The following is a 288,358-nucleotide window of genomic DNA, read 5'->3' on the forward strand; positions in this document are numbered from 1 at the left end:
TTGTGAAGAACCACAGCCTTCTCATTGGCAGTAACGCTGTGAGCATTAAGAACAGGAACCTGTTTTACACAAGGAACATCTCATTGCTCAGTGGAGATACTAGTCTACATCATGTTCCTTTAGAGCCTCAAGCTGCTCCCGTCTGGACGAGACAAAAACCTCTGTCTGATTCAGTGTGAACAGGATGATGTTTCCTGCCTCGAGCGTGTCCAAACCCTTAATAATCTTATATGTTTCAATAAGATACTTTGGGTGATGTCCGTGTGGAATCTGCACGTTCTCCCTATGACGGTGTGGGTTTCTTCAGGGTCCTCTGATTTCCCTCCACATTTCAAGGATGTGCAGGTTGGTAGTTTAATTTGCCTTTGTAAATTGCCCCAAGCGTGTACGGATTGGATGCGAAAGTGGGATAACATAGAACTAGTGTGAACGAGTGCGTGGACCTGGCGAGCCGAAGGGCCTGATTCCACGCTGTATCTCTATACTAAACTAAGCATGTCTCGAAGCCTGAACTCCCAATAGCAGAAGCAACATATGACTCATGTAACCTCTTGAATGTTCAATTATGTGTTGTGGACTTGACCTGCACTGTCGTACACCTGAATGGAGTTTTTTTGCCTTCGCGAGAACTAAACGATAAATGCAGAAACATGGGAAGGAGTTGATAGGCATTTGAGGAGAATAAAACAGGTCAGTGTAAATGATGGCGATGATTGGTGCAAACTCATTGGGTTGGAAGGCCTGTTTCCCAGTTCTGGAGTACTATGGCTATCATTAAACTGGCTGCAAGACCATTTTACAGAGCTTGTGCAGAAGAGATTTACCAGAATGCTGCAAGGATTAAAGGGTATTAGCTATACGGAGAAGTTGGACGGACATCAATAGTTTCCTCTAGAATGATGGAGGCTGAGGGCAAACCTGCTAGAAGTATATAACATTATGAGAGGCCTAGATAGTGTAGATGGTCAGAACCTTTTTAACCAGGGTGGAAATGTCAAAGACTAGAGGGCATAGCTTTAAGGTAAGAGTGGACAACTTTTGAAAGTGATGTACTGGGCATGTTCTTTGCACAGAGTGTTGGAGCCTGTAATGTACTATCCGGAGTGGTGGTGGAGGCAGATATGTGGCATTTAAGAGGATTTTGGATAGATTCAAGATTCAAGGTTCAAGAGAGTTTATTGTCATGTGTCCCAGATAGGACAATGAAATTCTTACTTTGCTTCAGCACAACAGAATATGGTAGGCATGAATGCAGAACAGATCAGTGTGTCCGTATACCATTATATAAATATATATACACACAAATAAATAGCCAGATAAAGTGCAAATAAACAGATAATGGGCTATTAATGTTCAGAGGTTTGTTTGAATTGAGTTTAATAGCTGTGGGGAAGTGGCTATTCCTGAACCTGGACATTGCAGCCTTCAGGCTCCTGTACCTTCTACCTGAAGGTACTACAGCGGGGAGATGAGTATGTGGTCAGGATGGTGTGGGTCCTTGATGATGCTGCCAGCCTTTTTTGAGGCAGCGACTGTGGTAGATCCCCTTGATGGTAGGGAGGTCAGAGCCGATGGTGGACTGGGCAGTGTTATGGATATACATGGAATGGAGAGACGTGAATGATATGCAGGCAGAGAAGGTTAATTTAACTTGACATCATGTTTGGCAGGGACATTGTGGGCTGAAGGGCCTGTTCCTGTGCTGTACTGTTCTAGGGTCTATGTTCTATTGTGGAGACACATCGTGTAGGGCTAGCTCCGTGGAAGGCAGATATGGTGAAACCGAAAATCTAATCTAATTGTGTCACCAATGTTTGTTCATCATCTAGGAAACTTTTGGGATTATTTTTCCGGGAGTTGCAACTGAATAGAGTTTGGAAATCTGCACACCTGGGTTGCTGATTAAACACGTGAATCAAATTTTCTTTTTCAACTCGCATCTGATAAGAAATAACTGATGAAAAATACACAAAACACTCCTGTTTGCTGTAAGAAATCACCTAATTTGTTCTTATCTTGCAAATACCACAAAATATTTAGGTAATGAAACTAATTGAAAGCTAACGGTGTATCACCATCCTAATATTTAATTGAATGAGTATCACTGTCACACCCTTGAGTTGAAACAGTATAAATACAGAGCAGTGAATTTGCCTGCTATCTGTTCACCGAGTGAGACAAAGAAAAGATCATGGCTGGCTGGCAATTTGCACTCGCTGTTTTCTCCCTTACCCTTCTTTCCGTCTCTGCTGTGACCAAGCACCAACTGAAGGAAATACAGCAACTTGCCCTGACAGGCCAGGGCATTCCTTCACTTATGGACATTGATACCAATGACAGCGAATTCCAGGCAATTGCAGAAATGGCCATGCAAGAACTCAACAGTCAGAAAGGCATTCTGTTCAAAATTGTCCAGTACCTGAATGCCAAAGCGCAGGTAAGAAAGCAACTTATTCTTTCTGCAATTATGATTGAAAGCTGTTTACTCTACCTTTAAATGGCAGCTATGCCCTGCTTAAAAAATGCCACTCTAACAAGTCTAGAGTTCGAAAATTGCTTGCATGATGCAAGTGCAGAAACAAGAAACAGTGACCTGCACACGATGCCGTTCCCACTTGAAAAAGGCACGAGTGACTGCAGGTAGTTTGCTGACTTGTGGAGAGTTATATGGCGGGTCCCGATGTTATGTGGTGAATGTGTACTCCAGAGCAGAGAGTTGTCTTGGAATTGTTAAAATTGGCATGTCATAAAGGTAATGCTATGGTGGTTATGGGAGATTTCAACATGCAGGTAGACTGGGAAAAACAGGTTGGTACTGGACCCCAAAAAGGGAGTTTGTGTAGTGCCTCCGAGATGGATTCTTAGAGCAGCTTGTACTGGAGCCTACCAGGGAGAAGACTATCCTGGATTTAGTGGTGTGAAATGAACCGGATTTAATAAGGGAACCCAAGGTAAAGAAGCCATTAGGTGGTAGCGACCATAATATGATAAGTTTTAATCTACAATTTGAGAGGAAGAAGGGAAAATCGGAAGTGTCAGTATTACAGTTGAGTAAAGGGGACAATGGAGGCTTGAGGGAGGAGCTGGCCAAAGTTGACTGGAAAGATACCCTAGCAGGAATGGATGTGGAACAACAATGGCAGGTATTTCTGGGAATAATACAGAAGGTGCAGAATCAATTCATTCCAGAGGAAGAAGTAAGCAGGAAGCCAGAAGATTGGGATACTTTTAAAGAGCAATAGAAGATAGCTAAAAAGGCAATACGGGGAGAAAAGATGAGGTACGAAGGTAAGCTAGCCAAGAATATAAAGGAGGATAGTAAAAGCTTCTTTAGGTGTGTGAAGAGGAAAAAAATAGTTAAGACAAATGTGGGTCCCTTGAAGACAAAAACAGGTGGATTTATTATGGGGAACAAGGAAATGGCAAAAGAGTTGAACAGGAAGACACAAACAATCTCCCAGATGTACTAGTGGCCAGAGGACCAAGGGTGATGAAGGAACTGAAGGAAATTGACATTATGCAGAAATCCCCAGGGCCTGATGGTCTGCATCCCAGGGTACTAGTGGCTTTAGAAATCGTGGACGTATTGGTGATCATTTTCCAATGTTCTATAGATTCAGGATCAGTTCCTGTGGATTGGAGGGCAGCTAATGTTATCCCACCTTTTAAGAAAGGAGAGCGCAAGAAAACAGGGAATTATAGACCAGTTAGCCTGACATCGATAGTGGGGAAGATGCTGGAGTCAATTATAAAAGATGAAATATTGGCACATTTGGATAGCCGTAACAGGATCGGTCCGAGTCAGCATGGATTTATGAAGGGGAAATCATGCTTGACTAATCTTCTGGAATTTTTTGAGGATGTAACTAGGAAAATGGACAAGGGAGAGCCAGTGGATGTAGTGTACCTGGACATTCAGAAATCCTTTGACAAGGTCACGAGGTTAATTCCCAGGATGGCAGGACTGTCATATGTTGAAAGAATGGAGTGACTGGGATTTAGAAGGATGAGAGGGAATCTTATTGAAACATCTAAGATTATTAAGGGGTTGGACACGCTAGAGGCAGGAAACATGTTCCTGACGTTGGGGGAGTGCAGAACCAGGGGCCACAGTTTAAGAATTAGGCCATTTAGAATGGAGATGAGGAAAAGCTTTTTCACCCAGAGAGTTGTGAATCTGTGGAATTCTCTGCCTCAGAAGGCAGTGGAGGCAAATTCTCTGGATGCTTTTCAAAAGAGAGTTAGATAGAGCTCTTAAATATAGCAGAGCCATGGGATATGGGGAGAAGGCAGGAATGGGGTACTGATTGTGGATGATCAGCCATGATCACAATGATTGGCGGTGCTGGCTCGAAGGGTTGAATGACCTACTCCTACCCCTGCACCTGCGCTCCTGCTGCAAACGGGTGCACTCTAGTCTTATCCACGTTATGTAATTGAATTTTAGTGGACAAAAAATTAGAGTAAGGGGTAGGTGATTTTGTGGGAATCTGAGGAGGGACTGTAAGTGATGAGTACCTGGAATGCCCTGCTAGAGAGAGTGTTGGAAGTAGAGTCAATGGCATCGTTGAAGCAGTGTCTGCATGAGCACTCAGCATAGAAGGCGATGGACGGTGAGATTAATGTAGAGGCGTTCCCACTAGGCACAATGAGACCAATGGCCTGTTTTCACACTGGGTCTCTGAGTTGATGACATGCTGTGAGGAATGACGAAGCTGGCCGCTGCTCTGGGACAAAAGGGCCACAGATCAGGCCCTCAAATCACTGTGCATTAAGTGGACAGAATCTGTGTTAAAGTCCCAGGAAGTATTTGCTCAAAAGGGTTGTATGTAAATTTGGATTTAGATTTAGATTTAGATTTAGATTTAAGTATAGCAAGGTACAGTGAAAAGCTTTATTTTGCATGCTATCCAATTAAATCAGATAATACTATACATAAATGCAATCAAGTGCAATAGGTGGAGCAAAGGGAAGGATACAGAGTGCAGAATATTTTTCTCAATGATAACTGATGTGTTAATCGTAAATGATTGGACTTACGAGGAAAATGGTGACCAGAGTGTTCTCTATAATACACATTAAAAATGTGGATGCATGAAGTCCATTTTTGAAATGAGAATAGGAAGGAATGTGAGGAATGGTTTTGTGAGGTGTCCCAGCATGCCTCCATCATCCATGTACCACTGGCAAAAGCAGTGTAAAACGTACAACATCTTTTTATCTGGAATAGAACTACTGGAAGACGGATGAGATAAAAATGTTACAGGTATTTAGGGATAGAGGCAGCATTCAACACGTGTATAAATAGGTTTTGTTCTCACTCCAGGTGCTCGAGGGAATTATCTACATTACGGATATCTTCATCGGGAAAACTGACTGCCCAGCGTCTAGAATAGGAGCAGCAGCAGCTGGCTGCAAAGTCATTCAATCCTTTACAAAGTCTGAGGTAAAACGCAGCACTGTGCAATCTCTGCAGATTTTCATTATGTTGTGTTAGATAAATTAATCTTATTTCATGTCTTTCTTTTCCTTCCTAGTTCTTCATCTGCCATTTGGTATTCTGGACTCCTCCTGCTAGTAAACAAGGCCGGGTTTTGTCAAAGGATTGTCAGAAAATTAACATCTAATCCATCCAGCCGACAAGATCATCATCAGTAATGAAGGGAAAATGCTTGAGTCTGTGTTGAATGATTTTTCTGTAGTTGTATTAATAATAGTGTAAATGCTTTTACTCCGATTGTGGCAATGCCAGAACACGAATTACTTGATTAAATAATCATACAGAAATTAACTGCTTTGAAGAATCATTTCATTGTGTGGGATATGAGCAGTACATGGTTACAAAGCCTTGACACAACTTGCAATCAGCCCATCCACTGACTTCGCACACGATATCTCATTATTACAATATAACCTACCAACGTATTCCACAAATCCATTCATTCAGGCATGCATACAATTGGAGATTAATTTTAATAAAATTTGTCAGCAATTACTACTTCCATAGTTGTCTTGAATGCTAAAGTTTATTGTTAAATGCACCAGTACGGTTAGGGACAGGTACAATTATAATCTTGCTTGCAGTAGCAGCACAGGAACATAGGCTAAGACAACACATAAATACATAAATCATGCATAAATTATGCCTAAATTATGCATAAATTCTACAACACCATGAAATGAAAAGAGGCTGTGCAAAAAAATCAAGTCATTAGTGAAAAATACATTTCGAAAAAAAAACAAGTTCACCTCAGTACAGGAGGTAGTCTGTAGTTTCCATTGCAGAGGTTGGATTAGGGTTATGCTGGTACGTTCAGGAACCTGACATTTGAGGGAAAGTAGCGGTTCCTGAACTTGCTGGGGCATGACCAGGCTTCAGTATCTCCTACATGATGGCAGCGTCTCATGTAGATGGTTCTGGTGAAGGGAAGGGTGGTGCCTATGATGGACATTGTGCAGCCTCTTGCATTCCTGTGCATTGGAATTGCCATACCAAGCCATGATGCATCCAGGCAGGATTGTTTCAACAATATATTTGAAGAAGTTTGTTAAAGTATTCAGTGATATGCAGAATCTCTTTAAACTTATTAGAAAGTAGATTTGCTGGACCCAGGACAGATCATCTGAGATGTTAACGCCCAGGAATTTGAAGCTCCACCATTTGTTCAAGATTTTTTTTTTGCTCCCAGAAGGTGGTGAATCTTTGCAATTCTCCATCCTGAACTCTTAAGGAAAGAGGGCAATGATTTAAAAGGAATCCGAGGGGCGACATTTTCCACACAGTGGGTGGTGGGTATATGGAATGAACTGCCAGAGGAAGTAGTTGAGGCAGGTACAATAACAACTTTTGAAAGACACTTGGCCAGGTACATTGATAGGGTAAATTGAGAGGTTTTAAGGCCAAACGGCCAAATGGGACGAGCCTAGATGGGCCTTCTTGATCGGCATGGACGAGTTGGGCTGAAGGGCCTGTTTCTGTGCTATTTGATTCTAAAAGTAGAGGCTCCCTCATTTAATTAATTCACAACATAGATGGACAGATTGGTGGATGATAATTGAAGCAATTATTGTAGATACACTAGGTGGAAAGTCCAGAGAAATTGTGCTGATGTAAACCAACTATGAACTATGAACAACTCTTGATCCGAAACATTCCGTTTTTATGTTCTCAAATAAAAGTTCAAAACTACAAAAGATTCATATTGTGGCAAACTAAGCAAGGATTAGTTGACTATAAATGCATGATGACGATATCTGAGAGGTACTGACAAAGAGCCACCAAACTGATAGATTCAACGTTACCAGAATGCTGCCTGGATTAGAAGACATTAGCTACAAGGAGAGGTTGGACAGACTTGGATTGTTTTCTCTGAAGTGACAGAGGCTGAGGGGCCGAATGGCCTACTCCTGCACCTCTTTTTTATGGTTCTATGTTTCTTTGACGGAGGCTGAGGGGGAGACCTGATACAAGTATTTACAATTAGGAGAAGTATAGATTGTATAGACAATCAGAATATTTTTCCCAGGGTGGAAATATCAAAGACTAGAGAGAGGGGCAGAATTTAAAGTAGAATTGTGAGGAAGGTGTTTTACACAGATGATGGTGGGTGCCTGGAATACGCTGTCGGGGCAGCGTGGAGGTAGATATGACAGTGTGTAGAGGCATTTAAGAGACTTTTAGATGGGTACAGGGATGTGCAGGGAATGGAGGAGTCTGGATCATGTGCATAGTTTAGTTTGGCATTATGTCACACGGTTATTGTGTGTGGAAGGCCCTGATCCTGTGCTGTACTGTTCTATGTTAAGAACGGTTCCCTCTCTTGATGCTGCCTTACCTGCTGAATATTTCTGTTTTTATCTACAAAGATGTTGTCAGAAGCATCCACTGGCTCACAAATATTTTGGTCAACTTTTAAATTGGTTTCAATTCTAAATGTGATTATAATTCTGGATGTACGTGACTCTGTTGATCTATCCCTTCCACTGTTAATATTCCTGTCTGCAGGAGGTTGCCAACCCAAAACGTCACCTATCCATGTTCTCCAGAGATGTTGCCTGACCTGCTGAGTTACTCCAGCACTTCGTGTCTTTTTTTATTATTCCTACATTGTGCTCATGTAGGGACTGAGGGAGAGATTAACGTTTTGATTTGAGGCTGTGCTGTTATTTGGTTCTGGATTCATTCAATCTTTTGTTTCTTCTGTTGCTGATCAAGAATGCAACTAAATCTGTTACACAAATAGTTCCTTATTGCTGGTGCTCTCAAGTTAGATCAGATTTGCCAGTGTAGATAGTGTTAGTCAGTGGAAAAACGAGAAGCTGCTGATGGTGGAATCTTGAGCAAAACACAAAGTTCTGGAGGAACTCGGTGGGTCAGGCAGCATTTGTGGCAGGAAGAAAAGTTCTGACCCGAAAAGTTATCTGTTTATTTCCCTACAATGTTATTTTAACGTTAGTCACCATTGATTGAAAATTTAAATAGAAACCTGGGTCCTGTTGGAACGGTGCCGATTAACTTGAGCATATTCTCGAAATATTAGTGGGTCTTTGTTCAGCATAGCAGTTAATGCAGTTTGTCATCTGTCCAGTGGGTCAATAGATGTCATGACTCAGCAGCAGAAAGGCCAGTCTTTATGGTGATAGCCTTGTTCTAGAAGGGATTACCTTCGACTTTACCTTTCATTCACCTCAATTGCCCCAATTGCCCCATATCCCAGTTAAATGTTGAATTTCAACTAATTTAGACAATAGACAATAGGCAATAGGTGCAGGAGGCGGCCATTTGGCCCTTCGAGCCAGCACCGCCATACACTGTGATCATGGGTGATCATCCACAATCTGTACTCCATTCCAGCCTTCTCCCCATATTCATTAACTACACTATCTTTAAGAGCTCTATCTAACTCTTTCTTGACAGCAACCAGAGAATCGGCCTCCACCGCCCTCTGAATCTGCAGAAAATTCCGCAGATTCACAGCTTTCTGGGTGAAACAGTTTTTCCTCATCTCCGTTCTAAATGGCCTGCCCCTTATTCTTAACCTGTGGCCCCTGGTTCTGGGCTCCTCCAACCTCGGGAACATGTTTTCTGCCGCTAGCGTGTCCAATCCATTAATAATCTTATATGTTTCAATAAGATAACCTCTCATCCTTATAAATTCCAGTGTATACAAGCCCAGTCGCTCCATTCTTTCGACATATGACAGTCCAGCCATCCCGGGTTTTGATCTCATGAACCAACGTTGCACTCCCACAATACTCCAGGTATCTCATGTTTTTTCTTGAGCAAACACAAATTGCTGGAAGAACTTAGTGGGTCTGCCACTATTGTATCTGCCTCCAGCACCACCCCCGCTGCACATCCAAAACTGCCCCTCTCACCTTGTGTCTTCAATTTTTCCTTTATCCTTTCTCTGCCTTTGCCACCATCAACAATAAGTTAGGCCCATTTTATGGTCCAATATGTTGGCCAATTTGGTTTCTTTGGTTGTAATAAGGACTTTGGTTTTGTACATAGTTTGCGGTTATTCATTTACTATATAATTGATTATTATATATTTATCCGTGTGTTATTGAATTTACAGGCCCGTTAAGCTGCAGCAAATAAGAATTTCACTATTCTGTTGCCAGTATGTATTACTCTTGGTTGAAGGTTCGCTTGGTTGATTTGTGGGGTGCGCTGTTGGCTCATAAGGAGGCTGGAGTTTCGAAGAATGAGAGGTGATATCATTAGGATGTACATGACACTACTTGGTTGCGGAATCATCCATTCTGTGCCACACTGCTACTCTTGAGGAGGTAGTTAAGGCAGGTACTATAACAACTGTTATGAGACACTTGCGCAGTTACATGGATAGGAAAGGTTTAGAGAAATATGGGTCAAATGCAGGTAGGTGGGACTAGTGTAAATGAGGCATCTTGGTTGGCATGGATGAGTTGGGCCGAAGGGCCTTTTTCCATGCTGCATGCTGCAGTAGCTGTGTAAATGAACACTGATGGATTACTGATGCTCGTGTTTACCTTTCTGCTTACACCTGGCACCTGTGTGAGATCAGCTTTGATTTTGTTGCCATGGTTTAAACAGAAAGTTGATCAAAGAAAATATATCATTACTTTAACCACAAGTTTCAAACAAGCAATAACTTACAAAATTCTTAAGAGGTTGGACAGGCTAGATGCAGGAAGATTGTTCCCGATGTTGGGGAAGTCCAGGACAAGGGGTCACAGCTTAAGGATAAGGGGGAAATCCTTTAAAACGGAGATGAGGAGAACTTTTTTCACACAGAGAGTGGTGAATCTCTGGAACTCTCTGCCACAGAGGGTAGTTGAGGCCAGTTCATTGGCTATATTTAAGAGGGAGTTAGATGTGGCCCTTGTGGCCAAGGGGATCAGAGGGTATGGAGAGAAGGCAGGTACGGGATACTGAGTTGGATGATCAGCCATGATCATATTAAATGGCGGTGCAGGCTCGAAGGGCCGAATGGCCTACTCCTGCACCTAATTTCTATGTTTCTATGTCTATGTTTCTTTTGAAGAAATCAAAAAGCTGTTCAATATCGGAGGCTTCAGGGACATTCGACAAGCAGGAATTCAGATGTTCTGGAGTTACACCACTCCCGTTATTCTGTAAGTGTCTTTTGGGGGCAGTGATCTGGTCCACAGGTACAGAGGGACACCGCTGTGAGTGTTTGTAATTGCAAAGCATCTTTGGTTTCAATAAATGTCTGATTTTTCTTCATTTTTAGTTTTTGGAGTCATAGAATCATACAACATGGCAACAGGCCCATCGGCCCAGCTCATCCATGGCCACCGTGACGACCCATTTAAGCTGTGTTTGGCCTATATCCCCCTAAACCTTTCCTATTCATGTACCTATCCAAATGTCTTTTAAATCGTGTTACCGCACCTGCCGCAAATACCTACACTGGCAGCTCGTTCCATATAGCCACCAGCCTCTGCGTGAAAACGTTCCCGCTTCAGTTCCCATTAAATCTTTCTCTTCTCACCTTCTGTCTAGTTCTTGATTCCCCTACCCAGAAACAAAATCTGTACTTTCACCTTTTCTATTTCCCTCAGGATTTTATACACCTCTTTAAGGTCACCCTCAACCTCCAGTACTCCAGGGAATAAAATCCTCGTCTGATCAACCTCTCCCTATAGGCCAAGCCCTCTTGATTTGGGTTTAATCAAGTTGTGTTAGGATAAATATTCAATGAAATAAAATAATTATAGGACAAGCATATAGGACAATATGTTATGTTTTACTATGGAAAATGTATCTATGTATCCTATGTATCCATCACATGAATGGTGAGATTCTAATTGTGGGGTGATGTAAGATTGTTACCTTGACAACCGGTAAGGAGGTAAGTTTTTACCCGAGAGGCAAAAGGAACTGTAGCCTTCCCACCCCCAGAGGCACAAGGAAATGTAGAGGCTGGAACCAAGCAAAACACAAAACGCTGGAGTAACTCAGTGGATCAGGCAGCATCTCTGGAGAACATAGTTTAGAATGCTCTGGGCCAAATGCAGGCAACAGGCACCAGCCATGTATGCTAACGTGTTTGGCATGGACAAGGTGAGTCGAAGGGTCTATTTCCATGCTCTTTAACTCGTTTCATGGTAATTGCCTGAGCGCATAATGAGCTCAGGCAACAGGGAAAGCTCTGGATGTTGCAAGCCCCACCAACCGCGAGATCACATCCAGTCATTCAAATTTCCAGCCACCTTATTTTGCAATAAAACTATTGGTTTATTGAGCAAGCAGAATTACACCTGAGGACAAGCACCACAAATTAAATGGCCACAGAGAAGGCAGACGTTTATCTCCAGAAGTGGGACAGATGAAAGAGTGGAAGTTGTGTTAAGCACCACTCTATGGAGCAGTCTAATATGCTACTCCCTTCTCACCAATGACTGCAATAGAGAAGATGCAGAAAAGATTTGGGAGAAGGGAATCAGAGCTAAACGTGTGGAAAGGACAAAGAGTAGCAGTCTTGACGGGCAGAAGATGCCCGGGGTCCTCATTGTTGTGATCGATTGGAAGAGGTGGGAACCCAGTGTTGGCTTTCTGGAATCCATCAGGCCTGGGCAGCTGTGGCGAGATTTCCCGCTAGATATTCTATGCTCGTCTCCCGTTGGGCGCACTCGGATTTCAGAAGGCTTTTCTGGGAACGCCAGAACGTGTCCAGAACTTCAAAATGGCAGAGGACCTGAAAATGAATCAAAGCATCGTAACAGACTGAGCAGTGCCCAGACTAGTGCAGTCGGTAAACACAATGCCACATCAACCTAGGGATGTGGAGACTATTTTTCCTTGAGGCAGACAATTCCCCATGCTGCTCCTGCACCCCTGAATCTGGGGAGGGGTATTCCACTGATCTATCAATGACTTTGTGGAGAGGGGCAGCAATTACTGAGTTCAGTACCACACCTCCAAAACCACTAGAGGGTGTGTTGTTCAAAGAGTGTTTTGTACACAGAATGTGTTCACTAGATGGTACATTGAATATTCGTTGATTTGAAAACACCGTGAATATAATACAGGGCCCTGGTGAGACCGCACCTGGAGTATTGTGTGCAAATTTGGTCTCCTAATTTGAGGAAGTACATTATTGCTATTGAGGGAGTTCAGCGGAGGTTCACCAGGTTAATTCCCGGGATGGCAGGACTGACGTATGATGAAAGAATGGGTCGACTGGGCTTGTATCCACTAGAATTTAGAAGGATGAGAGGAGATCTTATAGAAACAAATAAAATTCTTAAAGGATTGGACAGGCTAGATGCAGGAAAAACTGTTCCCGGTGTTGGGGGAGTCCAGAACCAGGGGTCATAGTTTAAGAATAAGGGGAGGCCATTTGGCACTGAGATAAGTGTGGAAGAAAAAATTACTGGGAGACTGGGAATAACTGTGCAAGCTGGGAGCAGTCTTTACACTGCACCGCAGAAGGTATGTTTATAGAACTACCTCAAATTCGGACCCATCAATTGCTAAATTTAATTAATAAGGAAGAACAAGGGCAAAATGTGCCATCCTATACTGTTGGCAATCCGTACAGTCAATTGGTCAGCCGACTTCATTGTGCCCTGCAAAGAGTGCGGGATACAGAAGGCCAGTATATCAAGAAGGTATCCTGTCAAAACCAGCCAAGAGCATGAGCGAACGTGGTATTATATATGCGCCTCCCAAATCACGGGTACCAAGAAAAAGCCTTCCCCGGTTGAATAAACTTGAACAATTATCAGTGACCCCTTATTTGTTCTTTGGGGTCCTGGGATTAGGAATAATAGTCCACCTCTCTCAAAACCAAAGGGATCGATGTAACCTTTGAGACACCTCTGAGTCACACATGACCATAGCTACTAGACCTCCATGAGCAGTGAAGGAGATGATAAAGAGGCTGAAGGATAAACGGTCGATTCATGTTTTAATGTTGCCAAGGGGAAAAAGGAAAGGTCCAGATTGACTTCTTTAATGGCACAGAAGGAAAGATCACATGGGTCAGAAAGGAATGGGATGCTTTTTTGAACAGCAACAGCTACCTACTGAGGATTCGCCAAGGTTACCAATGGCTCTGTTCCCAGTATCCTCTGAACTTATGGGCGAAGCATAAGAATCATGTGGGGCGAGTGCGTGCAGCCCCTGAGCTTAAAGTGACTTTAAAACAGTCGCCGCTTTTCCTTTAATTTCTAAGTTAATTTCTTCATCCAGGGAGTTGCGAATCTGTGGAATTTTCTGCCACAGAAGGCAGCGAAGGCCAATTCAGTGGATGTTTTCAAGAGAGAGTTACAGGTCGACTTAGTTCTTAGAGCTAAAGGAATCAAGGGATATCAGGAAAAAGCAGGAACGGGGTATTGATTTTAGATGATCAGCCATGATCATATTGAATGATGGTGCTGGCTCGAAGGATAGAATGGCCTACTTCTGAACCTATTTCTCTATGTTTCTAATCAAAGACATGTATTAATTGCATTTTATTTTCCACATATACTTTAATGGCGTCAGGTGCAACATGGCGGCATGGCTGGTAGAGCTGCTGCCTCATGGCACCAGAGTCCCGGGTTTGAACCTATTTGCAGGTGCTGTCTATGTGGAGTTAGCACATTCTCCCTCTGACTGCATACATTTCCTCCAAGTTCTGTCCCACCCAGTTGCATATCCTCCTTGAGATCTTGCAAGGAGATTGCCAACGGAGTATTGGCATCTGCAGGGATGGACATGTCACAATTATTCATCACCCCCTGCCCGCCCCACTTCCACCCCCCCCCCCCCCCCCCCCCCCCCCCCCCCCCCCCACACTGCCACTCCCATTCCCCCACTAGCTGATGATCAGTGCTCCGCCAGTGGACATATTACCGTGTCTTACCGTGGAGCCTCCCATCATTATGGGGCACTGTCTCAGGTCCTCACCAGCTTCCTTCCTGCAACCCGTCTCCGCCAGTTCAACGTCGAGGATGTACAACATTCCGCCCAGGTCCTAGCAGCGAAACAATTTACCCAGAGTTTAATAAACAAAAAACATTGGCTGTAGTTTCAGTACTAAATCCACCAGCATCTCGAGTGCCTGTACCACCATGCTGTGTCCTAGTGTCTGGTAAGAGGTTAATGGTCTTGTTTTTGAGAATGGATCAAGTTGGTTCCTGTTAAAGTTATCATTAAAGTGTGGTCTTAATGCGCGCATCACCAGACTCAGGAACAGCTTCTTCCCTTTTATTATCAAGCTTCTGAATGGTTCTTCCATAAGCTAGGGTATGGAAATAACATCAAGTTTGAGCAGCACCACTTTAGGGGGATATAAAACAAGTTAATGTGATGTCAGAAAGAAGGAACTGCAGATGTCGGTTTACAATAAAGACACAAAGTGCTGGAGTTCTTTGAAGGTGGAGTCACAGGTAGGTAGAGTGGTCAAAAAGGCTTTTGGTACGTTGACCTTCATCAGTCAGAGTATTGGGTACACAGTAGAAGGAATGGGTGATGTTTCAGGTTGAGACCCTTCTTCAGACCAGGGTCTTGATCGCAAATGTCACCCATTCCTTCTCTCCAGAGATGCTGCCTGTCCCGCTGAGTTACTCCAGCATTTTGTGTCTATCTACAGTTCCTTCCTACACATTGAGTGTAGAAATTGGGAGGTCATGTTGCAGTTGTATAAGACGTTGACGAGCCCGCATTGAGAGTATTGTGTTCAGTTCTGGGGCACCATGTTATAGGAAAGATGTTGGCAAGCTGGAAAGTGTTCAGAGAAGATTTACGGGGATGTTGCCAGGACTCAAGTGTCTGAGCTATCAGAGAGAAGTTGAGTAGGCTGGGACTCTATACCTTGGAGCGCAAGAGGATGAGAGGTGATCTTATCAAAGTGTATAAAATCATGAGAAGAATGGATTGGGTAAATACACAGAGTCTCTTGCCCAGAGTAGGGAAATTGAAGACCAGAGGTTTAAGATGAAGGGGCAAAGATTTAATGGGAATTTGAAGGTAACATTTTTACACAAAGGGTGGTGGGTGTATGGAACGAGCTGCCAGAGGAGGTAGTTGAGGCAGGGACTATCGCAACTTGTAAGAAACAGTTAGACAAGTACATGGATAGAATAGGTTTGGAGCGATATGGGTCAATTACAGGCAGGTGGGACTAGTGTAATTGGGGCATGTCGGCCAGTGTGGGCTAGTTGGGCCGAAGGGCCTGTTTCCACCTTGCATGAGTTAATGACTCTATAATTCAACAGGTCACTCAGCATCTCTGGAGAACATGGATAGACGACCAAAAACATCAATGTTCTCCAAAAATGTGACCTGACCCGCTGAGTTGCACCAGCACTATGTGTCCTTGAATGTGATGTCAGTTGCCCAGAGAATTATGTGAATTAATTGAAACCCACTTAGGGGAAAGTGTGCAGACAACGGGATGTTATGTAGGCTTGTGGGCTTGTGTTATAGGGAGTGGTTGGATAGGTGAGAACCTTTTTTTCTTTGTAACCTAGGAGGCTGAGGGATGATCATATTGAGGTGTACAAGAGGTGTGTGATCATAGGAGCATGGATAAAGTGAATGCTCACAGTCTTTTTTCCCAGGGGACAGAATTTTAAAACTAAGATGCATAGGCTTAAAGTGAGGTGCGAGATTTAAGAGGGACTTTGGGAACAATTTCTGCACTCAGAGTGTAGTCCATACCTGGAGTGAGCTGCCAGAGGACCAACCGAATATGTAAACAGAGCCGTGGGTTAGGTAAGGCCAAGAGAATCAGGAAATAAGGTTTTATTTATTCATCCCTCGGGATCTGGGATTCACTCCCATAGCTGCTGATTAGTGCCTATCCCTGGCTGTTGGTGAGCCACCTCCTGAAGTCTACAGTTTCTGCAGGTGCAGGTGTTAGGCGCGGAATTCCAGCATTTGGACCCATTGACATTGAAGGGGCAAAACAGCCAAGAAGGCACACAAGAAGGCAACGCTTCTGGGGACAGATCATCCAAATGAAGATTGCTTGTGCAAGGGGAAACGTTGATGTCACCCCGCTGTGCTGCCCCCTCCAAAATGCGGCTGCAACACGACAACAAGCACTCTTTGGCACTGCCGCGACGTACTCACGTCTCTGGGTAGCACACAATGCACTGGTGACTATAGTCCCCCAATAACACTACCCTTCAGCACATCACAAGGCTCAACCTCACTGACCCCATGACCTCACAACCATGTCCTGTCATGGCAACCAAGGAGAGGAAGGCTCTTTGTCTGATTATTAAGCACAACTTTCCTGATCAATCTATTTTGATAACAAAGTAGCTAATATTCATTCTCCCCCACTGCCCCTTTCCACCATACCCCTCCCTCCAGCTTTACATTTCACTTTTCCGCTTGACACCCTTTTGCCTACTTTTCACTTCCACCCTTTGTTATTTACTCCACCCATCTGCTAATCACCCCCTGACCCACTCGGTTTCTCCAGCACTATGTGTTGTGCTCAGGATTCCCACATCTGTAGTTCCTTGTGCCTCCATGTTTATTTTATCCGACACATTCTCTGTACAACGGGGCAGGCCCAAGTTGTCAGTTTAGGTGGAAAGTAAACTAGAGCAGAAGGCGTTCTTTTAGCCTTTAAAATGTTGCAGTCAGCGCTCCCTGACAAACACGTATCACTTCAGGTTTAAAGGGATCACCAAAGGTTGATCTAGTTACCTGATATTGCGAGGACAAGATCCTTCCGACTTTGAAGAGGTGATCGTCCTCTGAGAAGGCGTTGAACGATTCAACGGCAAAATCCAGTGAGCTGCTGACAGCCTTGTTGCTGGGGCTAATGGGCAGTCCATCGGCAGTGGGGACAGAGAGGAGGGCAGCGTTGATTAGGGCACAGAGGCACAACCATGTCACGTACATTTTGCCTGTTGGACAATGGAGCACAGTTTCAGCAAGTAACAAATAACTCTGGGAGCAAACATTAGCTGGGATTGGCAGACTCCCTTTGTGTCACACGCACGGTCACTGTTCCATGTTGTTGGTTTAGATAGGTCTAAGCACTCTACGAAATGCTGACGAACAACATAATAAACACGCGATATTTGCCCATGCATTCTCTGGCACTTCCTTCCTGAATATAATTATTAACAGTGTTATCGCTCTCAAACACTGGCTTAATATTTAAGTGCTGGACCATTCCCAGGTGAAGGGATGGTGAAATATGGGATTCTTCATTAAAATAAATGTTTACATAATGAGTCCGTTACTAGATACAATATTGGCATTGGAAAGGCTTTTAGATAGGCACGTGAATATGGATGGAGCAATGTGGATCACGTGCAGGCAGATAATAGTTGGTTTTGGCATCGGGTTCAGCATGGACATTGTGGGCTGAAGTGCCTGGTCCTGTGCTGTTCTGTTCTATGTTCACAAAAGCCTGTTCTTCAACCAAGTTCTAAAGTTACAAAGCAACAGGTTTAACAGCTATCTTCTGCAAATGTTCATGATTTCATGAACTTTGGTTGTTTTTACCCACGCAAATGTCACATTTCTTAAACTGACCGATCCATCCCAAATCGTGTATCTGGAGCAACTTGCAGCTGGAAACTAAGTCAGGGCCCATCCTGATCAGGGGAACCTGACAAAGCAGCAGAAGGTCAAAAAAATGAAGCGTGTTTAATTGGCATATGTCCCAGATACAGAACTATGACATTCTTAATGACTGCAGCTTAACAGGCCGTTGAATGCAATAAAACACAAAGGAATATGCAATAATCAATAACTTAACCATCAGCGATACCTGGTAACCAGATCACAATAATACAAAACCAAAGTCTATAGTGCAACCAAAGACACAGTCCAAAGACGATCATAGTTGCTGAGGTTGGTGTTCCCGCATCCCTGATGGTCTTGGAAAGAAGCTGTTCTTGAACCTGGAGGTGACGGTTTTCCAGCTCGTGTCCATTCTTCCCGAAGGAGGCAGTGAGATGAGAGCGTGGCCAGAATGGTGCGGGTTTTTGATGATGCTGGCTGCCTTTTTGAGGCAGCGCCTCCTGTAAATCCCTTTAATCGTGGGGAGATCAGTACCTGTGATAGACCGGGCAGTGTCTTCCATTGTCTGTTGTCTCTTCCTTTCCCGACTGTTCGTACTGCTGAGTGAAACTGTGGTGCATCAGTCAGGGAGCGGTGCCTTTGTGGTTTTGCATACAGCCCGTCACCCCTGGCGAATCGCCAGCAGCCTCACGAGAAGGTCCGGTCACCAGAGCTCAATAACAATTCCAAAGTCAGACGCATTATTCATTGGCCTTATCTGCACGCAGGTGAGAATGTAGGCAAAGCGGGCTTCAGGAAGAAACATGACACAGGGTGTCTGGCTCAGCTAAGTGTCATTTGTTCTTTGCTTTCTGTCGTGGGATTGAGTAGATCCTACAACTACACACAACTTTCCACTTACTCACAAAATGTATGAGGATAAAAGTGAAATGGTGTCGGTCTACGAAGTAAAACTCGATGCCCCAACTCTTTTTACAACCAATGCGAGAGGGTGGTTTTCAATACTAGAAGCTCAAATTCACTCCCTCAATGTCACGAGCCGACGGACAAAATTCGGGTTCCTAGCAGCTCGTCTTCCAGGACAGATTGCATGGGAAGTAGAGGACGTGCTCCTTAATCCTGAAGAAATGACGTCAAACGACGGGCTTAAATCCGCTATCTTGGAGCGAACGCGGCCCTCGATGCAAGCCCGCATTTCGGAGCTGCTGGGAGATGATAATCTCGGCGATAGGAGGCCATCACAAATGCTGCAGAGATGGCGCAGGCTGGCGGTAGACGTAAGGATTGACGGCAATGTCTGGAAACAGAAGTTTCTCCGCTGCATGCCTACTCAGGTGTAGAGGCACCTGTAGGTATAGAAACAGAGAACCATAGAAAATAGGTGCAGGAGTAGGCCATTCGGCCCTTCGAGCCTGCACCGCCATTCAATATAATCATGGCTGATCATCCAACTCAGTATCCAATACCTGCCTTCTTTCCATACCCCCTGATCCCTTTAGCCATAAGGGCCACATCTAACTCCCTCTTAAATATAGCCAATGAACTGGCCTCAACTACCTTCAGTGGCAGAGTATTCCACAGATTCACCACTCTCTGTGTGAAAAATGATTTTCTCATCTCGGTCCTAAAATACTTCCCCCTTATCCTTAAACTGTGACCACTTGTTCTGGACTTCCCCAACATCGAGAACAATCTTCCTGCATCTAGCCTGTCCAACCCCTTAAGAATTTTGTAAGTTTCTACAATAACCCCCCTCAATCATCTAAATTCTAGCGAGTACAAGCCGAGTCTATCCAGTCTTTCTTCATATGAAAGTCCTGCCATCGCAGGAATCAGTCTGGTGAACCTTCTCTGCACTCCCTCTATGGCAAGAATGTATTTCCTCAGATTAGGAGACCAAAACTGTACACAATACTCCAGGTGTGGTCTCACCAAGACCCTGTACAACTGCAGTAGAACCTCCCTTCTCCCATACTCAAATCCTTTTGCTATGAATGCTAACATACCATTTGCTTTCTTCACTGCCTGCTGCACCTGCATGCCTACTTTTAATGACTGGCGTACCATGACACCCAGGTCTTGTTGCATCTCCCCTTTTCCTAATCGGCCACCATTCAGATAATAGTCTACTTTCCTGTTCTTGCCACCAAAGTGGATAACCTCACATTTATCCACATTATACTGCATCTGCCATGCATTTGTCCACTCACCCAACCTATCCAAGTCACCTTGCAGCCTCCTAGCATCCTCCACACAGCTAACACTGCCCCCCAGCTTCGTGTCATCCGCAAACTTGGAGATGTTGCATTCAATTCCCTCGTCCAAACCATTAATATATATTGTAAATAGCTGGGGTCCCAGCACTGAGCCTTGCGGTACCCCACAAGTCACTGCCTGCCATTCTGAAAAGGGCCCGTTTACTCCTACTCTTTGCTTCCTGTCTGCCAGCCAGTTCTCTATCCACATGAATACCAAACCCCCAATACCGTGTGCTTCAAACGGCCAGCATAGACGAGCTCGCAAAACAGGCCGACATTGTCATGGAGCCAACCACTGCGCTGCTGGTGACTGTGGTTACTGCAACAACAGTAAAGCCGGAAAATGCACAGCATGAACAGCAAATTGCAGCCTCACTGCCAAGTGAAGGCTTTGGCAGCCCAGCAGAACCATCCCTGTTTCAGGTTAACACAAACCTTGGGGGTCAGGGATGAGCCTAGGTGACGCCCAACACATTTGCTGGTAACACCAGAGATATGGTGCAGCGGCCCAGTCGTGTCAACCTCCTGGTTCCTTCTACAACCACCAACACCCGGGAAACGACCAGGCCCGGCAGTAGAGGCGACTGCTGCCTTTTGTCTCAGCGACTGCCTTTCGGGTATGCAATATCTTATTGACTCCGGCGCTGAGTTACCGGTCGTTCCTCCCAGTACCCAAGAGCATTTTCACCCTAACCCTGGATGTATTATCAGCGGGTAAATAATTCTAGCATACAGACATTTGGTCAGAAATCAGTCATGCTCGATGTTTCGCTGCATTTTCACAGTCGCCGACGTATCAAAACGTATTATCTGAACAGATTTTGTTTCACACTTTTCTTTGCTGGGGGATTAAAAAATTACAGTTCAGTGATTGCTGCACCCGCGCACAGGTGAACTGCATCTGCCGTCCGGCAATGACTATCTCTCACCTTACCAGCCTCCAACCCAGCACTGGCCCATATCAGGAGTTACTGAAACAATTTCCACCACTAATAACTCCGTCTTACCGGCACAATGATATCAAACACTCTGTCATGCATCTTATTCAGACCCATGGCCCTCCAGTTTAGGCAAGAGCGCGCAGGTTGCTCATAAATCGCCTCAACGTTGCAAAGGCCAAATTTGACCACATGTTGGAGCCCGGGATCATCCGCAGGTCTACGAGAAGCTGGAGATCACCTCTTCACATGGTCCTGAAAAAGTCTCCCAGAGATTGGCGACCCAGTGGCGACTACCGTTCACTAAACAATGCCACCTTTACAGACCGATACAGCATCCCACATTTGCAGGATTTCTCCGCAAGCCTACAGGGTAAGCAGGTGTTTGCAAGCATCGATCTCGTGCGTGCATATTATTAAATTCTGGTCGAGTCTGCCGATATTCCCAAGACAGCCGCAGTCACTCCGTTCGGGATGGTCAAATGGAGCAGCGAGTCAAAGGCAGGTGGGAGCCTCTGGCATTCTTTTCGGCAAAATTATCACCCACTCAGATGAGGTGCAGTGCGTTCGGGCTAGAACTTTTGGCTATGGGCCTCGCCGTCAAGCATTTCCGCCATTAGTTGGTAGGCCGTCCCTTCACTATTTATACGAATCACCAACCGCTCACATACATTACTCGTACAAGTGTGGGGAGCTATTCACCGCGTGAAATCCGCCACTTGGACTTCATTCTGCAATTCTCCAGTAACATCAGGCACATTCAAGGAGAAGCAAATACGGTAGCCAGCGCCCAATCAAGCTGGAGGTGGATGCTCTGAATGCAGCCATACTCATCCCATTTTTATGCCATGGCTCACGCGCAGCATACTGATCCCGATCTGTTCCATTAACACCGGACACATACATCCCTAACATTGGAACATGTACCTATCGGTGACACGAGAGAAACCGTCATACAGAATGTGACACTTCTACTGGCAAACCAAGACGGTTTGTGCCTAGGACGATGTGTCGAGAAGTTTTCAGCGCGCTGCACAATGTATCACATCCAGGCAAGAAAGCTACAATGAAACTAATCTCCAAACGTTTCATCTGGCCTATCATGAAGCGTGATGTTGGATTATGGACGAAGGCTTGTCTACCGTGTCAACTAACCAAGATCTCCAGGCACACCAGGACCCGTTTTGGTGAGTTTCCTGTGCCGAACACCCGTTTCGAGAACATACACCTGAATTTGGTCGGCCTACTCCCACCGTCAGGAAACTGCACAAATCTGCTCACTTGTGAAGACCGGTTCACAAGATGGCACGATGCTATCCCAGTCATCAATATTTCAGCGGAAACAATAGCCCGTGCTTTTGCTGACCGATGGATTTCGGTCTTTGGGGCCCATGTCCAGTCACAACAGACCAAGGACCGCAATTCGAGTCTGCGCTGTTTCAAACACTAACCGACCTCTTGGGCACGAACCGAAATTGAACGACTGCGTATCATTCACAAGTGAACGGCCTGATTGAACGGTTCCATCGCCAGTTGAGAGCCGCTCTGGCAGCCGGAGGTCGATGCGTCGAACTGGATTGAACGGTTGCCTCTGGTTCTGCTTGGCATTCGTACGGCGGTGAATGCAGACCTAGGATGTTCATCGACGGAAATGGTTTAAGGCACAATTCAGATTCAGATTCAGATTCAATTTTAATTGTCATTGTCAGTGTACAGTACAGAGACAACGAAATGCATTTAGCATCTCCCTTGAAGAGCGACATAGCAAACGATTTGAATTAAAAAAAAAACAACTGTGAAGCTGCCTGGCGAATTTGTCTAACCAATCCCCACAGACAGATCCTATGATCCAAGCAGGTATGTCGATCGATTCCAGTGAACTATGCAGTTACTCAGGCCAACACCGACACCTGCAATGGTCTACATGCCTGCTGACCTCCAACGCTGCACACATGTTTTGGTCCGACATGATGCCGTCCGCTGACCTCTTCAGCAAGCATACGATGGCCAGTACCAAGTCATCCAATGCCCACCCAAACGTTTTGTGATCTTTCTGAATGGAAAAACTGACACCGTATCCGTTGACTGGTTAAAGCCAGCATACGTCGAGAACCAACCGACTACCTCATCCACCGAACACTTACAATCAAACACCTCCCACACTGCAGTACCAAACAAGATCAGGCCGTAAAATCAACCACCACACCAGTACTGGGCAGAACAAAGCCAGGCAGTCGCCACCTTGTATGACTCGGTGGCTGAAGGGGGAACTGTGGAGCCTTCACGCCCACGTTGGTTTTGATACAGCCTGTCACCGCTGGCAACTCGCCAGCAACCTCACGAGAAGGTCCAGCCACAAGAGCTCAATAACAACGCCATCAGATGCACTAATTGGTCTTATCAGCACATGGATTATGATTGGTGAGGATATAGGTAAAAGGGGCTTCCGGAATAAACAAGGTGGCTGGCTCAGCTAAGTGTCGCTTGCGCTTTGCTTTCTGCTGTGGGATTCAATAGATCCTACACGCGTGTTCTTTACTGGACACCCGCTGAAGGCCAATAGAGTAAATGGTGCACTGACCTTTCATGAGAGCAACGTTGGCCACAGCCAGGGACCGATAGTGTGTAGGAAGGAACTGCAGATGTGGGTGTACACCGAAGATAGACACAAAATGCTGGAGTAACTCAGTGGGACAGACAGCAACTCTGGATAGTAGGAATGGGTGAAGTTTTGGGTCGAGACCCTTCTTCAAACTGAGAGTCAGGTGAGAGGGAAACTCGAGATATGGAGGTGTAAGGGCCTGTCCCACTTGGGTCATTTGTGCGTCATTTACGCGACATCCTAAAAATTGTTTGGCGTGCATGGCGCGTGTTGAGGCATGGTGGCGCATGCAGTGATGCGCGGTAGTGCGCGGTGCCCCAGGAGTTTGGGATGCTCAAAATCCTCGCTTGCCACCTGTGTGACGCGCAAATGGCGCCCAAGTGGGACAGGCCCTGTAAGGTGTGAAAGTGATGGATCAAAGCAGACGATGATCAAGGAGCTGGAGAGTAAAGGAATCAGAAGGGGAGCAGCGAGAGAGGGTGTTGTACAGACATCTCGTCAGAGAGAGGGGAACTTCAAAGCGGGCAAACCTAGAGGAGAATTTGCAGTCGAGCAAACAAAATAACTCAGCATCGAACAACTTACTAAGGACTTTGCACTGTTATGGTTGTTCGAGATACTTTGATTTTTTTTTTGCTCTCTCATGGACTGGTTTACTTAGAATCGCTGATAGTTTACTTGTTGTTGTTGCTTATAATGCGATTGTAAAGCAGCAAGCAAGATTTCCATTGTTCAGGTTTGTATCTGGAGCGTTTGACAAATAAATTCTATTTCCTCTTCAAATTGTTCAGAAAGGGACTATTAAACATGGTGAGATACTTTTTCGGACAATTCAGTGGTGAGAGAAGGGAGAGGGGTGGTGAAGGGAACATGGAGAGAACAAAATAGTAATTCAAATGGCTGATTGATAGACAACATAGATTTGCTGGGCCGAAGGTCCGGCTTCTGTGCTACTGACCCAGTGGGAATCTAGAGCTGACCATCTGGTCTGAAGGAAGAATGGGTGAGGGAGCAGAAGCCGTGGGGAGTTGCGATAGCTGAAGACCATCCCCCTGTGCTCTATCGTTCACTGTGAAGGCCCTGCTCTAGGTTGACCTCCTAAAATGTAACACCTTGCACTTCTCTAAATTAAATTTGGCCGGTGGGCCGAAGGGCCTGTTTCCGCAATGTATCTCTAAAACTATATAAAAACTAAAACTAAATTGAATTAGAGTTGTGGTTGACTTAAAATGGAATTTGAACTGTCAGGTTTGACATCCATTGGATACAATGAACTCCATTTCACTCTCGTTAATAGAGTACCTGACCAGAGAAATGATTTACCGTGCTGTTGCCATGCCTACGGTTCTGCTAGACTCAGTCTTCAGAAATCTAATTCAATGTCATTCTGTTGATGTTTCTTGTTGGGCTGACAACCACGGATGTGGCGAATTTTCCATAAACTATAATTTCCCACATCCGGTGTTACAGTGTACACGATATCTCTGTATCCAGTGATACAGTGTACACGGTGTCTCTGTATCCAGTATCCAGTACAGTGTACACGGTGCCTCTGTATCCAGTGATACAGTGTACACGGTGTCTCTGTATCCAGTGTTACAGTGTACACGGTGTCTCTGTATCCAGTGTTACAGTGTACACGGTGTCTCTGTATCCAGTGTTACAGTGTACATGGTGCCTCTGTGTCCAGTGATACAGTGCACACTGTGTCCCTGTGTGGGGGTGAACAATGCAGTTATCCGGGGGGGGGGGGCAGTGTGCCACCCAATCCGTCAGTGCCTGACAACGAGGGGAAACCTCACATGGGTAGAGCCGCTGACTCTCGGCGCCAGAGACCCAGTTTCCATCCCGTCAGTGTGGAGTTTAGGCGTTCTCCCTGTGACCATGTGGGTCTCATCCAAAAGGTGTGTAGGGAGTACATGAGAAAGTGGCATAACATAGAACTAGTCTACATACAAGGTTAGAAGTTGTTCAGCCAGAGCTGTACACACTCTCGGCATCTGCACAATGGTGTCTGCCTTGTCGTTTCTTGTGCTTCTTGTGCGTGGTGGTGGAAAGATTGGTGGAAACAGGGCCGTGACGTGAAATCTCTTTCCTTGACCCCACCATAGAACTAGTGTGAACGAGTGATCAATGGTCGGCATGGACTTGGTGAGTGGAAGGGTCTGTTTCCATGCTATAACTTTCAACCAGTCATCAGAGAGCCACCGTGCCTTGTTCCCTGAGGCAGCAGCAAAGTGTTCCGCTGAGGATCCTCCCACTAAATGGCGATCCTGCTGTATAACGGCCGGCCGGCCACTACAAGATACACAGTTCAGGGGTTACGTTTATTATTGTCATATGTACCAAGGTACAACAAAAAGCTTTGTTTTGCATGCTGTCCAAACAGATGAGATATACCACACATCAATACAATTAAGTCAAACATGTGTTACACAATAAGAAGAACAAACGGGAAGATAGTGTGCAGAATATAGTTCTCAGCATTGTAGTGCATCACTTCTATAGAGAAAGTCCAATGTCTGCAATGGGGTAAAGGTTTAGTTTAGAGCTATAAGAGTGGAAATGGGTCCTATGGCCCACCAAGTCCATGCTGGCCCTCGATCATCTGTTCTCACTAAGTCTGGGTTATCTCACTTTCACACCCACTGCCTACACACTGGGAACCGTTTACAAAAGTCAATTAACCTACAAACCTGCACGTCTTTTGGATGTGGGAGAAAACTAGAGTACCCACATGAAACCCACGCGGTCACAGGGAGAGCGTATATACTCCATATAGACAGCCGAGGCCAGGATTGAACCTGGGTCTCTGGCGCTGTGAGGCAGTGAATCTAACCACTGCACCACTATGAATTGGCCAGTACCAAAGCATATGGAAGGACCGTTCCGAAGCCTGATAAAGGAGGGAAAGAAGCTGGTCCTGAGTCAAGTGATGCGCAGTTTCAAGCCTCTGTACCTTCTGCCAGATGGGAGCAGGGAGAAGAAGGAATGACCGGGGTGGGACGAGTTTAGTTTAGTTTAAGGATACAGCATGGAAACAGGCTCTTCGGTCCACCAAGTCTGCGATGACCAACAATCGCCCTGTGCATGAGCAGTATTCCACACACCGGGTGATCCCTGTGGAGTAGGAGGGAGGGACAGGCCACACTTGTGCCAAGCACAGCAGCCCTGAGAGCACCTCACACCTGATGACCAGATCTTTTCCCATTATAGGGACAATTTACAATTTTTATCCAAGCCAATAAACCAACAAAGCAGTACCTCTTTGGAGTGTGAGAAAACCAGAGCACCCGGAGAAAACCTACGCTGTCAACGGGAGAATGTGCAAACACTGTGTAGCCAGCACCTAGAGTCAGGATTGAACCCAGGTCTCTGGCGCTGCAATACAGCAACTTTACTGCTGTGCCACTGGGCTGCTCCTCAGAGTCTTTGATTATGTTGGCTGCTTTTCCGAGATAGTGTAAAGTCTAGATTTAAAAAAAACTGTAAACATTTCTCAATATACATTATTGGAGAAATAAATATAAACAATACATGATCCATACAAAACTCCATCTGACATTCACGGAGGCTACATACATTCAACATTATTTACACTAATACACAAATTTATCCCCCACCCTTGCCACACATGTGGCCCACAGGCGTGAAATCCCTTCCCTTATTTTGAGGGGCGTCTCCACCACACCCTGCCCCCCCATGTCCAGCATCAGAAGGACCCTAGACTGTGGTCCTCCCCCACCGAGCCTTGGCGTTGGCTGCACCGAGCTTCAGTGCGTCCCTCAGCACGTACTCCTGCAGTCTGCAGTGGGCCAGTCGGCAACATTCCCCGACGGACATCTCGCTCCGCTGGGTGGTGAACAGCACTCAGGCAGACCAAAGAGAGTCTTTCACCGAGTTGATGACCTTCCAGCAGCACTCGATGTCAGTCTCTGAATGCGTCCCTGGGAACAGTCCGTAAATCACAGAATCCTCTGTGACGGAGCTGTTCGGAATAAATCGTGACAGTGACTCTTGCAAACCTTTCCAGACTCTCTTTGCGAATCCATACTCTGCAAAGAGGTGGGCAACCGTCTCCCCTCACTGCCAGCCAAGCCAGGTCTTGGTGCTTGTTGGTGAGTTCTGGCGATGAGGCATTTTGCCAGACAAGCTGGGCAGTCTGCTCTGGGAACCACGCCACCAGATCCATCGAGTCCTTTCCCTGCAGTGCCTGCAGGACGTTCCATGCTGACCACTGCCTGATGGACTTGTGGTCAAAGGTGTTGGTCCGGAAGAAGCTTTCCACGAGCGACAGATGGTACGGCAATGGCACATTGTGTGGCATCTGCGCCAGGCCCATCCTTCGCAACACCGGGGGCAGGTAGAACCTCAGCAGGTAGTGACACTTGGTGCCCACATGCCTTGGCTCTACACTCCGCCTGATGCAGCCACACACGAAGGTGGCCATCAATGTGAGGGCGACGTTAGGCACTCATTTACACCCTTTGTCTGCCGACTTGTGCATTGTGGCCCGTCGCACCCGGTCCATCCTCGACCCCCAGATGAACTGGAAGACGACCCGGGTGATCCTTGTGGAGGATGAGGGAGGGACAGGCCACACTTGCGTCAAGTACAACAACCCCGAGAGCACCTCACACCTGATGACCAGATCTTTTCCCATTATAGAGACAATAGAAAATAGACAATAGGTGCAGGAGTAGGCCATTCGGCCGTTCGAGCCAGCACCGCCATTCAATGTGATCATGGCTGATCATCCCCAATCAGTACCCCGTTCCTGCCTTCTCCCCATATCCCCTGACTCGGCTATTTTTAAGAGCCCTATCTAGCTCTCTCTTGAAAGCATCCAGAGAACCTGCCTCCACCGCCCTCTATTCCACAGACTCACCACTCTCTGTGAGAAAAAGTGTTTCCTCGTCTCCGTTCAAAATGGCTTACTCCTTATTCTTAAACTGTGGCCCCTGTTTCTGGACTCCTCCAACATCGGGAACATGTTTCCTGCCTCTAGCGTGTCCAAACCCTTAACAATCTTATATGTTTCAATGAGATATCCTCTCATCCTTCTAAACTCCAGTGTACAAGCCCAGCTGCTCCATTCTCTCAGCATATGACAGTCCTGCCATCCCGGGAATTAACGTTGTAAACCTTCGCTGCACTCCCTCAATAGCAAGAATGTCCTTCCACAAATTAGGTGACCAAAACTGCACACAATACTCCAGGTGTGGTCTCACCAGGGCTCTGTACAACTGCAGAAGGGAGTGAGAGGGAGATGCAGAGAGGTGCAGAGAGGGAGAGTTGCTCCACAGCTCCAGCTTCTTCCCCACCTTGGCTATCCGCTCCAGCTAATTCTTGTCACAAGCGTCAGCTCCCCCGAACCTGATCCCCAGCACCTTCAAGAAGTCAGGCTTGATGGTGATGGGAACGGAAGATCGGTCGAGCCAGTTGCCAAAGAGCATGGCCTCGCTCTTCCTGCGGGTCACCCTGGCTCCCGTGGTCGACTCAAACTGGTCGCAGACGCTGATCAATCTGCGGACCGGCCCTGGATCCGAGCAGAAGACGGCGACATCGTCCATGTACAGGGAAGTTTTGACCTGAGTGCCCCCACTGTCTGGCAATGTCACTGCTCATGCTCACATCCTTCCTGATGGACTCGGCAAAAGGCTCCATACAGCAGCCAATTGGTGGCCGATTAGGAAAAGGGGAGATGCAACGAGACCTGGGTGTCATGGTACACCAGTCATTGAAAGCAGGCATTCAGGTGCAGCAGGCAGTAAAGAAAGCGAATGGTATGTTAGCATTCATAGCAAAAGGATTTGAGTATAGGAGCAGGGAGGTTCTACTGCAGTTGTACAGGGTCTTGGTGAGACCACACCTGGAGTATTGCGTACAGTTTTGGTCTCCAAATCTGAGGAAAGACATTCTTGCCATAGAGGGAGTACAGAGAAGGTTCACCAGACTGATTCCTGGTATGTCAGGACTTTCATATGAAGAAAGACTGGATAGACTCGTCTTGTACTCGCTAGAATTTAGAAGATTGAGGGGGGATCTTATAGAAACTTACAAAATTCTTAAGGGGTTGGACAGGCTAGATGCAGGAAGATTGTTCCCGATGTTGGGGAAGTCCAGGACAAGGGGTCACAGTTTAAGGATAAAGGGGAAATCCTTTAGGACCGAGATGAGAAAAACATTTTTCACGCGGAGAGTGGTGAATCTCTGGAACTCTCTGCCACAGAAGGTAGTTGCGGCCAGTTCATTGGCTATATTTAAGAGGGAGTTAGATGTGGCCCTTGTGGCTAAAGGTATCAGGGGGTATGGAGAGAAGGCAGGTACAGGATACTGAGTTGGATGATCAGCCATGATCATATTGAATGGCGGTGCAGGCTCGAAGGGCCGAATGGCCTACTCCTGCACCTATTTTCTATGTTTCTATGTAACAGATGAACAAGACTGGGAGAGAGGGCAACCCTGCCTGACTTCTAGATGGAGTCCAGATGAAGTCAATGGTGGGGAGTCAGGTCTGGTCTGTGTGATGAACTGGGGCTGTGTTAGTCCTTTATTTATTAACTCAAGTACTAACTCAAGTACAGAAGACCTTTGATCTGCCTGCAACAGTGTGGCTGACACATTCACTGGTGCCAGGGGGGTCTCCAGGGCTGACAGACATGACCACGTTCGACGACCTGCTAGAAGAAGCCGGAGCCTTCGGGCCCTTCCAGAAGACAATCTTCCTGCTGTTGTGCATCTGTTCGGCCATGTTCTCCTACCTGTACGTGGGGATCGTGTTTCTGGCCATCACACCCGAGCACTGGTGCCGCAGCCCCGGGGCGTCTGAGCTGAGGGCCAGCTGCGGATGGTCGCAGGAGCAGGAGCGCAACTACACGGTGCCGCCCGCTGACAGCAGCTGCAGCCGCTACGATGTGCAGTGGGAGTGGACGGCAGCCGGCCGCTGCGACAGCCCCCTCTCCTTCCTGCCCAACGCCTCGACTGTGCTGCCCCTCGCCTCCTGCAGCGACGGCTGGGTGTTCGAGGAGGGCTCGCACCCCAGCATCGTCACCGAGGTAAGGCTGCAGGGCGGCGGGGACTGTGCTGGTGCAAGCCAAGAGAATGCATGCTACCATGCATGCTACCATGCATGCACCTGGCCGCCCTGTGCATGCTACCATGCATGCACCTGGCCGCCCTGTGCATGCTACCATGCATGCACCTGGCCGCCCTGTGCATGCTACCATGCATGCACCTGGCCGCCCTGTGCATGCACAGCGATACTCTGGTGCAGGGAGATCCATCCTCCTAATTATTAGCAAATCCAGATTAGGATTTTGGTCTCCTAATCTGAGGAAGGACATTCTTGCCATGGAGGGAGTACAGAGAAGGTTCACCAGACTGATTCCTGGGATGGCAGGACTTTCATATGAAGAAAGACTGGATAGAGGCTAGAATTTAGAAGATTGAGTCGGCATCTTATAGAAACTTACAAAATTCGCAAGGGGTTGGACAGGCTAGATGCAGGAAGATTGTTCCCGATGTTGGGGACGTCCAGAACAAGGGGTCACAGTTTAAGGATAAAGGGGAAATCTTTTAGGACTGAGATGAGAAAAACATTTTTTACACAGAGAGTGGTGAATCTCTGGAATTCTCTGCCACAGAAGGTAGTTGAGGCCAGTTCATTGGCTATATTTAAGAGGTAGTTAGATGTGGCCCTTGTGGCTAAAGGGATCAGGTGGTATGGAGAGAAGGCAGGTACAGGATACTGAGTTGGATGATCAGCCATGGTCATATTGAATGGCGGTGCAGGCTTGAAGGACCGAATGGCCTACTCCTGCACCTGCACTAAGTTTTTATGTTTCTATCCTTGCACAAGCTAGGGTACTGATCAATTCATCTCTATCCCATTGTCTCGATGTCCCAGCTTGTAACCACTTGCAAAACTTAATGGACTCCTTGGGGCGCAGGAGGATGAGGGGTGACCTTATAGATGTGTATAGAATCACAAGGGTGAATGCATAGTCTTTTCTTCCAGAGTTGGGAAATCAAGAATCAGAGGACATAGTTTTAAGGTGAGAGGGGAAAGATTATATAGAAACCCGAGGAGCAACTTTTCACACAGAGGGTGGAGATATAATAACGAGCTGCCAGAGGAGGTAGTTGAGGCAAGTACTATAACAACATTGGAAAGACTCGTGGACAGGTAAATCGATAGGAACGTTTTAGAGGGATATGGGCCAAATGCGGGCAAATGGTTCTCACCTGAAACTTATATAGTCAAGTTCTTGATTCCCTACTCTGGTTAAAAGACCAGAGCATTCACACTATCTATGAATGGGGCTGAGAGGGAAATGGTCATCAGCCATGATTGAATGGCGGAGTAGACTTGATTGGCTGAATGGACTAATTCTGTTTCCAGTCTTATGGTCTATTTCTCTCATGATCTTAGACACCTCCATAAGACCATCCGTCAGCCTCCTGCTCTCGAAGGAATAAAGTCCTAGCCTGTGCAACCTCTTGTTATAGCTCAGCACCTCAAGTCCTGGCAACATTCTTATAAATGTCCTCTACTTGTTTTTTTATAAACATTCATTTATATTAAATAGATTAATACAGCACAGACTTTGGTTTTACACTCTTATGGTTACTTTGTTTTAATTTTTGGGGATTATTGATAATTACATATTTATCTGTGTGTTATTGTGATAACGGGCCTGTTAAGATGGAGCGAATAAAGTTTTTTTTGTTCCATTGATGGTGCACGTGACAAATAAACACTCTTTACTCTCTTGAAGTCGCCAAATTTAGTCTGGATCCTCCTCTAAGCTCTAGACCAGCCCAACACAGGGGCAGGTATAAAAGTACAATTATTCAGCAGGCATGTCAGCATCTGAGGAGAAAGAAGCTGAGAGGTGATCTTATAGAGGTGTATAAAATCATGAGGGGGATTGATGCAACAGATTTGTTCCTGCCATAATTTTTGTTAAAAGTAGACCTGACAGAAAGTGGAGGAAATTCTATATTTGGGGACATAGAAACATAGAAACATAGAAAATAGGTGCAGGAGTAGGCCATTCGGCCCTTCGAGCCTGCACCGCCATTCAATATGATCATGGCGGTCTACTGGTCAAGGTTTAGATTGAGATAGACACAAAAAGCTCAAGTAACTCAGTGGGACAGGCAGCATCTCTGAACAGAAGGAATGGGTGACTTTTCGGGCCGAGACCCTTTAGATTTATTATGGTCACGAGTTACGAAGTGCAGTTGCAGGCTTTGTTTTGTGTGTTATCCAATCGGATCAGATAACAGTATACACAAAAACAAGCTAAACTCAAGCACATTAGATAAAGGGGAAGATACAGAGTGCAGAATATAGTTCTCAACATTGTCATGCATCAGTTCCAGAGACAAAGTCCAATTTCCGCATGGGGTAGAGATGAATCGGAACAGTATCCTAGCCTATGGAAGAACCGTTCGGAAGCCTGAAAACTGGGGAAGAAGCTGATCCTGCGTCTAGTGTTAATCCTGAAAAGCATTTGATAAATTAAACTTCAATGAAGAGTTTTGGTTCAGTGGTGTTGAGAATGTGACCCAAAGCCATTATCTAGGACAGAGTTTTTTCAAGAAAAGTAGAATATTAACACTCAGAAACTGGAAAGAGTGCAAAGAAGGATGTGGTCAGGACTCGAGGACAAACAGAATCAAGCTTAACAATAATTAAGCAATTTTGATTACTATGTTATAGGAAGGATGTCATTAAGCTTGGAAGAGTGCCAAGAATATTTGCAAGGATGTTGCCAAGGCACGAAGGCCTGAACGTTGGGCAGGAGGGGACTTTATTCCTCGGAGCACAGAAGGCTGTGAAACTGGGGGACAACATTTTCATGTAGAGGGTGGTGGATATATAGAACGAGCTGCCAAGCAGTTGAGGCAGGGACTAACATTTCAAAGGTATTTGGACAGGTACATTGATGGGAAAAGTTTAGAAGGATATGGGCCAAATATGGGCATGTGGGACTAGTTTAGATGGGGCATGAACGAGTTGGGCCGAAGGGCCTATTTCCGTGTTGTAAGACTCTGTGTGCGAACGAGAACGTGCAGAATATTAACGTTATGTTGTTGTGTTTGTTTACTCCATGGGTTGTACAGTTCGGACTTGTGTGTGCAAATGCCTGGAAGGTGGATCTAGCCCAAGCTTGCCTGAATCTGGGATTTGTGATTGGAACAATATTCTTAGGTTATGCAGCAGACATGTACGTATCAATCTCATCGGCATAAAATGGACTGTGATATTCAACAGTGTGTGTCTTTTTTAAATAGCACCGTTTCCCTTTCTTTCTTGTAGGTATGGTAGGAAGCTCAGCTTCATGATTTCTAACGTTGCGACCTCAGTGGCAGGAGTGGCCGTAGCTTTTGCTCCAAATTACATTTGGTTTATCATCTTCCGCACCCTGCAAGGACTATTCAGCAAGGGAGGTTGGCTTGGTGCCTATGTCTTGCGTAAGCTTCTCCTTTCTCTCTCTGGTATTGAGTACTTAACAATGTAGTTACATCCCGACACTATTCAAAACCAGACAGCGGATCTGAAAGATGTCTGCTAATTTGGGTATAGGTTGCAGTGAGGCACATGTACGCAGAGGTCAGGTCTTCAGAGAGCTCTAGGACACTTCTTGTGAGCACTGTTTTTTTGTAGACAAGAAGGTGCTGGTGAACATATTTTATTATGCCTTGCTGTTAGTGTCTATGGCAGATTGTCGTTAAGCTGCTTAAACTGCTTAAGAACCTGACTGCAGTCATATTTCCTCCCTGGGAGAAAGGTTCTGACCATCTATCCTAGCTATGCCTCTCATAAGTTTGCATATTCTACCAAGTTTCCCCTCAGCTTCCGATGTCCCAGAGAAAACAATACAATTTTGTCCAATCTCTCCTTCTAGTTAATACCCCCTAACCCAGGCATCATTCTTCCAAACTTCCTCTACATCCTCTTCAGAAACTCCATATCCTTCCTGTAATGGAACTGCGTGCAATAATCGAAATGCAGCCTAACCAAAGTGCTTTAAATCTGCAACATTCCTTCATGGCTCTTATACTCAATGCCCCAACTGATGAAGGCAAGCATACCATATGCCTTCTTTACCACTCTACCACATCTTTACCTTCTTTACCTTCTTTACCACATCTACTTGCATGCCACTTTCATGGTTATGGACCCGGATCCCAAGATCCCTCTGTAGGGGGGGGGGGGGGGGGGGGGGGGGGGGGGGGGGGGGGGGGGGGGGGGGGGGGAGGGGGGGGGGGGGGGGGGGGGGGGGGGGGGGGGGGGGGGGGGGGGGGGGGGGGGGGGGGGGGGGGGGGGGGTGGGGGTGGGTGATGGGAGGGGAATGAGAGGAGACCTGGTGTATCTTGCTGTGGGAATGTTTGGTGCAGGAAGTTGCCTTTGAAGATCCTGAAACATGTTTATTTTCACCCAACTTTTAGTTTCTGAAGTGGTTGGACTGGAGCACAGACGAACAGTGGGGATTATAACCCAGATGTGTTTCAGCTTTGGGATGATGCTCCTCTCTGTAATCGCTTACTTGGTTCCCTCCTGGAGGAACCTGCAACTGGTGACCACTGTCCCGAACTTCGTATTCCTGGTCTACTATTGGTAAATTCCACCATTACTGCTCGGTTGTGCGTGCGAGTCAGTGTTGTGGAGGAAACACACCAGCTGTTTTGTAATCACAGATACGTATGAGGTGTTGCATTTTGGGAAGGCAAGCCAGGGCAGGACCTGCACAGTGGATGGCAGGGCAGGGCACTGGGGAGTGTTGCAGAGCAGAGGGATTTAGGAGTGCAGGTACATAGTTCCTTGAAAGTGGCATCACAGGTAGATAGGGTGGTCAAGAAGACTTTCGGCATATTGTCATGTATTAGTGTAGAGTATAGAAGTTGGGAGGTTATTTCTCAGCTGTACAACAGGTTGATGAGGCCACATTTGGAATTGTGTTCAGTTTTGGGAATCCTGCTACAGGCAGAATGCCATTCAGGTGCAAGGATTGTCGCGAATATGTACGAGTTAAATTTACCAGGTAGATAGGGTAGTCATCATGTCAATAGGGTAGACAAGAAGGCATCCAGCACATTGGCCTTCATCAGTCAGAGTATTGAGTATAGAAGATAGACACAAAAAGCTGCAGTAACTCAGCAGGACAGGCAACATCTCTGGGGAGAAGGAATGGGTGATGTTTCGGGTCGAGACCCTTCTTCAGGCTGGTTAGAGATAATGGAAACGAGAGATATAGATGGTGATGTGGAGAGATAAAGATCAATGAATGAAAGATATGCAAAATATAACGATGATAAAGTAAACGGGCCATTGTTAGCAGTTTGTCGGGTGAAAATGAGAAGCTAGTGCGACTTGGGTGGGGGAGGGTAGAACGAAGATATGCCGGGGCTACCTGAAGTGAGAGAAATCAATATCATACCACATAAGCTGCCCAAGCGAAATATGAGATGCCGCTCCTCCAATTTGTGTTTTCGCCTCATTCTGACATAGAGGAACAGCATCTCAGGGTGAATGCAGAGTTTTATCTTTTATCCAGAGTTGGGGAATCAAGAACCAGAGGACATATATTTAAGATCAGTTGGAAAAGAGGAACTGAGGGGCAACTTTTTTACACAGAGGGAGGTGGGTATAGGGGACGAGCTGCCAGAAGAGGGAGTTGTGCAGATACAATAACAACATTTAAAACACATTTTGACGTACATTGATAGGAAAGATTTAGAGGGATGTGGGCCAAACACAGGCAAATGAGACTAGCTTAGGAGGGACATCTTTGTTGGCATGGATGAGATGGGCCGATGGGCCTGTTTCCGAGCTGTATGACTCTATGACTATATAACCCAGGCTGCTGCCAGAGTCTCCACGGTGGTTGCTGTCGAGGAAGAGGAGAGAAGAGGCTGTCAGTATTCTGCAGAAGATTGCGAAGAAGAACAACAAGAGCTTCTCGACGAATATTGAGGTGACCAGCATCACTGTTGTCCACACCTTACATCACTTTTTACCCACTTGGTCACCTGATGTCCAGACCTGGACTGGGGTCAAATCCATGGGCACCTGTAGCTTATTACAATGGTTCGATGGGATGGAGGAGAGGGTCGGTGTTGGTGAGGGGGTTGGGAACTCACCTCCCATAGCCACACCCATCGGTGGGCCGAGGTCGGTTGTGGGAGGCACCCTGGGGCACGGAGGCTACACGGTGACCGTTTGCGATGAGGGGATGCCGTGGTTGCGGGTCAGTGTCCGGGTGGAGGTGCCAGAGGAGTGGGTTGCTGGAGACCATACAGCAACCTGGGGCTGAATTGGATCAGGAGCCGCTCCAAGAGGCCGAGCGAGCGCATGGATTAGACGTGGCCTGCAGCAGCACGGAGCAGTGGAGCAGCTGTGGAGGATATTGACAACAACACCTCGCCAGGTCGATCCTTGCAACTCTGACCCAATATTAGCGCCATGGCAACGGGCCTTTCCTGCCAAGTTAAGATTACACATTTGGACTTTTCTTACACAAATGGTGCCAAAAACGTGACGACTCTTGCCTACTGCCTCGATGTAAACCATGATTCTCACACTCTTGTATGTAAATATGATTGTGCTTCTGAATAGTAAAGGTTTTATTGAATTGTATGCAAAAAGAAATTTATTGTTACATAGGTACTTGTGATAATAAAATACCATTGGACCATCATTGTCAAATGTACCTCGGTATAGTGACATTATTTTTTGCATACAATTCAATACAATTCTTACTATACGTAGGCTCAATCATACTCAAGTACAAGAATGTAAGAGAGTAGATTACACTGAGGAAGTGCTCAAGAGTTGCCAATTTTCTGGCACCATTTTGTACCCTTCAATTTCAAAATACTGAAAAATATTGAATCCTAACCTGGCCATAAAGGGCTGTGGTCATGGCAGCGGCACTGGGTCGGAGTTGTAATGGTCGGCAATGTTATTGATGTCCTCCCAAGCTGCACCACCGCTCTGTGCCACTGCAGGCCGTGTCCGATCCGCATGCTCGACTGAACTCTGTGGGGCCTCCAACGGCGTCTGATTAACGTGATTCCCTGCCTGTTGCATGGCCTCCAGCTGCCCACTCCATGGACGCATTCACCCACGAATGTGCCGTCCCCTCGCCTCCTGCAGCCGACCTCGGAATCACCAGATCACCACCGAGGGTGCAGCAGGTTAGCCCCCAGCCTCCTCATTGGCATCGATCCTCTCCTCTGTCCGTCACCACTCTTGAAGTCCCAGAGGGTCGTAAGACTTTGCCCTGAGCATCAAGCTACTTGGCAAAAACAAATTAGAGCACATGGGGTCAGGGTGATACCTTGACATAGATTGAGGATTGGATCCCAAACAGAAGGTGATTAGATGGGTGATTTTGATTAGCGAGGCTCCCACTCATGGAGTTTGCGTGACACTGGAGCTGAGATTCCACCTCCGCACAATCTATATCAATGATATGAAAATGGGGACCAGATGTAACTTAGCCGCGTTTAAAGCATCATACAGCACGGAAGCAGGACCTTTGCCCATGCCGACCAAGATACCCTATCTACACTAGTCCAATTTGCCCACCTTTGGCCCATGTCCTTCTAAACCTTTCCTATCCATGTAGCTGTCCAAATGTCTATTCAAGGTTGTTATTTACCTACCTCAACTACCTCCTCCGGGGGCTCAAAGAGTGGAGTCAGTGGAAGATGTGGAAAAATTGAGTGTCCACTTTAGTTGGAACAAAATAGAAAAGTTTGATTTATTGTAGTGGTACTAGATTGGGGAATGACATCATCGAATCATAGAGAGATACAGTACAAAACGGGCCCTTTAACCCATCCTGACCATTGACCACCCATTGACACTGGAATATAGAACAGTACAGCACAGGAACAGGCCCTTCAGCCCTCAATGTCCATGCGATCATGATGCTGAGTTAAACTAATAACCATATAACCATATAACAATTACAGCACGGAAACAGGCCATCTCGACCCTTCTAGTCCGTGCCGAACACATAATCTCCCCTAGCCCCATATACCTGCGCTCAGACCATAACCCTCCATTCCCTTCCCATCTATATAACTATCCAATTTCCTTAATCTCCTCTGCCTGCAAGTCATCTATTCTCTGCAAACACATGTGTCTATCTAAAAGCCTCTAAAACCTATATTACTACAGTACCATATTAATTTTAGATTGATCCCTTGTTCTTAGTTTAGTTTAGTTTAGTTTAATTTACTTGAGTTTAGTTCAGAGATACAGCTGGAAATATGCTCTTCATCCCACTGAGTCCACGATGGCCAGCGATCACCATTCACACTTGTTCTACCCTGCACACACGGGACAATTTACAGAAGCCAATTAACCTACAAACCTGCACGTCCTTGGAATGTGCGAGGTGCGAGGAGCACCGGGAGGAAACGTGCGCGGTCAGAAGGAGAACGTCCAAGCTCCGCAGAGACAGCATCCGTGGTCGTGGTGGAACCCAGGTCTCTGGTGCTGTGAGGCAGCAACTACCACTGCACCACTGTGCCGCCCTACATTCTCCCCATATTCCCACCGTTACCCTCCAGATTCCACGACTCACCATCACACCAGGGGCAATTTACAGAAGCCAATTCACTTACAAACCCACATGTGTTTGTGATGTGGGAGGAAACCGAAGCGCCCAGTGGAAACACATACGGTGACAGGGAGAATGAGAATGGGAACTTGCTCCATCTGACATCACCACCACATGTACTCTCCTGGGTTGCGATGATCACCGGAAGCAGGGACGTGGGTTCCTGACCACAATCAAAGGCACTAACTACAGACTGTATCCCTGCTCCTGCAAGGAATGCAACATAGAAACGTAGAAACATAGAAATTAAGTGCAGTAGTAGGCCATTCGTCCCTTCGAGCCTGCACCGCCATTCAATATGATCATGGCTGATCATCTAACTCAGTATCCCGTACCTGCCTTCTCTCCATACCCTCTGATCCCCTTAGCCACAAGGGCCACATCTAACTCCCTCTTAAATATAGCCAATGAACTGGCCTCAACTACCCTCTGTGGCAGAGAGTTCCAGAGATTCACCACTCTCTGTGTGAAAAAAAAAAAAAAAAATGTGCGAGTGACATCAACACATGATCTTGATGCCACTGTAAGTCTAGACCAAAGTGCCAAGTTGAGGCAATTCTGAGAACTTGCTAATCCCATCTGTCTGGTGAGGCACAAGGAACTGCAGATGCTGGAATCTTGAGCAAAGCACAAAGTGCTGAGGAAACTCAGTGGGTCTGGCATCTGTGGAGGGAATGGACAGACGACATTTAGGATCATGACCCTTCTTCAGACTGACGAGTCTGTCTTGAGAGTTCTTTTTCAAAACCAGTCATTATTAGATGACACAAGGAACAGCAGATGCTGGTTTACAAAAATAAATAAAGTGTTGCAGTAACTCAGCGGGTCAGGCAGCATCTCTGGAAGAGATTGCAGGGACTACCTTGGCCAGCATAAACAAGTTGGACCAAAGGGCCTGTCTCTGTGCTGTATGAGTCTGCATAGAAAGATCTAACCAATTGTACATCAGTCTGAAGAAGGGTCTTGACACAAAACGACGCCTATTCATGTCTTCCAGGGACGGCACAGTGGTGCAGCGGTACAGCTGCTGGACCGGAGACCTGGGTTCAATCCTGACTATGGGTGCCGTCTGTACAGAGTTAATCTCCCTGTGACCATGTGGGTTTTCTTCGGGCTCTCTGGTTTCCTCATAAACTCTAAAGATATGCATGTTTGTAAGTTAATTGGCTTCGATATAATTGTACCTTGTCTCTAATGGGCAGCACGGAGTTGGTGGGCCGAAGGGCCTGTTTCCGAGCTGTTTCTCGAAACTAAGCTAAAGATGATGCCTGACCCGCTGAGTTACTCCAGCACTTTGTATTATTATTTTAATTGTCGTATCCTGAAACTATTCATTGCCATGGCAGAAGCACATAATAATAGCTCTAAGTTACGGCTTATGGTTTGAATTGGTGTCAATCCTATGGAACAGTTAACTAATCCAAAGGTGACCTCCCAAGACACTTGATCATTTTGGGATTCTCTTTACGGCAGGCAGTCCAGATCGACAATTCCGAGGATGAGTTAAGGAGTCCCTCGATCACAGACCTGGTGAGAACGCCTCAGATAAGGAAGCATACTCTGATCCTGATGTACAACTGGTGAGATCTTTTTACACAGAGTTATACCACACAAAAAACAGGTCCTTCAGCCCAACTTGTCCAAGCCGAGCAAGAGCCCCATCTAAGCTAGTCTCATTTGTCCACATTTGACCTTTCAGCACACAATGTTCATACTGAACATGATGCCAGGTTAAACTAATCTCCTCTGCATGCCCGAGATCCATATCCCTCCATTCCCTGCATATTCTCCTCCCCCGCCCACTCACCTTCCCCCTCTCTCCCTCCCACTGGCTTTACATTTCATATAATAGTAGAGCACAAGAACAGGTCCTTCGGCCCACAATGTCTGTGCTAGACATGATGCCAGCCCATCTCTTATCTGTCTGCACCTGATCCATATCCCTCCATTCATTGCATTTCCATATGTCTAACCAAAGGTCTCCAGAAACGCACAATTTAACTTGCTTCCACCACCACCATCACAGGCAGCGCGTTCCAGGCATCCACCACCCTTTGTGCAACACACTTGCCCTGCACATCTCCTTTAAACTTTGCCCCTCTCAACTTAAACCTATGCCCTCCAGTCTTAGATTTTTTCCCATCCTGGATAAAAAGCTTCTGACTGCTGACCCGATCTATGTCCCTCATTATTTTCTATACTTCTATCAGGTCTCCCTGAAAGCTCTGGCATTCCAGAGAAAACAATCCAAATCTGTTTAACGTCTCTCTGTAGCTAATAGCCCCTAATCCTGCGGTAGCTCCTATCATTGTGGTAGCTCCTCTTCTCTTCTTATCTGACCCTTATTTTCATTTCTAGCCTTTGTCACTTACCCCACCCATCTGCCAATCACCCCCCCCCCCCGCCCTTCCTCCTCTCCTGTATCTTTTTTGCATATCTTTCATTCATTGTTCTTTATCTCTCTACATCATCTTCTATATCGCTCGTTTCCCTTTCCCGTGACTTTCAGTCTGAAGAAGGCTCTCGACCCGGAACGTCACCCATTCCTTCTCTCCGGAGATGCTGCCGGTCCCGCTGAGTTACTCCACCTCTTTGTGTCTATCTTCAGTTTCAAGATTCAAGAGTGTTTTATTGTCATATGTCCCAGATAGAACAATGAGATTCTTACTTGCAGCAGCACAACAGAATATGTAAACAGTACGTTGTAAACAATGTTATAAACGAGAGAAAATAAAAACTTCACTGTGTATATATACACATATTCACATGTACATACACATATACATATATAAATATTGTATATATACACATACACGCACACATACGTACACACAAAAAACAATCGATAGTACCTGTAGTATAATAATAATAATAATAATAATAATAATAATAATAATAATAATAATAATAAAAATAACAATAATAATAGTCTATTGTAGTTCTGAGATAATTTGAGGTTGTAGTGTTTTATAGCCTGATGGCTGTAGGGAAGAAGCTGTTCTTGAACCTGGACATTACAGTTTTCAGGCCCCTGTACCTTCTTCCTGATGGCAGAGGTGAAATGAGTGTGTGGCCAGGATGGTGTGGGCCACACACTCATTGGTTTAAACCAGTGTCTGCAGTTCCTTCCTCCACTTATCACTTGCCAGGCTTTGTCCCACCCCCACCTCCCTTTTCTAGCTTTCTTTCCCCCTACTCCATCAGTCCGAAGAGGATCCTGAACCGAAACATGTCTGTCCATTCCCTCCACAAATGCTGCCAGACCCACTGAGTTCCTCCAGTTGCTTGAGATTCCAGCATCCGCAGTTTCTTGTGTCTGCTTGCTTACCTAGTCTTTCTTGCACTGTCCTGCATACATTATTCCATTGAGTGCAGCATGAACGTGAAATCCATGTCTCTCCAGCACTTAGTTTAGTTTAGTTTAGTTTAATTTAGTTTAGTTTAGAGATACAGCGCAGAAACAGGCCCTTCAGCACCGACCAGCGATCCCCGCACAGGGAGAACATGCAAACTCCACACACACAGACAGCGCCCAAGGTCAGGATTGAACCTGGGTCTCTGGCGCTGTGAGGCAGCAGCTCTACCACTGCGCCACTGTGCCGTCATTTAGATTAGTTTATTCTTGTCACCTGTACCGAGGTCAGTGAAAAGCTTTGGTTCCATGCTACCCAGTTAAAGAAAAGACTATACATGATTACAATTAAGCTGGCCACAGTGTACAGATAAAGGATAAAGGGTACAATATTTAGTGCAAGTTATAATCCGATTAAAGATATTTCAAAGGTCTCCAGTGAGGTAGACAGGAGGTGAAGATTTCAGCGTTTGCAGTTCCTATTGTCTCTCCTAATTGCAAATCTCCTTCCCTTTCAGGTTTGTCAGTGCCATAGTGTACCTCGGCCTGGTCTTGCGTTTGGGCATTATGGGTGGGAACATCTACCTCAACTTCTTCATCTCGGGAGTTATCGAGATCCCTGCAGCCGTCCTCGTCCTGCTGGTCATCGAGCGAGTGGGCCGTCGCTGGCCCTTTGCAGCGGGCAACCTGTTGGCGGGGGTCACCTGCCTGGTGACCGTCCTCATCCCTGATGGTGAGTCACGGGTCACCCACTGCGACTCTCACGCCCACTGGTTTATGATTGCCACCTGCACCGAGCTCCGGTGAAAAGCTTTATATCGCATGCTATCCAATCAAGTCAGATCAAACTATACATAAATATGATTAAGTACAATAGGTAGAGCAAAGGGGAAGATACAGATTGCAGAATATGGTTCTCAGCATTGTAGAGCAGTTCCATAGACAAACTCCAATGTCTGCAATGAGCTAGAGGTGACTCAGACAGAACCTTCGCTGATGGGGACCTCAGAAGCGTAATAATGGAGGGGGAAGCTGTTCGTGAGTCTGGTGGTACGCGCTTTCAAACTTCTGTACCTTCTGCCAGATGGGAGCGCGGAGGAGGAGGAAAGACCGGGGTGGGACAAGTCTTTGATTTTGTTGACTACTTTCCCAAGACTGCGTGGAGTATAGATGGAGGCAATGGCGGGGAGTCTGATCTGTGTGATGGACTGGGCTACATCCACAACTCTCTGCATTTTCTTGCAAGCTGTGATGCAACCCAGTGTGATTTCTACAGTGCAGCTGTAGAATTTTATAAGAGTCATTGGGGACATAACAAATTTCCTCAGTTTTCTGAGGAAGTAGAGTCGTTAGTGATGATTGGGGCATGCTTCCTGCAGAGGCTATTGTCGTGACACCATATTACTAAGTTCTCTATTTCAGTCCTGTACTCTGTCTTTATCTAAATGGTGGCCGATTGGGAAAGGGGGAGATGCAGCGAGACCTGGGTGTCATGGTACACCAGTCATTGAAGGTAGGCATGCAGGTGCAGCAGGCAGTAAAGAAAGCGAATGGTATGTTAGCTTTCATTGCAAAAGGATTTGAGTATAGGAGCAGAGAGGTTCTACTGCAGTTGTACAGGGTCTTGGTGAGACCACACCTGGAGTATTGCGTACAGTTTTGGTCTCCAAATCTGAGGAAGGACATTATTGCCATAGAGGGAGTGCGGAGACGGTTCACCAGACTGATTCCTGGGATGTCAGGACTGTCTTATGAAGAAAGACTGGATAGACTTGGTTTATACTCTCTAGAATTTAGAAGATTGAGAGGGGATCTTATAGAAACTTACAAAATTCTTAAGGGGTTGGACAGGCTAGATGCAGGAAGATTGTTCCCGATGTTAGGGAAGTCCAGGACAAGGGGTCACAGCTTAAGGATAAAGGGGAAATCCTTTAAAAACGAGATGAGAAGAACTTTTTTCACGCAGAGAGTGGTGAATCTCTGGAACTCTCTGCCACAGAGGGTAGTTGAGGCCACTTCATTGGCTATATTTAAGAGGGAGTTAGATGTGGCCCTTGTGGCTAAGGGGATCAGGGGGTATGGAGAGAAGGCAGGTACGGGATACTGAGTTGGATGATCAGCCATGATCATATTGAATGGCGGTGCAGGCTCGAAGGGCCGAATGGCCTACTCCTGCACCTAATTTCTATGTTTCTATGTTTCTATGTCTTGTAATTGTCTGTGATCCAGTCCACCACAATGGGTAAACAGCAGGAGAATGGGGTTAGTAGGGAAAGATAGATCAGCCATGATTGAGTGGCTGAGTAGACTTGATGGGCCGAATGGCCTAATTCTACTCCTATCACATGATCTTATGATCTACCTCCTAGTGTGTTTGGCAGAAGGAAGAGATGTTTGGCAGTGTTTACTGTTAGTGTAGAGCAAAATGGTTAGCATTGCAACATGTGCAGGAAGGAACTACAGATGCTGGTTTAAACTGAAGATAGACACAAAAAGCTGAACTAACTCAGCGAGACAGGCAGTATATCTGGAGAGAAGGAATGGATGACATTTCGGGTCAAGACCCTTCTTCAGACTGGCTAAGGATAAGGGAAATGAGAGATATAGACAGTGATGTGGAGAGCTTAAAGAACAATGAATGAAAGATATGCAAAAAAAGTAACGTTGATAAAGGAAACAGGCCATTGTTAGCTGTTTGTAGGGTGGAAATGAGAAGTTAGTGCGACTTGGATGGGGAGGGATAGAGAGAAAGGGAATGCTGGGGCTATCAATATTCATACCCCTGGGTTGTAAGCTGCCCAAGAGAAATATGAGATGCTGTTCCTCCAATTAGCGTTTAGCCTCAATCTGACAATGGAGGTGACTGAGGGCAGAAAGGTCTGTGTAGGAATGGGAAGGAGAATTGAAGAGAAACGATCGCCCAGTCTGCGTTTGGTCTCGCCGATGTATAAGAATTCACATCTTGAACAACGCACACAGTAGATGAGGTTGGAGGAGGTGCAAATGAACCTCTGCCTAACCTGTCAAGGTCCCTGGACAGAGTCGAGGGAGGAGGTATAGCGACAGGTGTTGCATCTTCTGCGGTTGCAGGGGACAGTACCGGGGAGGGGGCGGTTTGGGTGGGAAGGGATAAGTGAACCAGGCAGTTACAGAGGGAACAGTCTCTGTGAAAGGTGGAACGGGGTGGAGATGGGAAAATGTGGCCAGTGGTGGGATCCCGTTGGAGGTAGCGGGGATTTTTGTGGATTATGCGTTGTATGCGACAGCTGATGGGGTGGAAGCTAAGACTAGGGGGACTCTGTCTCTGTTGCGACTATGGGGATGGTGAGCAAGGGCGGAGCTGCGGGGTACCGAGGATACACGAACGAGGCCCTCATCTATGATGGGAGAGGGGGACCCCCGTTCCTTAAAGAATGAGGACATCTCGGATGTTCTAGTATGGACCACCTCATCTTGGGCGCAGATGCAGTGTAGACGGAGGAATTGGGAGTGTAGTCAAGATAGTTGTGGGAGTCAATAGTCTATTTCTTGTGATGGAGAGGGTGAGATCAAGAAAGGGGAGCGAGGTGTTGGAGATAGTCCAAGTAAATTTGAGTGCAGGATGAAAATTGGTGGTGAAGTTGAAGAAGTCCATGAATTCTGCATGGGTGCAGGAGGTAGCACCGATGCAGTCATCAATGTAACGGAGATTGGGGGATAGGACCAGTGTATGCCTGGAACAGGACTTGTTCAGCATATCCTACAAAGAGGCAGGCATAGCTGTGGCCCATGTGGGTGCCCATAGCTACGCCTTGTACTTGGAGGAAGTGGGAGAAGTCAAAGGAGAAGTTGTTGAGGGTGAGGGCCAGCTCGGCTCGGCGGAATAGAGTGTTAGTAGAGGGAAATTGGATGGTTCTGCCATTGAGGCATTGCATCTTCTCTAGGTTACTGCTATGTGGGCAAATGTTTTGTGTTGGGGGCAGTCTTGGGTGAAATGGGACACAGACATTCCCAAATAACCTGTCCGTATACCCGCCTTCTAATCCTGTACCTGGTGAGTGCTTCTTTTAAAAATGTGCAACAGAAGTTCGCAAGATCCTTGTTTAGTTTAGATGCAGCATGGAAACAGGCCCTTCAGCCCACCGACCATCGCCACCTGTTCACACTGGTTCTATGTTATCTCAGTTTATCATTCACTCGCTACACACTATGGGCAATTTACAGATTGCCAATTAACCTACAAGCCTGCAAGTTTTTGGCATGTGGGAGGAAAGCAGGGAACCCAGAGGAAACTCACGTGGTCACAGGGAGAATGTATAAACTACACACAGACAGCACCCAAGGTCAGGATTGAACCCAAGTCTCTGACGCTGTAAGGCAGCAGCTGCAGTGTTTCGCTCCCCATGAGATAATGTGCTTGATTGAGGCCGTTTTCAGTCCTAAGATCTTGGCCAACTGATGGCGGTGATGCCACAGCTGTGTGGTGGTGAAGGAAGCACAGACAGGATGGAAAGACATCACAGCTGGAAAGCACTGCAGTAAGCCACAGCTGGGAAGGCACTGGAGCCTACAATGGTGCAGCGGCAGCTCACAGCTGGATAGTTCTGCACCATTCCTTATCTAAAATGCGTCATGCCACAGTCATATGGCCCTGCCCTACGCCATAGCTGGATAGAACAGCCAGGTGCGTTAGGTGGAGCAGACTCTGATATGACACATCTGTTTGCTCACTGGACCCACCCAGGCCACAAGCCCAGTATCCACTTCCCATAAAATCAATACCTTGGAATCATGACATGCATGGTCCTATTCTGGAATTTATTTTAATCCACCTCATACGCACCATCCAGTGAATCATGGAACGTGCACATTTCCCCAAGTACACAAACAAAGACACACAGTGCTGGAGTAACTCAGCGGGTCAGACGGCATCTCTGGAGAACATGGATAGGTGGCTTTTCGGGTCGGGACCCTTCTTCAGATTTGGGGGGGGGGGGGGGGGGGGGGGGGGGGGGGGGGGGGGCTGGACACTCAGCAGCTGGATATAGGAAGTGCCAGAGTTTGACAAACAGCCCCACCTACTGGTAACTTCAGGCCAACATAGACACAAAATTGCCAGAACAGCTCCATGGATTAGGCAGCATCTATAGATGACATCTCAGGTTGGGACCTTTCTTCAGTCTCGACCCAAAACATCACCAATACATGTTCTCCAGAGATGTGCCTGAGCTGCTGAGTTACTCCAGCGCTGGGCAACTTCAGGTCAATTTATGCAGACGGAAGAAGGCTTTGGGAGAATAGATGAAGCTCTAGACAAATGAAACTTTTCCTTTCAATCTTTGTAAATTTACATAACAAATACTTGTAAATGAACATCTAAATACCTATTAATTTATTGCATATAAGAAGGATGTGGAGGGTTTGGAGAGGGTGTAAAAGATGTTTGCCAGTAGGATGCGTGAATTAGGGTATTAGCTACAAGGAGAAATTGGGCAGAGTAGGATTGTTTTCTCTGGAACAACTCTGGAGGCTGAAGGAAGGCCTGATAGAGGTATATTCAATTATGAGAGGCATAGATAGGGTAGACAGTCGGAACAATTCTCCCAGGGTAGAAATGTCAAAGACTAGAGGGCATAGCTTTTAGATCATGGGGACAAAGTTTAAAGGAGATGCGTGGGCCAAGATTTTTACAAGTAGTGAGTGCCTGGAGCGTGTTGTCAGGGGTCGTGGTGGAGGCAGATATGATAGTGGTGTATAAGAGGCTTTTAGATATGCACAGGGATATACAGGGAATGAAGAGATATGGGTTATGTGCAGGAAGAGGTGATGGTTTATCATGTTTAGCACGGACATCGTGGGCCAAAGGGCCTGGTCCTGTGGTGTACTATGTTTAAAATAACTCAAAAAAAGGCTTTTTCCTCCATAAAATTAAAATGATGCTCAAAAAATATGAATTGATTAAATAATAACTTGATTTCCCATATAATTTTAAATAACGTGAAAATCAAAATTTTCAATTTTGTTTGAGAAAATACTTTATCTTTTGCAAATTGTACATTAAACTATTTCTAATTCAGATTTCTTCTGGCTGAAAACAATTATCACATCTTTGGGCAAACTAGGAATTACGATAGCCTTTTTAATGGTCTGTTTTGTAAATACTGAATTGTACCCAACATTTTTAAGGTAAGAAAATTTACAAATTGCAATAACTGACTTTCGGCATATCTGTTCAGCTGCAATCAAAAGGCATTGAGTTCTAATGCCCAACAGCTTGCTATGATTCAGTTATCTCAATCTCTTTGCCACCTTTTTATTCCAAACATGAACTCTATTCAGATTAAACAATATATCCAAAAACAAAAACTGCAAAAACTCTTCATACATTCTCAGTGTCTATATATTAATACTGTCACACTCAGTAGTATTCGCAACTATCATTAAACAAAATACACTTGCCACTCATGTGGGCCATGGAGTGATATCCCTTCCCTTGTTTTGCAGGGTGTTCCCACTGTACTCTGCCCCCCTTTACTACTTAGAGAAGTGCAGAACAGAAAGATAATGAGTGTAGAGTTAATGCATTTAAAGATTGAGTATTTCCATTCACCGTACCAGAAGTAAAAACAAAGAATTGCAGATGTTGGTTAATACACAAAAGGACACAACGTGCTGGAGTAGCTCAGCAGGTCTGGCAGCATCTCCAGAGGTTTAAGGAATGGTCTCAACCCAAAATGTCACCTATCCATGTTCTCCAGAGATGCTGCCCGACCTGCTGAACACTTTGTGACCTTTCTCACCGTACAAGGAGGTTCCTTTATCCCATTGAGTCTATCGGATCAATTCGATTCCCTGACAAATGTTCCCTGCATCATCTCCCCCAATTCTCGTCAGATTCCCGTGCCCTGTTAAGCCGTAGAACTCACCAAGACCAATTAACTCAGCAACCCACCGTGTGTTTCTTCAAGGGCAGTGACACGTGACATAGTCAGAAAGCGAATCTTAGTCATACCACAAAGAAAACGGCCCTTCAGCTCATCTCGTCCATGCTAACCCAGATGCCCCATTCAAGCTAGTCCCAGTGGTGCAGCTGGTAGAGCTACTGCCTCGCAGTGCCATAAATCTGGGTTTAATCTTGACCTTGGGCACTGTCTGTGTGGAGTCTGTACGTTCTCTCTGTGCACATGGATTTACTCCCACATCCCAAAGACATGCGGGTTAGTTGGCTAATTGGCCTCAGTAAATTGCCCCCAGTGTGTAGTGAGTGAATGAGAAAGTGGGATAATATAGAACTAGTGTGAACGGGTGATTGATGGTTGGTGTGGACTTGGTGGGCCAAGGGCCTGTTTCCATGCTATATCTCTAAACTCAAACTAAAATATACCCATGAGAGTCCTGATTAATCCTGCAGCAGGCGTTTTGCATTCAAAACACTTTCTAAACAGACGGATTCATTTAACCAGTTGAAACATGTTTTATTCCTTATCCATCACAAATGGACAATTATTATGTTAGAGTTTAGAGTTTAGAGTATCTCTAAACTCTAAATAGCAAATCCAAGCAAGATAACATTTCTGTTGAGAGTCAGTGTGATTATAAAAGGAAATGCTGCTTTTTGACCTACAGAGGAGAATTGGTACATTTTGAGTTCATAGAAACATAGAAACATAGAAATTAGGTGCAGGAGTAGGCCATTCGACCCTTCGAGCCTGCACCGCCATTCAATATGATCATGGCTGATCATCCAACTCAGTATCCTGTACCTGCCTTCTCTCCATACCCTCTGATCCCCTTAGCCACAAGGGCCACATCTAACTCCCTCTTAAATATAGCCAATGAACTGACCTCAACTACCCTCTGTGGCAGAGAGTTCCAGAGATTCACCACTCTCTGTGTGAAAAAAGTTCTTCTCATCTCGGTTTCAAAGGATTTCCCCCTTATCCTCAAGCTGTGACCCCTTGTTCTGGAGTTCAAATGGTTGTGATATCAAACGCTTATTTTCTCCAACAGAAACTTTGCTGTTTCGATATGTTCAGCAATGTGTGACGTGGGAGGGATAGTGGCTCCCTTTATCGTGTACAGGCTAGCAGCGCTGTGGACAGACCTGCCTCTTCTGGTTTTCGGTGAGTAGGCTGCTTGCTCTTAACCAATTTGGTACTGGTATCGGTTTATTATCAGCAAAATGATGCCTGGATTAGAGGGCATGTGTTACAGCGAGAGGTGGGACAGACTTGGACTATTTTCTTTGGAGGTTGCGGGAAGACATGATAGAAATACATAGCCGTGAGTGGCACAGCTGGATCAGTGGTAAAACTGCTACCTTACAGCGCTAGAGACTCAAGTCCGATTCTGACTGTCTGTGTGGAGTTTGCACATTCTCCCTGTGACTGCATGGGTTTTCCCCGGGTGCTCCGTTTTCCTCCCACATTGCAAAGACATGCTTTGAAGGTTAATCGTCCTCTGTAAATTGCCCCTAGTGTGTAGCGAGTAGATGAGAAAGTGTGGCAACATAGAACTAGTGATTGTCGGCCAACCTGGAATCAATCGGCCGAAGGGGCTGTTTCCACGCTGTATATCTAGAACTAAAAATCATGTAAAAATTGTGAGAGGCATAGATATTGTCGACAGGCAGAACCTTTCTCCCAGGATGGAAAAAATCAAACATTAGAGGGCATGGCTTTAAAATGCGAGGGGCAAAATTTAAAAGAGATGTGCGGGGCATATTTTTTACACAGAGGGTAGTGAGTACCTGGAACGTGCTGCCAAGAGTAGTGGTGGAAGCAGAAATTATAGAGGCATTTAAGAGACTTTTGGATAGGCACATTAATATGCAGGGAATGGAGGGATATGGATTATGCATTTAAGAGATGGTCATGGCATTATGTTAAGCGCAGACATTGTGGGCCAAAGAGCTTGTTCATGTACTTTGCTGTTCTATGTTGTATGTTGTATGTTACGTGTAGCAAGATATAGTGAAAAGCTTTTGTTTGCATGCTATCCAGTCAGATCCAACCATACACGAGTACAATCAAGCCATACACGTACAACAGGGAATGCAAAATATAGTTGCAGAGAAAAAGTCCAATGTCCATAAAGAGGTAGGTTGGAAGATCAAGACCATACCCAGGATGTTTCAATAGTCTGATAAATGGTATAGGTTTATTATTGTCACATGTACCGAGGTACAGTTAAAAGCTTTGTTTTGCATGCTATCCAAGCAGATGAGATATATCATAAATAACTCAAGTATAATAGTTAGAGCAAAGGGGTAGATACAGTGCGGAACATAGTTCTCAGCATTGCCACACATCAGTTCCGTAGACAAAGTCCAATGTATGCAAAGGGGTAGATGTGAATCAGACAGTACCCTAAGCTTATGGAAGGAACGTTCAGAAGCCTGAAAACAGAGGGGAAGAAGCTGTTCAGCGGCCCGGTGCGGAGTGCAGGATCTGGAGGTGGGGCGGCACGGGGCATTGGATCAAGCTTCGAGGATGTTGGCTATCGTGGCGAACCACGGAGACACAGCGGCACAATCGACCGCCTCAAAGGGAGAACAAGGAGGGAAGAGATCGACTTTGCCTCCATCACAGTGAGGATCAAGGACTGTGGTGGATGTTTAGGTGTTTTGTATTGTTATGTATTTGTTACTATTGATTCTGTGTATGACTGCAATTTTCCCCGTCTGAATGACAATAAGGATCCTATCCACGTTATCAAGCTTCGACATATACACAACTAAAAAAGGTATCAAAAGACATACCCCGTCAACATAACAAAAAAAAAAAAACAAAAAAAAAAAAAGAAAAACGTAAAACGTACTGCAGGGCGAACCGCAGCTGCTGAGGCAGCGCCGCCACTTCCTTTTGTGAGATTAGTGTTGTGCAGTGTTGTCACGCCATTTCCTGAGGTTAGTGTTGTGCAGTGTTCAAGAGCCTGATGGGAAGAAGCTGTTCTTGAACTTGGTGTCATACCACTCAGAGAGGCTGGCGGAGAGGCCAGTTTATGTTAGTAAACATGGAAGGGCTCCATAGAGCCATTACTGCTCCAGTGAATGTGATTTGTCAAACTCCACGCTGTTTCCTTGGACAGCAAATGTAATAATTGATCATCACACGCTGTGTTGCCATTCACTTCCAGGGGTGATCGCTCTGACCGCTGGAGGCCTTGTCTTGTGTTTACCCGAAACCAAGGGGATCAGATTACCGGAGAGTATCGAAGATGCAGAAAACATGGGACGGTATGTAAACAGGCAGCCTGTGGGAGGCTCTACAAGACTGGGAGCCCATGTGGACCACACACAGTGACCCTTAACCCCAGGACATCGTGGCACAGTGGTAGAGCTGCTGCTTCACAACACCATGGACCCGGGTTCCATCCTGACCTCATGTGCCTTCTGTGTAGAGGTTCAACTTTCACTCTGTGACCGCGTGCCCCCCTCCCCCCTCTGGCTATTCCATTATTGGCCCTGGAAAGCAGCAGCAAGGGAGAATGTAATTGTTCCATTGCCTAGACATGGAACATAGAACAGAACAGCACAAGGACAGGCCATTCAGCCCACAATGTCCAAGCCAAAATGATGCCAAGGCCAACTCTTATCTGCCTAAACATAATCCATATCCCTCCATTCCCATGTAGCTATCCAAAAGCCTCTTAAACACCACCATCCTATCTGCTTCATCCACCACCCCTGGCAGCACGTTCCATGCACCACCATCCTCAGTGTAAAAATAACGTGCCTTGCAGAACTTTGCCCCTCGTACCTTAAACCCATGCCGTCTAGACTTTGACTGAGATAGAAAGACTAGACATGTTCACCGTATCCCAGTACCAGGCCATTGCATTATTGCAGTCTTCATACTGCAGTATTCAAATGCTCTTACAGTAAATAGAGTTATAGAATAATACATTGTGGAAACAGGCCCTTCAGCCCAACTCTATACTCGTCCCATTTATCCTATGTCCCCTTTCATCCTAAACTTCCGTTCTCCTCTGTTCCTGATTCCCCTCAAGAATCAAAGGGGTCTTGATTCCCCCTACACTGGGTAAAAGACTCTGCGCACTACCTTATCTGTTCCCCTCATGATTTATACACCTATTTTGCTAGCAACATTCCTGATCAGTGAGGAATTCCATGACATCTGGTGAACCTTATGCACGCTAACAGGCCCACTGTGCATCCCACACACCAGAGCAGCAAGGCATCGCCTGGTTTCTCGTCCTTTAAATACTTTCTTGATTTAGTTAAATCAATTCATTTCCCTTCCGTCACCATAATTCATTGAAGTGCCTGATTTACCCACGTTTGCCCTCTACTGGACACTGCCTGAAGGTCAGGCTGTGCTTTGAGCTGGGCCCACACATTAACTCTCCCAGGCCCACCTCTTTTGCAACGCCTGGATTCCTGTCACCAGTCCAAGCTGGTTACCTAGTGATCTAACAACTACTCCAAGAGTCAAGTGTGTAAGTGACCTTTGTACCGGCAACGGAACAAGGAAATTCTTACTTGCTGCAGCTTTACAGGCCCTTAAATGCAATACAGGGCTGCCAACTCTCACGCTTTGAGCGTGAGACTCACGCCCTCAAGCAAACTCTCACGCCCTCACGCTCATCAGACATTTCTCACGCTCAGTGGTGAGAAATTTTGTGATCAACGAAAATTTCAAAACTCGGATAAACTGCATGGTCCGCGGGTGTTGGAGAGCCGGGGCTGCGGGAGGGATGGGAGCAGAACCAGCGGCGGGAACAGATGCGGGGAGCCGGGACTGGTGAGTTTGCGGCGCTGGCGAGTGTTTGCGACGCTGCGAGTCGCTCGCAGCAGCTCTGGCCATGGAGCACTCCGTCCGGACAGTGCGAGTGTCCCGGGCGTCGGGGCCGTCGGAAGCTCCGCTGCCGCGAGAGTCTCCGTGCCGAAAGGACAGACTCTCAAAGGGAGGTGGAGAGAGAGAGTGGGGAAGGAGACAGGGAGAAAGTGGGGAGAGAGAGGGGGGGTGAGAGGAGAGAGAGGGGAGATACAGAGGGGGCTTGAATGGAGAGAGAGAGAAGAGGGAGAGGGGGGAGAGAGAGGTGGGAGAGAGGGAAGAAAGAGGGAAGAGAGAGGGGGTGGAGAGGGAGGAGAGGGTAGGAGAGAATAGGGGAAATAGAGGGGAGAGGGGGGAGATAATAATAATAATAATTTTATTTATAGAGCACTTTAAAAACAATCATAGTTGCAACAAAGTGCTGTACATCACTAATCATTGACAAAAAAGTTAATACACACCAAAAATAACAATCAAAAGAGATAGTAGGAAAAGACATGTAAAATAAAGAAACGTTAAAAACACCAAAAACAGAAGCAAAGCCTCAGGCATGGTCAAAAGCCAGGGAGTTCAAATGTGTTTTAACACTGGATTTGAAGATGGACAGTGAGGGGGCCTGTCTGATGTGCAACGGCAGGGTGTTCCAGAGTGCCGGAGCAGCAACAGAGAAGGCTCTATCCCCTCTGAGCCTCCGATTAGACCTCGGTACCTCCAGGAGCAGCTGACCAGCTGACCTGAGGGACCGGGCAGGAGCGTATGGGTGGAGCAGCTCAGAGAGGTAAGGCGGGGCGAGCCCATTCAGAGATTTAAAAACAAATAACAGTATCTTAAAATGAACTCGAAAGTGCACCGGGAGCCAGTGTAGGGAGGCCAGAATTGGCGATATGTGCTCCCTCTTTCGAGTCCCTGTTAAAAGGCGAGCAGCAGCATTCTGAACCAACTGGAGACGAGCCAGTGAAGAACGAGCAACACCAAAATAGAGCGCGTTACAGTAATCCAGCCTAGATGTAATAAAGGCATGGATTACTGTTTCAAAATGCTGCCGCTCGAGAATGGGCTTCACCTTCGCCAGCTTCATAGAAACATAGAAATAGAAATTAGGTGCAGGAGTAGGCCATTCGGCCCTTCGAGCCTGCACCGCCATTCAATATGATCATGGCTGATCATCCAACTCAGTATCCCGTACCTGCCTTCTCTCCATACCCCCTGATCCCCTTAGCCACAAGGGCCACATCTAACTCCCTCTTAAATATAGCCAATGAACTGGCCTCAACTACCCTCTGTGGCAGAGAGTTCCAGAGATTCAACACTCTCTGTGTGAAAAGAGCTTCCTTAGGTGAAAGAAGCTGGACTTAACCACCGCGCATATTTGGCGATCTAATTTAAAGTCACTGTCCATCCTAAAACCCAGGTTCACAACTGTTGGCTTCACGTACCTTGACAATGGACCTAAATCAACAAATGGAGGTTCACAGCAGCCATTGGGATCAAATAAAATCACCTCTGTCTTCTTTTCATATAGAGGAGAGAGGGCGAGAGTGAGGTGGGAGGGAGAGAGGGGGGAGAGAGAGAGAGAGAGGGAGAGGAGAGGGGGGGGGGGAGAGGGAGAGAGGGAGGGGGGGCGGAGAGGGGGAGACTGATAGAGACTCTCTCCCTCTCTCTCTCTCTCTCTCTCCCTCTCTCTCTCTCTCTCTCTCTCTCTCTCTCTCTCTCTCTCACGCTCTCTCCCTCTCTCGCTCTCAAGTGGAGGGAGAGAGAGGGTGTGGAGAGAGGGAGAGAGAGGGAGAGAAGAGAGGAGGGAGAAAGAGAGAGAGAGAGGGGGGAGAGAGAGGGGGGAGAGAGGAGAGAGAGAGAGAGAGAGAGGAGAGGGAGAGGGAGAGAGAAGAGAGAGGGAGAGAGAGAGAGAGTTAGAGAGAGAGAGAGAGAGAGGGGGGAGAGAGGAGAGGGGGGGAGAGGGAGAGGAGAGAGGGAGAGAGAGAGGGAGAGTGAGAAGGAGAGAGGAGAGAGAGAGAGAGAGAGAGGAAAGAGAGAGGGGGGAGAGAAAGAGGGGAGAGAGAGAGAGAGGGAGAGGAGAGAGAGAGAGGGGAGAGAGAGGGAGAAGAGAGGAGAGAGAGAGAGAGAGAGAGGGAGAGAGAGAGGGGGGGAGAGGAGAGAGAGGGGGAGAGAGAAGAGAGAGGGAGAGGGGGGGGGGGGGGGGAGAGAGGGGGGGGAAGAGGGGAGGGGGATTGAGAGGCAGGGCTGCCAACTCCCATGCATTGAGCGTGAGAATCACGCATTTCACCAAATTCTCACGCTGATCACAAATATCTCTCGCTCTGTTGTGAGAAATTCTGTGATCAACGAAAATTTCAAAACTCATATCAACTGCATGGGCCGCGGGTGTTGGAAGCAGAAGCAGCGGCGGTGACAGATGCAGACGGGGGGGCGGGGCTGGCGAGTGTTTGCCGGGCTGGCGAGTCGCTCACTGCAGCTCTGGCCATGGAGCAGCCTCAGTGCAAGAGTCCCGGGCCGTCGGAGGCGTCGAAGCGTTGCGCCACTGCCGTGAGAGTCTCTGTGCCGAATTCGCCCAGGTGACCGGCATGGATCAGGCTGCGGCTCGGTGCATCCTGGAGGACAACCAGTGGCTGCTGGAAGTAAGTACCAAGCACTGGGTAGAACGGTGGAAGATAGTGGACTTCAAATGGGGGTGGTTGGAGAAAGCATCCTGCTTGCCTGCTAGATTTTCACTTACTTTAACTGCAGGAAAAATGTTCCCGATGTTGGGGGCATTCAGAACCAGGGGTCACAGTTTAAGAATAAAGGGTAGGCCAGTTAGGACTGAGATGAGGACAAACTTTCTTCACGCAGAGAGTTGTGAATCTGTGGAATTCTCTGCCACAGAAGGCAGTGCAGGCTAATTCACTGGATGTTTTCAAGAGAGAGTTACATTTAGTTCTTGGGGCTAACGACATCAAGGGATATGGGGAAAAAACAGGAAAGAGGTACTGATTTTACATGAATAGCCATGATCATATTGAATGGCAGTGCTGGCTCGAAGGGCCGAATGGTCTATTCCTGCACCTATTTTCTATGTTTCTATGCTTGAGTGTATGGCAATAAAACTTGATCACTTGATTTTGAAGCATTCATGCATGGTGGAGGTATAATGTAGTCATAGAGTGATACAGTGTGAAAACAGGCCCTTCGGTGCAACTTGCCAACACCCGCCAACATGTCCCAGCTACGCCACCTGCTTTTGGTCCATACCTCCAAACCTGTCCTATCCATGTATCAGTCTAACTTTTTCTTAAATGTTGGGATGGTCCCTGCCTCAACTACCTCCTCTGGCAGCTTGTTCCATACACCCATCACCCTTTGTGTGGATAAAGTTACCTCTTAAAAATACTTCATACAAAAAACATTGAAATCATACTTCTACAGTGCACTAAAACATGATTTTAACACATCAAATTTCAAAAGGTTCCTACCCTGGGAGGGGACACACCCTTCTTCCACACCCTCTCCCCACTCAGTTGCTCCACTCCCTCACCGGGTACCCCCAAGGCCAGTGATCAGTGATCGCACAGCCTTCCCCCTTTCAAAAACGATCCAATCCAATTTAAAGCATATATATTGCATTCAAGTGTAAGTTAAAAGACTCGCTACAGTATGCACCATATTGCACAATTTCAAGCTGAAAAATGCAAATGTTCTGTACCAATGGGAGGGGGACACCCTCCTTCCCCCACCCCCTCCCCCCCCCCCTCCCCCCCAGGTCGCTATGCTCCCTCGGGCTTGGTCTTTCGCAATTTCTCACTCCCAACTCTCACCCAATGTTGGCAGCCCTGTGCAATAACACATATATATATAAGTAATAATACAATAATTTAATAATCAGTAGTACTAGGTAACTATAGTAGTGCAAACCAGGTCTGTGATGCAACCAGAAACCATCAACAGTCCATAGAAGATCATTGTTTCTGAGGTTATTGTTGGGCAGTGTTCACTTCAAGAGCCTGATGGTTGCTGGGAAGAAGCTGTTCTCGAACCTGTAGGTCAGGGTTTTCAGGCTCCTGTACCTTCTTCCCAATGGCAGCAGCGAGAGTGGCCTGGGTGATGACACTGGTTGAGATTTTGAGGCTGTGCCTCTTGTAGACCCCTACAATGGTGGGGAGGTCATTACCCAATAGTCAATAGTCAATAGTCTATCAATAGTCAATAGTCTATTTATTTGTCATTTGGACCCCTGGAGGTCCAAATGAAATGCCGTTTCTGCAGCCATACATTACACACAAATAAATCCCAGACACAACATAATTACATTTTACATAAACATCCATCACATAGCTGTGATGGAAGGCCAAAAAAACTTATCTCTCCACTGCACTCTCCCCCCCCCCCCCCCGATGCCAGAGTCAAAGTCAAAGCCCCCGGCTGGCGATGGCGATTGTCCCGCGGCCATTGAAGCCACGCCGGGTGGTGTGAGGTCGCACACCGGGTCTTGGTGTTGAAGACCCTGGTGTGCGCTCGCATAGTCCCGCGGCCATTCCAAGCCGCGCGGGGCAGTAATGTTAGGATCCCGTGATGGAACAGGCAATGTCCACCACTCTCTATAATCTCCTTCATTCCTGGGCCTTCAAGTTGCCGCACTAGGCCGTGATGCAACTCTCTCCTGTACACCAGTAGATGCTCTCTCCGGTGCTCTCTCCTGTACACCAGTAGATGTTTGATAGAGTATTCATCAACCGATCAAATCTACTCAATATGCTAAGAAGCGTTGATGCGGTTTCATCATGATTGCATCAATATCCTGGGTCCAGTACAGATCTGCAGAGAGATACACAACCAGGAACTGAAGCTGTGGCACCACATTATCTGAGTGCTATTTAAAAGCCATAAGTTGAAGACAATGTATATGTAAAAGACCTTACACACAAATAAATCCCTCACACATCTTTTGATAAGAGAACGTGTGCTTGTTTCTTCAGGAAGCCGGAAGCTGTCCCTGCACGAAGCTATGAGATGGTGGCTCCATATTCTTCAGTAGAAACAAGCAACGAAAAGGAACCTGCCTCAGAGAAAATCATCATATGACGAGATTAAATCATTCAAAACAAACTCCGAGTAAATCTAATCATCAATTATATTTTATGGCATATCCGCAAAGATTAGCAGTGACACGCACTTTTAATATCACTCAAACTTCAGATTTTTTGTAATCAGATATGTTGGTGATTCACTATTTATGCCACATTTGTCTGTAAGGATTATAAAAATGAAGCTATGAACGTTACTCTTTGTGTCTGCAAGTTTAGTTTTGAGATGCAACTTGGAAAAAGGCCCTTTGGCCCATTGAGTTCATGGCGACCATCAATCATCCATTCACATTAGATTTATGTATTCCCACTTTCTCATCCACTCCCTGCAATTTACAGAGACGCACATGTTTTGGGATGTGGGAGGAAACTGGAGCACCCTGAGAAAACCCACGCGGTCATAGGGAGAATGAACAAACCCCACAGAGACAGCACCCCAGGTCAGGATCGTACCCGAGTCTTTGGTGCTGTGAGGCACCAGCTCCACCTGCTGCCACGCCCATTCGCCAGATCACCCTTCTCAGTGTCCAACAAGCTTCCAACACTGGAGACATCCTCCCATGGGCTGGGCGGTTCCTCTCTTCTGTTCCTGATTCCCTCATCCCATCTCATTCCACTTTCTATTGTAAACTGCAACTGGTACAATCTTGGTGCTTTACCTCTTCCCTTCCCACCGTATGGGGACCCAGTCTATTCAGCTGCTGGAGCAGTTCACCTGTACTTCAAAGTTATTGAATAATGAAAGGCCTGGATAGAGTGGATGTGGAGAGGATGCTTCTAGTAGTGTATGAGTCTAGATCCAGAGGATGCAGCCTCAGAATAAAAGGACATACCTTTAGGAAGGAGATGAGGAAGTATTTCATACGGTCAAATGATGGTGAATCTGGGGAATTCATTGCCACCGACAGCAGTGGAGGCCAAGTTATTGGGTAATTTTAAAGTGGAAGTTGATTGGTTCTTGTTCAGTACGGGAGTCAAAGGTTACACGGAGAAGGCGGGGTTGAGAGGGAAAAATAGATCAGACACGATCGAATGGCAGAGCAGACTCGATGGGCGGAATGGCCTAATTCTGCTCCTATGTCTTCTGACCTTATGGTTTTAGGCAGAAACAAGGAATTGCATGCACTGGTTTACAAAAAAAACCCCACAAAATGCTTGAGTAACTGAGCGGGTCAGGCAGCATCTCTGGAGAACATGGATAGGTAGCATTTGGGGTTGGGACCCTTCTGAAGAATGAGACTGAAGAGGGGTCCCGACCCAAATGTTCTCCAGAGATGCTGCCTGACCCGCTGAGTCTTGTTTTCTAAACTAGCATCTGCAGCCTTGTGTACAGTATCGGGTGTTTGCAGTGTGCTACATGCTGGAGAAACAAGATGTGGATTTGGGTGATCACTTTGCAAATAATTTGTCACTACACAAGGGTGATGTAAAATTTACCCACCGCTGCCCCTTTCATTCCCCATCCCGCCCCCAACTCTGACCTATCAGGCTGTTGCTTTTACAGTTGTGTCACAGTGAGGCCCAACACAAGGTTGAGGAACAGACTAAATGCTGAATTGTACAGCTCACTTTCACCGTATCAGAACTGGCTTGGTTTGCTTGTGAGGCTACCACGTGTGATGTTGGCTCAGTTTTCTCCCCTCTCTCTCCATACAAGACATGGTGTAGTGGCACAGCTGGTAGTGCTGCTGCTTCACAGCGCCAGACACACGCCTGACCATGGATGCTGTCTGTGTGGAGTTCTCCCGGTGGCCACGCGAGTTTCCTCCAGGTGCTCTGTTTCTTTCCAAAATCCCCAAAATGTCTGGGTTTGTAGTTTAATTAGTCTCTGTAAATTGCCCCTAGTGTGTAGGGAGTGGATGAGAAAATGGAATAACACAGAACGTGTGAACGAGTCGAGGTGAATTTAATGGACTGAAGGGCATGTTTCCATGTTGTATCTTTAAACTAAACTAAATCATGACCTATTGTTTGCTACACATCATATTCTCCAAATAACGTTACCAACTCATCGCCATGAGCAACTACTGGCATCGTGCTGGGTCAGGCTGACCCCTTCCTCATCGATCCAGTGCCACCAGGACCCTGGGCCTCAACGTAAAAAACAGACAAATGCCATCTTCTTGGGCCAAGATCGGGCTTTTCAGAGACTTGGAAGTTGAACGGTGGCATCGTAACGTGGCGACCCTCTGCATGTTGTTCCAGAAGAGGGTCTATTGTATTCATGTATGGGGTGATTTGACTGGATCGCAGCAGAACAAGCTTTTCATTAGATACTCTATCTGTACACAGGACAATAAATAAACCAAGCTGGCCTCACATGTCACAGAGATTGTTTTTGTCTTATCCATGTTTCCCCCCCCCCACCTTCTCTGCAACCTAAAACTACTATTTTTCCCCAATTCTTAAACAGATCTGAATTGTTCACATTGAACATAAACCATAGAACAGTTCAGCACAGGAACATGCACATGATCCATATCCCTCCATTCCCTGCATATCCATGTACTATCTAAAAGCCTCTTAAATTCCACTATCATATCTGCCTCCACACCACCCCTGGCAGCACGTTCCAGGCACTCGCCACTCTCTCTGTGAAAAGCGTTCCCCCCCTTGTATCTCTTTTAAACTTTGTCCCTTTCACCTTAAAGCTATGCCATCTAGTTCTTGACATTTCCATGCTGGGTAAAATGATTTGACTCTCCACCCTATCTACAGTTTGCTTCTCATAATTTTATATACTCCTATCAGGTCTCACTGCAACCTCTGATGCTCCAGTGAAGAAAGTCCAAGTCTGTCTAACATCTCCCTGTAGCAAATACCCTAATCCACAGATCATTTTGGTAAGCCTCCTCTGCATCCTCTCCAAGGGTGGTTGGACTCTCTCTTACAAGAGATGTTACCTAGGCTTGAGTTTTGTGCAGAGGTTGGTTAGGCTGGGACTTTTTTCCTTGGAGTGTCGGAGGCTGAGGGGTGACCTTACTGAGGTGTACAGGATCATGAGGGGCTGGATAAAGTGAACACTCATAGTCTTTTTCCAAGAGAGAGAGCAGTCTAAAACTAGAGGGTGTCAGCTTAAGGTGAGCGGGGAGAGATTTAAGAGGGACCTCAGGGGCAACCTATTCATTCAGAGGTTAGTCCTGATCTAGAATAAGCTGCCAGAGGAAGCAAAAGAAGCAGATACAATTATGCTTTTAAAAAGACATTTGGACAGATATATGGATAGGAAGTGTTTCGAGGGATATGGTCTATTTGCAAGTAAATGCCACTGGCCCAATATGCCAACTTGGTCGGCATGGACAAGGCAGGCTGAAGGGCCTGTTTCCCTGCTCCATGATTGGGCTATGAAGAGCTGTCCTGTACACTTGGCGGATGAAGAAAGATTTTGAGACGATACGATTGCTGATTCTAATGCTTGCTCAGCGATTATGTCAGTCACACGGAGACATTTCACGAATAAACCAGAGGGTAAAGCCTGCACTTGCACAGGGCAACTTAAAACAAATCACCAGGAACAATGTGTGAATGAGCAAGTGACCATGGAAACGGCTGTCAATGCAACCTTGCACTCATTCACCTCAATGCGGATCAGATGGACATGTGGCAGAGCCGGGCATGTTGCAATGATGCGCGTGGTTGATTTCGGATGTGACCATGCCTGGGAGGAGCAGCTGACAATGGACCTTTGCCTCTCGGAATATTTCCGCCTCTGGGGGTTTTCCCCTCAAGGCGTTGATGATTAATTTTATTGATAACGGCTGTTTCTCATTGTGAGCAGTTTTGGGCCCCATATCTGGGGAAGGATGTGCTGGCATTGCAGAGGGTCCAGCAGAGGTTTACGAGAATGATCACAGGAATTATTGGCTTAACAAATGATGACTGTTTGATGGCATTGAGCCTGTACTTGCTGGGGTTTGGAAAGATGAGGGGGGAGGACCTCATTGAAACTGATCAAATAGTGAATGACCTGGATAGAGTGGATGTGGAATGTTTGCACTAGCGGAAGAGTTCAGGACCAGAGGGCACAGCCTCAGAATAAAAGGACGTACCCATAGCAAGGAGATGAGGAGAAATCTCTTTAGCCAGATGTTGGTGAATCTGTGGAATTCATTTCCACAGATGGCTGTGGAGGCCAAGTCGATAGATATTTTTAAGGTGGAGATTGCCAAAATATTGAGTAGTATAGGTGTCAGGTTATGGGGAGAAAGTAGGAGAATGGGGTTGAGAGGGAAAGATAGATCAGCCATGATTGAATGGCAGAGTAGATTTGATGGGCTGAATGGCCTAATTCTGTGCTAACTTATGACCATTCTCTATCATTAGGGTGGCACAGTGGCGCAGATGGTAGAGCCATTGCCTCACGCCGCCAGAGATCCATGTTCGATCCTGACCTTGGGTGTTATCTGTGTGGAGTTTGCATGTTTTCCCTGTGACCACCTGGGTTCCCTCCAGGTGCTCCGGTTTCCTCCCACATCCCAAAGACGTGCGTGTTTGTAGATTAATTGGCCCTCTGTAACTTGCCTCCCTATAGCATATGGAGAGTGGATAGTAAGTGGGATAACATGGAACTAGTATGAACGGGTGATCGATGGTTGGTGTGGACTCAGCAGGACAAAAGCCGTGTTTCCATGCTGTATTATTCAATTATTGGTGCTCAGGGAACAAGCAAGTGTGTGGACTGGTTAGACTGTACTCTTTCTGCCCCCATGTACACATTTCTTTCCACTCTCCCAGATATTTTTAACCACCTCGATCCGCTCATCTCCCATCCCTCTCTACTCCGGCTCCACTATTCCCCCCTCCTCCTGTTCCCTTCCACCCTCCATCCCTCCCTCCGTTCTATATTTCACTCCTCATCTTCCTCTCTTATAACATTCCACATCTGTACCATTTAATCTGCTCCACTTATCACCGCCCAACACGGAATGATTTAGGTGTACAGAGGACCAATCAACCTACAATCCTGCACGCCTTTAGCAAAGTGGGAGGCAATGGAGTATCTGGAGGAAACTCAGGCAGTCACAGGGAGAACATGCAAACTCCGTACAAGCAGCACCCACGGTCAGGATCGAACCCAGCTCTCTGGCGCTGTGAGGCAGCGGCTCAACCAGCTACGCCACTATGCCGCCCTCTATTGGGTCTCCCTGCAACCTCCAAGGTGCTGAGTTAATGTTCTACACACTGGGCTTGTGGAGTGTGAGCTTTGCCTGGTCTGCCCGAGCTGTTGGCCGGATGTTTATGAGATGCTGTGCACATGACCTCTGTACCTGCTTCACTCCGCACCAGTGGAGCGCAACAGTTCCTCAGGAGGGACACGACCCTGCCAGGCACCAGACCCTCGTGTCTTCACACAGGAGGCAGCAGCGGAAAGATGATAACCTTTGACGATGTTTTGAAGGACATCGGGGAGTTTGGAAGATGCCAGAAGTGGATCGTCCTGCTCTTGTCTCTGTGCGGGGTGACATTTTCATTCATCACCGCCGTCTTTGGTTTCCTGGGCGTGATTCCGAGCCACTGGTGTCGAGGCGGCCCTGCTGTGGTGGGACTGAGGGAAAAGTGCGGCTGGTCTCTTGAGGAGGAAAGGAATTACACCGTGCCTCCAGCAAGGTCTGGCATCCCGGCGTACAGCCGGTGTGAGAGCTACGACGTAGACTGGAACCTGACCTACCTAAGCTGCGATTATCCAGAGGCGCTGATCGCTAATAGTTCCGGAGAGGTTCTACGCACATCTTGCAAAGACGGCTGGTTTTATGACAGTTCCCGTACGACCATTGTGAGCGAGGTAAATGATCACATGTGTGTTAAGCCGATGTTATTGTTCATAGGAGCAGAATTAGGCCATTCGGCCCATTGAGTCTGTAATTTCCCCTTTGTGTGGAGGGAGTAATTGAGAAAGTGGAATAACATCGAACTAGTGTGAATAGGTGATCACAGCTCGGCGTGGATTCGTAAGTTCATAAGTGATAGAAGCAGAATTAGGCCATTCAGCCCATCAAGTCTATTCTGCCATTCAATCATGGCTGATCTATCTTTCCCTCTCAATCCTTTTCGCTTGCCTTCTCTCCCCATAACCTTTGACACCCTTACTAATCAAGAACTTGTCAATCTCCGCTTTAATGTTACCAAGACTCGAGGACCTGAGCTACAGGGAGAGGTTGGGCAGGCTAGGACTTTATTCCTTGGAGCGCAGGAGGCTGGGGGGTGATCTTATAGAGGTGTATGGAATCATAAGCGGAATAGATCGGGTTAATGCACAGTGTCTTTTACCCGGAATAGAGGATTCAAGAACCAGAGGACAAAGGTTTACGATCTAAGGGGAATTATTTAACAGGAACTTGAGGGGCATCTTTTTCATAGAATCATAGAGCTGTAGAGTACAAAACAGGCCCTTCGGCTCACCATGTTATTGCTGACCAAGGTGACATACTGGGCTAGTCCCATTGCCTGCATTTGGCATGTATCCATGTATCTGCCCTAATGTCTCTGGTGTGCTTCTGCGCAGCCTTCATCTTGCCCCTTTAGCATAAGAACAAGCCCATTTAAGCCAAGGTTAAAGGAATGCCTTCGAGAGCATATAATGTGTGAATCTGTTGACAATGCCCAGGTTAATATCCAGTATTTTGTATGCTGTATACAGCAATTAAGACGGCACAGCAGCGTAGACCGGGGTTCAATTCTGACCTGAACTGTGTGGAGTTTGCACGTTCTCCCTGCAAGCACGTGGGTATCCTCCGGGTGCTCCAGTCTCCACCCACATCCCAAAGACGTACGGGTTTGTAGGTTAGTTGGTCTCTGCAAATTGCCTCTACTGTAGGATGAGAGAGCGAGATAACAGAACCAGTGTGATCAATTGTCAGTGTGGACCATCTGTATCCTTCCTGTATCTTTCAATCAATCAATCAATCAATCAACAAATCAATCAATTAATCAGTTAATCAGTCAGTCTGTCAGTCAGTCAATCAATCGATCAATGGATCAACCAGCCAGTCAGTCAAGTATAAAAGGTACATTACAGAATAAAAATAACAGTGCAGAATATAGTGTAGAGTTACAATTTTAGAGAAAATGTCCAATATCCATAATGAGGTAGGTTGGAAGATCGGATCCACACCCAGAGCTGGTGTGAACGGTTAAATGATGATAGCTGGTGGGCCGAAGGGTCTGTTTGCTTGCTGCATCTGTCATTGAATCAATCCAAAGGCTTGTGATGACATGGCAAATCGTGCCGATCAATGATCACCTGCTTTCTTTCCCTCAACGTGCCACCTCTGAAGTACGACCTTGTGTGTGACGATGCCTGGAAGGTGGATTTATCTCAAGGCTGCATTCAGATTGGCTTTTCCCTTGGAGTGCTCATCACAGGCTACGCTGCAGACAGGTATGACTGTGTTTAGCTTTATTATTGTCACGTGTAGCGAACTAGAGGGAAGAGCTTTGTTTAGCATGCTACCCAGTCAGATCAGATAACACTATTTCCATGCTGGGTAAGGAAATTGCAAACCACATGAACAGCACCAAGACGTCAGGATGGAACGTGGGAGTTAGCTACTCGCTGCACCACTGCACTACTTCTACTGCGCTGTTGCTCACATTATCTCTGTCCATGCGTACAATCAATCCAAACACAACAGTGCGGCACAACTGGTAGAGCTGCCGCCTCACAGCGCCAGAAACCCTGACTCCATCCTGACCTCTGCTGCTGTCTATGTGGAGTTTGCAACATCTATGGGATTCCTCCGGTGTTCGGGTTTCCTCCCACATCCTATAGATGTGCGGGTTTGTACAGTGTAGGTTAATCAGCCTCTGTGGATTGTCCCTAGTATGTGGAAAGTGGGTGAGAAAGTGGGATAACAAAGACATATTGAACTATTAATAAAGCACTATTGGTCAAGTGTGAAGGGGTGATGTATGATTGGTGTGGACTCAGTGGGCTGTAGAGCCTGTTTCCATGCTGTATCTTATCAATCAATGGTAGAGCACAAAGAAAAATACCAGAGAGCAGAATATAGTTCTCAACATTGTTGCATTATCATTTTGATGAAAATGTCCATATCCACAATGAGGCTGGTTGGAAAATCGGGACTACATCCCAGCTTATGAGAAGCCTGATAGCAGAGTGGTAGAAGCTGTTCCTGAGTGTGGTGGTGCGAGGTCAGGTTTCTGCATCTTCTGCTGAACGGGAGAAGGGAGAAGATGGGGAACAAGTCTTTGATTATGTTGGCTGAAATGTTGCTGGAGTGAGTGGCGGGGAGTCAGGTGTGTGTGATGGACTGGGTTACACCCACTGCCACATCTCTCTACAATTTCTCACTGCCCTAGACGGAGCTGTTCCCAAACCGAGCAGAGATGGAACCCGACATTATGCTTTCTACGGTGCATCTGTAGAAGTTTGTAAGAGTCGTTGGAGGCCTGCTGGATTTCCTCCGTCTCCTAACAATCGGTGACAGCTACACTCTGCGCCTGGCCTCTGATAGCTGCTTTTGATTTCAGGTTTGGGCGGAAACTGGCCTTACTGGTCTGTCTGGGTGGGACAGGAGTGGCTGGGATCTTTGTTGCCCTTGCACCCGTATATCCCGTGTTTGTGATCTTCCGAATCATGCAGGGCTTGTTCGGAAGAGGGATATCCGTCATCACTGCTGTCATTGGTAAGCCTCAAAGCTTAATACAATTGACCATATTGCACGCTTCTAACTGTACAAACACTACAAAATATCATTAATAAAATATTAATGCCAAGGTGAACATTTTTATATTTCTAAAAAGACAATGTCCCTCAATCCACAACATATTGTTCATTTATTTTCCTTTTTAAATGTTAATTTGATGCTCTGATGAAGTCGGGATAAAATAAGACACATAGTGGTGGAGTAACTCAGTGGGTCAAGCAGCACCTCTGGACAACATGGATCGGTAACATTCCAGGTCTTCAGACTGTTTGTGGTGGGAGGAGAAGGATGGGAGCAGGTCAAAGCCTGACAAATGAGCGGTGATACAGGTGGGTGTACTTCCATATGGGGCACAGGGAAGAGAAGGGAGAGAGGGACCCGGATTCACAGCCCGGCGATTATTTCAAGAAATTCAAAACCGGCTGCGACTAAAAATAGGTTGCCGTTTTAAAAATTGGTAATTTTTTAGTCGAAGCCGGTTGCGATGCTAGTTGAAGGTGGTTGCTGGAGGTTGCAGGTAGTGGAAGGTCGGTTTTGAATTGTTTGAAATAATCTCCGAACATAGAAGAAGCGGAAACCACTTTCGACCATTAGGGACACTGACAAAAACCTCCGGGAACCGCACGGAAACCTTGGGTGGGGCGCAAAGTCTCCAGAGGTTTCCGTTCAGGTTTCCTAAGTTGGGCAGGGGTATAAGTGTCTACTTTTAAGTTTCTGGAAACCCGAAAATAGAACTTTAATTTTTGCTGCTTTGAATGTTGTTTCACATAGATGAACATCTCTACTGTGGGAAACATATGTTTGGCGCAATCTTTTAGAGAATTTAATTTATTTTTTCCTCTTCTTTTTCCAGGTTGCCCCTTGCACTCAGTCATATCCGTCATATTTTTATGATGATCAACACTGCAAAATATAACTGATTTAAGAATATAAAATCTAATTTTTGTCGCGGTCTTTCAAATTATAATCTTCCTTAAATAAACCACCAAAAAAAAAACTTTTTAAGTCTATGTGTTCGCCCAATCTATTCCACTCATGATTTTATGCCCCTCTAAAATCACCCCTCAGCCTCCTGCACTCCAAGGAATGAAGTCCTAGCATGCCCACTCTCTCCCTATAGCTCAGGCCTTTGAGACCTGGCCACATCCTCGTATATAGCTTGAGTTTCAATTCTTCCAATCTTCTATGTTTCTGGGACAAACAGGGCTGATCCTTTAACTTTGCTGGAGAGTCAGAGTGTTAAAACTCTTGTTAATCTTTAGCAATATATGTTTAGCATTACACAAAAGGATATTCAAGCAAAGTTCATTATATTGAATACCTCAGGACCATTACTCTTGCGGATTTCTGGAATGTCACGAGTGGGGAAAAGGATGCTAGTCAAATGCAGGTGTGTGGGGAAAGGCTTGGGTCAAAGTCTGGATGTCTCAAGGTGCCAATAAACAGTTTGTTACCATGTAGACCATAATGAACTGTATTCCTTGCAGCACAAGACACTACACATGTGGTACCACATGTACTACCTCATGAGGGGAATAGATAGGGTGAATGCAGAGTCTTTTATCCAGGATAGGGGAATTACCAGGGGCATAGGTTTAAGGTGAGAGGGGAAACGTTTAATATGAACCTGAGGGTAACTTTTTCACAAAGAGGGTGGTGGGTATATGGAATAAACTGCCAAAGTAGTTGAGGCAGGTAGATAGATAGAAAATGCTGGGGTAACTCATCTTCAGACTGAAATAGTCTCTCTTTTCTGCAGTTGCAGAATGACCCACTGAGCTACTCCAGCACTTTGCGTATATCTTTTGTACAAACCAGCATCTGCAGTTCCTTGTTATTACAGATACGGTAACAGCCTTTAAAAGAGATTGGGACAGTTACATAGATAGGAAAGGTTTAGAGGGAGGTGGGCCAAATAAGGGCAAATGGAAGGTACACAAAAATGCTAGAGATACTCAGCGGGTGCAGCAGCATCTATGGAGCGAAGGAAATAGGCAACGTTTCGGGCCGAAACCCTTCTTCATTTCCGGAGAGAGGAGGAGAACTTCTTCAAAGTAGGCATAACTTGAGGAGATTTCGCAGTGGAGTAGACAAAGTGTTTAAGAAGGAACTGCAGATGCTGGAAAATCGAGGGTACACAAAATGCTCAGCGTTTCCATTAAGGGCAAATGGAACTGCCTTAGATGAGGCATCTTGGATGGCATGGATGAGTAGGGCTGAAGGGCCTGCTTTGGGCTGGATGGCTCTATGACATTGTTATTTCCTTTCAGCTACAGAGATGGTTGGATGTAGACACAGAAGAGTGGTGATAGTGGTGACTCAGACGATGTTCTCTTTAGGAGTGATGCTACTTCCTGGCTTTGCCTACGTGATTAAATCTTGGAAAGGAATCCAAATGGCCGTCACCGTTCCAAACTTTGTCCTGATGCTTTACTGCTGGTAATGTCGACTTGCTGCAATCTTTCTATGCAGATTAATCAACAGGCATTGCTTTACGATGAGAGGGGGAAAGTTTAAAGGAGGTGGGCGAGGGCAACATTTTTACACAGAGGGTGGTGAGTGCCTGGAATGCGCTACATGGGGTGGTGGAGGCAGTTACAATAATAATAATAATAATCTTTATTTATATAACACTTTTCAACAAAACCAGTATTTGAACCAAAGTGCTTTACAGAGATTGATTAAATTAATTGAACAGATCAAATGTCAATATATCCATACAAAACAAAAAAGAGAAAAAAGAAAAAAAGACACAGAACAGTACACTATAGAAATCAACATGAAACGTCCCCCCACAGCAGAATTCACTGTGAGGGAAGGCACTAAAAATATCCAGTTCTCCCCCTCATAGTCCACCCGAGGTCGGGGTCTATATGTGGCCTCCTCAGCCAACCCGATGTTCTCAGGCCCTCTGCCGCGAAGCTGGATCATCGGCGTCGGGTGAAACAATAGTGTCGTTTGAGAGTCTTTGGATAGACTTATGGATATGCAGGGAATGGAGGGATATGGATAAGGTCCAGGTAGATAAGATAAGGTTTTGGCACCATCTTCAGCATAGACACGAGCCAAATATTTGTTCTTGTGCTGAATTGTTCTTTGTTCTCTGTTCTAATAGTCAATAGTAACAATAGTTGCTTTATTGTCACATGTCCTAGATACAGTGATTTTTTTTTGTTTTGTATACAATCAAGTAAACCTGTGCTCTATATAAGCACAATCACATATGTACAGGAGTACAAAAGACTGTAGTGCAGAATAGTAGACGGGGCAGCACGGTGACGCAGTGGTAGAGTTGCGCCTTACATCGCCAGGCTCGGGCCTGACTATGGGTACTGTATGTATGGAGTTGGTACTTTGTCCCCGTGACTGCATAGGTTTTCACTGGTTTCTTCCCACACTCCAAAGGGCCTGTTTTCACACTGTATCTCTAAACTAAACTAAACTAAACTAAACCACTGAGGCAGCACACAAGAGACATCATGTACTTCTAAATTTTCAAAGTTTGTACAAATGTAGAGTCCTAACTTGTCCTGGCGGCGGCACTGGGTCGGTGTTGCAGGGTTCGGGCCTGGCCAGGCAATGTTGTTGGTGTTCTGCTCACCGCTCCGTGCCTCTGCAGGCCACGTCTGTCCACGTGCTTGTGCCTTTCAATGCTGCCCAATACACGCGAGCCCCAGGCCGGTGAGTGGATAGTGCGCAGGGAGTGGATGAGAAAGCGGGATAATGTAGAACTAGTGTGAATGGCTGATTGGTGGTCAGCGTGGACACGGTGGGCCGAAGGGCCTGTTTCCTTGCTTTATCTCTAAACTAAAACTGTCGTAGACATTGGTTGTTCAACCATCACGGTGTTGGCTGATTGGACCTGTTCCGCCCTCAGTTTGATCCCCGAGTCTCCTCGGTGGTTGCTGTCCCGCAAGAGGCTGAAGGAGGCGCTGAAAGTGGCTCAGGAAATGGCGGACCAGAATGGCAAGAGTCTCCCATCAACCTACAAAGAGGTAACCGATGGTGTTTGAGGCAAGAAGCTTTGGAATGGCCTGGCACAACCTCACGTGCCCCACTTGCAGAGTCACAGAGCTGTGTAGCACATAAACAGGCCCTTCGGCCCACTTTGTTGGCATACTGGGCTAATCCAATTTGCCTGCACATGGCCCATGCCCCTCTAAACCCTTCATGTTCATATATCTGTCCAAATATCTTTTAAAAGTCATAATTATATCCGCTTCTATAGCTTCCCTGGCAGCTGATTCCAGACTATCCTCTGAGCGAAAAAAATGCCCCTGAGGTCCCTCTTAAATCTCTCCCCTCTCACCTTAAGCGTTAAAGCCTATGCACTAGCTTTAAAATCCTTTACTCTGTGAATGACTATGAGCGTTCACTTCATCCATGCTCCTCATGATCCAGGACACCTCAATAAGGTCACCCCTCGGCCTCCTACGATCCAAAGAAAAAGTCCCAGCCTATCCCTCTAATACAAGCCCAGGTAACAACCTGGTGCATTTCTTCGGCACCCTTTCCAATTCAATGACACACTTCCTGTAGCTGGGCGATCAGAACTGAGCACAGTATCCCAAATGTGGTTGCGCTAACGCAGAACATAATTGACAATTTGGTCAAAGCTTTTAATGGTTCAATGGTTCTATATGTACTTCCTGCGCCAAATTCCATGCGCAGTCCCACACTGACCTTTCTGTCCTGGGCCTCCTCCATTGTCAGTGAGGCCTCACACAAAATTGGAGGAACTGCACATCATATTTCACGGGCAGCTTGCAACCCAACGGTATGAATATTGATTTCTCTAACTGCAAGTAACCCTTGCGTCCCTTCTCTCTCCATCCCTCCTCCACCCTAGTCTTCATACTAGTCGTCCTGTTGAGTTTCACTGTCGGTATAACTCATTATCACCTACCCCACAGCCAACAATGGACCATTGTGGGCTCCACCTTTCCTTGATCATCGTTGCTTTTTGCATATCTTTCACTCATTTGTTCTATGTACCTTCTACTGTATCTCTTGTTCATCTCTTGTTTGCCTTTCCCTTGACTTTCAAGCTGAAGAATGGTCACGACCTGAAACATGGCCTATTCCTTTTCTCCAGAAATTCTGCCTGACCCACTAAGTGACTCCAGGTTGTTGTGTCTATCTTCAGTCTATCTAAGCCAGCATGTGGAGTTCCTTCCTACACCCCCACTCATTCCCTACTGCCCCAATGTTCCAGTGTTAGAGCGGACTAGCCACAGTCGGTGGCAAGTGTGACCTCTCTCCCGCGATCACAGGTCGAGGTGGCAGCTTCAGTTCCCATGACATGACCCTTCCTTGCCTTCCAGATGATGATGGCGGAGAGCAGTCCCGAAGTAGTGAGGCATCTTTCCTTCCTCGATCTGTTCAGGACGGCACAGATGAGAAGACGCACGTTGATTTTGATGTACTGCTGGTAGGTTTGTAAGCTGAGATTGCAGCCGCCTCAGGTGGAGCAAAAGTCCAGGGCAAAGTCAGTGTTGTATTGCACAGACACAGGCCCTTCAGCCCATCATGCCTACGCTCACCTTTTTGCCCATCTACATGAATACCATTCGCCCTCATCAGTCTGAAGAAGGGCCCAGACCCAAAACATTGACTGTCCATTCCCTCCACAGATGCTGCCAGACCTGCTGATTTCCTCCAGCACTTTGTGTTTGCAACATCTCCAGTTCCTGGTGGCTGCAATAAACTGTGTGCTTCTAATCCTTGCAGACACAAAGAACTGCTTATGTTGTAAAAGGAAAATCTCTGTGGAAGGAATGGACAGGAGAGAGGATGAGTGAAATGTAAAGCCAGAGGGAGGGTTAAATGTCTGCTTTCATCAGTCGGGGCATTGAGTATAACAGCCAGAAAGTCATGGTGCAGTTTTATAGAACTTTGATTTGGAGGAGTATTGCGTACTGTTCTGGTTGCCCCATTACAGGAACGATATGGAGGCTTTGGAGATGGTGCAGAGGAGGTTTACCAGAATGATACTTGCATTTGAGGCATTAAAGAGAGATTAAAGCTGCTGAGGAGAGTTCTTGCATTAAGATTTTGGCCTGGAGATAGGTTGTCGTGTAGGTATTACTTAGAAACATAGAAACATAAAAACATAGAAAATAGGTGCAGGAGTAGGCCATTCGGCCCTTCGAGCCTGCACCGCCATTCAATATGATCATGGCTGATCATCCAACTCGGTATCCTGTTCCTGCCTTCTCTCCATACCCCCTGATCCCTTTAGCCACAAGGGCCACATCTAACTCCCTCTTAAATATAGCCAATGAACTGGCCTCAACTACCTTCTGCGGCAGAGAATTCCAGAGATTCACCACTCCCTGTGTGAAAAAAGTTTTCTTCATCTCGGTCCTAAAAGATTTCCCCCTTATCCTTAAAGTATGACCCCTTGTTCTGGACTTCCCCAACATCGGGAACAATCTTCCTGCATCTAGCCTGTCCAACCCCTTAAGAATTTTGTAACTTTCTATAAGATCCCCCCTCAATCTTCTAAATTCTAGCAAGTACAAACCGAGGTCTATCCAGTCTTTCTTCATGTGAAAGTCCTGACCATCCCAGGAATCAGTCTGGTGAACCTTCTCTGTAGTCGCTCTATGGCAAGAATGTCTTTCCTCAGATTTGGAGACCAAAACTGTACGCAATACTCCAGGTGTGGTCTCATCAAGACCCTGTACAACTGCAGTAGAACCTCCCTGCTCCTATACTCAAATCCTTTTGCTATGAATGCTAACATACCACTCGCCTTCTTCACTGCCTGCTGCAGCTGCATGCCTACTTTTAATGACTGGTGTACCATGACACCCAGGTCTTGTTGCATCTCCCCCTTTCCTAATCGGCCACCATTCAGATAATAGGTGCTCCAAGAAGTTAAAGAAGGGTCTTGACCCGAAATGTCACCCATTCCATCTATCCACAGATGCTGCTTGTCCCGTTGAGTTACTCCAGCATTTTGTGTCTATCTTCAATGTACACCAGCATCTGCAGTTCCTTTGTACAACTACAAGAAGAGGTTGGATAAACTTGGGTGTAAATATCAAAGACTGAAGGACTTAGCTTTAAGGAGCAAAGTTTAAAGGAGATGTGCGGGGCAAGTTTTTTTTCACACAGTGGGTTGTGGGGACCTGGAACGTGCTGCCAGGTGTGGTGGTGGAGGCAGATACAATAGTGGCGTTTAAGAGGTTATTAGATAGGTACATGGAAGAAGAGGAAATAGACAAATATGGATCACGTGCAGACAGAGAAGATTAGTTTCACTTGACAACATGTTGGGCCAAAGGGCCTCTTCCTGTGCCGTATTGTTCCCTGTTTTATGTTCTGGGTTCCATATTCTATGTTTTGTGCTTCATGTTTTGTGTTTCATTTTCTGTGATCCATGTTCTGTGTTCCGTGTTATATATTCTATGCTCCGTTTTCCGTGTCCTATGTACCGTGTCCTATGTACCGTGTCCTATGTTCCGTGTCCTGTGTACCGTGTCCTATGTACCTATGTTCCACGCTCTTGGGGTCTGTGCCCCGTGTTCCATGTCCCATGTTTGGTGTCCTGTGTTCCGTGACCCATGCTGTCCACCGGTGGTGACAATGCTGTGTCCCTAGGTTCACCAGCGGCCTGGTGTACCTGGGCCTGACGCTGCGCCTGGGTCTGCAGGGGGTAGAGAATTACGGCGACACCTTTGTGGCGGGGGCGGTGGAGCTGCCCGCCACCATGCTGGGGCTGCTGGTAGTCCGCCGCGTCGGGCGCAGAAGCCCCTTCGTGGCCTCCAGCGTGCTGGCCGCGGCCTTCTGCCTCATCTCAGCCTGCATCTCCGGAGGTGAGTATGGATCCCCCCTCATCTCCCGGGGGACGTACCCCAGGGACGGCGGCAGGGCCTGGAGTTACCCTCCCCCACAGAGGGGCAGGGCCTGGAGTTACCCTCCCCCACAGAGGGGCAGGGCCTGGAGTTACCCTCCCCCACAGAGGGGCAGGGCCTGGAGTTACCCTCCCCCACAGGGGGGCAGGGCCTGGAGTTACCCTCCCCCACAGGGGGGCAGGGCCTGGAGTTACCCTCCCCCACAGGGGGGCAGGGCCTGGAGTTACCCTCCCCCACAGGGGGGCAGGGCCTGGAGTTACCCTCCCCCACAGGGGGGCAGGGCCTGGAGTTACCCTCCCCCACAGAGGGACATGGCCTGGAGTTACCCTCCCCCACAGGGGGGCAGGGCCTGGAGTTACCCTCTCGAGGGAGGGGTTGAGGAGTTCCCTCCATGTAGGGCTGATGCTGTGGAGATCCCCTCCTACCCTGAGGAGTTCCCCTTGTGAGAGGGGGGGCCTGGAGTGTGCGGAGCACTGCTAGGCCGTTTACAGAGGAGCACGGAGCACAGGGGGAGTCTGGAGCCCAGGCCCAGCCGGAGGGAGGGAGAGGTGGACGGGAACAGGGGAGTCAGTGGGTGGTGAATCTGTGGAGTTCATTGCCAGAGACAGCGGTGGAGGCCAAGTCATTGGGGAGTGACAGGTTCTTGATTGGGCGTCTAAGGTTATGGGAAGAAGGCAGGAGAATGGGGTTGAGAGGGAAAAATAGATTAACCGTGATCAAATAGCGGGGCAGACTTGATGGGCCGAAAGGCCTTATTCTGGTCCTCTGTCATATGGTCTTTTGGGAGGGAAAAGTGGGGGGGATAAAAGGGAAGGAGGTTTCGGGGATGGGAGATGCACGTACAGAGGAAGGGGAAGGAGCAGAGTGACTGGGGTGGTGGTGCGAGGTGGTGCGAGGTGGTGCGAGGTGGTGCGAGGTGGTGCGAGGTGGTGCGGGGAATGTGTGCTTACTTAGATGGGGAGGGGTAAAGGTTGGTGAACGGGGGGGGGGGGGGGGAGCAGAGGGAAAGGGGGAGTGGAGGGGTGGGTGTTATTTGGTCGTAGTTATTTCCTGATGCAACCGGTTGTTTCCCCCAGCGAGTAAACTCTGTTTTTTTCCCTTGTATTTCACCCCCTGGAAGAAATGCCTAGACTCAAGACCGCTGTCACCACACTGGCCAGGTTTGGCATTACCATCTCCCTCAGCATCCTCTTCCTGCTCACCAACGAACTGCAGCCCACTTCCATCAGGTAACCAGCAGGGCCACCTACTTTGCTATGAGAGGCGTAGGTAGGGCAGACAGTCAGGACCCTTCTCCCAGGGTGGAAATGGCAAAGAACGGAGGGCACAGCTTGAAGGTGAGAGGGTCACAGTTTAAAGGAGGTGTGTGGGGCAAGTTTTTTTACACAAAAGGTGACGAGTGCCTGGAACTTGCTGCCGGGGGTGGTGGAGGCAGATACGATAATGGCATTCAAGAGGCTTTTGGATAGGCACATGGATATGCAGGGACTGGCGGGATGCAGGCAGATTAGGGTTGGGCTTTGCGTCATGCTTTTATCTTTGTCGGCATGGGCAGGTTGGGTCAAAGGGCCCATTTCTGGGTTGTGTGTCCCTATGAGTCTGCTCGACACAGACATTGTGGACTGAAGGGCCTGTTCCTGTACTATATTCTTCTATATTCTATGTTAACCCAACGATGTGAAGTATTGCCCCCCCCTCTTTCACCATCCCACCCCCACCCTGGTGAGTGCACATTTATCCCACCACCTACAGACCCCCCCCACCCACCAACCAAAGTCACCCTCCTGCTATCCCCTCCTCCATGCACACATCTCCCCCCCCCCCCCCCCCCCCCACACCGTCCCCTTCCCCTTCCTACATCTTTCCCCCGTCCCTGGCTTTACATTTCACTCTTCCTCTTCTCTCCTGATCTGACACCCTTTTGTCTCCAGTCTTGTCACTTACTCCCCCATCTGCGCCAATCTGCCCCCCCCCCCCCCCCCCCCTCCCACCCATCACCCCCTTGGTCCTGCCTCCACCTCTCTTTTTCCAGCTTACTCCCACCTACTCTGGGGGTACAGATCCACGGCTGGCGACCGGAAGGTCCGGTTCAAATCCGCTTGGAGGCTCGGTTGTGTCCTTGGGCAAGACACTTCACCCACCTTTGCCAGGAATGTACGGCGGCAGGCCCGGGCACCTACGCCTCCCCTTTCAAGGGAGATGAAGAAGGTTGTCTCTGTACTGAACACTGACATGACTAAATTGAATCATTTCATCATTCATTCCATCCACAAGACAAGCTGTCCATGACAGACACGCCTGACGTGCGTTCCTCCAGATCTGTGCATTTTGCAAGATTCCAGCATCTGCAGTTCCTTGTGCCTGTCCTTATCTTCTCTCCCTCTTGCTCAGGTTTCTTTGCCCTGTCGATTAGATGGTTGCCAGTTTGTGATCTGATCATTATTTTTCCTTCCAAATATTCCCCAGGAGTTTCGGAGTGTCCGTGTGCCTGTCCCTGAGTGACATCAGTGGGTTGGCAGCACCTCTGGTGCTCTATAAACTAGCTGCAGTTTGGACAGAGCTCCCGCTGGTGATCTTTGGTGAGTTTGTGGAAGGGATTGAATGATGAAGTGACATGTTTCATCAGTGTGCTGGTGAAGGTACAACAGACAAGCGTGGACCAGTTTCCTCTCCCGGACCAGAGGGCCCAGCACTAAGGTGCCCCTGGTTATACTCCACTGTCACTGTTGACCCAGTCAGTGGACGTTGTTATTGTCACACGTACAGAGATACAGTGAAACTCCTGAAAAGTCACTGCATTCTTCAAAAAAGACACAAAGTGCTGGAGTAACTCCGGGTCAGGCAGCATCCCTGGAGAACATGGATAGGTGACGTTTCCGCTCGGGATCCTCCTTCACTTATGCATGCCCAGAGATGCTGCCTGACTCGCTGAGTTACTCCAGCATTCTGGATAAATAATTTTTAACAAAAAATGCAATGTATGTCTGAGTCCATGTCTAACTTCACTCATCCGTGTTACCCTGAGTCTTTATTCCCTCTTTCTCCATTCTCTTGCCTCTTGTTTGAAGAACAGTCTGAAGAAGGGTCCCGACCCAAAACGTTACCTCTATATCCTCCAAAGATGCTGCCTGACCTGCTGGGTTACTCCTGCAATTTGTGTCTTTTTTTTGTATAAACCAGCATCTGCAATTCCTTGTGGCTCAATGCATGCTTTAGTTTAGTTTAGAGATACAGCATAGATATACTAATTCTATGTAATCCCACTTTCTCATCCACTCCCTACACACTAGGGGCAATTTTACAGAGGTCAATTAACCTACAAACCCACACAGCTGTGGGATGTGGGAGGAAGCAGAGCACCCGGACGATACCCATGTGGTCACAGGTTTAGGTTTATTATTGTCACATGTACCGAGGTTTTATTTTGCATGCTATCCAAACAGACCGGATATACCATTCATAGTTAAAATCAGTTCAAACTCAAGTAGAATAGCTGGATCAAAGGGGAAGATACAGAATGCCGAATGTAGTTCTCAGCATTGTAGCACATCAGTTCCATTGACAAAGTCCAATATCCGCAATGGGGTTGAGTTGAATCAGACTGTACTCTAGCTTGTGGAAGGACCATTCAGTGGCCTGATAACAGCGGGGAAGAAACTGCTCCCGAGTTTGGTGGTGCTCGCTTTCATTTTCTGTATCTTCTAGGGGATGTGAGTGGGGAGAAGAAGGAATGACCAGGATGGGACATGTCTGATTATGTTGGCTGCTTTTCGGAGGCAAAGTGAAGTGTAGATGGATTCAATGGTGGGAAGTCTGGTCTCTGCAACTTCTTGTGGTCTTGGGCAGAGCTGCCCCCATACCAAGCTGTGATACAACTTGATGGTTTGCTTTCTACGGGGCATCTGTAGATGTTTGTAAGAGTTGTTGGGAACAAGCTGAATTTCCTCCTTCTCCTTGGCTGTCACATCAGCGTGGTCGTTGGTGTCACTGCACTGAAGAGCACATAAAGAGGATTGTAATTAGTTTCCATGTTACCGCAGGTGCACTTGCTCTGGTAGCTGGTGGATTAATGATGCTACTGCCTGAAACGAGGGGAATGAGGCTGCCCGAAAATATAAAGGATGTGGAAAACATTGGCCGGTATGTATGAGTGGGGAATGTACCAAACCAGTCACTGGACCTCTTTAGTTTAGTTTATTATTGTCACATGTACAGAGATACAGTGAAATGTTTGTTCTGTGTGTTATCCTGTCAATGCATTCCTCTTCTGGGACAGCACGCAGAGAGTCGCCACGTCCCGGCGCCATCTTGCAACTTCCAAGTCTCTGTAAAGTCTGATGGCCCAAGGAGATCTGTAGTTTATTATTTTTTCACTTTAAGGCCCGGTGTGCTGGCAACACTGGATCAGCGAAGATGGGGTCGGTCTTGCCCAGAACGATGCCGTCTGCTCCTTCCATCGCCGCTGCTGCCGCTCGCTCACTTGCTTGCTCGCCCGGCTGATGTAGAAACATAGAAAATAGGCGCAGGAGGAGGCCATTCGGCCATTCGAGCCAGCACCGCCATTCATTGTGGTCATGGCTGATTGTAGGGCGAGCAGAATCCGCCAAAATCACCACGCTTGACCACAACAATGCGTCCCTCCACGCCATCCGCAAACACGGCATCCCTAACCTCCAGCAGCCGCCCCTCTGCTTCCGTGCGCCAACACCGCCGTGTCCCCCTTCCCGAGCCGATGGAGGGACTTTAGGGTGCTTTCCGAGGGCCCGGGAGGTGAATTCACGGACCGCTCAGAGCCGCAGGCTTTCCCCTTCACCTTCCACGTTGCTAAACCCTGCTCCGCTTTGTCCCTACAGGCTTTACAGACACGACCAGGATGAATGTAAGGAGATGATAAACCTGCGAGCATCAACCTAGGGAAGGAAATGCAAGCCCAGCGTCCCGTAATGAGCCTTTAATCAGAGCTAAAACAAAATAACTCCGACTGATCAATAAAAACACAACCAATTGTTTTCATTCTGGTGGTAGATGCTCACGTAGATAGAAAATGAAGCAGATTGTTTGACATTTTGATTAACAAATTGTGCATTATTCCAATAAAAGTAAGAAATCAGTTTTCCTATTATAATAATGTTTGGAGTTGGTAGTGTTGGTTAATCACAAGGTTGGGTGGGTCTCCCTACATATTTTACCAATCAACAGTGAACACTGGGATCTATCACCTGGGACCTCGGGTACATGAATGAATTATCACTATATATGGGGAGGTTAAACCATCATGTCTCAATGCTGGTTAGTAATGCTGTATCAGTAGAGAGAATTCTAAAACTGACTGTCTATTCAATAGAGTTAGTGGGGGAGTTCATAAGTTTACAGGTGTTAGGAGCAGAATTAGGCCATTTGCCACAATGTCTACTCCGCCATTCAGTCAGGGCTGATCTATCTTTCCCTCTCAACCCCTTTCTCCTGCCTGAGAGGGGAGAGATTTAAAAGGGACCTCGGGGTAGCGTTTTCACCCAGAGGATAGTCCATATCTGGAATGAGCTGCCAGAAGAAGCGGATACAATTATAACCTTAAAATACATTTTGACAGATATATGGATAGGAAGGGTGTAGAGGCATATGGGCCAAATGCAGGCAAATGGGACATCCACTTTGCCAACTTGGTCAGCATGGACAAGGTGGGCCGAAGGGTCATTTCAATGCTGTAAAGCTCTGTGACTACTTCTTGATGGTGGCCACTGAGTTGGATGTCAACTTGTCTTAAAATCTACACATGGACACAACATTTGTAGGCTTGCTTCTGTAAATTGCCCCTAGTGTGTCGAGTAGAACTGCGCAGACTCAATGGGCGGAAGGGCCTGTTTCCACGCTGTATCTCTAAACTAAACAACGAGATCTGAGGGAATATCTCAGAGGAGTTCTGATGAAAGATCATCGATCCAGCAGTGATGTCCAATAGTCCAGAAAACCTGTTTGTCTAGCACCACCAAAGGTGCTGAATGCCGGAGTAATACTTCGGCACGTATAGGGAGCGAGCCTCCAAAGTAAGAAGCAGAAACTCGGAGGTGGTAATCTCTGGATTATCAGTCAAGCCACTCATAATTAACACAGTAAATCAAATTTGAGAAATGAATGAGCGACTCAAAATGTCCCTTGTGTGTAGGGAGTGGATGAGAAAGTGGGATAACATTGGACTAGTGTGAATGGGTGATCGATTGTTGGCGTGGACTCGTTGGGCTAAAGGGCCTGTTTCCACGCTGTATCTTTCAATCTTTTAATCAATATAAAACATTAATAATAATAATAATAACTTTATTTGTATAGCACTTTTCATGCAATTGAATGCAACCCAAAGTGCGTTCCACGTAGACACAGGTCTAAACAAAAATGCTATATAAAACAGTAAGAACATAGGTGGTTAAAAAGCACAGATTTATATAAAAACTAGACCAAGGGGGACCCGTTGGGTCCCGTCCCCTCAACACGCGGTTGCGGGAGGGAGGGGGCGGCCTTCGGCGTCACACACACACAGACACTAACCACCCCCCCCCCCCACACACACACACACACACACACACACACACACACACACACACACACACACACACACACACACACACACACACACACACACACACACACACACACACACACACACACACACACACACACACACACACACACACACACACACACACACACACACACACACACTATCCCTCCTTGATATTATATTAATATTATTCATTTGCTCTTTTTACCCCATTCCCCGCCCTATCCACTCACGCATAACCCCCAACTGTGCAGGCGCGGCTAGAGGGAGGGGGGTGTAGAGATTGAGGGGCGGGGGGGGGGCGGCATCACAGGGGAGGGCTGGTTCCTGAACGCAATACTCCACCACTCACCCTTAGGTCCCAATATTCACCACTCCCTAGAGAGGAAGGGGGGGGGGGGGGGCAGAGAGGGGTGGGGGGCAGAGATGGAGGGGGGGCAGAGAGGGAGGGGGGGGCAGAGAGGGGGGGCAGAGAGGGAGGGCCCCCTTCCCCCTCCTCCCTCCTCTCCTCTCTCTCCTCCTCTCTCCCCCTCTCCTCTCCCCCCTCCTTCCCCCTCTCCTCCTCCTCCTCTCTCCTACCCCCCTCCAACCAAGCAGATTCACAAGCAAACAATCAGAGGTTTTTGTATAAAATATAAAATTGAAAATGTAAAGTCACTTAAAAGCTTGATTAAACAGATAAGTCTTTAGCAGCCGTTTAAAAATGTCAACTGAATGGGCGTCTCATAGCCCTGGGTAGGGTATACCGCAGCTTGGGGGCGTAAATGAAAAAGGCTGCTTCACCAATTTTCTTATTGCTGCGGCATTGAGTGGCTAACAGGGCGGCATCAGAAGACCTGAGTGCTCGGTAGAGGCATAGGGAAGGAGGGACTGTCAAATATGCTGCTCCTAAGCCATTTAGGGCTTTATAGATAAGAAGGAGCACTTTCTAGTCTATCCTGAATCTCACAGGGAGCCAATGAAGGGAATATAATACTAGGGTGATGATATGTTCCCTTAGCTTGGTATTTGTTAAGAGCTGGGCTGCGGCATGTTGAATGAGCTGTAACTTGTTGGTGGATTTTGAAGGCAGACCGGCAAATAAGGCATTACAGTGATCAAGTCTGCTTGATATGAAAGCATGTATGAGTTTTTTACAGTCATGATGAGTTAAGAAAGGCCGTACTTTAGCAATATTTCTGAGGTGATAGAAAGCACACTTTGTTACCTTATTTATATGAGATTTAAAATTAAGATAATTGTCAATTTTTACCCCCAGGCTTATGTACTTCCGGTGGCGCTGGTGCCAGCAGCCTCCACCTACAGCCCGGTATCTTTTTGTTTTTTTGTTTATTTAGTTATGTTAAAGTGTATTTTTTTGTGTTTTTTTGTGTTTTTATGTGGGGGAAGAGGGCACGGTGCGGGGGATACCGTCCTTCAGCCGCTTCCTGGTGAGGACGCGACTATTATTCGAGTCGCGTCCTCGTTCCCCCCCCCCCTCCCCCCACAGCGGCCTACCTACCTGGATTGGCGCGGCCTTTCCTGCCGGGATCGACCGGAGCTCCAGCAGCGGCGGGACAGCGCTGAAACATCGCGGGGCTGGCGATGCCTTACCGGGGGTCGCCGTCTGGAGCCCGGAGTGCTGGACCTGCTGCACCGACATCCTGGAGCTGCGGTTTGCTGAGCTCCCATCGCGGGCGGCGCTGATCAACAATGCGGGGTCCTGCGACTCTGCCCTGCTCGAACTGCGGACTCGGGAGCTGCAGACTCCGGCAGCGGGAGGCGGCTGATCAGAAGGTCCGGGCCGCTGAGGAGGAGGATGCTCACCGTCGGGGTTCGGCGTCGGCGTTCCACCAGCCCGGCGTGAGGGCCTGAACATCGGGCCACCTGGGGCGGCGACTGCGGGTGCTCGGATGGCCCCGACCACGGATGAACACGGAGGGGAGGCTGGCTGGACTATGGTGCCTTCCTCACCTGGGTGCCATTTATGTTATGTTGTGTTGTGGACTTTCTGTGTTAGTGCTTTTAAAATTTTTTTAATTCAATTTCAATTTTATTTTTAATATGTTTTATTATTTATTTATTATTTATTTTTATTATTTTTCTTGTGATTTTTTTTAATGATACTGCCTGTAAGGGAAATTCATTTCGTTGTCTCAAATTGAGACAATGACAATAAATTTGAATACAATACAATACAATACAATGACTTCCTGTTTGACATTGGCAGTCAAATTTCCCAGTTTACTGAGTAACATCTCTCTCTTGGGTTTTGATCCATGTAATAAAATTTCTGTCTTGTCATCGTTGAGTTTAAGAAAGTAAGCATTCACCCATTTTTTAATGGAAAATAGGCAGGAGGTCAAAGAGCTTAAGGCATTTGCATCAGTGGGTTCGACAGAGAGGTATAACTGAGTGTCATCAGCATAACTTAGAACATTTACATTATGTTGTCTGATAACTCCTCCTAGCGGCAGCATATACAAGGAAAAGAGCAACGGGCCATGGCAGCTATCTTGTGTAACACCAAAGGGTTTATCATGCAGCTGTGATACATAGCCTCCAAGGCTAACAAAGTACTTCCTTCCACTTATATATGATTGGAACCAACTTAGTACCTGATCTGACAGGCCGACCCAGTTTTCTAGGCGATATATAAGAATACTGTTTAAGAAGAAACTGCAGATGCTGGAAAATCGAAAGTAGACAAAAATGCTGGAGAAACTCAGCGGGTGAGGCAGCATCTATGGAGCGAAGGAAATGGGCAACGTTTCGGGTCGAGACCCTTCTTCAGACTGAAGCTTGGCTTAGAAAAATCAGGGTTTGAAGCAGAATTTAGTATTCTGTCAATGGTGGTGAACAAAATCTTACTATTTCTACCACTTTCTGCGATGATTTGAGAAAAATGGGTCCTCCTTGCAGATCATACAGCATTATTACAAGTAGCAATGGTTTCTGTATAGATGCCAAGATGTACTTTCTTTCGGCTACTTTACATGATTTTCTAAACTTATGAACATGGAGTTGTTTAACAGCTAAAACATCTCCATTTAACCCTTACTTTCCTTTTAATCTTGAGAGGTGCAACTTTATCAAGTGTCGTAACTAGGTTACCGTTAAAAACTTTTATCATTTTGTCAACAGAATCTCCCTGGGTGAGATGAGCGAATGTACTTACAAGCTCAGAAATTTTGAGTTCTGCTGCTTCTGCTGCATTGACTTTGTTGCTATCTCCTCAGATGCTGCCTGACCTGCTGAGTGTTTCCAGCATTTTCTGCATTCATTTCAGGTCTCCGGCGTTTTCATTCCAAAGTCTTAAGGCTGACCTTGTTCCTTGCTGAGGATAAATGATTGAACTGCCTGTTTCGTGTATCTTGTAACCTGTGTCTGTCTGCATGTGACCCAGATCAGGTCATTCCTCTCTTGCACCCAGTGCATCATTCATTAAAAGAGCCATCTCACCACCTTGCCAGGCTCCCTGTCCTCCATCAATGACACTAACACCTCAGTGAAGCAACTCTGAATCTCCGGCAAATGGCAGTGTGACATTGTGGGCCGAAGGGCCTGTTCTTGTGCCGTACTGTTCTGTGTTCTATCAATTTAACCTGGCATCATGTTCGGCATGGACATTTGTTTGTTCACCACCAATTGAGAAACCGTGTCTCTTTAAGTTTATTATAGCCAAGGGTACCAAAGTACAGTGAAAAGCTTTGTTTTGTATGCTATCCACTCAGATCAGACAATAATATACATAAATACAATCGTCGGACAGGGCCGAAGGGCCTGTTCCTGTGCTGCACTGTTCTACGTTCTGAAGAGATCAGTGTCAGTAAAGGGGGCTGATGGCAGCTATGTAACAGCTTTGTAAACCAGCAACTGCAGTTTCTTGACTCTATTATGTAATAGTTGGTCAGATTAAACCAGAGTTCACAACAACCAATAAAACATTTTGCTTGGGAAAAAGTTTATTGAATTATGAAATACAATCATGACACGAGTGTCTCGTGAATATTGCTGCATTCATGTATTAGGAATTCCATGTGAACCTGTGCACCATGACAAAGTGGAGGTGCAGATGAACACGCTGGGGACTACAGATGACGGGAGGTCTGGTCTCATTGCGGTGTGCATTCAGATTTTTCAATTGATATTGACTCCTCCCAGGGACGATCATACACTTCAAAGTCGCATTTCTGAAAGAAGAGAAAATATTTTGAAGATGCACGATGATGCACGCGTATGGCACTCTACATTGCAGCTGATAAATCACTAATATTCTAATCTGAGGGGTGGCACACAGGCAGAGCAGTAGAGTTGCTACCTCACAGCGCCAGAGACCAGGGTTCCATCCTGATACCTCTTCCACCTATATTCCTTCCTCTGGCTTCACAATTTCACATTGTTTATCCTTGTCTTTCAATATTTGTCCGGTTGCAGGTGGTTGCCGGAGGTTGCAGGTAGTGGAAGCAGGTAGGGAGACTGACAAAAACCTCCGGGAACCTCCGGGAACTGCATGGAAACCTTGGGTGGGGTGCAAAGTCTCCATGAGTGTGGGAGGGAACCCACATGGTCACAGGGAGAACGTACAAACTCCATGCAGACAGCATCCTTAGTCAGGATCGCACCTGGGTCTCTGGCGCTGTAAGGTGGCAACTTTATCGCTGTGCCACTGTGTCGCCCCTAAGGGCAAGGTTAGGGTCCCACCACTCCACCCCAATCCAATATGGCCAACAGCCCATCAGCAAGAAATAATTCTTACCATTTGTCCAGCGGATTGGCTACTCCCATCAACCATCACCGACAGATAATAATAGAATCCACCAACAACCTGGTCAGAATAACAGCAGGAATATTAGCCATCTTTATGTCGACAATATTTATGTATTAATAACAACATTATTAGATATTTTTTTATGTTCATTTAATCTCAATGTATTGACTGCCTAGGATGGTGTTATATTATAAATGGGACTAGCCCAAAATGCCAACTTGGTTGACAAGAACAAAATGGGCGGATAGGCCTGCTTCCTTGCTATACACCTCTATGACTATACGTTCATCAGATCTTTTGATGTTGTTGTAATCTCAAAGTATCACCTGCACAATATGGTGTTACTTGTTCTTGATTCCCCTAACCTACTGGGAAAATAAATCATCCTCTCTATTCCCCTCATGATCTTATGCACCTCTCCACCTCGTGCGCTCCAAGGAATAAAGTTCTAGTCTACCCAACCTCCAGTCTTGGCAACATCATCGTCATCAATTCATCATCTCTGCATCAATTTATTCCACGTGGCTCCAAGCTTCCTCACCATGCACGTGTACAGAGTATCTAAGCAACATATTTTATCATCTACCAAACTCAAGGCTTATACAATAAAGAGAGAATATCTCCAGCTTCACAATTCTCACCTCTTCTATCTTTTTTTCCCTTTCATACTTTTTGTCTTTTCAGTTCCGGTCTTTGTCCACCCAACTGCCGTTGAAACCCCCCTGTTCTGTAAAAACATCTTACTAGCCAGACTTTGTCCTGCCCCCACCTTTCTTTACCCCTACTCTACAACAATCAGTCTGAAGAAGGGTCCCGTCCCGAAACTTCACCTATCCGTGTTCTCCACAGATGCTGCCTGACCCGTTGAGTTGTGTCTTTGCTTATACAGTCGACCTTTACAGAATGATTTGGGAGTGTTGGACTGCAAAGGAGTGTAAGCCACCGACTAAAGCTCAAGGTCCATTGCAAACCAACCATAGTTTCAGACATCTTTTAAAATTGAAAACACTGTCCTTAAATTGCTCAACAATCGCTAAGCAAGAATCAATAACAGAATTTGTTGATCTCGCCAACTTTAGGTAACCTACTAAACACTCTTCTCCCCTGTGCTCCATCTGGACTCACACCTATTTTCTCCCCCAGCCCACTCACTACTTTCCTCCCTCTGGATTCACAATCTTCAACTCTTAATCCTATCTCAAACCATCTGTCTATCAAAATCCCCCCTCGCCTGCAAACACCTATTAACTGCAACACATTGTCCTGCCTCTGCCCTCTTCTAGCTTTCTCTCTACCCCCTACAATCAGTCTGAAGAAGGGTCCCGGCCCAAAATGTCACCTATCCATGTTCTCCAGAAATGCTGCTGACCCACTGAATTGCTACCGCACTTCGTGTCCTTAACATAATTTAAAATTTTGATCACAAATATTTCTCATAATCGCTGAGCGAGGAGTCAGGGAAAATCTCTCGGCGCCAACAAACAGCTCTGGTTAAAGCGGGGATGAATGGTTGTACGCAGGGTCCAACACACATACTCTACCTGTCTTTCAGCCTTCAACACCTCCAACAGATTATAGTTGTTATTTTGACAAGCAAACGAGGCAGCAATTTGAACACCCTCATCCGACACATCCACCGACTCAATTAGTCCCACGGCATTGTCGAGGTCTTCGTCGGGCATGGCGAAAGCGGAGAGGGAAGCAGAGAGGAGGACGCACATGCACAGCCAGCTGACTGCCATCTTGCACTCTATCAACAAGTGACTGCAGGGATGTGGTGGCATCTAGCTTTATAGTGTCTGTCTGGAGAAGGATAATGTGATAATGATCAAATAACAGGATTCTCGCCCTTCCCTCAAATTCTATACCTCATCTGCAGTTAAGCCCCCTACATTACAGTATTAAACATAATCTATTCGTTAATGACTTCAGCAATGATATAGGTTTAGAAATTGGGCCATTTAACATTAGAGCCTCTCTTTATCCTCTAAATGCTTAGAAACAAATTACTCTGCATTACATGGTTTCACACTAGCAAAGGCCATTTGGCTAAAGGAAAATAGCAGGGGCTACTGGTTAATCTGTGGCAATTTTTCAGTGTTAAAGCATGCCTCCCTAGCACCATTTTAAAAGACTATTTTAAAAGACTGCAACTATTTTAAGAGACTGCAAAATTTGTTCGTTCACCAGTTGAGAAACCGAGCCTCTTTTAGGTTTAGTTTTATTATTATTGTCACATGTAACAAGCTACAGTGAAAAGCTTTGTTTTGCATGCTAACCAATCAGCCCAGATAATACTTTACATGAAAACCATCAACTTAAACTCGTGAAGGGGAAGATACGGAGTGCAGAGTATAGTTCACAGTATTGTAACACATACGTTCCAGAGACTGTCCAATGTCCAAGTACAATGCCCGCAATGGGGGTGAATCGGACAGTACCACAGCTTCTGAATGGACCATTCGGAAGCCTGATAACAGGTGGGGAAAAGCTGTTCCTGAATGGTGGTATAATTTTCTTGGTGTCATTGTATTTAGTTTCAGAATCAGGCCCCTGTTACAGGTGTCAACATTCTAATTGTTGGGTCATAATCCCAATTTTGTGGTGATTTTTGCCTTCATCAATCGTAAACTTACATCATTATGTTCTTTAGTGCAAGTAATTGTCTCTGTTCCCTGGATGGAAAAGGATAAGAGGTTCCTTGCTGAGTCCTTACTAAAATGGCCTACTTAAAAATAGATGGGTGTTAATGGATTTGTAAAGAGCTTATCTTCAATTCCCTTTGAAATAATGGATTTGAGAATGTCTGAAGAAGCCTCCCTTGTGCAATTAATGATACAGCCCATAGAAGGTTATAGCTGTTGAGTTCAAAGATCTTAGAGCAGAGCTCTAAGATATTTGGTTGAGGTTAGTGTTGTGCAGTGTTCATGAGCCTGATGGTTGCTGGGAAGAAACTGTTCTTGAATCTAGTGGTCACAGTTTTCAAGCTCCTGTACCTTTTTCCCCAAGGGTAGCAGTGAGATGAGAGCGTGGCCAAGGTGATGTGCGTCTTTGATGATGCTGGCTGCCTTTTTAAGGCAGCTTCTCCTGTACATCCCTTTAATGGTGGGGAGGTCTGTAACCTTGATGGACCGAGCAATGTCCACCATTCTCTATAGTTTCCTTTGTCCTTCATGAACGGATATACATGAACAGGGAGAGGCTTCAGAGGGTAACCAGGACAGCGCAGAGGATCATTGGCTGCCCTCTCCCCTCCCTGATGGACATCTACACCTCCCGCTGCCTTAGCAGGGCAAAGAAGATCACCAAAGACAGCTCCCATCCTGCGTTTGGACTGTTCGACCTGCTGCCCTCTGGAAGGCGCTATAGGTGCATCAAATCCAGGACAAACAGACTCAGGAATAGCTGCTTCCCGAGAATTATATCTACCATAAATTCAAATCCACACATGCACTGACTACACCGCCCAACACGGACTTCCATCTGTATATATGTATATATGTATGTAGCGCCGTAGAATCTGTGCACCTATTCCCCCCCCCCCATCTCCCTTCTGTTTTGTTTTTCTGTTTCTTGTTTTTTGTGTAAAATTGTATGTATGCACTGAGTACGAGCAGCTTCAGTTTCACTGTACATGTATAGTGACAATAAATGGCATATATCATATATCATATACTTTTAAGAGAGACACAAGGACAAGGTACAAGACATTAGTGTGCAAAATTAGAGCACATGGTATTGGGGGTGGTGTATTGACATGGATAGAGAACTGGTTGGCAGTCAGGAAGCAAAGAGTAGGAATCAAACAGGTCCTTTTCAGAATGGCTGGCAGTGACTAGTGGGGTGCCACAAGGCTCAGTGCTGGGACCCCAGTTATTTACAATATATATTAACAATTTAGACGAAGGAATTAAATGTGACATCTCCAAGTTTGCGGATGACACAAAACTGGATGGCAGTGTGAGCTGTGAGGAAGATGCTATGAGGCTGCAGGGTGACTTGGTTAGGTTGGGTGAGTAGGCAGATGCAGTATAATGTAGATAAACGTGAGGTTTTCCACTTTGGTGGCAAAGAACAGGAAAGCAGAATATTATCTAAATTGTGTCAGGTTAGGAAAAGGGGAGATGCAACAAGACCTGGGTGTCCTTTTACATCAATCACTGAAAGTAGGCATGCAGGTAGAGCAGGTAGTGAAGAAAGCGAATGGTATGTTGGCCTTCATAGCACGAGGATATGAGTAAAGGAGCAAGGAGGTCCTACCGCAGTTGTACAGAGCCCTGATGACACCGCACCTGGAGTATTGTGTTATGTAGGACAAATGTTCCTGATGTTGGGAGTGTCCAGAACCAGGGGTTACAGTGTAAGAATAAGGGATGGGCCAGATGACGAAAAACTTTTTCACCAAGAGAGTTTTTCACCACAGAAGGCAGTGGAGGCCAATTCACTGGATATTTTCAAGAGAGAGTTAGATATAACTCTTAGGGCTAACGGAATCAAGGGTTATGGGGAGAAAGCAGGAACAGGTTACTGATTTTGGATGATCAGCCATTATCATATTGAATGCCGGTGCTGGCCCGAAGGGCTGAATTGCCTACTCCTGCACCTATTTTCTATGTTTCTATGTAACTGCAAACGCTGGAATCTGGAGCAGATCACAAAGCGCTGGAGGAACTCAATGGGTCAGGAAGCATCTGTGGAGGGAATGGACAGACAACGTTTTGGGTCAGGAGTATTTTTCTCAAAGCTGTAGAAGCAAGTCTGGGTCAGAACATGGTTGAAGAACAGGAGAGGAGCAAGAATGTTGGAGGGGGAGCAGAGAGGGAGGGTCTCACAGAACTCCTGTCGGAGAGAGAACTTCTTCAAAATAACCGTGCTTTGGGGAGAGGTAGAAACAAAGAACTGCAGATACTGGTTAATACACGTAAGGACACAAAATGATGGAGTAACTCGGGTAGCATCTCTGGAGAACATGGACAGTGATGTTTTGGGTCGGGACTCTTTGAGGGGATTTTGTAGTCAAATGTGGAAACTGGAATCTTGAGCCAAATACAAAGTGCTGACAGCAATTCAGGAGGGAATGGATAGATGACCTTTTTGGTCAGAACTCTTCTTTAGACTGACTGGAGCAGGGGGGGAAAACCTTTAAGAGCATGTGGTAAGATTTGTGATACTCTCTTACAATACAATACAATACAATACAATACCATTTATTTGTCATTTGAACCTCACATGAGGTTCAAACGAAATTTGGCTTGTACCACCCATTGCTGACAGTTAAGTATTATATGCCTTTAATGAAAGACATATTTGAGAATGTGTCCATATTATGTTCCTTGCTAAACAGCAATGCAAAATAATCTACAAAAACAACAGAAAATATATGATCTAAATACACAAAGTGCTGGAGTAATTCAACGGGTCAGGCAACATCTCTGGAGGACATGGATAGGTGAAGTTTCAGGTTGGGACCCTACTTTAGACTATACTACATTAGTCTGAAGAAGGATCCTGCCTGCCCATTCCCTCCGCAGAAGCTGCCTGACCCACTGAGTTCCTCCAGCATTTTGTATATTGCTCAAGATACCTTATGTCTTCAAAGCAGCATGCCTTTAATACGGTATTTCAGTTTTTTCAATCATTAGATAGCCTTTTTCCTTACAAAGAGTTGTTTGAAATTCTTCCCTACCTCAAATCTAGTCAGTGGTGACTGATTAAAGTGTTGTTGATGACAAATGAGTGAAAATGACATCAGAATGACAGAGGCTGGTGTAATTAGATAAAATAGTGTTTCACTATGATTTACCCAGACTTGTTTAACTTGTTTTAACAAGGGTAAAGGCCACTTTTAAGTAGATCTTACACCCAGCCCCATAAAATCTTAACACAGCCTAGTTTAGAGATTTGCATAATACTCAACATATCCCCAGGTGCAACTCGCAATCACCTTCCAAAGACCTTAAGAGTCTGAATCAATTTGGGGCTTAGTGCTTTACTATCATTAGACTACTCTCATTACTCTAAAAGGCATCAACAATTAGACAATGCTCATTTAGGGAACTCAGAGCTCATTGAAAATTAATGGAATCTTTAATCTTTCACTGATGGTCGTCAAGAGCTTTTAAATGATATATACGCACCAAAAGACAATGACATTCTTACTTGCTGCAGCTTTACAGGCCTGTTAATAATATAACACATAGTTAAATATACAATCATCAATAATTCAATAAATTAGTATTCACCAGCCTAAAAATAAGGTAACCAGCACAAAATAATGTAAAATCAAAGTCCATACTGCAATCAGACACAGTCCATAATAATTGTGGATGCAAGGAACTGCAGATGCTGGTTTACACAAAGTGCTGGAGTAACTCAACGGGTCAGGAAGCATTTCTGAAGAACATGGATGTTCACATATCTGTTATGCATCTGCATGTACGAATTCTGGGACATAGAACAATAAAACACTCTTGACTCTTAGTAGGTAACGTTTCAGGTCTAATTCAAATTCTAATTTTCAGGTCCAGTGATGGAAATGGGGGGGTACACAGGGGGAAGGCATTCCTCTACTTTTCAGCTTCCAGCTCGGGTTTAATGAATACTGCAGAAAGATTTGAGTCGTTTATCACTTTATTCAACTCAGACGAAAACGATTTGTTAACTGCCACTGTTAGCACTTGTTAACAGCCAGTAGTTAACACATAGTTATACAATGTGTCATCAATACATCGATCCACATTCCTCAGTAAATGTAATTGTGTTTTGACCATGTATTAATGATGCCGCGTTCCTTTGAATAAAATTCACGGGAGAATTTCTTAAACTCACTGTCAGGGCTACTGGATCACGAGCACGGGCTCAGGTAAAGTCACGTTATTTTATTATTCCACGTTATTTTATTTGCCGCTCTGCCCATGTGCCGCTGTGCATCTCTGCCGCTGTGCCTTTCTCCCCCTCTCCCCCTCTCCCCCTCTCCGCCTCTCCCCCGCTCTGCCCCTCTCTTCCGCTTTGCCCCTCTCACCACATAGGGAACCAGATGCGAAAGACAGTGTTGGAAAATATAATTTCAAAACTATCTAAAATGTCTATTATGATTGATGAATCTACGACTAATAATGGGAAAACTGTTCTAGTAGTCTGCTTGAGAGCAGCAGTTGGTGAATCTTCCCAACCTATATCATTCTATTTTGACTTAGAACATATGAAACTTGGTGCAAATGCAAAATCTATATATGATGGGCTTCTAAGTTGCTTACAAAGAGGTGGTTTTTCAATACAGTACCTAAAAGAAAATGTGATATCACTTGTAACTGATGGTGCATCAGTAATGTTAGGATGAAATGTAGGGGTTGCAAACTATTTCTTGATGATTTCCCTAATGCAACTGTTTGGCACTGTGCCAGTCACAGGCTTGAACTCAGTGGAGGTGATGCTATAAATGAAGTTGCAGGTTTGAATCATTTTCAGATGTTTTGTGATAAATTGTATTCCTTATATCATAGATCTCCTAAGAATCAGGATGAGTTAACTGCATGCGCTGAGGCTCCTCACTGTCAACTGTCGAAAATTGGTCATGTTTTCAGTGTGAGATGGGTTGCTTTGTCTTACCGAACTGTAAAGGCAATGTGGCGTCTTATAAAGCTGTTTGGGAGCATTTTGGAAAAGCAAGTTGTGATGCTTCAAGATCTGTTGCAGAGAGAGCAAAGTACGAGGGGCTGAAAAAAGTATTAGAATCATCAGCATTCGTAAATAATTCGGGCTTGTTGATGAACAGTTTGCTGGAGTTGGCTGAACTGTCACTTGAACTGCAGAACCGAAATTGTACACTTAGTAAAGCACATGAGGAAATTAAACGAACTATCAAGGTTTTTGAATGTCAAATAGAGAAGCCAGGAATATTTTATACTCAAGTGGAGAAAGCAACAAGCCAGATGATATTGAATGGAATAAATTTGAGAGCTGGTAAAGTACCTATTCTACATAGGCAACAGTTTTTGAGCAGTTTGGTCAATCATGTGAAATCCAGGCTGCTTGAATCTACAACAGCTTCCAATGATAAATGTAAAAAGTTAATTAACCTCGAAATATTTAGATATTAACAATATTCCAGAAGATTCACTTTTTACCTTAAGGGATCATGATGTAGAACAAATTTCAGGACAATTTGGCTGAAATGGTCAGCTTTGTGCCAGAGAATTCAAGGAATCTAAAGGGAAGATAGTTTCTGCAGATTTTCAGCAGCTGCTAACGGCTGTAAATACATTTCCGGTAACAACAGCAGAATGTGAGAGAAGCTTCAGTGGCATGAATTTCTGCAGGTCACCACAACGTGCAAGACTTCAAACTGATCATCTCTCAACTCTTCTATTTATTAAGTTGGTGGGACCTCCTCTGTCAAAATTCAACCCCGAAGAATATGTGAGGGCATGGCTTCTTAGTGGCAGGCGTGCTGAAGAAACGGCACGCAGAAAGAAAGAGGAGGTGACAGAAATAAATGTAGATTATATACCATTGTGGAACATTTTGTAATGTAAAGAGAGAGAGAGAGAGAGAGAGAGAGAGAGAGAGAGAGAGAGAGAGCCAGAAAGCAGCTAGAGAGAGAGAATACACAATAAACTATATTATAAGGGAGAGGGAGAGGGATAGGGAAGTTATGCAGAGAGATGCCAGAGAGCAGCTATGACATATAATACACAATAAACTATATTATAAATCCACAATAAACAAGTTATGCATTCTTGTACTCTTACCTGGGTATGACTGCATATTAACCCCCCCCGTCCCCCCGTCCTTCCCAACCTCAGCCTCAAGGTTTTAGAGTACCCCTAGTTCCTAAAACCCATTTCCATCACAGTTCAGGTCTAACCCTAATTCAGAGGAAAATTACCTATCCATGTTCTCCATGGATGCTGCCTGACCCGCTGAGTTACTCCAGCACCTAATATCTGTTTTTAGTCCGTAGTAGTTCTTAGTTGCTGAGGTTAGAGTTGTGCAGCGTTCAAGATCCTGATGGTTGCTGGAAAGAAGCTGCTCTTAAACCTGGAGGTCACAGTTTTCAGGCTTCTTCTCCCTGCAGTCTGCCCTTTCACCCTTTTTTATTTTTATTTTTTGTCCTGTTAAAAAACAAAATGTTAGTTGGAGGTCTTTTTTGTGGGGGGTGGGGGAGGGGAAGGGGGAAACTTTATTTCTTAGTCCCCTACCTGGTCGGAGAGGAGGCTTCCCTCCGAGCCGTTTCTTCGCCCCTTCCTCGCGGCCTACCATCAGACTGGAGCGGGACTGGCCGGGTCTACAGCTTCGGCGGCAGCACAGCGATGGGACATCATCACGGAGCAGGCGATGCCTTACCGGGTCGCCGTGCGGTAAGCTCCGGAGTGCTGTGACTGCTGACTCCAACATCCGAGGACCTGCGGCGTGCGAAGCGTCCAGCCGTGGGCGGGCGGCGCTGGATTTAAAACACCGTGGAGCCTGGGATCTCTTGATGAGATCGCCAGAGTCGTGGCTCCAACCAGCGCGGCCTGTGGACATCGGGTGCTGCTGTCTCCGGGGAGGGAGCGGCCACTCCAGACATTTCTAAGCCGCCGAGGAGTGTTCACCCGATGCCGGAGTTCCAGCTTTCCGGCAAGAGGGGCCTGAAAACATCGGACTGGCTGCGGAGGCCACAAATAGGCCCCGACCTCGGGTGATTCACAGAGGGAGAGGATTTAACTTTTTGATGCTTTTCCCCACAGTGGAAAATTTTGATTCTGTAGTTGGGGGACGTTCATGTTGAATTCTATAATGTGTTGTGTCATTTTTCTTATTTTTATTTTATTTCTATGGATGTACAGCAACTTAATTATTTATTTTATGTAAAGCACTTTGGTTTCAACGCGAGTTGCTTTAAACGTGCTATATTAATAAAATTTACTTACTTCATAATGGTAATAATGATATAATTAATTCACCAATGCAGAGTCGCAAAGCTAACAATTGTTACAACCGTAGAGATGTTAGTTGAGCCAATATTACTTCAATGTTGAGGTTGTACCTGACAATGAGCACATTAACCACATGTGTTTTTTTTCTATTACAAATCTCAAATTGTGGAGTACTGTATGTATAGCCTCTGAGAATGGAGGGCACTGTATGTATAGCCTCTGAGAATGTCAGAAGAATATTTTTGGCACAGTAGCTGTTTTGTAGATATTTTTTACACTGAATAAAGTTTATTTTGATTTTTTTTAAACTGTCTCTAAAAGGCAGCCAATATCATCAAAGATGCACAATCTCATCTCGCTACATCCATCAGGAAGAAGGTACCTGAGCCTGAAAACCGTGCCCTCTAGGTTCAAGAACAGCTTCTTCCCAGCCTCCATCAGGCTCTTGAACACTACACATCAGCCTCAGCAGCTGTAATCTTCTACGGACTGTCTTTGTTTGCACTACTATGGTTACCTAGTACTACTTGATTATTAATTTATTGCATTATTGTATGTTTATTTGTGTGTTATTAGATTAATTGACGTAAAGCTGCCACACGCAGGGATTTCATTGTTCTGTTGCGGGTCAAGCAGCATCTGTGGAGGAAGTTTGGAGGCCATGCTTCAGGCTGGGACCTTTCTTCTGACAAATTGTGGGGAGGAGTGAGTGAGAGGGAAAAAGAAAGCTGTCAAAGAGAGGTGGGATGGGGCGAAGCCTGGTAAATGTTTCAGTGATACTTAAACACCCGCTACTCTCCGTAGGCTTTGGCAGTTTATTCGATTCAGCAATGGCCCCTTCACTATTCTGATTGTTGGGCTTTAATGGGAACTTTGCTCAGATTCTGTTCATACTTTATATCCCACTATGTGCAGAGGGAAAGATGCTCCAATACTGACTCTCTTGCTCGTAGTGAAATCATAGTGTTCAATTCCACCTAATCCCCTCTCCCTCCTGTACCCTCTCTCCCTTGTATCCTCTACAATCCCAAGTGAATCCTCCCTGTCATCCCATCCCTCCTTCCTGCTCTTTCTTGTCTCCTTCCTGTCCCCCTCCCTCCTTCTTTCCTACCCCTCATGTCTCCCTCCCACTCACGTTGTCCTTCCTTCCTTCCTTCCTTCCTTCCTTCCTTCCTTCTCCTTCCTTCCTTCCTTCCTTCCTTCCTTCCTTCCTTCCTTCCTTCCTTCCTTCCTTCCTTCCTTCCTCCTTCCTTCCTTCCTTCCTTCCTTCATTCCTTCCTTCCTTCCTTCCTTCCTTCCTTCCTTCCTTCCTTCCTTCCTTCCTTCCTTCCTCCCCTCCAGACCCTCCAGACCCTCACATTATTACACTTTATGTATCCTGTGGAAAAGCAGCCATCAGTGCAGCACTTTCATGCCAATATCATCGAAGACCCACACCACCTGTTCTATGTTATCCCACTTTCTCATCCACTCGCTACGTGCTAGAGGGCTATTTACAGAGGCCAATTAATCTACCAACCTCCACGTCTTTGGGATCCAGAACTAGGGGTCACAGTTTAAGGATAAGAGGGAAGTCTTTTAGGACCGAGATGAGAAAAACATTTTTTACACTGAGAGTGGTGAATCTGTGGAATTCTCTGCCACAGAAGGTAGTTGAGGCCAGTTCATTGGCTATATATAAGAGGGAGTTAGATGTGGTCCTTGTGGCAAAAGGGATCAGGGGGTATGGAGAGAAGGCAGGTTCAGATTACTGAGTTGGATGATCAGCCATGATCATATTGAATGGAGGTGCAGGCTTGAAGGGCCGAATGGCCTACTCCTGCACCTATTTTCGATGTCTCTATGTCAGAGAAAAACCAAGAGCACCCATCTGGCCATAGGGGGAATGTGTAAACTCCACACAAACAATACCGAGGTTAGGATCAACCCCGGGTCTCAGGCACTGAAGGCTTCAGCTCCACCCACTGCCGCTCTTGTTCCGTGTCAGACGAGAACACTTCAATGTTTAAGAACTATCAAGTTACAAAACAATGAACCATTTCTTTAATACCAAAGCCAGAAAAAATCTAAATGATTACTGTATCTGCTGTTAAATAGTATATGACACATTTTCAAAGCATCGGAATAAACCATCTTAAATAAGAAGATAATGAGCAGTAAGGGGAATAATCTCCTTCTGCAGCGACTTGCTCCTCACACCAGAGGAGGCAGAAAGAACAAAGTTGTAAACCAAGCTAGTTCCACTTGCCTACACATCTGCCCCATTTCCCTCTAAACTGTTCCTATCCATGTACCTGTCCAAATGTCTTTTAAATGTTGTTAGAGCACCTGCCTCAACCACCTCCTCTGGCAGCTTGTTCCATATAATCACAACTCTGCGAAAAAGTTGCCCCACAGGTTTTTATTCAATCTTTCCCGTCTCATAAGTTCATAAGTAATAGGAGAAGAATTAAGCCATTCCACCCATCAAGTCTACTCCACCCAGGTACGTGCCGTGAGTGATTACTTAGGGTAGGCAGTCAGTCAGCTTTTAAAAAAAAATCTTAAACCGCACATGCGCAGATTGTTCTCTCCGTAAAAATAAAAAATAAAAATAAGTAACAATTCAATTTGCCCAAGGCTTCCAAATCTCCTTCATTTTTTAAATTACTGAATGGGTGGGGGATGGAGGATGAAGGCAGGTGGAGAGATGGTGGGAAAAACGGTAGTTCCTTTCACAGCATGTGGAGAGGTTGTAAAGTTGCAGGGAGGGCAGGAGTGTTGAGAAGGAAGGGGTCGGGGATTATGTCAGTAACTCACTCACTGAACGCTGCCGCAGCGCACCGTGCACGGACAGCTGGCCATCACTTCCGGGGAAGGAAGCAGCTCGGGTGGCTGGGAGCGGCCGCCACTTCAGTGCCTACTACCAGTCCGCTCACCTCTGGCAGTGCTCTCCGACTGAACATCTCTCACCTGCCGCTAACCGGCTTCGCTCATGACAGCCGCTTACCGCAAATCCTTAAATTCCCACAGCCGAGTAACCGCAATTGGTTCCTTGAACGCGTTGTCGGAGTTTAAGGATTTGCGGGAAGTGGCTGTCATGAGTGAGGCCGGCAAGCGGCAGGAGAGAGGTTTTCAGACGGAGAGCACTGCTAGAGGTGAGCGGGGGCCGGCAGAAGGGGCTGTCCGGTCCCTGCGGCCACTCGCAGCCACCCGAGCTACTTCTCCCCCCGGACACAATGCGGTGGCTCCATGCCCGGAGCGTCGCAAGTGGGTTACTGGCCCCGACTCCCTCCTTCACAACGCTCCTGCCCTCCCCGCAACTTTACCCCGGGCCAGACTCTTCAAATGCTGTGAAAGGAGCTCCCCCCCCCCCCCACACCCCGGGAAATACGGTATTTAAAAACAAAAAGCACCAAGAAATGTACTTACCACATTATCGTTACACACAGTATCTTTGTTTTCTAATATACTCATAAAATAATGACAATCCATATTTGAAAAACGCGCCAAAGAGCTTGCACTGCACATGTGCAGTACAGCAAAGGCAGAATTTCAGCTGCCATCAGCCCCGCTTGTCATTGACGGCTTCAAGCAGTGCTGACGGCACGTGGGCGGCACAGACATTTGCCTGTTACAAATGCTGCGGTTGAAAGTCACGGGGAATTATGCCGACCTAAGAGATCGATCTCTAGATAGGCATCATTCTCCCGTGCCTTTACTATTTATATTTAACAATTACCATTTCATAATTTTAGTCGGGGTAGGCAGTGCCTACCTCGCCTACCCTGACGGCACGTGCCTGACTCCCCCATTTCAAATATGGCTTATTATCTTTCCCTCTCAACCCCATTCTCCTGCCTTCGCCCCATACTCCAGACACCATTACTAATCAAGAATCTGTCAATCTCCACCTTAAAAATAGCCATTGACTCGGCCTCTACAGCCGTCTGTGGGAATGAATTCCACGTATTCACAATGTCTTGACAAAAACAATTCCTTCTCATCTCTTTTCTAACGGTACGTCCTTTTATTCTGAGGTTATGGGCTCTGGTCCTAGACTTTCCCACAAGTGAAAACATCAATTCCACATTCACTCTATCCAGGTCTTTCACTATTCAGCAAGTTTCAATGAGGTCCTTCCCCTCATCCTTCTAAACTCCAGCGAGTACAGGCCCAGTGAACAACATCGTATGTTAACCCAATCCTTCCTGGGATAATTCTCGTAAGCCTACTCTGGTCCCTCTCCAATGCAATACACCCTTCCTCAGGTATGGGGCCAAAAACTGCTCACAATACTCCAACCAGTGTCTTATAAAGCCTCAGCATTACATACCTGTTTTTGTATTGGATCTCTCTCGAAATAAATACATTTGCCTTCCTTACTACCGATTCAACTTGCAAATTAACTTTTTGGAAATCCTACACCAGCACTCCAATGTACCTTTGCACAACCAATTTCTGAATTATCTCCCCATTTAGAAAATAGTCTGTCCTTCATTCTTTTCACCTTAAACTTATGTCCTCTGGTTCTTGATTCTCCTATCCTGGCAATAAAAATATTACCTCTCCCCTCAAGATTTTATACACCTCTATAAGGTCATCCCACACCCATCAGTCGTCCAAGGCATGAAGTCCTCTCCCTATATCTCAGGCCCTGGAGTCCTGGCAGAGACCTGGGTTTGATCCTGACCTCGATTACTGTCTATGTGGAGTTTGTACATTCTCCCTGTGTTGGCATGTGTTTCCTCCGGGTGCTCCGGTTTCCTCCCTCATCACAATGACCACAGGTTTGTAGGTTAATCAGCCATCTGTAATTTCCCCCTTGTGTGTAGGGAGTGGATGAGAAAGTGGAATAACATTAAACTAGTGTGAATGGGTGATCACTGATCAGCATGGACACATAAGTTCATAAGTGATAGGTGCAGGATTAGGTCATTCAGTCCATCATGTCTATTCTGCCGTTCTATTCAATCATGGCTGATCTATATTTTCCTCTTATCCCGCTCTGCCACAGAAGGTAGTTGAGGCCAGTTCATTGGCTATATTTAAGAGGGAGTTAGATGTGGCCCTTGTGGCTAAAGGGATCAGGGGGTAAGGAGAAAAGGCAGGTACAGGATACTGAGTTGGATGATCAGCCATGATCATATTGAATGGCGGTGCAGGCTCGAAGGACCGAGTGGCCTACTCCTGCACCTAGTTTCTATGTTTCTATGTAACCCCATTCTACCGCCTTCTCCCCAGAACCCTGACACCCGTACTAATTAAAAATCTATCTATCTCTGCCTTAAAAATATCAATTGACTACCTCCACAGGCTTCTGTGGCAATGAATGCCACAGTTTCACCACCCTCGGATTAGAAATTCTTTCTCATCTCCTTCCTAAAGGAACGTCCTTTAATTCTGAGTTTATGACCTTTGGTTCTAGACTCTCCCACTAGTGGAAACATCCTCTCCACATCCACTCTCTCCAGGCCTTTCACTATTCGGTAAGTTTCAATGAAGTCCCCCCCTCATTCTAAACCCCAGTGAGTAGAGGCCCAGTTTGTCAAACGCTCATCATATGTTAACTCGGTAGGCCGAAGGGCGTGTTAGCATGCTGTATACATAAAGCAAACTAAACCATGCAGTAAGCTGCTGGCCTTTTCCAAAGCACACCAGCAGGTGGTGTATTGCACTGGGACGGAGGTGTGTTGGGAGGGGCAGGGCATGGTGTTGGAGCAGCTAATGCTGTTGGAATGTACACGTTGCACAGGTGGAGACAGGCTGCTTGGGCGGTTCACCTGGTATCTTCTGGAACAGCCACAGTCACGCAAGGGGCCTTATAAGGAGGAGGGTTAGGGCGTGAATTTGTTAAAGTCTGTGTTTCAGATGGTGCCACCCAGAACACTGAATCAGGCCACAGCCACTGGATCATAGTGCAGAGAGGAACTCTTCCACGGCAGGGGAGGTCTAGAGTCAGAGATACATAAGCAGGGAAGCAGGCCCTTCGGCCCAACTTACACATGCTGACCAAGATGCCCCATTTAAGCTAGTTCAGTTCAGAGACACAGTGTGGAAACAGACCCTTTGGCCTACTAAGTCCATGCCAATCAGCGATCATTCCAAAGATGTACAGGTTTGTAGCTTAATTGGATTTGGTTGTAAATTGTCCCTAGTGTGTTGGATAGTGTCAGCGTACAGGGATCGCTGGTTAGCGCTACCACAACTGGCTGAAGGGCTTGTTTCTGTGCAGTATCCCTAAACTAAACTAAACTAAACTTAACAAAACACCCATACACCAGTTCTATCCTACACACGATGGACAATTTACAGAATCCATTTCACCTACAAATCTGCACGTCTTTGGAATGTGGGAGGAATCCGGAGCGCGAGGTGAAACCCACGCGGTCACAGGGAGAACATACAAACTGTACAGACAGCGGCCATAGTCATGATCGAACCCGGGTCTCTGGCGCTGTAGGGCAGCAACATTACCGCTACGCCACTGTGGCCACGCTATCTCAGAGGTAGACCCTCTGAATCTTTTACCCAGGAGGGTAAAATCAAATACAAGAGGGCATAGCTTTAAGGTGAGAGGGGCAAAATTTATCTGTCTCTTCCTCCTAACCCCATTCTCCTGCCTTCTGCCCATAACCTCCGACACGTGTACTAGTCAAGAATCTAAGGTACACAAAAATGCTGGAGAAACTCAGCAGGTGCAGCAGCATCTATGGAGCGAAGGAAATAGGCGACGTTTCGGGCCGAAACCCTTCTTCAGACTGAGGGCTTCTTCAGACTAGTCAAGAATCTATCTATCTCTGCCTTAAAAATATCCACTGACTTGGCCTCCACAGCGACTGTGGCAAATAATTCCATTGATTCACCACCCACTGACTAAAGACATTTCTCCTCATCTCTTTCCTAAAAGAAATAGCCTTTAATTCTGAGGCTATGACCTCGACTCTCCCACTAGCGGAAACATCCTCTCCACATCCACTCAATCCAAGCTGTTCACTATTTTGTATAATTCAATTAGATCCCCCCTCATTCTTCTAAATTCCAGCAAGTATAGGCAGAGTGCCGACACATGCTCATCATAGATTAACCTACTCATTCCTGTACTACATTAGAAGTATATCAAAATTATGAGAGGGTAGACAGGCAGAATCTTTTTCACAGGGTGGAAGTGTCAAAGTCTAGAGGGCATAATCAGCTTTAACATTTAGAGTTAGATGAGCAGTCAGGAGTCTGGTGAAACAAAGTGCTGGAGTAACCCGGTGCAACTCAGTGAGTCAGGTAGCATCTCTGGATAATATGGATAAGTGATGTTTTTTGGGGGGTTGGGGGTGGGGGGGGGTGGAAGTTTGGAAGAGAGATGGGGCGGGTCAAAGCCTGGCAGGCAATAGGTGGACAGGGGTTGGTAGTTGCCTAAATTTGGAGAATTCAACTTTCTTGCGTTTCAATGCTGACTAAAGTATTTTTGCATACCGCAATCCAGCCAACACCCACTCCCAGCCTCCCACAGTTCAACATTGTTCCAACAAGCTTTCCTAAACATGTCCTTCCCTTCATGAGGTCGGCAGGGAGTGGCCTGATCAGTGATGAACTATGAAATAGTGATGGTTCAATAGATTGTGGGGAAGGATGCAAGTTTTCACAGGCTTGGAATGCCTGCATTTCGTTGTCTCTGTACTGTACACTGGCAATGACAATTAAAATTGAATCTGAATCTGAATCTGCCACCTCTTTTGGAACTGAGGAGAACCTGGAGAAAAATGGGGGAAGGGAAGGTGGTTTAGTTTAGTTTATCATCATGTGAAAAGCTTTTGTTGAGTTCTATGCAGACAGTGGAAAGACGATACATGATAGTAATCGAGCCATCCTCAGTGTACAGATTTATGATATAGGGAATAACCTGAATAAAGTTTAGTGCAAGATAAATTCCAATAAAGTCCAATTAAAGATAGTCTGAGGGTCTCCAATGAGATGGGGGATGTTGGGCCAGGCTAGGACTTTATTCCTTGCATCACAGGAGGGTGAGGGGTGATCTTACAAAAGTGTATAAAATAATGATGGGCAAAGATAGGGTGAATGCACAGGGTAATTTACCCAGCGTAGGGGAATCAAGAACCAGATGAGTGGAGAAAGATTTAATAGGAACCTTTTTCACACAATGGGTGGTGGGTGTATTGAACGAGCTGCCATAGGAGGTGGTTGAGGCAGGTACTATAACAACATTTAAAGGACATTTGGACAGGTACATGGATAGGAATGGTTTAGAGGGATATGGACCAAACTTAGGCAGGTGGGACTAATGTAGATGTGGCATCTTGATGAGCATGGACAGGTCTAGCTATAGGGTCTGTTTCTGTGTTGCATGACACCAAATAACTTGAGCTGTCAGTCGAGCAATAGCCTTCACCGATGTTGTATGTTCATTGTTGTATGCGTCGAGTTATGGGCTTCAAGCTTCTAAAACCGCCCTTAATGTGTGTGAGAGATGAACATTTGATGGGCGGTACAGTGGGGCGGCTGTTAGAGCGGCTGCATCACAGCGCCAGAGACCCTGGTTCAATCCTGACTTCAGGTGCTGTCTGTGTGGAATTTGCACATTCTCCCGGTTTCCGTCGCATGCTCTGGTTTCTTCCCACATTCCAAGGGCGTGCGAGTTTGTTGGCTAATTGACTTCTGTAAATTGGCCCTAATGCATTGGGAGTGGATGAGTAAGTGGGATATGATAGAACTAGTGTGAATGGGTGATCGATAGTGGGTGGGTCGTGGAGCCTGTTTCTGTGCTGTATCTTTCAATCACATGAGATATGACTCTGAACTGATTGAGATGATTGTTGGGTGAGTCATTGGAAATATGGGCAATGGAACAAAGGATGGGCATGTTTGTATAAGACTACACTTGCTGACGAACTTACTCACCATGAGTAGTCATCTCTCGTTGTCTTACTTCCTAGCACTTTATTTGACTTTGGTTAAGCCGCATTTGGAGTATTGTTTGCCGTTCTTGTCACCCCATTTTAGGAATGATCTGGAGGCTTTGTAGAGGGTACAGAGCAGATTTACCAGAATGATGCCTGGATTCAACAACAGGTAGAGGTTGGACAGACTTGGATTGTTTTCTCTGCAACATTGAAGGCTGCAAAGAGACCTGATAAAAGGATATAAAGTTGTGAGAGGCATAGAAAGGGTAAAAAATATATAATTTTCCCAAAGATGGGAAAATCAAATACTAGAGGGCATAGCTTTGTTGAGAGGGGCAAAGTTTAAAGGGGATGTTTTTTACACGAGTGCCAGGAACACGTTGCCAGGGGTGGTGGGCAGATAGGATTGTCGCATTTAAGAGATTTTTGGATCGGAAAATATATATGCAGGGAATGGAGGGTTATGGATTATGTGCAGGCAGATATGAAACATAAAAAACATTGAAAAATAGGAGTAGGCTATTCGGCCCTTCGAGCCAGCACCGCCATTCAATATGATCATGGCTGATCATCTAAAATTAGTACCCCGTTTCTGCTTTCCCCCCATATTCCCTGATTTCTTTAGCCCTAAGAGCTGGATCTAACTCTCTTTTGAATACATCCAGTGAATTGGCCTCCGCTACCTTCCATGGCAGAGAATTCCACAGATTCACAACTCTCTGGGTGAAAATGTTTTTCCTCATCTCAGTCCTAAATGGCCTGCCCCTTATTCTTCAACTGTGACCCCCGGTTCTGGACTCCCCCAATATCGGGAAAATTGTTCCCGCATCTAGCATGTCCAATCATTTAAAAATGTTATATGTTTCTATAAGTATATCCTCTCATCCTTCTAAATTCCAGTGAATACAAGCCCAGTCGACCCACTCTTTCATCATATGTCAGTCCTACCATCCCAGGTATTAACCTGGTGAACCTACGCTGCACTCCCTCAATAGCAATAACGTTCTTCCTCAAATTTGGAGGCCAAAATTGCACACAATACTCCAGGTGCGGTCTCACCAGGGCCCTGTACAACTGCAGTATGACCTCCTTGCTCCTAAACTCAAATCTTCTCGCAATGAAGGCCAGCATGCCATTTGCTTTCTTCACTGCCTGCTGCACATGCATGCATACTTACAGTGACTGATGTACAAGTACACCCAGGTCTTGTTGTACCTCCCCTTTTCCTAATCTGTCACCATTCAGATAATGGGTGACGTTTCGGGTCGAGTCCATCTTCAGTCTTGACCTGAAACGTCACACATTCCTTCTCTCCAGATATGCTGCCTGTCCCGCTGAGTTACTCCAGCTTGTGCCTACCTTCAATTTAAACCAGCATCTGCAGTTCTTTCCTGCACCATTCAGATAATAATGTGCCTTCCTGTTCTTGCGACCAATGTGGATAACCTCACATTTGTCCACATTATACTGCATCTGCTATGCAACTGCCCACTCACCCAACCTATCCAAGTCACCCTGCAGCCTCATTGCAGCTCACACTGCCACCCAGCTTTGTGTCATACGCTAACGTTTAATTCCCTCGTCTAAATCGTTAATATATATTGTAAATAACTGGGGTCCCAGCGGAACCCCACTAGTCACTGCCTGCCATTCCGAAAAGGACCCGTTAGTCCCTACTCTTTGCTTCCTGTCTGCCAACCAGTTCGCTATCCATGTCAATACCCTACCCCCAATACTAATTTTGCACACTAATCTCTTGTGTGGGACCTTGTCAAAAGCTTTTTGAAAGTCCAGATACACCACATCCACTGGATCTCCCTTATCCATTCTACTATTTACATCCACAAAAAATTCTAGAAGATTAGTCAAGCATGATTTCCATAAATCCATGCTGACTTTAACCGATCCTGTCACTGCTTTCCAAATGCGCTGCTAAAACATCTTTAACAATCGACTCAAGCATCTTCCTCACTACCGATGTAAGGCTAACTGTTCCAGAATTCCCCGTTACCTCTCTCTCTCCTTTCTCAAAAAGTGGGGTTACATTGGCTACCCTCCAGTCCACAGGAACTGATCCGAAAGAACATTGAGTCGAAAGAACATTGAAAAATGATCACCACGATTTCTAGGGCCACCTCCTTGAGTACTCAGGGATGCAGACAATCAGGCCCTGGGGATTTATCTGCCTTCAGTCCCAACAGTTTATCTAACTAATGTGGATTTCCTACAGTTCCTCCCACTAGATCCTCGGTCTGGGAGATTGTTTGTGTCTTACTTAGTGAAGACTGAACCAAAGTACTTGTTTAACTGTTCTGCCATTTTTTTGTTTCCCATTATAAATTCACCTGTCTCTGATTGTAAGGGACCTCCCTGTACATTTGGCTTCACTAATCTTTTCCTATTTACATATCTAAAGAAGCTTTCAGTCAGTTTTTATATTCCCCGCAAGCTTTCTTTATGCTCTATTTTCCACCACTTAATTAATCCCTTTGTCCTTAGTCGAGTTCAAAATTTCTCCCAGTCCTCCGGTTTGCTGCTTCCTCTAGCCCATTTATATGCCTTTTCCCCGGATATAACACTATCCTTGATTTCTCTCATTAGCCAAGGTTAAGCCGCCTTCCCCGTTTTATTTTTTCGCCAGTCAGAGATGAACAATTTTTGGAGTTCATCCATGCGGTCTTTGAATCTTTGCCATTGCATTTCCACCATCAACCCTTTAAGTATAATTTGCCAGACTGTCCTAACCAATTCCCGTCTCATAACTTCAAAAGTTGGTCTTGGCATCATGTTCAGCGCACGTAGTAGGCCAAAGGACCTGTTCTTTTGCTGTTCTGTTCTATGTTCCTCCCGTACTTCATCTTCCTGTCACTGGTGCCCTGTGTTGGCTCTCCCTTCTGCCGCTGGATGTAATGGGCATTCCCTACTCCTATCCTCTCCTTCTACAAGGATTCTACAGCTCGAGCCTTGCCCTGAATGCTCCCATGTTCAAATGGAACCAAAGAGTCAAGAGCGTTTAAATGTCATATGTACCAGCAAAGGGGCAGTGAAATTCTTACATGCTGCAGAATAACAGGCCCATAAACACAATACACACCGGTTAATATACATTATACAAAAAATTAATAAACTAACAAGAACAATACCAGAGTGCAGTTCAATGAAAGACAGTCCATAATAGATCACAGTTGCTGAGGTTCATGTGTGCGGTGTTCAAGATCCTGATGGTTGCTGGGAGGAAGCTGTTCTTGAATCTGGAGCTCACGGTTTTCAGGCTTCTGTACTTTCTTACAAATGTGCTGGAGTAACTCTGTGGGTGGATAGGTGACGTTTCACACAGTGCTGGAGTAACTCAGTGGGTCAGGCAGCATCTGTGGAGAACATGGATAGGTGACGTTTCACACAGTGCTGGAGTAACTCCGTGGGTCGGGCAGCATCTCTGGAGAACATGGATAGGTGACGTTACACACAGTGCTGGAGTAACTCTGTGGGTCGGGCAGCATCTCTGGAGAACATGGATAGGTGACGTTACACACAGTGCTGGAGTAACTCCGTGGGTCGGGCAGCATCTCTGGAGAACATGGATAGGTGACGTTTCACACAGTGCTGGAGTAACTCTGTGGGTCGGGCAGCATCTCTGGAGAACATGGATAGGTGATGTTTCACACAGTGCTGGAGTAACTCAGTGGGTCGGGCAGCATCTCTGGAGAACATGGATAGGAGACGTTTCACACAGTGCTGGAGTAACTCCGTGGGTCGGGCAGCATCTCTGGAGAACATGGATAGGTGATGTTTCACACAGTGCTGGAGTAACTCAGTGGGTCGGGCAGCATCTCTGGAGAACATGGATAGGTGACGTTTCACACAGTGCTGGAGTAACTCAGTGGGTCAGGCAGCATCTCTGGAGAACATGGATAGGTGACGTTTCACACAGTGCTGGAGTAACTCTGTGGGTCGGGCAGCATCTCTGGAGAACATGGATAGGAGACGTTTCACACAGTGCTGGAGTAACTCCGTTGGTCGGGCAGCATCTCTGGAGAACATGGATAGGAGACGTTTCACACAGTGCTGGAGTAACTCCGTTGGTCGGGCAGCATCTCTGGAGAACATGGATAGGTGACGTTTCAGGTCTGAAGAAAAGGCCAGACACGAATTGTCACCTATCCACGTTCTCCAGAGATGCTGCCTGGTCCGCTGAGTTACATAGAAACATAGAAACATAGAGATTAGGTGCAGGAGTAGGCCATTTGGCCCTTCGAGCCTGCACCGCCATTCAATATGAACGTGGCTGATCATCCAACTCAGTATCCCGTACCTGCCTTCTCTCCATACCCTCTGATCCCCTTAGCCACAAGGGCCACATCTAACTTACAAAATTCTTAAGGGGTTGGACAGGCTAGATGCAGGAAGATTGTTCCCGATGTTAGGGAAGTCCAGGACAAAGGGTCACAGCTTAAGGATAAAGGGGAAATCCTTTAAAACCGAGATGAGGAGAACTTTTTTCACGCAGAGAGTGGTGAATCTCTGGAACTCTCTGCCACAGAGGGTAGTTGAGGCCAGTTCATTGGCTATATTTAAGAGGGAGTTAGATGTGGCCCTTATGGCCAAGGGATCAGAGGGTATGGAGAGAAGGCAGGTACGGGATACTGAGTTGGATGATCAGCCATGATCATATTAAATGGCGGTGCAGGCTCGAAGGGCCGAATGGCCTACTCCTGCACCTAATTTCTATGTTTCTACGTTTCTATGTTTCTAACTCCCCCTTAAATATAGCCAATGAACTGGCCTCAACTACCCTCTGTGGCAGAGAGTTCCAGAGATTCACCACTCTCTGTGTGAAAAAAGTTCTTCTCATCTCAGTTTTAAAGGATTTCCCCCTTATCCTTAATCTGTGACCCCTTGTCCTGGACTTCCCCAACATCGGAAACAATCTTCCTGCATCTAGCCTGTCCAACCCCTTAAGAATTTTGTAAGTTTCTATAAGATCCCCTCTCAATCTCCTAAATTCTAGAGAGTATAAACCAAGTCTATCCAGTCTTTCTTCATAATCCAGGAATCAGTCTGGTGAACCGTCTCTGCACTCCCTCTATGTCAATAATGTCATTCCTCAGATTTGGAGACCAAAACTGTAAGCAATACTCCAGGTGTGGTCTCACCAAGACCCTGTACAACTGCAGTAGAACCTCCCTGCTCCTATACTCAAATCCTTTTGCTATGAAAGCCAACACACCATTCGCTTTCTTTACAGCCTTCTGCACCTACATGCCTACCTTCAATGACTGGTGTACAAAGACACCCAGGTCTCGCTGCATCTCCCCCTTTCCCAATCGGCCACCATTTAGATAAAAGTCTGCTTTCCCGTTTTTGCCACCAAAATGGATAACCTCACATTTATCCACATTATACTGCATCTGCCAAACATTTGCCCACTCACCCAGCCTATCCAAGTCACCTTGCAGTCTCCTAGCATCCTCCTCACAGCTAACACACTGCCCCCCAGCTTAGTGTCATCCGCAAACTTGGAGATATTGCCTTCAATTCCCTCATCCAGATCATTAATATATATTGTAAATAGCTGGGGTCCCAGCACTGAGCCTTGCGGTACCCCATTAGTCACTGCCTGCCATTGTGAAAACGACCCATTTACTCCTACTCTTTGCTTCCTGTTTGCCAGCCAGTTCTCTATCCACATCAATACTGAACCCCCAATGCCGTATGCTTTAAGTTTGTATACTAATCTCTTATGTGGGACCTTGTCGAAAGCCTTCTGGAAGTCCAGATATATCACATCCACTGGTTCTCCCCTATCCACGCTACTAGTTACATCCTCGAAAAATTCTATAAGATTCATCAGACATGATTTACCTTTCGTAAATCCATGCTGACTTTGTCCAATGATTTCACCACTTTACAAATGTGCTGCTATCCCATCTTTAATAACTGACTCTAGCAGTTTCCCCACTACCGATGTTAGACTAACTGATCTGTAATTCCCCGTTTTCTCTCTCCCTCCCTTCTTAAAAAGTGGGGTTACGTTTGCTACCCGCCAATCCTCTGGAACTGAGGGTGGAACTCCACGGTTGGGTGGAACTGAGAAATGGGAAAGGGGTAGCAACACTTATAGGGGTGTATTATAGACCGCCAAATGGGGAGCGAGAATTGGAAGAGCAAATATGTAAGGAGATTGCAGATATTAGTAGTAAGCACAAGGTAGTGATTGTGGGAGATTTCAATTTTCCACACATAGACTGGGAAACACATTCTGTAAATGGGCTGGATGGGTTGGAGTTTGTAAAATGTGTGCAGGATAGTTTTTTGCAACAATACATAGAAGTACCTACTAGAGAAGGGGCGGTACTGGACCTCCTGTTAGGAAATGAGATGGGTCAGGTGGCGGAGGTATGCGTTGGGGAACAGTTCGGGTCCAGTGATCACAATACCATTAGTTTCAATATAATTATGGAGAGGGACAAAACTGGACCTAGGGTTGAGATTTTTGATTGGAGAAAGGCTAACTTTGAGGAGATGCGAAAGGATTTAAAAGGAGTAAATTGGGACAGTTTGTTTTATGGGAAAGATGTGGAAGAGAAATGGAGGACATTTAAAGGTGAAATTTTAAGAGTACAGAATCTTTATGTCCCTGTTCGGTTGAAAGGAAATCGTAAAAATTGTAAAGAGCCATGGTTTTCAAGGGAAATTGGACACTTGGTTCGGAAAAAGAGGGAGATCTACAATAATTATAGGCAGCATGGAGTAAATGAGGTGCTTGAGGAGTATAAAAAATGTAAAAAGAATCTTAAGAAATAAATTAGAAAAGCTAAAAGAAGATATGAGGTTGCTTTGGCAAGTAAGGTAAAAGTAAATCAGAAGGGTTTCTACCGCTATATTAATAGCAAAAGGATAACGAGGGATAAAATTGGTCCATTAGAGAGTCAGAGTGGACAACTATCTGCAGAGCCAAAAGAGATGGGGGAGATATTGAACAGTTTCTTTTCATCGGTATTCACCAAGGAGAAGGATATTGAATTATGTGAGGTAAGGGAAACAAGTAGAGTAGCTATGGAAACTATGAGGATCAAATAAGAGGAAGTACTGACACTTTTGAGAAATATAAAAGTGGATAAGTCTCCAGGTCTGGACAGGATATTCCCTAGGACATTGAGGGAAGTTAGTGTAGAAATAGCAGGGGCTATGGCAGAAATATTTCAAATGTCATTAGAAATGGGAATAGTGCCGGAGGATTGGCGTACTGCGCATGTTGTTCCATTGTTTAAAAAGGGGTCTAAGAGTAAACCTAGCAATTATAGACCTGTTAGTTTGACGTCAGTGGTGGGCAAATTAATGGAAAGAATACTTAGAGATAATATATATAAGCATCTGGATAAACAGGGTCTGATTAGGAACAGTCAACATGGATTTGTGCCTGTAAGGTCATGTTTAACTAATCTTCTTGAATTTTTTGAAGATGTTACTCAGGAAATTGATGAGGGTAAAGCAGTGGATGTTGTGTATATGGACTTCAGTAAGGCCTTTGACAAGGTTCCTCATGGAAGGTTGGTTAAGAAGGTTCAATGGTTGGGTATTAATGGTGGAGTAGCAAGATGGATTCAACAGTGGCTGAATGGGAGATGCCAGGGAGTAATGGTGGATGGTTGTTTGTCAGGTTGGAGGCCAGTGACGAGTGGGGTGCCACAGGGATCTGTGTTGGGTCCACTGTTGTTTGTCATGTACATCAATGATCTGGATGATGGTGTGGTAAATTGGATTAGTAAGTATGCAGATGATACTAAGATAGGTGGGGTTGCGGGTAATGAAGTAGAGTTTCAAAGTCTACAGAGAGATTTATGACAGTTGGAAGAGTGGGCTGAAAGATGGCAGATGGAGTTTAATGCTGATAAGTGTGAGGTGCTACATCTTGGCAGGACAAATCAAAATAGGACGTACATGGTAAATGGTAGGGAATTGAAGAATGTAGGTGAACAGAGGGATCTGGGAATAACTGTGCACAGTTCCCTGAAAGTGGAATCTCATGTAGATAGGGTGGTAAAGAAAGCTTTTGGTGTGCTGGCCTTTATAAATCAGAGCATTGAGTATAGAAGTTGGGATGTAATGTTAAAATTGTACAAGGCATTGGTGAGGCCAATTCTGGAGTATGGTGTACAATTTTGGTCGCCTAATTATAGGAAGGATGTCAACAAAATAGAGAGAGTACAGAGGAGATTTACTAGAATGTTGCCTGGGTTTCAGCAACTAAGTTACAGAGAAAGGTTGAACAAGTTAGGGCTTTATTCTTTGGAGCGCAGAAGGTTAAGGGGGGACTTGATAGAGGTTTTTTAAATGATGAGAGGGATAGACAGAGTTGACGTGGAAAAGCTTTTCCCACTGAGAGTAGGGAAGATTCAAACAAGGGGACATGACATGAGAATTAAGGGACTGAAGTTTAGGGGTAACATGAGGGGGAACTTCTTTACTCAGAGAGTGGTAGCTGTGTGGAATGAGCTTCCAGTGAAGGTGGTGGAGGCAGGTTCGTTTTTATCATTTAAAAATAAATTGGATAGTTATATGGATGGGAAGGGAATGGAGGGTTATGGTCTGAGCGCAGGTATATGGGACTAGGGGAGATTATGTGTTTGGCACGGACTAGAAGGGTCGAGATGGCCTGTTTCCGTGCTGAAATTGTTATATTGTTATATGGTTATATACTCCAGAATCTAAAGAGTTTTGAAAGATTATTACTAATGCATCCACTATTTCTGGAGCTACTTCCTTAAGTACTCTGGGATGCAGCCTATCTGGCCCTGGGGATTTATCGGCCTTTAATCCATTCAATTTACCCAACACCACTTCCCGACGAACCTGGATTTCACTCAATTCCTCCAACTCCGTTGATCCGCGGTCCCCTGCTATTTCCGGCAGATTATTTATGTCTTCCTTTGTGAAGACGGAACCAAAGTAGTTATTCAATTGGTCCGCCATATCCTTGTTCCCCATGATGAACTCACCTGTTTCTGACTGCAAGGGACCTACATTTGTTTTAACTAATCTCTTTCTTTTCACACTAGCACTTTGTATCTAATTTACTTTATGATGGTCACAGTGAAAAGCTTTCTGTTGCGTGTTATCGAATCAGTGGAAAGACTTTACATGATTACAATCAAGCTGAACACAGTGTACAGATACAGGATAAAGGATATAATGTTTAGTGCAAGACAAAGTCCAGTAAAGTCCGATTAAAGATAGTTTGAAACGCGTATTTTTAGCATGCAGTAACAAAAATAAACTCATTGCTATTGGAAAGACCTTTATATTTGAAAAAGCTGCAAGAAAAATAACCTTGTTATTGTGAGTTTGAAACTCTCAAGGCCCTAGTTCCTTTCCCCTGTTGACACTCATGTGTTTATAACACTATTATGTACAACACAAGGTTTCTCAGGAGTATCGTTATTCATTAGTGCAGAACCACACGTATTTTCCCTTCTACACCACTGCCCAAACTAAAATGTCCTCTTCTTTCTCGTTCCCTTCTCAGTCCCATGAGTGTCTGCAATTAGGCAGACGCCTCCACTGGAGAGCGAGGCTCCTTGGGCTATGGGCGTAGGCAGAGGCGGTAATCTTATCCCGACACTGCCAATCAATGTGCGACCATTTCCGTGTTTGTGTCAGCTTGCCTCTGCCCCTCCCAACCTCCAGCTGGCTCCAACATAGAGAGACACAGGGCGCACCCAGACTGAAGGAGGGATGGGGAACTGGTTTAACCACTTCCTCATCTCCTCTCCGTCACCATGTGGTATACACACACACACACACACACTTTAACACTCGCTTGCCAACCAACAGCTTTTTCTAAATTCCTTGTAGACCATTGAACATTTTAGAATGAAGCATCGAATGGTACAGCACAGGAACAGGCCCTTCGGCCCACAATGTTTGTGCCCCAATTTAAACTAATCTCTTCTTGTTATTGAACTTCTGTTAAATGTTTGTTTATTATGCCCAGATTAAGCAGGGCCAGTGGTTGAGCTGGGAAAGTGTTGCAAAGAGGAGGTTTAGCTGGAGGAGCCTGTGGGCGCATGGAGGCAGGGCATGTATGTTTTCCTATGAGGACTATTTATGAGTACTGCCATCACCGCTGAACCTCAAACAATTGGTAGGTGGGGCCCAGCGTGTTCCCTGTGTTCAGAGGTGGCAACGTTGAGGCATATTGTGTCAGGATGTAGGACTAGTCTTTCGCAGGCTCGGGAACCTTGGTGGAATAACCAGGTCTTGAAGTGCATGGCTGCATCAATTGAGAGGAGATGAGCGCAAGTGAATTCAGTAGGCATCAGGTCTGAGAGGGTAGCGATTCATTTTGCCTGTGAGGGAGAGAAAGGCAGAGGAGGGAGGTTTTCAGACAGGTACGAGTTAGGCCAGTTCCGGGGAGCCAATGATTGGGAGATGCGGGTAGATTTAGGAGGAAAGCTTGTTGTTCAGCACTAAATAATTAGCACTAGTTTAAGGCCTGATATAGTGCAATGGTCAGTTAGTTAGCGGATAGTGTCTTTTATAGAACTGGCAGTGTCTTGGGAGAATTTAGTGGATGAGGCATATGAAAGGAAAAAGCTTAGATATGTAAAGTTGGCAGCAGAGTTTGGGCAGCGATGATGTAGAGCGAGACTATGTCCGGCAGAGATGGGTTACAGAGGTTTCATAGCGAGATCGACCACGTCGCTATTTGGAGAACTAGGAATTTGCCAGGTCAGTTTGCAGCAGGCCGTAAAACAGATGTCAGAGGCAGCAGAGAAATGGAGAAGAAATAGGGTCAGTTGGGGGCAGAAATAAAATGTAAGACATGCAGTGAGTGTATTTCTTTGTAATTGTAGTCTGTGTAGGTGTATCTCAGTTTTATGCAAGGGTGATATTTGTGGTGTTACAAGGTTAATGATGGGCTAGGATTAGTGGAAGTTAGGATGCAGGTGTTTAGCATTTGTTAGAGTGTTAATTGGTTGTTCGAGTTAGTTTAGTTTAGTGATACAGAGCCGACCAATGATCACCAGTACACGCGTTCTATAACACACTAGGGACGATTTACAGACGCCAATTAACCCGCACGTCTTTGGAATGTAGAAGGAAACCGGAGCACCCGGAGGAAACCCACGTGGTCTTAGGGAGAACACTCCCAGTGTAAACTCCCAACAGGCAGCACCAGTATTCAGAATCAAACCCAGGTGTCTAGCGCTGTAAGGGCAGCAACTCTACCACTGTGTTGCCCACCCTTAAACCATTCCCTACAAATCCATGTGCCTGTCTAAAAGCCTCTTAAATGCTACTATAATATCTGCCTCTACCACAATCCTTGGCAGCATGTTCCAGGCATCGAATACTCTTTCTGTAAAAAAAAAATCTGGTGCGCACATCTCCTTTAAACTTTGCCCCTCTCCATTTGAGAAGTGAATAAAGTCACTATTGTTCTCATGGCAAATATCAACCGTCCCCATTTCTGCCAAGTCTTGTGACAGGACCAAATCACTAAAGCTGTTACTTTCCTCTGCAACAACACTTTCTATTTAAGTAAGGCAAAGACTGCTATGGGAGTTGGTCCAAGCTGGCATGGGACTGGAATTAACTAGTCATGTGGAGCAATAGAGCCCTCGATCAGAGAGAAAAACACTGATCAACAAAATCCCCCCCCCCCCCTTCCATCAAACGCAGTCCATCTCTGATGCACTGTCACCATCTCTAACAAAAGGGACAACTTCTCCATTTGTGGCGGAAAACAGAATTAAGTGAGAGGTTCCTACAGCGTGGAAGGAAATAGGCCCTTCGGCCCATCATACCCATGCCAACCAAGATGTCCCATCTATGCCTAAAACGGAACAGTGAAATTCTTACTAATGAGATCGGATAATGTTATACATAGATACAATCAAGTCAAAGCAATGGGGTAGATACAGCGTGTAGAATATAGTTCCCAGCATTGTAGCGCATCAGTTTCAGAGACAAAGTCCATTGTCCGTAATAGACATAGAATGACATAGACATAGAAAATAGGTGCAGGACTGGCCATTCGGCCCTTCGAGCCTGCACCGCCATTCAATAAGATCATGGCTGATCATCCAACTCAGTATCCCGTACCTGCCTTCTCTCCATACTGATCTCCTTCTGATCCCTTTAGCCACAAGGGCCACATCTAACTCCATCTTAAATATAATGTAATGTACATATAAAGTAATGGGGTAGAGGTGAATCGGACAGTACTCTAGCTTATGGAAGGAAGTTTCAGAAGCCTGATAACAGAGGGGAAGAAGCTGTTCCTGAGTCTGGTGTTGACGCGTTCAAGCTTCTGTACCTTCTGCTGGACGGGAACAGGGAGAAGAGGAAATGTCCGAGGTGGGACAATTTTTTTTATTATGTTGGCTGCTTTCTCGAGGCAGCGTGACATGTAGATGGAGTCAATGGTGGGGAGTTTAGTCTGTACGATGGACAACTCTGCAATTTCTTGCGGTCTTGGGCAGAGCTGTTCACAAACCAAACTGTGATGCTACTGACAGGATGCTTTCTACAGTGCTTCTGTCGAAATTTGTAAGAATGACTGGAGACATGCCAAATTTCCACAACCCGTCCCCTGAGGAGGTAGAGGCATCAGTGTGTCTTCTTGGCTGTCACATCAATGTGAAAGGAGATCAAAGGGGATCTGATATATATACAAATTCTAGACAGAGTGTGGTTGACATCAAATCAGATCAGGTGGTGGAATCATATACCATCATTACATTTAGGAAGCATAATACGACAATTAAGTAAGGAAGGCATGGACAGATACAGGTTGTCCCTAGTGTGTAGGATAGAACTAGTGTACAGGTCATCGCTGGTCGGCATGGACTTGGTGGGCCAAAGTGCCTGTTTCCACGCTGTATCTCTAAAAAACAAAAACAAAATGTTTTTTTTTTAAAGATCTAATACGACCAAATAGGTATGGAAAAAGTGAACATTCACAGTTTTTTCCCCCAGAGTAGAGGACTCTGAAACGAGGGGGCGTCGACTTGAGAAGGGAGAGATTTAGCAGGGATTTTGGGAGCAAATTTTTCACTCAGATGGTAGTCCCTATCTCGAATGAGATCAGAAGAAGTTATAGAAGCACTTTGTAAATCAGCATCTGCAGTTCCTTGCATCAAATATTCTAATATTAGGTTTAGGTTTATTATTGTCTCGTGTACTGAGGTGCAGTGAAAAGCTTTGTTCTGCATGCTATCCAAACAGATCAGATATACCACATATAAAAACAACCAAGCCAACTAGAAAGGAGACGAAACAGATTGTCGAATATAGTTTTCAAGAAGGAACTGCAGATGCTGGAAGATCGAAGGTACACAAAAATGCTGGAGAAACTCAGCGGGTGCAGCAGCATCCATGGAGCGAAGGAAATAGGTGACGTTTCGGGCCGAAAGCCTTCTTCAGACTGATGGGGGGTGGAAGGAAGGAAAAAGGGAGGAGGAAGAGCCCAAGGGCGGGGGGGATGGGAGGAGACAGCTAGAGGGTTAAGGAAGGGGAGGAGACAGCAAGGGCTAGCAAAACTGGGAGAATATAGTTATCAGCATTGCAGCACATTGTGTCACAGAGAGGAAGGATTTAGAGGCATATGGGTCAAATGGGACTTAGAAACATAGAAACATAGAAATTAGGTGCAGGAGTAGGCCATTCGGCCCTTCGAGCCTGCACCGCCATTCAATGTGATCATGGTTGATCATCCAACTCAGTATCCCGTACCTGCTTTCTCTCCATACCCTCTGATCCCCTTAGCCACAAGGGCCACATCTAACTCCCTCTTAAATATAGCCAATGAACTGGCCTCGACTACCCTCTGTGGCAGAGAGTTCCAGAGATTCACCACTCTCTGTATGAAAAAAGTTCTTCTCATCTCGGTTTTAAAGGATTTCCCCCTTATCCTTAAGCTGTGACCCCTTGTCCTGGACTTCCCCAACATCGGGAGCAATCTTCCTGCATCTAGCCTGTCCAACCCCTTAAGAATTTTGTAAGTTTCTATAAGACTATAAAAGTCTGCTTTCCCGTTTTTGCCACCAAAATGGATAACCTCACATTTATCCACATTATACTGCATCTGCCAAACATTTGCCCACTCACCCAGCCTATCTATCCAAATCACCTTGCAGTCTCCTAGCATCCTCCTCACAGCTAACACTGCCCCCCAGCTTAGCGTCATCCGCAAACTTGGAGATATTGCCTTCAATTCCCTCATCCAGATCATTAGCCATATATATTGTAAATAGCTGGGGTCCCAGCACTGAGCCTTGCGGTACCCCACTAGTCACTGCCTGCCATTGTGAAAAGGACCCGTTTACTCCTACTCTTTGCTTCCTGTTTGCCAGCCAGTTCTCTATCCACATCAATACTGAACCCCCAATGCCGTGTGCTGCTTTAAGTTTGTATACTAATCTCTTATGTGGGACCTTGTCGAAAGCCTTCTGGAAGTCCAGATACACCACATCCACTGGTTCTCCCCTATCCACGCAACTAGTTACATCCTCAAAAAATTCTATAAAGATTCGTCAGACATGAATTACCTTTCGTAAATCCATGCTGACTTTGTCCAATGATTTCACCACTTTCCAAATGTGCTGCTATCCCATCTTTAATAACTGACTCTAGCAGTTTCCCCACTACCAATGTTAGACTAACTGGTCTGTAATTCCCCGTTTTCTCTCTCCCTCCCTTCTTAAAAAGTGGGGTTACGTTTGCTACCCGCCAATCCTCTGGAACTACTCCGGAATCTAAAGAGTTTTGAAAGATTATTACTAATGCATCCACTATTTCTGGAGCTACTTCCTTAAGTACTCTGGGATGCAGCCTATCTGGCCCTGGGGATTTATCGGCCTTTAATCCATTCAATTTACCCAACACCACTTCCTGACGAACCTGGATTTCACTCAATTCCTCCAACTCCTTTGACCCGCGGTCCCCTGCTATTTCCGGCAGATTATTTATGTCTTCCTTTGTGAAGACGGAGCCAAAGTAGTTATTCAATTGGTCCGCCATATCCTTGTTCCCCATGATCAACTCACCTGTTTCTGACTGCAAGGGACCTACATTTGTTTTAACTAATCTCTTTCTTTTCACATATCTATAAAAACTTTTGCTGTCAGTTTTTATGTTCCCTGCCAGTTTTCTTTCAAAATCCATTTTTCCTTTCCTAATTAAGCCCTTTGTCCTCCTCTGCTGGTCTCTGAATTTCTCCCAGTCCTCCGGTATGCTGCTTTTTCTGGCTAATTTGTACGCATCATCCTTCGCTTTGATACTATCCCTGATTTCCCTTGTTATCCACGGATGCACTACCTTCCCTGATTTATTCTTTTGCCAAACTGGGATGAACAATTTTTGTAGTTCATCCATGCAGTCTTTAAATGTCTTCCATTGCATATCCACCGTCAACCCTTTTAGAATTAATTGCCAGTCAATCTTGGCCAATTCACGTCTCATACCCTCAAAGTTACCTTTCTTTAAGTTCAAAACCATTGTTTCTGAATTAACGATGTCACTCTCCATCCTAATGAAGAACTCAACCATATTATGGTCACTCTTGCCCAAGGGGCCACGCACAACATGACTGCTAACTAACCCTTCCTCATTACTCAATACCCAGTCTAAAATAGCCTGCTCTCTCGTTGGTTCCTCTACATGTTGATTTAGATAACTATCCCGCATACATTCCAAGAAATCCTCTTCCTCAGCACCCCTGCCAATTTGATTCACCCAATCTATATGTAGATTGAAGTCACCCATTATAACTGCTTTGCCTTTGTCGCACGCATTTCTAATTTCCTGTTTGATACCATCTCCAACTTCACTACTACTGTTAGGTGGCCTGTACACAACACCCACCAGCGTTTTCTGCCCCTTAGTGTTTCGCAGCTCTACCCATACCGATTCCACATCCTCCAAACTAATGTCCTTCCTTTCCATTGCGTTAATCTCCTCTCTAATCAGGAACGCCACCCCACCTCCTTTTCCTTTCTGTCTATCCCTCCTGAATATTAAATATCCCTGGATGTTCAGCTCCCAGCCTTGGTCACCCTGGAGCCATGTCTCCGTGATCCCAACTATATCATAATCATTAATGGCTATCTGCACGTTCAACTCATCCACCTTATTACGAATACTCCTTGCATTGAGACACAAAGCCTTCAGGCTTGTTTTTACAACTCTCTTACCCCTTATACAATTATGTTGAAAAGTGGCCCTTTTTGATTTTTGCCCTGATTTTGCCTGCCTGCCACTTTTACTTTTCACCTTGCTACCTATTGCTTCTACCCTCATTTTACACCCCCCGCCCCCCCTGCCTCTCTGCTCTTGTACCCATCCCCCTGCCACATTAGTTTAAATCCTCCCCGACAGCACTAGCAAACACTCCCCCAAGGACATTGGTTCCATTCCAGCCCAGGTGCAGACCGTCCTGTTTGTACTGGTCCCACCTCCCCCAGAACTGGTTCCAATGCCCTAAAAATTTGAATCCCTCCCCCTAGCTTGCACAATACGCTGACGGTAGGCATTTGAATCCCTCCCCCTAGCTTGCACAATACGCTGACGGTAGGCATTTGAATCCCTCCCCCTAGCTTGCACAATACGCTGACGGTAGGCATGTGCAAGGTGAGTCGAACGGCATGTTTCCGTGTTGCACAAGTCCTTGGCTTTAATCCAACGCACCAATTCTCTGTGGCTTAACTAGCTCCAGTGATAGAGGTGGGGCAGTCAGTACATGTTACGACAGTGACTGAACTGCCAGGCAAAGTCCTGAATGCAAAGGCCTAAAAGATGTTAACATAATCCTCAAACACCCCTATGAGCATCAACATCCCATTCCTAATTCAATAAAGTCACCAACTAACACAAGACACGCGGTTCTCATTTCTGAGTCTCAAATGGGCTTGCCTCCCATATCTTCCTCTGCTTGTCCCAGCTATTTAGGGTTTGATTTCAGTTTATTATTGTCACATGTACCGAGGTACAATGAAAAGCTTTGTTTGCATGTTATCCAGTCAAAATACATAAATAAAATCAGGCCAAACTCAAATACAATAGGTGGAGTAAAGGGGGAGATACAGAGTGCAAAATATAATTCCCAGCATCTGTTTCAGAGACAAGTCCAATGTCCGCAATGAGGTAGAGGTGAATCGGACAGTACCATAGTTTATGGAAGGACTGTTCAGAAGCCAGATAACAGAAGGGAAGAAGCTATTTCTGAGTCTGGTGGAGAACAGTCTCAAACTTCTGTATCTTATTCCGGACGGGAGCAGGGTGAACAAGGGATGATCGGGGTGGGACTGGGACAAGTCTTTGATTATGTTGGCTGCTTTTCCAAGGCAGCGTAAAGTGTAGCTGGTGTCAGTGATGGAGTCTGGTCTGTGTGATAGACTGGGCTACATCTACAACTCTCTACAATTTCTCACGGTTTTGGGCAGAGCTGTTCTCAAACCAGCCCTTGTAACCCAAGAGACAGTCTCACAGGACGGGGTGTTGGCAGCTCCATGCCACAAGGTGCCCGTCACCCAAGCCCACACTCACCACCTCCTCCCCCCCACCAGCCGAGGCACACCTCATTCTCAGCGAGACACGCCTCTATTCTGCACCGTGCAGATTAGCAGTGACGTCTTACAAGGGCGAGGCAGTTGCAGTGGTAGCGACATGTTTGTGCCTGAGGATGAGTTGCTGGCTGACTGCCAGACTGACTGTGGGCAGGCAGGGACTTGCTCAAACTTCCCAGCTCACTTGTGTTGTTCTTTTATTCTGCTTCAGCCCTGGCCAAAGTCTTCCCTACACACACACATATCTTGCCCTTCGTATAAATTTTGTTTTTGTTTAGAGATACAGCATGGAAACTTGCTGTCATTCGGCCCATCGAGTCCATGCTGGGTAAACAGGGCAGTACAGAGGAACACAGGGCTGGCAATAAATGAGAACATGTGGAGCTGCAGATGCCGGAATCCTGAGACAAATCGATGGAGATACAGCACAAACATAGGTCCTTCAGCTCACCGAGTCCACACTGACCATCAATTACACATCCACATTTCAATGTTATCCCACTTTCTCATCCACTCCCCACACATTAGGGGCAATTTATGGAGGACAATTAACAAACCTACACGTCTTAGGAGTGTGGGAGGAAACCAGAGCACCTGGAGGAAACCTGTGTCACGGACTGGGTGACATCTTTCAACTCTCTGCAATTTCTTGTGGTCTATAAAACACAAAGTGCTGGAGAAACTCAGTGGATCAGGCAGCAGCTGTAAAGGGATTAGACAGATGACATTTTGGGTTGGGATCCTTGTTCAAACTGAGATAGAAGGGGGAGGGGGGGCGGGAGAGAAAGGTGCTAAAGATAGGTGGGGGCAAGAGAAAGCCTGGAAATCATTTTTAAAGCAGGGTTTACAGGTTCTTGATCAGTAAGGGCGTCAAAGGTTACGGGGAGAATGGGGTTGAGAGGGAAAGATAGATCAGCCATGATTGAATGATGGATTAGACTCGATGGGCCAAATGGCCTCATTCTGCTCATATGTTCATGTTCATGATCGCTGGGGCAAGATGCTGGCCTGTGGATCTCCTCCACCAGAAGGCCTGTGCTGGTTCAGGATGGGACACCCTGGGATGGAGAGTGAACACTGATCCAGGCAGCAACACCCAAGTCCAGTGGGACCAGTAAAACATTACGCTGCAAAAGGAAAGCTCAGAGTCAAAGTAAAAACGTTTTTGGCGACTAGTTAACACACCTTCAAAATTCACCGTGAATTCACAAGCAATATCGTACACCTGCTTCTTGACCTTCAGACAGATTTGTTTTTCAGATGCGACGTGGAAGCAGGCCCTTCTGCCCACCAAATCCATGCTGACCAACGATCACCCAAACACTAGTCCTATCCTACAGATAAGAGACAATTTACAGAGGCCAATGAACCTACAAAGCTGCACGTCTTTGGGATGTGGGAATAAACCGGAGCACCTGGTAAAAAAAAACCCACATAGTCACAGGGAGAATGTACAAAATCCTTACAGACAGCTCCCGTAGTCGTCAGGATCAAACCCGGATCGCTGGCACTGTGAGGCAGTGGACCATCCTGCCAACTGCGCCACTATGCTCCCCAAACATGCAATAAGTTTGTCGAACAAACTATGCTGATCAGACCGAGACATCCCTCTTCTCGGTAATGTTATGCATTCCGCTTGTTCCCCTGAATGTACAAAGAGTTTTTGCACTGTTCTTGTTTTGTATATATTTTTTCATTATTATGAATAAAGTTTATTTTGGGGGAGAAAAAAAGGTATTTTATATCCTCTGGCAGCTTGTTCCATATAGCCACACATATGTTTGATCGCCACAAAGTGCTGGAGTAACTTCAGTGGGTCAGGCAGCCTTTCTGGAGTAAAGGGGTAACATTTTGGGTTGGGACCCTTCTTCAGAGATGCTGCCTGGCCAATTGAGTTACTCCTGCACTCTATGTGCCCCATCTGCAGTTCCTTCCTACACAGAGGTTGGTGGGTATATGGACCAAGCTGCCAGAGGAGGTTGCTGAGGTTTATACTATCATAGCATCAAAAACACATTTTTTTCAAAAATAAACTTTTATTTAGAGTAATGAAAAATATATACAAAACAATAACAGTGCAAAAACTCTTCAGGCTTTCTCAGTGTTTATACATTCGATAGTGTAATACTCAATAGAGTTCGCATCTATCTTTAAACAAAATACTTTTGCCACTCATGTGGTTCTCTGGGTTGATTTCCCTTCTCTTGTTTGAGGGTGTCTTTTGGACAGGTATATGGAGAGGAAAGGTTTAGAGCAAGGGTGGGAAACCTGTGGCCTTAAGGTTGCATGAGGCCTTCTAAGTGCATCATTAAGTGCGGCCTTTTGAATGAATCCAAATTTTGTAGAACAAATCCTTTTATTTTTATTCATATGTTTTTGTTCGTCTTTTATTATTTTTATTTTAATCTTAAAATGAACGTATTTAAAATACCAAAGAATAAAGAAGATTCAACAAAATAATCCTTCCCGACTGACGGCCACAATTAAAACATTAGTAAGTCATGAGGGCTATTTTAACACCTGTTATGCTCATATTTAGTTCTAATGCTACTCTAGAATGTACGTTAACTTTGACTTGCACGAAAAATGCTTTCTTGCTTTACAACCACTTATTGCTGCGAGTCTACGTTCTCCTACCTAATCCAAATCAAGACGCCCTTATGGTCACAAATGACGGATACCCATCTAGAAAATTAGCTGAAACTGCGTACATCCATGTTGCAACCAAGTATTCAAATGCTTTCCCACAAAAAGCAGTCACAACAAAGTCATTAAAAGGTTCATTAACTTTAGAATTAACAATTTTTTAAATGTTCTTGAAGTTAGTACATAGTAGTTAGATTTTTACCAAATAATGTACATTTTGAAGTATATCTAATAGAAGTTTCTTGGATGCGGCCTTATTAGATTACAGCTAACTTAATGTGGCATTCCAACATAAAAAGGTTCCCCACCCCTGGTTTAGAGGGATTCGGGCCAAATGGGATTAGTTTAGATGAGGCATCTTGGTCAGCAAGGATAAGTTAGGCCGAAGGGCCTGTTTCCGTTCTGTAAGATTCTATGACTTAAGAGTGGAAGCTGACTGGAATGCTGCAGGAGAAGTGAAACACAGCTGCCTTGGCCTTACCAGAGGTACCAGGTGTTTGTGCACACGCTGTTGTTGTGAGTGATTGCTATAGAGGTAGGTTTATGGGCTCACCTACTGTCACTGAAACAATGCAAACCAGAGTCAAACAATGAATCTGATATGCAACACCTGTTCACTCTGGCTCTATAATCTCCCACTTTCTCTTCCTGTATGCTGGGGCCAACCTACAGAGGCCAATTAACCTACTAAACTGCGATAAACGCAAAGTGCTGGAGTATGGGGAAAAGGCAGGCACAGGTTGTTGATAGAGTCGATCAGCATGATCACAATGAATGGCGGTGCTGGCTCAAAGGGCCGAATGGCCTCCTCCTGCACCTATTTTCTATGTTTCTATGTTTCTATGTAATTCACTGGAGCAGGCAGCATCTTTGGAGAAAAAGGATGGGTGACGTTTCGGATCGGGACCCTTCTTCAAACTACAAACCTACAAACCTGCATGTCTATGGGTTTTGCAAGGAAACTGAAGCACCTGGAGGAAACCCACGCGGTCAAAGGGAGAATGTGTAAACTCCGTGCAGAAGGCACCCGAGGTCAGGATTGAACCCAGGTCTCGGGCACGTGCCAATACCCCATGACTCACCCTGTCCACCATTACAGAGGGTGGAGTGTATGGAATGAGCTGTCAGAGGAGGTAGTTGAGGCAGGTGCTGTAACAACATTTAGAGTCATGGAATCAGAACAGCATGGAAACAGGCCCTACTTGCCCACACCGACCAACATGTTCCAGCTACACTAGTCTCACCTGCCTGAGTTTGGCCTATATCCCTCCAAACCCGTCCTGTCCATGTAGAGACATTTGGACTGATACATGGATAGGAAAGGTTTAGAGAGATACAAATGGGACCCGTTGGGTCCCGTCCCCTCAATGTGCAGTTGCGGGGGGAGGGGGCGGCCTGCGGCATCACACATACACTAACCAACCCGTCACACACACTAACCACCCCTATTGATATTATATTAATATTATTCATTCACTCCTTTTACCCCATCCCCGCCCTATCCACTCACGTATAGCCCCCAACACGCAGGCGTGGCTAGAGAGGGAGGGGGGTAGAGAGAGAGGGACACAGAGGCACAGAAAGGGGCACAGATAGGGACACAGTGGCACAGAGAGGGACACAGAGGTTTAGAGAGATATGGGCCAAGCACCAAGAGGCATCTTGGTCAGCATAGGCCGAAGGGCCTGTTTCCGTGTTGTATGACATGGGAACTGTAGGTGCTGACTCGATGGGCTGAAGAGCCTGTTTCTGTAACTCTATGAAAACCTATTGTATCACCCAGTAATAAAAAAAGACAAACTGTTATTAGCCGTGTCACAAGACTCGGGCGAAATGGGAACAATTGACTTTGCCTAGCGACCAACACTGACATATTTACACCACACCTGTCAAATGGAGAAATGTTCGCTGTAGTGTAATCACATGATCCTGGCACCCAGCCAGTATTATAGTGGCATACAGCACAGAATCAGGCCCTTTGGCCCAACTTGCCCATGCCAACCAACTTGCCCGGCCTTAGGAGCTGCGGGGCCCAATTGGGAAATATTTTCGTAGAAATATAAATAAATATAAATGAGTCACGTGTGGTGAGTAACATGACAATTCGGGGGACAATTCCTTTCACAGCGTGTGGGGAATCTAACCAGGGATAAAGCCGCGGGAGCGTTGAGAAGGTGAGGGTCGGGGTTCATGCCAGTAACCCACTCACTGACCGCTGCCGCGGAGCTCCGGGCGCGGTGCCACCGCATTGTGGCCGGGAAGGGAAACAGCTCGCGTGGCTACGAGCGGCCTCCATCACCGGACAGCGGAACCGATTGCCATCTCAGTTCCTTCTGCCGGCCCGCTCACATCTGGCAGTGCTCCCCGTCTGAACAGTGAGGGGACCAGCTCAAGAGCAAATATCATAGAGCGGAGTGGGTCAGCGGGTGATGGATATCATCACAGCGTGCGGTGCAGCTTACTCCTGTGTCAGCGCGAACAAGGGATCAATTGAGGTTACTCGCCCTGACATATGGAGTAAGCTCCACTGCCCACTGACCTGCTATTGAGCTGGATGATCCCCGGCCAACCCCCTCCGTCTCAACCCTCCTGCCCTCCCCGCAACTTTACCCCTGGGCAGACTACCCACACGCTCTGAAAGGAACTCTTACCCCCCCCCCAAGCAGCGCTGTCCTTTTACAGCCGTTCCCCATCAGCTGTTAGAATTGAGGGATAGACTTGGCTATATCTAACGGGATAACAAAGTCTATCTTTCTTGGCTAATAACTTAACCTTCGGCCTTCAAGATGCAGGTACATTTTCTAGCAATGTTACAAAATTTTGAGATTTTAAAAATCAAGTCTGCAATTTATCCCATCAGATAAAGCATAAAAAGAAGTTTAATTTGACACCTAATTCACTTTCATATCACATACGTTCAATGTGATCATGGCTGATCATCCCCAATCAGTACCCCGTTCCTGCCTTCTCCCCATATCCCCTGAGTCCGCTATTTTTAAGAGCCCTATCTAGCTCTCTCTTGAAAGCTTCCAGAGAACCTGCCTCCACCGCCTTCTGAGGCAGAGCAATCTACAGACTCACCACTCTCTGAGAAAAAGTGTTTCCTCATCTCCATCCTAAATGGCTTACTCCTTATTCTTAAACTGTGGCCCCTGGTTCTGGACCTCCCCCAACATTGGGAACATGTTTCCTGCCTCTAGCATGTCCAAGCCCTTAACAATCTTATATGTTTCAATGAGACCCCCCTCATCCTTCTAAACTCCAGAGTGTACAAGCCCAGGTGCTCCATTCTCTCAGCATATGACTGTCCTGCCATCCCGGAATTAACCTTGTAAACCTACGCTGCACTCCCTCAATAGCAAGAATGTCCTTCCTCAAATTAGGGGACCAAAACTGCACACAATATTCCAGGTGCGGTCTCACTAAAACTCTGTACAACTGCAGAAGGACCTCTTTGCTCCTATATTTGAGTCCTCTTGTTATAAAGGCCAACATGCCATTTCTTAGCGCTAATGGCGGGTACTTGGGAAACGTGGTAACTCGTGAAGATTTTTCAACATGTTGAAAAATGTCCACGAGTAAAATATACTCAGGATGTAAAAATTTGATACTTTTTAACACGTAGTCATACCATAGTAGCTCATGCGTTTGCCGTAGTAGGACCTGGTGTCCTTATCACTATTGTATGTTCATGATGGAAATAAGAATACTCTGTATATTCATTACCTTTGAATTGTAGTTTTATGTAATCCTCCCATAATTTCTGAGTTCCATTTCACAATATCTATCAGGGGGTGGAAGATTGCAACCTTCACTTGGTCCGCCCTGTTTCGACTAATGCAATCAACTCGACGTGCACAAACGGAAGATCAAATAGAACAAGTTGCCCAACAACTTTAGGCTGTGCACGCCACACAGAAGAAGAAGAAGATATCTATCGGACACACAGAATGTTGCAAGGTAATATCTTGCCCAAACTTAGTTGTATCTTTCTATCTCAATAAATATCACAAAATATGCCATTGTTTCAGCCACATTATGCCAAAATATAGAATGTAGGTTATTTGTTATCAGTCACCCCATCCCAGAAACAACAGAACTTAAAGAAGAACATTTGTTTTACTCATTTACGAGCATGTCAGAGTCCGTTGACCCAACAAACTATTGTGATACCATATAACCATATAACCATATAACAATTACAGCACGGAAACAGGCCATCTCGGCCCTACAAGTCCATGCCGAACAAATTTTTTTCCCCTTAGTCCCACCTGCCTGCATTCGTACCATAACCCTCCATTCCCTTCTCATCCATATTCCTATCCAATTTATTTTTAAATGATACTAATGAACCTGCCTCCACCACTTCCACTGGGAGCTCATTCCACACCGCCACCACTCTCTGCGTAAAGAAGTTCCCCCTCATATTACCCCTAAACTTCTGTCCCTTAATTCTGAAGTCATGTCCTCTTGTCCTATCCAACAAACTATTGTGATAATTGCATAAAAGGTATTGCTTGTATAAGAAACATCCCGAAATGGTTGGGGTGAGAGCAGTCCTGCAGGAGTAGCGCCATTCGGCCCTTCGAGGGAGCCTGCACCGCCATTCAATGTGATCATGGCACCCACCCTCATCCAACTCAGTATCCCGTAGACAGAGCTTCTTGCTCCATACCCAGTTTAAGATCCCCTTAGCCACAAGGGCCCAGGATCTAACTCCCCTCTTAAATATCCTCAGGATGAAGACTGATGCCTTGACTACCCTATGCGGCAGAGAGTTCCAGAGATTCACCACCTGAAGCTAGAAACACGTTCCACCTCCGTGTGAAAATTTGGTGTGGAATGATAATCCATCTCAGTATTCATTTAGGCAAGTCCCAAACTATAGATACTTTTCCCCCACCCCCAATCCCCCTTGCCCGATCTTCATTGAACCTACCATTTGACCGATCTTTTACTCAGCTGCTGTAATGTTTCCTTCCTATCAAAATCTCTGTGTAACATCTCTATCCGTATCTTCCAATTCCCACTTTGAAATAAAATACAACTTTCGACAAAAATTTCGCAGCAGGATCGCTATATAAATGCGAATCTATGGTATTTAATCCTAGTATCTCCCCTGCCCCGCCCCCCCCTACCACCACACAAGAAGCGTAATTTGAAGCGTTTGCATTTGGAGAAGTTCGATACGGACCAGGATTGAAAATTAATAGCTATGAATCGATTAACAGCGAGCTATGAAGTGAGATTGGAACACGTCAGAGGGCTAAGAAACAACATGAGTTGACGGCGTATTGTTTTAAGTGAGCATTTTGCAGCGACCTCACCATATTCAGGTTAAATTATATTCATTTATAACCGTTTGTAACATCAGTAACCACCTTAATGTTCGTGCGTTAAGTACCGGGTATGCTTGAAACTATTTACTTTAATGTACTGTATATTAAAAAATAACTATATCAACCAGGTGTGAAAATTACACTGAATCGAACGATGATTGAAAACGCCTGGGAATCGACTAATCGCGATACTGCTGCGAAATTTTAAAGTCGAAAATTGTATTTTATTTCAAAGTGGGAATTTGAAGATAGGGACAGAGATGCTACACAGAGATTAGATTTTAAACTCGGGAGAGCTCTTGGGTGAACTCGCACAGTGAGACAGGGCTTGAGGCAGCATCTATGGAGCAAAGGAAATAGTTAACGTTTCGGGCCGTGCCTGAAGAAGGGTTTCCAACCGAAACGTTGCATATTTCCTTCGCTCCATAGAGGGGGGGGGGGGGGGGGGGGGGTTGCAGGGAGTCAGATAGACTGCGCAATGACAGGGGGGGGGGGAGTGCAACCAGTTGTCTTTAGTTTCTGCTTCAGGTCTTTTAACTCTATTCCCCCCTCGACCGACCAAGATACGCCGCCGATATCATACAAATCTGACCCTTTCTCGCTCCCCCTCTCACGCACACACGGCCCACTTGCCCACCACCACCCCAGTCTCGGCCGTTCCTGCGGCAGCGAGTGACACAATTTAACGCATTTACTGAGGAATGTGGATCGATGCATTGATGACCCATTGTTGTTAACTACTGGCTGTTAACTGCTACAGTAGCAGTTAACACATCGTTTATTATTCACCGCGGTTGTTATCCATGTTCATTTTGTAAAATAATCCGTATATCTCCAAACTAAACCGCATAAAATGCAGGTACATTCATTTAAAATAAAATTCAGTGATTATTTCACATGATTTCTCACTGTGTAAAGCTCAGTATCTGACCAATCTCTGTTTAACACGTTTGGTCTGCCCAGGGTCATTGACTCTGAACTAAAAACCTAAACCAGACTCAATTGTATTGTCACATTGGACTCAGTCAATTCACACATCTCTGCATTCAGGAGGCTGCCATGATTGGAAACATCGGCTCTGAGACCAGAGTGGGTAAAGCGACCTGCGATCAATACCTAAGATGATAGCTCTTCTCAATAAAAAAAGTGAAGCTTTTCACTCTAACCATGATGGCTAGAGCTTCTTGCAATGTGATCTATGACCTCGCTAAGTAAATATTGTCCTAACGCTCAGTTGAGGTCAAATGAAGAAGATATTCATTACATTGTTCAGTGGATCCCATGGACGTGTCACTGTAGGCAGTGAAGAAAGCAATCTCCACTCCGCTTGTCCCCGCGTTTAATGGAGTGACTTTTAAATTACTTGAAATAAAAGTTGATTTATGTTTGTAACAAATGTCAACATTTTGGGTTGAGACCCTTCTTCGGACCTTTCAACCATTGAACCAACTCATTGGAGGTCTGTGAAACAGTGCAGGGTAATGCACCTTCTAGTTTTGTCCAGCACATTGGGGAAGTGAGTTATGCTTTACTTTAAAACCTTGGCAACAAAAGTCAATGACCCCCCTCTCCCCAAACAGAAAGGAACCGCAGATGCAGACGTCACCGCAAAATGTCAATGATTCCGGGAATGCCGTGGCGACAGGGTGAGAGAGATGAGATGGGGAGTGGGACAGGAGAGAGAGAGAGAGAGAGAGGGAGAGGGGGAGGGAGGGAGGGGGTGAAAGACAGAGAGACACAACGTGGGTAGGAAGGTGAATGACTAACCTGCACACCAAGAAATCATGATGATATATATGATATGCCATTTATTGTCACTATACATGTACAGTGAAACTGAAAGCTGCTCGTACTCAGTGCATACATACAATTTAGCACAAAAAACAAGAAACAGAAAAAACAAAAAACAGAAGGGAGATGGGGGGGTGGAATAGGTGCACAAATTCTGCGGCGCTACATACATATATACATATATACAGATGGAAGTCCGTGTTGGGCGGTGTAGTCAGTGCATGTGTGAATTTGAATTTATAGTAGATATAATTCTCGGAAAGCAACTATTCCTGAGTCTGTTTGTCCTGGATTTGATGCACCTATAGCGCCTTCCAGAGGGCAGCAGGTCGAACAGTCCAAACGCAGGATGGGAGCTGTCTTTGATGATCTTCTATGCCCTGCTAAGGCAGCGGGAGGTGTAGATGTCCATCAGGGAGGGGAGAGGGCAGCCAATGATCCTCTGCGCTGTCCTGGTTACCCTCTGAAGCCTCTCCCTGTCTGCCATGGTGCAGCTGCCATACCATGCTGTAATGCAGTATGTCAGCAGGCTCTCGATGGACGAGCGGTAGAAGGTCAGCAGCAGGTTAGAGTCCAGGTTGTGCTTCCTGAGGACCCTCAGGAAGTGCAGCCGCTGCTGAGCCTTCTTGATGACCGCTGTCGTGTTGTCCGTCCAGGAGATATCAGCAGCGATATGGACGCCGAGAAACCGGAAGGTGTTGACCCTCTCCACACACTCGCCGTTGATGTGTAGGGGGGCTAAGTCGGTGCTGTGCCTCCTGAAGTCGACAATGAGCTCTTTTGTTTTCCTGGTGTTCAGAGCCAGATTGTTTTCTGAGCACCAGGTTGTCAACTTCAGGACTTCCTCTCTGTAGGCTGCCTCGTCTCCCTTTGAAATAAGTCCAACCACAGTAGTGTCGTCAGCAAATTTGACGATGCGGTTGTTGTTGTGGGCCGGACTACAGTCGTAGGTGTAGAGACAGTATAAGAGGGGGCTTAGCACACAGCCCTGTGGGGAACCGGCACCACCATGATGGTGAGTTTTAAGAAATTCTCAATGTGTCATCAATGCATCGATCTACATTCCTCAGTAAATGTAATTTTGTCTTGGCCAAGTATTAATGGCGCCGCGTTCCTTTGAATAAAATTCATGGGAGTCCCGTGAATTTTATCCAAAGGAACGCGGGGTAATTAATTTTTGGTCAAAACACAATTACATTTACTGAGGAATGTGGATCGATGCATTGATGTCACATTGTATAACTACTTGTTACCTACTGGCTGTTAACAAGTGCTAATAGTAGTAGTTAACAAATCGTTTTTGTCTATGGCCAGTGCAGTGGGTTTTATCCATGATCGTTTTAAAATAAAATCCGTATTCAACAAGGCAAATGTTTTTTTTTCATCTGTATTTAAAAACGCGAATTCGTATTTCTGTACGAAATACGGAAAATTAGCGCGTTCAGACTGAGAGTCAGGGGAGAGGGCAATTTACCCTTCCATCTAGTCTCCCTCTCCCCTGACTCTCAGTGTGAAGAAGGGTCTCGAACCGAAATATCACCCATTGCTTCTCTCCAGAGATGCTGCCTGTCCCGCTAAGTTACTCCAGTATTTTGTGCCTATCTTTGATGTAAACCAGCATCTGCAGTTCCTTCCTACACGTCTTTGATTATGTTGGTTGCTTTCCCAAGGCACCGTGAAGTGTAGACGGAGTCAATGGTACGGAGTCTGGTCTGTGCGATGGACTGGGCTACATACACAACTACAATTTCTTGCGGTCTTGGGCAGAGCTGTTCCCAGACCAAGCAGTGATGCAACCCAACTATATGCTTTCTACCGTGCATTGTAGAGGTTTGTGAGAGTCACTGAAGACATGCCAGTATCCCGAAGAAGTAGAGATATTTGTGGGACTTCTTGGCTGTCGTATCAATATGGTTGGTCCACTTAAGCCAAGAAGTTGAAGCCCTCAACTATTGCCATGGAGCTTAAACTCTGGGCTGCTTCAACTAAGAATTGAATTGAGCTAGGAATTATAATCAGAAGCTCCTGAAGTTGTTTTTTTATATGATATCTGCTGCACCACTTTACTGCTCCTTCTAGGTAATTTCAATGTCTATCACTCTCAATGTCTTTGCTTTGGCGACATTTGGAGCATTGTGTGCAGTTCTGGTCACGCCATTACAGGAAGGATGTGGAGGTTTTGGAGTGGGTACGGAGTCAATTTATCAGAAGGTTGCCTGGATTAGAGGGCATTAGCTACAGTGCCCTCCATAATGTTTGGGACAAAGACCTATCATTTATTTATTTGCCTCTGTTCTCCACAATTTGAGATTTGTAATAGAACAAATCACATGTGGTTAAAGTTCACATTGTCAGATTTTAATAAAGACCCTTTTTATACACTTTGGTTTCACCATGTAGAAATTACAGAAGTGTTTATACATAGTTCCCCATTTCAAGGCACCATAATGTTCGGGACACAGCAATGTCATGTAAATGAAAGTAGTCATGTTTAGTATTTTGTTGCATATCCTTTGCATGCAATGACTGCTTGAAGTCTGCGATTCATGGACATCACCAGTTGCTGGGTGTCTTCTCTGGTGATGCTCTGCCAGGCCACAACATCTGGAGCCTGGATCGCCTCGGCGCAGAGGGAGAACAAAGAGGGAAGAGACAGAGACTTTAAGATTTTGCCTTCCACCACAGTGAGGAGGTGTTTGGTGAACTCACTGTGGTGGATGTTAAATTTGTGTTGATGGTGTGTTTTTGTCATTTTTTATTATATGTATGACTGCAGGGAAACAAAATTTTGTTCAGACCGAAAGGTCTGAATGACAATAAACAAGTCTAATCTAATCTATTGCAGCCATCTTTTGCTCATGCTTATTGTGGGGGCTAGTCCCCTTCAGTTTATTCTTCAGCATATAAAAGTCATGGTCAATTGGGTTCAGATCGGGTAATTGACTTGGCTACTCAAGAATTGACCATTTTTTAGCTTTGAAAAACTCCTTTGTTGCTCTAGCAGTATGTTTGGGATCATTGTGTTTAAGAAGGAACTGCAGATGCTGGAAAATCGAAGGTACACAAAAATGCTGGAGAAACTCAGCGGGTGCAGCAGCATCTATGGAGCGAAGGAAATAGGCAACATTTCGGGCCGAAACACTTCTTCAGATCACTGTCTTGCTGTAGAATGAACCACTGGCCCAATGAGTTTTGAGGCATTTGTTTGAACCTAAGTAGATAGGATGTGTGTCTCTCCACTTCAGAATTCATTATGCTACCAGCAGTTGTATCATCAATGAAGATAAGTGAACCAGTACCAACAGCAGCCATACATGTCCAGGCCATAACACCTCCACCACCGTATTTCACAGATGAGGTGGTATGCTTTGGATCTTGGGCAGTTCCTTCTCTCCTCCATACTTTGCTCTTGCCATCACTATGATATATGGTAATCTTCGTCTCATCTGTCCACAAGACCTTTTTCCAGAACTGCGGTTGCTCTTGGCCATCCTATTTTTGCAGCTAACCAGCGGTTTGCATCTTGCAGTGTAGCCTATGTATTTCTGTTCATGAAGTTTTCTGCGGACTGTGATCATTGATAAATCAACACATGACTCCTGAAGAGTGTTTCTGATCTGTCGGAAAGGTATTTGTTTTTTTGTTTTTTTTCCCTTTATTATAGAGAATTCTTCTGTCATCAGCTGTGGAGGTCTTCCTTGGCCTGTCAGTTCCTTTGTGATTAGTAAGCTCACCAGTGCTCTCTTTCTTCTTAATGATGTTGCAAACAGTTGATTTTGGTAAGCCTAAGGTTTGGCTGATGTCTCTAACAGTTTTATTCTTGTTTCTCAGTCGCATAATGGCTTCTTTGACTTTCATCAGCACAACTTTGGTCCTCATGTTGATAAACAGCAATACAACGTTTTCAAGGGTGATGGAAAGGCTGGAGGAAAGACTGGGTGCTGAGAGCTCTCTTATACCTGCCTTAAGGAGGCATTTAAACACACCTGAAGAATTACAAACGCCTGTGAACCCATGTATCCCAAACATTATGGTGCCCTGACATGGAGAGGACTATGTATAAACACAGCTGTAACTTCAACATGATGAAACCAAAATGTATAAAAATACCCACTGATAAAATATCACTTTAACCACGGGTGATGTTTTTATATTACAAATCTCAAATTGTGGAGTACAGAGGCAAATAAATAAATGATATGTCTTTGTCCCAAACATTATTGAGGGCCCATTACAGGAAGGATGCGGAGGCTGTGGAGCTGGTGCGGAGCAAAGGTCTTAGTGCGGAAGTAGTTAACCGGGACGTTGCCTAGATTAGGCGCAAATAGTTGGATAAACTTGCGTGCCGGAGTTTTTTTCTCGGAACAGCAGAGGTTGAGGGGAGACCTGATAGAAGTTCATAAATTATGAGGCATAGATGGGGAAAGACAGTCAGAACCTTTTTTTCCCCAGGGTGGAAATATCCAAGACTAGAGGGCATAGTTTTAAGATGAGAGAAGCCAAAGTTGTGCGGGGCAACTTCTTTCCCACAGAGGGTGGCGAGCGCTGTCGGGGGTAGAGAAGGCAGATAGGACAGTGGCTTCTTAAAATATATGGCTTATGTGCAGGCAAAGGAGTTTTACTTGGCATGGAGGCTGTGGGCCGAAGGGCCTGTTCGGGCACTGTGTGATGTTGTTCGGGTTCGCTTGCAGGGACAGAACTGCCCTGCCCTGCCCAGCCCAGCGTTGGGAGGCGGCGTTTGAAGCTGGGGAGTGGCGAGGAAGTGGGCGGCGATACAGGGCCGGGCACGGAGCCCAGTCTCAGTCGGCAGCGCAGGCAGGAAGGAAGGAGTGAGACAAACTGCGACAGCGAAAGCACAGCCATGGTGAGTCCGGCCCCGGCTACCCCCGCCCGGGGCAGAGAGGAGGGGAAAGTCGGGAGTCTCGCAGGGGGAGAGGAGAGAGGGGAGGAGGGGGTCCCGGAGAGGAGGGGTCGTGGTGGGGGGGGGGGGGGGGGGGGGGTGGTTTCTGGAGAAGAGCGAGGGCCCCGGGGAGAGGCGAGGGTTCCCGCAAGCCTGGCGACAGCGTCCCGCACCGAACCCGTCCGATCGCGCTCCGGATCCCGGGATATGGCACTCAGCAACTCCGCCGAAGTGGCGGCCGGGGCCGGGGGTGGGGAGACGGGGCCCCGGGGGAGTGGGGGGACCCGGGGGAGTGGGGGGAGACGGGGCCGGGGGAGGGGGAGGGGGGGGAGACGGGGAGGGGGAGGGGGAACGGGGCCGGGGCCGGGGGGGGGGAGGGGGGTGGGGGAGACGGGGGGTGGGGGGGAGGGGGGGACGGGGCCGGGGGTGGGAGACACACGGTGGCCGGGGGGTGGGGGGCGGGGGGGGGGGGGGGGGGGGGGGGGGGGGGGGGGGTTGTGTCCCCGTCCCGGGCTCCGCTCACAACTCCGGATCCCGGGCGAGCGTGGACGCGGCACCCGTGGGTTTGGGGTGTGTGTGGGGGGGGGGAGCGGTTGTGCCGGGTGTCTGTGAGTGCATATGTGGGAGTGTTTTTGTGACTGCGTGTCTGTGAGAGGCCGTGCGTGCTTGTGTCTGAGTGTGTGCGTGTGTCTACGAGTGTGTGCGTGTGTATCTGACTGTGAGGACAGTCTCCGCCCCCCTCCCCCACACTGCCAGGTGTGGTTTTACCTGTCCGACCATGTGTGACTCACCTCACTGCTGACACAAGGAACTGTAGATGCTGTAACCTTGAGGTTGGGGTGGGGTGGGGGAGTGCTGGAGGTACTCAGCGGGCCCCAGAGTTATACAGCTCATAAACAAGCCCTTCGGCCCAACTTGCCTATGCAGACCAAGATGTCCCATCAACACTAGTCCCATCTGTCCACGTTTGACCAATTTCCCTCTAAACCTTTCCTATTCGTGTGCCTGTCAAATGTCTTTTAAATATTGTTCTAGTACCTGCCTCAACTACCTCCTCTGGCAGCTCGTTCCATATACCCCCCACCCCCTGTGTGAAAAAGTTGCCTCTCATATTTATTTTAAATCTTTCCCTTCTCACTTAAAAACCTATGTCCTCCGGTTCTCAATTCCCCTACTCTGGGTAAATGACTGCAATCACCCTATCCATTCCCCTCATGATGATATTTACTGTTGAAATGTTGAGCAAAACACAAAGTGCTGGAGGAACTCGGTGGGTCAGACAGCATCTGTGGAGGGAATGGACTGAGGGAGTTTTCAAAGCTTCCTATCCACATCCAAAGATCTTGGAGGGGGAGAGGTGGGGGAACAGGGGGGTTTAAGTAACCGTCTGAAATTACCCTCGGGTATGGGTGAGTGGCAGAAACCGGAGACCAGTTGAGATGTGGATGATGTGCAGGCAGAGGAAATTATTTTAACTTGTCATTATGAAAGACCTCTCTATGCTCTCCAGAGATGCTGCCTGTCCCGCTGAGTTACTCCGGCACATTGTGTTAACCAGCATCATCTGCACCTAACTGGGCATCATAGACATTGTGGGCTGAAGCACTAGTTCATCTCTATGGCTCTGCCCCCCCTCCCCCCCTGTGTTCTGCAGGTAAATAATGGATCCGTCCACCCCTTAAGGCCAGAGGAATGTTATTGCAGTGAAAATGGAAACTCCCACAATGTCAGCTGCCTGCTTGTGGGAAGAATTGTTTTCATTCTCCTCGCCCCCCTCCTCCCTCTCCTCCCCCCCCCCCCTCCTACCCCCCCCCCCCCCCCTCTCCTCCCCCCTCACTCCCACCCCCTCGCCCACCCTCCCCCCCCCCCTCCCCCCCTCCTCTTCCTTCTCCCCCTCCTCCCCCCTCCCCCCCCCCCCCCCCCCCCCCCGGGCGCACCACCGCCCCACTCCCTCTCCCCCCCTCCCCCCCCCCCCCCCTCCTCCCCCTCCCCCCTCCCCCCCTTCTCCCCACCCTCCCCCTCCTCCCCCTCTCCCTCCCCTCCCCCCCCCCCTCCCCCTCTCTCTCTTCTCTCCCTCCCTCTCTCTCTCCCTCCCTCCCTCTCTCCCCTTCTTTTTCTCTCTACTCTCTCTCTCTCTCCCTCCCTCATTCTTTCCCCCCCTCTCTCTCTCCTCTCTCCTCTCCTCCCCTTCTCTCTCTCTCTCTCTCCCCCCCCTCTCCTCCCTCTCCTCTCCCCCCCCCTCTCCCCTCCCCACCCCCCCCCCCCCCCCCCCCCCCCCTCCCCCCCTCCCCTCCCCCCCCCTCTCTCTCCCCTCCCCCCTCTCCCCTCTCCCCTCTCACCTCCCCCTCCCACCCCCTCTCCCCTCCACCCTCTCCTCTCCTCCCACCCCATCTCCACCTACTTCTTCCCCTCCCCTCCCCCTCTCTCCGCCCCTCCCCTCCCCCTCCCCACACACTCTCCTCGCTTCCCCCCGCAACTCTCTCCCATCTCCCCCTCCCTCCCCCACCCTCCTCGCCTTCCCACCTCCCCCTCTCCCCTCCTCCCCTCTCCTCTCCCCCTCCTCCCCTCTCCTCCCTCCCCCCCCCCCCCCCCCCCCCCTCTCCCCTCCCCCCCCTCTCCCTCCCCCCCTCTCCTCTCCCTCCCCCCATCCCCCCCCTCTCCTCTCTCCCTTCCCCCCCTCTCCTCTCCTCCCATCTCTGCCCCTCTCCTCTCCTCTCTTCTCCTCTCCTTCCCTCTCCTCTCCTTCCCCCCCCTCTCCTCTCCTTCCCCCCCCTCCCCTCTCCTTCCTTCCCCCCCCTCCCTCTCCTTCCCCCCCCCCCCTCTCCTTCCCCCCCCCCCCCCCTACCCCCCCCTCTCTTATTCTTAAACTGTGGCCCCTGGTTCTGGACTCCCCAACATCGGGAACATGTTTCCTGCCTCTAGCTTGGCCAAACCCTTAACAATCTTATATGTTTCAATGAGGATCCCTTTCATCCTTCTAAACTCCAGAGTGTACAAGCCCAGCTGCTCCAATCTCTCAGCATATGACAGTCCCGCCATCCTGGGAATTATTCTTGTAAGCCTACGCTGCACTCCCTCAATAGCAAGAATGTCCTCCCTCAAATTAGGGGACCAAAACTGCATAAAACTCCAGATGTGGTCTCACTAGGGCCCTGTACAACTGCAGAAGGACCTCTTTGCTCCTATATTCAATTCCTCTTGTTATAAAGGCCAACATGCCATTCGCTTTCTTCATTGCCTGCTGTACCTGCTTACTTTCATAGACTGATGTACAAAGACCCCCAGATCCCGTTGTACTTCCCCATTTCCCAACTTGATGCCATTTAGATAGTAATCTGCCTTCCTGTTTTTGCTACCAAAGTGGTTAACCTCACATTTATCCGCATTATACTTCGTCTGCCATGCATCTGCCCACTCCCCCAACCTGTCCAAGTTACCCTGCATTCTCATAGCATCCTCCTCGCAGTTCACACTGCCACCCAACTTGATGTCATCTGCAAATTTGCTAAAGTTACTTTAAATCCTTTCCTTCAAATCATTGATGCATATTGTAAATAGCTGCGGTCCCAGCACCGAACCTTGCGGTACCCCACTAGTCACTGCCTGCCATTCCGAAAGGGACCCGTTGATCCCTACTCTTTGTTTCCTGTCTGTCAAACACTTCTCTATCCATGTCAGCACTCTACCCCCAATACCGTATGCCCTAATTCTGCCCACTAATCTCCTATGTGGGACCTTATCAAATGCTTTCTGAAAGTCCAGGTACATTACATCCACTGGCTCTCCATTGTCCATTTTCCTAGTTACATCTTCAAAAAATTCCAGAAGATTAGTCAAGCATGATTTCCCCTTCGTAAATCCATGCTGACTCGGACCGATCCTGTTACTGCTAACCAAATGTTCGGCTATCTCACCTTTTATAATTGACTCCAGCATCTTCCCCGCCTAACTGGTCTATAATTCCCTATTTTCTCTCTCCCGCCTTTCTTAAAAAGTGGGATAACATTAGCTACCCTCCAATCCACAGGAACCGATCCTGAGTCTATAGAACATTGGAAAATTATCACCAATGCATCCACGATTTCTAGAGCCACTTCCTTAAGTACCCTGGGATGCAGACCATCAGGCCCTGGGGATTTATCAGCCTTCAGTCCCATCAGTCTATCCAACACCATTTCCTGCCTAATGTGGATTTCCTTCAGTTCCTCTGTCACCCCACATCCTCTGGCCACTACTATATCAGGAAGATTGTTTGTGTCCTCAGTGAAGACGGATCCAAAGTACCTGTTCAACTCGTCTGCCATTTCCTTGTTCCCCATTACAAGTTCACCTTTTTCGGTCTTCAAGGGTCCAACTTTGGTCTTCTAATTTTTTCCTCTTCACATACCTAAAGAAGCTTTTACTATCCTCCTTTATATTCTTGGCTAGCTCACCTTCGTTCTTCATCTTTTCTTCCCGTATGGTCTTAGTGGTTATCTTCTGTTGCTCTTTAAACATTACCCAATCCTCTTTGTTCACACTCATCTTTGCTACTTTGTACTTCTTCACTTTAATTTTTATACCGTCCCTGACGTCCCTTGTCAGCCATGTCCCATTCTCCCCTTGGAATCTTTCTTCCTCCTAGGAATAAACTGATCCTGCACCTTCTGTATTATTCCTAGGAACACCTGCCATTGGCTAAGCTTTTCCCATTGAGAGTAGGGAAGATTCAAACAAGAGAACATGATTTTGAGAATTAAGGGACAGAAGTTTATGGGTAACATGAGAGGGAACTTCTTTACTCAGAGAGTGGTAGCTCTGTGGAATGAGCTTCCAGTGGAAGTGGTGGAGGCAGGTTTGATTTTATAATTTAAAAATAAATTGGATAGGTATATGGACGGGAAAGGAATGGAGGGTTATGGTCTGAGTGCAGGTAGATGGGACTAGGGGAAAATAAGTGTTCGGCACGGACTAGAAGGGCCTGTTTTCGTGCTGTAATTGTTATATGGTTATATAACATGGACGTAGGCCCTTTGGCCCACTGAGTCCATGCTTACCATCGATCACCCGTTCACAATAATTCTATCTTATAGACAAAATGATATTTGATGAAATAACAACTAGTTCAGATGTTCTGTCAGCTCCCTCAATCAATGCAGAAATTACCACTTTCTCATCCACCTAACACAATCCCCAGAGGGCCCATTAACCTACAATGCCATGTATCTTTGGGGTCTGGGAGGAACTGGGGAAAAGCATCACTTGTTTAGGTTTGTTAATGTCATGTCATGCCGGGGTATAGTGTAAAGCTTAGGTCTGCATGCTATACAATCAGATCAGATAATCAGATTATCTACATCGGCAAGGCCAAGCGCAGGCTCTGCAATCGTTTCGCTGAACACCTCCGCTCAGTCGGCATTAACCAAGCTGATATCCTGGTGGCTAAACACTCCCCCTCCCATTCTCAATCTGACCTTTCTGTCCTGGGTCTCCTCCATTGTCAGAGTGAGGCCCAGCGCAAATTGGAGGAACAGCACCTCATATATCATTTGTAGACAAAAATGCTGGAGAAACTCGGCAGGTGAGGCAGCATCTATGGAGCATCTATGGAGCGAAGGAGTAGGTGACGTTTCGGGTCGAGACTCCTCTTGTGGGGGGTGCGGGGAGAAGAAAGGAAGAGGTGGAGGCTGTAGGCTGTGGGAGAGCTGCGGAGGGGAGGAGAGGGGAGGGTGGGTAGTTTACACCCCAGCGGTAGGAACATTGACTTCTCTAACTTCAGGTAGCCCCTGCTTTCTCTCTCCAACCCTTCCCAGTTCTCCCACCTGTCCTACTATCTCCGCCTAGATTCTTTCTTTCTCCCGCCCCCTCCCCCTCCCCCTTCCCTGGCATTAGTCTGAAGAAGGGTCTCGACCTGAAACGTCGGCAATTCCTTCTCTCCATAGATGCTGCCTCACCCTCTGAGTTACTCCAGCATTTTGTTTCTACCTTCGATTTAACCAGCGTCTGCAGTTCTTTCTTAAACAGATAATACTTACATGGAATCAGTCAAGTAAAACTCAAGCACAATTGATATAGTGAACGGGAACCAGCATCTGCAGTTATTTGTGTTAAAGTGGCTGTTATTTTTATTTTGGCAGGATGCAGGAATCGGGCTCAGCGACGATGCCATTAAGATGTTCAGTGAGATGAAGATTCACAAGAAAGGTCATACTAAAAGAAAGTTTATCCGCTTGTGCATGAACGAGAAAGAGGATGCATTGGTGGTGGATGACACATGCCAGCAACAAAGCTCCATGGACGCATATCAGCAATTCTTAGCCATCTTTCCGGACAACAAATGCTGCCATGTGATTTATGATATCACTTTCAACACCAAGGATTCTGTCAACAAGAATGAACTGGTTTTATTCGGATGGTACGTTCTTCAGTATATATTGGTATTGTTTTTTTCTTGTCACTTGTACTTAGGTGACGCAGCGGTAGAGTTGCTACATCACAGTGCCAGAGATTCGGGTTTGATCCTGACCCTGGCTGCTGTCTGTGTGTCGTACACTCTAAATATGTACAAATTGCAGGTTAATTTGCGTTGCTAAAGTTGTAGGACAGTGTTAGTGTGTGGGGTGATCGCCCATTGCAGTGACTTCTCAGCAATCAGACAGCATCCGTGAGTAGTGGATGTACTTGCTGCGATGGCCACTGGGCGACCTGGCCGATAGAGTCGCTGCCGCACGGTGCCAGAGTCGCAGGTTTGATCCTGACCGTGGCCGCTGTACGCGTGTCCTCACTGTGACTGCGTGGGTTTTCTCTAAACAGGCTAAAGCTTGAGGTGCTTTTCACATGTTGTTAACCAGTAAATTATAATGTTGTCATATCTGCTCAGAATCCAAATTGCGAGGATTTTTCTTAAGACCACTCTTTAGGCAGATGGAGTCTCGGGGAGAAAATAAAAGGTGACAAAAGGGTGTCGGACATGGAGAGGAGTGAAATGTAAGGAAGGGTGGGCAGGGATGGGGGCGAGGAAAGAAGTGGAATAAGAGGGACTTGGGAGTGGGGAGGAGGGAAAGGGAGCAGGGTGACTGGATGGTGGGATAAATGGGTGTACTAGGGAGGGGGAAGGAGTAGGGTCCACTTGTAGACATATGGGTCGTTCAGGGTGAAGCACTGGGAAGTTAACAGTCATAGTTTAGTTTATTGTCATGTGCTGCTACAGTGAAAAGCGATTGTTGCATACTGCCCAGTCAGCAAAAAGACTGCATGATTACAATTGAGCCATCAACGATGTACAGATGTCGGATAAACAGAATAACGTTCAAGTGCAAGAAGTCCAGTAAAGTCAGATTAAAGATAGTCTGAAGGTCTCCAATGAGGTAGATGATAGCTGAGGGCCGCCCTCTAGTTGTTGACAGGACCGTTCAGTTGAAGAATCTGTCCCTGAATCTGGAGGTGTGCGTCTTCACACTTCTGTACCTCTTGCCTGACTGGTGAGGGGGTTTACCAGTTAAGAGAGTAGAACATAGTTAGAATAAGAAATGCTGCTGTTGTAGTGGAGGTTTAAAAGAGTGGAGCGATTGTAATTAATATTTAACCCCCCCCGACCCTCTGTTCCCTGTCTTGAAATTAAAGTAAAACCAACTATTGAATTTTCCAGGTGCCCGGATAGTGCACCAACAAAGGAAAAGATACAGTTCACATCATCAGTAAACACGGTCAAGAATAAGCTAAGTGAGTCTTTATTCTCTTCTGCAAACGTGCTACTGAATTTCCCTCTGGGACAAAATGCCCTGCTGTGTTGCGTTGATGGAAGCATGCCTCCAATTTGTTGGTTTGCAATAAAACAGAATTTTGCGCTTGTGGTTTACTTGCAAGAAGGTTTCAAACTGGGCACACAGGCACATCACAGGCTCCTTCATGTGTACAACCTCTGTCATAGACTCGTACAGCACAGAAACAGGCCCTTTGGCTTAACCCATCCATGCTGACCAAGATGCCCCCATCTACTCTAGTCCCACCTGCCTGCGTTGACCCATATACCTCTCAACCTTTACTGTCCACGTCCCTATCCAAATCTATATTACTAAAAGTCTGATCTTGACCACTTCCTGTTGTTCTGTATATTGATATTAGAAAAAAACACTGCCATTTACGGCTGCGATTTTTGGCCATCTTACTCGGAGTCCCCCTCCGCTGCGCAGGACAAGAGCATTTTTCCCATCGATGCAAAATAAAAGAGTTATTAGTGTTTTAAAAATGTTGAGATTCTCTCCTGAAGGCCACGCCCCTTCCGGAGGGACTATAAAACCCGGAAGTGTTGAGTGCCTCAGTCAGTCTCTGCAAGATGGGGGAGCAACAGGGTAATGTCTCTCAGTCTGAGCTGTGAATAACCCTGAACACATGTGGTTTGAAAATATAGTTTGGAAATGCTAAAGCTGTGTTGCCTTTGATTTGGAAATGCTAAAGCTGTGTTGCCTAATTAAAGTTGCCTTGCCTGATTGAAAAGTTGGTTTGAGAATGCCTTACCTAATTGACGAGTTGGTTTGAGAATGCTAAAGTTGCCTTGCCTAATTGAAAAGTTCGATTGAGAATGATAAATTTGCCTTGCCTAATTGAAAAGTTGGTTTGAGAATGATAAATTTGCCTTGCCTAATTGAAAAGTTGGTTTGAGAATGCGAAAGTTGCCTTGCCATCTATATAATTAAAAGTCTAATCTTAACCACTTCCTGTTTGTGCTGTATATTGATTTTAGGAAAAACTATCATGTACGACTGTGATTTTTGGCCATCTTAGTCCCCCTCCACTCATCAGGTGCTGAGGATTTTTCCCATAGATGAAAAATAAGAGATTAGTGTTTAAAAAATGTTGAGATTCGCTCTCCTGTCAATCATGCCATGATGGCCACGCCCCTTTGGGTGGGGGAGGGACTATAAAACCCAGAAGTGTGGGCGTGGCTCAGTCTCTGCAAGATGGAGGAGGGAGAGGTCACGACTCGCTGGGGGACCAGCCCTCCCGAGTGATGCTGGGACCCTACGAGTCCCACTTAGTCTTAGTCACCTACCTCCTCTGGCTGCTCGTTCCATATACCCTGTGGGAAAAAGTTGCTCATTGGATTCCTCTTAAATCTTTCCCCTCTCACTTAAACCTATGTGGCCCGATTCTTGAGCAGAGTGTTGAAGTAACTCAACAGGCAAGGCAGCATCTCTGAAGTACGTAGGTAGGTGATGTTTCTGGTTGGGATCCTGCCCAAGATTCCAGAATCTGCAGTTCCTTGCAACTGTCATTACTTTAGAGATACAATGTTGAAATGGGCCCTTAGGCCCACCGAGTCTGCGACGACCTCCACTAGTTCTATCCTGCCCACTAAGGACACTGTACAGTGGCCAATTAACCTACAAAAGCGCAAGTCTTTGAGATGTGGGAGGAAACCGGAGCACCCGGAGGAAATCCACGCAATCCCAGGGAGAATGTGCAAACTCTCCACAGGCAGCACCGGAGGTCAGGGTCAAACCCTGGTCTCTTGGCACTGAGGCAGTGGCTCCACCCGCTGCAACCACTATGCCACCCCATATTTATGCACAGCTCCGTTCTTCCGGGTGGACTTGCTACTGAACCTGTGCGGAGAAAGCCCAATGGACTTTTAGTCCTTCGCCTTAACCACTGCACTATGAGGGACCACCTCTGGCTGTTGTTCCCCCCCACTCTGGATAAAAGACTATTTACCTTCACCTTATCTATTCTCTCCCGGGAAAGGCAGGAGGGGTTGATTAACACAAGATGAGCACAAATGTGCAGCTTACCATTGTAAACTTGATGTCTTCACAGGTTTGAAATTAGTTCAGTGTAATGCCAAGGACGAACTATCAATAGATTGTTTAGCGGACGCGCTTGGGTCAGATGTGACTGAAGTGGAGGGAATGCCAGTGTGATATTGTAACGCCTGGCAGTGTGCACAGCTTCCTCGCCGTCCTGTAACGTGGCTTTATACATCTGTGCCCAATGCCACTTCAATCTACTTTTGAATCTTCAACATTCCAACTCGTTACTTTGTATTCTTTTCCAGTAAAAATGAAATTCTTTATCTGAGTGCTTTTTCTTAGAGTGGGGTTTGTTTTAATTAATATGCAGTGATATCTGGTATTAATGACGTCAAATCTTTAGGAAGTACTTGTCATCCTCAGCAATTTCAATGCTTTGTTTCAAATTTTGGAAATAATTGCAAATTTAACAACCTAATTAAAATAAGTAAAGGCAATGTTTTAAGTTCCCGCAAAGTGTACTATCTATTACTAGGTTCAGAAACTTGATAATCTCCATCTTTTCTACTTTTTAATTAAAAGATTTCTAATAATGTTTGGCACGGTCTTTATAGTTGACAAATAAAGTTGTAATCTCAAATAATAAATTGGCACAAAATAACCAAAGACTCCACTGCGCTGGTTTGTTCCCAATCCTTGTCTTTGCCAAAGGGTTTGTGAGGTAATTGGTGCATGGGGTAGAGGTGGTAGGGAGAATGTGGGAACAATGGGGAAAATACAAGGGAAAATGACTGGGATGATGGGATTGAGAGTCGGGCGGGCAAAGGTGAAGAAGGCGTGAGGCACCATATTGTTAGGGAGGGTATTGAGTACCGCACTAGTACTATCCTACACACTAGGGACAATTTACAATTTTACTGACCAATGCTACAGGCTAACAAACCTGTACATCTTTGGAGTGTGGGAGGAAACCGGAACACCCAGGGAAAACTCGCAAGTCACGGGGAGCCACCAAGAGTCAGGATCGAACCCAGGGCTCTGGTGCTAATATCGTTGCCCCAACTGTGCCACCGGGTGGCGCCAAACGATGGCAGCCTCGCCAACAGTCTGTCTCATCCTTTTGTAGTTTTCAGACTGTTAAGTGTACGTTTCAGTGTATCTTTAGTTTACTATTATGTGGGGGGGGGAACATAATATCTTTCCCCAATGGAGATGCAACTTTTTCTGTACCATATCTCTGTCCGTACTGCGGCCTAACATCATGGAGCTGGTGGTCCCTTTGTCAGGGATCAACTTCGGGAGCTCCAATCACAGTAGCATCGACCGCCGTAGCGGGAGCTTCGATCGCCCTCCTTCAGATGGATTGACTGCCCCGACCATGTGAGAAATGGAGGGAAAAAAAAATATGTTATTGCCTTCCATCACAATGCACTGTGGTGGATGTCTATGTTAGTTTTTATGTAGTTGTGTGTCTTGTTGCTTTTTTGGTGTGACTATGGCAAATCAAACTCTATGTTTTTACATACTTGGCTAAAAAATTAATTACAATACAGTTGTACAAGTCATTGGTGAGATCTCACTTGCCTCCATTGCTATGGGGCATTGAAGGGATGAGTGGAAGTCGTGATGCAATTCTGTAGGACTTTGATCAGGTCACATTTGGAGCATCGTGTGCAGTTCAGGTTGCCCCATTGCAGGAAAGATAAAGAGGCTTTGCTTTGGCCACAGAGGAGGTTTACTTGAATGTTGCCTGGATCTCCCTCCCCTCCCCCTACTTTTATCCCACTCTTATCCTCATCAAGGACGAGTCTCGCCATCAGGCCAGAGGTATAGAAGTGTGAAAACACATACCGTACTTCCAGATTCGGGTACAGTTCCTTCCCAGCTCTTATCAGGCAACTCTACCATCCTGTTAACAACTAGATAGTTATCCTAAGCTACTATCTACCTCATTGGAGACCCGCAGACTAACTTCAATTGGACTTTACCTTGCAATAAATGTTATTCCCTTTATCCCGTATCTGAACACTGTGGATTGCTTCATTGTAATCATGTATAGTCTTTCCGCTGACTGGTTCGCATGCAACAAAAAGCTTTTTACTACCTCAATACACATGACAATAAACTAAACTTCAACTTCTCTTCGTTTAAGAAGGAACTGCAGATGCTGGAAAATAGAAGGTAGACAAAAATGCTGGAGAAACTCGGCAGGCGAGGCAGCATCTATGGAGTGAAGGAAATAGGCAATGTTTTTCGGGCCGAAAGGGTTTGAAGAAGGGTTTTGGCCCAAAACATTGCCTATTTCCTTCGCTCCATAGATCCTGCCGCACCCGCTGAGTTTCTCCAGCATTTTTGTCTACCTTCAACTTCTCTTCCCTGTGCCCCATGTAAATGCTTACCCATTTGTAAGGAGTATCAGGGGGTCTTATCTCCACACCTTTAAATTCGGCTGCGGGAGGCGCCCCTGGGGCACAAAGGTGTTGGCACCATTTTCAATGTCCCAGCCGCAGATGGTTTTGAAGGCTTGTTGCGCCCGTCACCTCAATGCCAGTTGTTCCACAAACCATCGTTTCCTCTCCTCGCTCGGCCTCCTTCAGCCGGGCCTGCTGCTTGCCTGGGTTTGGCAGCCTTCCGGAAGCTTCTCCCTATCTACGCCTCTCATAATTCCTCAACTTTCTGGCTAGCAGACCGCAATCGGTGAGGATAGGGGACAAATCATTCTCTACGATAATCCTCAACACTGGTACTCCGCAAGGATTTGTTCTCAGCCCCCTTTCTTTACTCCTTGTACACCCAGGACTGTGCAGCCATGTACAAATCTAATTCAATTTATAAATTTGCAGACGACAACACCATTGTGTGCCGGATATCAAATAATGATGACACGGAGGACAGGAAAGAGAATGAGAAACATGTGACCTGGTTGTAGATCAGTGCATGTTCCCTTAACCATAGTGACCTCCCCACTACTAACCACTCCCCATTGTCTCCAGTATAATTGTAGTGTCCCCACCTCTAGTTCGCTCTCTAGCTCCAGTGATGACCACGGACAGCTACAGCTTAGTGTAAAGTCTCAGTTGAATAAAGAGTTACAGTAAAATTCGTGTCATGTCCCACTCCTGTCGTCGACCTGACACGTTGGTTTTCGACACGGACATTGTCCATCGCTGGACCGTGTTCCAGTGCGATTTCGAACACTACATCGCTATTGCCCATCCTGATGACACTCCTGCTGTGCAGACTCACCTGCTCCTCAACCTCGCGGGACCTGCAGCTATGGATCAATATGCATCGTTCCATTTCGCCGCCGGTGAGGACCGTCACGACCCGGTATGTCTCATGGCTAAGTTCACTGCCCTCTGTGATATCCCCACCAATAACATTATAGAACGCTTTAAATTCTTCCAGAGGCAGCAGTTGCCAGGCGAGCATATCGACGCTTATATTGCCGCTTTGCATCACCTGGCTCGGCGCTGCCGCCTTGAGACAATCACCACAGAAGAATTAATTAGGGACGTCCTCGTTCATGGTCTCCGCAACGAAAGACTGCGTGAGCAGCTCCTCGTGAAACCCGATCTGACCCTGCGGGATGCAATGTATGCTGCCCGCATGTCCTCCGCCGTTGGTTCCGTGTCCCGCCCGGCTCCCCAGGACATTAACTTTACCGGTCCAGCCGGTCGCCAGACTACACGACGAAACCCCGCGGCTTTCCCCATAAAGGTCGCCACCTCAACTGCCCCGCGCCGTTGCCCTAACTGTCATTTTACAGCGCATCCCTCAAACGTTTGCCCCGCACAGGGCAAGACTTGTCTTTCCTGTGGCAAACTCAACCATTTTTCTGCCGCCTGTCGTTCCCGTGGGAAGCCAGTCCCTGCTCCGAGAAGGAGTCTAAACAACCTCGCCGATCTAAACAACCTTGCACTCCCTGATAGCGCTCTGCTTTCCCAGTACGAGCTGGAGGAGCTCCCAGACTCTGATGCAGTCTCCTCCCATGAAGATCCAACTATTTTTTCACTTTTGGGTGCACCTGCTCTGATTACAGATCCCTCTGTGCATGTTACTGTGAACGGCCATTCCTTTTCTGCCAAGGTCGATACTGGCGCTTTCGCCAATGTTATGTCAATAAGCCTTTTCAAGCAGATCAGATCTGGTGAGAAAGTTCTTCCTGGTGACACCTGCCTCCATGCCTATGGGGGGGGCGTCCTGGTTCCCGTGGGAAAGGCAACTCTTATCTGTACAGTTCTAGAGACCTCTCGGCCCCTCACTTTCCACCTGCTGGACTCTGACAACGTCACCCTGCTGGGCGCCCGTGCATGTCAGGACCTGGGGTTAGTCTCATTCCACCACAGCATTCACCTGGTGCAGGCCCCCATGGACCCCCTGGCCGAGTACCCCGACCGCTTTGATGACGTTCTGGGCAAGCTGCCCTGCGACTATAAGATTGTTGTCGACCCGAGCGTCGACCCGGTGATTCGGCCGGCACACCGCGTCTCCTTTGCAATGAAGGGCCGCGTGGAGTCTACTCTGCGGGATATGGTGACCATGGGCATCCTCAAGGAGGTGAGCGCTCCCACCAGGTGGGTCTCCACCATGGTCGTCGCCGCCAAGAAGGACAAGAGCGAGATCCGGATCTGCATCAACCCCAAGGACCTGAACCTTGCCATCAAGCGCCCCCACTACCCCATGCGGACGGTAGAGGACGTTGCTGCACAGGTCGGCCCTGCCACTGTCTTTTCTGTCCTAGATGCCAAGAGCTCCTTCTGGCAGATCCCTCTGGATGAACGCTCCTCATTCCTCACTACCTTCAGCACTCCCTTCGGCCGGTTCCGTTTCCTCCGCATGCCGTTTGGGATCAACTCTGCTAGTGAGGTTTTCCAGCGCACCATGGAACAGCTGTTTGCCGGCTTACCGTGCGCCATCATCGTAGATGACATTCTGGTGTACGGGAGGGACGTCGCTGAGCACGACCTGAACCTCCGCAAAGTCCTGGACAGGGCGCGGGTGATAAACCTCAAGCTTAACCCGAAGAAATGTCGATTCCGGGTCCCGGAAGTCACTTACGTTGGCCATGTCTTCACGGCAGGGGGTCTCAAGCCCGACCCCCAGAAAACGTCGGCGGTCACAGATATGCCCGCTCCTACCGACGTCCCTGGCCTGCAGCGCTTCCTGGGCATGGTCAATTACCTGGGTAAGTTCATACCCGACCTCAGCGAACTGAGTGCCCCCCTGCGGGAACTGATCAAAAAGGACTCCGCGTGGGTCTGGCTCCCGCATCACCAGTCGGCTTTCGTGACTCTGAAATTGAAGCTTGCCGCTACCCCGACTTTGAAATTTTTCGATCTGCACAGACCCATTGTCCTCACTTGCGATGCCTCCAAGTTCGGTCTCGGTGCCGCTTGTCTGCAGCTCTCTGACGGCCTGCAGCTGCCCGTCTCTTATGCTTCTCGCACCATGACCCCTGCCGAGCAGCGCATGATGCTGCAACTCCAGCGTTTCACGTTCCAGATCGTCTACCGTAAGGGCAAAGACATGTTTGTAGCTGACACCTTGTCTCGTGCTCCGCTGCCTTCCGTTGCCCGTCACCCCTACGAATCGTCGGATCTTCTGGTCCTGAACGTTAACATTGTTCCTTCACAGCAGATGCAGTCCCTGGTGCAACACACTGCTGGTGATCCTGCCCTGCAACAACTTGCGGACGTTATCCGCCGTGGTTGGCGGAACCCTGCCACTGTCACTGAGCGCATTGTCAAGAAACAGGTCATCCAGAAGCGCTCCTTCGACAAATCCGCCCGGCCCCTTCCACGTCTGTTCCCGGGGCAGGTGGTTCGAATGCAGTCCCCCTCTGGCCATTACCGTCTGGCCGTAGTGGTCGGCGACGCCGGTTCGCCGCGTTCATACTTCGTTGACTACGAGGGGGCTATCTACCGTCGCTCCCGCCAGCACCTGCTGCTCGTGAACGAGCCCACTCCGCCTCCCGCGGATCCTTCTCACCCCCCCATTCCATCTCGAACTCCCGTTGCCCCGCACGCCCCGACAACACCTCCCATGCCACGCACCCTACCCTCACAACTGTCGGCCCCCCGATCGCCGAAGCCCCGTTCCCCTGCCTCGCCTGTCAAGCCTGGTTCCCCGCCCGGCGCCCCGCCATCTCCCCTCCGTCCACCGCCAGCCTCTCCTGCCGATTCCCCGGCTGCCGTCCCTTCTGTTCCCGACGAAGAGGAGGAGGGCGGTTTACGCACCCGCTCTGGCCGGCTGGTCAAGCCGCCTGTCCGCTACGGGGAGTTCGCATAGTTTTATACTGTTGCCGGTGCGATTGGTGTTCGTAGCGTATGAGCCGTGGTCACTCTGTATAGTACCTGCCATGCTTTTGTTTCTAAGAGGAAGGATGTAGATCAGTGCATGTTCCTTTAACCATAGTGACCTCCCCACTACTAACCACTCCCCATTGTCTCCAGTATAATTGTAGTGTCCCCACCTCTAGCTCGCTCTCTAGCTCCAGTGATGACCACGGACAGCTACAGCTTAGTGTAAAGTCTCAGTTGAATAAAGAGTTACAGTAAAAAGACTTGTGTGTGCAGTAAGTCATTTCACACTGGTGTTGGACATTCTCTCAATGTCCATAAGACAAAGGAGATAGTGTTCCACTTCAGGAACCAAAGCGGTACAAATACCCTAGTTTGCATTGATGGTACTGAAATAGTGATGATTGAAAACTTCAAATTCCTTGGAATAAATATCACCAACAACTTTTCCTGGACCACCCATATTGAAGCAATGGCAAAGAAAACACACAAACAACTCTACTTCCTTAGAAGGTGTAGAAAGTTCAACATGGAAGGAATAGTTCAGATAAATGCACAGAGTCTCTTGCCCAGAGTTGATGAAGTGAGGACCAGAGGACATAAGTTTAAGGTAAAGGGGAAAAGATTTAATAGGAAACTGAGGGATAACTTATTCACACATGATAACACATGGGTGTATGGAACAAGCTATAGTTCAGCAGTAGTTTATAGAATAAGAGATAGTTGAGGCAGGGACTATTCCAATGTTTAACAAACAGACAGGTACATGGATACGACAGATTTAGAGGGTTATGAACCAAACGCAGGCAGATGGGGCTAGTGTAGCTGGGACATGTTGGCCAGTGTGAGCAAGTTGGGCCAACGGGCCTGTTTCCACACTGTCCCCAACAACACTCACCAACTTCTACAGATGTGCCATAGATAGCATTTTATCGGGATGCATCGCAGCATGTTTTGGGAACAGCTTCATCCAAGAACCCAAGAAATTGCAGAGAACTGCGGACGCAGCCCGGACCATCACCCAAACCAACCTCTCTTCCATTGACTATTTATATCTCACGCCACCCCAGCAAAGCCACCAGCATAATCAAGGACAAGTCACCCCCTGGCCACTCCCTCTTCAACCCTATCCCATCAAACACCTCCAGATTCAGGGACAGTTTCTTCCCAGCTGTATCAGACAATTGAATCATTCCATCACCAAGTAGAGAGTGGTGCTGAACCACTTTCTACCTCATTGGAATTGAATTGAATTGAATTGAATACTTTATTGTCACATGTGAGAAATCACAGTGAAATTCTTTGCTTGCATATCCAAAATATGCAAATAGTCACCATGTAAAGGGCGCTTACATAGTTACAAAGTATTCGGCGCCAGTTCTTCTTTGTTCTTCCCCCATTCGCCGGGTTCTCCTTTGTTCTCGGCGATGATACCTCCGGCTCCATCATCCCAGATACCGTTATCCCAGGCTCCATCATCCCAGATACCATTATCCCAGATTATCCCAGATACCGTTATCCCAGGCACCGTTATCCCAGATACCGTTATCCCAGATACCGTTATCCCAGGCACCATCATCCCAGGCACCATCATCCCAGATACCATTATCCCAGGCACCGTTATCCCAGATACCGTTATCCCAGGCACCGTCATCCCAGGCACCAGCCGTGGGCTTCATTCGAAGCAGACACCGGCCGCTCCGCCCCCTCCCTTGCGCGTTTTCACGGATTGATGGGTGGCATCGAGATCGCAGAGCCTCTACTGGCTTTATCTTGCACTAATCGTTATTCAAGTTATTCTCTTTATCAGGTATCTGTCCACTGTGAATGGCTCGATAGTATAATCATGTATTTTCTTACCGCCGACTGGTTAGCATGCAACAGAAGTAATACACTGTACCTCGGTACAGGTGACATTGTTAAACTCAACTTTACTCAATTGGTGACTCGCATATACTCAATGGGCTGTTTCCATGTTTTATTTACCTGACCAGGGATTGTACTTAGGTATGGCAATAATCTTACTGATCTGTATGAAAAAAAAAGAATTCCACTGCACCTTGGAACACCTGTTAATAAAGGAACCACCGAACCATTAATTTTATAAACTCCCCTCAGCTTCTGATGTACTGTGACGTGTGACAGAAACTCTTCTGGTGATCGAGGGGATGGCAAAGTGGGAAACAGTTTGGAATTTGCACTTCCCCTCCATTTACACAGCAGTAGATTGGAGTACTGAGATACTGGGCTGTCAAACCATCTGGATGTGTTATGGTGTGGAGTGGCCACTCGGGGGAGCTGCTGCTCACTGATCTGTTAGACTTTAGAGATGCAGTCGGGAAACAGTCCCATTGGGCCACCGAGTTCCAGCGACATGGCAGAGGGATGTGAACCAATGCGGGGAGACAGAGGGCCGTAAAATGAGGGCTTTGTGCCTTAATGCGAGGTGCATTCGTAATAAGGTGGATGAATTGAATGAGCAGTTAGTTGTTAACGGATATGATATAGTTGGGATTACGAAGACATGGCTCCAGGGTGATCAAAGTTGGGAGCTCAATATGCAGGAGTATTCAATATTTAGGAAGGATAGACAGAAAGGGAGGTGGGGTGGCATTGCTGGTTAATGAGGAGATTAATGCAATAGCAAGGAGAGACATTAACTTGGATGCTGTATAATCGGTATGGGTAGAACAGCGGAATAGCCAAGGGCAGAAAACGTTTGTTGGAGTTGTATACAAAATACAAAACAGCAGGAGGTTGGGGATAGCATCAAGCAGGAAACAGAGATGCGTGTGGCAATGGTAAAGCGGTTATCATGGGTGAGTTTAATCTGCGTATAGATTGGGCCAACCAAATTGGCAACAACACTGAGGAGGTGGATTTCCTGGAATGTATACGGGATGGTTTTCTAAACCAATATGTAGAGGAACCAATTTGAGGGCAGGCCATCCTAGACTGTGTATTATGTATTGTGTGCAGTTTTGGTCTCCTAATTTGCGGAAGGACATTATTACTATTGAGGGAGTGCAGTGTAGGTTCACCAGGTTAATTCCTGGGATGGCGGAACAGACATATGATGAAAGAATGGATCAACTGGGCTTATATTCAAGAATCAAAAATATCCGGAAGTGGCAGCACTGTTAACAGCTGCGGCTCGCCTGCAGTCCGTCTGTCTTTTGTTCTGTTGTTTTTTTTGTCTTGTTTTGGTTAAGTTTTAGTTTGTTAGGTTGTGTTGTGGGGGGGGGGGGGGTGAAACATGTTCTCTGTCTCTTCCTTCGGGGGAATGCGACTTTTTCGTGTCGTATCCCCCTTCTCTGCCTCCGTCTGCGCTGAGGCCTAATGGCGGAGCTGGCGGCCTCCAGCCTGCGACTGACCCCGAGGCTCCGGAGGCAGAGCCAGCCAGGACTCACGAACGAGAGGCTGGTCGTCTTCGGGGCTGAGGCAGCGGTGGCCCGACTTGCTGGTGCGGCGTTCTGGCTTTCGGTGGCGGCCTGGAGCTGAGACTGCGGGACCCGGAGCGGAGACTGCGGGACCCGGAGCTGGGGCGGCTGCCCGGAGCTGACGCTGTGGCGGGCCGTCTCGGAGCGGAGGCGGCGTTCCGGCTTTCCGCGGCGGCGACATCACCACGGAGGTCCGATGGACTGGAGGGCGGCATCTCCGGCCTGGATCGATCGCCTCAGCGCAGAGGGAGAACAAGGAGGGAGGAGACGGAGACTAAGACTTTGTCTCCATCACAGTGAGGATTTGCTTGGTGAACTCACTGTGGTGGATGTTTAATTTGTGTTTATTGTATGTTTTGTTTTTATTAGTTCTGTGTATGACTGCAAGCAACATAATTTCATTCCGACCGAAAGGTCTGAATGACAATAAAGGAATCTAATTCTAACTCTAATTCTAATATTCACTGGAATTTTGAAGGATGAGAGGGTATCCTATAGAAACATATTAAATTCTTAAGGGATTGGACAGGCTAGATGCAGGAAAAATGTTTCCCATTTTGGGGGAGTTCAGAACCAGGGGTCAGAATAAACCAGTTTAAGAATATAGGGTTGGCCATTTAGGACTGAGATGAGGAAAAACGTTTTCACCCAGAGTTGTGAATCTGTTGAATTCTCTGCCACAGAAGGCAGTGGAGGCCAATTCACTGGATGTTTTCAAGAGAGTTAGATATAGCTCTTAGGGCTAACAGATTAAGGAATATGGGGAGAATGCAGGAACAGGGTACTGATTCTGGATGATCATAATGATTGGCGGTGCTGGCTCGAAGGGCTGAATAGCTTACTCCTGCATCTATTTTCTATGTTTCTAAGATCACCCCGTACACTTGCACTAGCACACACTAGGGACTATTTACAATTATACTGAAGCCAATTAATCTACAAACCTTTACGTCTTTGAAGTATGGGAAGAAACCAGAGCACTCGGACAAAACCCAAGCTGTCACATGGGGGGGCGTACAAATTCCGTGCAGACAGCATCTGAGGTGGGGATTGAACCCTGGTCTCTTAACACGGTGAGGTAACAATGCAACTGCTGTGCCACCATGTTGCCGGTCTAAGATCATGTTTATTGTCATGTGTACCTAGGTACAGTGAAAAGCTTTGTTCTGCATGCTATCCTATTTAATTAGATCATTTACATAAATACATTCACATCAACCTCAAGTCTGACCCACAAAACCAATAATGCTGCCTGGATTATAGGGTTTCAGCTGCAGGGATAGGTCGGATAGACTTGGATTGTTTTCTCTGGAACGTCGACTTTGAAGGGAGACTTGATAGGTTTGTAAAATGATGAGAGGCTTAGAGAGGGTAGACAGTCAGAACCTTTTTTCACAGGGTGGAAATATCCAATACTAGAGGCCATTGCTTTAACATGAGTGGGGCAAAGTTTAAAGGAGATGCGTGGGGCAAGTTCTTTTTTACACAGAGTGGTAGGTGCCTGGAATGGATTGCCAGGAGCGGTTGTGGAGGCAGATATGAGAGTGGTGTTTAAGAGGCTTTTAAATACGCACGTGGAAATGCAAGGAATAGAAGAATCGGTATCATGGCAGATGAGGTCAGTTTAACCTGGTATCATGTTTAGCACAAAGGATAAAAGAAAAAAAACAAAGGGGCTGTTCTTGTGCCATTCTAGTCTATGTTCTGGTGTCAGAGGTTATGGGGAGAAGGCAGGAGAATGGGGTTAGGGAGGGGAGATAGATTAGCCATGATTGAATGGTGGAGTAGACTTGAAGGGCCGAATGGCCTAATTCTACTATTCCTTATAACCTATTAAGTACAATAGCTGGAGCAAAGGGGAAGTTACAGAGTGCAGAATATAGATCTCAGTATTAGAAACATAGAAAATAGGTGCAGGACTAGGCCATTGGGCCCTTCCAGCTAGCACCGCCAGTCAATATGATCATGGCTGATGATCCAAAATTAGTACCCCGTTCTGGCTTTTTCCCCATATTCCTTGATTCCCTTAGCCTTAAGAGCTAAATCCAACTCTCTTGAAAACATCCAGTGAATTGGCCTCTACTGCCTTCCGTGGCAGAGAATTCCATAGATTCACAACTCTCTGGGTGAAAACGTTTTTCCTCATCTCAGTCCTAAATGGCCTAGCCCTTATTTTTAAACTGTGACCCTTGGTTCTGGACTCCCCCAACACTGGGACCATTTTTCCTGCATCTAGCCTGTCCAATCCCTTAAAAATGTAATATCTTTCTATAAGATTCCCTCTCATCCTTCTAAATTCCAGCGAATACAAGCCCAGTCGACCCATTATTTCATCATATGTCAGTCCCGCCATCCCGGGAATTAACCTGATGAACCTTTACTGCACTCCCTCAATAGTAATAATGTCCTTCCTCAAATTAGGAGATCAAAATTGCACACAATATTCCAGGTGCAGTCTCACGAGGGCCCAGTACAACTGCAGTAGGACGTCCTTGCTCTTAAACTCAAATCCTCTTGGAATAAAGGCCAACATGCCATTAGCTTTCTTCACTGCCTGCTGTACCTGCATGCTTACTTTCAGTGACTGATGTACAAGCATACCCAGGTCTCGTTGCACCTCCCCTTCTCCTAATATGACATTCCTGATAATAAACTGCCTTCCTGTTCTTGCCACCAAAGTGGATAACCTCATATTTATGTACATTATACTGCATCTGCCATGCTTCTGCCCACTCACCCATCCTATCCGTCACCTTGCAGCCTCATAGCATCCTCCTCGCAGCTCTCACTGCCACCCAACTTTGTGTTATTCGCAAACTTATAGAGAGTTTTAATTCCCTCGTCTAAATCGTTAATATATATGGTAAACAACTGGGGTCACAGCACCGAGCCTCGCGGCACCCCACTAGTCACTGCCTGCCATTCTGAAAAGGACCAGTTAATTCCTACTCTTTGCTTCCTGCCTGCCAACCAGATCTCTATCCATATCAATACTTTACCCCCAATACCATGTGCTCTAATTATGCACACTAATCTCTTGTGGGACCTTTTCAAAGGCTTTTTGAAAGTCCAGATACACCACATCCACTGGCTCTCCCTTATCCATTCTACTTGTGACATCCTCAAAAAAATTCCAAAAGATTAGTCAAGCATGATTTCCCCTTCATAAATCCATGCTGGCTTTGACTGATCCTGTCACTATGTTGCAAAGACACTGCTATTTATCTTTAATCTTTATCTTTAATACTGCTATTTATTTTTAACAATCGACTCCAGCATCTTCCCCACTACCGATGTAAGGCTAACTGATAACAAATAATTCCCCGTTTTCTCTCGGGTTCCATTCATAAAAAGTGGAGTTACATTGGCTGCCCTCTATTGGCTGCAGGAACTGATCCATTGTAGCGTATCAGTTCCATAGTCAACGTCCAATGGGGTAGAGGTGAATCGGACAGTACTCTTGCTTATGGATGGACCGCCTATAATCCTAATAACAGAGAGGAAGAAGCTGTTCCTGAGTCTGGTGGTGCGTGCTTTCAAGCTTCTGTACCATCTGTCATTCGGGAGAGAAGGAATGACTAGGATCGGGCAAGTCTGTAATTATATTGGCTGATGGAAAAGAAAACTGGGTCACACACCAATGGTTACAATGTTTTATTGATTTGATGGACAACTTTGGAAATAAAAAGGAAAGAATTCCTCAAAGGTCATTGGCTGAGATTTGCCGTTCGTTCCCCCGCTTTCTAGACAGAAGGCAGACAATAATGGATTGCACAATGCAACATACACTCCCCAGAAGTACATTGCGGTTCCCTTCTAACGTAAACAGAACAGTCAGACCCAATCGCAGGACATCAGCTTCAGCCCAAGTCTGATGGAATGTGTTTTGAAATGAAGGGGGGGGGGGGGGGGGGGGGGGGGGAATCAAATAAAGCTTTTTTCAATAAACAATAACATTATTGATGGCAGCAACTTTTCTCAAAATTGTGTTTGGCTCACTAACTCCTTGGTTAACTACAGTACAATACTGAGCAGGTGGTTTAGGAAAGGCATAAGAATCATTATAAGGCATCTGGCAAGATTGAGTAGTGTTTACTGTGGGCGGCCCTTGCTCAGACTGACGTGCCCTCCTTTAATCCGTCCTCCACCAACACTGGCCCTTCCTCTTCCTCTCCCTGTAAAAAGAAGCAGAGAACAGCATCACTTAGCATCCTGGCCAGGCTACGATTGGAGTATTTTAAGCAGTTCTGGTCACCCCATTACAGGAAGGACATGGAGGCTTTGCAGAGAGTGTGGGCGAGGTTTACCAGAATGCTGATGCAGATCTCGTGTAGAACTCAAAGTGTTTCGTTTAGAGATACAGCATGGAAAAAGGCCCTGCAATTACTGAGGCTGATTAACCTACAAAAGTCTGAAGAAGGGTTTCACATGTGAGAGGAAAACCTACAAAACCACATGTGAGAGGAAACCGGAGCAACCGGAAGAAACTCTTGTGGTCACAGGGAGAATGTGTAAACTTCACACAGACGGCATCTGAGGTCAGGATTGAACCCGGGCCTCTGATGCTGTGTTCTCCAGGGATGCTGCCTGACCTGCTGAGTTACTCCAGCACTGTATTCTTAACAGAAAGCTGCCTAGGTTAGAAGGTATTTGCTGCAGGGAGAGGTTGGACAAACTTGGAAAATGCAGGCACTCAAAAAAATATTTTAAGGAGATGTGTGGGCAAGTAGATTTTAAAAATCGAAAAGGGAGGTGAGCACCTGGCACGCACTGCCAGGGTGGTGCGCAAGAGGCTTTTGGTTAGGCACATGGATATGGAGGGGCATGGATCACATGCAAATTTAACAGCATCTTGTTCATCATGGACATTGTAGGCTGAAAGGCCTGTTCCTGTGCTGAATAGGTTTATGTTCATACACACAGGCTGCCTGCCTTTATCAGCTCCCTCTAGAGGAGAAGGAGAGGTAGGTTGGTTGTACTCATTCCTGATGGCTGTGGTCTATGCTGGTGGAACAGGAGGGGCTGACTACAAAGTGAGACAGGAAGACGGGGAGTGTGCGCACACTGGCGTACAGAAGAGCAGCTAAGAGAGGCGAGAGCGAGGTGCCTCGATGGAGTGAATGCTAGACGGCAGAGGTACATGGATGACATGTTTGCCGTGCCAGGGTTGTTGAGGTGCTACACCAACCTTTCCCTCTCCTGCACCTAGCAGCCTCTGCACGGTCTCCTTCTCCTTGTCCAGTTGTTCCTGGGTGGTCTTCAGCATTTGCTGTAGTTTGCTGGCAGTCTGCCCCAAATCCTTGGTCATTTTCTTTTCCTTGTCAAGCCTTTCCTATCAAAAGAGCATATAGTTGCAGTCATAGAGTCAAAAGCCCCTGCTCCACTTAGGAGACCTCCACCGCGACCTTTGACGACCTTAAGCGACTAAACAAAAATCAAGGTCGCGGTGACCTACGACCTTCCATGACTATGTGTACGACCTCCTATGATTATGTTGAAGACCTCCCTTGACTATGAAGAAGACCTCCTTCGACTATGTTGAAGATTGGCTTGATTCTTGTACGTTTTACTCGAGGATGGTCGATGGCAAATTGGTCCGTGAATGAGCACGACCCCCTTCCACCTCAGAGGACCACACCAGTGACGAGTGTCTACAGCTCAAATGATCACCTGATAAAATGATGTCATGTCTGCATTTTTTTCTCACTAAAAAATGCTGCCTTCCAGGGTTTTTTTAAATCATTCTGAACCTTGCAAGCAAGGAAGGAACTAGTTTGGAGGATGTTAGTAAAAATACTACTGCTGTTTGCAGTAGCCCTTTTGCTTCAGCAGCCTTTTAAGAAAGGCAGAAGGGGAAGAGCAAGGGTGAAGGGGAAGCACAAGAAGAGGTCTCAATGGGTGAATGGAGATGATGTAATGGACTGTCCCAGTACACCAGATGACTGGAAGAGAGTGGCGCTGGGCTTTGACAAAAGATGGAACTTTAAGCACACATGTGGGGCAGTGGATGGCAAGCATGCCATGTACCCTGTCCATGTACCCCTCATTTTCCTTTTCGTACAGGATGGCATTCTGCTGGAACCATTCCTCAAGGTCCCCCTCCTGCTGCCTGGTGAAGGTGTAGGGCATAACCATCCCCCAGCCCTCCCTCACCACCAATGGGGCATCTGCCTGATGCTGTGTCAGATACAGGAGAAAGGGCTGCTTGGTGCCTTCAAATGAGGCAGTGAAGGATGGGGTGGTGGTGGGGACATATACTACCACCCTGGTCTCCTCCTCCAGGGGTCTCTCATGCAGGGCCACCTCCTCCTGCACTATCACCTCCTGTGGCATCAACTCCTGCCACTCCTTCTCTTGGGTTGATCAACACCTGCATGGCAGGTTTTGTTTAGAGTTGTGCCCTCCCCCTGCGCTGCTGCCTTTTTGGTGCCATCTTTATAACACAAGCCTCCTCTCCAGCTATGAATGAACATGCCTTGGAGTGACAGAGGTGACGTTCTGCTGTTTAAATTACCTTTTTTTCATCCCAGAGTTATTACCTTTGACTACCTATGACCACCTTCGACTGCCTATGACTAGCATCAGGATCTATTACGACCGGCTTCGACTAGACCTACGACTAAAGCATTTTTCCCACGGCGACGTATTTTTAGTCGCGTTCAATGTATAGCATCTTCAAAAATACACGACGACCTAGCTGAAGCATCGGCTCACTACCATGAAGGAGAGTGACGAAGACCATCAGACCACTCTCCACCATGAAGGAGAGTGACAAAGACCTCTTACGACCTCGTGGCGACCTTGCCGCGACTATGGGTCACAGGCAAACTCACCAGAGGTCGCCCAAGTGGGACAGGGGCTATTTAGCCTGGAAACAGTCCCTTCGGCCCAACTTGCTCATGCCAACCAAGATGCCCCATCATCAGTAGTCCCACCTGCCTATGCATGGCCCATATCCCTTTAAACCTTTCCTATCCAAGTGGTTTGTTGTTAATTGTTGTTAATGTACCTGCCTCAATGATATTCTCTGGTAGCTTGTTCCATATAGCCACCACTCTCTCTTTACCAATTTGCTTGTTTCTCCAAAAAGGGACCAAAGAGGCTGTTGAGGGCAAAGCTACAGACGTTGTCCAGTTTGATTGGGCAGCCGAGGACTCTATTCCTTGCAGCACAGGAGGATCAAGGATGTATAAAATCATGAGGGGAATAGATTGGGTCAAATATTCTGTGCATTCACCCAAAGGAGGGGAATCAAGAATCAGAGGACATAGGTTTAAGGTGAGGGAATAGACTGAGGAGCACCATTTCCCCATAGAAGATAGTGGGCATATGGAACAAGCTTCCAGGGGAGGTAGTTGAGGCAGGTACTATAACAACATTTGAAAAGATACTTGACCAGGTACATGGATAGGAAAGGTTTAGTGGGATATGGGTCAAACATGGGCAGGTGGGACTAGTGTACGATGCATCTTGGTCAGCATGGGCAAGTTGGACTGAAGGGCTGACCAAAACTGAACACAGTGCACTATACATGCAGCATCATCAATGTCTTGTACTCCTTAGGAAGGGACAAGGATGTCGGGAGAGGCACCCGGGTTCCAGCCAAGCTTGAGTGGCTGAGTTTGCACATTCTCCTTGTGACCATCTGCATTTTCTCCGGGTGTCCGGTTTCTTCCCACATCCCACAGACATGCAGATTTGTAGATTAATTGGCCTCTGTAAATCGCCCCTTGGTGCAAGTGTGAACGGGAGATTGATGGTCGGTATGGACGCAGTGGGCCGATGGGCCTATTTCCACACTGTGTCTAACTGCGTGAGTAAGCCGGGACTACCTTTAGCTGAAGGAGGTCCTCACTATCGCCGCTCCTCGCTGCCCGCAACTTCTCCAGCTCTTCCTGCAGTTCCAGTGCTGATCGTTGGGCCTGAGAGAGGATTGTACAAACATGTGTCAGGGTCCGGATCCTGCACAGTCTCCCCCCAAACCATCCCATCCCGACCCCATGCAGTAACACGATCCGGCAACAACTCCAAAGACGTACAGGTATGTAGACTAACTGGCTTGGTGTACGTGTAAATTGTCCCTAGGATAGTGTTAATATGCGGGGATCGCTGGTCGGTGCGGACTCGGTGGGCTGAAGGGCCTGTTTCCACGCTGTATCTCTAAACTAAACTGAACTAATAACAGCAGTGAAAACTGCCAGGAATGCTCAGCGGGTTAAGCAGTGTCCATGGGGCAGAACATGCCTGTTCGTAAACAGAACATACCAAAAACTGGCATAGCTGGTAGAGCCACTGTCACACAGCGCCAGAGACTCAGGTTCCATCCTGACCTCGGGTCTGTGTAGAGTTTTATGTTCTGTTTGTACATTTCAGGGAATGCAGGCTAGGTTCACCAGGTTACTTGAGTACAGGAGAGCATCCTAAACACGGGCACTGTTTGCGGTGGTCGCGAGTGGTGGAGGTGGCCGCGGGAGGTCCTATAGCAGCCAGGTGGGCGAGGGGATCATGCGCAGCTGCGGCAGCTGCATGGAGCAGCGATGGAAGGTGCCCACGGCATGGCGCTGGGCCAGGCCAACCCCTACTTCATCCATCCAGTGTCGCCAGGACACCCGGCCTTAAACTGCAGATCTCCATGAGCCAAGATGGGGCTTGTCAGAGATTTGGAAGTTGCAAGATGGCGCTGTAACATGGCGGCTCTCTGCATGCTGTTCCAGAAGAGGATCCTTTATACTCGTGTATGGGGTAATTTGACTGGATGGCACATGCGGTCCAGAACAAGGGGTCACAGTTTAAGGATAAGGGGGAGAAATCTTTTAGGACCGAGATGAGGAAAACATTTTTCACACAGAGAGTGGTGAATCTCTGGAATTCTCTGCCACAGAAGGTAGTTGAGGCCAGTTCATTTGCTATATTTAAGAGGTAGTTGGATGTGGCCCCTGTGGCGAAAGGGATCAGGGGGTATGGAGAGAAGGCAGGTACAGGATACTGAGTTGGATGATCATATTGAGTGGCGGTCCAGGCTCGAAGGGCCGAATGGCCTACTCCTGCACCTAGTTTCTATGTTTCTATAGAACAAGCTTTTCACAGCATCTTTGTACACGTGACAATAAATACATTAAACAGTGGAGAAAGCTGGTGACACCAGACTAGAAAGTGGGCCTCTGCCAATGATGTCCAGGAAGATCTTCCTATCGTAATCTCCACCTCACCCTTGGGTAATGATTTACCTTCAGAGGGGAAACAGAATATACGTAAAAATATCAGCAACTAGGAACTCAGTGGGTCAGGCAGCATCCATGGAGGGAATGGACAGACGACCTTTCAGGTGGGGACCCTTCTTCAGACTGGAGTAGGGGGGAGAAAGCTGGAAAAGAGAGGTTGGGGCAAGACAAAGGTGGATACAGGTGAGGGGGCTGCACGACAGATGGGTGGAGTAGGCGATCAAGGCTGGGGGTGAAAAGGAGACAAAAGGGTGTCAGATAAGGAGATAAGATGAAGAGGGAAATGTAAAGCATGAGGGGACAGGGGTGGAGGGAAAGAGGGAGGGATAAAAGGGAAATGGGAGATGAATGTACGGAGGCAGAGAAAGGAGCAGGGTGACTGGGGTGGGGGGAAATGTGTGCGCACCTGGGTAGAGAGGCAGTGGAGAGGGATGGGTTTTGCTTTAAATTGGAGAGGCAAGGAGCAGGGTTACTGTGGCTGCGAGCCGATGGATGGCCAGTGAAGGCCGTGGCTGCCAGGACATGGTGGGCAGGGAGTAGGTGGGCACACAGCCGGGTGGATGGTGGGCACACAGTCGGGTGGATAGTGGGCACACAGCCGGGTGGATGGTGGGCACACGGGCACACAGCCGGGTGGATGGTGGGCACACAGCCGGGTGGATGGTGGGCACACACTGGGTGGATGGTGGGCACACAGTTGGGTGGATGGTGGGCACACAGTCAGCCAGTCGGGTGGATGGTGGGCACACAGTCGGGTGGATGGTGGGCACACGGTCGGGTGGATGGTGGGCACACAGTCGTCGGGTGGATGGTGGGCACACGGGCACACAGTTGGGTGGATAGTGGGCACACAGTCGGGTGGATGGTGGGCACACAGTCGGGTGGATGGTGGGCACACAGTCGGGTGGATGGTGGGCACACGGGCACACAGGTCGGGTGGATGGTGGGCACACGGGCACACAGTTGGGTGGATGGTGGGCACACAGTTGGGGTGGATGTGGGCACACAGTGGTGGGCACACAGTCGGGGTGGATGGTGGATACAGTGGGGGCACACAGTTGGGTGGGCACACAGTGTGGGCACACAGTTGGGTGGGCACACAGTGGATAGTGGGCACACAGTTGGGTGGAGTCGTCGGTGGATAGTGGGCACACAGTTACACGGGCACACACAGTTGGGTGGATGGTGGGCACACAGTCGGGTGGATGGTGGGCACACGGTCGGGTGGATGGTGGGCACACAGTCGGGTGGATGGTGGGCACACGGTCGGGTGGATGGTGGGCACACGGGCACACGGTCGGGTGGATGGTGGGCACACAGTCGGGTGGATGGTGGGCACACAGATGGTGAACAGGGATAAGGGACGGGGGTAAGGGGCAGTTGGGCACACAGCGGGAAGGTGGCACAGAAAGCATACATCAAACCCTCGGTATAACGGACCTGGGAGGGGGGGAAGGGAATGTCCATTATTGCCGAGTGTCTGCTATAACCAAGTAAGGGATTATCATTGAATAGAAATGAAACAAACAACTGCAGATGTTAGTTAATACTATATTCTGCACTTTGGTGGCACAGTGGTGCAGCGGTAGAGTTGCTGCCTTACAGAGCCAGAGATACGGGTTCGATCCTGACCCCAGATGCTGTCTGTATGGAGTTTGTATGTTCCCCCTGTAATCGCGTGGGTTTTCCCCGGGTGCTCCGGTTTCCTCCCACATTCCATAGACGTGCAGATTCGTAAGTTAATTGTCCCTAGTGTGGAGGTTAGAATTTGTGTCTGGGTATTGCTGGTCGGTGCAGACTCAGAGGGTCGAAGGGCCTGTTAGTTGTGTATAAGCTCATGAGAGGATTATATAGGATTAATGCACAATCTTTAAAATAAATTAAAATAATTTGAATGGGTACATGGTTTGGAGGGATATGGGCCAAAAGCAGACAGGCGGGACTAGTGTAGATGGAACATCTTAGTCAGCATGGGCAAGATGGGCTGAAACCTTGTTTCCATGTTGTATGATTCTATGACTATGTATCTATTTATTATACTTGAGTTCAACTTGATTGTAATTATGTGTAAGAAGTAACCGCAGATGCTGGTTTAAACCGAAGATAGACACAAAAAGCTGGAGAAACTTGGCGGGACAGGCATCATCTCTGGAGAGAAGGAATGGGTAATGTTTCGGGTCGAGACCCTTCTTCAGGCTGGTTAGGGATAAGGGAAACGAGAAATATAGACCGTGATGTGGAGAGATAAAGAACAATGTATGAGAAATTGGCAAAAAGTAACAATGATAAAGGAAACAGGCTGTTTTTAGGGTGAAAATGAGAAGCTAGTGCAGCTTGCGTGGGGGATTGATAGAGTGAGAGGGAATGCCGGGGCTACCTGAAGTGAGATAAATCAATATTCATACCACTTGGCTACAGCTGCCCAAGCGAAATATGACATGCTGCTCCTCCAATTTGCGTTTAGCCTCACTCTGACAATGAAGGAGACCGAGGACAGAGAGGTCGGTGCAGGTCACACGGGCTGAGAAAAGGTGATCCGCGAAACGATCGCCCAGACTGCGTTTGGTCTCGCTAATGTCCAGGGACTCAAACAGTCCTTTCAGGTTAGTCAGAGGTTCACTTGCACCTCCTCAAACCTCATCTACTGTATTCGTTGTTCGAGATGTGGACTCTTATACATCGCTGAGACCAAACGCAGACTGGGCGGTCGTTCAGCGGAACACCAGCCCGCCTGAACCAACCTGATCTCCCAGTTGCTGGACACTTTAATCCTCCTTCCCATTCCTACACAGACCTTTCTGTCCTTAGTCTCCTCCATTGTCAGAGTGAGGCTAAACGCTAATTGGAGGAACAGCATCTCATATTTCGCTTGGGCACCACCTGGTATGAATATAGATTCCTCTCACTTCAGGTAGCCCCAATATTCCCTCTCTCTCCATCTCTCCCCCACCCAAGTCGCTCCAGCTTCTCATTTTCACCCTACAAACTGTCAGTACGGAGTTTGTACCAGCATGGGTTTTCTCCAGGTGCTCTGATTTCCTCCCACGCTCCACGTTTGCAGGTTAATTAAATTTGTCCCGAGTGTGTGTAATGCTTGCGTGTAGGGTATCGCTTCGATGGGCGAAGGGTCTGTTTCCGCATTGCATCTCTAAAGCTGCGCTACCCCAGAACCTGCTAAACAGCCCGCGCACGGAACGTGTTAAGAGCTTGCTGCGGGCCGGATAAAATCTTGTGGCGGGCCAGATGTGGCCCGCGGGCCATAGTTTGGAGACCCCTGCTTTACACCAAAGCTTCTCACCAAAGATAGACACAAAGTGCTGGAGTAACTCAGCATGTAAGGCAACATCCCTGGAAAACATGGATAGGTGACATTTGGGGTTGTGACCCTTCTTCAGACTTGAAGGCTTTTTTACTGTACCTCCATACATGTGATAAACCATAAGACATAGGAGCATAATTAGGCCATTCAGCCCATCAAATCTGCTCTGCCATTTCATCAAGGCTGATCTATTTTTCCCCCAACCACATTTTTCTGCCTTCTCATTGTAACCTTTGACTCTCTTACTAATCAAAACTTATCATCTCCGCTGTAAAAAAACCATGAAAATATCTACTAAACCCTAACGTATGACACAGGTGGGGGTTAGGGAGGAAGGAGACGTTACTGCTGGCCGGCACGGACTGTACCTCGGTACATGTGTCAATAATAAACCCTAACGTAAAGAGGGGGTTCAGGGAGGAGTTGCCGGCTATACCGGGCGTCACTGACTGCTGGGGTTGACCCATCTGCACACGGTACACATGCGGGGGGGGGTTGAGGGGAGGGGCGTGTAATGCCAGGTCTCACGTCCATGCACGGCCAGCTCACCTCGGCAGTTCCTTGCTGGGCCTCGCCACCGGCCATCTCGACTGGCACCCCGTGATGCACATGAACCTCCATGTCGCATAGCTGCTGCCGCACCTGTTGTTTCAAGCGTTTCGGGGACAAGAGAGGGCTGTTAAACTCCGACCCGACACATCGCCCCTCCACACTACCGCGGGGCCTGCCACTGGGAAGACCATGGTTCCCCTGCCCTCCGAGCCGGCGCAGGGGGCTGTGGGCAGATGGGTGCAGGGTGACAGTGGGGAGGACAGGGTGCTCCAGCACTCATCGCCACTGTACGGGCAACACACACTGCACCACACCATCTGCCCAGACACTTGTAGCCAGCAGACCTTGATTGATTGACCAATGATCACCCGTTCACACGAGTTCCATGTCATCCCACTTTCTCATCCACTCGCTACACTCGGGACAATTTACAGACGCCGATTAACCTACAAAAGCACCCATTTTGGGATGTGGGAGGAAACAGGAGCACCTGGAGGAAACCCACACCGTCACAGGAAGAACGCGCAAACTGCACACAGACTGCACCCGAGGTCAGGATTGAACTGGGCGCTGTGAGGCAGCGGCTCTACCTGCTGCACCACCATGCCTGCGATGGTCGGCTGGTGTGGTGCGGAGTATGATGTTCCTGCCTCAGGTGGTTCAGGCATCAGACCGCTCTGGGAAGCTCCAAATGTCAGGCCTGCCCTGTCCGGGTGGGATGTTGGCTACTCGGCAAGGTTGGTGCCCTGGCCACGACCAGTCTGCTACCAGCCTCACTGACACTTATCTGGGCTCTAGTTTACTACAGTAGATAGAACAGGCCCCTCCCCTTGACCCATGGAACAGGACGAGGGCCGAGGATGGATAAAGACAAATAAAAGAGCACAAAAAATAGAATTAAGAACAGCATGGGAACAGGCCAGCACAGGCACAATGTCCACGCTGAACATGATGTCAAGATCAACTATTCTCCTCTTCCTGCACATGGTGTATATCCCTCCATTTCCTGCATATCCATGTATCTATCCACAAACCTCTTAAATGCCACTTTCGTATCCGATTCCACCACCACCACTGGCAGTGGGTTCTAGGCACTCACCACTCTCTATAAAAGCCTCCCCTGCACATCTCTTTTATACTTTGCCCCTCTCACCTCAAATCTGTGCCCTCTGGTCTTTGGCATTTCCACCCTGGGGAGGAAAAAGCTTCTGACTACCTACCCTATCTATGCCTCTTATTATTTTATACACTTCTATCAGGTCTCCCCTCAACCGACAACATTCCAGAGAAAACAATCCCAATCTGTCCAACATATCCCTGTAGCTAAAACCCTGTGATGGAGGCATGATTGCGTGCAGCTCCTCAACCTGCACAGGGTTCCTGCAAGGGGCCAGGATGGGAGGAGGTCCACCATAATGCTGCCTGGATTGGTGGAGGTGAAGGTGCATCATCCTCACCAATGAGAGCTCCTCGCTGTGTTTCTGGACATCCCGATTGGCTGCCTCCAGCTGGCTCTGTGACTCCATTAGGAGGTCGCTCAGCTGCCAATGAAGAGAGGAAACAAGTTAGCGACCGTGCGCAGAGCAACAAGCCAGTGCGCCAAGCGGCAGGGTTAAGGGAGGCCCTTCAGCCCATCAGGTCCCTGCCAACCAGCACGCACCAAACAAGTTGTATTCTCCCTCTCCCTACACTCCCCCAATCCCCCCCCCCCCCCCCCCACCCCCGATCCCACCACTCCCCTACACATGAGTTACAGCCACCAGGTACCCCAACACCAAGGGCCAACAGGGCTTCTGGGGTCATGGGGTGAGGTGTAAGAATGAGTCTTGGAGCTGGTCACACCAGCCCCATAATGCTTACAATATGTCGCCTTCCATCATCTCCGCACTTGCTGTTTAAACCGGCTATTGATGCAGCTCTGTAAGATCTTTGTTTGGCTGCACTTTTAATATCGTGTTCAGATCTGGTCACCCAATTTCAGGAAGGATGTGAAGGCTTTGGAAAAGCCTATCTATGGCCCACATGATCCTATACATCTCTCTCAGATCACAACCTCCCACACTCCAAGGAATGAAGTCCCAGCGTGCCCAACCTCTCCTTACAGCTCGGGGCCTCAAGTCCTGGTGACACCCTCGTACAATTATCTCTGCACTCTTTCCAGTTTAATGGCATCGTCAGGCAACGGGAGATAGGGTGAGGGATGAAAAACGAGAGAGGTTGAGTATAGGTCAACAAGATTGGATCAACCGGCAGGCAAGACACTGCTCCTGAGCACTGGTGGCACAGCTTCCCAGTCACAGACCCCACCTGCTCCTTCCTGCAGATCAGCCATTGATTGATTGAAAGATCTCCCCCACAACCTCCGGTGTCCCAGAGAAAACAATCCAAGTCTGTCCAACCTCTCCCTGTGGTTAATACTCCCTATCCCGGCAGCATTCTGCTAAACCTCCTCTGCACCCTCTCCAAAGTCTCCACTAACCTTCCTATAATGCGGCGACCACAACTGTATACACATTACTCCAAATGCGGCCTAACCAAAGTCCTATAAAGCCTGGATTGGTGGAGAAGAAGGTGCCTGACATGACTTCCTGACTCTTACACGCAATGCCCCAACCGATGAAGGCAAGCATATCGTATGTCTTTTCGATCACTCAATCTGCTTATGTTGCCATTTTCATGGAGTTATGGACATGGACCCTTTCTAAAGCCTCCACATCCTTCCCGTCATGGGGTGACCAGAAATACACGTAACACTCCAGGGACCAATGATGTGTATCGCTACAGAGCAATGTCTTTACGCTGCAGCTTAACAGGCCATTGATGCATGAACGCGCAGATAAATATATAATAATCAATAATATAATAAATTACTGCGCAATAAGTTGGGAGGTCATGTTGCAGTTGTATAAGACAATGGCAAGGCGGCATTTCGAGTATTGTGTTCAGTTTTGGTCAGCCCATTATAGGTGAGATGTTGTCAAGCTGGAAAGGGTGCAGAGAAGATTTACAAGGATGTTGCCAGGACATGAGGTCCTGAGCTATAGGGAGAGGTTGAGCAGGCTAGGACTCTATTCCTTGAAGCGCAGGAGGATGAAGGGTGATCTTATAAAGCTGTGTAAAATCAAGAGAGGAATAGATCAGGTAGATGCACAGTCTCTGGTCCAGAGTAGGGGAATCAAGAACCAGAGAACATAGGTTCACAGTGAGGGGGGGAAAAGAAATAATAGGAACCTGAGGGGTGACTTTTTTTTATGCACAAAGGATGGAGAGGAGATAATTGAGGCAGGTACTATTGTAACATTCAAGAAACATTTAGACAAGTACATGGATAGCAGAGGTTTAGAGGGATAAGGGCTAAACACAGGCAAGTTGGGATGAAGGGCCTGTCTCCACGCTGTGAGACTCTATGCCTAATATGAGGTAACTGGAATGTGATGCTGCAAGAATGGAACTCATGGAGGCGGGAGAAGGGAAGAGCGGGTCGCGGCCATACCTACCTCCTTCACCTCCACCGAGTAGGTCTGACACCGAGTGTGATCCGTCTCTATCTGCTGCTTCAGTTGATCCTCCAGCTCAATGACCAAATCCTTCAGCTGCAGGAGAGAAGGGAGAGTTACCTGTCGATCACACACTTCACTCAGAGATACTGTGTCTGTTAAACCCCTTGCGAGAGTGCTGAGTATGACCACGTTTGGGACAGAGAGGCTAGAGATCCATGGAAATCCAGGATTAAATGGTGGAATAGACTTGATGGGCCAAATGGCCTAATTCGCTCCTATAATTTACCTAGACATGGGTCCAGGGCCGACCAGGATCTAGAGCCGGGGAACCAGGCCAGACCGATGTTGGCTGCTAGTGCTGATCTTCCAACCTACCTCATTGTAGACATTGGGACATTTCCCCTGTAACTTTTCCTCACAGCGAGTGGTGAGTCTGTGGAATTCTCTGCCTCAGAGGGCGGTGGAGGCAGGTTCTCTGGATGCTTTCAAGAGAGAGCTACATAGGGCTCTTAAAACTAGCGGAGTCAGGGGATATGGGGAGAAGGCAGGAACGGGGTACTGATTGGGGATGATCAGCCATGATCATAATGAATGGTGGTGCTGGCTTGAATGGCGAAATGGCCTACTCCTGTACCTATTGTCTATTGTCTATAACTGTACCGCTGTAACACTATATTCTGCACTCTGATATTTTTCTCTTCGTTTTACCTGTCGTACGTTTGTTTGGCCACTATACGTGACTGTACTCATGTGTGGCGTGATTGGATTTGATTGGGTACCATGTCCCTACAACGCAGTACAGGTGACAATAATAAACACTGATACCCCACCTGAACCCCTGGAGCTAAGTGGAGACCTACCTGCTCGCTGGTTTGGGAATCTAGCTTCAGCTTCTCCACGGTGGCCTCTGACGTTTTAACTTGTGATTGTGCCTGTGAAATAAACACATAAAATATTCCTTACAATGTCCTGGGCCTCGTTCACCACTGCGGTAACACACACCTCGGTACAGCAGGGCATAGAAGGATCACACCGGGCTGCTCACACCACAAGCAGTTTAAATTACATCAAACTACCTCACTGTGCGAGAGAAATTGATTCATGGAGCAGCACTGGGAGAACAGTACAGAACAAGAAACGACACAAAGTGCTGGAGTAACTCAGCAGCTCAGGCAGCATCCCTGGAGAATACCAATAGGTGACGTTTCTGGTCAGGACTCTTCTTCAGACCTGTCTGATTCAGACGTCACAGGAACCGGCCCTTCGGCACACCGTGTCTGTACTTAATATGATGTTAATCAAACTGATTCCACTGCCTGCACATCCTATTTATTCGCTGCCCGTTTATGAGACGATCTACATGCCTCTCAACTGCTGTAGTGTGTGCCTCCACCACCTCCCCTGTATCCACCTCTCACTTGCCAGGCTTTGTCTCATCTCCACCGCTCTTCCAGCATTCTCCCCCTACTCCATCAGTCTGAAGAAGGCCCCCGACCTGAAATGTCCTGTCCATTCCCTTCACAGATGCTGTCTGACCTGTTGAGTTCCTCCAGCTCTTTGTGTTCTATGCCGGAGGAAGTAGTTGAGGATTGTACAATAACAACATTTAAAAGGCTTTTGGACAGGTACGTGGATAGGAAAGGGAGGGATTGTGGACAGGTGGGACTAGCGGTGATAGGGCACCTTGGTCAGTATGGATGTGGAGGGCTAAAGGGTTTTCTTGATGCTGGACTCTATCCAGTGTGTAGGAGACAAGACAAGGAGATAGAGAGAGTCAGAGGTGATGAGAGGTAAAGAAAGACTGCAGCCCAATAGGAAAGGTCCAGAGGCTGAATGAGAGAGACTGTCCCGGCCCCTCCAGCTGGCAGGGTGCAGAGCGGGGCACGACTTTACCCAGCCTCCACGCACTCACCTGCTGGACCTGTGCTTCCAACTCTGCTATCTTTGCTTTCCACACAAGCTCCTCCTCCTCCACGCTTTTCTGCAGGTTCCTCAGCATTCCCTCCTGTGAAGACAAACAGAGGAGAGCGGGGGAGTGAGAGGATGGCACGGTGCCGCAGCTAGTAGAGCTGCTTCCTCACAGCGCCAGAGATCCCGGGTTCGATTCAGACCTCGGGCGCTGTCTGTCTGGAGTTTGCACGTGCTCCCTGTGAGTGCTCCGGTTTCGTCCGGATGCTCCGGTTTCGCCCCACATCCCAAAGACGTGTAGGTTTGTAGCTTAATTGTCCCCCTGTAAATTCCCCCCAGTGTGTGGAAGATGGATGAGAAAGTGGGATAACATAGAACTAGTGTGAATGGGTGATTGACTAAGTGAAGGAGTGGCCCTGAGAGTGCGGGCACCCCCACAGGGGATCGGGGGGAGGAGAGCTGAGCACACTCACCGTCTCGGCCAGAACCGTCCTGTACTGCTCACAGTCTGCTTGTAAAGTGCTTTGGGCTTCTTCTGCTTCTCTTAATTTCAGTACTGCATCCTAAAAAAGTGCAGTAAGGAATGCAAATGAATGGATGCAAACATTTCCAATGGTAAAAGTGTCATGGGTTCGTACTGCACAGGATCAGGAGCATAGGGCGGGTTCCAGGTTCTGTCAACCACCAAACCTTCAGGCGAGGTCCTCTGGTTCTTGATTCCCCAACTCTGTGCATTCACCCTCTCTATTCCCCCCATGATTTTGTGACCTCTATAAAATCACTCCTCATCTCCCTGCGCTGCAAGGAATGAAGTCCTAGCATAGCCTGCCTAACATTTCCCTACAGCTCAGTCCCTCGAGTCCTGGCTGCATCCTCATAAATCTTCTCTGCACTCTTTCCAGCTTAATGACCTCCTTCCCAGAGCAGGGTGACCAAAATTGAACACAATGCTCTATACGTGGCCTCACCAAGGTCATACTGCTCAGAAAGGGGTGAGGAGCTGGGCAGAGGCACCCAGGTTTGATCCTGACCTCGAGTGCTGACTTTGTGAAGTTTGCACATTCTCGTTGTGACCTCGTGGGTTTCCTCAGGGTGCTTTGGTTTCGTCCCACATCCCAAAGATGTGTGAGTCTGTAGGTTAATTGCCCCTAGTGTGTAGGGAGTGGATGAAAAATGGGCGTCACATAGAACTAGTGTGAATGGGTGACCGATGGCCGGCGTGGATCCGGTGGGCCAAAGGGCTTGTTTCCATGCAGTATCTGTCAATATAATTAAATCAGATGGATACGCAGGGAATGGAGGGATATGGGCAGGCACAGGAGATTAGTTTAAGATGGCATCCTGTTTGGCACAGACATTGTGGGCCTCTTTCTGTAATGTACTATTCTATGTTTTAGAACGAGACAGAGGTGGGAACGGGATGAAGAATTAAAGTGACAGGTGATAGGAAGCATAGAGTACAGTGTAGAGTTTAGACTCATTATTTAAGGAAAAATACAAGGCAATGTCGAACTTCGAGGCGAACAACACAAGAACAGGCCCTTCAGCCCACAATGAATGTGCCAAACATGATGCCAAAATCACCTCCCAGATTCAGGGACTGTGTCTTCCCAGGTGTTATCAGACTATTGAACCATCCTATCATGAACTAGAAAGTAGTCCTCGGGTGCTATCTATCTCATTGGTGACATAGAAACATAGAAATTAGGTGCAGTAGGCCATTCGACCCTTCGAGCCTGCACCGCCATTCAATATGATCATGGCCGATCATCCAACTCAGTACCCTGTACCTGCCTTCTCTCCATACCCTCTGATCCCTTTAGCCACAGGGGCCACATCTAACTTCCTCTTAAATATAGCCAATGAACTGGCCTCAACTACCCTCTGTGGCAGAGTTCCAGAGATTCACCACTCTCTGTGTGAAAAAAGTTTTTCTCATCTCGGTTTTAAAGGATTTCCCCCTTATCCTTAAGCTGTGACCCCTTGTCCTGGACTTCCCCAACATTGGGAATAATCTTCCTGCATCTAGCCTGTCCAACCCCTTAAGAATTTTGTAAGTTTCTATAAGATCCCCTCTCAATCTCCTAAATTCTAGAGAGTATAAACCAAGTCTATCCAGTCTTTCTTCATAGGAATCAGTCTGGTGAACCTTCTCTGCCCTCCCTCTATGGCAATAATGTCCTTCCTCAGATTTTGAGACCAAAACTGTACGCAATACTCCAGGTGTGGTCTCACCAAGACCCTTTACAACTGCAGTAGAACCTCCCTGCTCCTATACTCAAATCCTTTTGCTATGAAAGCTAACATACCATTTGCTTTCTTCGCTGCCTGCTGCACCTGCATGCCTACTTTCAATGACTGGTGTACCATGACACCCAGGTCTCGCTGCATCTCCCCTTTTCCTAATCGGCCACCATTTAGATAATAGTCTGCTTTCCTGTTTTTGCCACCAAAATGGATAACCTTACATTTATCCACATTATACTGCATCTGCCAAACATTTGCCCACTCACCCAGCCTATCCAAGTCACCTTGCAGTCTCCTAGCATCCCCCTCACAGCTAACACTGCCCCCAGCTTAGTGTCATCCGCAAACTTGGAGATATTGCCTTCAATTCCCTCATCCAGATCATTAATATATATTGTAAATAGCTGGGGTCCCAGCACTGAGCCTTGCGGTACCCCACTAGTCACTGCCCGCCATTGTGAAAAGGACCCGTTTACTCCTACTCTTTGCTTCCTGTTTGTCAGCCAGTTCTCTATCCACATCAATACTGAACCCCCAATGCCGTGTGCTTTAAGTTTGTATGCTAATCTCTTATGTGGGACCTTGTCGAAAGCCTTCTGGAAGTCCAGATACACCACATCCACTGGTTCTCCCCTATCCACGCTACTAGTTACATCCTCGAAAAATTCTATAAGATTCGTCAGACATGATTTACCTTTCGTAAATCCATGCTGACTTTGTCCAATGATTTCACCACTTTCCAAATGTGCTGCTATCCCATCTTTAATAACTGACTCTAGCAGTTTCCCCACTACCGATGTTAGACTAACTGGTCTGTAATTCCCCGTTTTCTCTCTCCCTCCCTTCTTAAAAAGTGGGGTTACGTTTGCTACCCGCCAATCCTCAGGAACTACTCCAGAATCTAAAGAGTTTTAAAAGATTATTACTAATGCATCCACTATTTCTAAAGCTACTTCCATAAGTACTCTGGGATGCAGCCTATCTGGCCCTGGGGATTTATCGGCCTTTAATCCATTCAATTTACCCAACACCACTTCCCGACTAACCTGGATTTCACTCAATTCCTCCAACTCCTTTGACCCGCGGTCCCCTGCTATTTCCGGAAGATTATTTATGTCTTCCTTAGTGACCCTTGGATTATCTTTGATCGGACTTTATCTTTCACTAAACATTATTCACTTTATCCAGGATCTGTACATTGTGGACGGCTCGATTGTAATCATGTAGTCTTTCCGCTGACTGGATAGTATGCAACAAAAAAGCTTTTCACTGTACCTCAGTACACGTGACAATAAACTTAACTAAACTAAAAGCCAGAGTTTGTTGATGATCAGCAGACGGGAAAATACTGAAATGTTAGCGCATGCAGGAAGCCACATTAGCCACGTGGAAACGTTCATAGTTTGTGCAGTGTACTTACAGAGGGATCTGTGCACCTTTGGTTCAGAGACTCCATAGCCTTCTGCCTGAACTCCTGCAGCCACTCACTGTGGGGCTAAAAGCCAGAGTACAATCACTATTAAATAATGCAGAGTCACAGACACAGAGAGCTTAAAGACGACCCTTCAGCTCATTGTGACCCTTCCAGACCAACCACATTCTTCACAAATAGGAAAAGGTGGTCCACGTTTGGGAAAAATGGGGATGCCAACAGTTTTTTAGGAATGCGGGGACTGCCTGCAATCTTTTTACCAGGCTAGAAAAATCAAAGATCAGAGGGCATAGCCTTAAGGTGATAGGGACAAAGTTTAAATGAGATGTGAAAAGTAAGGTTTCATTTTACACAAAGGATGGTGGGTGTCTGGAACACATTGCGAGGGGTGGTGGTGGAGGCAGATGCGATAGTGCCATTTAAGTAGCTTTTGGATAGGCACGTGGGTATGCAGGGAATGGAGGGATATGGATTATATGCAAGCAGATATGAGATCGTTTTGACATCTTGTTCAGCACCGACATAAAAACGGGAGAGTCTAGGACCAGAGGGCACTGCCTCGGAATAAGACATACCTTTGGAATGGAGATAAGAAGGAATTTCTTTAGCCAGAGGGTAGTGAATCTGTCGAATTCATTGCCGCAGATGGCAGTAGAAGCCAAGTTGTTGGGTACTTTTAAAGCGGTTCTTGATTACTAAGGGTGTCTAAGGTTACAGGGCGAAGGCAGGAAAATTGGGTTGAGAGGGAAAATGGGGTTGAGAGGGAAAATAGATCATCCGTGAATGAATGGCTTTGCAGACACAGTGGGCCAATAGACAATAGGTGCAGGAGTAGGCCATTCGGCCCTTCGAGCCAGCACCGCCATTTAATGTGATCATGGCTGATCAGTACCCCATTCTGATTGGGGATGATCAGCCATGATCACATTAAATGGCCAAATAGTTTAATTCAGCTCTATATCTTATGACATTGTGCTGTACGGTTCTGTGCTCAGCCTTCAGGATGTGAAGTAGACTCACTCTGCTCTCCTGCCTCTGCTATGTTGGCGTGTTGCCTACCTGTGGTGAGGACACGGACAACTCTGGGAAGAGCTCCAGCAGCACCTCTATGGTTTGCGTGTGGGACTCCTGCAACTGCTGGTCTGTCTGCTCCTGCAGGAAACAAACAAAAGGTTGAATGAGACGGCGGGCAAGGCGAGGGGGTCCACACAGCCGGCAGAGAATGACACCACCGGAATCAGGGCCTGTTCAACCACCCAAGGCCCCTGACAGGGCGGCATGCCCTCCGTCATCCGGGCAAGAGCTCAGCAAGCTGAGGAGGTGATGGTGAGTGGCCTCCTTTCCCCATTACTGGGAAATCAGGATTTCCAAGTCATCAGTCTGGAATGAAGTTAATTACTGAATTACCTTCCCAATAGCAATTCTTTCATTTGTTCAGTTCAGAGAGACAGCATGGAAACAGGCCTTTCGGCCCACCGTCCACACTGACCAACGATCACCCGTTTACACTAGTTCTTTGTTATCCCACTTTCTCATCCACTCCCTACACACTAGGGACAGTTTACAGAGGACAATTAACCTACAAAGCCAAGGAGGACATCCATCATAATCATTCTGAAGAAGAGTCCCAATCCGAAACGTCACCTATCCATATTCTTCAGATATGCCTGACCCGCTGAGTTACTCCAGCACTTTGTATTCTAGGCCGGAGGAGGTAGTTGAGGCAGGTGCCTTTTAAACAAAAATGTACAAACTCGCACGTCTTTGGGAGGAAACTGGAGGACCCGGAGGAAACTCACGCGGTCACAGGGAGAACGTACAAACTTCACACAGACAACATCAGAGGACAGGATCGAACCCGGGTCTCTGGCGCTGTGAGGCAGCGGCTCTATCCACTGCGCCGCCCCATGAGTGTTCATTTTTGAGATCCGGCATTACCGCCATTTGTCTGGAAAGGATGCAGTGATATTTACTACAAGATCAGCGACAGTCCTGGTGACTGAGCTCCCTCCCACTGTGGGGGGACTACAGCTCTGAAACCCAGCTACAAATAGACAACAGACAATAGGTGCAGGAGTAGGCCATTTGGCTCTTCAAGCCAGCACCGCCATTCAATGTGATCATGGCTGATCATCCCCAATCAGTACCCTGTTCCTGCATTCTTCCCATATCCCCTGACTCCACTATTTTTAAGAGCCCTATCTAGCTCTCTCTTGAAAGTATCCAGAGAACCTGCCTCCTCCGCCCTCTGAGGCAGAGAATTCTACATACTCACCACTCTCTGTGAGAATGAGGACTGGTGGTACATTTCCAAAACAAGATGGGGTGGGAGCCTGCAGGGAACCAATCCCTGGTGTGGTGACCGCAGCTGTGGGAGGCCATGTCGGAACAGTAGGTGTGGAATGGCCATAGTCATAGCAGCAGAATTAGGCCATTCGGCCCATTGAAACTGCTCCACCATTCGATCATGACTGATTGAGTTTCCTCTCTCAAGCCCATTCTACTGCCTTCTCCCCATAACCTTTGACAAAATTGGGATTGGCAGTGCCAATGACAGATGGCGCACACACTGCTGCCACTGTGGGAGTGGGGGGTGGGGTGTCAATCAAGCGGGCTCTTCAGTATGGTTAAATATTATTATTGATTATTATATATTATCTATGTGTTATTGCGTTTACAGGCCTGTAAAGTTACAGCAAGTAAGAATTTCATTGTTTTGTTGTGGGTACATATGACAATTAAATTCTCTTGATGCTCTCTACCTCTCGACTTCCAACGGCCACAATTTACACAAAGGATGGTGGGTGCATGGAACGAGCTGCCAGAGGAGATAGTTGAGGCAGGTACTATAGCAACATACTTGGATAGGAAAGGTTTAAGAGGGATATGGGCTAAATGTATGCAGGTCAGCCCGGTGTAGATGGGGCATCTTGGTCAGCAAGGACAAAGTGCGGTGAAAATCCTGTTTCCATGCTGCGTGACTGTATGATTCTATCAGATTCATAACAATGACCGGATGGATGGAGCAATGATGACTCCTGGTCACTTGGTGTGTTCAGCCTTCCCGAGGAGTGTGGTGAGAAGTGGATGTCTGGCAGAAGGACAGAGTAAGAAGAAAGCAAACCATGCAATCCAAACTAACACTGTGAAAAATACTCAGCAAGTTGGCACGGGCATAATGCCAGGTTAAACTAATCTCCTTTGCCTGCGCGTGATCCATAACCCTCCATTCCCTGAAAATCCATGTGCCTATCTAAAAGTCTCTTGGATGCCACTAGCATATCTACCTTCACCACCACCCCCAGCAGCGCGTTCCAGGCACCCACCATACTCTGCAAAAAAAAAAAACTTGCCCCGCCCATCTCTTTTAAACTTTGCCCCTCTCACCTTAAAGCAATGCCCTCGAGTCTTTGACATTTCCATCCGGGGAAAAGGTTCTGACTGTCTGTCCTATCTGTGATTACCATCATTTTATATGCTTCCATCAGGTCTCCATTCAATTTCTGCCGTTCCAGAGAAAAGAAGCCAAGTGTGTCCACCCTCTCCCTGTAGCTAATACCCTCTAATCCAGGCAGCATTCTCCTAAATCTCCCCTGCACCCTCTCCAAAGCCTCTACACACTTCCTGTAATGGAGAGACCAGAACTGCAAGCAGTACTTCAAATGCAGCCTCATCAGTCTTATAGATCTACATCTTGACTCCCTGACTCAGTGCCCTGACCAATGAAGGCAAGCATACCTTACACCCTCTTTACCACTATACCCCACTGTGGACATTGGACTTTGTCTCAGTAACTCGCACGCTATTATGCTGAGAACTATATTGTGCATCCTGTACCTACCTGTTCACTCTACTTATTGTACTCGAGTTTGGCTTGTTTGTATTCATGTATAGTATTATCTGATTTGTTTTGATAGCATGCAAAAAAAAGTTTTCACTGTACCTCGGTACACGTAACAATAGTAAACTGAACCCAAACTCTACCCACTTGCAATGCCTCTTTCAGGGAGTTATGGACTTGGAACCCAAGATCCCCCAGTACATCAGTGCTGTTAAAAGTCCTGCCATTCATGGTATACCTTCCCCTTACATTTAACCTCCAAAGTGCAGCATCTCACACTTGCTTGGATTTCTTTGAAAGTAGCCTCCGGGAGATCGAGTGCCGGTTCCAATCCCCTCTGTGTCTCCCTCCTTGCATCGTGCATGGAAGAGCAACAGCCAATGATTGGGAATGTCCGCATCTGTTCTCCAATGATATGGGCAGTGATCAGTCTGAGGATGGACCCTTCTGGACTGGTCCACCTTTGCCAGGGTGCCTCAGTGGGAACACATTGGTTTAGTTTCGTTGAGTTTATTGTCACGTGTACTATGCACAATGAAAAGCTGTTTTTGTTGCGTATTATCCAGTCAACGGAAAGACTATATACGATTACAAATCAAGCTGTCCACAGTGTACAGATACAGGATAAAGGGAATAATGTTTGGTGCAAGATAAAGTCCAGTAAAGTTCGAATAAAGGTAGTCCTAGAGCCTCCAATTACATAGTTGGGAGGTCAGAACTGCTCTCTAGTTGGTGATAGGATGGTTCAGTTGCCAGGTAACAGCTGGGACGAAACTGTCCCTGAATCTGCAGACGTGCGTTTTCACACTTCTGTACCTCTTGCCCGATGGGAAAGGGGAGAAGAGGGAGAGACCGGGGTGAGACTCATCCTTGATGATGCTGGTGGCCTTGCCGAGGCAGCGTGAAGTGTAGATTGAAGGGAGGTTGGTTTGCGTGATGACTTGGGTGAAAAGCCCCATGGGCTCCTCTAAACAAAGTACAAGCCCCGCCCACCACTATCCCCCCCAACCCCGCACCATACCATCTTAGCAGCATCCAGTTTCTCCCTGTATATTTTTTCCATTGATGCCAAAGCCTCCATGGCCTTCCAGTTTTTCTCACGGAGCTCCTATTTGGAAACAATTTTGAATAACACACCGTGCAAGCTTCCCCTCTTCAATGCCAACCCTGATTTGTTCAGCCTCTCGGGATGTCGATAAAAACTCTATCGAACATCTACAAGTGTATAGTAGAGAGCTCACTGACTGGTAGCATCATGGCCTGGTTCGGCAACTCGAACGCCCAAGAGCGAAGGATATTACAGAGAGTGGTGGACACTGCCCGGGCCATCACGGGTACTGACCTCCCCACCGTCTAAAGGATCTACGGAAGGTGCCAATATCTTCAAAGATCCACACCACCCTGGCCATGCAAACATCTCGCTGCTACCATGGGGAAGAAGGTGCAGGAGCCTGAAAACCGTGACCTCCAGGTTCAAGAACAGCTTCTTCCCAACAATCATCAGGCTCTTGTGCACTGCACAATACTAACCTCACCAGCTACGATCTTCTATAGACCGTGTCTTTGGTTGCATTACGTTCTTTTACTTTGGGCTATTACCAGGTATTGCTGATTATTAACTTTTTGTATTACCAATTATTATTGTATATATATGTGTTATTGAGTTTACGGGCCAGTAGAGCTTCAGCCAGTAAACATTCTGTTGTTCTGTCAGGTACATGTACACCAGGGCGGGTGAGAGAATGAGAATGGGGTTCATAACTTGATACTGGATCTACCTATCATTGCCGTCTTGCTCACAGCTTTGCTACCTCCATAGACTTTCATCTTCCAACAAACATCGCCAGACAGATTGACCTTTCATAGTCATACAACATCGAAATAGGCCCTTTGGCCCAACTTGTCCATGCCGACCAAGATGCCCCATCTACACGTCCCACCTACCCTCGTTTGGTCCAAATCCCTCTAAACCTTTCCTATCTATGTACCTGTCCAAGTGTCTTTTAAAAGTTGTTGTATTACCTCCTCTGGCAGATCGTTCCATATACCCACCACACCTACTTGTGACTGAATCTGCTCAAACTCCACAGTGGTAGAGTTGCTGCCTCACAGCACCAGACACCCAGGTTCAATCCTGACCTCAGGTGCGGTCCGTGTGATGTTTGCAAATTCTCCCCGTGACTGCGCGGATTTCTTCTGGCTGCTCCAGTTTCCACATCCTAAAGATGTGTGGATTTGCAGATTAATTTGCCTCGATAAATTGCCCTTAGTGTGATGGAAGTGGATGAGAAAGTGGAATAAACTAGCGTGAAGGGGTCAGTGTGGACTCGGTGGGCTGAAGAGCCTGTGTTCATGTTGTACTGTATCTCTAAACTCAACTTTCAAGTCAGCTGAGGAAACCCAGCTTTGTGGCAACTTTGTTGACCACATCGCAGTTGCCATTTACTTCCATTCTGGGGAGCAGCTAACTCCATTGTCTCCTAATAATGGTCTCAATAACAATAATGCCCTATGTTGGCCACATCCCTTGAAACCTTTTCCATCCAAATACCTGTCCAAATGCCTTTTACAGTTAAAAGCATTCAACAATTAATTTCTTTAGTTTAGAGACATATTGTGGAAACAGGCACTTCGGCCCATCGATTCAACACCGATCAGTGATCACCCTTACATTAATTCTTTCCTGTAAACTAGGTACAATTTACTGAAGCTGATCAACCTACAAACCTGCACACCTTTGGGATGTGGGAAGAAAGCAGAGGACCTGGGGAAAATCCACATGGTCACAGGAAGAATCAGATTCAGATTAAATTTTAATTGTCAATGTGCAAACTCTATCACCTGAGGTCAGAATCGAACGCGGGTCTCTGGTGCTGTGAGGCAGCAGCTCTACCACTGCCCCTGTGTCCCGCCCCAACCAGTTCAACCTATGCCTCTTGTAGTTTTATAACCCCTGCTGCGATTTCCGTGAGGCTGGATCTCTGTGCTGAGAGGGCAAGGCCAGGCAGGGATGGGATGGGACAGGGTGCGTGCTCTCCTGCCTTGTCACTGGATCCTGCAAGTAGACTCTTCCACAGATGCACAACCAGAACGCGGGCCAAAACACACTCACGTTGTTCTTCTTCTTTTGGTGTTCAACTGTTTCTTTGAGCTGCAGCATCTCCTGTTCCAGGATGGAAATTTGGGCATTTTTATCCTTAAGCCTGAAGACAGAAGGACGAGGTTTAGACCAAGAGTAATCACAGCAAAAGAAAGCACTAGGTGCTGGAGTAACTCAGCGGGTTCGGCAGCATCTGTGGAGAACATGGATAGGTGAGGGTTTGGGTCTGGACCCTTTTTCAGACGTCTCCAGAGATGCTGCCTGATCCACTGTTACTCCAGCACTTTGCGACTTTTTTGTAAACGAGCATTTGCAATTCCCTGTTTCGAGTAATCAAAGCAGATAACCATATTCTCTCTCACATACACACAGGGGGTGGTGGACACTGCCCAGTCCATCACAGGTACTGACTTCTCCATCATCGAAGGGATCTGCAGGAGCCGCTGCCTGAAAAAGGCAGCCAACATCATCATAGACGCACGGGCCAAGCCTCATCTCGCTGCTACCATCGGGAAGAAGGTGCAGGAGCCTGAAAACCATGATCTCTAGGCTCAAGAACGGCTTCTTCCCAGCAACTATCAGGCTCTTGAACACTGCACAACACTAACCTCAGCAACTATGACCTTCTGCAAACTGTGTCTTTGGTTGCACTACGGACTTCGGTTTTGCACCATTATGGTTACCTAGTTTTTCAGATTATTTATTTATGGTATTATTGATTATCAATGTTAATGCATGTGTTATTGCGTTTCTGGGCCTGCAACACTGCAGCAAGTTAGAGTTTCATTGCTGTACATACCAGTACATATGACAATGAAACAGTCTTCACTCCCAACTCCCCCTCAGCCCAGTATGCCTCAAACAGTCCGTACCTGTTCTCCAGCTGTTCAACTTCCACTTGTTTGGTGGCCTGGAATGTTGGAAAAAAAGTAAAGCAGGTTTAACGGTCAGTAATTCTCCAGAACCATTCCCCCAGTAATCCCCATTTCAAGCAGTCAGTGGCCCAAGTGTTCCACTGTAAGTCATTTCAGTACAGAAGAGGTTTACCAGCACACTGCCTCGATTAGAGGGAATTCGCTACTGGGAGAGAATGGAGAGACTTGGATTGTTTGGAAGGAGATACAGGAAGGAACCTGACCTCCAGGGTCAAGAACAGCTTCTTCCCAGTAACCACCAGGTTCTAGAACACCACCCAACATTAACCTCAGTAACTGTGATCAACTATGGACTGTGTCTTTGGTTGCACTGTAGATTTTAGTTTTCAACTGTTATGGTCATGATATTGACTATCACTGATTATTAATTAATTTTGTTTTCAATTATTATATATTTATTGCATTAATGGGCCTGTATGGCTGCAGTTAGTAAGAATATTGGTAAGTTGCCAGTACCTATAACAATTAAATATTATTTTAAATAAAATTAAGTATCTTACCCTGAGGCCCTCTCCCTACCACATAAGCAGGCTCTCCATCAACTCCCTGGTTCTTTGGAAGGGCAACCCAATATCGTTCAGAAAATACAACAGCAAACCTAGTGGAACGGTGACCAGCTGGTAGAGCCACTGTCTCACATCGCCAGAGACTCAGTTCGATGCTGATCTCGGCTGCTGTCTCTGTGGAGTTTGCACGTTCTCCCTGTGACCGCGTGGATTTCCTCCGGGTGCTCAACTTTTCTCCCATATTCTAAACGCGTGCGGGTTTATAGGTTAATTGGCCCTCTGTAAATTGCCCCTAGTGTGTAGGGAGTGGATGAGAATGTGGGAAAACATAGAATTAGTGTGAACGGGGGGTCAGTGTGGACTTGGTGGGCCAAAGGACCGGTTTCCAGGCTGATTCTCGAAACTAAAATGCTCACACAGTGCTGGTAGAAAACCCCAAGAATGGGTTGGGGAGAAATATAGAGGCAGTTTGAGTAATATTAGGGGGGTGGTTGCTGGATGTTGAATCGATTTTCATTTTATAGTTTTACAGAAACAGGTCCTTTGGCCTGCCAAATTCACTGACTATTGATTCACATCCACTCCCTGCACACTAGGGGCGATTTAGAGGTCAATTAACCTACTAATCCATACGTCTTTGGGATGTGGGAGGAAACCGGAACACCAGGAGGAATCCCACGCGATCACAGGAAGAACGTGCAAACTCCACACAGAGAGCACCCGAGGCCAGCATCGAAGCAGAGTCTCGGGGTAGTGGCTCTACCAGCTGCACCACTGTGCCAACTAAGCTAAATGTAACAGAATGCGACGTGTTGCTCCCTGACCTGCAGGACCTGGTCTCTCTCCGTCTCGTTGCTCTGGCTGGCCTCGAGCAGGGCGTCGATAGAGCGTATCCTCTCCTCCAGCCGCCCTTTCTCCACACTGACCTCCGACAGCTGACTGCCCAGCCCCTCCACCTCCTCCGCTTTGCTCTTCAGCTCGGCCTCAGATGCCGTTAGTTTAGCCTGAAGATCTGTGGCCACGCAGAGCAACACAGGGGAAACAGAGGGTTACCAATCTTGTTTTAGTTTTGTTTATTATTGTTGCATGTACCGATGTCCAATGAAAAACGTATTTGTTGCATGCTGTCTAGTCAGCGGAAACCTATACATGTTGATAATCGTGCCATCCACAGTGTACAGATAAAGGGAATAATGTATATAGGATGAAGTATGGGCCGGTCTGGTCTGATTCTGCTGCCGCGACTGGCGATGCCGCTGGTAGTCCTCACTCGCACGGACTCACCGGCGCAGGTGCTGACAGCTGAGCGCTGCTCCTCCCTCGCTCTCTCCGTGTCCGTCAGCAGGCCGGCATAGCTGCCCTGGGAGCGTCGCAGCTCCTCGCTCACCTCGTCCAGGCGTCGTTGCAGCGTGCTCTCTGTCTCCTGCTGGCTCCCCTGCCAAGGCCAACAACAACAACACAGTGATCCAGGGCTGGGACAGCGAGAGACGCACTAGGCAAGGCCATTCCACCCATCTACTCTGTGATCTCTCCCCCGTCCCCTCCACCCAACCACTCCTACCTGTATCAGGGTCGTAGGTCACTGTTACTTGGAGATGGGGGGAAGGGGTCGAAGGTCGCTGGACGTAGTGTGAAGGGTGGATGGAGTCAAAGTTTGTTGTCGCTGGGTAAAAGGTGGAGATCGGGGGTGGTCAGAGGATGCTGGATGTTGGGAGAGGGCTGGATGTTGGGGGGTGGATGTTGGGAGAGGGCTGGATGTTGGGAGAGGGCTGGATGTTGGGGGGTGGATGTTGGGAGAGGGCTGGATGTTGGGGGAGGGCTGGATGTTGGGGGAGGGCTGGATGTTGGGGGAGGGGGATGTTGGGGGGTGGAAGGTCGCCTGGTGAAGGGGGTGTGGAAGTGGTAGGGGGTTGTCCATCTCCCGCTCCCATTTTCCTCCCCCACCCCCTTGTTCCCCTTCTGGCCCCTCACTTTCCCCGTCCCCTCCCTCCCCGCCCCTCCCCACACCCTCACCTGTTGCTGAGCCAGCTCCTGCTGGTAGGTGCTGACCCGGGCCTCCAGCGCCTCCCTCAGCTGCCCGTCCTGCCGCAGGGTCTCGTTCTGCTGGCCCAGCTCCTTGCTCAGCCGGGAACACTCTTGCTGCAGCTTGGCCAGCTCTGCATTCTGCCTGGGGCCGGGGAGAGGTGAGAGGTCAGTCAGCGGTGAGATCACCACAAGACCCACCCTGATGTCAGCCGCTTGCCCGTCTGGTTGCGGCTCAACAGTGGGCCGAGTAACCCCTGTAACCCTGCCCCTGCACTCTGACCTCTGGCCCGACCCTCGCTTGGACCCCTCGCCCAGTCACACCTACCCTCCGACCATCACTCATCCTCCTCCGGCCCAACCCACCCCTCCCTCTTCGCCTCTCCCATCCCAGACCCACCCATCTCCTTGCCCACCCACCCACCCACTTCACATTCCCCACCCCTGCCCTCACTCTCCTTTCTCTGCCCCTCCACCCACCTGCCCCCCACCCTCCCACATCCTGCTCAACACCATCCCACCTTCCCTCATGAGGCCTGACCTCCGCCCCTTCCCCTTCCCCCAACCTATCTGCCCCTCTCCTGACCTGCTCCCAGCCACTTCTCCCCCCCACCCCTCTGCCTGGTTGAGGATGAGCACGAGGATGCAGCCCCCAATATCGAGTCTCCACACGTCTGCCCCCCCCCCCCCCCCCCCCCCCCTCTGTTACACTTCTCCCACCCTCCCCCCGTGTCGGAGTCGGCCTGCCCCCCTCACTTGCTCTCGCTTTGGCTGGTGGCTTGGTTGAGGGCGTCCCTCAGGATTGAGTTCTCCTGCTGTAGCCGTGCGATCTGTGCCGTTGGCCCGTTGTCCAGCTGCTCCTGTAGGGCCCGCATCTGGGTCAGGGGAACAGGGTCAGGAGGGACGGGGTCTGGGGGACGGGGGGTGGGGGGAGTGGGGGACACAGGGGGTGGGGGTGGGGGCGGTGGTGGGGGGGGGGGGGGGGCGGGGGGGGGGGACAGGGGGGGGGTGAGGTAGAGGGGTGGGGGGGACAGGGGTGGGGAGGTAGAGGGTGGGGAGGTAGAGGGTGGGGGGTAGGGGGTGGTGGGGAGGTAGAGGGTGGGGAGGTAGAGGGTGTGGGGGGCAGTAGAGGGTGGGGAGGTAGAGGGTGTGGGGAGGACAGGGGGTGGGGAGGTAGAGGGTGTGGGGAGGACAGGGGGGTGGGGAGGACAGGGGGTGGGGAGGCAGGGGGTGGGGAGGACAGGGTGTGGGGGGGGTGGGGTGGGGAGGGTAGGGGGTGGGGAGGTAGGGGGGGGTGGGGGGTGGGAGGCAGGGGTGGGGGGGGGCAGGGGGTGGGGGGGTACGGGGGGGTGGGGAGGCAGGGGGTGGGGGGGGGGGGATGGGGTTCCCTACCTTGGCCTGCTGCCGCTGGCTCTCGGACAGGTGCTCCTGGTAGCTGGCCTGCATGCGGCTCTGCATGGCGTTGAGCTCCTCCTCCCTCACTGCCAACTGCTCTCTCAGCTTGGCATCACCGGCACCTGCCCGCACCTTCTCCGCTGCCAGCTCCTGTGGGCAATAACCCCTGGACATGTGAGGGGCTGGGGTGCAGACACTTCCCTGTCTGTGCCCACTGCCCATTCCGGGCCCCTGCCATTTAACCAGCCCCCAACCCCTGATCCCCACCCACCCTGCCTACAGTCCCCTTACACCCTCCTCCCTCCGCTCTCCAAAAAAAGTTTAATAGGTTGGTTGTTTTACACTAATTTTACAGCTACCAAATACTAAGTTATTGACAAACCACACAGAAACAGGCCCTTTGGCCCTACTTGCCCATGCCGACCAAGATGTCCCATCTACACCAGTCCCACCTGCCCGCGTTTGGTCCATTAACCTCTAAACCCTTTTCTTTCCATATACCTGTTCAAGTGTTTTTGAAATCATGTGATTGCACAAACCTCAACTACCTCCTCTGGCAGCTCGTTCCATACTCCCACCACCCTCTGTGTGCCCCTTAGGTTCCTATTAAATCTTTACATAATATGAAGTACAGTGGTGACCCAACAGAGATCGTAGAACAGGAATCGGGCCTTTTGCCCCATAATGTCTGTGTGGAACACGATGTCAGGATAAACTAATCTCCTCTGCCAGCAGATGGTCCATATCCCTCCATTCCCTACATATCCATCGGCCTACCTTAAAGCCTCTTGAATACCTGTATTGTATCTGTCTTCACCACTAACCCTGGCATTGTGTTCCAGGCACCTACATCCCTCTGTGTAAAATCATCCCCTTTAAGCTTTGCCCCACTCACCTTAAAGCCATGCACTCTAGCCTTTGACATTTTCAACTGGGGGGGAGAAACGCTTTGACTCTATCCTTCTATGCCTCTCATAATTTTATATCCTTCTATCAACAATCCAAATCTGTCCAACCTCTCCCTGTAGCTACTACCCCCTAATGCAGGCAGCGTTCTGGTAAACCACCAACGGCCATTCCTTGTTCCTTCATCATTCTGTAAAACTTCTCCGCACCCTCTGTGGAGCCACCACATCCTTGCAGTGAAACCTCTCCGCCCCTCCCCAACCCTGTCGTCGTCCTGCTAGTTTCACTGTTTGTATCCCTTTGTTATCACCTCTTCCACAGCCAACAATGGACAATTGTGGGCTCCACCTTTCCTTGGTCATCGGTGCCGGCTCTGATTTGTTCTGTACCTTTTCGTACTTCTAGTTTCCCTCTCCCCAGTCCGAAGAAGGATCTCAACCCTTCACCTGTTCCTTTTCTCCAGAGATGCTACGTGACCCGCTGAGTTACTCCATCGTTTTGTGTCTACCCTTGGGAGACTGACCTTGTTGAGCTCCCGAAGCTTGGTCTTGGCAGCGCTCGCGTCCTCCTGCTCAGCCACCAGCTGCTTCTCCTTCTCCTCCAGCTGCCGCCTCAGGGCTGTCACTGGGTCCCCTCTCTGTGTCGCCTGGCAGACACAATCCCAGAGTCAAGACTGTTTAATTGTCATACGTACCGAACTGAGTGATTAAATGCTCACTTGCCGCAGCTGCATCACAGGACTATAAATGCTGTACTCAATAGATAAGCAAATTAAAACAGTTCAATATATATTTTTTAAATCACACTATAGTGCAAAACAATACAAAGCCCCAAGTTCCTAGTGCAACCATGGGAGTTAGGAGTTTAGTTGGAATTCATGTTCATGAGCCTGTACTCTCTTCCTGATGTCAGGAGTGAAATGTGAACGTGGCCAGGGTGTTGTGGTCTTAAATATTACTGGCTGCCTTTTGGAGGCACCTATGAGATGGGCATCTGATGGGGGAAGGGAGTGGTTCATGTCCACCCTCCTTGGCCAACACTCACCCCCTGGAGATGGACATCTGATGGGGAAAGGTTGGTCTAGGACATGACAAAGGGTGGGCATGAACCACTCCCTTCGCCATCTGGACATCCGGTGGCGCTGTAAACTGGCTGCCTCCGCCTTCAGTCTGGTATATTTTTTATTTTTTTTATGTTTAAAGTATGTTTTGGAGTTTTTTTTGTTTTTTTATGTGGGGGGAAGAGGGTGAGGTAAGGGGGAAACCGTCCTTCAGTCACTTCCTGGAGAGGATGCGACTATTATTCGAGTCGTGTCCTCGCCCCCCCCCCCCTCCCAGTGGCCTACCTACTCGATTGGCACGGCCTTTCCTGCTGGGACCGACCAGAGCTCCAGCAATGGCGGTGCAGCGCTGGATACATCGCGGAGTGGGCGATGCCTTTGTTTGGAGCTCCGGAGTGCTGGGCCTGCTGCACCGACATCGCAGGGCTGTGGTTCGCGGAGTTCCCAACGCGGGCGGCGCTGACCAACATCACGGAGTCCTGTGACCCTTTGTCGGGGGTCGCCAGTGTGAGTCTCCGCCCAGCTCGGCCTGTGGACTTCAGGAGCCGCGGGCTCCGGTGGGAGGTGGCCGATTTGGAGGTCTGGGCCGCTGAGGATGTTCTCACGTTCAACGTTGCGGTTCCGTCATTCCCGGCGAGAGGGCCTGAATATCGGGCCACCCGTGGCGGCGACTACGGGGTGCTCGGGAGCCCCCGACCATGGGTGAACATTTGGGGAGATCAGCGTGGACTGGACTTTGGTTCCTTCCCTCACAGTGGGGAACTTTGGTGCTGCTGTGGGGATGTTTGTGTCATGGTCTTCTGTGTTTTGTGCTTTTTTAAATTTCTATGACTAAGGAAAATTGTATTTTGTTGTCTCTTATGAGACAATGACAATAAATTGAATCTAATCCAATCCAATGCTCCATGCCCGCCCTAAGACCCTCAATCCCAGCCACTTAAGGTTTACCCTCACTGTAGTCCCCTACTTCACAGCAATTAGGATATAGCACCACATGGCTCCCACCCCCAACAGCAAGGGCCTTGCTCGGCCTACCGTGTGCCAGGTGTCCTGCACGATGCCGGCCTTGTCCATCAGGATCTCGATGAGTCGGTGGGCCTCGCCCTCGCTGAAGTCCATGCCGCTCATTGTGGACAGCAGAGTCTTGAAGGGGATGTAGAGAGGGCTGTCCAAGGAGTCAGCTGCCACTGTTACTGGGGGAGAGGGACAGGCCACAATTAGATACTGGTTTGCCTTCAGGACAGACACGAGGAACTGCAGACGCTGGTTTACAGAAGGAAAAAAAGTGCTGGAGTAACTCAATGGGTCCGGCAGCTTCGCCGGAGAACACGGATGGGTGGCTTTTCAGGCTCACAGGTGACATCTCAGTACCCTTCTTCACACTCATAGGTGGCATTTCAGGTCGGGATTCTACTTCAGACTCTGAGGATCGCAACTTGAAATGTCACCTATCCAGGTTCTCCAGAGAGATGCTGCCTGACCCACTGAGTTAGTCCAGCACTTTGTATCTTTTTTTTAGGTTTAAGTTTATTATTGTCACATGTACATACCAAGGTACAGTGAAAAGCTTTATGTTACATATTATCCAAACAGGTCAGATAACACGATACATTACTACAATCAAGTCAAGTACAATTGGTAGAGCAAGAGGGAAGATACAAAGTACAGCATATAGTTCTCAGCATTGAAATACACCAGCTCTGGAGACAAAGTCTCCAGTGTCCGCAATAAGGTAGAGTCGTAAATGAGGAACATGGTATGTTTGCCTTCATTGGATGGGACATTTAGTATAATAGTCAGAAAGTCACGATGCAGCTTTATAGAACTTTATTTAGCTGCATCTGGAGTATAGCCTGCAGTTCTGGTCGCTCTGTGGAGATACAGAATTTTGAATATTGTTCTCAGCATTACAGCGCACCAGTTCTAGGGACAAAGTCCAATCTCTGCAATCGGGTACAGGTGAATTGGACAGTACCCTCACCTATGGAAGGATCCTTCAGAAACCTGTTAACAGAGGGGAAGAAGCTGATCCTGACCTCAGTTCTAGCTGTAAGCTTCAGCACTGGCAGAAGTTGTGTATCATTAATCAGCCTACACTATTTTCTAAATGGGGAGAGAATTCAGAAATCGAAGATGTAAAGGGACTTGGGAGTGCTGGTGCACAATTCTCAAAAAGTTAATTTGCAAGTTGAATTGGTAGTAAGGAAGCCAAACACAATGCTAGCAGTTATTTTGAGCAGCTAGAATACAAGACACTGGTCAGACAGCATTTGGAATATTGGGAGCAGTTTGGGCCCCATATTTGAGGAAGGATTTGCAGATATTGGAGAGGGTCCAGATGAGGTTTACGAGAATGATCCCAGGAATGATTGGGTTAACATATGATGAGTGTTTGAAGGCACTGGGCCTGTACTCGCTGGAGTTTATAAGGATGAGGGGAAACCTCATTGAAACTTACCAAAAGGCCTGGATAGAGTGGATGTGGAGAGGATGTTTCTACTAGTTAATGAGAGAGTCTAGGACCAGAGACCAGAGCCTCAGAATTAAAGGACGTACCTTTGGTAAGGAGATAGAGCAATTAATTTTGTCAGAGGGTGATAAATCTGTGGAATTTTACTTCGGAGTCACGTGAGTGACTACGTGAAGAACCCCGCCAGGACGCATGCGTGTCAAAATAGCTGCATGTATCGACTACATGTCATTCAATCAGCTACAAGGACAGGCATTACTGGACACCACAGCAAGACACTTACCACCAGGGACTGCAAATCACTGAATGTTCCCAGTGTCAACCAGTGTATTTGGAAACATGTCGGAGCATCAATCAGAGCCAGGGACTTGAAACTACAAAAAGTTCTGAAAGTCCTAACAGCAGGAATTACAGCTTTCGCCCGCACAATAAAGGAAAAAGACATGACACAAGATCACCAGGATGCACTGGCTTTATTTTGCAACTCCCAATACGAGTTAAATAGTATTAGGAAGAGTGCCATCCAACCGGCTTTAGACTCCAAATTTGCAGGCCTGTGCAAACCTGGAACCTCCAACCCACCAATATTACTATTTGGAGGTGACTTATCCAAACAGGTAAAAGAACTTAACGAAGAGGCTAAAACCCTGGGGCTCATTAAAGCACCGTCTAAAAACTACTTCAGCCAGAAACAGCACCCCTACGCACCACCAGTCGGACAAGACAAACTGGTGAAGGCACGAAGGCCAGGTACACTCAACATCGGTCTTTTTTAGGCCATGACCCAGACCGGCCTTCCTGGAAAATGTGCAAACCCTCAACACCGACCCAACTACAGACCCAGACACTGGCGCCTCAACGTCCACGAAGGATACCGAAAAAGTAATAAACCTACCACTGGTAACCATGGAGGTAGGTGGGTCTGGTTCCTTACGAATTGAAGGGAGCATGGAGGTTGGTGGGAGATTACACTTCTATCTGGATGCATGGAATAAGGTAACTACCGACACTTATATTTTAAGCAGTATCCAGGGTTATACCATAGAATTTATACAAAAACATAACCCTCCAGTTCAGCATGTACCGAACCGAATGTTCGTGCTCACAGGCAAAGAAAAATCAAAAGCACACGCTGAACTACAGCGGCTTTATAAAAAAGGAGTAATTGAGAAAACCCAACACGAATCACAGGAATTCGTGTCCAATATCTTTATCAAAAACAAGAAAGATGGTGGTTGCCACATCATCATTGATTTGACTAATTTGAATACTTTCATACAATATATTCATTTCAAGATGGAAACCTTTGTTACTACTAAGCAATTTATTTCCAAAGGTTACTACATGGCAAGCATCAATTTAAAAGATGCTTACTATACAGTACCCATCAGAGGTGACCACAGATGTTATTTAAAATTCAACTGGATGGGTCAGCTCTGACAGTACAGGGCACTACCTAATGACCTAACATCAGCCCCCAGGCTGTTCACTAAAATTTTGAAACCAGCCCTACGGTTTTTGCGGAAACAAAAACACATGGTAATGGCATATCTAGATGACATACTTATTGTGGACAAAACTTTGGAATTGGCTAAACAAACGGTAACAGCCACAAAACAATTATTTGAAAAACTGGGGTTTATCATCCATCCAGTTAAATCTAAATTAACGCCTTCAACTACAATGGATTATCTGGGGTTCACCATTAACTCAGTTCACATGTCAGTGACTTTGCCAAAAGAAAAGGTTACAGCCTTAATAGAGGCTTGCAGCAAAATCATTGACATCACTAAACCATCCATCAGCCTGGTAGCAAGAATAATTGGCAAAATAGTGGCTGCGTTTCCAGCTACACAATTCGGACCTTTACATTATCGAAATTTACAGAGGGCTAAAATACGAGCACTCAAAATTAATGGTGGTCATTTTGACAGACCAATGAAGCTACCAACAGAGGCCATAATGGAACTAAAATGGTGGAAAGATAACATTGGGCATTGGTCCAATCCAATCATTATCAGCAGACCCTGGGGCAACGGCAACAGATGCATTTTTGCTGCTTTGGTGGAAATTGTTTATTTATGCATTCCCTCCTTTCTGCCTCATCAGTCGGGTATTAAAGAAAATACAGCAAGACTCTGCGTCTGGTATTTTGATAGTACCCAATTGGCCTACTCAACCATGGTTCCCGGTGATACTCGACATGGTACTAGAACCATGCATCACCATCCATCATAGACCTAATTTACCGGTTCATTCAGTAACAAGGGAAAGTCACCCATATCATAATTATATAAACCTATTAATTTGTAGAGTTTGAAAGCACCTCTACTACACCTGGGACTGACGGACCGAACAGTGGATATTATTTCAGCGGCCCACAGACAGTCCACCAAAAAACAGTACTTGGTGTCATCAAGAAATGGGAAATGTACTGTCACAACAATAACATCACCCACAGATCTATGAACATAGATCTGTTGTGGAATTCCTGGCAAGCCTCCATTATGATGAGGGGCTCAGTTATAGTGCCATCAACTGCGCCAGAAGTGCTCTGTCAACATACCTGTGGCAAGGAACAGAGTGGCATTCTGTTGGGACACACCCCCTGGTAACTAAACTCATGAGGGGCATTTTTAATGTTAATCCCCCAAGAACCAGGTGCTCCCAAATATGGGATGTGAGCATTGTACTGACCATATTAAGAAACTGGTCTCCAGCTACAGCTCTGTCCCTACAGAAGCTGACTATGAAAACAGTCATGCTGATGGCCTTGGTCACGGCACAAAGGGTCCATCGCTACAGAAACTAAGACTCACTCCACCAGGGCTGCAGCTACATCGGCAGCTATGAAGTTGGATGTTCCTATGGACCAAATCCTGAAGACAGCAGGATGGTCAACGGAGAAAACTTTCCAACAATTTTATAACAAACCAGTAATTGAACCTGGAACATTTGCTGAAACAATTTTAAGTTCTGTAATATAATTTTACCCCATGAATAGGGGCTATAATTTGGTGTTAATAAATTTATCGTTGTTTTTCAATATCGTATTGATGTCTAATAATGTTAACACTATTCTCCCCATAACCAAGGCAGATGTGATTTCCACGGCAAGGAATCACAGAGCTTTAAAATCTTCACGTAGTCACTCACGTGACTCCGAAGTAAAATAGTAAGATTAAACAAGAACTTACCAGTTCAAAGTTTGATCATTATTTTATGAGGAGTACGTTGAGGGAATACGTGCCCTCCACTCCCACCCTTGATCATATACTCAACTGGTGTCTTCTTCTCTAATCTTCCTATGTTTAGTCATTACAGTTATCTGTGATTTCACACCGCTGCTTTGAAGAATGACACGTATGCATCCTGGCGGGGTTCTTCACATATTCCCTCAACGTACTCCTCATAAAATAATGATCAAACTTCGAACTGGTAAGTTCTCGTTTAATCTTACTATTCATTAGAAGAATAGAAGAATAGTTTCTTTATTGTCATTGTAACATGGGCCATGTACAACGAAATTTAAAATGTCAGCCAGTCAGTGCAGCATTCAAACATTTCTAAAGCTAACGAAACATCCACGGTAAAATAATAAAGATAAGCAATAAATAAAAAAACACAGACAAAGCACGCATACACACCCAACCCTCCATCCTTCTGTCGATTTCACCGTTACCACAGTCCCTTAGTCTGTATCGCCCCTGCGTTCCTTGGCGGCCACATTTAGTGCTTTTATAGCAGTGGGGTAAAAACTGTTTTGTAGTCTATTTGTCCTTGTCCTTGTGGATCTGTACCGTCTGCCTGACGGCAACAGTTCAAACAGGGAGTGTCCGGGGTGGGAGATGTCCTTTATTATATTCTGGGTTTTTTTGGTGCAGCGGGAACTGTGTAGGTCTTCCAAGGTAAGGAGAGGGCAGCCGACAATCCTCTGGGCGTTGTCAATGGCCCTCTGGAGCGCTTTCCTCTGAGCCACTGTGCAGCTGGTGTACCACACGCATACACAGTATGTTAGTATGCTCTCAATGGAGCATTACCACAGTCGGTTGTGGAGGCTAAGTCAAAGGATAGTTTTAAAGCGATGATTGGCAGATGCTTGATTAGTACAGGTGTGGAGGATTATGGAGAGAAGGCAAGAGAATGGGGTTGAGAGGGAAAGAAAGAACAGCCAACACAGAATGGCAGAGTAGACTTGATGGGATGAATCGACTAATTCTGGTCCTAGAACTTGAACTTTTATTCATTTTTATTCATTTTACAAAGGGGACAGCATATATTCAGTAATATTCAATGTGTGTCAGGCAGCATCTGTGGAGGGAATGGACAGATAACATTTCAGGTCAGTATCCTTCGTCAGACTGATGAGTAGGGGAAAGAAGCTGTGTGTCCTCATTGGAAGCTTGTTCTGCAAAAAGCTCAAGACATCCAGCAAACCATATTCCTGGCAGGTGCCAGAAGCCACTCCTGTACCGCGCGCTGGGCTACAACCAAGGAGAAACCAGCCATCAGGGACTGTAATTCACTTCCCCAGTGCCTGACAGAACAAACAGGGTACGATCTGTGGCAGGCAGAGTGCTGGAGTAACTCAGCTGATCAGGCAGCATCTATATGAGGGTAAAAATAAAACACAAAGCGCTGATGTAACTCCAGGTCAGGCAGCATCTGTGCAGGTAAACCCCCCCCACAAAATGCTGGAGTATCTCAGTAAGTCAGGCAGCATTTGAGGAACACATGGATGGGCAACGTTTTGGGTAATAGGACCCTTCTTTAGTCCCAAGTGTAGATAGCGTTGATGGTGGGGAGGCTGCACTGTGTGATGGGCTGGGCTACATTCACAACTCCAAACCTCAAACACTGCTTGCTCACTCAGTTTGCCATGACCCACAGTACATATAACATAACTGACATCATGTGCTTTAGGAGCAAGGTCACCTATACGCAGACGTAGGCAAACGATAATAAAAAACCCATCCAGTTACTAATTAAACCGAAGATAACGATAACCAAACATTCACCATTAAATCTGGGACTGATGTCCCAACCTTCTGCAATCCTCCCCATTTGAAGTATTGTGTTCAGTTTTGATCACCCTGTTACCGACTGTTAAGCTGGAGAGAGTGCAGAGAAGATTTACGAGGATGTTGTCAGGACTCAAGGGCCTGCTATAGGGAGAGGTTCGGCAGGCTAGGATATTATTCCTTGGAGCGCAGGAAGATGAGGGGTGATCTTGTAGAGGTGTATAAAATCCTAGGGGAATAGATGGAAACATAGAAACATAGAAATTAGGTGCAGGAGTAGGCCATTCGGCCCTTCGAACCTGCACCGCCATTCAATATGATCATGGCTGATCATCCATGATTGGGTGAATGCACAGAGTATTTTGCCAAGAGTAAAGGAATCATAAAACCAGGACACAAGTTTAAGGTGTGAGCGGAAAGATTTAATAGGAACTTGGGGGGCACTTTTTTCACTCAGATGGTGGTGGGTGTATGGAACGAGCTGCTAGAGGAGGTAGTTGTGACAGGTACAATAACTTAATTTAAAAGACATTTGGACAGGTACATGGATAGGAAAGGCATAGAGGGATATGGGCCAAACGTGGGCAGGTGGGATGAGCGTAGATGCGGCATCTTTGTCGGTATGGACAATCAGACTGATTATGGTGAGTGTAATGTCTTCTGTAAGACCCTGTTGTGAATACACGTCCAACACCGACGACATCTTGTAAGAAGAGTTTATTTTCAATAACTAACAGAAACTTCTAGAAGGTCTCAGTCACGAGGCACTGGCCAACTCGCCAGCTTGTAATCTTGGCCTCAAGGGGCAGTGGCAATTACATTACATTTAAATTACATCTCTCCCTTCAACTTTGGGGTTTCATTTACGAGTACGTCCACGGCATATAAATGACAATAAGGTACCATTAAAGCCATGTAGAGTTGGCTTCATTTAATTCAGCAGAACATTTGTACATTTCCCATATATTTTCCTTCAATACTCTTTTGCATTCGATTTAAATTCTGCTTATGAACTTTAATATCCACACAAAGTTTCACATTAAAATTAATTAAGAGTGCTGCTGTTTTCCACTTTCTCAAAACCTAGAAACTCTAGGGTTCTGTCTCGTTGCCTCTCGCTGCGTCTGGGAGACTGGCTCCTGCCTCTCGCTGTGTCTGGGAGACTGGCTCCTGCCTCTCGCTGCGTCTGGGAGACTGGCTCCTGCCTCTCGCTGCGTCTGGCTCCTGCCTCTCGCTGCGTCCTGCCTCTCGCTGCGTCTGAGGAGACTGGCTCCTGCCTCTCGCTGTGTCTGGGAGACTGGCTCCTGCCTCTCGCTGTGTCTGAGAGACTGGCTCCTGCCTCTCGCTGTGTCTGGGAGACTGGCTCCTGCCTCTCGCTGTGTCTGGGAGACTGGCTCCTGCCTCTCGCTGCGTCTGGGAGACTGGCTCCTGCCTCTCGCTGCGTCTGGGAGACTGGCTCCTGCCTCTCGCTGTGTCTGGGAGACTGGCTCCTGCCTCTCGCTGCGTCTGGGAGACTGGCTCCTGCCTCTCGCTGTGTCTGGGAGACTGGCTCCTGCCTCTCGCTGTGTCTGGGAGACTGGCTCCTGCCTCTCGCTGTGTCTGGGAGACTGGCTCCTGCCTCTCGCTGTGTCTGGGAGCATCGTGTTGTCTGGGGGATGTTTTCTTGCTTCTGGGAGACTGGCTCCTCCATCTAGGTTTTGCGTGTCTGGGAGACTTGTTCCTCCATCTAGGATTTTCATCCCGTCTTGGAGACTTGTTCCGGCATCTGGGCGTTTGACCTGGTGGCCTATCCCCGGCTACAGGGCTCTATCCTGGGCTACAGGGCTCTATCCTGGGCTACAGGTCTCTATCCTGGGCTACAGGGCTCTATCCTGGGCTACAGGGCTCTATCCTGGGCTACAGGGCTCTATCCTGGGCTACAGGACTCTATCCTGGGCTACAGGGCTCTATCCTGGGCTACAGGGCTCTATCCTGGGCTACAGGGCTCTATCCTGGGCTACAGGCCTCTATCCTGGGCTACAGGGCTCTATCCTGGGCTACAAGTCCCTATCCTGGGCTACAAGTCCCTATCCTGGCTACTCTCATCCTGGGCTACAAGTCCCTATCCTGGGCTACAAGTCCCTATCCTGGCTACTCCAGGGCTCTATCCCTAACCTGGGCTACAGGGCTCTATCCTGGGCTACAGGGCTCTATCCTGGGCTACAGGGCTCTATCCTGGGCTACAGGACTCTATCCTGGGCTGACTCCCCATTCACAAAAAAAACTTTTGTCGATCTTTCGATTTCTGTTGCTGGCATGTACTTCATCCAAGTTAACTTTCAAAGCAATGTTTTTACTCTTTTGTTTCCTGCTTAATAACTCAGCTCCTGCAGAAACTTCGGCAAATCATCTGTACTTCTTGGCTTCTATGGCCTCCCAACTTCGATGCTCAGTCTTCTTCTTAAGGAATGGCGTGCACAGCCTAAAATTGTAGGTCAACTTGTTCTATTTGAGCTTGTTTGTGCACGTCGGGTTAATTGCATTAGTCGAAACAGGGCAGACCACGTGAAGGTTGCAATCTCCAACCCCGATAATCAGTTACTCCAGCATGTTGTCTCTTTCTTTATATATGAATGTCTTTGCTGCCATGCACTGTGGTATAGTGTGGGCCGTCGGGTCCAACATGAAGGGGGTGGGGGAGCTTGTTGTCTTCGGTGGCTGTGGGCACTGAGCTGGTGTCTTTGGTTGACTGCAGGCTTTGTGTGTGTGTGCTGCAGCACTGTGCCAAGGTCCACGCTCCATCAGCTGTGCTGACAATGGGCACAGGCAGCTGTTCCTGCAGCCTGCGATCGCTCCGAGTGACACACAGGCATCTCCCAGTGGGTGCGGGCACCATCTCCACAAACTCTGGGTGCCTTCCTGCTCTGACCGCCAGCCTGCGGCCTATAACATCCTGAAGCTGCGGTCTCCAGTAAGGAAGTGGCCGACTCAAGAACTCCAAGCCGCGAGTGTGTTAGATCTGTCCCGACGTCGGAGTTTCGACCATCCCGACGAGAGGGCTTGCACATCGGGCTGTCCGTAGCAGCAACTACGGAGGGTCAGGGCCCCAAACACGGGTGAACAAAGGAGGAAGATTGACAACTTTATTGCCTTCTATCACAGTGACAAATGCTTTGGTGGATGTTTAACATAAATTCTATTGTGGGTTGTGATCTTTTTAATTGTATGGCAGCATGGTCACTTATTTCACTGCACCTTCATTGGTGCCTTAATGTGACAATAAATGTGAACAACGAACATAGTCGGATGCTCACCACCTTCCTCTCAACAACAGTCTTCATCATTTCCACCTTAGAGGTAACATGACTTCATCCTGTGGGATTAATTAATCCGGCCGCAAGCAGCATCCAGGTTTTGACCCGCCACCACCTCTTTCCCTCTACTCCATCAGTCTGAAGAAGGGTCTTGACCCGAAACACGACCTGTCCATTCCCTCCACAGATGCTGCTTAACTCGTGGCGTTCCTCCAGCACTTGATATTTTGTTCATTCATTTTTATTTCCTTTTAAAGGACTTTGAACAGTACAGCACAAGAACAGGCCCTTCAGCCCACAATGTCCATACTGAACATGATATCAAGTTAAACCAATCTCTGCTGCCTTCACGTGATCTATATCTCTCCATTCCCTGTGTATCCACGTGCCTATCTAAAAGCCTCAAACACCACTAATGTATCTGCCTTGACCACTGCCCCTGGCAGCAAGTTACAGGCACCCACCACCCTCTGTGTAAAAAAAAAACATGTCCCACATTTCCTTTAATTTTTTCCCCCTCTCACCTTAAAGCCATGGCTTCTAGTCTTTGACATTTCCTGGGAATAAAGGTTCTGACTGTCTCCCCTATCTGTGCCTCATCATTTTAACCGGATCTCCTCTCAGCCTCAATGTTCCAGAGAAAACAATCCAAGTTTGTCTAACCTACCTTGTAGCTAATACCCACTAATCCATGCATCATCTGGTAAACCTCTTCTACACATGAGCCTTTATCATTTGCACGCAATAGTAAACATTGAGTTAATCGTTTGTGATTTTTATTTCAGGAAATCAAGGGATATGGGGAGAAGGCAAGCATGGGTTATTGATTGGGGATGATCAGCCGTGATCACAATGAATGGCGGTGCTGGCTCGAAGGGCCGAGTGGCCTCCTCCTGCACCTATGTTTCTATGCAACTGCCTCACAGCGCCAGAGACCCAGGTTTGATCCTGACTATGTGTGCTGTCTGAGTTTCTATGTTCTCCCTGTGACCGTGTAGGTTTCATCTGGGTGCTCCAGTTTCCTCCCACACTCCAAAGACGTTCGGGTTTAGCTTCTGTAAATTGTCCCTAATGTGTCGTATAGAACTAGAGTACAGATGATTGTGGGTCAGTGGGCACTTGGTAGACTGAAGGGCCTGTTTCCATGCTGTTTCTGTAAACTAAACTAAATCTCAAAGACGTACAGGTTTGAGGGTTAATGGACTTCTGTAAATTGTCACTGGTGTGCGGGTAGTGGATGAGACAGTAGAATAACATAGAACTAGTGTGAACGGGTAATGGATGGTCGGCATGGACTTGGTGGGCTGAATGCATGCTTTACCTTTAAACAAAACAGTGGAACAACGTTAACTGTGAGGTGACGGCTCTGCTTGCAGTAACTTGTTTGAGGATATTATGTGCACTCTATTCATCAGCAGGTTCAAAGGTCAGCAAATCGACAGTATCAGGAACACAGTCACCTGCACGCAGACCAAAGGATTGAGAAATCTGCTCCTCAGAGCACAGGAAGCTGAGGAATGATCTTATGGAGGTATAAAATCATAAGGGGAAAATATGGGATGAATGAACAGTCATTTATCCAGCATAGGGAATCAAGAACCAGAGGACATCAGTACAAGGTGAGAGTGGAAAGATTTAATAGGAACCCGACAATTGATCACCTGTTCATACAAGTTCTATGTTATTCCACTTCCCTATCCACTCCCAACAAACCAGCGGCAATTTCCCGAGGTCAATTAACCAGCATACCCACACGTTTTTTGGATGTGGAAGGAAACCGGAGACCCCGGAGGAAACCCATGCGGTCACAGGGAGAACATGCAAACTCCACACAGATAGCACCCGAGGTCAGAATTGAAGCCGGATCTCTGGCGCTGTGATGCAGCAGCTCTACCAGTAGCACCACTGTGCCGCTCAATATTTTGGGGAAACATGGAACTGCAGATGCTGGTTTACCAAGGAAAGACACAAAGCGCTGGAATAACGGGTCAGGCAGCATCTCCAGAGAACATGGACAAGTATCGTATTGTCTGAAGAAGGGTCTCAACCCAAAACGTTACCCATCTATGTTCTCCATGCATGCAGCCCGACCCATTGAGTTATTCCTGCACTAAGTCTTTCCGATATTTTGGGGAAGGAAGTTTCGAAGCTGGGGTAGAGAAGGAACTCTCGGTGTACCAAGGCCACCTCGACATTCAGTGGGCCGTTAAACAGACCAGTGAGGTGATAGGCTGGGCAGCTGTGCTTGTTAGTTTAACATTGCACTTTTAAAATAACATTGCACTGTATTTTTAAGATAAGAGTTTCAACTCAAATAAAACGTGTGCTGGCAAGAGAGGAGAGCATGATCCTCTGTGCATCCCAAAATTCCTTGCCAGGAAAGTGATTCAAATTTCAGGCAATCAGCCATAGTCAATGACATTCCAATCACTATATGATTAAATCTCTAAGCTTTAAATGTTTTTAACATATACACATTTGAATGACTTTTAATTGAATGGAATGACAACATTCACAGAGTCATAGCTGACCAAGTTGGCATTCTGGACTGGTCCCATTTGCCTGTATTTGGCCCATAACCCCTTCCTATCCATATATCTGTCCAAATGCCTTTTAAAAGTCATCATTGTATTTTCTTCTATCGCTTCCTCCACTGCTCCATCCCGATACGAACCACCCACTCTGTGGAAAAGGTTGTCTGAGTTCCCTCTTAAATCTCTCCCCTCTCACCTTAAGCCTGTGCCCTCTAGTTTTTGAAAAAGATTGAGCATTCACTTTACCTATGCTCCTCATGATCTTGTACACCTAAACAACGTCATCCCTTCATCCTTCTATGCTCTATGGAATAAAGTCCCAGCCTATCCAACCTCTCACTATAACTCAAGCCCACAAGTCCGGGTAACATCCCCGGTGAATGTCTTCTTTGATTGCACTACGGACTTTGGTTTTACACTATTAGAGTCTGGTAACCATTATTAATTTATTGTATTATCGATCATTATACGTTAATCTGAGTGTTATTGTGTTGACAAGCCTGTTAAACTGCAGCAAGTACGCATTTTATTACTCTGTTATGACAATTAAACACTCTGTTGATAAACAAACATCAAGCTATGATCCACAAAATATTCAGACACCACTCGAGGTATTTTTTTTAGAAAAGACAGATCCAGTCTCTCACACACTTATTGGATGAGTGAAACTCATCTGGACTGCCTTCCTTAAATAAGGGGACCGAGTCCTGGTGCGTTCTCACCAGCATCCTGCAAAATCAGTACTATACAGCATGGAAACAGGCCCTTCAGCACTTGTCCATGCTGACCAAGATGCCCCATCTATGCTAGTCCTATTTGCCCATGTTTGGCCCATATCCCTCTAAACCTTTCCTATCACTAAATGATGTTCTAGTACCTGCCTTAATTACCTCTTCTGGCAACTCATTCTATACACCCACCACCCTCTGCATGAAAAATTTCCCGCCTAGGTTCCTATAAAGTCTTTCATCTTAAACCTATGTCCTCTGGGTTCCCCTACCCTGGGTAAAAGACTGTGTATTCACCCTATCTATTCCGACCAAAACTGAACACAATATCACAAGTGCACAACTACCTTGATGCACTTGCAACTGTTTCACTTCCCCAGAGGCCCAGGCTGCCCTCCCTCTGGAATTCCGGTCGGACATGAAGAACATCGGCAGGGATTCTTCCCAATCTTGTGCCACGCTTGCACTTCATGAACTGAACAGTAGGTGCCGCCCCTCTGCTCATCCACCAGTGCTTTGAAGAAACCGATTCTCATTTCCCCTCTCTCATTCTCCGACGAGAAGCTCTGAAGCTAGGGGGGAAAAACAAAGCAGCGAGCTATTACCCAGAAATTGGCACTAACTAGCACCAGGCACTGGTCAGTTGGTGCTAGCAATCAATGGTGCTAGCAACCAATTACTTTCAACCAAATTGGTGTTTATCATTGGAGCTGCTGAATGAAGCCAGAGTATAAAACCTCGGCTGTCATTCAAGTGTCAGAATTGCCATGTGTGGACGGAAAGAAGACTCCTACTGCTCTGTGTGCAGTTCCGCTTGCCCCATTACTGAAATGATGCAGAGGTTTTGGAGAGGGCACAGAAGAAGGATTACCAGAGTGTTGCCAAGATTAGAGGGTATTAGATACACGGAGAGGTTAGATTGTTTTCTGTGGAATTTCGGAGGTTCAGGGGAGACCTGATAGAAATTTATAAAATTATGAGAGGAATGTACAGGGAAGACAGTCAAAACCTTTTTCCCAGGATGGAAATGTCAAAGACGAGAGGACATAGCTTTAAGGTGAGAGGAGCAAAGTTTAAAGTTTTACACACAGAGGGTGGTGGGTGCCTGGAATGCGCTGCCAGTGGTGGTGATGGAGGCAGATACGATAGTGACATTGAAGGGACATTTGGATAAGCACATGAATATACAGGGAATGAAGGGATATGGATCAGGTGCAGGCAGATGAGATCTTTATCTTCACATCATGTTAGCAGCAGACATTGTGGGCCAAAGGGCCTGCTCCTGTCCTGTGCTACATTCTGCAAAGGTAATGAGCAGGGCAGACACCAGGAATAGCAAATGGACAGATGGCGGTTTGGGTCAGGACTTCTTCAGACTGATTCGGAATCAGAAACATAGTCTGTCCAGCGCTTTGTGTCCTTCTTTGTAAACTAGCATCTGCAGTTCCTTCTTTATACCCTTTGTGCGAGAGGTTTATCCCTCGAGTCCTTTGAAACCTCCTCCTTCTCTCTTTGTGCCCTTTGGTTTCAGACACTCCTACCATGGGTATACAGACACTGGCCATCGCCCCTATCCGTGGTCTTTGGTTAGAACACACGGCTGTAGAGAGGAGTGGTGCTTCAATGGTTAACCATCCGGCAATCTGCTGACCAGATGTTCTAGTCAAACAAGCGTTGCACTTTTCCCTCTGGAGGGACGGGACTGCATAAGCAAACAGAGGCAGGCAGAGAGGGTGCTGACGTCAGCAAGCCCAGCAAGCCTGCACCCCACTCACTGTGGGAGGGAGAACAAGGCTCCTGCTGGTCCCAAGACTAGGGCAACAGACAGACTCCGAGAGGGCCCCTGAAGTTAGGCTCTACAAGTTCCAAGGAGCTCACAGCCCTGCTGCCCATCCCCCACCTTGTGGGTCAAGTGGCACTTTCTTTTGAACAGTGCAGTCTCACCTTGTTCAAACATTTAAAGTTCAGCTTGTGAAGGATTAGCAGAAGCAAGCATCCGGGGAGTTTCTCACCACTGTCACTGCTCAACAAACATGGCAGGGGGAAGATCAAGTAGGAACCTCCGGCCTTCTACACACACATACGCACATTTCCTTCTACAATCACTTGTCTTCAGTCTGAAGAAGCGTACCAACCGTAACGTCATCTGTCCATTCCATCCAGTGAAGCTGCCTGACCGTAGTAAAGAAAGCAAACTCAAAGCCAGCATTTATTTCAAGAGGGCCTGTATACAAAAACAGGGATGTAATGTTGAATCTCTCTCTATAAGGCACAGGTAAGGCCGCATTTGTAATATTGCAAGCAATTTTGAGCACCATATCTGAGGATGGATGTGTTTGGCTCTGGAGAGGGTCTAGTGTAAGTTTACAAGAATGATTCCAAGAATTAGTAAGTTAACCTATGATGAGCATTTTTCAGCACTAGGCCTGTACTCGCTGGAGTTCAGAAGAATGAGGGGGGACCTCATTGAAACATACAGAATAGTGAAAGTCTTGGATGGAATGGATGTGGGGAGGATGTTGCCACTAGTGGGAGAGTCTAGAACTAGAGGTCATAGCCTCAAAATTAATGGACTTTCTTTTAGGAATTTCTTTAGTCAGTGGGTGGTGAATCTGTGGAATTCTTTGCCACAGAAACCTGTCAGTGGATATTTTTAAGGCAGAGATAGATAGAATCTTGATTAGTACAGGTGTCAGAGGTTATGGGGAGAAGGCAAGAGAATGGGGTTAGTGGTAGATCAGCCATGATTGAATGGTGGAGTGGACTTGATAGGCCGAATGGCCTAATTCTACTCCTATTCCTCATGACCCGCTGAGTTACTCCAGCACATTGTGCTTTGTTCAAGATACCAGCATCTGCAGTCTCTTATGTTCAGTTCTCATTATACAAAGCTTTTCACTGTACCTCGGTACACATAACAATAATAAACATAAGCTTACGCAGATGGCCACAGGATTGTTTCAGTGTACCTAGCTGTCTTTGTGAATATAGAAACAGGAACTGCTGATGCTGGTTTACAAACAAAAGACACAAAGTGCTGGAGTAGCTCAGCGAGTCAGGCAGCATCTCTGGAGAACATGGATAGGTGACGTTTCTGGTCAGGGCCTTTCTTCAGACTGGTCTTTGAAAATAACATGGTGTGTTAAAGGCAAAGGAAAAATTCCAGCAGAGGGGAATTCTTCTTCTTATCCCATGCATCCTTGATGTTTAGTTTTGTGCACGGCCATTGCAACCACATACAATCTCTTTCCTGTAAACGTTTTACTCAAGAGTTTAATAAGGTCTCTGGCATTTCTTCACCTCTGCCCATTCCCAATAAATAAAGGTCACTGCACGGTAACACAGTGTGTCCCCGGCTTCCCAGTGAGCTGCCAGACAACTGTGTCAAAGGGCACCTCTTATAATTTACAAACTAATCTCAAAAAGTCAAAGTCCACAAGGTGCCAGCTGATTTAATGCAAGCGTGCCTTTGCGGGCTGTAAAGCGTTTTTACTGCTTAGGTGTCATCAGGCCAGTGAACGCACTTGTGCAGAGCACTGCAGTGCCCCCGAATAGCAGATACCACAAGGCTCATGGAGACCTGGGCCTCCTCCATTGCCAGAGTGAGGCCACACGCAAACCAGAGGAACAGCACCACATATTCTGCTTGGGTAGCTTACAACCCAATGGTATGAACATATAATTCTCCAATTTCAGGTAACTAACTATTAACCCCCTCCCCCATCTGGTTTCGCACCCATTGTTTCCCATTCCCTTCTCTCCCCTCCCCCCCCCCCGACACCTATATTCCTTCCTCTGGCTTCATAATCTTACCTCGGACTTTGTGTCTATTCATCTCTGGCCTTTGTCCAACCATCTGCCAATCACACCTCCCTCATCTGTATCCACCTATCACTTGCCATAATACTAGAACTATGTCAGAAGTAGTGTGAGGCACAACAAGCAGGAAGGCCATGATGGGGGGGAGGGGAGGGATCAGAGGGATCTATAGGAGGCACCAACATCAAAGACCCACACCACACTGGCCACGCTCTCATCTCCACGCCACCATCAAGCAGCTATGATCTTTTATACACTATATTTGGTTGCTCTACGGGCTTAGGTTTTTTGGACTAGTGGAACAGTTATTAATGTATTGTATTTTTATTATATTTATATAATAAAAGGAGATTTTACCACCAGGGGTGCCGTACGATTGGCAGCCGTGCCACCAGGCGGTTTGTTTTTCCATCTTTTTAATGTGTGTTTAAAGTCTGTGTAAATGCTCTCCGGTTTGTTTTGTGGGGGGGGGGGGGGGGGGGGGGGGGGGGGGGGGGGGGGGGGGGGGGGGGGGGGGGGGGGGGGGGGGGGGGGGGGGGGGGGGGGGGGGGGGGGGGGGGGGGGGGGGGGGGGGGGGGGGGGGGAAAGTTTTTTTCCCCCAGTTTCTTACCTTGCTGGAAATGCGATTAATTTTCGGATCACATTCTCGGCCTCCCATCCATCGATGGAGCTGGAGGCCTCCTCGGACTGACCTTGGGCCTCTCCCGCGGGGCGTGGACTTACATCGGAGTCGATCCCTTGCCTGGGATCGCTCCAACCGCAGCCCGACACGAGGTTCGATCGTCCAGCGCGGGGGAGCTGACATTCTCCCCCCCCCCCCCCCCCGATGCAGGAGCTGATCACCTCGACGTGGCTACGGGAGTCAAGATTATCCAGTCAACGGAGGGCTCGAGGCCCCAGACCGCGGGAGAGCAAGGGGAAACTTTTTTTTGCCTTCCCATTACAGTGAGGAATGTGGAGGAGTCTCTGTGATGGATGTTTATGTTAAAATGTGTTTTGGGTGTTCCGTTGTTTTTTATTTGTATGACTGACTTGGCAAATGAAATTCCTCGTATGTTGCAAAACACACTTGGCTAATAAAGTATTATTGTGATTGTGATAATAAAAAGTGTGTGCGTGTGGGCGCCATTGCATTTACTCTTAAGCTGCTGCAAGAAAGAATGTCACCGTTCCGTTGCCTGTGCCTATGACAATTAAACATTCTTGATTTTTATTCTACCTTAGCATTAACAAACCTCCTCCAGATTATTGGGTTGACAAAATCCTGCTTGCTGCATGGTGAGCCTGCACGGGGTTAAGAGGCAGCAGGAAGTGCAGCCCAATGCCACACACTCTGCCCATGTTTCTGGGCATTCAATGCACAGAAGACCCAGGAATAGTGAGCGATATTTCAAACCATATAAACAGGAAAAGGGCAGTAATCAGGGAATTAGCCACATTTCTGTGGGGCCTGAAACTATGAGACCATTTCCTGCAGTTTATGTACAGCCAAGGACAGCAAAGGTAGAAGATGAATACACACAAGACCCTTTGGCCCTCTGTGTTGTCTCTTTGACAGGGTCTCAGTGCCTCTGCCTATATACGGGGATTCCACAATCCTGTGCAGTCATCCCATCAATCCCCTTCATGATTTTATACACCTCTATAAGATTATCCCTCAGTCTCCTGCACTTCCAAGAAATAAGGTCCTAGCCTGCCCAAGGCTTAGGAAGTTCGGCATGTCCTGAAGAACCCTCACCTACACTTACAGATGCGCCATAGAAGTATTCTATCGGGATGTCTCACAACATGGTTTGGGAATCACTCCAAGACAGCAAGAAATTGCAGTTGTGGATGCAGCCCATACCATCACACAAACTAATCTCCCTTCCATTGACTCCATCTACACTTCACGCTGCCACAGGGAGGCCACCAGCATAATCACTCCCTCTTGTCCTCCCTCCCATCAGGCAAGAGGTACAGAAGTAAGAAAATGCATACCTCCAGATTCAGGGACAGTTTCTCCCCAGCTGTTACTAGGCAACTGAAACATCCGATCACTAACTAGAGAGCGGTCCTGACCTACCATCATCCTCATTGGACACCCTCAGACTATCTTTAATCGGACTTTACTGAACTTCACAGTTTAGTTTTAGTTTCAGAGATACAGCACGGAAACAGGCCATTCGGCCCACCGAGTCCGCACGGACCAGCGATCCCCGCACATTAACACTAGGGGTATGCCATTTATGCTAATAAGGGGAAGGCCATTTAGAACGGAGATGAGGAAAATCTTTTTCACCCAGAGAGTTGAGAATCTGCGGAATTCTCTGGATGCTTTCAAGAGAGAGTTAGGGGATATGGAGAATCATGGGAGATGGCGATAAGGCAGGAACGGGGTGCTGAGGTTGATGATCAGCCATGATTATATTGAATGGCAGTGCTGGCTCAAGGGCAAAATGTCCTACTCCAGCACCTATTGTCTATCCTCCACACAATAAGGACACTTTTACATTTACACCAGGCTAATTAACCTACAAACCTGTACGTCGTTGGAGTGTGGGAGGAAACCGAAAATCTCGGAGAAAAATCCACACGGTCACGGGGAGAAGGTACAAACTTCATACAGACAGCACCCGTAGTTGGGATCGAACCTGGGTCTCCAGCGCTGTAAGGCAGCAACTCAACACTGTGCCACCCTATCCTTGCTGTCATCCTGCACTAAATGTACCCTTTATCCTGTATCTGAATGCTGTGGGTGGCTTGTTTGTAGTCACCGGATGAAGCTTTCCACTTTCCACTAAACAATAAATTAAACTACCTCTCTCTGTAGCTCTAGCCCTGGATTGCTGACAACATCCTTGTAAATCTCTCTTTTCACTCTTTCCCAGGTTCAGTCTGTGACATTTTGAGCCGGAAACATTTATTTCCGCTCCTTCACTGGAACCCGCTGGGTGACAAGCGTGTAAACTCTAGCAGCAGCATCGTTCCCTCTAAACAATAAATTAACTACCTCTCTCTGTAGCTCTAGCCCTGGATTGCTGACAACATCCTTGTAAATCTTCTCTGCACTCTTTCCAGGTTAGTGACATTTTGAGCCGGAAACATTTTGCCGCTCCTTCACTGGGGCTGGGTGACAATCCTGCAACTCTAGCAGCATCGTGGATATACTCACACCACGGACGGCAGCGGTTCACAAAGGCTGCCACCTTCTACCAGGCAACTAGGAATGAGCAATTAAATGCTGGCACAGCCTTGAATGAATCAAAGTAGATTTAGCAAGGTTACGCCTGATAAATCTTTAGCAGTTAGATCAAAATCGCCAACAACAGCCAGCAAGATTTAGCTAGTTAATTTTGCTTCAAAGATGTTATGATAAGCAGGTTGACATGGTTACCGACAAGGTGTCCGCTGTAGTTCATAATATAGAAAGACAAAAAAAAAAAAAGAACTGCACAAGCTGAAAATCTGTAATGAAGACAAGACACCCAGGGGATCAAACAGCATCTGTGGAGTGAAGCAATCTTGTAGATGGTCAAACCTGAAAACTCTGGTTCTCTCTCCGTGGATGGTGCTGTACCTGCCAAATATTTACAGCATTTTCAACTTAAAAGGTATTGCTTTCCTCCCACAGCCCAATGACCTGTTGGTTGTCGGGTTAATTGGTCACAGTAAACTGTGCTTCATGTGTAGCTGAATTGATCAAAATCAGTAGTGGTGAGGGAGTTCAAGGGGGTGTGGGGAAGAATAAAATGGTATTAGTATGTGATTATTATACTATGGGTTTGTGGGATAATTGGCCTTGTTAAATGAATGAATGAATGAATACGTTTATTGGCCAAGTATGTACACATACAAGGAATTTGCCTTGGTGCCCCTAGTGTGTAGGGAATGGATGTGAAAGTGAGATAACATAGAACTAGCGTGAATGATGATCAATGGTCCAACTCTGAGGGCCAAAAGGCCCGTTTCCTTGCTGTATCTCTAAACTTAACATAATAAAAGGTGCTCGATGGCTGGCCAAAGATCCCAATTCTAAACTTTATAATCCAACCTATGATATGCTTGTCTTCGTTGGTCGGGGCATTTAGTACAAGAGTCAGAAAGTCAGGACTTTGATGAAGGATGCAGAGGACTTGGAAAGGGCGCAGAGGAGGTTTACCAGAATGATGCCTGGATTAAAGGGTATTAGCACCAGAGAGAAGTTGGTTAGACGTGAATTGTTTTTACTGGAAAACAGTGGGAAGACCTGATAGAAGTATATAAATTATGAGATGCACAAGTACGGTAGACAGTCAGAACATTGTTTCCTAGGAAGCAAATATCTAATACTAGAGGGCATAACATTAAGGTGAGGGGAAAAGTTTAAAGAGATGTGAGGGCAAGAATTTAAAAAACACAGGTAGTGACGAGTGCCTGGAACGTGCTGCCAGGAGTAGTGGTGGAGGCAGATACAATAGGGCGATTTTAAGAGGTTTTTAGGTAGGGACATGGATATGCAGGGAGTGGAGGGATTGGGATTATGTGCAATTTGGTATCTTGTTCTGCACAGACATTGTGGACTGAAGGCCCTGTCCCTGTGTTGTACTGTTCTATGGAGACACGTGAAACTGCAGATGCTGGTTTACAAAAAAGACACAAAATGCTGAACTAATTCAGCAGACCAGGCAGCTTCTCCGGAGAACATGGATAGGTGACGTTTCGGGTCGGACTGATGAAAGGTCCCGACCCGAAACATCACCTAACCACGTTCTCCAGAGATGCTGCCTGACCCACTGAGTTACTTCTGCACAGGGCGTTCTTTGTTCTCCAACTCTAAGGGGATGATAACTGAATTGGAGGAGGGAGGGAGGAGGGTGAACACATTTCAGACAAATAAGCAGCCTTGCAACAGCGTGGGGATTAGGGACCATCCCACAGAGGGCAGACCTCGCCGAATGCTCACCGGGTTCGGACTTTTTCTTGGGTGCCACCTTCTTCTTTGCCGGACCTTCCTGCCTTGGCTCATCTTGGCTGGTGGAGGCGTCTGGCTTCTTGGCACCAGGAGCGGGAGGGGCGGCGGCTAGTGGGGTACTCAGCTGGGACCCCACCGGTGGAACGGCCATCACAGGCACCTCCCTGCTGACTGGCTCCAGCAAGGGGCTGGCGATAGGGGTCTGCCTGGCGATGCCCACTCCCGTGGCCGTGGCTGGAACCGAACCGGGGGCTGGATCCACTTTAGCGACCTTCTTCTCCTTCCTCCTCTTCTCTTTGGAGGCCGGGGGAGGAGACGACTCTGGGGTAGAGGCAGGAGGAGCGGGGGCAGCGACGGCCAGGATGGGAGTCTCCACGCTCGGCACAATGACAGCTTCCACTTCTACCTCGGCCTCAGAAACATCGGGCACTGGTTCAGTCTCCGGGATTCTCCCATTGGCCTTCTCCTCACGTTTCTTCACCTTTCCCTTCTTGTCCACAGACTTCTCCTTCTTCTTCTTCTCTGACCTGGCCTGCAGGGCTTTCTCCTGCTCCCGTTTCTGCTTGGCCAAGGCCTCTTCATATGAGGTTTCTTTCATGGAGAAGGTGGAGACCAGGAATATCCCGATGGCGGAGATGACCATGAAACCGCCGAACACCATGAAGCCCAACGTCTGTGGGTCGTAGATGTCCATCTTCATTCAATCCTTGCTTTCCTGCCCAACCTGCAAAAGCAACACAAGAAGAACAGTGATACTGAGGTTAAGGGGCCACCAAGTTTAACACCAAGTTTAGGTTTATTATTGTCACGTGCACCAAGGCACAGTGACGAGCTTTTTGTTGTGTGCTATCCAGTCAAAGGCAAGACTACACAAGAGCCGCCCACTGTGCACAGATACGGGATAATGGGTATAATGTTTAGTGCAAGATAAAGTATAATAGTCAGATTAAAGAGAGTTCAAAGGTTCCCAATGAGATAGAGGGGAGGTCAGGGCCGCTCTCTAGCTGGTGAGAGGACGGTTCAGTTGCCTTGGTCACGTGTACAGTGAAAAGCTTTGTTTTGCATGCTATCCAAACTGATCAGATAATACTGTACGTTAATACGATCAAACTCAAGTACTATAAGTCTAGCAAAGGGGAAGATAGAATATAGTTCTCAGCATTATGGCTTGTCAATGCCAGAGACAAAGTCTCATGTCCACAATGGGGTAGAGGTGAACCAGGCAGCACCCTAGCTTAGCTCAGAAGCCCGACAGAGGAAGAAGCTGTTCCAGAGTCTGGCAGTGCCCGTTTTCAAGCTTCTGTACCTTCTGCCTGACGGGAGCGGGGAGGAGGAATGACTGGGGTGGGACAAGTCTATGATTCTTTTGGCTGCTTTTCCGAGGCAGCATGAATTGTGGACGGTGTCGATGGTGGGGATCCTATCGCCGCTGAGCCAAGCCACTCTTTGAGCGCGACATAGAATGCAGCATTGTTACACGGTGCCAGGATTAAGGCGTATCGAGTTCCCCATCTGCATTTTGGCTGCTTGCTCCGACTTTAAATCCCATACAAAGTGGAGAAGTCCTATGAAATGACGGAGGGGATGAAAAAATACCCCCCCCCCTCACAATCCCCCCCTTTTCCCCATTTAGATACAGTGAGGGAGGAAAAAGTGCTGAATTGTAGGCTTCACTTCTCCACTCAATTCCCCAGCCCTCCACCCCCATAGCAAGTAAGTAAATATTTATTCTTGACTGAGCCAAGCAGACTTAACTCCCAGCCCCGATTACAGGAGTCTGGAATTTTAAGCTCTTGGTGCTTTAAGGCAAGAAACACAAGATGACTGCACAGAAAACTCTGTTACTGTCAGAATTACAAGAGGGGAAAAAATACAATTCACAAAGGAAGAGCTCGCTGAAGAAACAGTGGATGTTATTGTGGAACAGATCAAGGCTTGCAGGGGTGTGAGCAGTAGCTTCAGTACACAGCACAGACAGGTCAGGGGTTCTGTAGGTGATCGGAGAGGGGCGATTGGAGAGTGGCTCTTCCCCACACAGGACACACCGGTTTTAAACTTAGTCACTAATCCAGCCAACTCTGCTCAGCTTTCAAAGTGCAGTACAAGGCAGATGCCCAAACCTTGCTACCTCTACCCTCTCCCCCTTTCTCTCTCTAAACCTCCTCCCTTCTACCTCTGCCTCCTCTCTCTCTCCCTCCCTCACCATCTCGCTTCCTAGTCCCCCCCCCCACCTCTCTCCGCCCCACCCCCTTTTGCACACTTTTTGGAAACACATCATTGAATCATATAGGTAAAGGTTTCTCATTGTATCTTGGTAAATGAGACAGGCAGCACAGTGGTACAGCAGGTAGAGCCGGTGCCTCAGTGCCAGAGACCTGACATCAAAGTCTGTGTGGACTTTGCACGTTGTCCATGTGACCGTGTGGGTTTTCTCCTGGTGCTCTAGATTCCTCCCGCATCCCAAAGACGTGCAGGTTTGTAGGTTAATTGGTGTCTGTAAATTATATCTAGTGTGTAAGGGGATGAGATGGGATAACAGAAGCAAGGAACTGCAGACACTGGTTTATAAAAAAATAAACAAGGAGCTGGAGTAACCTAGCGTCTCAGGCAGCATCTCCTAGAGACCGAAGAAGGGTCCCGACCCAAAACATCACCTATCCATGTTTTCCAGAGATGCTACCTGACCCAGAGTTTCTCTAGCATTTTGTGGCTTCTTTTGAAATGACATAGATCTAGTGTGAACAGGTGATTGATTGTCGGCATGGAATTGATGGGCCAAAGGGCCATCATCTCTAGAGTCCAAACTATTAAACCAATACCATCAGGAAAGTTGCAAGCTGTCATTAAACTCTCTTCCAATGATGTGTCACTGCTTCGAGGTACTTCCTTGAGGCTTGTGTCTTTTCTGAAGCATTTGACAATGTTTCCCAACAGCCCTGCCTCTTGTTGAGCATGAATCAAGGTGTGATTACTTGGCCATGAGATGCCTCGGCAGGTTTTACTACATTACAGCTGCTGCAATACACACATATTAACTCTGTCTCTGACTCACGGTTGCTGACTGAATGCGTTGTTAATGCGTGTTTGAGCTGGGAGTGTGCGTCTCTACAGGTTTCATAAAGGAGGTCCTGCTTACGTTGGATGACAGCAACTCAACAACTTAAAAATAAATTCCATCAGCAGTGTGCTCAAAGTGCAGCAGAGGTTAGAAACAGGGGTTTCTTAATACTTGAGGATGAGAGATGCCACGAATACTGATGCCAAGTCACTTAGCTAATATTTGCATAGATATTGGAATTATAACCACAGCAGATAAAATCGTTGGAATACAACTGTGCCCAGTACAAAGTCAATGCTCAGTCATTTCAATGGTACAGCTGTATTTTCTTATCTTATCAAATTAAGAGTACAAAATAGAAATCCCAGTACAAACTATGTTCTTAACCTGGGCACAGCCCACACCCATTCCGTGCCTGCATTTGGCTCATCTTTAGTTTGTCAACTTTCCTTCTTTCTGTTCCTTTCTGTTTCCTGGACCCAGCACATCAAAGCAATTACCTGTGGGCGTACAGTGACACAGCAGGTAGAGCCACTGCCTCACAGCTACAGAGGCCTAGGTTCATCCTGACCTCAGGTGATGTCTGCGTGGAGTTTGCACCTTGCCCGTGACCACATGGGTTTCCTCCGGGTGCTCTGGTTTCCTCCCACATCCCAAATACGCTCTGTAAATTGCCCCTAGTGTATAGGAAGTGGATGTGAAAGTGAGATAACATAGAGCTAGTGTGAACGGGTGTTCAATGGTCGGCGTTGACTCGGAAGGCCAAAGTGTCTGTTATTTGTTATTAATTTATTGAAATTCACTTTTGAGACCACGTACAAGGCGACCTTGCATCCCCAGCCACATTGCTGGTCCTCGCTGCGCATCAGAGTTGAGCACACACTCGATTAACGTTTGAGAACTGGTAGAAGTCCCACAAAGACTGCTGACGTTTGCCGAGGAAGCTGTCATTAGTCCCATTACGCCAACCTTGACATGGAGGGAGGAAAAGCAAGACACTCAGACCCAAATTAGACAGATTCAAATGGATCTGGTTAATTGGTACGGGTAGATACAAGGAACTGCTGATGCTGGTTTACAATCTCTGGGGAATATAGATAGAACATAGAAAAGTAGTATAGGCCATTCAGCCCACAATGTCTGCGCTGAACATGATGCCAAGACCAACCCTTATCTGCCTGCACATAATCCAAATCCCTCCATACTCTGCATATCCATGTGCTTATCCAAAAGTCTCTGCCTCCACCACCACCCCTGGCGGCGTAATCCAGGCACCCACTACTTTCTGTGTGGAAAAAAAAACTTGGCCTGCACATCTCCTTTAAATGTTGCCCCTCTCAACATAGCCATGTCCTCAGGTCCTTGACATTTCCACCATGGGACTAAAGGTTCTAACTGTTCTAGACTGGCAACGTTTTAGGTCAGAACTCTGTTTGTAGAGGGGGAAGAAAGCAGGAAGAGAGGTGGGGACAAGACAAAGTGATAGGTGAATACAGGTGAGGGGAGGTTTGACTGGCAGATGGCTGGATAAAGGTCAGAGATGAAAAGACAGTGTGCAATAATGGTAGAAGAACCTCAAAATGTGAATCCAGTGGAAGGAATATAAGTGGAAGGGGGGGGGGGGGGAAAGAGGGGACGTGGTTCTTTATAGATCGAAGGGCCGAATGGCCTATTCTTGCACCTATTTTCTATGTTTCTATGTTTATAGGTTAGTTATCTAAAGTTGAATTAAATGTTCATACCTAATGATATGGTTTATTACTATCACGTGTACCAAGATACAGTGACAAGCTTTTGTTTGCATGTTGTTCAATTACAGGCCTCGTGTTGTTGCATTTACAGGCCTGGTTTTCTGGTGCAAGCAAGAATTGAACTGTTCCATCGTTGGTACATGTGACAATTTACACACTTAACTCTTGAAAGTGAACTGCTTTCTCCTTCCGTAGCTCTTCACAAGAATCTACAACTAGAAGTCACCGTTTATAAATGAGACCCTCATCCACTTCAAGACAAGAAGTGGTGAGATTTTCCCACTCAATGGCTGAAGGTCTTTGGACCTCTCTGTTCCAAATATGGTGGAAGACAGATTATTTGAATAAATAATCACTAAATTGTTAAATTCTTGATAAGCCATGAGGTGAAAGATTACGAGGGTTGCAGGAATGTCGAACTGACATTACAATCAGATCAGCCGTGATCGTTTTAAGTGGCCTAGTCTGCTCACAGTACAAAGGGTTGCATGTATTCAAAGTGTAAAGACTGTCATCTCCCTTTCATTAAGCAACAAAATTCTGGGACTAAATTATGCACATGTGGACAAAGCATTAATTATACACAAGATAACGTAAATTCTGGAAGCTTGAGCAAAATACAAAGTGCTGGAGGAACTCAGCGGGTCAGGCAGCATCTGTGGAGGCAATGGACAGAATATGTTGGTGACATGCCAAATTTCTTCAGTCTCCCGAGAAAGTAGGGGTGTTGGGATTTTATTTTGGCTGTCACTTCAAAGTGGTTGTTCATGCCAGATTGTTGGTCATGTTTATGCCTGGGAATTTGAAGCTCCTAGCCTTGCGAATAGTGGAGAGGCTTTAAGACTCGGGTTTCCAACCTTTTTCGTCCCGTTTATCCCTGGCAACTTTAATAGCACATAACAATGTTATTTCACTTATTTATGAACAACTAATGATGAACAGATACTGGTATACTAGAACCAAACACAGTCAGTCAATGAGAAAAAATATGTACAAATCCAGAATCAACAAATTTACCTATAAGGTAGGTGAAATTTATCCCCTGACGATATATTTACCTCAGGTAGGGAACCCTTGCTTGAGGATACAAAGTTATAATCACTTATCTATAACTCAAGAACTGCAGATACTGATTCACAAAAAAAGAGACAAGGTGTGGAGTAACTCAGATAGCAGTGGCACAGCTGTAGTGTTGCAGCTTTACTATGCCAGAAATCCAGGTTTGATCCTGACTGCAGGTGATGCCAGTACGGAGTTTATACATTCTCCCAGTGACCTGCGTGGGTTTTCACTGGGATCTCCGGTTTCCTCCACAAATCCGAAGACGTACAGGTTTGTAGGTTACTTGGCTTGATATAATTGTAAATTGTCCCTAATGTGTGTAGAATAGCATTAGTGTGCGGGGATCAATGATCGGTGCGGACTAAGTGAGCCGAAGGGCCTGTTTCCATGTAAACTAAACTCAGCGTTTTAGGTAGCATCTGTGGCAAATGTGGACTGGTCGGGACCCTTCTTCAGACTTACTTCAGTAAGTTAGACACTTACTGCAGTATACCCAACCTCTAACCTTGTTGCCTGATACTTGTGACTATCCAGTTAAGTTCCTGATCCATGGTGATCCCCAGGACATTGATGGCGATGGACTCGACCATAACGATATGTAAAGGTCAAGGGCTGGTGAACATCAGCTCTTGCATGGAACATAGAGTTGAATCCAGAGTTGAAGTACGAACAGGAACAGGCCATGTCCATGCCTAACATGTTGTCAAACTCAAACTAATCTTCTTTGACTGTTTGATTTTGCACGTGATCCGTATCCTTTAATTCCCTGCATAACTATGTGCCTATCTAAAAGCCTCTTAAACACCACTATCATATCTGCCTCCACCACCACCCCTTGCAGCACATTCCAGGCCACAACACCCTCCGTGTAAAAAAAATCATGCCCTGCAAGTTTCCTTTAAAATTCTTCCACTCCTCCCCCCCTTAAAGCCATGCCCTCCAGTCTTTGACAAAAAGGTTCTGACTGCATCCACTATTCATCTATATTATCCACCTAGCTATTGCTAGGCTTTGTCCTACTTTGTTCCCACTTTTTTCCCCCCCCCCCCCCTCCCACAATCAGTTTAAAGAAGGGTCCCAACCCAAAATGGCACCTATCCATGTTCTCCAGAGATGTTGCCTGACACGCCAAGTTACTCAAGCACTTTGGATCTTTTTATTATGTAAACCAGCATTTGTAGTTCCTTGTGTCTCCATTTCACCAGACCAGCTTTGTTGAATGCTGGAATGGACTCAAGGGGCTGAGTGGCCTATTCTTGCTTGTAATCCATATGTTTTGTAAGGAAGTTAAAGAGAACCAGTCCTTGCCCAGACTGACCCAAATACTTTCCCGTTTTGTTAACCTTATAGTGAAGGAGCAAGTCACACAGTTCATACTGAGTGGTTGGACTGCAGAAGGAGAAAGCAGCCACTCTCGATGGAGACATAGACCAACTAAGCAGGAGGCCATATATCCCCTGCTTTTCCAAAAGCGACACCTCTTAGTTGGAATTTAAAAGTAACTTCAGGACAATGCAGAGCACTAAAAATTGCAAATACTTCCCTTTCCCAGTCGGATTCGAGACGAGTTTGTGCACATCATAAAAGTGGAGATTAAATATTCAGTTTTAGATATGTTACCTACTGTTTCCAATGTCTTGAATTTCAGCCACTGCTAAAATTAGCCACTAAATGGTCTTTGTATAATTACCAAATCACCACTTAGTGTCAATCCCTGCCTTTCTTGCCTGAAGGATTCCAGATTGGGTGGAGTTGCACAGGCAACCTACAAAACTGCCTTACAGCTCAAAAGTTCAGGGTCAGACTAGGATGTGGGTGGAGAGAGAGCAAGCAAGTAAAAGGGAAAAGGTGGAGGCGAGAGAGGGAGGAGCAGGCATAAAGGGCCTGTCCCACTTAGGCGACTGCCGGCGACTAGGCTGTCGCCACATGGTCGCCGGGGTGTCGCAAGTATGGTCGTGAGTAGTCTCCTCAGTTGCCCAAAGAGTTGTAGCGTTTTTCTGGTCGCCGCTGGATTTTGAAATGTTCAAAATTGTTCAAAATGTCCAATGATGCACTCCCTGAAAACCTCCAGGTCAAAGAACAGCTTCTTCCCGTGGGCTTGTCATAACTTGTCTTCTCCTGACGTAAGTGCTGCCGTAGGTTGTCGCCAGGTTGCCGTAGGTTGTCGCCAGGTCCATTGTCGTGGTTGCCGGCAGTCGCCTAAAACAAAAAAAATCACCTAATGGGCCTGTCCCACTTGCCGGTTTTTTAGGCAACTGCCGGCGACTGTCATAGTCGTAGCAGGTCACCGAAAAACCGGCGACAACCCACGTCATCCTGACGACAACCTACAACATACAACAACACCTGCGTCAGGAGAAGTCAAGTTACGCTCATTGGCGTCAAACCCACTGTCGTCGAAAAATGTTCAACATGTGGAAAATTTAGCGGCAACCAGAAAGACGCTGCGACTTTTTTGCGCGACTCAGGAGACTACTCCCGGCGACCACCGGCGAACACGTGGTGACAAACTAGTCACCTGTAGTTGCCTAAAAAATCACCTAAGTGAGACAAGCCCATAAGTGGGACAGGACCATTAGTCTAGTTGCCGTTTCTTTGGTGACCTGCTACGACTGTGACAGTCGCCTAAAAAAAATCGCCTAGTGAGACAGGCCTTTAAGAGAGCTACAAAGAAAGTGATTTCACACACTGCTTCGGCATCCTTCTGCTTAACATTTAGAAAAAGATCAGCAAAGTAGCTGCACGTGTGAATCTGCAGGTGGGAGAAACTAGAGACCAATGCGGTCCAATGCACTTCCTGAAAACCTCCAGGTCAAAGAACAGCTTCTTCCCAGCAACCATCGGACTCTTGAACGCTGCACAACACCAACCTCAGCAACAATTTTGGTGTTGCTCGTTCTTCACTGGCTCGTCTCCAGTTGGTTCAGAATGCTGCTGCTCGCCTTTTAACAGGGACTCGAAAGAGGGAGCACATATTGCCAATTCTGGCCTCCCTCCACTGGCTCGCAGTGCACTTTCGAGTTCATTTTAAGATACTGCTATTTGTTTTTAAATCTCTGAATGGGCTCGCCCCGCCTTACCTCTCTGAGCTGCTCCACCCATACGCTCCTGCCCGGTCCCTCAGGTCAGCTGGTCAGCTGCTCTTGGAGGTACCGAGGTCTAGTCGGAGGCTCAGAGGGGATAGAGCCTTCTCTGTTGCTGCTCCGGCACTCTGGAACACCCTGCCGTTGCACATCAGACAGGCCCCCTCACTGTCCATCTTCAAATCCAGTGTTAAAACACATTTGTACTCCCTGGCTTTTGACCATGCCTGAGATTTTGCTTCTGTTTTTGGTGTTTTTGATGTTTCTTTATTTTACATGTCTTTTCCTACTATTTCTTTTGATTGTTATTTTTGGTGTGTATTAACTTTTTTGTCAATGATTAGTGATGTACAGCACTTTGTTGCAGCTATGTTTGTTTTTAAAGTGCTCTATAAATACAATTATTATTATTATTATTATTAATGATTTTCTATGGACTATGTCTTGGTTGCACTGCAGACTAAGATTTTGCATATTTATGATTATCCTGTAATACTTTTCTTATTTTCTTTTCTTCTATTCCTCCCTCATTCCCCTCTCCTCTTCCATCCATCTTGCTTTCTTGCCTTACATTCCACTCCTACTCTTCTTTCTTGATCCAACACCTTTTTGTCTCCTTTTCACGTCTAGCTCTTGTCACTTAACAGCTTCATCAAGGACCCACACCACCCTGGACACACTTTCATTTCACTCCTGCCATGGGGAAGGTGGTACAGGAGTCTGAACACCAGCTTCAGGAACAGCTTCTTGAACACTACAAACACCAACTAAACTTCGATCTACAAACCACCGTGGTCACACATTTGACCAGGCTTTTGCTCTGTTTGCACTACATAGATTTTTTTTTATTGAACGTTTTTTTGTCTGCTTCCAATGTTATCTATTGACTACAGCATGTACAGACTTATTGTACAACTGCAAATAAGAATTTCATTGTTCTGTTTCGGTATATCCGACACTCCTGACTTACTCCACCCATCTGCATATCACCCTACTTCACCTGTATCCACCTATCCACCTATTAAGCCATTTAGACCAGAGACGAGGTGAGTGCGGAATTCTCTGCCTCAGAGGGTGGTGGAGGCTGGTTCTCTGGATGCTTTCAAGAGGGAGCTAGATAGGGCTCTTAAAAATAGCGGAGTCAGGGGATATGGGGAGAAGGCAGGAACGGGATCACATTGAATGGCGGTGCTTGCTCGAAGGGCCGAATGGCCCACTCCTGTACCTATTGTCTATTGTCTATCACTTGCCAGGCTTTGCCCCACCCCACCTCTCCATTCCAGCGTTCTCCTCCCTACTCCATTAATCTGAAGAAGGGTCCCAACCCAAAATGTTATCTCTCCACAAATGTTGCCTGACCCACTGAGTTCCTCCAGCACTTTGTTTTGCTCAGGATTTTAGCACCTGCTGTTCCTTGTGTCTCGAAATACTTCTGCAAGACGTTGGTGAGGCCACATTGGAGGACTGTGTTCAGTTTTGGTCACCATGCTAGAGGAAGGACGTCGTTAAACTGGAAAGAGTGCAATGATTTACGAGGATGTTGCCAAGTATCGAGGGCCTGAGCCTGAGCTATAGGGAGAGGTTGGGTAGGCTAGAACTTTATTCCTTGGAGCGCTGGAGGCTGAATGGTGATCTTAGAGTATTTTATGCAGAGCAGGAGAATCACGAACCAGAGGACATATGCTTACGGTGAGAGGTGCAAATTTAATCGCAACCCAAGGGGCAACTTTTCACACAAGAGGTAATTGAGGCAGGCACAATGAAAACATCTAACATACATTTGGACAGTTTCATGGATAGGAAAGGTTTAGGATAGAGGCCAAACACGGGCAGGTGGGCCTTGTGTAGATGGTGCATCATGGTTGGCATGGGCATGCTCTGACGAATGACCAGTCTGTGATGTATGACTCTATTCAGCTCTGCACTGAAGCACCAACTGCAGTATTTCCTTGGCACAAATCCAGAGATTGTTCTCTTCTCCTTCTGTTGCTAAACAGTTGAATGCTTAGAAATAAAACAACCAATCTCCTTCCGTCAAGAGGCTCAAGGTATAAAATGGAAAAACCAGTAGCCCAGTGTGCTTCGAAAGTTCCAAATGCCTGGTCATATTTTCTGAGGTACCTGCACAGCCAAGAGTAGGATTCCAAATATTCCCAGCTAACTGAAGCCGAGAGCTTTGGGTGAATGACAGCAACTCACCTCCAGGTCAGAACATTGGGGTCAAAGTCAGGATGAACCAGCCTGGACTGGTTCTGCACACCAGTAGGCAAGTAGCTGCCACTGTCAAAACAAGCAGAGAGAAATAAGAATCTGAGGGGTAACTTTTTCACACAAAGGGTGGTGGGTGTATGGAACAAGCTGCCAGAGGAGGTTGTTGAAGCTGGGACCATCCCAACGTTTAAGAAACAGTTAGATATGTACATGGATATGATGTTTGGAGGGATATGGACCAAGCGCACGCAGGTGGGACTAGTGTAGCTGGGACATGTTGGCAAGTTGGGCTGAAGGGCCTGTTTCCACACTGTATCACTTTATGACTCACAGGAGACTGCAGGGGCTGGAATCTTGAGCAAAACACAAAGTTCTGGAGGAACTCAGTCAGGCAACATTTGTGGAGGGAATGGACAGACAATGTTTTTGTTTGAATCCCAGACTAACCACATAGACATCTGTAGAATGTGGCAAGGCTTGCACCCTATGAAGGGTTATAAGCAGAGAAAGGCAGTATCGCTGGCACAAATGGGTCCCTCCCCAATGACAATACATTCCACGCTTGCTTTGAACAGAAGGTCAGTGGAACAACATCCGCCTGTCAGTCTCGGGAGTGCCTGTACCCATAGTTACTGTGACTGACGCAAGATTGGCCTTCCTGAGAGTGAGCCCATGAAAAGCAACTGGCCCGTATGGAGCCACCAGGCACAAGAACAGGACCTGTGTGGATCAGCTGGCAGAGGTATTCACAGACATCTTTAACCTCTCACTACTCCTTTCAGAGGTCTCCACCTGCTTCAAGAAGACCACTATAATCCCAGTGCCAAAGAAAAGTAAGGTGGCTTACCTTAATGACTTCTGTCCATTGGCCCTGACATCCATCATCATGAAGTGCTTCGAGAGACTAGTAATGGTACCCATTAACTCCAGCCTCCCAGCCAGCTTTGATCCACAGCAGTTTGTTTACTGTTGCAACAGAGCTACAGCAGATGCCATCTCCCTGGCCCTAAACTAACATCTGGAACACCTGGACATCAAGCATACCTACTTATCGACCATAGCTCTGCATTCAACACTATAGTCCCATCCAAACTTGTATCCAAACTCTTTGACTTAGGAATTAGCACTCCCCTATACCACTGGATCCTCATCTTTCTGACACACAGACCTCAATCAGTGAGGATAGTTGACACCACTTCCTCCACAATAATGCTCAACAACAGTGCCCTGCAAGGATGCGATCTCAGCCCCCTAATATGCACCCAATGCACTCACCACTTTGCGGCCAAATTCAGCTCTATTCATCTATAAGTTTGCAGATGACACTGCTGTCTGTGGTGGGCCAGATCACAAACAATGACAGAAGGAGACTTTGTGGCATGGTATCAGAACAATAACCTCTCCTTCAATGTCAGCAAGACCAAGGAGCTGATCATCCACTTGAGGAAACATAGAATACACGCCCCAGTCTGTATCAATGGTGCTGACGTGGAAATGGGTGAGAGCTTCAGATTCTCAGGTGTAAACATCCAATTTGTCCTGGACCAACCACATTGACACTACAAAGGCTAAAGAAGTCTAGGAATCATACCTCTGTTTTGTCTCTTTACAATTTCTACGGATGCACCATAGAAAGCATCCTATCAGGGTGTATAGCAGCTGTTTGTCCATTGCTTTGTCCAGGACCGCACGAAACTGCAGAAAGTTGTGAACGCAGCCCAGTCCTTCACATGGACCTACCTCCGCTTCCTCACCATCAACTCCATCTACACCACGTTGACTTGCAAAAGCAGCCAACATAATGCAGGCACAATCATTACCCAATCATACCCCGATTATTCCCTCTTCACTCCACTCCCATCGGGATGAAGGTAGAAAGCTTGAAACTATGCGCCACCAGATTCAAGATCAGCTTCTTCTCAATTGTCATCAGACTTTTGAACGGATCTCCCGTGTGGCAAGGATGAATGACCAATCTTCCAATCTACCTCATCACAACCCTTGCATTCTTTATCTGCTCTTTCTCAGCAGCTCTTTCTTCTGCACTGTTTATTTTCTCTTTTGCACTACTTGACATACGGTATGATTTTACTTCGGAGTCACGTGAGTGAGTGAAGAGCCTGCTCAGCACGCATGCGCGGCATTACGTCCAGCAGAGCAACAGCGGCACAGCGAGTCAGGCGCTCCCGCTATGGAGGTGAAAGAACGGACCGTCAGGTAAGCTGACATCGGGTTTTTCTTTCACAGGGAGCCTTCTGCTTTCAGGCAGAGAAGAAAGGCTCTAGAACAAACCTGTCCCCCGCTCGACTCCACGGAGGAGCGTTCCATCTGGGGGGGGCAGCATCAAGGCGGTAGGATCAATTACCCGGCGCTCCGCTATCCCGACACCGTGCCGAGCCCAGCCCGCTAGCGCCTGAGCAGCGGGCTGGAAGTACCGCCACGGAAGAGGCGTCCGGCCGGTAGCTCCGACTTATCGGACGGGACGTCTTTCCTCCCGCACGGGGGGAAAGACAGCCGCCTGAACAGACCTGCCCCCCGCTCGACTCCACGGAGGAGCGTTCCATCTCGCGGGGGCAGCAACAAGGCGGTAGGACCGCTTACCGGGCGGTCCGCTATACCCCGACACCGCGCCGAGCCCAGCCCGCTAGCGCCTGAGCAGCGGGCTGGATGTAAAGCCATGGAAGAGGCGTCCGGCCGGTGGCTCCGACTTGTCGGACGGGGACGTCTCTCCACCCAGGCGGGGGAGAGACAGCCGCCTGAGCCGCATGGAGCGGCTCTTGGAGCAGGAGCTCCAGCGAGGTGCACCCCAGGAGGGGCGCTCTCGCAGAGGGGGGTCAGGCACTCCCTCCACAGTGCCTTGTGCACTGTCCATTGCTTCCTCCTTTCCAGAGGATAGCTTTGGTGACCAGGACTGGGCTGGTCAAGAACAGGGGCAATGGCTGAAGATCTCGGGAGTATGCAAGGGGTGCAGGAACAGGAAGAGCTGCTAGGTGTGGTGGACAGCTACGTGGAAACCCCACGTGCAGGAGGCCGTTAAAAGCCTGACGACAGCCATCACATCGTTTTTTCCTCGTTTCATGGACAAATACGGAGATGACCACAACCTTCGTAAACAAGTCATAAGACCTGCCATAAAATCCTACATTGCGGGGTTGTGCATACCCCAGCCACTGAGCCAGACCCACTGCTCTTTGGCAAAACCTCACAGAGCATATGAAGGACATGCAAGAGGTTTTACAAAACTTTCGACTCATGAGGGCAGGGCCGGGACGAGCAAACCAAAAACAGTAATTCCTACGCAGCAGCACCCCATCGCGTCCATCAGTCAACGTCTAGCATATCGGACTGATGAAAGCTCGGGGTCCGCATTATATCACCGAAAGTCTTCTTCACACCAGGGCCAGAGCGGACCCCATGGAAAATGTGCCACCCCCCAACGTCACCGCCACGTCAGACGACGTGCAACACTCGTTGGACCGGCAGGAAACAGAAGAATACCCATAACCATGGAGATAGGTGGGTCTGGTTCCTACCAGTATATAGAGTAATACTAACACATGGGAGTCTATCACGAGTGATCAGTATATACTCAATGGCATTAGTGAATACAAATACAATTCATACTAGAAAAATTGCCACCAGGTCAACATTCACCCCAGAGGGTATTTTTCCCCTCTCCATTAAAGAGGGACAAGCTGAACTGGTGAGAATAATTACAAAGGGTATCATGGGAAAACCTGAACCCTTGCAATTCGTTTCAAATATATTCACTAAACCCAAAAAAGATGGTGGATGTCGCATCATCATTGACTTAACTTCACTAAATATGTTTGTTAAGTATATACATTTCAAAATGGAACCGGTTGTTACTGCCAAACAACTAAATTCCAAAGGATACTTCATGGCAAGCATTCATCTTAAAGATGTTTACTATTTAGTACCATTCACAAGGATCATCGCAGATACCTGAAATTTACCTGGATGGGGCAGCTATAGCAGTTTAAAGCGTTACCCAATGGGCTCACATCAGCCCAAGAGTGTCACCAAGACACTAAAACCAGCTCTGGCAATATTCAGAAGACAAAAACATATTGTCATGGCATATCTTGATGATATCCTAAATGGTAGGCAAGACCATGAAATTGACTATGTTAGCTGTTCAGCTACCAAACAGTTATTCGAAACCCTGGGGTTGTCTTACATCCAGATAAATCTAAGTTGAAGCCATCCACTATCATGGACTAATTGGGCTTCACAATTAATTCAGTCTACGTGACTGTAACATTGCCAAGAGACAACATAGTTGAATTGGCACAATCATGCAACAATTTAATGGTCAACAAACTACCAACTACTCGACAAGTAACAGAGTAATTGGGAAAATGGTAGCAGCATTTCCGGCTACATAATTCGGACCTTTGTACCAAAAACGACATACAGGTCATTATGATCGTTTCATGAAGTTACCCACTGAAGTAATATCAGAACTACAGTGGTGGGCAAAAAACGTTTGACATAGTTTCAGCCTATTATCATCACTAACCCTACGTCAGTTATCCAAACAGATGCCAGTGCTCAAGGCTGGGGAGCAACTAACTCTATATCCAGCACAAGTAGTAGATGGACTAACCCAGAATCATCGTTACCACTTACACTGGGCATTAATTATCTAGAGATGTTGGGTGACTTTTATGGTTTAAAAGCATATGCATAAATATGCATCACTTGCATGTACGGTTATAAATAGATAATACTACGGTGGTGGCCTACATTAACCATATGGGCGGCATAAAATCGGTATCATGCGATAAGTTGATCAACACAATTTGGCAATGGGGTGTCCAAAGACATATTTGGCTATCAGTAACTTACCTGCCAGGTAAGCTAAATACAGTGGCAGACACCAGGTCACGTAAATTTAATGACAACATCGAATGGATGTTAAAAACCCCCCAAAAAAAATTCACAAAAGTTATCAAGCAATATGGCACACCAGATATCGATTTATTTGCATCAAGGCTAAATCACCAGGTACCTATGTATGTCGCTTGGGAACCAGACCCTGAGGCAGCAGCGGTAGATGCGTTCGCGCTGGATTGGGGAAATTCTTCTTCTATGCATTTCCTCCCTTCTGCCTCATCAGTCGGGGACTACGCACAGTACAAATGGACTCTGCTTCAGGTATTTTGATAGTACCCGACTGGCCTACACAGCCATGGTTCCCAATACTCCATGACATGGTTGTTGAAACTCCGATGGTATTCCCCAGTGACCCAGAGTTATTAACACCCAGTGTCGGGCACAAGCCACCTGTGCCATGAAAAAATCAAACTCCTGGGTTGCAGATTCTGCACAAACCACTTCTGGGACTGGGATTATCATAACAAACCGTCGACACCATGTCAGCATCCCTCCGAACATCCACTAAAAAACAGCACTTGTCCAGCATCAAAAAATGGGAGAAGTACTGCTTGGATACAGGGACCACCTACTCAACCGCTACAGTTACCAACGTACTGGAATTCCTGGTGAACCTTCACCACGATGAAGGACTCAGCTACAGAGCCATCAACACAGCTAGAATTGCCCTGCCTGTCTATTTAAAACCAGCTCCAGGACAACAGGCCATGGGGTCCCACCAGCTGGTGGTCAAACTAATGAAGGGTATTTACAACTCTAACCCCCTAGACCAAGGTACACCCATATATGGGTTGTCAGTGTGGTCCTGACATACCTCAGGGGATGCCCACCAGCCAGATCCCTCAACCTGGAACCATCTATGCTCAAAACACTTATGTTGATGGCACTTGTATCTGCACAGAGGGTCCAGTCACTACACCTATTGCGACTGGACACCATGCTCACAGCTCCAGACCAGATCTCTGTCGTTATCCAGGGAATGATCAAACAGAGCAGACCAGGAACACCTAATCCAGTCGTGGAATTCCGGGCTTACCCGCCAGAAACACGGTTATGTGCCATGACCCTACTATCCTACATAGACACAACCAAAATATTCGAGGGAGATGAAAAGCCTTGTGGGTCAGTCATAAAAAACCTTATGGTCGGGTGACGAGCCATTTCGAGATGGCTCAAGCAGGTGCTAAAAGCTGCTGGGATAAAAACTAACATGTACAAATTTCATTCCACCAGGGCAGCATCCACGTCGACGGCTAAAAGAATGGACGTGCCTATAAACCACATCCTGGCTACAGCAGGATGGTGGGGGGAAAGACCGTTCAGAAATTTTATAATAAGCCGTTGGCAAAACCTGTTTTATTTGCAGGAAAGATTTTACAGACTGCAAATATTTAATTTAAGCCCAGGGGAGCAATTTAATTTCTTTGTTGTTATTGTTAAAAAATACCATTGTGTTTTTCTACAAACAGATTTATTGGTTGGTTACGATAACACACTTCCTCCCTCAAAGACTTCGGCAGTGATGTAGTAATAACTGTTACACGGTTTGAAATCACAGAGCTTTGAAATCTTCACGGAATCACTCACGTGACTCTGAAGTAAAATAGTAAGATTAAACGAGAACTTACCAGTTTGAAGTTTGATCTGTATTTTATGAGGAGTTACGATGAAGGATTACGTGCCCTCCGCTCCCACCCTCAATAATATGGGTCAAATTCATAAACTGATGTCTCCTTATCTTTACTATGTTTACTTCAATAACGGTGTCTATCTGTGATTCCACACCGCTGCTTTGAAGTATGCCGCGCATGCGTGCTGAACGGGTTCTTCACGTAATCCCTCATCGTAACTCCTCATAAAATACAGATCAAACTTCAAACTGGTAAGTTCTCGTTTAATCTTACTATTTTGCTGAATAGAATGCAAAACAAGTAATTCACTATTTAATGTAAAGTTTAGAGATGCAGTATGGAAACATGCCCTTCAGCCCGCCAAGTCCATGCCCACCATCGATCACCCGTTCACACTAGTTCTTTGTTATCCCACTTTCTCATCCACGTCCTACACACTAGGGGAAATTTACAGAGGCCAGTTAACCTACAAACCCGCACATCTTTGGGATGTGGGAGGAAACCGGAGTACCCGATGGGAACCACAATGGTCACAGGGAAAACGTGCAAACTCCACACAGACAGCACCCGAGGCCAGGTTCGAACCAGGGTCACTGGCGCTGTGAGGCAGCGGCTCTACCAGCTGCGCTATTGTGTCATCCACCTAGGTGTATGTGACAATAATAAACCAACAGGAACAGAATTCGACCCTTTGCTTCTGCTCCTCCATTCAATCAATGCTGATCTATTATTCCCTCTCAACCCCATTCTCCTGCCTTGATTTAGATTATTTTAAATTGACACTAGTGATGCAACTGTAAGAAATATTTTTTTCTATCCAATTTCAAGAGAGTCAAACGTCTTTGCCCAGCCTCTGTATTGCAAACAGGGAAAGGGGATCTCTGAAGCACTCTTTGGAATATTACAATCAGCCAGCCATGATGTTATTGAAGGGCTGAGTGGTTTACTCCTGCTCCACCAGAGGCTGAGGGGAGACCTAATAAACATATAAGATTATGAGAGGCATAGATAGAATAGGCAGTTAGTTTTTTCCCCAGGGTGGAAATATCAAAGACTAAAGGGCATAGGTGAGAGGGGGAATGCTTTAATGGAGATGTGCGCGGCAAGGTTTTTTATTTAAAGCAGAGGATGATGGGTGTATAGAATCCGCTGCTGGGGGTGGTGTGGAGGAAGATACGATTGTGGCATTTAAGAGGATTTTAGATGGGCATGTGGATATGAAGGGAATGGAGTACTATGGATCAAATTTGTTTATTTTAGCATCATGTTCGGAACTAATATTGTGGGCTGAAGGGCCTGTTCCTGTGCTGTACTATTCTATGCTGTAGGTTCTAATTCTAGTTCACATCCTTTCCGGGTAAAAGGGTTGACTTATGAGATCAACTTGTATTCACTTGAGCTTAGAAACTTTAAAGAGCTAATTTAAGGGTGTTGGTTAAAATGCTTAAATATGTGTTGACAGTTTGGACGGAGAATGTTTGCTCAGGGAAAGGTCCAGGCCAAAGTGAGGCATCCTTAAATTAAATCACTCAGGGATAATCTTAGGAAGAACTTCAACCAAAGAGTCGTGGGAATCTCCTCCCTAACCTGCTGGAACCAAGTGAAGCAAGCTGGTCTTAAAAAAGGTATTGATAAATTTTAGTTAGACAAGATGCAATGATTATAATGGAATCAAGGGATATGGGGAAAATTCAGGAACGAGATACTGATTTTGGATGATCAGCCATGATCATCTTGAATGGTGGTGCTGGCTCAAAGGGCCGAATGGCCTACTCCTGCACCAATTTTCAATGTGTCTATGTTTCTATTAAGGAATGTGGGACTTGGGGAGAAATGGACCAACCAAGGACCAGTTTCACCCCGGTCACTCCTTCTTCTCCTCTCTCCCATCAGGTAAGAGGTAGATAAGTGTGAGGGACAGTTCAGGGACAGTTTTTTCCCCTACTGTTATCAGGCAACTGAGATGTCCCATCACCAAATAGAGAGCAGTCCTAACCTCCCATCGTTCTCATTGAAGACCTTCAAACTATCTTTTGTCTGACTTTACTTTGCACAAAACATTATACTATTTATCATGCATCTGTACACTGTAGACGGCTTGATTGTAATCATGTATAGCCTTTCCGCTGACTGGATAGCATGCTACAAAAATGCTTTTTACTGTACCTCAGTTGACATGACAATAATGAAATTAACTACCATGATTTAACCAGTGGATGAACCACTGCAGTGGCCCTCTCAATTCTAATGCTGTCTGTGTATTTAATTTTCACAGAAGATGTTACAACAGCTTCCAACAAACCATGAACTTCACACAGCAAACACAAACCAATAGTGGAAATCAGAATGTTCAAATGCAGCCCCTCACCCCGGTGTGTAATTCCAAAAGATCTTTGACCTCTGTGGCACTTTCCTGCATTAACCCATGTCCCAAGATTCCCAAAAACCCTGACCTATACTCAGCAATCTTACTCCTGCTTATACCCAGCGACTATGTCACTTGGATAGAGAATTTCAAATTGTCGTTGCCCTCTGGATGAAATAATTTCTTCTCCTCTCAAGCAATCTTCAACGGGCTCCTCCTCCTTTTTCCTTTCTTCTCCCCGCACCCCCCACCCCCCATGTCTGAAGAAGGGTTTTGGGCCGAAACGTTGCCTATTTCCTTCGCTCCATAGATGCTGCTGCACCCACTGAGTTTCTCCAGCATTTTTGTGTACCTTCGATTTTCCAGCATCTGCAGTTCCTTCTTAGACAATCTTCAATGGTACTTTATTGCCACATATACCTGATACAGTGAAATTCCTTTGTTTACACACAGTTCAATAAAAGTTTTACTATACATAGGCTCAATCATAATTAAGAACAAGAGGGTAGGAACAGTAGATTATTACACAAAGTAAGTACATAGTGTCACCACATTTCCTGCACCATCTTGCAAACGTGTATGGAATCATGTGGGACAGATAGGGTGAATGCACAGTCTTTTACCCACGGTGGGGAATGACAAATTGGAGGATATAGATTTAAAGTGAGAGGAAAGGATTTAATAGGAATCCGAGGGACAACTTTTCAAACACAGAAGGTGGTGGGTATATGGAACGAGTTGACAGAGGAGGTAGTTGAGACAGGTATAATAAGTACATTTAAAAGATATTGGACAGGTACATGGATAGATTCAGAAGGATATGGACAAAATGCAGGCAAATGGAACTAGCTTAAATGGGGCATTTTGGTCAGTATGGATGAGTTGGGCTGAAGGGCCTGTTTTGTGGCTTGACTCCTCAGCATTACCCACCCACCCCCACACTACCTGTACTATACAAAACAATAGTATATTGCTACTTTACAGAGCAGGAACGAGATACAGTGGGAGATACGAGATACTGTGGGGACATTCATCCAGTATCATAGCGTCAATTTTTAAATAATCTTATCTCAATATTATTATATTGGTGTTTATGGGAGATAATGTGGTCAAATTTCCATGCAAGACATCAGTGATTGAACTAGAAAAGTAGTTCCTGGCTGCAAAGTGGATTTCAATTCTGACAGCTCTGTCTTTATAGAAATCCAGGTTTTCCTTTTATCGCAAAGTAGGGAGCTTGCTTTTCACCAAATTAAACTCCAAGAACATTTTATGGAAGTTCTACAACATGTTCTATGTATCACTATCTGTCTGGAGTTTTGAGTTCGACACTGATTTGTTATTTTGTAATAATACAACTAAAACTCTGAGGACCGCTGCAGACTGGAACACACAGCGGTGGGTTCAGAGTATTTCACAAGATGATTTGCCCCATGGAATCAGAAGCATTGCCCAGTCAAATTGCTCTCCGACCACTGTTGAGAGCAGGCGTCCATTGGCAGCATGCCCACCAGCCACTCACTCATCTCCTCCTCTGTCCCTACACTGAGGATATAAGGGACTGAAGATGCTGGTTCACAAAACAAGACTCAAAGTGTCATACAACATGGAAGCAGGCTCTTCGGTCCAACTTGCACACGCCAATCAACATGCCCCATCTACACTAGTCCCACCTGCCTGCGTTTAGCCCATATCTTCTAAGCCTTTCTGATCTATGCACCTGCCTAAATATTTCTTAAATATTGTGATAGTACCTGACTCAATCTGAATACCTCCTCCGACAGCTCGTTCCATACCTACCACCCTTTGTGTAAACAAAGTTCCCCCTCAGATTCCTATTAAATATTTCTCCCTTCACCTTAAACCTCTGTCCACTGGTTCTCCATTCCTATACTCTGGATAAAAGACTGTGTGCATTTACCCAATCTATTCCTCTCATGGGGTCTTATACACCTCTATAAGATCACCCCATCCTCCTGCATTCCAAGAAATAATGCCTAGCCTGCTTAACCTCTGTTGAAGTAACTCAGCGAGTCAGGCTAGGGAACAGACAGGTGACGTTTTGATCGGAATCCTTCTTCAAACTGATTTGGGGTGGGGGGGGGGGGGGGGGGGGAAAGGGGGGGGGGGGGGGGGGGAAAAAGTTAGATGGTCACAACAAAGCCTGGCAATTAATAGATTGATATATGTGAGGGAGGGTTTTGATAGGCAGATGGCTGGACAAGGGCCAGAGATGATAAGAGGTTCACATGCACCTCCTCTAACCCCATCTACTGCATCCACGATCAGTTTGAAGAAGGGGCCCTTATCCCGAAACTTCTCCGGGGATGCTGCCTGACCCACTGAGTTACTCCAACACTTTGTGTCCTTTTGTACAAACCAGCACCTGCAACTCCTTGTTTCTACAGGACAGATTATAGTGTGGCGCAGCAAATAGTGTTGCTGCCTTCAGATTGATCCTGACTTCTTGCACTCTGTGCGGAGTTTGCACGTTCTCTCCTCTGACTGCACAGGGACTTTCCTCCAGGGGCTCCCAACAGGTGGTAAAGTAACCAGCAGCTGTAGATTACCCCGTGTAGGTGGATGGCAGGGGGTGGAATCGGGGAGGGGGAGCTGTTGTATGAAAACATGCAAGGGAAGAGTATTGATGAGATTGCTCTGAAAGATTCACAGTCTCGTTGGGCTAATTGGCACACAGATGAGAATGTGGGGTAAACAAAATTGGATCAGTGAAGCGTGTGGCTGTTGGTCAGCATGGACTGGGTGGGCCCAAGGGTTGTTTTTCTGTGCAGTATGATTCCATGAAGAACAATGGAGAACCCGGTGTGGGGGGACCGGCGTGAGAGCAAAGGGGGACCCCAGTGTGGGGGAGGGGCACACTAGTTTTAGAATCCTCTGCCCAGGGGATGAGCCTGCATTTGTTTGTTTTATTTGTTTGTTCATTCCGGTTAAGGCGCTGTGTACATGGCAGCCAGGCAACAGTCGCATGTCTTTTTCCTTTTTTCAACTTTCAATTTAAATTTCAAGTTTTCGTGTACCTTGTATGTCGGCAGACCACTTTTCCCTCCGGGGATGAATAAAGTTCTATCATATCGTATCGTAAGAAAGTACAAGAATACTATCCAGCAAGTCAACTAGGAAGAACATCCAGGGTTAAGTACATGGAGCAGAGTACAGCACAGGAACAGGCATTTCAGCCCATAATGTCTGAGCTGAACTTGATGCGAAGTTAAACTAATCTCCTCTGCCCATACTTGATGCATATCCCTACATATCCGTATGCCTATATAAAAGCCTCTTAAACACCACTACCGTATCTGCCTCCACCACTACCCCTGACAGCACATAGCAGTCACCCACCACCACCTGTGTAAAAAACAACACACATCACCATCAAACTTTGCCCCTCTCACCTTAGTCTTCATAATTTTATATACTATCAAGTCTCCACTCAACCTCCAATGTTCTAGAGAAAACAATCCAAGTTTGTCCAACGCCGCCTTATAACTAATACCCTCTCATCCAGGCCTCGGAAAAGCAATCAACATTATCAAAGACTGGTCCCACCCCAGTCATTCCTTCTCCCTGCTCCCATCCAGCAAACGATACAGAAGCTTCAAAGCGTGCACCACTAGACTCAGGAACACCCTCTGTTATCAGGCTTCTGAATGGCCCTTCCATAAGCTAAGGTACTGTCAGATTCAGGAACCATTAAAGAATTAAATATTTCCGAAAAACTAAATACATCTGATAAAGGGACCATTGAACCTCTAGACCATTACAGACATTGGACTTTGTCGAAGGAACTGATGCGTTTCAATGTGCTACAACTCTAAGAGCTTTCTATTATGCTTCAGTTTGAACATCTGATCTGCTTGGATAGAATGCCAAACAAAGCTTCTCACAGTACCTAGGTACATGTGACAATAATAAACCCAAAACGCTTCTGCAAGCCTCCACAACCTTCCTGTAATGGGGAGACCAGAACCGAACAAAATATGTTTGCACTCTTGCTGGTTAAAGGCTGAGAGGTTGAAGATATTCGCTGTGAAGAAGTGAGAAGAGGGGAAAGAGAGGCTTCTCCATTCTAAAATCAAAAGCAGCTGAATTTGAACCTTGTCTTTCACAATAATCCCAAAAGCATATTCCATGTTCAAAATGTTTAATTCTGCAGTCATATTTCAGCAGTCGAGCTCCTCTAGTGAAGTTGATTGCAAGTTTAAAATTGGCCAGGACACAGAGAAAGCAATTCAATCTTCTTTGAAATGGCAGCTTTTTCATGCAGGGGTGACAGAGTGGCATAGCGGGTAGAGCCACTGCCTCACAGCGCCAGAGGTGTTGTCTCTGTGGAGTTTGCACATTCTCCCTTTGATCGTTCCAGACTCCTCCGGGTGCTCTGGGTTCTTCCCGCATCCCAAAGACATGCGGGTTGGTAAGCTAATTGGCTGCTGTAAAATGCCCCTAGTGTATAGGTGAATGTGTGGGAGCCAATGAGAATATAGGGAGACTTAAACGCCACTATCCTATCTGCCTCCACCACAACCTCTGGCAACCCTGCTTATGGTTGTTATGGTCTATTATTGTTACGTATACCAAAGTACAGTGAAAACTTTGTTTTGCATTTATCCTAATCAAACCTTACATAAATACAATCAGAATTCCAATTTTGGATAGGAAACATTTAGAGGGATATGGGCCAAAAAAGCAGGCAGGTGAGACTAGTGTAGATGGGGTGTTTTGGCCGGCATAGGTAAGTTGGGCCAAAGGGCCTGTTTCTATGCTGAATGGTTCTATATCGGTTGCGCTGCTGCAAGTAGGATTTTTATTGTTCCATTGTGGGACATATGCTAGTAAATACACAAAAGGGGACAATTTACTGGAGGAACTCAGCAGGTCAGGCAGCATCTCTGGAGAACATGGATTGGTGAAGTTTCAGGTCTGAAGAAGGGTGTCAACCCCAAATGTCACCAATCCATGTTCTCCAGAGATGCTGCCTGACCTGCTCAGTTACTCCAGCAATTTGTGTCCTTTTGACAATGAAACATTCTTGATTCTCTATGACAAACACACGTTTAAGCATTCTCCAAAGAGGGAATTAAACTGAGATTATGTATTAAAATGCAGCTTCTCCTTCCCATCGCTGCACCAGCAAAATAAAATAAAAAAAACACTTGTTGCTTTTTCTTACAGTTTATAATAAGCAGAGACGGGGAATTGAACCCCGGCGTTAGGACCACGCGGTCGCGCTCTCTCTCTCTCTCTCTCTCTCTGCTAGATCCTGGTGACACGGTATTAAGCAAGATGAGGCAGTTCCTGAGTGGTCAGATTTCAGCGCCAGATCGACAGTGTTTCAGAAAGCCAACGTGTACACACATTCCTCAATCTGCCCCCTCGCAAACCGTTAGCTGCTGAAAATAACTGCTGCACAAGATGCCCCTCCCCCTTTTTTATATCAAGAGACAATCTTATAAAGTCTAAATACATGGATAAAAGGGGAGATGAGTTAAAGAACTAAATATACTTATTTTAACGTGGCCTTAGAGACTGAAAGATATTTCTCAATAAGGTTTTTTTTTTGGAATGTCAGACTGAAAGTTCAGCTCCAGTCCCCTCTAAAGTTTCTAAACCGACATTTCCAGATGGAGAAGCATTTTTATATTCAAAATAAAATCACTACCCGGTGCAATCTTTTAGCTTTCGGCAGATTTTGATTCTCTTTGAAGCATTCAGAAAGGATCTTTTTCCCCCTCAGTTTCCAGGCTCTCTCTCCCCACCACCCCCACACTCCCCCCTGGACATTGCTGTCGTCCATAAATCTGGAGCCGTCATCGTTATTTCGGCCTAAATTTAAATTGAAACAGCAATTCTCAACAGGGTTATTAGCTTTTCTACAAGTACGCTGCACGTCACTCTGCACAACTGTCTTCCTGCAAGGTAAATGACTCAAACGGAGGAAAAGTCCTGTATCAAAACCACTACTTCAAAGGGCAAGGTCTACAAAGTTCCGATCTTATATTCTTCAGCCTTCGCTGAAATACCTGCGAGATACACAAATATGTAGCATTTGTTCAATTTTCAAAACGCGGTGTTTCAACAAAAAGAAAATCAGTTCTATTTAGTTAAAAAAAAATCTCAATCCTCCACCCTTCCAGACAAATGCAATTAAAAGTTACTTCTTACAGCTGTTTCACCCTGTTGATCTAACCATTTGACAAGTCTTCTCCTTAACCCGTCCACCAGCACTTTTAATCCAAGTTTTCACCCCCCCCCGAAAAATCATTAGACGCTGGATTTTTAATTCACCCCTCCCCTCCTCCTCCCTTTGCTCTGTCCTCCTCACCTCGAGTTGAACACGTATGCATTGTATTTAATGCAGAGGAGCCGTTATCATCACTGATATGACCATTGACAAGGCGGCGAGGAGGGAGACAGAGAAGGAGGGGGCAAACAGTGGCCCCGAGTTGCCCCCCTAACCCCATTGCAGAGGGGCTCAGTGCCCTGCATTGCTCCCAGTGGAGAATCGTTACCTCTAAGCCTTGGATCCAGGGGTGTTCAATGCGAATGCAGGCCGTGTGAGGGATGTTTCCTTGTTTTATATCCTTCAAGCCCTTTTCCTTTCCTTTCCCTTCCCCTTCCCAGCTGCTTGTCTGTCTGTCTGTGTCTCTCTCCCTCCCTCCCTGCCGATGCTCAGGACGAAGTGAGCTTGCTCCAGCGCCTTGGAGTCGTGGCACTTCTCTCCCCCAGCGCCTGGCAACCAGCCCACTGTAGCCACACCCGTCATTGGCCCGACCCTCTCGTTCAGTCCAATCCGCGGCCAATCGATGGTCGGGAGGAGGCAATGTGGCCGCTTCGAATTGTGGGGAGTGTAGTTTCCGTCCGGAATTCGAGCTCCTTTAGCACAAGGAGCTGCAGATGCTGGTTTACCAATTCAAGGTAGCATGGATTCCCCTGCTCCCTGTACTACATTTCCCAGCTCGAGTCAACCTTGCTCCCTCTTGTTAAAGTTTTTTTTTAAGTGTCATTGTTTCAGCCTTCAACCTATCCTGGTACTGGCATATTCTGTCTGAAGTGTAAAGGCAAGATTCGGATCTACAGCTTTCAACTATCACTCGGAGGGAATGACGGATGGTTGCCCTGGTTAAAAAAAATCTGTAGTTATGAATGAATGCATTCCTCTCAAAAGCATCTTCAGGTTTCCAAATGAACGTGCAGTCAGAACTAACCTTGGAAACCGTGAGCAGGAGTGCCCTCAATTACCAATGTGTGACAGCTAGCTCTGTAGGTTTTATTAAAGGTTTGTTGTAAATCGTGCAGCAGTTAGCAACATATTATCCTAAAGCTGGCTAAGAAAATCGAAGATAGACACAAAAGGTGGGGTGACCCAGGAATAGGTGACGTTTCCATTCGAGACCCTTCTTCAGACGTTAAAAAAAAACAGCCTTGCTGTTTAAGTGTAGTCTCTGATTTTATCAGTGCAAACATTTCAGAAGCAAAAAAACAAAACTATATTAAGTTTCAGTGACGACAATTCAAAACTCGAAACTGAGATATCGATGCATTGTGACTGAAATGGATATTGTCCTGTTTCACCAAAATTAACCACTGCAATTATTTGTTGCTAGCTTTGGTGTAAATTAACTGAAAGAATTTAGACAGAAAAAGCTGTAGTAACGCAGCGGGACAGGAAGCATCTCTAGAGAGCTTTGGGTCTCGACCCGAAACGTCACCCACCCCTTCTCTCCAGAGATGCTGCCTGTCCCGCTGAGTTACTCCAGCTTGTTGTATCTATCTTCGGTTTAACCAGCATCTGCAGATCTTTCCTGCACAATTGAAATAATTCAACGGCCATGAAGTTGTGAGACTGTGTAGAGATGATGTTGTGTTGCATTCATTGTATTTTAATGTTAGTTGGGCGTGCTATAAAATTGAGTGTGTGAACATAGTCTCGGATTCCACGCTGCCAATTGCATTGGTGTAGAGACACGCCATCACACCCTGGCTCTCATTCCTTTAAACGAGTAACTCAACTCCATTTACTTGACTTTAATCCACATCCATCGATAAATCCGGCCAACAAAAACTATAATCTTAATCACGAAGGTTCTTTTGACCCAGCGTTCAGATTAATAAAGAGAGAGAATGCCTGCACTATTAAATGCTGTGATCATTTTAGACACCTTGATCAGATCGCCATTCAACCTAACTCAAGAGAATGTCTGCTATGTTAAAACAACCTGCAAATCTCAAACCTTTTAGACAACGATATCATTCCGATGGATCGGTCCTATATGACTTCCATAGTCAATACATCTTTTGCAATGTTCATTGTCTCAACCCGAATACTGGACCAAGATTTTGTTTGTATCAGCCAGATCCATTTCATTTTAATATCACCCTAATAACTCTATGCCCTATTATAACAAGACAGAATGCACAAGAAAGAATATATAAATGTTGGCTTTAGTGGCGTTTTACAATGTTGCCACGCAGAAGGAGAATGCAATTTCATCATTTACTCTTTGAATATATCTCCCAAATCTCATACACACACGAACATTCTGTTTGCCTTGACTATAATTGGTAGTAGGCATTGTAGCAATTCAACAATGTTCATACACATCTAACAGACACACCCTAATATTTTTTCCCATACGATTATTACTGTGTAATTACATGTATCTATTCTTAGCATCTGAAAGCTCTAATTTGGCACTTCTCGTTATTAAACCAACCAATTTTCATATACCCAGGTGCAAAGTGTCTTTATTTCACAGCAATTGGTGTTGCCTGCAACTTTAATAATTTTACTGCAATATTTTCAGTTGTAATAGAAACAAAGACGCTGGAATCAGTCCCTGGAGATGTAAGAAGTCAAGGGCACATTTAAACCTTATCTCACACCCTTTAGTCTCCCTTTATTGATAATTTATTGATTAATACAGGTGTCAGAGGTTATGGGGAGTATGGGGAGAAGGCAGTAGAATGGGGTTAGGAGAGAGAGAGAGATCAGCAATGATTGAATGGCGGAGTAGACTTGATGGGCCAAATGGCCTAATTCTGCTCCCGTTCCTTATGACCTTTTCACCTCCAGTCACTTACTCCATCCATCTGCCAATCACCACCACCTGTATCCACCTATCACTTGCCAGGCTTTGTACCCCCCCCCCCCCCCCCCCCTCTCTCTTTTCCAACTTTCTTCCCCCACTCCATCAGTCTGATGAATAGTCCCAACATGAAATGTCACCCATCCATCTATCCATGTTCTCCAGAGATGCTGCCTTCCCCTCGGAATTACTCCAGCACTTTGGGTATTTTTGGTAAACCAGCAAATGCAGTTCCATGTGTCTGCAATTCCCACACAGCCCTTCCTCTTATACCAGAAGCCTTAAAATGGGTTGCAAGTAGGTAGCCCTATATCCCAGGGAACCGCCTAGGAATAAAATAACTTGTTACATTATAAGTACGAAACAGGATTATAAAATAAAGTGAGTAATAAGGAGGGAGGGATTGAAAGAGTAAATAGAACAAGCGCTGAACACAATTAAACTGTGGAATTTGCTTTTCCGACAGGAATCCTCCCTTCTCTTTTTGTGCTCTCTTGTTTTTTAGAACTGTTTCTGCACTGGCAAGACAAGACTCTGAAGAAGGGTCTTGACCTAAAAGAATCGTCACCTATCCATGTTCTCCAGAGAAGCTGCCTGACCCTCTGAGGCGCTCCAGCCTTTTGTGTCGATTTTTGTAAACCAGTATTTGCAGTTCCTTGTTTCTAAAGAGTCCTTCTATTTACATATCCCACTCACCACACACGCCTTGTTCTCTATGTTGGCTCATATGTTCACACTCTATGTTTGCTCCCTGAACAGGTCATATTCCATCTTCCAACTGTCCTGAAGTTCCAAGTCTCAAGAACACAAGGAACTCCAAAAGAAAAATAACTGATTGACATAAGGAACTGCAGATGCTGGAATCTTAAGCAAAACTCAAAGTGCTGGAGGAACTTAGTGGCTCAGGCAGCATCTGGGGAGGCCTTGGACAGACGATGTTGCAGGTCGGGACCCTTCTTCATAAATAACAGTCCCATTGGATAGAGTGGATGTGGAGTGGATGTTTCCAGAATTGAGAGTGTCTAGGACCAAAGGGCATAGCTTCAGAATAAAAAGACGTCCCTCTAAAATAGAGATGAGGAGGAATTTCTTTAGCCAGAAGATGGTGAATCTATGGAATTCATTGCCATAGTCAGCGGTGGAGGCCAAGTCAGTGGGTATTTTTAAAACAAAGATTGAATGGTTCTTGACTAGTACGGGTCTCAAAGGTTACGAGGAGAACACAGGAGATTGGGGTTGATAGGGAAAAATAGATCAGCCATGATTGACTGGCAGAGCAGATTTGATGGGCCGAATGGCCTAATTCTCCTCCTATGTCTTATGATAAAAGCAATCATCATCGGCGGTCACTCGAAACGAGAATGACTGTCCTCTCCTCTCCATAGGGTCATCTACGTGTGGGTCTGCAGATGTCTGTAGAGGCCGATCGCGATGCACACACACACTTTGGTGCAATGTGGGCAGTGGAGACTGGCGGTGGTTGGTAATTGTCAAGCCCCATTCTCTCTCTCCTTACGGTGCTGTCACTTTGTCTCTGCGACAAAGTTCCATTTTGTGAAGTGCAGCTCCTTCCTGCACGGATTTCCTCCAGGAGCGCCTGTCCAGTGCAATGTGCTCCCAGTTGCTTGATATGATGTGGAATTTCTTCAGACTGTTCTTAATGTTGCCCTTGAAGCGTTTCTTTGGCCCGCAAGGGGGCTCGCCGATCTTCCTTCAATTGAGAGTACAGGATTTGTTTAGGGAGACATGTGTTGGACATGCGGATGACATGGCTAGTCCATCGAAGTTGGTGCTACATTATTGTGGTGGTGATGCTGGTCATGTTGGCTTCCTCCAAAACGCTGATGTTGGTGCGTTTGTCCTCCCAGCTGATCCTCAGAATCTTTCATAAGGATCTTTGATGGTATTGTTCCAGGACTCTCAGGTGCTTGCTGTAGGTGGTACATGACTCGGCTCCATACAACAGGGTGGAGAGGACAACGGCTCTGTAGACCAGCAGTTTTGTTTGGGCCTTCAGGTCTCGGTCTTCAAACACTCTTTTCCTGAGTCTGGCGTAGGCTCCGCTGGCACAACTCAGGCGATGGTTGACCTCAGAGTCGATGTCAGCTTTTGAGGAAAGAATGCTGCCAAGGTAGAGGAAGTGGTCAACGATTTCAAGAGTGGTGTCGTCCACTTTTATAGTGGGCTGGGTAGATGGCTGGTTGGGTGGAGGTTGATGTAGGACCTGGGTCTTCTTTATATTTAAGGCTAGGCCCAGGGCCTTGGCAAAGGCATTCAGGATGCCCTGGAGATCTTCTGTAGAGTGTGTTGCAATGGCACAGTCATCCGCGTACTGAAACTCCATGATGGCGGTGTTAATGACTTTGCCTTCGCCTTCAACCTATTAAGGTTGAAGAGCCGACCATCAGTTCTGTAGAGGATTGGGATCCCCTGTGGCAGCTCTTCACCAATGAGGTGAAGTATAGCAGCAATGAAGATGACAAACAGGGTGGGTGCGATGATGCATCCCTGTTTGATCCCCGTTTCCACAGTGAAGGGCTCGGACTCAGAGCCGCAGTTGCTGAGCACTGTGACCGATATGCCATCATGTAGAATCCTCAATATTCTGATGTACTTGTTGTGGCAACCGTACCTTGATAGTATGCTCCAAAAGCCTGGTGGTCTACCGAGTCAAAAGCCTTTGTCAGGTCTATGAAGGCCATGTACTAAGGCTGCCTTTGTTCACGGCATTTTTCCTGGAGTTGGCATGTTGTGAATATCATGTCTGCTGTACCTCTGGATGGCACTGTGAATCTGGTAGTACCTTCTCAGCCAGTAGTAGAAGTCAGTTTGGGAGGACACGAGCAAGGAGTTTGCCTGGTGTTGACAGGAACGACAAGCCCCTGTAGTTTCCACATTCAGCCTTGTCCCCCTTCTTAAAAATGGTCACTATTAGAGCATCGCTGAGTTCTGAGGGAAGTTCTTCTTTTTCCCAGACCTTGAGGAGTAGGGCGGAATGTGGTACAGGTGCTCCGGCCCACCTTCCTTTAAGATCTCAGCTGGGATCCCATCTGGACCAGTGACCTTGTTGTTCTTAAGGCTTCTCTCTTGACGCATCATATGGAGTGGTTCTTATGCTTTCTTGCGTTCGTTATGGCATCTTTAAGGCTTGCCAGGCACGAAAGCTTCCTTTTCTTGGAGTCTATCTCTGTGGTCATCTTTCCAACCTCTGTCATAGTGGGCAGCATTCCAAATAGGGGCGACGGGTCTTCTTCCCGACATTAGCGCCGCCAGTCTTCTCTGATCATTTTGGAGTCACCAAGAATTGGCAGAAGCATCAGTCAAGCAAACCAAAACCCTATTTGAAAGAATTGGTTACCTCATCCATGCAGTTAAATCAAAATTGACACCTACAAGGGTAATTGATTACCTAGAATTTACTATCAAAAACAGTAAATATGTTGGTGACTTTGCCTAGGGGCAAACGACAATATTAATTAAGCCTGCAATGACCTGATAGTCAAATTCTAGCCATCTATCAGGCAAACAGCGAGTGTAATGGGCAAATAGTAGTTGCATTCCCAGCAGTACGGGCCTTTGCATTACCAGAACTTACAGCAAGCAAAGGAACGAACACTCAGATTACATGCAGGCCGAATTGGCAAACTATGGATTGCCAGCAGAGGCCATTGTTGAATAACTATGGTGGATAACGAATGGGAGACAGCTCAGGGAAATTTTGCCCGAAAGTCATCGAGGGTTCTTCAGACCTATGCAAGCGGCTAAGGATGGGGAGACACCAACACAGTTGAAAGCTGTGGGGGCAGATGGAATGAGCAGGAGTCTGTAATTCCCCAACACATGGAATCAATTACCCAGAATTGTTGGGAGCACAATATGGACTCAAGGTTCTCTGTAGCGATATGCAACCGGTGCTTGTTCAAATTCAGATTGATAACACCACTGCGGTGGCATATATCCATTAACAAGGGTGGTGTAAAATCTGTATCTTACGACAGATTGTCGAACCTCATTTGGCACTGGTGTATCGAGAGGAATATTTGGGAAATCAACAAGGTAGATATAACACGGTGACAGATGCTGGATCACGAATGTTTAATAACAACACAGAATGGATGTTGAATCAGACAGTATTTAACAAAATAACTACACGATTTGGCATACCAGATGTTGATCTGTTTGCATCTAGACTAACCATTAGTTACCCAGATATGTGTCCTACGAGCTGGATCCAGGAGCAAGGCAGTGGATGCTTTCTCCCTCAATTGGGGAGGATTGTTTATGCATGCTTTCCGCCAATTTGTCTCACAAACCGATGCTTGACCAAAATCAAGCAAGACTAAGCCACAGGCATATTGGTAGTGCCAGATTGGCCTACTCAAGCCTGGTCCCCAAAAATTTTGGGAATTATAGTCCAGCCAGTAATGGCTGTACCCAAGAGCAGGGACCTCCTAGTGAACCCAGTTACAGGGAGCAATCATCCACTACATGAATGTATAACTTGTTGGTCTGCAGATTCTGAGGAGGCCATTTTAAGGCATAGGACTGTCCGAACAAATAGAACACAGTTCGGATAACAGATGTCTTGGAGTTCCTATCAACTCTGTACTATAACTATAAACAAAGTTATAGTGCAATCTATAGTGCCAGAGGCGCACTCTCCTCCTATCTGATGCTGGAAGCAGGGCACGGATCGATAGGAACGCACCCCTTTACAACAAAATTCATGAAGGGAATTTACAATTTAATACCTCCAAGGCCAAGGTACATGGACACATGGGATGTGAGCATGGTACTAACCCTACTTTGACAGTGGGGACCGCCTATAACTAACCCTGAAGGTGGTATGCTGACAAAGAGTCCAGACACTGCAAAAGCTACGGTTGGACCACATCACCACCAATATGAACAACATAACATTCGTAATCAGGAACCTGATAAAACAGAGCAGGCCAGGAATGCCAGGGATGGAGATCCAGTTCTTGGCATATCCAGAGGACCTACGGTTGTGTGGGTGGTAACATACTAACACCACTATCTGAGAGTTACAGAGAACCTCAGAGGCTCAGAACAATCGGTCCTCATCAGCCATAAAAAACCACACCAGAAGGTGTCAACTCAAACCATCTCCAGATGGTCTAAGGGGGTAATGGCGGTAACAGAGTGAACATTCATATGGCTAAATCTCACTCCACCAGGGCTGCATCTACGTCAGCAGCAAGAGCTATGGACGTGCCTCTTGACGACATCCTAGTGGCTGCAGGATGGACGAATGAAATAACGGTCCACCGATTTGATAACAAACCTATTACCAGACTGGGGGTGTTTGCACGTACCCTTTTAAGTTCTGTCCCTTAGTTTACCCCCAAGGTTGGGAGGGGTAACTAGTTTTTTAAAAACTTTTCTTTCATTTAAAGCATCAGTGTCTTTACTTAACTACGTAATGTCTGAATGCTTTAATGATTACACGCATCCATGGTCAATCCATTCAGTGAGTGACGCCTGGATTCGTAACCGGCGTAAAATCACAGAGCTTTGAAAACTTCACGTAGTCACTCACGTGACTCCGAAGTAAAATAGTAAGATTAAACGAGAACTTACCAGTTTGAAGTTTGATCTTGATTTTATGAGGGGTTACGATGAGCGATTACGTGCCCACCGCTCCCACCCTCATACTATCAAGGTCACATGGAAGTTCTAGTTTCTTCACAATCTTACTATTCTCAGGTCTTTTTATCTGTGATTTAACACCGCTGCTTTGAAGATTGACGCGCACGCAGACGGACGGCCCTTATTCACGTAATCGCTCATCGTAACTCCTCATAAAATCAAGATCAAACTTCAAACTGGTAAGTTCTCGTTTAATCTTACTATTTGTGCCAGCTCCAGTGCCCTTCAATATCATCAGGATATTCCTGTTGGAGGCTTTCCCCAAGAGAAGCTTGAAGTCGCTGCTGCATGGCAGTTTCCTCCAGGCTTTCAAGGTTCAGCCTTGGCCTGATCTGCTTTGTTTAGCAATAACACTTAGATAACAGATACTAATCAAAAATACAATGATTGAATAACCATAGTAGTGAAAACAACTAAAGATCACAGCGCACCCAAAGGCACAGTCCATTGAAGATGACAGTTGCTAAGGTTAGAGTTGTACAGTGTGCAAGATAGCCTGATGGTTGCTTGGACAAAGCTGTTCTTGAATCTAGACGTCATGGTTTTCAGGGTACCATCTTCCCAATGGTAGCAGCGAGATGAGAGCATGTCCCGGGTGGTGTGGGTCTTTGATAATATTGGATGTTCTTTTGAGGTAGTGCCTCATGTAGATGGCTCTGGTGCACATAATGCATGAAAGGGCTGCTTCTCTGTGATTGCTTACACCTCAATCCTACTCACCTGTGCAAAGTGGGGACAAGTTGCCAACCTCTTTGTGGGTCAGCTCCTCATCCTGACCACATTGGTCATTACAACCCCAGGTTTGCTGTGTCATAGGAGAGGAGAGGAGACTTGATTTTTAAGGGAGTCAAAGGTTACAGGGAGAGGACAACACAATGGGGTTGAGGGACAATAACAGGTCAGTCATGATTGAATGGTGGAGTAGACTGGGTAGGCTGAATGGCTTAATTCTGCTCCTATGTCTAACGATGAAAATAAATGTTGTGCTACTTCTATATTATCCTTCACAACTTTGCTTGCCAGTTTTAACAACTTTGGAGAAAAGGGACAAAAAGGATCATGAAAGGAATTGAATCAACATCTTGCAAATCAATTTCCATATGTCGACTGATAAAGTTCCACATAAAGAGTATCATAGATGGGCACAAAATGCTGGAGTAACTCAGCGGGCCAGGCAGCATCTCTGGAGGGAAGGAATGGGGTGGTGTTTGGGTCGAGACCCTTCTTCAGACTGAAGTCTGAAATGAGTCTGAAGAAGAGTCTCTACCCGAAACGTCATCCATTCCTTCTCTCCAGAGATGCTGCAGTCTCGCTGAGTTACTCCAACATTTTGTGTCTCTCTTTGTTTTAAACCAGCGTCTGCAGTTCCTTCGTACACATAAAGAGTTTCATAAACTGGGGGCGAGGGTCAGTGGCAGCTAGATGAAATACAAATTAACTCAAGGACAAAAAGCAGTGAGGTAAATACAAATTAGGATGTATAATTATGCTATCAAATTTATGATATCCTGGTTGAGGAGAGATATTGAGATTCTAGTCAGGAAAAGGAGCAGGTAGTCAGTATCAACCAAATCCCTCGATGGGTATAAGTGTAGGAGTACTCATAAGAGGGAAGTCAGGAGGCCATGAGATGGATCCGGCAGGGAAGGTAAACAAAAATCACACATAGATACATAGACAATAGGTGCAGGAGTAGGCCATTCAGCCCTTCGAGCCAGCACCGCCATTCAATGTGATCATGGCTGATCAGTCACAATCAGTATCCCGTTCCTGCCTTCTCCCCATACCCCTTGATTCAGCTAGCCCTAAGAGCTCGATTCAACTCTAAGTAAGTAAGTAAGTGTTTTATTTATATAGCACGTTTTAAGTCAACTCGCATTGACACCAAAGTGCTTTACATAAATTAAATAATAAGTTTCCATACAAACCATAGAAAAAGGTGAATAAAAGTAAAGAAAATGGACACAACACATTATAGAGTTCAACACAAACATCCCCCACAGCAGAATCAAAAATTTCCACTGTGGGGAAAGGCACCAGAAAGTTAAGTCCTCTTCCTCTGTGAAACACCCGAGGTCGAGGCCCATTTGTGGCCTTTCAGCCAGTCCGATGATTTTCAGGGCCCTCTTGCTGTGAAGATGGAACTTCGGCGTCGGGTGAAACATTCCTCAGCGGCTTGGAAAAGTCTGGAGCGGCTGCCTCCTCCCTGGAGACCGGGGCACTCGTAGTCCTCAGGCCGCGCCGGTTGGAGCTCTGACCCCGGCGAACTCGATCCCAGGCTCTGCAGCGCTCCAAATCCAGCGTCGCCCGTGGCCGGACGCCCGCAGCCCCAGCTCCGCGATGTTGGGAGTCGGCGGCCACAGCGCTCCGGAGCTTACCGCACGGCGACTCGGTAAGGCATTGCCTGCTCCGTGTTGGTGTCCCAGCGCTGCGCCACCGCCGCCGAAGCTGTAGTCCCGGCCGGTCCCGACAGGAAACGCCGCTCCATTCTCGATGGTAGGCCGCGAGGACGGGGCGAAGAAGCTGCTCGGAGGGATGCTGCCTCTCCGACCAGGTAGGGGACTAAGAAATAAAGTTTCCCCCTTCCCCATCCCCACCCACCACAAAAAAGACCTCCACTAACATTTTGGACAGGACTTAAAATTAAAAAAAGCTGAAGAGACGGACTGCGGGCAGGCTGCCATACACAGACGGTGCCCACTCCTGCACATCCGTCATCTTGAATTCTCTTTTAATGCATCCAGTGAATTGACCTCCAGTGCCTTCGAGGCAGAGAATTCCACAAATTCACAACTCCCTGGATGAAAGTTTTTCCTCATCTCAGTTTTAAATGGCCTACCCGTTATTTTTAAACTGTGGCCCTGTTTCTGGACTCCCCCAACATCAGGAACAAGTTTCCTGCATCTAGTGTGTCCAATCCCTTAATAATATTACAATATATGTTCCTATAAGATCCTCTCTCATTGTTCTAAATTCCAGTGAATATGCCCAGTCGCTCCATTCTTTCATCGTATGACAGTCCTGCCATCCCAGGAATTAAGCTTGTGAACCTACACTGAACTCCCTCAATAGCAAGAATGTCCTTCCTCAAGTTAGGAGACCAAAACTGCACACAATACTCCAGGTGTGGCCTCACCAGGGCCCTGTACAACTACGAAAGGACCTCTTTGCTCCTATACTCAACTCCTCTCGTTATGAAGGCCAACATGCCATTAGCTTTCTTCACTGCCTGCTGTACTTGCATGCTCACTTTTAGTGACTGATGTACAAGACCACGCAGGTCTCGTTGCACTTCCCCTTTTCCTAACCTGACACCATTCAGATAATAATCTGCATTCCTGTTCTTGTCACCAAAGTGGATAACCTCACATTTATCCACATTAAACTGCATCGGCCATGCATCAGCTCACTGACCCAACCTGTCCAAGTCACCCTGCATCCTCATAGCATCCTCTTCATAGTTCACACTGCCACCCAGCTTTGTATCATCTGCAAATTTGCTAATGTTACTTTTAATTTGTTCATCTAAATCATTAATGTATATTACAAATAGCTGTGGTCTCAGCACCGAGCCTTGCGGCACCCCACTATTCACTGCTGGCCATTCTGAAAGGGTTCCCGTTAATCCGTACTCTTTGTTTCCTATCTGCCAACCAATTTTCTATCCATGTCAGCATTCCACCCCCAATACCACGTGCTCTAATTTTGCCCACTAATCTCCTGTGTGTGACCTTATCAAAGGCTTTCAGAAAGTCCAGGTATACTACTCTACATCCACTGGCTCTCCCTTGTCCATTTTACTTTTAGTCAAGCATGATTTCCCCTTTGCAAATCCATGTTGACTTGGACTGATCGTGTTACTGCTATCCAACAGCTATTACATCTTTAATAACCAACTCCAGTATCTTCACCACCACCAATGTCAGGCTAGCTGGTCTATAATTCCTTGCTTTCTCTCTCCCTCCTTTCTTAAAAAGTGGGATAGCATTAGCTACCCTGCAATCCACAGGAGCTGATCCAGAATCTATAGAACATTGGAAAATGATCACCAATGCGTCCGTGATATCTAGAGCCACCTCTTTGAGTACCCTGGGATGCAGACCATCAGACCCTGGGGATTTATCAGTCTTCAGTCCTATCAGTCTACCCAACACCATTTCCTGACTAATGTGAATTTCCTTCAGTTCCTCCATCACCCTAGGTCCTATATCTCCAAGTACATCTAGGAGATTGTTTGTGTCTTCCTTAGTGAAGACAGAACCAAAGTACCTGTTCAACTCATCTGCCATTTCCTTGTTCCCCATAATTAATTCACCTGTTTCTGTCTTCAAGGGGCCCACATTTGTCTTAACTACATTTTCCCTCTTCACTTCCCGAGAGATTCTACAAGTATATTAGGAGTAAAAGGATGCCTAGGGAAAGAATGGTTTCCCTGAAACATCAGCACGGCCATCTATGTGTGGATCCATGGGAGATGAGTGGGTTTAATTCATCTTTAATGAATATTTTTCAGGAGTTTTTACTGTGAAGAGGTTTATGGAAGCTAAAGAAGTGAGGCAACTGAATTGTGATTTCTTGGAGCATATACATATTATCAAAAGAGGTTTAGTTTAGAGATATAGTATAGAAACAGGGCCTTCATACCACCATGTCCACACCCACCATTATTCACTCGTTCCACAATTAAATTGACTCTCTTGACTCTCATACTAGTTCTACATTATCCCACGTTCGCATCCACTCCCTACACGCTCGAAGAAATTTAGATGCCAATTATTCTGCACACCCACTCCTCTTTGGGATGTGGAAAGAAACCGGAGCACCTGGAGGAAACCCACAAGGTCACAGGGAGAACGTACAAACTCCATCGACAGCACCTGAGGTCAGGATTGAACCTGCATTTCTGGCACTGTGAGGCAGCGGCTCTACCAGTTGCTACTGTGCGCCCTTGGGTTTAAGACAGGTATTGGCAGGGCCGTCTTAACGCATGGGCACGCTGGGCAGTTGCCCGGGGCCCCACGAGCATAGGGGCCCCATGCTAATCTATGTATTGTAGAGTGTTATTATGGAACATGAAAATGGAGAAGAACATTGCATGTGCATGGCAGCATATTTGATTCAACATAAAGAAACTGGAAGTGTAGGGGCCCCCGAGCGGTGCTTTGCCCAGGGGCCGATAAGCCTGTTAAGACAGCCCTGGGTATTGGCTGTATTAATGTGCATTATGATGGATAAATCCCCTGGGTCTGACTGTGTGCATTCTTGGACCTTGTGGGAGGTGAGAGGGGAAATTGTGGAGCCCCTTGCAGAGATATTTTAATCAAGAAGTAAGGACAAGCCATGGAACTGCAGGCTGGTGAGCCTGACGTCAGTGGTGGGCATGTTACTGGAGGGGATTCTGAGGGACAAGATCTACCAGCATTTAGAAAAAAAAGGGCTGATTATGGATAGTCAGCATGGCTTTGTGCATCAAAAATCACGTCTCACAAATCTGTTAGATTGTTTTGAAGAGATGACCAAGATGATTGATAAGGGCTGGGTGGAGAATGCTATCTAAATGGACTTTTGCAAGACCTTTGACAATCTGGTCTGGAAGCTTAGATCACATGGGATCTAGGGAGAGCTAGCTAATTGGTTACTTAATTGGCTTGATGGTAGGAAGCAGGGGATGGTGTTGGAAGGTTGTTACTTTGGACAGGAGGCTTGTGACTAGTGGTGTGCCTCAGGAATCCATGTTGGGAACATTGCTGTTTGTCATACATATAAACTATTTGGATGAGAACGTGCAAGGCATGGTTAATAATTTCTGCACTCTGTATCTTCCCCTTTGTTCTACCTATTCTCCTTATAATTGACTTGATTGTATTTATGTATGGTGTTATCTGAGAAGTCATAAAGTGCTGGAGTAACTCAACAGGTCAGGCTGCATGTCTGGAGATGCTGCCTGACCCACTGAGTTAAGCCCCTGTCCCAGTTACGTGTCCTTGGCACGCTAATTACGTGACCTCATGGTCACGTCGAGGCGCGACGGTCCCGCGAAGGTCGCGCGCGATTTCATGCGCCCGCACAGCCTTCTTGAATGCGTGACGTCATTTGAAGATAGACACAAAATACTGGAGTAATCAGCGGGACCGGCAGCATCTCTGGAGAGAAGGAATGGGTGACGTTTCATGTAGAGACTCTTCTTCAGTCTGAAAGAAGGGTCTTGACCCGAAACGTCACCCATTGCTTCTCTCCAGGGATGCTGCCGGTCTTCAATTGTCTATCTTCAATTTTCTTAGCCCCACTCTGGGAGTAGAAGTGGGGGCGGATCCGGACCGCAACGGCTGTGAGCCCCAGGCTGAGTTTGCCGATCGTTTGCCTGCTTCTGCTGCTGTTGCAGGTGAGATGTTGCGTCGAACCAGGGTCTTGGGCCTGTCCCACTTTGGCCGTCCGTTACGCGACAGGCCGTTGGCGGGCGAAGATTTTGGTCGCTACAAAAATTTCTGAGCCCCATGCGATGTCGCGCACAACTACATAGCCCTCCGCGCTTCTAAGTGGGACCGGCCCCGCGCGGCCATATGATGCCCGTGCGCCTCAACGCGACCACGAGGTCGCGTAATTTGCGTGCCAAGGACACGTAAGTGGGACAGGCCCTTTACTCTAGCATTTTGTATCTTCTTTTGTAAACCAGCATCTGCAATTCCTTGTTTCTATAGTATTATCTGATTTGATTGTATGCAGTAACATGCAAAACAAAGCTTTTTCTTGTCTCACTACACATGTCAATAATAAACCTAAAACAAAATGGATACCTCTAGAAGCAGTGATCTAAACAACACTCTTCTGTGCATTTACAATTTAATTTAACACAGTGCCATTATCTTATTGCTTGGAAAAGCGTGCATAAGTCAAGCAGAGGCTAGGCCATGGAGGTGCGTAGTTAGGAGTCTTCATCACACAACTGGACAACTCTCAGCCCTCTCTGTCCAACTATAGGACAAAAATATCGAATGGAAATGTTTTAATTATCATAAGATGCACCTGCAGCATCTGAATGTTAACCCCGAGTTCCCAGAAACTCTTACGCAATACATGAACTAAAACGAAACTAAAATAAATACTGGAGAATTGTCTCCTCTACAAGGCTCCCCCCCCCCAGCCATCGTTGACTATCTCTTGTTGTAACTTCATTCACAAACCATTTTTACTGCAGGACCAGCACAGGTGTTGAGCAGAAGGTGGTTTTGTGAGATTGGTGGTTCATTGAATGTGTTTGTGGCTACACCAGGGAAGCACAATGGCGCAGCTGGTGGAGCTGCCGACTCAAAGCACCAGAGACCCGGGTTTGATCCTGAACTCAGGTGTTGTCTATATATGGTGTTTGCAAGTACTCCCTGTGACCAAGTGGGTTTCCTCAGGGTGCTCCAGTTTCCTCTCATGTCTCAAAGACGTGCAAATTTGTAGGTTAATTGGCCTTGGTAAATTGCCCTTTGTGTGTAGGGAGTGGATGAGAAAGTGGAATAACATCGAACTAGTGTTGCTGTGGAATCGGTGGACTGAAGGGCTTTTAGCCATGCTGCTTCTGTCAATTAATTAAATCAAAACCAAATATGTGGTTCATGTGCGATTCACAGCCATGTGTTTAGAAGTGATTTCACAGCTTGCAAGAAAAGTTTACAAAATAATTGCTTACAAAGCAATGCTGTCGGAGACTAGTTTAGTTAATTGATTGCCCTGATGAACTCAATAAGAAAAGTCCAAGATTTATTGTGACTTGAAGCACCCTTCTATCAAATAGACACACCCAATCATAGATTGCAAGTAAAAGGAGACTAATTAAATTAAATAAGTGTCCACATATGACAGATGTTATGGTGTCCACAGAGGATGGAAACACTTCAAATATTTAGCCAGGTAGCACATTTCTTCTGCGGGAACAGATATGGATGAATCCTCCCCTCTCCTATGGCACAGCAACCCCACACTCTCAGTCTGAAGAAAGGTTTTGGCCCGAAATGTTGCCTATTTCCTTCACTCCATAGATGCTGCTGCACCCGCTGAGTTTCTCCAGCATTTTTGTGTAACCTCATACTCTCATCTCGCTGCTACCATCGGGAAGGTGGTACAAAAGCTTGAAAACCGGGACCTCCAGCTTCAAGAACAGCGTCGCCCCAGGCCCCAGCAACCATGGGGCTCTTGAAAGCTGCACAACACTGACTTCAGCAACTATGATTTCCTATGTACTGTGCCTTTGGTCGCACTATGGACCACAGTTTATGCACTATTATGGTTACCCAGTATTGTGGTTATTAATTCATTGTATTTTTGATTATTATCTATTATCTGAATGTTTATCATGACATGGAAGAATTAGGCCATTTTGGACACCAAATTTGCTCTGCCATTCACTCAGGGCTGATTTTTTTTCCCTCTCAACCCCAATCTCCTGTCTTCTCCTGCTTTAAAAATACCCAATTATTTGGCTCCACGGTCAACTGTGGCACTGAATTCCACAGATTCACCACTCTCTGGCTAAAGAAATTCAACTTTGTCTCCATTCTAAAGGTACATCCTTTTATTCTGAGGCTGTTCCCTCTGGTACTAGTCAGTTAAGTTGCATAGAACAATACAGCACAAAAATAGGCCCTTCGTCCCACAATGTCTGTGCTGAACATGATATCAAGACCAACTCTTATCTGCCTGCACATAATCCATATCACTCCACTCCCTGCATATCCATGTGCCTATCCAAAAGTCTCTTGAATGCCACCATCATATCAGCTTCAACCACCACCCCAGGCAGCACTTGGCATAACGTAGAACTAGTGTGAATGGGAGATCTAAACACTGGGTAACAGAATGCTCAAAGCCTTCTCTCATTACTTAACTCAGGGTCCTGTGTCAGATTGTTTTGAAGGAATGCCCGGTGGTTGAGGACTTCTCTGCAAGGCCGGCAGTTGTTCCTGTTCGTGACTGGCCTTGGGGAGTTGCCAGAGCTCTCCTCAAGAACTGTACATCTGTTTGGTGCCATTGAATGGTTCTGAGGTAATTATGTGTCAACAACCTTGACGTGAGACTGGAGTTGCACGTGGCCCAGGCCAGAATAAGGATGTCAAGTTTACTTCTTGAAAGAACAACAATGAAGGACATTATGCTCTTATCCGAGTCAGACAGACGCTGGACTCAACGTTATGGAAAGTAGAGTTGATGCCAAGATCAGGTCAGCCATGTTGAGTGAGGGAACAAGCTACTTTTGTTTTACGTTCTTATGACTTGTAGGCTTTTTACTGCACTTAAGAACTAGATTTTTATTAGAAAAGTCAGCCACTTTCCTTCATTATTTAAAAATGAATTTAAATCCATTCAAAGTGTATCTTGCACATTGTTCTCTCTATTGTACATGTGCCTGATTTGACTGTATTTATGTATGTAGAAACAAGGAACAGCAGATGCTGGTTAATACACAAAAATACACAAAAAGATGGAGTAACTCAGCGGGTCAGGCAGCATCCCTGGAGAACATGGATCAGTGACTTTTTGGGTTGGTCTGTAGAAGGGTCTCGACCCGCAACAACGTCTATTCATGTTCTACAGATATTGGAAGACCTGCTGAGTTACTCCAGCACTTTGTGTCCTTATCTATTTTTATAGTCATCATAGAGTCATCCAGCACGGAAACAGGCCGTTCAGCCCAACTTACCATGCCAACCAAGATGCCTCATCTATACTAGTCTCACCTGCCCACGTTTAGCCCATATCTCTCTAAACCAGTGGTTCCCAACGTGGGGCGTATGCCCCACAGGGGGGCAATTTGATTTTTAAGGGGGGCAATTGAGCACGACTGAGGAGGTCTGGGTCCAAATTTTCGATTTTTATTTTTTTGGATTTTCCATCAGGTAAATATATGTAGTTTATGTTTCAGATGTTATTTTGAGTAACTGATTACTTTTGAGTAATTGATTGATATCATTATTATTATTTTAATACCACCTAATGTTTTTTTTCTTTTTTTTTTTACAATTTTTTAGTAATTTCTTGCTCAGAACTTTAACTGTCTTTTGTTTATTTCATTTTTCTTTTTCATGGATGCCATGTTCTTTTGAAGCTTGTTTAAACCAAGGTATTGGCGTTTTAAGCTTCTTCAGCTGAAACGGAGTTCACTTTTTAAATGATAAGAATTATATATCACCACATGGGGGGGGGGAGCATCAGGATTTTAGAGGTGATTAGGTGGGGCATGGCCAAAAAAAGTTGGGAACCACTGCTCTAAACCTTTCCTCTCCATGTACCTATCCAATGTATTTTGAAGTCATCGGTGTTATCTGATCCAATTGGATAGCATGTAAGACAAAGCTTTTCCCTGTATCTCGGTATAATAATAAACGTGACAAGCTTGTGCCGCCATTTCCCTATGGATTATTACCAGCCATTGCTTGGATTTGCAGCACTTAGTTAGAGCATCTTTCAGGGATCCCACAGAACTATAAAACCAAAGACATGAGGAAACGTAGCCACTTTTCCTAACTTCATCATTGTTGAAAACATTAGCGACACAATTTCCGCCGGGAACGGTGATGGACGCACCACACTTCTCTGTCCTCCAGTTCTTGTGGACTGCCGCCGCTGGAAGTAGAGGTATTTTGGTGTGTGTACTTTATCATCATTCCTGACAATGCTATGTACGACAGTGTTCCTAACTTCTACTGAAGTGTGGATGGCCGTTGGCTTGCTAGAAGCTCATCCGCCTTTTGATAGGTCTTGTTTTTAGTCCTGTTGGAGGTCCACAGCCCCCTCCTCACCTGGCAAACCAGGCAGGGGATGCGGTTTTGTCGCCGACTACACGACCATGGAGCAGGTAGGTAGCACAGGATTACAAGGTACCCGTGGTGGGGGAAACTCCCCTCGACCTGACCTGACCTGATTAACAGTAAGAAAGCAACAAAACACACAATTAAACACAATTTAACAAAAACATCCATCACAGTGAAACTCCTCCAGGCACCTCCTCACTGTGATGGAAGGTAAAAAAGTCTTATCTCTTCCTTACTTCTTCTTCCACGGTCAGACTGCTGCGTCAAAACGATCGAGAAATCATCACGAGTCTTAACGAGCTTACCCGAGTACCTGCCGTCAGCGTTACAAGCTACTAAGAGATGTCTCGAGCTCCGACGTACCTGCTACGTACATTCTACGTGCTTACCACGAGTTTGATTTTTTTTAAAACTCGGGAGAGCTCTAGAATGAGCTCGTACAGTGGGACAGCCCCATAAGCATAAGGCTTGAAACCACAACTTTCTCGCACGACCACAGTGTGAATCACATTCAAAGATTGATTTATAAATTACTGCCATTCGGAGATAAAAGTGTCAATGGAGATGTTGCTGGGCATGTGCGGGAGTATAAGGATCTACATTATGGAAACCAGCATCTGCAGCTCCTTTTGTCCATAATGACGGGAATTAGGTAAGATGTCCCATCTATACTAATCCCACCTGCCCACATTTGGCCCATATCCCTCTAAACCTTTCCCATCCATGTACTTGTCCAAATGTATTTTGAATGTGATTATAGTACCTGCCTCAACTACCTCCTCTGGCAGCTCATTCCATATCCCAACCACCCTCTGTGTAAAAAGGTTGCCTCTCAGGTTCCTATTAAATCTTTCCCCTCTCAGCTTAAACCTCCGTCCTCTGGTTCTTGATTCCCCTACTGTGGGTAAAATACTCTGCATACACACTATCTATTCCTTCCATGCTCTTGTACACCTCTATAAGATCACACTTCAGCCCCCTGTGCTCAAAGGAATAAAGTCCTAGCCTGCCCAAGCTTCCCCTATAGCTCAGGCCCTCACGTCCTGGCAACATACTCATTAATCTTCTCTGAACTCTTTCCAGCTCAAGGACATCCTTCCTATGGCAGGATGACAAAGACTGAACACAATATTCCAAATGCCTGAAGGATTGTGCGCAATTTTGTTCTCCTAATTTGAGGAAGGACATTATTGCTATTGAGAGAGTGCAGAGTAGATTCAACAGGTTTATTCATGGGAAGGCAGGATTGACATATGATGAAAGAATGAGTCGACTTGGCTTGTATTCATTGGAATTTAGAAGGATGAGAGGGTATCTTATAGAAATATATAGTTTTTTAAAGGATTGGACAGGCTAGATGCAGGAAAAATGTTCCCGATGTTGGGGTCCAGAACCAGGGGTCACAGTTTAAGAATAAGGTGTAGGCCATTTATGACTGAGATGTGGAAAAACTTCTTCACCCAGAGAGTTGTGAATCTGTGGAATTCTCTGTCACAGAAAGCAGTGGAGGCCAATTCACTGGATGTTTTCAAGAACGAGTTAGATTAAGCTCTTAGGGCTAAAGAAATCAAGGGATATGAGGAAAAAGTAGGAATGGGGTACTGATTGTAGATGATCAACCATGATCATATTGAATGGCAGTGCTGGCTCGATGGGCCGAATGGCGTATTCCTGCACCTATTTTTCTCTGTGGCCTCACCAACACCCTGTACAACTGTAATATAACACATGGAAGAATGTAGCAACAAGGAACTGCTAATGCTGGTTTGCAAAAGAAGTCACAAAGTGTTGGAGTAACTGCGGGTCAGGCGGTATCTCTGGAGAACATGAATAGCTGATGTTTCAGGTCGGGACCTTTCTAACATCCCAACTTCTATACTCAACACCTTGAGTAATGAAGGCCAACGTAACATGGTAAATGGTAGGGAATTACATGGTAAATGGTAGGGAATTGAAGAATGTAGGTGAACAGAGGGATCTGGGAATAACTGTGCACAGTTCCCTGAAAGTGGAATCTCATGTAGATAGGGTGGTAAAGAAAGCTTTTGGTGTGCTGGCCTTTATAAATCAGAGCATTGAGTATAGAAGTTGGGATGTAATGTTAAAATTGTACAAGGCATTGGTGAGGCCAATTCTGGAGCATGGTGTACAATTTTGGTCACCTAATTATAGGAAGGATGTCAACAAAATAGAGAGAGTACAGAGGAGATTTACTAGAATGTTGCCTGGGTTTCAGCAACTAAGTTACAGAGAAAGGTTGAACAAGTTAGGGCTTTATTCTTTGGAGCGCAGAAGGTTAAGGGGGGACTTGATAGAGGTTTTTAAAATGATGAGAGGGATAGACAGAGTTGACGTGGAAACGCTTTTCCCATTGAGAGTAGGGAAGATTCAAACAAGGGGACATGACTTGAGAATTAAGGGACTGAAATTGAGGGGTAACATGAGGGGGAACTTCTTTACTCAGAGAGTGGTAGCTGTGTGGAATGAGCTTCCAGTGAAGGTGGTGGAGGTAGGTTCGTTTTTATCATTTAAAAATAAATTGGCTAGTTATATGGATGGGAAGGGAATGGAGGGTTATGGTCTGAACGCAGGTATATGGGACTAGGGGAGATTATGTGTTCGGCACGGACTAAAAGGGTCGAGATGGCCTGTTTCCGTGCTGTAATTGTTATATGGTAATGAAAGCCTTCTTGACCACCCTATCTACTTTTGATGCCACTGTCTGTGCATGCCTCCTTGCAGGGGAGTAATGCCATCTCTCTCAGTTCCCTTCTCTTGTTCTCTTGTTACTTATTCTCTTTCACATGCCCAACCACTCCTCGTCTGACTATATCTCTTACCTACTGTACGTTACAGTAGCCAGTTAACATGCCAGCATGTCTTTGGGATGGGGAAGGAAAGCTGAACAGCCAGAGCAAGCCCACGTAGTCACTTCAAAAGAGTGTAAATGCTAAACCATAGGCAGCACCATAGGGCATGATCAAATCTGGGCCTCTGGTGCTGCTATGCCACCATGCCACTTCATGCCAACTAGAAAAATAGACCATAAATCGAAATATAGTATCCTCTTTTCTGTTTTGTTTGGATAAATAAAGAGGTGGCCTTCTTCTGCCAACAGATTCGAGTGGTGAGAACCAAAGGGCTCTCCATTAATAGGTTGTCTAGACTGAGGAAAGGTCTGTTAGGGTACCCAGCCAAGCACTAACGGTGCATAGAAAAAGGAAGATCTTTTTCTGCAGTCCAGACCCACAGAAGCTTTAGATTCCTGCAAACTCCTCTCTTTCCTTTCTTCTGCTCAGTAAACCAAGCAATTTGGGAAGTCTCCAAGCTCCTTACTCTTGTTCAGCCACTTGTATTTGTGCTCGAGGGATGTTTGGACCAACAATTCAGTTTAGTTTATTGTCACGTGTACCGAGGTACAGTGAAAAGTTTTTGTTGCATACTAACCAGTCAGCGGAAAGGAAAGACAATACTTGATTACAATCGAGGCATTCACAGGGTACAGATACATGATAAGGGAGGAGGAGCAGAACGTCATATTCCGCTTGGGCAATTTATACCCCAGCGGCATGAACATTGACTTCTCCAATTTTTGGTAGCCCTCACTCTCTAATCCCCTTCTCAGCTCTCCCTCAGCCCTCTGGCTCCTCCTCTTCCTTTCTTCTTCCCGCACCGCATCAGTCTGAAGAAGGGTTTCGGCCCGAAACGTTGCCTATTTCCTTCGCTCCATAGATGCTGCCGCACACGGTGAGTTTCTCCAGCATTTTTGTCTACCTTCAATTTTCCAGCATCTGCAGTTCCTTCTTAAACATGATAAGGGAATAACGTTTAGTGCAAAATAAAGCCAGTAAAGTCCGATCAAAGATAGTCCGAGGTCGCCAATGAGGTAGATAGTTGTTCAGCACTGCTCTCTGGTTGTGGTAGGATGATTCAGTTTCCTGATAACAGCTGAGAAGAAACTGTCCCTGAATCTGGAGGTGTGCGTTTTCACACCTATATATTTTGCCCGATGGGAGAGGGGAGAAGAGGGAGTGGCCAGAGTGCGACTCGTCCTTGATTATGCTGTTGTCTTGCTGAGGCAGCATGAGATGTAACTGGCATCAATGGAAGGGAGGTTGGTTTAAGTGATGGTCTGGGCTGTGTCCACAATTCGCTGCAATTTCTTGCGGTTAGAAAGTTTTAGATGTGCTTTATTTTATCATATCATATACCTTGCTCCAACTCTTTTAATATCCTTGCTTAAAGAAAACTACCGATTTGAAATTAGCTCTAATTTTATGATTAAATTCTCTAGTTCCAACTCTTTCATCAGGTGAAGTGGTTTCCCCTCTATCAACCCTACTGAATCCGATAATCATCATAAATCCTTCAATTAGTCAGAGGATTGAAAGCACAGTGTATGCATCGTCTAACGTTAAGTCCTTGTTCATGACACTGTTGTTGAGAACATAGTACACAGGAACAGGCCCTTGCCCCACAATGTTTGTGTCAGACATATGGCCAAGTTAAACTAATCTCCTCTGCCTGCATGTGATCCATATACCTCCATTCCTTGCATATCCATGTGCCTACCTAAAAGCTTGTTAAATGCCTCTATTATATCTGCCTCCACCACTACCCTTGGCAGTGCGTTCCAGACAACTACCACTCTCTGGGTAAAACAAAACTTGCCCTGCACATTTCCTTTAAGCTTTACCCCTCTCTCCTTTACCCCTCTCACGTCCTCTAGAATTTGATATTTCTGGGGGAATGGGTTTCTGAATGTCTACCCTATCTATGCCCCTCATAATTTTACCAGGTCTCCCATTAACATCCGATGCTCCAGAGTAAACAATCCAAGTTTGTCCAACTTCTGTTAATGCCACTGGGCCATTTTCTTCAGACAGGTCTCCACCCAAAACGATTCTGTCCACCACTTCCTCAGCTGTTGCCTGACCCTCCAAGTTCCTCCAGCACTTTGTGTTTTGTTCAAAACTAAGATCTCGTTAATTTTATTTGTAACAGGGTCAGTGAATGACTCTTGGCAATTAGCAGGCCACAGTTGTCAGTATGTTGTAGCTAAAGCACAACAGAACTTTTTACAGATTGATCCACTGAGTTCCTCCAGCACTTTGCATTTTGCTCTAGAAACAGTGAAGTTGGTCTGAGGACATGGACATCATTGGTGGTCATTATCAGAGATGGAGCTGTAACCCTGGTTCGCAAGTGATTGTTGGAAACAGTGACCCTGATCTTTACAACTTGGAGACACAAGGAACTGCAGATGTTGGTTTACAAAAGAAAGATAGGTGACATTTCGGGTCGGGATCCTTCTTCAGAGGGATTGTGGTTGGGGTAAAGAAGTCGGAGAGGAGAACTGTTACAAAGTAGGCATACTATGAGATTTCACAATGGAGCAGTAAAATGTAGACACAAGGAACTACAAACGCTGGTTTACAAAGACATAGAGTGCTAGAGTAACTCAGCAGGTCAGGCAGCATCTATGGAAAACACTGATAGGTGGCGTTTCAGGGGGGTGGGGAGGGGGGGAGCTACAATTGGTTTGTGGAAGGGTCCCCACATGAAATGTAGCCTATCCATGTTCTCCAGAGATGCTGTCTGACCCGCTGATTTACTCCAGCACTTTGTGTCTTTTTTTACAATGTGGAGGCTTATTTGAGACACTGGAGAAGCACCCATCTTGAGAAGTCGGCAGCAATTGTCACCATTTGGCCATTGTCTTTCCTGACCCCTGGAAAATATGTGGACCAGGAATATATGGATCACATTCCCATTTGCACTGTGGGAGCCTAATTCAAAAATAGCTGCGGGCACAGGCATTGCAGGCCGTTCTACGTTTCATTTCTTTGATGTTAGGCCCAACATCTTGCAACAAATAACTTTCCAGATCCCTTTGGAGTACAATTGTGTAACTGGCACTGGGGTCATCACTAGGTCAGAACAACTAATGGCAGAGCTTTCTTCCTCTTATCAAAATTAATAAATCAGTTCATTCCAATCACTCCAAAGAGGTACAGGTATGTAGGTTAATTGGCTTGGTGTACATGTAAAATTGGCCTTAGTGTGTGTAGGATAGTGTTAAAGTGTGGGGATCGCTGGTCGGTGCGGACTCAGTGGGTGGAAGGGCCTGTTTTTGCGGTGTATCTCTAAACTAAGACAAAACTAAAGTCAGGCTTCAATGACAGTCATTTTCAATTGACACTACCTTTACATTTGACTAACATCAAATCCTCAAACTCCTAGGGTGGATTTTCAGGACTGCATTTCTAGTTTACTTGTACTTTCTTTTCTCAGGCAGTCTCTTGTGACGAAGGATACGCTGTTTCCTCTACAGTTCAGACGAATTGAAGATGCCTGGACAGGAATTCTTTTGATGTATGGTCACTGCAGACCAGCCACTCAACAAAGCCCGAACAGAGAGAGGTCTTTAATTCTAACGGCAAGGAGACTGATTGAAAACATGTCCACACACACACACGCACACACACACGCACACACGCACACGCACCTTAAGTAGATGCAGAAGACTCATGGCACTATTTCAAAGATGATTAGGGAAAGTTCATCCTCACTAATATTTATCCCTGAATCAATATCATTTAAAAAAATAATTTGAGTCGTTTTTCTCACGGCTGCTGTGGGAAGTTGCAAACATAAAGCCAAAATTAAAACCACAGCAATTTGTAAAGTATTTAGTAGACCGTGACCTGTTCTTTCTCGTGGCCTAACAGATTATTTTAGGGTCATAACCCATTTTAAAGGTCATTACACATGCATCTCGGTAGGTTGTGTGCATTGGTTTCATGTTTGACTGCCTCGCTGGCTGTGAAACCGGAGTGTGCAGCACAATGTGGGTTAGCCAGTGTGCAATAAACTGGAAACAGACCCTTTGGCCCACTGAGTCCATGCCGACCATCGATCACCCGTTCACACTAATTCCATGTTATCCCACTTTCTCATCCACTCCCTACACACTTGGAGCAATTTACAGAGGCCAATTAATCTACAAATGTGCACGTCTTTGAGATATGGGAGGAAACCTGAGCACTTGGAGGAAACCCGCATGGTCACAGGGAGAACGTGCAAACTCCGTATAGATAGCACCCGAGGTCACGATCGATCTTGGGACCCTGGCGCTGTGAGGTAACAGCTCTACCAGCTGCGCCATTGTGCCGCCCCTTAGACGGATCCGGAGTGGGGGGGAGGTGCCGGGAACAAACAGGGACCTTTGGGGACTATAATGAATACTTTGTAAATTTGTTGTCGCCCTATACGTGGCGACTCTTTACATATGTACATACATATTGTGTATGGTATGCAAAACAAAGAATTTCACGGTGACATGCCACATGTGATAATAAAGTAATCAATCAATCAATCAATCAATCAATCAATCAATCAATCAATCAATCAATCAATTCCCCAGATTTTATCACTCACCTCTATTCCTGGGGGCAATATACTGCAGCCCATTCACCTACCCACCCATCGGTATGACCAAAACATTGGTTACAGTGTCAAATGCATCAGAAACCCGAAACATCAATGACCTACACAGCTGTCTATCTATCCAGTGACCTACCATCTTACCCAGAAACAAAAACAATCATAGCAAAGGAAGCCCTTCAGCCCACTGAGTTCATACTGGCCCAATGCAAGAACAATACACTCCCTCGTGATATCCGTGTTCTTTACTATAAAGTAATTCAGATAGTTTTAACTGAAGTAGCTCTGCAAAACATATCACTGATCTTTAGCTGAAATGTCATGTCTAAACCCTCCCTGATGGACTGGTTGAACGACTCAGAGTTTTCCATTACAGCTGTTGCCAATACCGTTGCCACGGCAACAAAGCTTAAAGCACTGCATGATTTGTCTCTCTTTAAATTTGTCCCCTAACTGCATTCAGTTCCATCACAGATTATTTTGCTTAAGGGAAGGACTTTTGCATACAGACACGCATTGGGAGCAGGTAGAAGGGCACAAATGGTCCACAAGTAGCTCATATTGACAAAGTTATTTAACAAAAAACAGTGCTGGAGTAACTCAGTGGGTCAGGCATCTTCTCTGGAGAACATGGACAGGCAACCTTTCGGGTTGGGACCCTTCTTCAGATTGAAGGAGTAGGTGGGAGAAAACTGGTAATGAGAGGTGGGGGTGGGACAAAGCCTGGTAAGTGATAGATGGATACAGGTGAGTGGGGGAGGGGGGGGGTGATTGATGGTGGGCAAAGGCTAGAAATAAAAAGCAGACAATAAAAAGCAGATGGTGTAAGGTAAGGAGAGGAGTGAAATGAAAAGTCAGAGGAAGGGATATAGGTGGAATGGTTTTGGGGGGAATGGATAGGGGGACGGGATAGTGGGAGCAATGGGTGTGTGCCCACTTGGGGGACAGGGTAGAGAGGTGAGGGGGGGTAAAAAGGGGATGGAGTGGGAGTGTTATCTAACATTTCAATGTTCACATCACTGGGTTGCAAGATAGGGTAGAGTTACAAGTGTATGTCAATGGAAACCCTGCCACCAAGTCCAGTAAAGTGGCATCCGCACTCTGAACCCTACTCACTGGTGTGTAGGCAGGAACTACAGATGTTGGTTTAAATCGAAGATAGACACAAAATGCTGGAGTAACTCAGCGGACAGGCAGCATCTCTGGATAGAAGTAATGGGTGAATAAGAGTCTCAACCCGAAATGTCACCCATTCCTTCCATCCAGAGATGCTGCCTGTCCCGTTGAGTTACTCCAGCATTTTGTGTCTATCTATTTACTCAATGGTGTGTTGAATTCAAATGCCTAGAACACTGAACACTGTCAACCATCCTCTTGGGTTGAGGAATCTAGGGATGCCATGTCTAGATTTGACATGGGCGCTAGGTGACAATTTGGCATTTGCATGAATTTCACTGCCATTCCAAAATCAAGCAGTGCCCGGTTCTTGCATCTGACGTTAGGACTTCACACCTAGGGGCTAGACACTCTCGTTTTTAAAGCTGGCCAATTTGTAAAGTAAGTCACCACTTAAAAGGTGGGCTTATTAAAAAAATATTTACCCGAGTGTAGGGTTTCAGCAATTTGCCCGATCCTGCTGTAGAGCAAAGGGCTGTTATCAGTTCCTGATTTACTCTCTCCAAATCTCCTATCCCTTTCCAAACACGTTGAATGTGATAGGCTGGATCAGTTAAGTCTGTGCGTCACAGTTTAGAATAATGGAGATTAGAAGTTGGCTTGGACAAGGAAAATATCTTAGCCCAAATGGCTGTACTACAAGCTTATAAATTACATGGAGAACTATAAAAAAAAGGAGCAAATGAATAAAGCTATTGTGTGGTCGGCAAATCAGTTGTTTTTCATTGGTATATACATCATTTATACACCCCTGGTTGAGTCTTACTTTGGGGCACTGTTTCAAATCAATTCAATGCGAGTGCTCTGTTCATGGCAGTGGTCGTAAATGAGTAGGAAACATGATTGATGGAAATATTAGCACCTCAGTACTATAGGGGAGCAGCACTGTTGGAGAAACGAAGGTACACAAAAATGCTGGAGAAACTCAGCGGGTGCAGTAGCATCTATGGAGTGAAGGAAATAGGCGACGTTTCGGGCCGAAACCCTTCTTCAGACTGATGGGGGGTGGGGGGGGGAGAAGGAATGAAAAAGGGAGGAGGAGGAGCCCGAGGGCGGGGGGATGGGAGGAGACAGCTCGAGGGTTAAGGAAGGGGGGGAGACAGCAAGGGCTAGCAAAACTGGGAGAATTCAACATTCATGCCATCCGGACGCAAGCAACCCAGGCGGAATATGAGGTGCTGTTCCTCCAATTTCCGGTGTTGCTCACTCTGGCAATGGAGGAGACCCCGGACAGAGAGGTCGGATTGGGAATGGGAGGGGGAGTTGAAGTGCTGAGCCACTGGGATTTCAGGTAGGTTATTGCGGACTGAGCGTAAATCAGCTGACATCTAGAGCAGCGGATGCAGTAGATGAGGTTGGAGGAGATACAGGTGAACCTTTGTCGCACCTGGAACGACAGTTGGAGAAACTGTCTTTTCGCTAAACCATTACCCAAAGACTCCCATCTGCCCACAGAGGTGGGTATAAGCAATCCGATGATACTGATATGAGAACAGGAGAGTTATATCTGAACATTCATTCCTTTGTCAACATCACAAAAACACATTATCTTGACCACTATTATATTGAGCTTTAAGAGAGCTTACGCTGTTCAAATTCACTGCTGCTTCTCTTAAACTGTAAAAATAGTGCCACAATCTTTTTACACATGCAGCTCAGATTGATGTCAAAGCGAGTTGGAATGGAAACAGGCCCTTCGGACAATCTTACTATCTCATTGAAAAGGCAGCATTCCGGGCGTCACGGAGTCACACGGCACAGAAGCAGGCCCATCAGCCAAACTCATCCATGCTGACCAAGATGCCGTCGATGCTAGTCCCATGTTCCCATGTTTGGCCCATATCCTTCTAGACCTTTCCCATCTGATAATACTTGTCCAAAAGTCTTTTAAATATTGTACCTGCCTCCATTACTTCCTCTGAGTACTGCCGTGGACTGTCATTTTATACAATGTTAGAACTGACACAATTTTGCTTTAGTGCCCTATAATATCTTAAATCTCACACAATGGGTTTTACAGAGGTACCAGGTCTCCATCTTTCTTTTTAAAGATTGGCATTTCTGAATTTAGTAAAGGAATAAAAATAAATGTCTTTGCTCTTTGTGAAGGTTTACATTTCTCCTTGTCCCTTCTCCCAAATCGTTGGTGGTCTATGCCACTCTGCGGCATCTTGCCTCTCGGGTGAGTGAGTTTATCAGTCTTCATGAACACGCGTGGTTGAGTACAGACGGCTGCATTAGGATTGCATTATAAGTCCCAGAGGGAAAAAAATCATTAAGCAATAAAGATCTTACTATTTACAGCACGCAAAGAAAATCATCCCTACACCATGATTAAATTGTCAATATATAAAGCCTCAGTAAACAATGCATAAAGCATTCCAATGATGTCAATCCAAGCCCTTTAAAGCATGTCTGAGTGTACATATATAAAATAACACAGTACACATAATATCCACACTGCCTATAAATCTTATATATTGTATATAATTTTAATGTTTTATATATTTATATTTATATATATATATATGCGAGTAGCGGTGTATTCATACAAATGTGTGAACGTGTATGCATTTGTTACAAGGTACTTGGAGATGTTAAGCAAAGAGATCAGCTGTGATCTGAAAAAAGGTAGAACAGGCAGGATGTTTGAATAGTCCAGTCATTCATTTTGTACATGAACAAATGTAAAGCTGCAGGAAGAAGGGTCTCAACCCAAAACATCACCTATTCCTTTTCTCCAGAGGTCATAAGGAATAGGAATGGAATTAGGCCATTTGGCCCATCAAGTCTACTCCGCCATTTAATCATGACTGATTTATCTCTCCCTCCCTCCCTCCTAACCCCATTCTCCTGCCTTCTCCCCATAACCTCTGACACCTGCTGATGCTGCCTGGCCCGCTGAGTTGCTCCAACTTTCTGTGTCGAACTTCAGTTTAAACCAACATCTGCAGTTCCTTCCTAGGTGCAACATTTCACGGTTCCCTTCCCAATCATATGACAATTGAACACCCTTGAGAGATCCATGTGGGGATATATGATATATTAAGCAATTACAAGTTGCTAGTTTGTTCCTGCATGGAATGGGGGCTTTTTACTGTGAAGCTGGTGGCAATGTAAAATGTGGGCTGGGACCCTGCAGTTGCTGGATGCAGTGTAGTCATTTGAAATGGTCTACAGCTTCCCAGCCTCCCTTCCCGTATGTATTTAAGATTTTTCAGGAATCCTGCAACAGCTGACGCATGGATGTCCGTCAATTAGGAGAGAATTTCCTCATCTTTGTGAGTGTGAGGAACACGACAAAGATTGGACAGTAAAAACACAACATGTTGGAGGAACTCAGCGTTATCCCTGGAGGGAAAAGATAGGCAACGTTTCAGGTCGGGGCGCTTCTTCAGACTCCAGAATTGTCGTCCATCCATTCCCTCCACACATCCTGCCTGACCCACTGAGTTCCCCCAACACATGTGTTTTGCTGAAGATTCCAGCATCTGCAGTACCTTGTGCCTCCAAAGAATGGGTAGTAAATACCAATATATTGTTTTTTACTGGTAAACTGTAATCATTAATACTCAAAGCAGTCAAGGTGTGGTAACAAACAAATTGGCATCCCAAATGAGAGAACAAGTTGCTCAAGGAGATACATCCTTATTTGAAGCTGAACGTCAAGCTAAAGATGGTGGAAATCTAAAATGGATGTAAAAAATGCTGGAAACAGGCAGGCAGATCGGACAGCATCTGTGCAAAGAGAAAAAGAGGCACCACTTCAGATTGAAGCTCCTTCACCAAGTTAAGTGTCAGAGAGCGAGGAGAAGAAATCCGAGTTCCTGCTGTAATTCTCCACTTCATTCCCACTCTTCATTGTACTTTCCACATGGGCAACAGAAACCATGCAACTATTTCCAATTAATCTATCAGACAGCCCTTCATCTTCTGTCTGGGTACATTGCAGTCTTTGGAACTCCATATTGAATTCAACATGTTCAGATACCTTGCTTTCTCAGTGGGTATCAGAACGGCCCAGTTCTGCTGTTGTTACCCATTTACAGCTCAATTTATTTTCCCTTCACAGCCGCTGCCTGTTCTTTTGGACATTCAAATATTCTCCTTTTGGTTTCAGTTCTCTGAAACAGCTCTGACGTGCATTTCAGTGCTTTAATGTGTTTTTATCTCTAATAACCCACAAATCTATCAAACAGATGATTTGGTAAACAGCGTATCACCATAGAAACCCTAGCCTCACCCTTTCAGAGATATTCCTTTTGTCCCCACCCTCTTTACAACCTGAAACTAACTTGTTTCTTTGCTATTAGATAAGAGCCCAATTGACCTGAAATGTTCGCAGTTCCTTTTATTGTTGTGACCTGGATAATGATTATTTTGCTTATTGTGACCTGGATAATGAAATATTTTTTAAATGTACTCACCATTGTAATGTAACATAGAAACATACAAAAATAGGTGCAGGAATAGGCCATTCGGCCCTTCAAGTCAGCACCGCCATTCAACATGATCATGATTCAGCGGCGCTGCAGTTCTGCCACTGGCCGTGTGCGCAACTTTGACGCCTTTGAGGGGGGGGGGGGGGCGGGATTAAAATGCCGTTTTCTCCTGCCTGTCGGAGGCAAACTTCCTCGGGCTGCCAGCTGCTGCAGAACAATCGACAGGACTTCCGTTCTCGTTATGGTTTTTTTTTAAATCGCAGGACAATTTAATCGCTGGATTAAAATAAAAAGCTACTTCTAACGCCATCAACGCCTACAACGTGATGGATCTCAAATAGGGAACAAAACATAAAGTAAGTCGTGTAATTTACATATAAACCTGCTTCTTGGGATGACTTTAATCAAAATATCCTTGCCGAAAATGTGATTTTGGCCCCATACGAACCGGCAGTGTTTTTCTTGCCGATATGGGTATCAAATTCATCGTAACCGCAACGTTCCAATCGATTGCGTTCCACAAAAACCCACTCGCAAGATTATTTAAATGCCCATTCATTTACGGGAATTAAACATTAAATTCCTTACATTTGGCCTATAAATTCATGACAATGAGATTTTAAAAATCATGTTATATTGTGAATTCTTGTGTGAATGTTATTTGGACACTTAGGCTATTTAAAAATGTTAACCTTTTCTTAAGAAATGGATAGATGTTTAGATCTAGTAATTGAATTTTGTAATTTGCTACAATTAGGTAACTAACTAATTATATGCTTTAATTTCAGGTCATCCAAGTAAGATTGTTTCATTTTTGTTTCAGAATGCTTCAATCTATAATAACTGAAAATTTCATTCAGTTCTCTTAATTTTTAAGAAAGTTATGGGCTTTTGACTGTCCTCGATCACAGCTTTTGAGTTAAGTCAATGGAAAAGCAATAGAGAACAAGATGCTAATTTCAGAGTATGAAAATAGCCATAACTTTTTTTAATACTGAAGATATGAAAGTGAATTAGGTGTCAAATTAAACTTCTTTTTATGCTTTATCTGATGGGATAAATTGCAGACCTGATTTTTAAAATCTCAAAATTTTGTAACATTGCTAAATCATGGCTGATCATCCAAAATCACTATCCTGTTCATGTTTTCTCCTCATGTCCTTTGATTCCATTAGACCTAAGAGCTATATCTAATTCTCTCTTGAATAAATCTCGCCAACAGTCTGTCCTTTCTTCTTTTTTGTTATTTTTAGTATGTGCCAAAAGTAATGTTTTAGTGTCCCTTGGTTTGTTTTATGTGGTGGGGGGAGGGGGGTTGGGGGAAACTTTTTTTCAATCTCTTACTTCGACGGAGATGCGATATTTTTTTTTCCGTGGAGTTGGCGGCCGAAGCTCCAACCGCAGAGCCTGTGGACTTTAACATCGTGAAGCCCGCGGTCTCTGGTAAAAAGAAGCCGACTCAGGAGCTCCATGCCGTGGAGAGAATTTCAACCGCCCCGACGGGGGAATTTCAATCACCACAATGGGGGCTTTGATTGCCCCGACTGCAGATGCTTTGACTGCCACGACCCAGGGAGAACAAAGAGAAAGGAGGCTGAACTTTATTGCCTTCCATCACAGTGAGGGATGTGGAATCCACTGTGGTGGATGTTTATGTTAACTTTTATGTGGTAGTGTGTCTTGTTGCTTTTCACTTAGTATGGCAGTATGGTAACTCAGATTTCACTGTACCTTAATTGGTACATGTAACAATAAACTGACCTTGAAATCTCAAATATATTGTAGCTGTCAATGTCTGCACATAGGCTGCATCTAATAGCAAAATTATAGTGACTATAACTAGATGCACAGAGTTTCTTGCCCAGAGGAAGTGGATCGAGGACTAGAGGACAATTAAGGTGAAGGGGAAACGATTTAATAGGAATCTGAGGGGTAACGTTTTCCACACAAAGTGTAGTGGATGTATGGAACAAGCTGCCAGAGGAGGTAGTTGAGGTTGGGACTATCATAACATTTAAGAAGCAGTTAGACAGGTACATGGTTTGGAAGGATATGGACCGAATGTTGGCAGGTGGGACTTGTGTAGCTGGGGGAGGGTGTGGGCATGTTGGGCCGAAGGACCTGTTTACACACTGTATCACTCGATGACTCTGACTCTATTATTATTTAGCGACATAGCTGATGAATAAGTACTAGCCAATACAAAGGGAGATTGTGCCTTGGAAATAGTTCCATGGTTTATTTTGCTTATATGGAGAGTCCAATGAAGTTTACCCATAGACATTTGGTCAGGTGTATGGATAGGAACATTTTAAAGAGTCAGGTGCAGACATATGGGACTAGCTTTGATTGGTAGACCCTGCCCGGCCCATCACAGGTACTGACCTCCCCATCACTGAAGGGATCTATGGGAAGCGCTGCCACAACAAGGCAGCCAGCATAATCAAAAAGCCTGAAAACCGTGACCACCTGCTTCTAGGATATCTTCCTCCCACCAAGCATTAGGCTCATGAACACTACACAACAATAACATCAATTGTGAACCTCTATGGACAGCCGTTGGTTGCACCAAAGACTATGGCTTTTGCACTAGTATTGTGGTTATTAATTTATCGACTTTAAAAAATATATATTATCTGTGTGTATTGCATTACAGGCCTGTAATGCTGCTGCAAGTAAGAATGTCATTGTTCCATTGTTGGTACATATGACAATTACATAGAAAATAGGTGCAGGAGGAGGCCATTCAGCCCATCGAGCCAGCACCGCCATTCATTGTCATCATGGCTGATCGTTCTCTATCAATAACCTGTGCCTGCCTTCTCCCCATATCCCTTGATTCCTCTAGCCCCTAGAGCTCTATCTAACTCTCTCTTAAATCCATCCAGTGATTTGGCCTCCACTGCCCTCTGTGGCAGGGAATTCCATAAATTCACAGCTCTCTGGGTGAAAAAGTTTTTTCTCACCTCAGTCTTAAATGGCCTCCCCTTTATTCTAAGACTGTGGCCCCTGGTTCTGGACTCGCCCAACATTGGGAACATTTTTCCTGCATCTAGCTTGTCCAGTCCTTTTATAATTGTATATGTTTCTATAAGACTTCCCCTCATCCTTCTAAACTCCAGTGAACACAAGCCTAATCTTTCCTCATATGACAGTCCCGCCATCCCAGGGATCAATCTCGTGAACCTACGCTGCACTGCCTCAATCACAAGGATGTCCTTCCTCAAATTAGGAGACCAAAACTGGCATCTTGGCATCTTGGTCGGCATGGATGAGCTGGGGCTAACGGCTTGTGTCTGTAGTCCTAGATTTTACGACCCATATGCATCAGAGGCATTAACATATTTTAAGAAGAGAGTGCAGGAGGGGGGGGGGGGGGGGGGGGGGGGGCAGGGAAAGGCGCTGGGCACACGGCAGCTTGACGTTTTCTTTTTGTTTCACATTTAATTTAATTTTAATTTCATGTTTCTGTGTACCTTGTTGTGTATTGTGATTGTCAGCAGACCAACTTCCCCTCTGTGGATGGATGAAGTTCTATCGTATCGTATCGTATAGTATCATCTCATAAAGGAACAATAGGACAGTAGAACCGAGCTCAGGAGCTGCGAACTGCAACCTGTGGGGAATGGAGGCATACGTGAAACAATTGGAAATCCGTGGGAAAAAGAGTAGGATATGGAATTAATTAGATGTCTTGAGGCACAGGAGGAGAAGATATGGAGCTAATTGGATCTTGAGAAGGAAAAGGGCAGGAACTGCAATTAATTGGACAATTTCTTCAAAAAGCCATCTAAATATCTCACCAGGGACTAACTCTACTGAACGTTTTTTCTTCCATTATTTATTATGTAAAAGAATATGTGTGTTATGATTGTGTTTATAGTTTGTTTGGTTGTTTGTCTTTTGCACAAAAGTCCGCGAGCATTGCCACTTTCATTTCACTGCACATCTCGTTTGTGTATGTGACAAATAAACTTGACTTGACTTGACTTGACTTGACTTGACTTGACTTGACTTGACTTGACTTGACTAAATTATGATGTTTAAGAAGACGGAGGGATTAGGAGTAGGCCAAACCAGGGCATCGTAGATGTCCTCATTCCTTAGGGTTCCCCTCTTTGACTATAGATGAGGCTCTCACCAGGGTCTCTTCTATATCCCGTAGCTCTGCTCTCACTCCCCATACAAACGCTTGTAACAAGGACGGTCCCCCTTGTCCTCAGCTTCCACCCAACCAGCCGCCACATACAACAAATAATCCGCCAACGGGATCCCACCACTGGCCACATCTTCCCATCTCCTCCCCTTTCGGCTTTCCGCAGAGACCACCCTCCACAACTCCCTGGTCAATTCGTCCCATCACCCAAACCACCCCCTCCCCTGGTACTTTCCCTTGCAACCGCAGGAAATGCTACACTTGTCGCTTTACATCCCCCCTTGACTCCATCCAAGGACCCACTCAGTCTTTCCAGGTGAGGCAGCTCCTCCTCCAACCTCATCTAGTGTATCTGCTGCTTTAGGTGTCAACTGCTCTACACCGGTGAGACCAAGCGCAGGCTTGGCGATCGCTTCGCCCAACACCTCTGCACAGTTCGCATTAACGAACCCGATCCCCCAGTGGCTCAGCACTTCAACTCCCCATCCCATTCCATATCCGACCTTTCTGTCCTGGGCCTCCTCCATGGCCAGAGTGAGTCCCACCGCAAATTGGAGGAGCAGCTTCTCATATTTCGCTTGGGTAGTTTATACCCCAGCCGCATGAACATTGACTTCTCCAATTTCAGGTAGTCCTTGCTTTCTCCTTCCTTCCCCTCACCTCCCCTTCCCCGTTTTCCCACAGCCCACTGTTTCCGCCTCTTCCTTTCTTCTTCCCCCCCCCCCCATCCTCACATCAGTCTGAAGAAGAGTCTCGACCCGAAACATCACCTATTCCTTCGCTCCATAGATGCTGCCTCACCCGCTGAGTTTCTCCTACTTTTTTGTCTACATAAAGTATGATGTGTTGAATAGTTCAATGAAAAGTTTTCCTGGAAGTTTTCCGAGGAATAGGAGGTATAACATGGTCGTGGGCTTTTCTGAACGTCTCTGGTGAACAGAATCACTGCCATTCATTCACTTACTTAGACACCAATTCAATTTGCAGTAGGCTTCAACTGAACTGCAAGCGCCATGCTACATTTTAATATATCACAAGGTGACATTTTCTCAGCAGCTAACAGACACATGTCACACTAACCTACTTAAAAAGAAAGGTTATTAAAGCTAGACACAAGGAACTGCAGATGTTGGTTTACAAAAAAAGGACACAATGTGCTGGAGTAAATCAATGGGCCAGGCAGCATCTCTGGAGAACATTGATAGGGGACATTTTGGGTCAGGACCCAACTTCAGGCTGATTGTTGTGGGGTTGGGGTAGAGTAGTTGGACAAGGCCTGGTGAGGCGTGGCGAGTGATCTGTGGAACTCTCTGCCACAGAAGGTAGTTGAGGCCAGTTCATTGGCTATATTTGAGGGAGTTAGATGTGGCCCTTGTGGCTAAAGGGATTGGGGGTATGGAGAGAAGGCAGGTACAGGATACTGAGTTGGATGATCAGCCATGATCATATTGAATGGCGGTGCAGGCTCGAAGGGCCGAGTGGCCTACTCCTGCACCTATTTTCTATATGTTTCAATGTTTCTATGTGATAGGTGAACTCAGGTGAGGGGGGGGGGGGGGGGGGGGATAGGCAGATGGTGGGACAAAGGCCAGGAATGAAAATACAAAGGAGTACAAAGGAGGACTTAGCACAGGTTACTTTGTAACTGTCAGCACACTCTAAGTGGCGACTAAGCGAAGAATTTCACTGGGACTTGCACACGTGACAATAAAGTATTCATTCATGCATTCATCATGCATTCATGCATTCATTCATTCATTCACAAAAGGTGTGAGATAACAGTAGAAGCGTTGAGAATTATGAAACCAGAGGAAGGAAAAGAGGTGGAAGGGAAGGAGTGGGAGAAATGGGTGCAAGTACAAGTGGGCCACAGGGAAAGGGGGGGGATGGAAGGAAGTAAGGAAAAGGATTGTTTACAGGTTAGTTACCTAAAATTTGCGAATTCAATGTTGATACCATTGGGTTGTAAGTTACCCAAGCGGAATATGATCTGTTGCTCTCCAGTTTGTGTGTGTCCTCAAGGTGGCAATAGAGGAGACTCAGTATAGAAAGGTCGGCATGGGAAAGGGAAGGGGAGTTAAAATGATTACACTCAGTGGCCATTTCATTGAACACGAACTTGATCTGACAAGGTCTGATGATCTCCCAGTTGCTAACTATTTTAACTCCCCTTCTCATTGCCACACTGCTCTGCCTCACCTCTTTTCCATGTTACCACCTTTCCCAACCACAATTAGTCTGATTAAGGGTCCCAACCCAAAAGATAACCTACCCATGTTCTACGGGAGATTCTGCCTGACCCACTCATTTACACCAGCACTATGTGTTGGTTTTTTTTTGTAAACCAACATCTGTAGTTGTTTGTATATCATTGTAACAAACTCTATCACTTGTATAGATTAAAGTTCATATTTGCAAACATATTGACGGTGATGTGTTAACACTCAAAATTAAATATACAAACCCATGCGTTCATACAGATAAATGTAACTTGAACTTGAAATGTTTGCATAAAGAAGCACTGAGTGTAGTACCGCTGCTTTTTTAATCTCCTCTACAGCCAAATGTTTGCATGCCTTGCTGTCTTAGCATTCTAGACTTTCTGATTCATGACTTTTACTTGTTCCCAGATGGTACACGTCATCTCTGACAATGACAATTAAATTGACTCTTGACTCTCTTGACTCTTGACTCTTCATTCATTTCCATACCTTGGCCCCTGCGCCTTCCCCCTTTGGATTGCTGCTGTGGCCTTTGTTTCTACTCAGACATCGTGTAGCAACGTTGTTCTTACCCTGACCCCTCTGTATCATCAGCAGCAGGCTCACATCTGTATCTTCAGAGGGATTGGACCCGGCTTGACACCCCATGTCGTTTCCACAATACTACAGTTCTTCTCACAACACAGTCATCGTCAACACCATTTATGTAGAAACAAGAAACTGCTGGCTTACACAAAAGGACACAAGGTGCTGGAATCAGTGGGTCAGGCAGCATCTCTGGAGAACATGGATAGGTGACGTTTCACGTCAGGACCCTGTTGCAGTCAAACTCTATTTATGTTCTGTCAACACCAAGTGTCATGTGGACAATAGGCATTTCTTTCTTTCTTTCTTTCTTTCTTTCTTTCTTTCTTTCTTTCTTTCTTTCTTTCTTTCTTTCTTTCTTTCTTTCTTTCTTTCTTTCTTTCTTTCTTTCTTTCTTTCTTCTTTCTTTCTTTCTTTCTTTCTTTCTTTCTTTCTTTCTTTATAAAAGAATAAGAAGCAAGTGTGAAACAGCATACAAAAAACAAAACAAAAATATTTATAAAGTGTCATAAACAATATCTGAAATCATATGTGTCCGAAAAGGAGCAGGAAGAAGCCAAAGCTTATTCATTCCCACCCCTTATAGAGTTAATGTTTGTATTTAATTGTTCACAGGGTGTGGACATCACTGGCAATGCAAGCATTTATTATCCACCTTTAAATGTCCCCTACACTGAGGAGTATTGGAAGATCTGGAATCACGTTCAGACGTGGCCAGTTAAATACATGAAGTTCCTCCTCTGAAAGGTAAGAAGCAGATGAGCTTTTGTTTAATAACAATCATGAATTTCATGATTACTGTCACTGAGACTAATTTTTATCATGAAATATGTCTGGAAATGAAACTTGCATTTAAATTCTCCAACTGGTATGGTAGCATTCAAACTCGTGTTTCTAGATCCATAATCTGGAACTCTGGCTGCTTGTCTAATAACTGCTGAATTAGCATGCAACTGTTCTAATTGTAATGTTAGTCCTCCAATATTTTAACTGCTTCAAAATGTTCTTATAACCAGTTCTGTTGTATGGAGCGACATCAAATTAACAACTGTTGAATTGAATTGAATATTTTATTGTCACATTTGACAAGTCACAGTGAAATTCTTTGCATGCATACCCAAGGTATGCAAATAGTCACCCATAAAGGGCACTTACAAAGTTCTGTGGCCTGCCAACTGCCTGCTCAGAGTCTTTCACTGACCTCATTGCAAATGAAACTATTTGACCTTAGTTTTCCTTAAACAAAAACAAAATTCTGGAGGAACTCATTGGTTCAGGAAGCATTTATGGAGGGAAGTCACAGACTGCGTTTCAGGTCGGAACTTGAAGAAGGGTCCCAATCCCAAACGTCAGCTGTTCGTTCCCCCCACAGATGCTGCCTTATCCACTGAGTTCCTCTAGCACATTCTGCTCAAGATTCCAGCATCTGTAGTTTCTTATATCTCCGGTTCAAGACTGTTCAATCAGCGGGTCAAGCAGCATCTCTGGAGAACATGGATAGGTGATGTTTCGGGTCGGGACCCTTCTTTTGTGATGCCTTGAAAACAGTCCACATTACAGAAGAGGTGCTTACGAAGCACATGAAGATAGCTTAATCCTGGAGATCCGATTGAATGAATCCTCAGACATTGTAGGAAGCTCTCTACAACGTCCTAATCAACAGGTTCTATATTTTATGGATAAATACTTCTCGGAATGAATGCAACTAAACTCACCAAAGGTCAACAATTGCTACTTTCCACCTCTGCTCACTGCCTGCTCCACAAATACAGGAGACCATGTGGTTACATAACAGTTCAGTTCCCAAAAACTGAATTCTCTGTAAGTTGCAACTTAATAATTTCCTCTCAAAGTCATGGTAGCTGAATAGGTCTTACAGACCAATTAGCAAAGACTAAGGTAGGGCACTGTAGGCGATCAGAGTCGTTACCAGCAAATGTTTGTCTGGATGCAGCCAGGATTGCATGAGGGTGGGGAAGAGATGATCTGCTTCTCAGCAAGATATATGTTTTGATATCTGTCTGCTTATATAATAAGTAAACTAGTACATAATATGCAGAGAAAGATGGCTGCACACACACTCGTGTTGCAATCAAAAACAGGAATTATTTATTTCCAAGTCAAAGATCACTGACTGATTTACTGAGCATGTGCAAGAATGATCACAGCTCATATCCATAAATGACATGGATATTGTCACAATATATTTTGGTAGGTTAATAATGTTTTTAAAGTGCTGACAATAGGTGGCTGAAATTCATAACATTTGATCTTACATGAAGAAAAGTTTCGAGGGTTTTTTTTTCTGAGGGTGCCCTCCGCATTGTTTCCTGGTGAAGAGGTTTGAGTACTATACCTGAGAACAGAGTCTGGGAGAATTTGGATAAAGTCGATTTTCGTAAGTCAGGCCCTCTGTAAGTTGCTGTATAGTCATAACTATGTCACTGTTGGTGGGGTTTATTGATTGATTGAAAGTTACAGCAGGAAACAAGCCCTTTGGCACACCAAGTCCAAGTTGACCATTGATCACCCATTCACTTCTATGTTATCCCACTTTCACATCCACTCCCTACACAACAGGGGCAAAAATTTGCAGAACCTAATTAACTTTTTTGGGAACTTTTTCCGCACGTCTTTGGGTAGTGGAATGAAAATGAGCTCCCAGAGGAAACCAACATGGTCACTGTGAGGATATGCAAACTCCATACAGACAGCATCTGCGGTCAGGTTCTCTGGCGCTTTGAGGCACCTCTACCAGCTTCACCACTGTGCCGCCCAGAATTTGGGTGTACCTTAAGCAGCAGTTGTGCGTGCACATGTCTTGTACTGTTATTTCTACTGAGCTTGCAGTTTGGTAAGCAGAAAGGCTTTATCTGCCTTAAACATGTAAATACAAAATTATAATCCTTCCTATAATGATCTCATCTATAAAGGCAGTAGAGAGAAGTGAGTGCAGTTATTGCCTCTCACATGTCTAATACAGAAAGGGAAGTCACAACCGAAAATGACTATTATCTAAATGGTGGCCGATTGGGAAAGGGGGGGAGATGCAGCGAGATTATCATGGTACACCAGTCATTGAAGGTAGGCATGCAGGTGCAGCAGCAGGCAGTAAAGAAGCGAATGGAATGGTTAGTAGCTTTCATTGCAAAAGGATTTGAGTATAGGAGCAGAGAGGTTCTACTGCAGTTGTAAAGGGTGGTGAGACCACACCTGGAGTATTGCGTACAGTTTTGGTCTCCAAATCTGAGGAAGGACATTATTGCCATAGAGGGAGTGCAGAGTTCACCAGACTGATTCATGATGTAGGATGTCATGGTGCAGCTGGCACTCTCTTAGTAAAGAAGGGATAAACTCTATGACTTTAGCTTTCTAGAGGGGCTCTTAAAAGAGGATTTGGGTATTATAGAGACTTACAAAATTACTAAGGGGTCTTGACAGTGCTAGATGCAGGAAGATTGTTCCCGAAGTTAGGGAAGTCCAGGACAAGGGGTCACAGCTAAGGATAAGGGGGAAATCTTTCACCAAAACCGAGATGGGAGAAGAACTTTTTTATGAAGAAATACTGGAGAGAGTGGTGAATCTCTGGAACTCTCTGCCACAGAGATTGAGAGTTGAGGCCAGTTCATTGGGGTTGGATATTTGCAGGAAGAGGGAAGTTAGGGAAAGTCCAGGCCCTTGTGGCTAAGGGGAAGGATAAGGGGGAAATCCTGGAAAAACGAGATGAGAAGAACTTTTTTCACGCAGAGAGTGGTGAATCTCTGGAACTCTCTGCCCCAGTGGGTAGTTGAGGCCAGTTCATTGGCTATATTTAAGAGGGCGTTAGATGTGACCCTTGTAGCTAAGGGGATCAGGGGGTGTGGAGGGAAGGCAGGTACGGGATACTGAGTTGGATGATCCTGCCATGATCATATTGAATGGCGGTGCAGGCGCGTAAGGGCCGAATGGCCTACTCCTCTGCACCTAATTTCTATGTTTCTATGTAACCGCTTACTATCAAGGTCCCAAGGTACTACTCTCATTCAAGTGGAAAGAACATGCATTTCGAACAGTGCCTTCCAGCAAATGCCAAAATGCAAGCCAACCAGTGAGGTAGTTTTTAAGGGCAGTCACTGCTGCAGTTTGGAAAAGCTAAGCTAAACTCAACAGCTATTACAAACAGCTCGAAACGTTGCCTATTTCCTTCGCTCCATAGATGCTGCTGCACCCGCTGAGTTTCTCCAGCTTTTTTGTGTAACCAGCTATTACAAACAATCTGTTTCTTGAGCAATCTGTACTGCAAGATAAATATTGGTCATGAGGACAGGGAGAACTCTCCTATCCATCTTAGAAATAGTACCATGACATTTTTATGTCCACTTGAGAAAGCAGGTAAACTCGTCAACCAAAAAGCAACAGTGTATGATCCTGTTCTGGGAGCATTGGTATGGATTACATGCATGTGTTTTGGGAATGACTCAAACCTATGCTGTACTGAAACATAAGGAAGAATACTAAGTCAGTTGACAGCAATATCTCTCACAAGTTATTTTTTAGATTGAACCACAGTTGAAATATGCGCACCATTGAATAAACAATAATAAATGCAAGAAACTGCACAAGTCAGCATCAGATTGTTGAACTGAAATGTAATGTGACATTAAATCGCTTATGATAGTTTGCTCCAATGCAGATTTGTGCAATAACTTCCATCAAACTTTACCTCTATTCAGTCTACCCTTAGTCTAGACTGAAAGAGTAGAGGAGAAGTAGCCTGAATAAAGAGGCGGAGGGAAGGAGTGAGGCACTAGCGAGCAAGCGATAGGTGGATGCAGTTGTGGTGTGGTTGATTGGGGGGTAGGGATGGGGGAAATGGCACCAGAGATCAACAAAAGGCTACAGATTTGGGAATTTGATAGGAAAGGAAGGAAAGGAATAGAGGAAGGGGTAGGCTGTATGGTACGGGGGGAGGAGGGTATTAAACGGGAGGGATGAAAACAGGGTAATGGGGCTGGGAGTCAGCTGAGAAGAAGGGTACATATGAAAGGGATGGGGTAGATAGTTGAGAGGGGGATTTTGAATTGATTTTCTTTTTAATTTTCAACAATTTGACCAAATCACCACAATGTCTTTCAAGTTGAAGAGGACACCAGCCACATTGATGCAAACTGTCGTTGTAAACACTCCTGTGTACTCCCATTCCTTCCCCCTTACTCTGTTGTGGGTAGGTTGAAAATCTGGTGACGGTCTGAAACCGGTCATAAAATGATTCAAGTTCATTTGCCCCAAAGTAGTTTGGAATAAAAATGGCCCAGACTGTAAATATCCAGCTGGCTGCTGCCACGTCCATAAGAATTTATTGAATATTCTCTGCCTATGCCATATTAATTTGCATTTTTTCCATTTATTTGGCATTTTGAAAGCTGGAGGCTTATCATCTGCCATTAATAGACTCATGTGGTCTGATCTCTACACACAGACAGACACATTGAATGAAATTAAACAATCAGTCACTGAATAAATGCCACATATGCGGTCAGATAGACATGAAACTCACAACTATGACTTTTTAACACAAGTATGCTGCACTGTCAGTGGTTCAGGAGGGAGAGTTTGAGGGTTAAAACAAGGAACCTCAAGCAACATACTTGTTCTCCTAAACATCCTGACTGCTACTTATTATTAGGTCAACCTCCTTTAAAGAAATTATGAGGTCATTTATCTCATTGCTGTTTGAGAACCTCACTAGGTGCAAATTTCCAGCCACTTTTTCTACACAACAGCAACTAGACTTCAGAAACCCAGAAAGATTTTTCGATATTTATGAGAATTGAATAATATGGGTTTAGTGGAGGAAAGTGATGCTTTTATTTCTCATGAAACCAGTCTAAGGCATTTTGAGGTAGAAACATAGAAACATAGACAATAGGTGCAGGAGTAGGCCATTCGGCCCTTCGAGC

At 46.4% G+C, this 288,358-nt stretch overlaps 6 protein-coding genes across 10 annotated transcripts; 3 read left to right on the forward strand and 3 right to left on the reverse strand.

The window, feature by feature from the left end:
* Positions 1–11,725: 11,725 nt before the first annotated feature.
* Positions 11,726–30,692, reverse strand: LOC129699522 (asCystatin-like). Of its 2 annotated transcripts, none has more exons than XM_055639395.1 (4): positions 30,558–30,692; positions 17,165–17,367; positions 14,364–14,474; positions 11,726–12,209 (listed from the first exon to the last, which is right to left on the reverse strand). In XM_055639395.1, exons 2-4 carry the CDS (start codon positions 17,360–17,362, stop codon positions 12,078–12,080), a joined length of 441 nt encoding a protein of 146 aa, XP_055495370.1. In that variant the 5' UTR covers positions 17,363–17,367; positions 30,558–30,692; the 3' UTR covers positions 11,726–12,077. The 2 variants fall into 2 exon arrangements, with proteins under 2 accessions (XP_055495370.1, XP_055495369.1); XM_055639394.1 differs by lacking the exon at positions 30,558–30,692 and adding an exon at positions 18,530–18,678.
* Positions 30,386–61,958, forward strand: LOC129699520 (solute carrier family 22 member 2-like). Its single transcript, XM_055639392.1, has 11 exons — positions 30,386–30,851; positions 33,928–34,031; positions 34,124–34,278; positions 35,257–35,425; positions 36,668–36,782; positions 40,914–41,020; positions 43,311–43,525; positions 48,849–48,957; positions 50,782–50,894; positions 52,909–53,008; positions 59,537–61,958. Exons 1-11 carry the CDS (start codon positions 30,456–30,458, stop codon positions 59,640–59,642), a joined length of 1,689 nt encoding a protein of 562 aa, XP_055495367.1. The 5' UTR covers positions 30,386–30,455; the 3' UTR covers positions 59,643–61,958.
* A 2,925-nt stretch (positions 61,959–64,883) lies between these two features.
* LOC129699519 (solute carrier family 22 member 3-like) lies at positions 64,884–81,313 on the forward strand. The gene is made up of 11 exons (XM_055639391.1): positions 64,884–65,426; positions 66,919–67,022; positions 68,135–68,289; positions 70,581–70,749; positions 72,188–72,305; positions 73,635–73,741; positions 75,919–76,133; positions 77,293–77,401; positions 78,639–78,751; positions 80,213–80,312; positions 81,026–81,313. Exons 1-11 carry the CDS (start codon positions 64,899–64,901, stop codon positions 81,084–81,086), a joined length of 1,779 nt encoding a protein of 592 aa, XP_055495366.1. The 5' UTR covers positions 64,884–64,898; the 3' UTR covers positions 81,087–81,313.
* Positions 81,314–86,651: 5,338 nt separating this feature from the next.
* Positions 86,652–131,582, reverse strand: LOC129699523 (cystatin-C-like). 2 transcript variants are annotated; one of them, XM_055639396.1, is made up of 4 exons: positions 131,442–131,582; positions 89,017–89,278; positions 87,464–87,532; positions 86,652–86,897 (listed from the first exon to the last, which is right to left on the reverse strand). In XM_055639396.1, exons 2-4 carry the CDS (start codon positions 89,257–89,259, stop codon positions 86,820–86,822), a joined length of 390 nt encoding a protein of 129 aa, XP_055495371.1. In that variant the 5' UTR covers positions 89,260–89,278; positions 131,442–131,582; the 3' UTR covers positions 86,652–86,819. The 2 variants fall into 2 exon arrangements, with proteins under 2 accessions (XP_055495371.1, XP_055495372.1); XM_055639397.1 differs by lacking the exon at positions 131,442–131,582 and adding an exon at positions 93,162–93,677.
* Positions 131,583–138,209: 6,627 nt separating this feature from the next.
* LOC129699521 (uncharacterized) lies at positions 138,210–148,926 on the forward strand. The gene is given in 6 exon segments (XM_055639393.1): positions 138,210–138,332; positions 138,334–138,383; positions 138,385–138,496; positions 144,649–144,926; positions 146,160–146,233; positions 148,328–148,926. Coding segments are annotated over 6 exon segments (726 nt in total). The 5' UTR covers positions 138,210–138,224; the 3' UTR covers positions 148,432–148,926.
* Positions 148,927–161,641: 12,715 nt separating this feature from the next.
* On the reverse strand, positions 161,642–243,587 carry LOC129699518 (ribosome-binding protein 1-like). 3 transcript variants are annotated; one of them, XM_055639389.1, is made up of 23 exons: positions 243,353–243,587; positions 216,736–217,468; positions 194,982–195,133; positions 193,410–193,532; positions 191,978–192,130; positions 191,342–191,460; positions 190,577–190,730; positions 189,848–189,998; positions 189,388–189,575; positions 187,995–188,032; positions 187,135–187,225; positions 185,044–185,130; positions 181,241–181,333; positions 180,170–180,244; positions 176,976–177,065; positions 176,507–176,599; positions 175,455–175,526; positions 174,592–174,687; positions 172,552–172,635; positions 171,092–171,184; positions 165,835–165,924; positions 163,191–163,334; positions 161,642–162,177 (listed from the first exon to the last, which is right to left on the reverse strand). In XM_055639389.1, exons 2-23 carry the CDS (start codon positions 217,442–217,444, stop codon positions 162,115–162,117), a joined length of 2,958 nt encoding a protein of 985 aa, XP_055495364.1. In that variant the 5' UTR covers positions 217,445–217,468; positions 243,353–243,587; the 3' UTR covers positions 161,642–162,114. The 3 variants fall into 3 exon arrangements, with proteins under 3 accessions (XP_055495364.1, XP_055495363.1, XP_055495365.1); XM_055639388.1 differs by having other exon boundaries at positions 194,982–195,139; XM_055639390.1 differs by lacking the exon at positions 185,044–185,130 and having other exon boundaries at positions 194,982–195,139; positions 243,353–243,586.
* Positions 243,588–288,358: the final 44,771 nt, after the last annotated feature.

The sequence above is a fragment of the Leucoraja erinacea genome, chromosome 8, assembly GCF_028641065.1.
Source record: "Leucoraja erinacea ecotype New England chromosome 8, Leri_hhj_1, whole genome shotgun sequence".
In the NCBI taxonomy this organism is placed as follows: Eukaryota; Metazoa; Chordata; class Chondrichthyes; order Rajiformes; family Rajidae; genus Leucoraja; species Leucoraja erinaceus.

Excerpts from the sequence above, each read along its gene's own strand:
- LOC129699523 (XM_055639396.1), bottom strand. The coding sequence starts at position 89,259 with ATGCCACCACATCCCTGCAGTCACTTGTTGATAGAGTGCAAGATGGCA. Across the intron at positions 87,533-89,016 it reads TGTTGAAGGCTGAAAGACAG|GTTGTTGGTGGATTCTATTA; the intron begins GTAGAGTATGTG and ends TATTCTGACCAG. Across the intron at positions 86,898-87,463 it reads GCCAATCCGCTGGACAAATG|AAATGCGACTTTGAAGTGTA; the intron begins GTAAGAATTATT and ends CTCTTCTTTCAG.
- LOC129699519 (XM_055639391.1), top strand. The coding sequence starts at position 64,899 with ATGACCTCTGTACCTGCTTCACTCCGCACCAGTGGAGCGCAACAGTTC. Across the intron at positions 73,742-75,918 it reads TTGATTTTGATGTACTGCTG|GTTCACCAGCGGCCTGGTGT; the intron begins GTAGGTTTGTAA and ends CTGTGTCCCTAG. Across the intron at positions 76,134-77,292 it reads CTCAGCCTGCATCTCCGGAG|AAATGCCTAGACTCAAGACC; the intron begins GTGAGTATGGAT and ends ACCCCCTGGAAG.
- LOC129699522 (XM_055639394.1), bottom strand. The coding sequence starts at position 18,557 with ATGGAAGACACTGCCCGGTCTATCACAG. Across the intron at positions 17,368-18,529 it reads CACTGCCCGGTCTATCACAG|GCAAAATGTACGTGACATGG; the intron begins GTACTGATCTCC and ends ATTGTCCAACAG. Across the intron at positions 12,210-14,363 it reads TAATGATGGGAGGCTCCACG|GTCCTCTGCCATTTTGAAGT; the intron begins GTAAGACACGGT and ends ATTCATTTTCAG.
- LOC129699518 (XM_055639388.1), bottom strand. The coding sequence starts at position 217,444 with ATGAAGATGGACATCTACGACCCACAGACGTTGGGCTTCATGGTGTTC. Across the intron at positions 189,576-189,847 it reads AGCTGTCAGCACCTGCGCCG|ATCTTCAGGCTAAACTAACG; the intron begins GTGAGTCCGTGC and ends GCGTGGCCACAG. Across the intron at positions 162,178-163,190 it reads TAGGTGCAGGAGAGGGAAAG|GGAGAGGAAGAGGAAGGGCC; the intron begins GTTGGTGTAGCA and ends TTCTTTTTACAG.
- LOC129699520 (XM_055639392.1), top strand. The coding sequence starts at position 30,456 with ATGACCACGTTCGACGACCTGCTAGAAGAAGCCGGAGCCTTCGGGCCC. Across the intron at positions 34,279-35,256 it reads GCTTGGTGCCTATGTCTTGC|TTTCTGAAGTGGTTGGACTG; the intron begins GTAAGCTTCTCC and ends CCCAACTTTTAG. Across the intron at positions 35,426-36,667 it reads GTATTCCTGGTCTACTATTG|GCTGCTGCCAGAGTCTCCAC; the intron begins GTAAATTCCACC and ends TATATAACCCAG.